This window comes from Leuresthes tenuis, unplaced genomic scaffold (genome assembly GCF_036924035.1).
Source record: "Leuresthes tenuis unplaced genomic scaffold, fLeuTen1.0.hap1 SCAF_5, whole genome shotgun sequence".
Lineage (NCBI taxonomy): Eukaryota > Metazoa > Chordata > Actinopteri > Atheriniformes > Atherinopsidae > Leuresthes > Leuresthes tenuis.
The window spans coordinates 29,339,108-29,627,465 of NW_027325359.1; the positions used below are offsets into that span (position 1 = coordinate 29,339,108).

General features: G+C 40.5%; 4 protein-coding genes and 1 pseudogene across 7 annotated transcripts; 4 read left to right on the top strand and 1 right to left on the bottom strand.

Moving 5' to 3' along the window:
• Window positions 1-22,736: 22,736 nt before the first annotated feature.
• ccdc73 (coiled-coil domain containing 73) lies at window positions 22,737-48,289 on the bottom strand. Its single transcript, XM_072385113.1, is given in 21 exon segments — window positions 22,737-22,914; window positions 24,234-24,322; window positions 26,688-26,827; window positions 26,975-27,134; window positions 27,258-28,663; window positions 29,014-29,194; window positions 30,738-30,917; window positions 31,027-31,137; window positions 31,970-32,074; window positions 32,182-32,241; window positions 32,326-32,448; window positions 32,653-32,732; window positions 33,677-33,812; window positions 36,426-36,464; window positions 39,000-39,074; window positions 39,223-39,258; window positions 39,348-39,419; window positions 39,504-39,575; window positions 42,018-42,134; window positions 43,185-43,274; window positions 48,281-48,289. Coding segments are annotated over 21 exon segments (3,459 nt in total).
• A 436-nt stretch (window positions 48,290-48,725) lies between these two features.
• Window positions 48,726-58,147, top strand: LOC140307632 (DEP domain-containing protein 7-like; annotated as a pseudogene).
• Window positions 58,148-58,556: 409 nt separating this feature from the next.
• On the top strand, window positions 58,557-127,683 carry tcp11l1 (t-complex 11, testis-specific-like 1). 2 transcript variants are annotated; one of them, XR_011915830.1, is made up of 11 exons: window positions 58,557-58,821; window positions 59,094-59,243; window positions 60,635-60,767; window positions 60,870-60,990; window positions 62,509-62,729; window positions 63,007-63,143; window positions 63,710-63,888; window positions 63,964-64,145; window positions 66,364-66,536; window positions 66,628-67,034; window positions 127,671-127,683. XR_011915830.1 is itself a non-coding variant. In XM_072386599.1 (10 exons), the coding sequence occupies exons 2-10, from the start codon at window positions 59,102-59,104 to the stop codon at window positions 66,849-66,851; spliced, it is 1,512 nt and encodes a 503-aa protein (XP_072242700.1). In that variant the 5' UTR covers window positions 58,557-58,821; window positions 59,094-59,101; the 3' UTR covers window positions 66,852-68,691. The 2 variants fall into 2 exon arrangements, 1 of the variants encoding a protein (XP_072242700.1); XM_072386599.1 differs by lacking the exon at window positions 127,671-127,683 and having other exon boundaries at window positions 66,628-68,691.
• hipk3a (homeodomain interacting protein kinase 3a) lies at window positions 70,749-95,247 on the top strand. The gene is given in 19 exon segments (XM_072386595.1): window positions 70,749-71,110; window positions 74,053-75,095; window positions 75,273-75,464; window positions 75,612-75,793; window positions 83,659-83,782; window positions 86,599-86,718; window positions 87,719-87,805; window positions 87,952-88,136; window positions 88,229-88,394; window positions 89,714-89,834; window positions 90,003-90,097; window positions 90,702-90,856; window positions 91,134-91,295; window positions 91,379-91,750; window positions 91,918-92,079; window positions 92,164-92,429; window positions 93,443-93,582; window positions 94,586-94,848; window positions 94,850-95,247. Coding segments are annotated over 18 exon segments (4,143 nt in total). The 5' UTR covers window positions 70,749-71,110; window positions 74,053-74,054; the 3' UTR covers window positions 95,160-95,247.
• Window positions 103,829-227,872, top strand: kiaa1549la (KIAA1549-like a). Of its 3 annotated transcripts, none has more exons than XM_072386596.1 (24): window positions 103,829-104,249; window positions 143,814-144,491; window positions 149,236-150,024; window positions 150,663-150,778; window positions 156,818-157,040; window positions 161,736-161,869; window positions 162,632-162,800; window positions 172,869-172,928; window positions 173,732-173,892; window positions 176,496-176,667; window positions 180,137-180,297; window positions 182,822-182,857; window positions 193,705-193,898; window positions 203,383-203,528; window positions 209,960-210,084; window positions 210,999-211,219; window positions 214,167-214,299; window positions 216,951-217,192; window positions 217,483-217,648; window positions 219,435-219,532; window positions 221,266-221,411; window positions 221,498-221,652; window positions 221,740-221,812; window positions 224,699-227,872. In XM_072386596.1, exons 1-23 carry the CDS (start codon window positions 104,033-104,035, stop codon window positions 221,767-221,769), a joined length of 4,572 nt encoding a protein of 1,523 aa, XP_072242697.1. In that variant the 5' UTR covers window positions 103,829-104,032; the 3' UTR covers window positions 221,770-221,812; window positions 224,699-227,872. The 3 variants fall into 3 exon arrangements, with proteins under 3 accessions (XP_072242697.1, XP_072242698.1, XP_072242699.1); XM_072386597.1 differs by having other exon boundaries at window positions 143,817-144,491; XM_072386598.1 differs by lacking the exon at window positions 182,822-182,857.
• Window positions 227,873-288,358: the final 60,486 nt, after the last annotated feature.

Consider the following 288,358-nt stretch of genomic DNA (forward strand, 5'->3'; position numbering starts at 1 on the left):
TTTGAAGTAACTACCAACTGAAAAAAGAGAAAAGTTTCAACCCTGGCATTTAGTTTTGGGTTCCACATATTTGCAAATGTGACATTCAATGAGCTGTTCAGATGTGAAGTGGAAACGTGACACTTTAAAAGGTTATCATTATCTCTGCATGACCTCAGCTTCAGATGACTCTCTGAATAAGTTGAAACGTGTATTCTTGCGTTTTGCTTTGTTATTAACATCAAATATCATCATTACTTGTATAGTTTACTTAGCTTAAGAAATAGATGGCTAATGATGCTCTAATCAGTATCAAAAATCATTACAGAAACAAAGAAATGTTCTTACTGTTAGCTGCTGAAAACATGAACAAAAGACAGGAATGGAGTGGCAATGACGGTCATTTCTGACTTCACAGCACAACTGTTGCCTTACGTGTGACAGTTTTTTCAGGCAACACTGCGGTCATGAAATGACGACTAAAATGGCTCCTTGGTGACAGATAGTTAACTCGGACTGTTGACACGTTGCATTTCAGTCACTATTTCAGATTTCCTCTGCTGTGTTTTATTAGAATTCTTGAGTTGTACATAAAGAGATTTTCCTACTTTAGTGGCACGGTTACCATTGAAAAACGTACGTAATCCACTGGGTGTCATGATTATGCCTGGCTGTGGTGTTTGGGTGTGCTGACTCCAGGCTGCAGAGTTCCCGTCTGGGTCACCTGTTCTCCATCCACCCTTGTTGAGTTTCTCTCGAGTTCTATTTGAAAGACGTCTGCTCCCTTTTTCCTGGTTTTGTTCGCCTTCCATGGTTCATCTTGCTTGAGTCAGTTTCCTGCCAACTACCTGCATTGGATTTACTTACCCCTGCAACAACCTGCCTGCTCGTCCTCCTGCCTCTCCGGCCTTCCTTCGCCACAGCCAGTGCCCCCCCCCAACAAAAGATTCCACCTTCATTTAACCAAGTAAAGGACATTCTAGTTCTATAAAGACCAACAACTCTCTCCGTCTTCCAGAGGCTCGACCCCCTGTTTGGATTCCCCTCTGAACATACCCACCTGTGAACTAATAAACACCGTTGCACCTTTTACAACTTCTCCTGAGTCCGCTTAACTTTGGCTCCATGACTCTGGGTCTTCAGTCTTCCCTTTTGGAGCCGACAGAACATTTGGCATACTTTGCTTTTAGTTGAGCAGAAGTGGGAACATATGATTGTTGGCTTTGCATTTGAGTCTTAACAGCATTTACAGAGCTTTGATGTGACAAACCGAGTGGCTCAGTTACTTGGAAGTTACTCAGTTTTATGCATGTGTGGATAAACTGTGGTCATGTAACTGTTCGGGAACAAATTGATTTTATTTGAGGTTTGAAGTTTTTTCATCCACTTTGTAGCAGATGTTCAAGTTGTTTGTAGGGATGTTTAACTTCAGACTGTTATCTCAGTTTTGTTTGAATGATATCGTTTGTGTTGTAAAAAAACAGCAACGCACAGCTCTCACTATAACAGTTTATGTTATGCCCACAAGTTTAAACTCTTTCAACTTTGTTTCTATGAATTCATATTTTGAACATAAATTTGGATCTTGAACTAACTAATACTACACTTCTCATTGCCCGACTTTTATGAACGACTTTCGCTCAACTTTTCATGTACAAAAACAGAAAGAACCACACTTTTTCATTAAAAAGGTAGAAGTAATGGATGATAAAAACCCATATAAGTCAATATTACTGTTATAATGAGTCAAACTAGCAACACGGTGGCCTGTAAAAGCAAAATATTGAGCTAAAAAGCTTTGATAAGCTGAGGGGATGGTAAAGTCTCTCTGTTTGCCAGTGAGTGACTCCGTTCAGGTTTCATTATATGATCCGCTAAGTTTATAATTATAGTGATTACTGCTGCTTTGCCACAGAGACATCTCATATTTCTCTCCACAGTGTTTTACGTCTGCTCATATTTGAAGAGCCATCGTTTGTTTAATGCATCATTGGTCATTTATAACCAACGCTTTGAGGTATTTTTCCACTTTGTGTGCAACTTATCTTTGCCACTGTAATGAAATAATGAACACCTCCCTCCTAAAAACAGCAATAACTCAGTATTAATAATGCATTGGAGAGAAATTTCCTATGTTCTTGTGGAAGTGTTGATTTCCAAGAACAAACGTGCAGACTTTATCAATGTTTTTGTCGAAGCAGATGTGAAGGAGAGGACAGTGGGAGAGGTAGTGATATACAGAGACAGTCACACACACACAGATGTTGGCTTGCTATCAGCTTTAGCAGACTGTATGAAGTAAGTTATGTTCTGTCTGTTGCAGGCAATTCTTCAAAGATACAATCTCTGTCTCTGAGCGGACGGCTCAGGGAAGAACTTCCAAATCAGTATGTATATATATTTTCAGCATTGAATAGCAGAGCAACAAATCACTTCTTTCTTCTTAATATCCAGCCAAGTCCACCCCACACAATATGAGGCTGCAGACATGAGTTAATATACATCTGAAAATAGATCCAAACATTTGACCCCCTTGAGATGTCTTTGATTTAACTCACCAGACACTCGAAATTGTCTGATTCTGGAAAGATCTTGTAATTCATCAGTATCTTGTAGAATATTTGGTTAACTTGTTTTTCTTCTGCCATGCACATATTATACATCTACATCCTTGAAATAGGGGAATTATGCAGGTAGAGTCTAGAATTTGCACAGGTCAGAGGAAGTGCAACTACTGGGGTGGAAAAAAAATACAAAAACAGACTTTTTATAAACACGCAACCAGAATCGAGTCTTGTCTGATAAGCATGGTCTACTGGTAAAAACAGGCTATAAATAGGATAAATAAACAGACTGCTATCGACCTCTGTTTGCCTTTAGCCAAAACTTGACTCGACCCCCTTATTTTTTCAGGTGATCTAACAACCAATGGCTTCATACTTTCACCCTGAACCACTTAGAAACCAACAGAGAAAGATAAAAGAGCAAAGACAGGAGTGAAATGCAACAAAATGTGAACAATGAAAGTAACTGAGCGAAGGTCACGGTGGGATCTGATAACTGAGTGATGATGGAGGTGGAGCAAGAAAAGAAAAAAACATTCAAAGTTCACAACATAATTACATTTCTTACATCAACAATGAGGAAAAAAAGAGATAAAACGGTTAGTCATCGTGTTTATAACACTGTAAATGAGTTGGAATAATAGATTAACTGTGATAATTTGAGATAGTTTGGCTGAAACTGGGTCATGCAGTAAGAAAATGATCCCAAACTCGTGAAATGCACCTAAAGAGAGCTGTGCATAAAAGCATAAAGCTGCAAACCTCAATGAAGTGAAGCAACGTTGGAAAGAAGAGTGGCTCAAAGTTGCTCCAAAAAGATGTGAGACTGATGACATCTCACAGAAAGTTCCTGCTGCTAAAAGTTGGGTCTACAAGTCGCTGGATCATGGGGTTCACTTAGTTTTTCACACTGTATTTACCTGATTTTCAGACCTGTTGAAGAACAGATATTTTTTTATTATGTCCTGATACATAAACCCTGATTGTACTTTCTTTTCCACGCAGCCACACATCAAAGTATGTGCATGCAAGATGCAACAACCACCAAAACTGGCAATAAGAATAACTGTTTACAGTGTTTCCACCGAATCTTCTGTCTTGGATAAAACTACTTGACTCTCCGGCGATGTTGATCCCCGTTTGTCCTCCATCTTCCTCATGTCCTTGTCACTTGCTCATAATGAGCCAGACTTAGTCAGCCAACCGGCACAGAAAAGTAGCAAACAGGGAGTCAGAGCAGAGCAGATGATCCCGCTGGCAATAAAACTCCTGGCAGGAAAACTGAGAACAACACTAAAACAGATATCACTCTGCCTGTGTGTGTGTGTGTGTGTGTGTGTGCGCGTACTGGGTTCATCGGCTGGTCAACTGGAGCGTTTCAGAAAATGAAGATAAAGATAAACTACACTACAAAAAAATATGAATCTCGTAAAAGAAATGTTAACTTATTAACTTACTGATTAAAAAGTATTACGTTTTAGGCATTCAGTTACATATTAGTGTGGTTTTGGCCTGCATAGTTTAGACATTTCAGTCAAATTTTTGTGTCTGAGGACAAATTTAATCTATTTTTGATGGCAAAATAGAGTTTTAAAGTTTGAGTTACAATAAAGTTTTGATTTTAGCTCTGAAAAAACAATTTTTTAAATCATTTGGACATACTTGCAGGTCCAAATGATGACAATACTTTTAAAAAATGCTCCAAATCAGAGCAGAAGGGAATTGAAAAGTAATTTTTCAGTGCAGCTGAAATAAATCCTGTTCACTAAATGAAATGCTTGAATTATTAGGCTGATTTAAACACTTCAGTCTTTGGCTTCTGCTGTCTGATTTATACAAATAAAACAATCCAGTACGTTAAAGTTTCCACAGTCAGAATTTTTAGCAAGCTGCCGTTGACAAAAAGGTGACATAATATGCCCCTTTTCAACAATTTGACACGGTTTTCTGAGGTCTTATTAGGTTGTATGAGACAGGATTGGGTACAAATACCAGTTGGCCTTGAAATATACCTTAAAAATACCTGTTTTGGGGAGTTTTATACTTGCTGGTGACTTCAGACACCCTAATATCTGCCCCCAAAGACAGAAAAAAGCCACCTTTAAAGCGTAGCAGACACCAACATGGGGCACCTATTATTTGCAAGGTTTTTTTTACTGTATAACCTTCTCAAGCAAAGCTCTCTCACTCTCAGCACATACAGCTTTCAGTAAATGTTTTTACCTTTGTAAATAAAGATAAAGCATGGAGCTCTTTGGAGGCCATCCGTCATGGTCTGGTGTTTCCTATCATGATCTTCTTCTTCTTCTTCTTTTTCCACATGTTGTATTCTAGTTGACTTTTGTCATTGATTTACTGGCTTCCTGTTCACCTGGCCGTGGTCGCTGCTGTACAGTATGTGTTCCTGCACCAGCTGACCCGGCTCTGGTTTGTTCCTGCCAGTCTCCTCACTGGGTTTAGTTTTCCTGGAGTCGATGCCTCGCCGAGCTTTATGTTTGATTTAGTTTGTGGTAAGAAAAGCTTTGTTCCTGATGAGTTCTGGAGCTCACTGCAGGCAGGTTACTTAGAGCCAGGGTGTGGTATGTGCGGCTTCAGCTGTAGGTGGACGCTGCATCCGTATACATCAGCAGTCATTAACATACTGATGAGTGAACGCTACTGAGGTAAACTTGTACTTTGCTGTGATATGGGACCACTGTGAACAACACCATCTGTTTTGTGGTCACAACAGATCACTTCTGGGACTTTTTAGAGGAGTTTTCGTGTGTGTGTGTAATCTTTCTGGTTTGTAGTTGTTTTTTGTGTGTGTGTCAGTAACATGTTACTACTGTCTTTGCTATAGGTGCGCTGGTATAGTTATTGTTCTCTGGCTGCTGCTCTCCATGCTCCTATTCCCTCCTTGTTTTCTAGGTATGAAGATGGAACTGAAATATAGAAAAGTTCAGTCTTAATTTGAAGAATCCGGGAGGAAGCTTTTTTAGAGGGTGTTACTCTACAGTCCAGTCAAGAACTCCTCCTTCGTCATTTCGCTTCACTCTGAGCGTTCCAGCTCTGATTGTTCAGCTCAAAATTGAACTAAAAATAACTAAAAATAAACCTACATCACATATGCCCACCGCTGCCCATCATGATTCCATCATTTGTATACCATCATATCTGTTGTGTTTCTAAAAATGATGATAATACTAATTGCTCCCCTTGCTCTTATTATCGTTCATACGAGGTTGTTTTTAGCTCATTTTAAGGACTTTTTCACATGACTGAAGCTCCACATTTAACAACAGTAACACGCTGCTGCTCACTAATGGATGCCTCAGAATTTCTGTTAAAGGATCCGAATATTTCTGCCACGACTGCACTACAACGTGCTCAAACAGCCCATCAGCTCTCTGCCATCTCCAGCTGGGTTCATACGTGTCTTGTTACGATATAGTAGGTGCATGTGAAGTCATTTCAAAGTGTGTTTTTGTTGCATGTGCGAGTTGAGGACGTAGCTCATTCATGAGGCCTCCTGCTGCAGAGTGACCGCTCAGCACCGCACGCCATGATGAAGTACCAGACACATTCCTGCACTTTAATAACAAATGGGCTGACAGGGAATGATGATAACGGGGTATGGGTTCAGTCATCAAGTTTAATAGTAGATTATTTTAAGAGTAGTGTGAAAGTATTTCATGCTGCGGCGAAGATTTGATAACAGGAAGTTAGAATACCTTTTTCACTTGTAAATGAGTGAGCAGTCACTCACGAAGCCCAGTTGGAGATGTTCTGCTTCCCCGCCGTTTTCCTGACGTCTCTATCTTTTGTTTTCTTTCCATCAGAACTCCCCAGCAAATCTCAAACTTCTATTTCTGGTTCCACATATTGCTCTTGGAGGACGGCCCAACTTCACTTCCGACAAGAAGAAAGCAAACATGGTTCGTCTTTATCAGAGATGCAGAGAGATGACCACAGTGGCAGTGGGCAGGATCTCCACTGATCAGAATCTGGTGACCTTTGACCTCATTTTTCCCCCAACATCTGACAGGTCATTACAGGCTGGACTGAACACAATCAATCAACAAATAACAGATTACCTTCAGCTCACATTATTAACTCCCTCCAAATAGTTATTTGAAGGTTAAAACACTTTATCCATCACATGATCAATTTGTTATCAAAAGCTATTGTCTGCAAAAAACTGACTGTGAAATTAATAAAAGCTAACTGAGGAAGAAGTTCATTACTTATCAATTGGGCAACATACCCGATAACAAATGGTTATCTACAATGAAAAATGTTCATCGGTTATGAAAAACCATTCACAGAAGGGGGGGGCACAAATAACGGAAAGGAACTACAGGAAGTGAGTAAATCAAAGCGCTGACCCTCGTGTATCTGTAAATCAACCCATGGAGCCATTTCCAAAATAATTGCTCAGCAGAACATGTTGATCTTCAAAAATAAAAATAGAAAAGCAAACCTTAGCTTTGAAACACGAAACCTGAAGAGCTTCATTCACAAACCGAACTGTGTGGCTCAAAGTCGTTTGGGTAATGTAATCTGAAGGAGGACTTGTGACTTTACATGCAGCAGATCTGTGATAAATGAGATCAACTGTAACATTTTAAAGGCATTGGGGGAGTCTGTGGGGGTTAGTGACTGTGAGCTGTGGTGCTGCCGCGGCCCCCCTTTGCTAGATGTGCAATGTTGTGCTGAGTAATATGCAACCATAGCAACCCACAGTGTGAGTCTGAGGTTAAACTATTTAATGTAAAAATTAAATGAAAAATGACCTCTTTGCCTCATAAGTGGGTTTTTTCTCCTAAGACACGATTCTTGTGTCTTCCTGCACAAGTTTTCACTGTGAAATGAAAAGCCTTGACCTCATACTGGACTTGACATAATTCCCACTCTCTTACACTACAACGAAACTTGGTCTCAACTTGTGGTTTGACCGGGTACATTTTTAGCAATGACCTTGGGATTTGACATTCCAGCCAGTCACAGCAGCCCAGAAAATGTTTGCTAATTTATTAAAAAACTGCAGATCAGTCAGAGGTTCTCAGCCTTGAATATGGGTAATCTGCAGTTCTCTCAACCAAAAAGAACCCGCTGTCCTTTCACCGTGTAACATGTTGATGCTCTGTGAGGGAAACTCTGCGGTTCTGAAAGACTGTATTTTTCACTAAACTATGATCTTTCCCATCACAACCATATAATTTCGCTGACTACACCTAAGACAGAGCGAGAAGTGAATTAGGAATAAAACAAAACCCCAGAACCGACGTGTCCAAGACAAAACATGATGAAGGTCTCCAGTGCTGTTGATTTGAACCAGTACCATTTACGTGCCTCTAAAACATATGGTTCTTTGCTGGTTGATAAGGCGTCCGCTTGTGCAGGATGAGGCACGTGCCTGTGCACAATTGCCTGAGTGCTTCCACAGAACAAATAACTGCAATGTGAGAAATGGCTGTGAATCTACCAGCTGTGAGGTTGGTGGAAGTGATGAAGAAAGGGCTGAATGTATGAAACACTTAAAGGGCTGTTTTTGTGTGTAAATTTGGTGGATTTGTCTAGAACTTCAAAGCACTTTGAGTAATCAATAAGCTTGAAAAGTGCTATATTAATGCAGTCTAACTATGATTTTACCTTTATTATATTGTATATCTCTAGTGTCTAGAAACACAAAATTATGCTTATTCTGTCAACTGCATTGCATTAAAGACTTTAGTTGAGACTTGCTTTTCACTTGAGGTTTGATTTGGAACATGCAATTCTTTACTAATGACTGAACGTGGGACTTGTTGGTCTTTAAAAGGGAAGTTAATTAGCATTTGGTACTTTTGACTCAGACTTTGACATTGCAATTGTAAATTTTGACTAAAAACCTGAGCTGGGACCTCTCAATCTTAACAAGGGGCTTGTTTTGAAACTTCTTAGTCTATATTAGACTTGACATGGGACTCACTGGTCCTGACTTGGGACTTTGTGCTTACCTAGAACCCTGATTTGGAACTTATTGGGCTTGACCAGGGTTTGGCTCAGGACATAATGGCATAACTTGAGATTTGACGTTGGACAGACTATGTCTGTTTGGACGTATTAATTGTTGAACAACAGCTCCTGTAAGCAATGTTAACTTTGAATCCCAGTCACCAACTATCGAGCCAAGATGACTCTATACAAAGCTCAAGGCCACAATCATCAGATCTGTAATGTCACGTGAATTTAAACACTGTCTCATTGGGCCTACGTCTGTGTTAATTTCTATATTCTTATCCTTGGACTTGATCAAACTTAAACTGTGGCTAGTGAGGACAAAGAAAATATTACCCTCCTGTGAGACCATTAAATTTCCATTATGGTTGTGCTTGTTTTGTCTTTTTATCCACTCTTTATCTCCAGGGTCCTGCCCCCCCAGCATACCAGGGGGTCATCCAGACGTGTCCAGTTGGGAAGGCCCTTTCTGGTTAGCAGGCAGTCAATCTGTGGGCAGACCAGACCATGTAAAACCACAAAGGCCATGAACTGCAGAGTGGGAAAATGACACTACCTCTACTAATGGAATCATAATAAGGAAAGACATTCATCTGTGTCGCTGCTTTGCTATCAAAACAAACAGATCTGAGATGCATCAGAGTGCTTAATAGGCCAGTCAGTGGGATTACTTGTGTGTTAAATCATGATCACATCACTTTCTCTACTCCTGAGTTATTTTCTCTGCACCACTGAAATGGGATCTGTGTTATATTGCCTGTGAATTTACAGTGTCAGAGATATCTTAAGGAAGACACTAAAATCAGGTTACACCTAAGCTTGCCATGTGGCAAGAGATGCTCTTACACCTGAAAAAACACCACCAGTCCAGTCCAGGATATAAATTAACAACAGTTCAGCAGATCCAAAGAATGTAAAACTGTAAGATGCTAACTTTTTGGGGTGTCACACTGTTTAAAAGTGGATAATGAAGCTTTCTAATGTGTTAAAGATATGAGATGATCTATTTGACCTCAGTCTACAATCTTTTCCCAACCGGACTCCTAACAGAGAGTTAAAGCATGCAAAGTGTACCTTTAGGACCATTCAATACTCGCATCAGTTCATCCTTTTAGGCTAGAATGCTGGTGCTGAAAATAATTTTTCAAAGGCTGATGAAGGGGCTTTGACATGAGAATGTGTGCTTCCAAACCCATTCATGTCTATATGTTGTGCAATGCTAGAGCTGGCGTCTACTCAGCCTGAAATAGACCTGGAACTGGTCATTTTACAGGATCCGATCCTGGATTAGCCAAGACTCTCCAAACTCCTGTCTTGTCATGAGGATATTATGAAATCACTCCCTTTTAGCTGCTGCATGTCTCCTCCTTCTCTTCAGTAACAGTATCACCAGGGCTTTCCTCTGCTCTGAGAGCTTGAGAGATACAAACAACATCCACATCTGCATCAAGTCTGAAAAATCAACCTACTTCCTGGACATCTTTTCACCTTCTTATCTTGTCACCTTGCAACTGGCAACGAACTTGGATGCAATTTGTACCCTCCTCCCCTGCTCTGCACCTTACCCCTGGTACAAGCCCAATGCTTAACACATCCTCAGTGAAAGCAGCTTTACACACATTTCCTACAGTTCAAAAGCTACTTTGTCACATAAATATGCATTCACTAGAAGTCAAAGTGGCCAATGCCATCCGTTGTTGCTCAGGACTTTGATGTACAGAGAAAACTGGTACACAGAAGAAGAAAAAGCTGCTAACAACAAAGAATATTGCACTAAAGTTAGTAAAGAGTAAAGATTAAATCACAGCACGCCATGGTAATGGTAAATGGTACCATTTGCCACCAACTAAACTGTTTGCAGATTGTTTTTGGCCTGTGACGTTACCTGTTACTAATTCCTGCTGAAACAGAGCATATCGCTACGTAGTGTTTTTGGACATTTGGCCTATAAATCCTATGTTTTCGCTGTTTGGCTCCCCCTACAGCTGTGGGATGTAACACCACTGTCATTAAAAGTCTGTGTGAGCCCTGCATTTGTACAGCCGTATATGAATTTGTTGAAGATATGTTCAATGTTCAATAGGTTGAAGAGGTCAATGGCGTGGTAGGAGGCTGGAAACCAAAGTTGTGAACTGCGGTAGCTCAGCCACCTAGCACTCTTGGGCAGTTACAGGCCTGGGAATGGTTCACAATCTTCTCTAGTGTTGAGCTATGTGTGCATATAAGCCTCCTGAGTATTTAAGACTGTTCAAGACAATAACTTAAAGATTGTATATTTATAAATATGTTTCAGAACTTCAGATAGACTTTAGTTTAGATGATGTCTTGGTAGGTGGTCTTGACTACAACACTGCTGGATGCTAAATAAACAGGCTCTACTGTGATAGCTTTATCAGAAGATCAAGGACCATGAAAATCAAACATCATAAGAGGCTAATCTGGCTCTCTCTTACACTGAAGATGGCAGCCATTTTATTGTGTGCATGCAAACAGAGGCCTGTTTCAAAGGATAATTATGAAATGCATGGAAGTAATACAGTAATTCCCATAACCTGCTCCAGCTAGAGTCAAAGTAAGCACATGATATAGTTGTATGTATTCACATTCTTGTCCTAATGCTTTAGTCTTTTTCTTTTCTTTTTTTTATATAATTTCACTTCACTCAGATTATACTTCTATGCTAGATGTGTTGTATTAAAATGTAGGAAAATTCCTCAAAGTCAGAATTTTACACAAATCACTTGCCACGACATTGGTTTATTGTCTCAGCTTCACAGGTCCCAGCTATTTGAAACAAAATCTAAGAAAACAAGGTCAAACATTGCAGCTATTATCTATGAGAAGAAGCTATGGCTATGTCAAAACAAGAATAATGCCACAGGGATGTAACATACCAAGCAGCCTCCGAACTCTGACATTTTTAATCTGGTAACTAAATACATTTGTAGCTGAATGCAGCTTGGCAGGTTGCTCTGGGCTGTGATTTAGAGGAGAGTGGATGTGTGTCTGAAACTCAGAAGGCCATCTGATATATGTGGGGCTTTGCATTGCTGAATCATTTGAAAATTAACATTTACTCATAAATACACTAAAACTGGGATTCAGAGACAAGATGAAGAAAAGCAGAAAGCGGTACAGATGAACAGCTAGAGAGACAAAGAGGCAGAGTTCATGGCTGTGGCAGGTTTATGGGATCTCCTGGAGTGAATAAGAGTTCTCCGCCATTTAGACCGTGAGCAACCCGCTGAGGGAGGGACTTGCAGGCCAACACCTAACGCATCGTGCGTGTGCATTGGTACTTGTGTGTATTTGTGACCCAGACCAAAGATTTAGGCCTCTTCTCCATCAATAACAAAGTGTCTTCATCTTCTGGAGGAAAGTGCATGTGTAGAGGCACCTACAAGCACACACACACACACACACATCCCAGTAGATATATAGGCATCAGTGACAGTGCTGGTCTGTGGGAGGATCGTGTACCCATAAGAAGTTAAAGCCTTCCCAGGAAATCAGAAACGTATGTCTGCCACCATGGTGGTCCTTCCTACTTTAGTACAGGAACCCCTGGCAGACTGTGTACCCTTTGGTTTTATTTTTTTTGGGTCTATGTCACGGAGAGCTGTGATTTTAAGCCACGATTGTTTCTTATCTCTGCCCAAGCAGCAAGAGTGAGGAAGTGAAAAAAACCAGGAATGGTCTAATGAGAGTTACAAAGGATTAAAACTGTGGTCCCTAAAATCTAACTAATTATGCTCCTCTGAAGCAGCACCAGTTAGCAACATGCTACAGTCTGAGGTCCTGAGAATGAGATCAGGGGTTTAGCACAAAAAAATAATACCCCTTCTAATCATTTACTGAGCTCTTTCCCTCGACCTTGTTGGAAAACATCATGGGGAATCATAAAGGAAAGGTGGGAGGAGAAATTGGTGAAGACTTGGAAAAAGATGCTGTGAGCTTCGACCAAGCTGTAATATGGGTCTGTAGCTCTGAAACTGCTAATGCTCAAAAGATGTTCTGCAAAAAGTGCTTTGGATCGTCACATTGTCACACAGTGGCTATATCACATGTTGTATTTGTATTCTATTAGCATAATAAGTCATAGTTAAATCATTACTTTATTATCAATGTGAGTAATTCAAGAGAGGAAGCAAAAAGTCACTCTTTCTCCCAGGCTACTCAGTCAGATTTCAGTTACTGGATAAAAATAATCCAGCACTGGTTTAAGTCTTTTCAAAAGGAATTGTGGGATGCAATTAGCTTCTTTCTTTCATAAGAGATGCTAAAAGAGATAATAAAGGAAGCGCTGGAACTCCTTTCCTTTGCATTTTAGAGAACTGTAACATCTTTATCATGGCTGCTACTCAGACACTTGCAGCTAATTTCTCTCAGTTAGGAACCTTCCTCAGTAAAAAAAGACTATTGAACCGGACCCCAGGTCAGTCTACCAGATTTCTATGTCTAAAGATGTTTAATGACAGAAGCCCCGAGCACATCAGGTCAAGGAGCCTGGCAGAACCAAATGGTGTGTTTTCTATCAAGTGTTCCTGAATTTCCATCTGACAGACGATCATTCAAAATCAGCAGATCTAAACATGTGAAAGCTAAGCCATTTATGAGGAGTTTAGGTAATGACATCATTTGCTCCCTCTCAAATCTCCGCTCAGATTTATTCAGCACCTTGGTACAACATTTTGAGAACAGAGACCGTCTATCATGGGACACATTTGTCCAAGTATAACATGTTGAGAACTACAAAGTTGGGAATTTTAGCTGGAGGCTTCAGCATTGTTGACATAGTCATGTGGAAAAGAAAGTGCACCCTCTTTTATTTATGAGGTTTCAAGTATCATAAGGATAAGGATCATAAGATAAATAATGTGGTCTGTAACAAGTCTCAAAATTAGGTAAATACAACCTCAGATGAACAATTCTTATTGTACATCCTTACAATCAAGGGTGTAGTATCAAATGCACTTGATTAATTGATCATCATCAATAGGTGTGAGCACCTCTATAAAAGCAGATGTTTTGGAAATTTGCTGCTCTGGAGCATTCAGGTGTGTTGAGGAAGAAAAACATCAGCAATGATCTTAGAGAAGCAACTGTTGCTGCCCATCAATCTGGGAGGGGTTATAAGGCCATTTCCAAACTATCTGGAGTCCATCATTCTACAGAGAGAAAGATTATTCACAAGTGGAAAACATTCAGGACAGCTGTCAATCTTCCCAGGAGTGGACGTCCCAGCAAGTTCACCCCAAGGTGAAAAAGCCAAGAGCTACATCTCAGACTCTACAGGCCTCAGTCAACATGTTAAAGGTTAAAGTTCATGACAGCACAATTAGAAAAAGACTGAACAAGGATGGCTTGTTTGGAAAGCTAAAGCTGGCCTGAAACTGGCTCATCAACAGGACAATGATCCCAAACACAGCAGCAAATCTACAATTTAGTTTTTGTTAAATAAATCATGACTCTGTGTAACCAGATTTTTAGACGTGGAAGGAAATCATGTTCTGGAAGAAAGTACACGTCCGTTTTCACATGACTGTGTTGCTCATCTCCATCCTTTCCTGAAATGTCATTTATTTAAAAAAAGGAAAGATTTTTCACATCACACAGCCTTTGTTACTTATCTGTAAATTGTTAATGAGGCTTATTTTTCATATTAAAAAAACATAACATGTTTCACTATTTGTGCCAAAATTACATGAGAATATTCAATTTTATCTGACAGTTTATCCATGAAATCTACCTTATAAATGTCAGAAAGTTGAAGATTTCTAACATATTGAACTGTAAATTAAAAAACAGTTTGTTCTGACTCTATTTAAAGTAGATTAAACCCCAAGGTGGGTTTATTCATGCATATTTAAGCTGTAGTTATAAGTCTTTATTTGCAGACTTTTTCATTTAAAGTTCTTTTGAAATGTACAGAGTGGAGCCTATCCCACCTGTCACTGGGCAACAGTTGGGGTTCACTTGAGACAGGTTGCCAGTCCATTGCATTCATTCCTGGGGACAATTTGGAGACACCAATAAACCCAACATGCATGTTTGTGGCCAGTGAGAGGAGGATGAAGAACCCGGAGAGAACCCACACATACTCGTGAAAGCTCCACACAGAGATGTCCCAGCTGGGATTCAAACCAGGAACCCTCTTGCTGTGAGGCGACAGTGCTAACCACCGCACCACTGCACAGCCCTAGAGTCATGATTTTAAAAAAAACAGTAATCGAAATGGACAAATTTAGAATAAAGCTGAATGTTTTAATGTTTCTGGTTGGCTGCTCGAGGCCAAATGTGTGGACACACCAATGCATGTTCATTATCATTTCACATGATCATCCTCTTCGATTTTAGTTTCCATGGAAACAGCTTTGTTAATATTTACAATAATATCTCAAATATCTAGGGGAAATTCTATAACTTAGGGCAAATTTCAAGAGCATGGCATAACTAGAGCCTACCATTTTTAAAACTATAACCATGTACCCCCATTTTTGTCTCATTCTTTGTGATGTTTGTTTTCTGTTAAACTTCTTCCCACAATGCTCTCTTTCTCCTTCCCCGTTGGTCCCATCTCTCAGTACGCAGATTCATGCATGTGAAAGACAACTTGTAGAGTCAGGTAACTGTTTGAAAGGGAGAGTAGACGGCAACACAAGACCGGGGCTTATTTAAGAGTGTATAAATGATGCACAGGGCGACCTTTCAACTCTGCTAACCTTTGACAGCGGGGCAACGTTTCAGAGATTATCTTCTGCTCTCCTCACTCCACGTGGGTGAAAGCCGAGAGCAGTGCGAGTGTATGTGTGTTCAACACAAGTGATTCACAGCTGAGGACACACTCTCAGAGAGAGTAAGAGCGCAGTCAGTCATGCTAAGCCCTGCGAAGGAAAGGTGAAGCCTGTTATTTATCAGCGTCGTGAGGTTTCACTGCAGTAAAAATGCGGAGAGATAGAAACCATAGAAGACAAACGATATATCAAGCTGAAGAATAGGAAATACTACGCAAAAGCCTAAAACACTGAGGTTTTACTTTAAATTTTCTTCTGATGTGTTTGATGACTGAACGGGTGGATTTATTGTTTATATAAATACAAGCAGAAAAACTGAGATGTTTGTAGATTCAGGCTGGTTTTCCATTCAGCTTTTTAGAAGGATGAAAAGGAGGAAAAATCAGAAAAGTGCTTTTATTTTCCAGTAGGTTGCTGTTTCAGAGCACTGGGAAATGTATCGATGTGAGCTCCAGCTGGTGGTGAAGTTTTCAACTTGGGTAAAATAATTTGGACCCTGTGAGACTGAAAACGTGAGCATTTAGCAACAGTGCAGAGCGGCGGGTGCTGTTTTAAAAGCAAATGTTTTCAGCGCTCAACAGTTTCAGGCCTCTGCTCGCGTGTTTTTGTGTCATAAAGGTGTCGGTTCTGGACTCTTTTACCTCAGAGCCATGCTGCTGTGATACTTGCAGGATGGGATTTGTCTGGCCGAAATGAGCAAATCCTCTGAGAAATTTGTCATTTGCGAGGCCGGCTTCACACTGGCTGCATGAGTTGAGTATCTTGACTTTAATTTCTGCTCAAATGGGTCCAGTTGAATTATTTTATTTTGCTTAGGAAAGTTCCAAACACTGATGTGATCCAGAAGTATTTAAATGGCAGCCCTGGTGAAAGGAGAAAGGAAAGGAGCTTCTAAGCTTCCTTATCATCTACTTTAAGATGGGAAACACGGAACCATCCTCTCAGGACAGGAGATAATTCAGTCCCACAATTCCTTTTTTTTTTTTTTTTAATACAGTCGTACTAACTGGGATTCATGTCGATAAAATTGAGAACACTAGTGTGAGTAAGCAGCTGGTGACAACAACATTCTTGAGTTTAATAAATGACCAAGCTTGATGATGAAGCAATATATCATACTGTATCTTATTATACTAATATGATTTATGACATTTAGTCTTCATGAAACAATGCGCTAAGATTGCTGCATTTTTTGTAGAATATCATTTGAACATCTCAGCTTATGTTTTGATGGGGCCTTTACAAACGCTTGTATACATATCATTGCGTTTTGCAACCACGTGGGGACAGAATCAGAAATATGCGGAGCAGTCTGAGCTGTGGGCTGCTCTTAGTTGTGTTGGTGCTGTTGTTGGTCCTCTAACTTTGCTCTTCTTCACTTTATGGCGGATGACAGCGATGCAGATGGATACCTCTATGCCACCTGAAACAGAACCTAAGGGCCAATTTCAACACAGATGTGTGACAGATGTGCAGTCCTCCAAAAAGCTCAGAACAAAGGCTGATTGGGTAGAAGTCAGCCCTATCCAGGAGGGTCCAACAACAACCGATTTTATAGCAAAGAGAACGATGTGTCGAAAATTTCAAAGAAGCACAGGTGAAAGCTGTACTGGACAATGTTAATTATTCACTCAACACTCAATCAAATACTCCTTTCACTCTATAACTGAGCAGATCTTTGGTACTTTGACTTCCAAAGTAAGAGCAGCCCACAGCTCAGATTGTTTCACGTATTTATCATACTGCCCCCAACTGGTAGAAAAACGCTATTACATTTAGTAGTGCGATTTTTCAAAGCGCAACCACAAAGGGCCAAAGCAGTCTCTTCCTGAGTGTTTGACATAAGCTTTTGTCATAAAGAAGTAATTAAAACAATCATTACCTGTGATGATGATGATTTTTATGATGATTTTTTATCTATTTTTTTCTAAATTCATTCACCATTCAATGCCACAAACACACGTAGGCACAAAGTAAGTAGTTCAGTTACTCTTAACATTAATTTATCTCATAATGTCAAAAAATATATTTAAACGAGATCTTCTTTACAATGTAACATCAATTAAGAGAAGCAGAATCTATTCTCTCCATAATCATCTGCTCATTTTCGTATTTTTACGGGGCCAAAGCAGCAGCTGCACTTCTTCACTTTAAGGCTGCAGAGTATGCTCAGAGTGCCAGGACTGCACTCAGCCTCAGCCTCTGCAGACATCTACTGCACCGTTTAATACGAATTCCCGGCTAGATTTAGTGTGATGGCTTTTGAGGCAAAGAGGTATAATATGACAAAACATGGCCCCATAACCTCAGGATATTCAACAATGTTTAGAGGTGGTGAGACCCATTTAGCTGGAGGATTGGCAAATATATTGCTTTCCTCCCTTCTCATGTACAGAATTTCAATAAAATGGGGCAGTAAATCAGGGTTGAATTCAAACTTGGGACTTTTTTTTCCTTTACTCTGTGGGCCTCTGCATTTGGGGTTGGAGCTTAAGGTGGGTGGGAGGATGTGTTTAAGTACTGTCCATTTCTGCATTGTTACTTGGTGAGTTTTATCAGATTTTGGCTGTTGTTTTGTCATGACACAGCATGGCACAAAGCATGTAATGTAAACTACTGAAATGGTGTAAGATGAGGAGACATCACTTGACAGAACAAATTATTTTAATACCGGAGACCACTGTTCAATGTTTAAAAAACATCAGTCTCCCTTTTAACCTTTGAATTCATAAACACAGCAGTGGAACCCACCCAAAAAAAATCAAACACAGCTCAGAGAAATTTACCGATATCTACAAACCACCGGCTGTTGCAACGCTTCGGTGTTTATTTGTGTTGCAAATGTAACCACAGAGAAAAGCTCATGAAGGTTAACCTTACCTATAAGTTCACCAAACTCAAAAAACACCAGCAACCCCCCAAGAACTGTTAGACCTGACAGCCTCCTTTTGTAAACCCCGAACCACCGCAAATAGTATTGCTTCCTAAACCTAACCAGGATATTTTGCTGCCTAAACTTCTCATGATCAATAGTGTTTGGTCATCTTTCATTTGGGTTTCGTTTTGCCCTTTTTTGAATGTAGTTTTTTTTCTTTATGCATTTCAGTTAGTTTTGCTTTCCACTCAACCTGCTCTGGTTAATTAATATTTGCTTAATTTCCTGTTTTATCCTGTAAGAGCCTACGTTTTAGTATATCAGGCTTTCCCTGTGACTTGGTATTTTCCCCAAGGTGTCCTTAGTTACCCTTATCTTGTGTCCAGACCACAATGTTACACCTGTTTCCTGTTTCTCGTTACTCACCTGCATCCACTCCTCGCCACCCTATTATAAATACTTCCTGGTTTTCCTTGTTAAATGCCAGATTTTAGTCGCTGTTCTACATTTCTTCAACATCAGTCCTGCTTTGGTGTCTTAGGCAGGTTATCTGTTTTTGGTCTCCTAGCTTTTCAACTCTTTTGGTTTGGTTTTGTTGATGTAATTTCTTCTTGTTCAGTCATGTGCCTGCCTACTGCCTGTTTCGTTCTGCATTTGGGTTTTCATCTTGCTATGGATGGTGACAAAACCTAACCAAGAAGGGAGAAAAGGTAAAAAATTCACCGTCCAACTTGGTCTAAAAATGTATGTGACTTTACCCAACCATCCCTCAGTCTGACCCCGTCACTTGTTCGCTGTTAAACGCTCCAAAATTATGTTTACTTTATTTACTTTCAGTGTGTAATATTGCCATGGTCGATTTGTCAAAGCCCCAAAACGTCAACATTTGACTCCCAGGGCTAGAGAATAGCTGGTCTTACCTCTTCAGACCCATCTTCACAATACAATGTCAACACTGGAGAATGGATTGTTTACACTGCCTGGAAAAAAAAAGGCATTGATTTGTTTGTATTTCTTTAATTAATTACAACCTTTTTTTGGAGGCATTAGGCCCAGAATGAAGCTGCGGTGACTTTGTAAAATGGCTTTGAATGGATGAGCAAACATGCGAGAATGTCCCCGTAAAAACTGCAGCTCAGAAATTAGCTGCCAACTTTCCCTGCATTCAACATCCGGTCAGTCGTCATAAGAGCTTGAATAAGGGCCAAATAGACTTAAAGAAGAAGTCCAGTTGCCCTTATTCAAGCTCTTATGATTACCATGACCTGACCATCTAGTCAGTCACGATACCCAGGTGTTTTCAGTAGAAAACATCTGTTCTAAACGAGCTTTCCCTAAACCTGAGCACGTCCCTTTTATTGTAGAAACTGGTTGGTGGACTTGTTGGATACAAGTCCTGTCTATAATGTTTTTTTCCTACCTCTGAGGGGTTATTTTTACATCAGATAAAACACACACACAATACAGTATGTGCTGAGGGACGCATTGATGGAATGTGAATGTCAGCGGTCTCTTTATTTACTCTCCATATAAAACCATGAGCAGTAATTAACAGCAGGTATCCTCCCTCAGCAGAGGGTAATTGACTGTTTCAAAGCGCCAACACTTCATATCTGAGGAGTGTGAATGTACGTGCAATGAAACGAGAGGAGAAACCGAAACTGAGAGTAATACAAAGCGCGTATGTGTTCGCGTGCGTGAGTGTATTGAAATTAAGTCCTTTATATTCCAAACCTCCCCCACCTCTCCTCCCCTCTGCTCCCTTCCTCCAAGAAAGGATAAGGGTCAGCAGCGGTGGGCTCAGCCGTCAAACGCTCCAGATTTCTTTATGAGGGCATTAACATTCAGGCGTATTCATTATCAGTAAGTGTAGTAAGATGGATCAAGCGCAGACCTTGTGCCATCATTAAAATGCACGCTCTTAAAATTAGAGAGTGAGTCGAGTGCTTGTGAAAGCTTAAAGGAGCAGAGAGGTGTTTTGTTCATCAAGTCAACAAGGACAGCTGTGGATCTGTTGGAGGAGATGTTCCGCAGCCAGAGGCATGTGACTAAAACTTTCTCAACTCACAGAGATCCAGCGCAGGAACATCCAATAACTCTTTGGTCACCGATTTCTTTCAATTCATTACTGAGCAGCAAACTGTGAAATCATATTTCACTTGTGAAGCTGTGAGCGGTGCAGATGATTCACGAGGATATTCACAAAGTACATGACTCATGTACAAAGTTTTCTCACACATTTAACTTCTTCTTCTATATTTCAATAGGAAACGCTGTAATTTCCACAGAACATGATTATTGTATCAAGCAGATTTAATTTCCTGGCCTCTTCTTCTAATTCTAATAACATTCAATATCTTACCAAAAATCTAAGATTAGATTAAAAACATACTTTTTTCTTCTTGAAGTGCCTCATTAGGCATATCACGACCCCACAGATTCCTCCTATACCTATTTCCTGTTATTGATCCTATACTTATAAAACGACCAACACACTTCAGCACTGATAAGTCATAAAAAATAATACTGCATCATTTTGAAGGACCAAATCAGTATTTTTACTCCAAGATTTTGACCAAACTTTGTGACTCAGCTTGATTTACTTTCACTAAAAATAGATTTTCCATGCAGGGCTTGATGGAGGATTTTAACATGACAGTAACTACCTTTACTTTTTTAAATAATCTGAAAGCTAACACTTTTCTAGTCTAGCTCACAATACAAGCCACATCCTCCCATTCACACACAGACTCATACAGCACATCTTAGTCTATACAGTGTTATGGCTACACAGGCTTCCCTGGACCACATGTGCTTGAAACATTGACCTTCAAACCGGCAGATGACTGCTCTTCCTCCTGAGCTCCAGCCGCCCCGATACATTGCATTTAAATACACTGGAAAGCCGAAACTACATTCCAGGTCTACACGGATACATACTGTTTATTTAAATGCTTATCCGTAATAATAATGTCTACATGGCTTATACATTGCTCAGCTCAACAATATCGTGATCTCGAGAAAACAAACGGCCGATTTGTCAAGAAAACCAGAGAAATGAACTTGTTATCGCATGAAAACAAGCTTTGTTATCTGAAGATAACAAAAATATCAACTTGTGATCTTGAGAGAACAGCTTCAAAAATAGATACTTAAAGGCAAGGCCGCTCTCAGCTTCCACACAAAACACGAGCCTTTAAGTTTAGAAAAGGAAATGATAGGTTGTGGTTAAGAAATACGAATGAACAAAGCAGAAATCTAACTGTGGCTATTAGTTTAAAAAAAGTTGTTTGGAATAGAAACTCATTTTAGTTCAAATCATTGGATTTTTTCTGAGAGACTGATTTTATATTGTCTCTTTCAATAAACGACTAAACCAAATGTATCCGCTAGACTTCTATAACAGATTAGCTTGCAGTATAACTGTATTTACTGCTACTCAGTTAATTCAACCTACTAAGAATAATCAACAAGAACCTGCTGAAGGCCACATACAGTAAACAGCAATCAGACTAATGACAAGCGTCTGTGGTCAGTTGCTTCGTGCTCTTTATGTTCCACAGCGGGAACATAAAGTTAACGAGAGGCTCGTTATAATGTGTTAATTGGACTGTAGGTTCACTAATTGATTCCAGTTAATCAAGGTTATTGTATTTAGTGATAATTGTTGCAATAATTGTTAACTCTCTTAATTGCAGTTAATAGGTGTTAACACAGTCGAAGCAGTTGTGCTCTAACTTGTAACAACAACAACGTGGTGTAGACCAAAGGTGCCTCCACAATTAATGTTCCTCTGAGACATGCAACCCTGACCGTGAAGTTAATGTTGATTAGGCTGTTAATTAGCGTGCTAATTGTTCCCAGCCTTTTCTGTAACCACAGTGCTGCGGCTCCTTATTTATGTGGCTGTTTGCTGTGAAATGGATGGCACATTGTAAATGCATCCCAGTAAAAGAACATAAACAGGTATTATTTCAATTAAACCTGTGCCTGAGTGTAAGGCAGAGCCAGTCATCGTGTCTGTGGGGCTGTAGCAGCATGTAATAACTCTTAGATCAACATGGATTCTTTATCGTTAGAGACAAACTCTTTGCAAAGCGATAACACAGTAATAAATATATATATTCTTTAATTGAACACTTGGAAAACAACAGATTTAACTCACAACTTCCAATTTAATCCAGGTGCAAACCAAAGTTGGATTACTTTAACCACATACAACTGTATGATAAAATTAAATGTTATAAATATGTTATAAATATAACATGTTATAAATATAACATTTTAGGCATATTAACATCCAACTGAATAATTGATGTTGTCTTCATTCACACACAAATAACCGATTCCTTCCCAAATGAAACAGTGAAATGAACAGGTAGTGTTTAAAGGAACTGCACAAGTCTAACCTCTAATCTCAGGGTAAAACACATCAGTAAAGCATCTACACAGTAAAGTTTTGGGAATATTCAAACCTGCATGTGTGACAAAAGCTTTAGTTGTGTCATGTTGGACCTGCAACGGATGTCAGTGTCTGGTGGTTCAGTTGTCTGTGCGTCGTCTTTTGGGTAGACGGAGCCTCTCGGTGTTGAGGAACTGTTCAATTTTGTCAATCTGTGCTCTGAACGATGACTGCTGCTCTTCCCTCTCCTGGGAGCAGGAGGGTTCGCAGTTCGACTCTGGACCAGGATCTGCAGCGGCAGCAGGAGCTTTTCTACACCTGATTGGAAGGAAAAACGACCATTACTTAGATGTAGTTCCCACTTGACGCTTGTTATGAAGATATATGATTTCCACTTTGTATAAACAGTACAAGTGGCAATCTGGAGAAGATTTTATTTTGATCTATGTGGAGACTGAAGCGATAAGTGGTAGTTGCAGGAGATAGTACAGACACACACTTCTCAACATGCCTTTGACTTGGAGAGGCAGCTCTAAGTGGCTGTTACCCAGCCATCGTGTGTGCAGTGACACGCAGAAAATAGGGACAACGTGCACAGTTTTTGGGCTCTGTTCTGAGAAGCTACTCGCTCCCCAGTCAGAGTTCCTCCCTGATTCTCCAAACCGAGAGTGCTCTGACCACCGTCTACCACAGGTGTAACACGACCACTCATAAGTAACTCACCCCACTCACAAAAGGAAAAAAGGATATATCCTTTCAATGGGTTTACTAAATTACTGAAAACATGGTTTTAATTCTACCCACTCATGTGTCAGGAAGATGTATCTGTTTGGCTTTTAAATAGGTCAGTTTGCAGGATGACTTTGTTGAAAACAGGAAATCTGATTGTGTGGTTTGCAACTACCTGTTAATCCAACATGCTTCAACACTCTTAAACTAAGTCTAAACCAACTATTTTAGAATCAGCTGCCGCCAGCTAAGTCTACTTTACATATTTTAGATATCAATCAGACTAATGACCATCCATCCGATCAGAGAAGTAGTGAATCAGTTGTTCCTTGTGGGACATAAAATGGTCGCGGTTGATGATCTGCAACAGGGGCACACTGGAGATTTTTACCACACAAGGAATTCTGGGAACTATGACGGGACAATAGATGGTAATCGATCATGTTTAGGCACGCTATGGTACCTTTAAGAGTTTCGGCTTTAAGGAGATAGTGTAAGACTTGAAACTGACAGATAAACTAGAAATGAATCCATACGTATAAGGTATTCTGTAGGCTATCTAATCATTTCATATTTAATGCTTATGTTCTTGTAAATGTAGTGCTGACAGTTATGTAATTGCAGCATTTTATGGGTGGGAGGAAGCTGTTGGTAAGCAGAAGATTAAGAAGTCGTTGCTGCTGTTGTTGTGACTCACATAAAGTCATAAGAACACGCTTGATGTGTACAATGAGTACAGCAATGGACACTCATTATGCTTGAAACAGGAAGTGCTTTGCAACTGTTGTGTTAGTCAAAATTCTAAGAAAAAGGATTGTATTTTGACTTGAACATCAGTTGAAATCAGACTTTTTTAGGAACAAGTAGGAAACAGATTGATCATCCATCCATTCTATAAATTCACTCACTCAGGGATGGTCTGCCATGACAGTTTGCTACCCATGCTGGAGGAGGTGGAGACTGGGGAGGAACCAAAGGACAGAGACGCTATCCTATCCTATGCGATGATGAGGAAAAAAAGCAATGTTTGTGTTATATTTTGCCTGCAAAGAAAAAGCACTTTAAGGTTTGATTCTTTCTCAAGATTGAACGCCTCCTGGAGAAATGCAACACTGACTGATAAAGAAATCCAAGGCATGCAATAAGCAGTAGCAAATGATATGTAACAGTATCCAGTCCAAAGAGAGTAGCCAGGCCCAGTCTGAACTCTGTGTGACGTTCCCAGCACTTTGAGCCAGCAGACAGAAATAAAGGCTTTGGCCGTTAGCCCCATTTGTTAAAATATCAGTCTTTTTCCTCATACTTGTATGAGCATGCAGTGCTTTATCTCCCTCAACTGCCGGCACCTGGATTGTATAAAACACAGAATGACAGAGCAGCGATGGTGACAACAGTGAATGAGGGTGAAAAAGAGGAAAATACCAGGAGGACGTAGAGAGTGAGTGAGAGACAAATGATGAAGTGAGAGCGGAAGAGAGAGTGAGACAGATAAAGACTGAGTAAGTGACAGAGGAGAGGTACCCGAGCGTCATTAGGTGGATTTTCTTCCACAGGTCATTCGTTCTCTGTCCGTCTGGCTGTTACAGAGTTTATGAGCTCAACATACATCAGATATGTCCTTTCACTCAACACCTGAGTTCACAGAACTCAAAGACAAAGGCAGTTTTTTATTCTGTTGACCTGGACTCTTATACAAACTTGTACTGTGAGATTTTGGGACACAAACACGCTGAAAAGTCATTTAAAGTGTTTCGTTCTCGTGTCAGCTCAACAGATGTGTTCATTAAGCTCCAGTGCAACCTATAAACATGACATAAAATCATATAGCTCGCAATGTAAGGCCAGAAATGACCTAAAACCAACACATTTCACAGAGAAACGAGACTGTGGACATTCCAAGCTGTTCGACCTCAAATTGAAATGCAGGACTATTTTGGCCTCAGCTTGAAACAATGTGCTTGGGCATGAGCTTCAACAGATGTCATTGAATGTCCCACAATCCTGTGAAAAATGTATCCTGAGGTTACACGTATCAGGACATAAGAAAAAGAATAATCTGGTCCTTACCTATTCCTAAAATCAGGTAAATACAACCTCATATGAACAACTCATGACATCACATTGTGTCATTATTTACAGAACAACGACTGAGACAAAATGTAGAAGCAGAGGGAAAAACTAGGTCCACCCCATAATTCAGTAACACGTAGAACCACCTTCAGCAGCAGTAACATGAAGTGATGGTTTTCTGTGACGTTATCAGTCTCTCTCATGGTTGTGCAGGAATCTTGGTCCACTCTTCTTTCCAGCGTTGCTTCAGCTCATTGAGGTTTGCAGCATTGGTTCATGCACAGCTCTCTTAAGGTCCCACCACAGCATTTCAGTCAGGCTGAGGTCTGGACTTTGACTGGACCATTGCAACACCTTGATTTCAAGATGTTAAGCCCTCCACCACTTGCTGTGGTGCTTAGCTGTGCTGTGCTTGACAGCTGGTATGAGGTGTTTGTGCTGATATGCTGTGTTTGGTTTCCTCCAAACGTGCTGCTGTGCATTATGACCAAACATCTCCACTTTGGTCTGGTCTGTCCAAAGGACATTGTTCCAGAGGTCTTGTGCTTTGTTCAGATGCAGCTTTGCAAACCTAAGCTGTGCTGCCATGTTCTTTTTAGAGAGAAGAGGCTTTCTCCTGCAGCCCTTCCAGACAAACCATACTACTCAGTCTTTTTCTAATTGTGCTGTCATGAACTTTAACCTTTAACATGCTAACTGAGGCCTGTAGAGTCTGAGATGTAGCTCTTGGCTTTTTCACCTTGGGGTGAACTTGCTGGGACGTCCACTCCTGGGAAGATTGACAGCTGTCCTGGATGTTTTCCACTTGTGAATAATCTTTCTCTCTGTAGAATGATGGACTCCAAATAGTTTGGAAATGGTCTTATAACCCCTCCCAGATTGATGGGCAGCAACAGTTGCTTCTCTATGGTCATTGCTGGTGTCTTTCCTCCTTGGCATTGTGTTAACACACCTGAATGCTGCAGAGCAGCAAACTGACAAAGCTTCTGCTTAAACAAGTGCATTTGATTATTGGCGCCTGGCTGCTTCTTACCCTCTTAATTCTATGGAAGCAGTCAGGGTGATTTTAGTTTTTCCCACATTGCTTCTCTATTTTGGCTTAGTTTTTGTTAAAAAAAAAAAAAAGAAAGAAAAAAAACACAATGTTGTGTTGTTTATCATCTGAGGCTTTATTTACCTATTTTAAGACCTGGTAAAGACGAAGAAACTGAAAGAAGTTTGATATAGACGATTACCAGTGGAGCAACAGAGTGAGGAGCTTAACAGCAGTTTCTTACTCCTTAAAAACTCACCATATATCCTGCTGCTGTCTCTCTACAGGTCCCTTCCTTTGCCTCCGACTCTCCTTGCTGCTCTCCCCTCGATGAAGCTGCAGCCCCAGAAACGCTGGAGGTGTTGAACAGATCCGATGCCCTGGTGATCATCGATGGAACTGAGAGCAATGATGGGAGGGCAAGAAAGAGAGAATGAATCATAATGAATGAGGGAAGAAATACAGACGCACAACAATTTCACTATGCAAGATGTTCTCACTCATGCAAGGTTTTACTTAGTGAGGTTTCAATATTTTAGCCATCACCTTGGTTGATCTTGCTTCTGATGAACAGCAGTGTGCTTGGTGGATGTCCAAGTATTCCATCGGGTCCAGTGGCATTTTGTCCAGACATACAGGTATCCTGAAAAAAAGTTTCTGGGTGTTCTTTGCTCCTTTTAAATTGGCTGTAGGCTGACTTCAACAACTACATGTGTGGAAAAATTACACTTTTTTCTTCAACACATGGAGATTTTACAAGCTGCGGTAACACAGTAAAAGCAGGTAATTTACCCTGTGATAGCACTTATTGGTTTTTAAGTTGGTTTACCTGGGATAACTGATGCATGGAGCAGACATCAGACTTTGCTCGGGAACTTAATACTTTTCTCTGAGCTGCGCCCCATTCAAATAATGACCTGTAAGTCTTTTTGCAGGGCAGAGAAGACTCCCCAGCATCAGCCTTTGATGATTCATCATTCTCACGACTTGGATCAGCAGACAGTTTGAAATCAGCTTCCGTTTTAGTTATTTCTGCTTCCACGTCATTTTTCACCTGATCAGTTTTCATGTGCTCCGCTTCACGTCCAAGGTGTGCAGCCTCCATGGCTTCTTTTGAAGAGGATGACGCTGAAGGGCTCCCGTGGCTTTTGACAGGTGTCTTTACATTTGACTCACTGTCTCTCCTCTTATCTGCACCGTCCTCATCGTCAGCCACCACAGACCTCAGCTGGCCACTCTCCCGCGCTGAGGTTTCTGAATTCAGAGACAACGGTTGTGGTTCGGACAGTTTTCTGACAAGTGCACCCCCTTCGTTCGCACGTGTATCAAACATTTCATCTGTGTGCTTCTTGATGGTCATAACGTCCGACGGATTAGTAGTTTGCGCTTGACGTACTTCCCTCTCTCGGCCGTGGGTGTTGTGGTGAGACTGACCGTTTGTCTGTGCGGTACATGCACGTGACTGTTTCAGGACTTCAGAACATTCTTCAGGGAACTCCCCTGGTGTTTCCTTGGAGTGCTTCTCATGTGTGGGTTTCTCAATGACCCGGCATACTGACTGTTGGTTAAGTGGCTCAGCATCGTGACAGATAGGTTGCACCTCTTGAGCAACACTTTGAGGCTCATCTAAACTGATTTTCTGTTCTTCTCCATCATTCTCAAACCCTCTGTCCAAGTTGCTACAGTCGGCGTCCTTCTCGCTGACTTTCTGAGAGAAGTCTGAGGAGTCACAGACGTTCAAAGGTAACTGAGTGTCCATGAAGTCATTGACCTGCAGTGTGAGGCTCTTTTCAGTCGTATCAGTAGTTGTCTGAGTTGGTATCTGTGTTTCTGTTGCATGCTGTGCTGTCTGTCCACTGTCTTCCACTCCATCTGTTACTTCTCCCTCTGCTCTATCTTCTGTTTCTGTTTCAGGGTTACTGGTCCCTCCTCTTCCCTTTGCTGACCCCACACTAGCCTCGTGCATGTCTGTTCTATCTGTTGTTTGTGCTACGAGTGTTCTTGCTTCTCCAGCATTTCGTCCGTTGTTCACATCTTTGGGAACTTCTTCTCTGTTCTGCTGCTCTGTGTTAGTTTCCTCTTGCTCTCTGAGAGCTTGCTTCCCGTCATCCTCTCGTCCCTGTTCTGTCTCATTCATTTCTCTGTTCCCGTCTTCATATTTTTCTTCGCTCTGATCTGAAACGATCATGTGATCAGTCTCAGAGCTGTTCACGGTTTTGATCAAGACATTGGACCCTGTGGTTGTTTCAGTGTTGTCACACTGGCTGAACAGGTTGTTTGTTGTAAATGAGCAGGTGAATGTGTTTGGATGATTTAAGATGTGTTGAGTTATTTGTGATTCTTGGTGGTGATTCGGCATGTCTTGTCCTGAAAGAGAACACAATGTACAAGTTTAAAAAAAGCGTATAATCACCTGGTTAAAAAGGCTACATTGATATATAAGTTACTACAGAATGATGCTCTGTGTGTCTGAAAGTTTCTCACTGTTTTGTTTGTGTATTCTGTTTGAAATGGCAAATCTGGATCCTCTAATTAGAAGCAATAAATGTTCTTATCTGTTGCATGTTTATATGTTGCTGGCTGACCTCCATTTGATCTTGTGGCGGCTAACTTAGAGGCAGCTTCTGTGTCCTTCATACGGTCTGGGTTTTTGGTCTGAGAAGAGTCCGGGTGATGCAGACTGTTGAGGCCAGGCAGCCCAGGCCTTGAGATGGTCTCATTAAGAGTTCCCTTCCCTCTGATGTCCCCGACTGTTGAAGGAAACAGCTGCGGAGAAACACTGTCTCTCATCTGCATAAAGAATACAAACTCAACTGTTTAGGAAGTTCTTTCTTTCTTTAAGCTGAATGAATCATGTGTTAAAAACACCTCTGAAAAAGCAGTGAAATCTTGTAAAATAAAAGGAAAAAGACTTTGTTTAACCTTCCTTTTAGATATGAGAAAATATAAACAAATCTAGAATTTGATAGCAGCAACACACACAGTTGGAACAGAGACATGTTTACAAGTGTTACATCTTCTTCATGACTCTTTTTAATGGTTTGGGAACTGAGGACACTAACTGTTGGTGTTTTTCAGAGGAATCTGTGTCCATTCTTGCCAAATACAACAAATAAGATTTCTGCTTCCCAACAGTTGTTGTTGTCTGATTCTCCTCTTCATGGTGCTCCATACATTTTCAATCGGAGACAGATGTGGACTGCAGGCAGGCCATGGTCACTGATGCACCCCCATACCATCACAGACTTTAAACCTTTCTCTGATAACAGCCTGGATGCTCTTTCTCATCTTTGGCACATAGAAGTAGGTGTGAGTTTTACCCGAATGCAGCTGAAACGTGGACTCATCTGACCACAGAACCCGTGTCCACTGTCTTTCTGTCCATCTGAGATGAGCTGGTGTCCAGAGAACTAGGCCTACGGCATATGGCTTCCTCCTTGTGTAAAACAGTTTCAGGTTACATTTCTGGATGCAGCCGTGGACTGTGTTGAGTGAAAATGGCTTTCTAAGCTCCTCCTTGGCCTTTCCACACTGAGATTTTCCCAGAATGTTTTCACAATAATCTGCTCTGTAGATTCTGAAAATATTTCTCACTGCACTTCTTTCTTAACTGAGGGAACCACCCACCCTTGCTTCTGAAGACTAAATCTTGGTGGAGGCTCCTTTTATACCCAATCCTGACACCCTCACCTGTCACCAGTTAATCTCCTGATTGGAGAGTCTTCCAGAACGCCGTCACTTTTCTAATCTGCGTCTTTCTTTACCTCTCTCACCACTTTGTTTTTGAGTGTGTTGCTGCATCAAATTTAAAACTGGTACACTTTGTCTCATTATGATAAAGTTTGTCAGTGAAGACACAGAAAATCATTTCCTTTGTACTTCTGTCTGATAAATAAAGGTTTAAACTTCATACTTAGTCTATTTTTGATCTTTTATCACTACTTCCATATCCATAATTGCTGTATAGTTGTATAATTGTATTGTTTTTAATGTGTGTATTTCTACGTTTAATATTACTATTGTTACTCTTCATATCTCAGGAGGAAGACAATCGCAAAAGTAACTAAAGTAAATCTGAAACTAATTAGCAAATTACAGATTTAAGGATTTTTTTTATGGAACTTTTCTGGAAATAATGTTTGTAATAAATGAACAGACCTTACAAATTGAAATTTTCTGTGTATTCTGCAGGTATTTTGTGCAATTTAACACCTTGAAAGGCTTGAAAGTCAGTTATCAGTCTGTGTGTGTGTGTGTGTGCAGTATGTGCAACGCTGCCACCAGACTCTGTAGAATCGTGTTTTGTTACAGAATCACTCTAGCTAGCTTTTTGGACGGATGTGTGTACCTCCTTTTCTTGAATGTGCTCGGCCTGTGCTTTGGTCTGCAAGGACAGCTCGGTGTGTTTCTGATGAAGCTCGTCATAAGCTTCTTTCACCGCTTGCTGGGCTTCTTGCTCAGCTTTGATTCGATCCAGAAACATCATCTTCTGTTTACTCACACAAACAAATCAAAGACATCATTTCATCGAGTGACATTTTCCCTTGTCCACATCACTTCTTAACTACGCCGTGTTCCCTGAACACCAGTATTTCTACCTCTTTGTCCCAGCCAGTCTTGGAAGCTGCGTAGTTCTCCGTCAGTTGAGCCGCTGTGTCTTCCACTGCCTTGCTTTTGTCTCGCATTACCTCGTGTTCTTGCTTAAGGGCCTGCAGTAAAATTAATTGCCCATAGAATTTTAATGCAATACTAAATTTTTATGTGTTTATTTAACGTGAACAGAAGATTTTAAACAGGACAGTGAGAGAGAGGACTTCTGGCTTATACAAATCAGACGGCTTGTGTCATTTTGATAATGATTTTAATAAATTAATGAATGGGAGAGTTAAAATGAGAAAAGGTGGAGAGTGAAGAGGAGAGAACAATAAACCGTAAAGCCATAAATGCAGAACCAAACACACTATCATTCAGATGTGGAGGGGAATGTATTCACAAGTGTACACTTGTGATATACGGCACCATATTCAGTAAATTTATGAGAAGGAACACAGTCGTCAACATAATTGAAGCAGTGTGGGATCATCTTGACAGAGAACGGAACAAAAGGCAGCCGACATCCAAAGAAGAGCTTTGGGATGTCCTTCAAGAAGCCTGGAGAACTATTCCTGAAGACTCCTTAAAGACATGACAGAAAGCTTGTCTGAGAGGGTTCAGGCTGTGTTGGAGAATAAAGGAGCTCAGACCAGATAGCTCGTTAGAATTGTACAAACTCATTTATGTTTGCATTTGTTTGCACCTGATACCCATTTTTCTGGTTAGATATAAAGAAATGAGACAATTCTGTATATAATAGCTCTAACTCTACCATCAAAAGGGAATAAATGTTTGATCTGAGTTCCAATAATTATCTCGGATTACACATCATTAAATGTTTTAGTGGGAGATAGAACAAAATGGGATAAATCTTGTTGCATGAAGCAGAAAACTGCTCAAAATAAGAGCTGATGTGTGTGTGTTCAGCATAAATACATCGAGTCTGACCTGGTACATCTGTGTTTGAGTCTGTAGCTCCAACTCTACCCTCCTCACTGTCTGTGTCTGACTCAACAACAGCTGCTGAATATGCTGCAGAGACTTCATCAGCTCCTAATAGTTACATGGGTTACACAACACAGTCAATTAGCTTTTTCTCATCTAATTTGCACACTGAAATCATTTTAAATATATATATTTTTTTACTGTTTTTTTTTAACCTGCTTCTCTGCTCGTTCAGTTAAATTCTCCTGCCCGAGTTTCTTGTTCATTTCAGTTTCCTAAAAGTAGAAAAACATGAGCAGCTTTACTGCATGAGTTGGTAGTACTGAAAGCACTGTGGTTTATTAATGACGATGATTTACCAAGCTGAGTTTCTGTTGCAGCTCCTGTACATGCTGCTCCCTCCCTGCAGGACTGTGGATCTTGTCATGTGTGACCGATGTCATCTTGACCTTAATGAGCTTGTTACTGACTTCATCCAGCTCCTAAGAGAGAAACCCCGCAATGCACAAGATCACTCAGACTGACGGCTCTTAGATTAATCGAGCTGATAACTTTGTTTAAAACTTTTTACGCAACTGTAGATTTTGATTATTGCTAACTGAAAGTGCCGACGAGGTTTAGGAGCAAAACTATTTAGTGTAATCCAGTTAGACAAATACAATCTGTCCAAAACGCAGTCCAGGTACCTTCTTTAGTGACACAATTATTGCTTCTTGTCTTTGATTAGCAGAAGTCAGTTTCCTGTTTATTCTCATGGCCTCATCAACTGCAGGAATGACACACATTAAGTCAACAGCAAACATTAGTCCTTGATCAAACTACAACATTTTAAAAAAGAGTTTCCCTGCTGTAGTGCCCACTGGTTCCCATTCATAGTTGTAAAGGACCAGATATTTGATCTCCTGGACCAAAAAAATGCCTTCAGGGCTTAAATTACACGTCTGGGATCCATTGACAATAACACTACTGTTAGCTGACAGCAAGAAGAGGGAAAGTATGTTAGATAAGTGAGCAGCAGGAGGAGAAAGTCAAAGAGCAGGAACATAATGTGATGGATCAATCCTGTCTGGTGTCAGCAGGATATGCTGCTGGTGTCAGTGGTGTGGAAATTCTTTCTTGGTTCACTTAAAGCAACCAAACGCTGTCTTAAACCTCACTGCTGACCTTGGAGACTTCCTCACAACCACAGTTTACTCTTATCATAATTTTTCTAGCGAAGCATTTAAAGGAACATGACAGTGACCTCTGTTCATAACCCAGATGTGGAAAGTAATGATGTGGATGAAGTGACAGAAGATTTTTGTTTGAATTAATGTGCTGTTGAAGTTCTGCATGAGCATGAGTCTTATTACAGTATCAAGTCAGATTCCCTGTGAATTGTTTCCAGCACCATGTTACATTTCAGGCTTTCAGGCTCTGCAGCCCCTCCTGGTGAAACATCGCTGAGGCTGCTGCCTCTGGAATATAAAAAGCCTAATTCCAAAGAACACAACAGAAACAAATGATTTGCAAATAGAGCATAGAAAACAGATACATTTTCGACTGCGAATAACAGATTGGTTTATGGAATTTGCAAAGCATTTCAATCTGATTTATCTACATTTCTTACTTAGCACACCCATTTTTTTTTTGGGGGGGGGGGTTGGTGTTGGTGTGCATGGAAATTTACAGCTACTGACAAAAGGAGAATATTTATACTCCATTTCTTACCATTTTGCTCTAGTTTCTCATGAGCCTGCTTGACGATGGCGCACTGCCTGGAAAGGGCATTGAATCTTTTCTCCACTTCCCCCAGCTGATTCAGATGGGTGTCCTTTGTCCGGTTCTGCAAAGCTAGTTTCTGTTCCTGTGGAGTGGCTTTAGTAAAAATGAGTGACCTCTACGCAAACAAAAATGGGTGAAAAAGCTTCCCAGGTACTGGACATTGTCATTTATACTCATCCTTACAGTGTGAAACACTATGTGCACCAATCCTTTTACAACATAAGAAAATCTGACTCAGGATGCAGTCTCCAGACCCAGCAGCTTCAATGAAAACCCTATAAATAGTGCACTACGCATTGAACTCCCCTCGCTATCCCTGGCTAAACCATGTTAGAACTGAAAAAACTAACTATGGCTCATGTTAAATTGGTTAAATAGAAAAGTTTGCTCAACATAAATGTATAGCGTTTAGGGTTTGTAACATGAATTCACTGACATATTTCTATTTAGTCAGTCTGACCGGTGCCTTGGTTGTTTTTTTAAATGAGGCGTGAACGCTCGTCTGATGAAGATAATTAACTCAGAACATCCCTGTGAGATAGTAGTGGAATAAATATTCCTGAAAACATTCATCCTTGTGTGCAGAGTTTTTGTCCAACAGCTCATATGTTGGATATCTAATCGTTTGGCATCCATCTTGGATTGCGTCTCACCGGTAAGTGGGTCATGCTTACATACTTTCACTCACAGGCCTTCAAATGCTGCTGGTTTTTAAGGCCCTTGGGTCTAAGAGGTAGATACTAATTGTTTCTTGGTGGCTGTAAACGGCTAATAAAGCGCCTTTTCTAAGTTCTCCAAAGTGCTTCACAATGTATTCACACAAACATTTATAAAGCATATACATTACTCTCTCAAATCATGCACCTATGAGCACACCTGGGGATAGAGGTACCAATCTTCCAACTGTAAGACAACCCACTCATTACCCACGTCAGCCCCTGTTAGTACAGTGTCTGCAACAATATCAGAAACCTGTGACATATCCCAAATGTAGAAAAATCTCAGTAAATGCTGGGTTGGTGCTTTTAATCGTGACAAAAGCTACTGAGTCATCATAAGTAGTCCACCTTAAGTCAACTTTCCTCAGCTTTTCCGTTTTGCTAGATTTAGGCATCACAATCTATGCTGCTTGGTTTACTTCAGCCACTGAAATAACTTGATTAAATGTAGGTTTAAAGTACACTTGTCCTCGATTCTAGTCTTTGTTCTTGAGTTAGTTTTTCCTCTGTTACCTGCCATTGCCCATACACATCCTCAGTTATTTACCATTGCTCATTGCCCACTTGCTTTCTTTCATCCAATCATGCCGCTTCTTTGTTTTCGGTCTTTGGCCGAATCCTCCGTATAGCGTTCCCTTGCCCACCAGTTCTGCATCTCTTGTTTGTTATTTGTGACGAAGGTTTCTCAGTATTCCTGCTGTGTTTCAGTTTGTTAAATAAATATCTGAAGTGTCTCCTGCCGGTTAGGTGCCGGTTCTTTTCCTCCCCTTGTCATTGACTGATTGATTAAATATAATTTAGATGATGCAACATGTTGAAAACCACCTTTGATTTGTTACGCAAGGGGATCCTGGGAAGAGAGGCAGTAAGACGCACAAGCGATGCTAAAGAAGAATAAAGTTGTTGCCAAGTAAAAATCCTCAACTTAATCTGAGAGAAATGTGGGAGGACCTGAAGGAAGAAGTTGATGTGAGGAGAACCGCCAACATCCCAAAGTTGAAGCTGCTCAGAGCTAAAATTCCTCCGAGCTGATAAACAGCTACTGGAACTATTTATTTGCAGTTGTTGCACAAACAGGTGTCAACAGATACTGAAAATAAAGGTTCAAATACTTGAGCAACTCACAGATTTGTAATATTATATAAATTACCTCAAAAACCAATAAAAGTAAAAGCCAATTCAACAACCAATTCATCTTTTTTATCGAGATTGTTCATCATTTGTAGTTCTCTTTTAGTACTTTTAGGACTTGTGTAAAAATTTTATGGCCATTTGACCATATTTATGTAGCACATAAGAAATTATAGAGTCCACAAAAGTGTAATAGTGGTACTGAACTTCTGTCCACGGCTCAGCAAAAATACCTTAATAAATAAAGAGTTTAATGTGAAACTTTTTTCAATATGGGGGGGGGGGTCTTTTAAAGCCAGGCACAAAGGAAGTGGAAACAAAAGACTCGGAGTACTAAAGCAGAAGCTGCTAAGTGATTGAGAAGATCCTGGTTGGACACAGCTAATGTGTCCCTCTGAGAGGGCTGAAGGAATCAACTCAGCTCATGCTTCAGAGCACTTTACTACCTTTCAAACTGCCATTATATTTTGATTGTCTGTATCAAGCTGAGCAGATTTTTTTCCCTCTCTTGTTCTTCCTCTTACTCCCTTCTCTTTCATTCTCCCTTGAATAACTTTCTCCAACTATCCTTTCTACCAGCGCTCTTCAACTCCCTCTCTGCTGAGCCACTGCGAGGAAGGTTAAACCGAGCGAGGACCCGTTATAAAATATTTTAATAGAGATATTTTCCCTGCTGTGCTGGCAGTTCAAAGTGTCACACACTCCCTATCTGTTACTCCCGATGAGCTCTTCCCTCTAAAACCCATCCCTCTTTAGCACCGGTCCCTCATCCTTCTCGTTTAATTTTTCTCACTCCCACCAACCCTCTGTCAACAGTTTGTATAAATGGAAAAATCCCTCCTTACCAGCTCGCTTGATGTCTTCTCCAAGTTGTACTTCAGCAACTGTGTGACAGCAGTAAAAGAAAACCAGCAATCGTGCTCTTAGAATCGATCAATTTGGGATTTCAGACAGTGAAAGTACAAGGCGTTACAGTTTTAAATGACAGTCTTGAACCAAAGAAACTCAAGCTGCCTCATATTTACAACACATATTCCCAGAGCAGCTGCAAAACTTGACTTGGTGGCACCTGCAGTTGTCAAAGTGAAAAAAGAAAGAAATTTATGGGTAAATTCTATCTAAAGCTCAGCAACAGCTTGTAAATGGAGTCTGTTGGAGTCTGATGTGTTAATATTGACCATTTTTGCATCACAGAATATATCAGACTGTCATTATAAAGTTGAATTAACCCCATTAATAAAGCCTGAACACAAGTAAAAGGACATCGATAAATAGATTAGGTACATGCTCACCCGTCCCTTATTTTTCATGTCGGGGGCAAATTTTACTTTTGGATAGAAGGACCACAAGATGAAATCTTTCTATCCGACCAACCCATAAGAATGGAGCCACTGGTGTGCCAGAAGTGTAGCCTGGTGAATTCTATAGCTGTGGCTCTTATGTTAATCATATTCACACGCACGTGCAGTTTCCTAATATCGAAAATATCTCATCCTGTGTATTTGACTGAATATAGATGTTGACATTGGGCTGAAATGTTTTAACTGTTGATGATATTTTCCAGTCTCAAAGAGGCATGAACCCAAGGACATCAATAAAAATGTCCTTGTCCTCTCGTTGCAAAAGTTGGAACCACAAAACATATATATGAGGATCTAATAGACTTTTTAAAGCAGCTGAAATGATCAAATTGTTCTAAAGAATGCTGGAAATTTCCTTTTTCTGCATAAAAGAAAAGAAATTGCTTTGAAGTAAAGTTTCTTCTGCTGTCTTTAAGGGCTCTGATTACATTTTCTTTATGAGTTTGATGCTAATTGTCTACCTACAATATTCACATTGAAAGATTTCCATGAATAAATATGTACACAATGAGTATTTCAAACCCTTTCAGGAATCAAAAGATAACTTTTCAGGCACTGTGATCTGATTTAAAGTACTGTATTTTCCGCACCATTAGGCGCACCTAAAAGCCTTAAATTTTCACAAAAAATGGCCGTGCGCTTTATGTGTGCACCGGATTCCGCCATTTTGAATTTACCGCGGGGAGCGCCGAGCATTCATCGGGGCATTAACGCCCTCCGCATCACTCACCGCTCACCGCCACGTTCACTTTTGCCGCTTCTCTTCGCTCTCCTACATTGGAAAAGAATGGCAACTGGCCACTTCCGTCGCTCGCTTTGCGTTCGGTGTGAATCCAGGGTCAGGCGGATCCCAGCCATTCACTCTGAATGGGGCGAAGATTGTATGGAGCTCGTACTTAGCGATTGAATCGTGTCATCATTAATGCTTTTGCCCATGTCCCAGTGAGTGTCTGTTCTTCAGTCTGAGATGGGTGATGCAGACCCATGTGCAGTTTATAGGTTTATAAGTGTAAAAGCCACCGACGATGTTGTCCTTCACCGTCGGACCTTTTCCCGCTGACACAGGGACGTAATACATACACTACGTGTGCTGGCAGCCATAAACCAATCAGAGAACATTAGGTAATACATACGCCTTATAATCAGGTGCGCCTTATAGTGCGCAAAATACGGTACGTTAATAGAGGGTTTATTTCAGTATTTTCAAGTTAAATAAGTAATTACCTCCTAAATTTATTTGACCAACAAAACAATCCAATAGAGGAAATATTCTTTCACCATATTCAAATATTTATAAAATAAGTTTTGTTTGGTATGTTAAGGAGAATTTTTCAACACAAAAATACAGAAAATATTATATTATTTAGACTTTTAAAACTGTGACACAAGCATAATGTCCCCGCAAATTAGAAATAAACTCTTAATTAAAAAGAAATCTTCGAGCCAAAAGGCTTAGGTTAATAACACTCATCATTTGTATGAATCTCAAGACATAAAATTAGCTTTATTGGTGTGGATTTTAATTTAGTCGTTACTGCAATTAAAATAAATGTGATGATAAATCATTTAGATTTAATTAAGGATTAATTTAATCATTCACACATAGTCAAGCTCTTCATCCCTGGCTGTCACTCATCTGTAAATGTGTTAGATTAAAGAAATGTACCAGACCGTGTCTCATGATTGATCACGAATGGGCTTCATTTTAGCCAAACAGCGCAGCCAGTGTCTCCCGGATAGAATATCAAAAACGGTCTCTATTGTCTCAGTAACATGGCTGGGTTGTTAAAGTGCGGTGGACCGTGGGGACGGCCGTATATCACCTCTGTGGTGTCAAGCCTGCAGACGAGCACTGGGTTAGGCCTCTGCACCAACACCCTGCGCCCTTGACTCTGACCGAGCACGACTTTTCTTTTCTACTTGGAGTTTAACACCGAATTAATTTGTCTGATAGCAAAGAAAGGATGAAGAATGAAGCTAAAAGGGTAACTGGATAAATTCAGCTTTTATAAGACAGACACAGAAAGAAGAAGCTGTGAGTGTTTTATATCTCAGTACCTGCAGTGACTTCAGTTCTTCTTTCAAGTTGTTAATCTCCTTGTCTTTTAACTCAGCAGTGACCTGGTATTTCCCCTGAAATGTTAGATTATTATTGTGAGTGTCCAAAAAAAGCAATAAATACCACAAAAGAATTCACTCTGAAGGCCAAGACTGTGCAACTGACATAAGTGAATTTACTACTACTCTGACTGTTGATATTTTCAGGATGAGCTTTTTGTACCTTCTCCTCTTCGGTGTTTCGTAATTTGGCCTGAAACTTGAGGAATGAAAACACATTACTCAGAGGGTTTTAATGCATTGTGAAAAGTCTCGTTCAGGATATGAAAAGCATAAGTGAAAACATACCTGCTTCTTTACAGCGCTGACGGTCTCTGTGTGCTGTTTCGTCACCGTTTCAATTTGGTGTTGCAGAGATTCCTGTCGTAAAAAGACTAAGTGAGCGATGATCATCGTGTAGAATCATCATGCTAAAGACTAACTGCAGCGCTGGCCAAGCTTTACCTTCTCCCACTCCAGCTCCTGTTTCTCCAGGACGAGCTTACTGATCTGATCCTCATAACGTGTCTCTGCATCCTAAACCATAAGAAGGCATAAGTTCCATTAACCCTGACACCCAACTAACACATGTAAGAATGTTTAAGAAGCAGACATACACCCATGAGACACCTGCTAGATTAAATAACAAATTTAATGGGGATGATGGCTTGGTGACCGTCATCATAGCAGCCATAAAACAAACTGAATATCTCTTCGCCTCTTTGGGCAAATAACTCTGGAGTTGAGCCACAAACTGCTTTAAGTTTCCCTGGTTCAGTCCTCCGTATCTTTTGTAGAAGCACCCAGTGGAAGAGGAACATTACAGGGGAGGTGATATTTGTGGAAAGCCATCCCTATCCTCCCTCTTCCCTTGAAGAGGGCAGGTAAAAGCAATTGCTCTCTATATCCACGGGACTTTTTTATGTGAATGTGGGAGCTGGTTAACTCAGTGAGTTTATTTTACAAGTTCCTATTAAAGTGTGGCATTGCATTAAAAAAAAGCTGTTATTTTTTGACTGGAATAATCATTGTGAGGTATTTAAAAACAAGGCTGTGAAAACATGCAGCAAATTTATTAAGCTTGGTGGTCCATGTACATCAAAACAGGACACTGTGTATAAACTGATGGCTTAAGGTGCCAAAAGCTTTATATTTCCCTGACTCATACCTCACACTGTATGATTTTACTAAATCATGTAAAAATTCATGATTTTTTACATCATAAATTATTCAAGCGTCTAATTGCAGTTTTGAATGGCTGCTTTTTATTGGCCCCTAAAAACCAAAGTATTTGCCAGTATCTGGGCATAAAATGTGATGGATTTGAAGAAGTTTATCTTCAAGTTTTCCATTCTTTGAGTGAGTCACAACATTGTCTTTGTTTACATGTAACTTTTGGACTTTCCTGATCGAACTGATCATCACTGAACGTATAAATCATCGCAGTCGGGGTTAAGTTGACCACATTCTCACCATCTAAAGCAGCGAGATGCACTGTATCAAAAAAAGAAAACAAATCCACTGGAATTTGACCTGCTCAGGAATGTCCGGCACTGTCATGACATCCTCTTGCTTCTTAACCCCTCCACCTCGTGAACAGCACAACTACAAAGTGCTACTTCGCCTGAGGAGGATCAGACACAGCATCTAATGTTTGTGTTTGAGTTAACATGACAATAACAATAAAAACCAACGGCAACAAACGACCAACATCCCATTTTTGCTCCCTTAACCTTTAAGCACACTCAGAAGACGCTCTAAGGTTGGAGGGATTTGCTGTAGGGTTGAAAGCTTTATTCATTTTTGTAGCTTCTTCTTGGGTAAATTTACTCTATACTTATTGGTCAAGGGTTAAAAGGCTTATGTGACCCGATCTTAATGAAATGTGCATGAAACCTATCTGGCACTTATCCAGATGGTTAAAGGGGCTTGCCCTAAGGATGTTATAATACTGAATAAAATCGCATTGCTCTCTAACCATACGGTGAGCCTTCAGTGTTTGCAGCTCTAATCTGTAAGCACTTCAAATTCTTGAAATTCACTTGTTTTTATTGGCAAAAATGTATCTTTTTATTAAGAATTTGCGACATATTTTTGTGTGAAGGGATTATATGAAACACCGACTGGAACCACGACTTTGGATGAACATTTTTATAGGTTGCAGGAATGTTGTTGCTTCATGTGGTGAGAAAAGCTGCTTTACTTTCAATTAAATCAAAAAAATATCAACATGATCTTTTTATGATGATTTTACAGATTGTAAAATACGCTGTTGATCCACGAAAAACATGTAAAAATCATATAATGGCGACGTTTTATATCCTCGTTTCTCGACTGTTCTCGACGGTTTCCTCTCCTGTCGGGACATGACGACATTGAAGTTTGCAAGGTAACGATGTCAGTTGTTAGACGGCACCGCCATGTAAAATGTTGGACGTTAAACCGTTAAACCCTCTGACCTTAAAGCAGGAGATTGCTGGAACAAATCCTGACCCTGTTTTCTGCTTCCACGATTACTTACTTTTCCATTTCGCTCATGTTTTCACGTACAAGTACATAATTAGAGTAGAATTAATGTACATGGTTAAGTTTAGTTGTTCAAAAATAAATGGTTATATTTAGGAAACTGTACATTGTCATGGACAATTAATGCTGAATGGTCGGCGCTTTCGTCACGTGAGGTGATGCAACCCAAAACGAAACATTTTTAAGCCTGAGTTGTGAAACTACTACGTCTCAAACATGTAAACACATGTTTCTATTTCTCAATTTCTGGTGAGACTGGGCTGGTTGTCACAGACAACATTATAGCGTTATAAAGAGGAAAGTGTAGCTGAACTCTTTGTGTGATAAATGTTGTTTCCAGCGAACAACAAAGAGGCCTTCCAAAGAAAACCTTGTCTTGTGACCCTTGTTGTCTGGAACTGGACGAGCCTCAGAATAATAGTGCAGCAGTGGTATTTATAAATGTTGACATACCCTTCGAATATGCAGCTCCTCCACAACTTCAAGCAGATGGGTTTTAAACTCCAACAACTGGAGTAAGACTGTTTGTCCACTTTCTGTCTGACAGTCAGAGCTGGACAGAGACAGAAGCTGGACAGAGACAGAAACAATGTTTGCATTTAAAAAACACCAAACCTGACGTCAACACATTAGTTTTCAGATTCTAATCAGAAAAGACGTGGATGGAAAATGCTAATTAAAAAACAAATGCAAAGATTTATTATCACTTTTATTCAATCGCAAACAATAGGAACCCAAGCTATTTCAAATGAATGTGTCAACAAGTGATTGGAATCGGGATTTTGTAGAAAAGAAATATCCATGAAAGGCTGAGGCTGAACTGTTTGAAAACAATGTTCCTTAAAGATAGTTTGGAAGGAATTTGTATAGTCCTCCCTCTACAGCGCAGAATATCATTAAAGGATTCAAGGAATGTGGAGGAATTTTACCATGTAAAGGACAAAGGAGCAAGCCTAAGCTGGACACCTGTGATCTCTGATCCCTCATTCATCAATAGCTGATATAAACACACAGACAGGGGATTACTGTGGGAAACCTATGCCAGGCACTACAATATGGAGAGTAATATGGAGTGGAAACGTGTATTGTGGTCAAATCAATCAGTATTCTAGATGTTTATTGGAAGGACTGAACTGTGTGTTCTGGACCAAAGACCAAAAGGAGTATCCAGACTGAACTCAGCAACCAGTCCAAAGGCCAGGCTCTGTATGATTGCATCAGTATCCTCGGCAAAGCTCATTTACACTTCTGTGATGGCAGCATTAATGCAGAAAAGTTCACTGAGATTTCAGAGAAACACGTATGGCATTCAACACCACATCTTTCAAAGGGACGTCACACAGCCACCCCTCAACAGTACATTACAAAGACTGCCTGAGGAAGATGACGGCACTGGCCTGAAAACTGCAGTTTTAAGAGAATACGTTAGGGATTTTTAAACAAAAATGCAAGAAAAAAAGAGAAAAGACCAGAAAGTGCAGAAAATCTGAGATTATTACTACGGTTTATAGTCCTTTGTGTTCAATTTAAAAAAAATCCTTTTGGTCTATTCTTCAAATGAAAAACAAATGAGCTCATGAATGTTATTTACTTTGTCGTGTGGTGTCAAAAGTAACTTACAGCAGTGTGGATGGGGAGTGTCCCAGAGTCCGTGCTAAAATCCATTGAGTTGTTCCGGGGCAAGCGAAGGTGGCACTGGGCCTCCTCTGGCTGTTAATGGAGATTAAAAAACATTTTGTTCAAAAAAGGTTAATAGAATGGGCCGTTTAATAAGCAGTAACGCTCTGCTTTTTCACTCATAGGCTTATAATTACTTACTCATCTGCAATTTTTACTGCTAAATGATTTTAGTGGGAATAATAGTCTAGAACATTAAAGCCTCATAATGCTTCTCAATCACTGTGATCCAACCTAATGCCTTCGGAATGACCATTAGGGGTTTTTTCTCTCTTTGTTTTACACCACTTCCATTGCAGTGTGAGAATAACATCTCAATAAGCCATCCAGGTTCAAATGAACCTGCCCATTGACACTAATAGGGGTCAGAGCAATAACAGTGAATGGACAAATTGCACTGTCAATGCTTTTTAAATTATCTGGGTTGTTTAATTTGACCTGTGGATGGTCCTCTGGAACTGTCTGTGTCCCCTCAACAGAAGCTAGATAGTGAATGACTCACACACTGCATACATGCAAACACACACCGGGTGGAAAATATAACTATTTAAGTGGGAGGTCTCCACTAGCCACTGATCTCTTAATAGAACAGAGCTTTTTTGTCCCATTTGAACTGCACGTGTATCAATCATGTTGGAGAATTAAATGATCCCTGATAGAATTGGCTACTATCATAAAATGACACTGTGACCTGAGGCTGAGGAGGGAGGGAATAAGTGCAAATGTGTGTTAGTGTCAAGGTGATGGTGTGTAATGTCTCTGAGGTACACAGTGTGAAAGCTTGATTGTTAGTGTGACTGAGGGAGTAAGATGAAATGTCTTTACTTGCTTTTCTGGCGACTCGGTTAAGCAAGTATTATCCACCACCTCTGAGCCACAAAGACAAATAAAAAGAACCACCAATCACTAAACTGTAGTTTTATAAAGCAAGATAATTTCTGTGGTATCCCCAGTTGAGCATTGTTACTAACTGCTGTGCAATGCACCAAGAACCGAGAGTTACACCGAAGCTGTGATATTCTCACGAATGTAATCAAGCACAACTGACAGCAATGCAACACTGAACTACTGGGGGTGTACTACAAAAAACCTTTTTCAAGGAAGAGTCGTTAAAAAGCTGAGGAAGACGCATGTTCACTGTTGCACTGCACAAATCCTTAGTTTAAAAAACACACTATAACTGTTAGGATCTCATCATCACAACACCTGGGAAATATCAATGTTTTCAGTGGAAGAAATGTCTGGGTGACATGTTTAGCACCCAGATTGTTGTCTTGCTGAAATAAGCAAGATCTTTTCTGAGAAGTATGATGTATTAAAACCTGTATATATCGTTTAGCATTTAGCTGATGGTTCATCAGAATGAATGACAGTTTCACATTTCATGTTTATCTGTCTTAAATGAGATCAGACAGTGGAAATTCTTTATTATCGTCATTATTTTACACAATAATTTTACACAATTTTTATTTTTTTTGGAGGGAAACTGGATTGTAAATTATAATAAAAATAACTCATTTGGGATTTTCCCTTTACTTATACTTCTATTCAAAGTGTAAGCGAAGAGAAAAAAAAGTTCTATTAGTGCATTTTCTACTTTATATCAATGTCCTAACAACACAATTGACCACTTAAATTGAAGTTAAATACAAAATAGTAAACAAGGGATATGTGCATAATGCGTTTTAGACAGTAATATACTTTAATTTTATTGTTTATTGTAATTCACAAGTCATTGATGCTTTTATCAGATAAAGTGAGTTTTCAAACTGTAAATTAACATTATCATCATGTCCCTCCTTCAGCTGTCTTAATGTGAACAATTTTAAGTAGAGATCTATAATTAAGTCAGAATTGATAACTTTGGTGTACAATGTTGCCTTTTACCAAGACTTAATCGCATATAATCACATAACATTATGTCTGAAATGAAGACAAATCCTTTCCTCAACTTTAGCTGACGCCAGTTTGTGATCAAGATAGAATACATTTACCTTACAAAGCATATTTCCAAAGTAAATTAAGCAGATTTTTAATTTTATTTCAAAGTAAGACGTTAGTTTAAAACACTTACAGATGTTTTGAGGGTGTATCCAGTTTTCTCGAAGTCACCATAACAGTACTGGGGGCTATAAGAGCTAAACTAGCTAACACATGCTAACGCTAATGACTAGCTAAATGTTAGCTAGCTCTAAAATTGTAAATGTTTTTCTGAGGTTTGCACAAAAAGAAATCTGAATGAGCTCATTCTTGTGAATATAAATACTAACTTTTACAGTAAATTAAAATATGTGTTGGTGCGAGCAAAGAAAAATAATTGTTTTGTTCGTAAATATTAGCCTACATTTGGCCATTAACCCTGCTAGCAAGATGGCTAATGCTAACGGCTCAATTTCTTGTAAAAGATTAAATCTTTTCAGTTACATGACCTTGGGAGTCAAAACATGTTTGCATTTCTTTCTCTACTAATGCAGTCCTTTAAGAGGAGATACTGACCTTTAAAGCAGTCTGCTACAATTACGGATTGATAAGTGGTAATGATGATGTTTTACTTATGAGCCTTCAAATCAGTGATGAAGTATTTGTAAAATTTTCTAAGACAAAACAAGCAGAAACGTATTTGCACCAAAAATTACTTAAGTGTTGAACTTACCTGAATATTATTAATTTGTTAGTGCTGATTTTCAATCTCTAAGTAAAATACGCATAAAATAATAACTGCTGAGTAAGACTCAGAAGCTTATAAAAGCAATTGGCTTAAATAAAAGTAGTAATAATAGCAAATCTGGCAAAACCCAAAGTAAAATGAGCTTCCTATAGATGTTGGAGTACAGTGCAGTTGGCTACATTTAAAAATTCAGACTGACATGACTGAAGATTTTGACATGTAAAAACTGTCCTATGTTCTGAAATATTAACTTATGAAATATAGTTTTATTTATTTATTTATTCTATTGCTGTTAGCTGTTGATTCTATAACTTTGGCAGAAGATATTATTATGTTATTGTGTGTGTGTGTGTGTATTTTTTTAAATTAATTTATCTTTTCGTGATATTAATTTCTTCACCCTCAACTTGCAGATACACTGAAACAGCAGCTTACTGATGGACTCAATAAAGGCAGCTCTTCTCTGATTGAAGAATGGCCCAAAAACTCAGTCTCTTATGTATCATCAAAACAATTTCTCTCTGTTTGCTTCTGCAGCCTCTTCACAGTTTTTTCCTCTGATCTGAGGGCAGCCACTGGCCTCTACGAGACCATTTATGTGTGGGACGTGTGGTGACTTTTCTGGTGATAGTGTTATGGATCCGGAGCAGCCTGAACCTCTTCAGTCCACAAAGAGGAGAGTTCTCATCAGCATTTGATTCTTCTGTTGGGTTGCTCTCTCCAACTCCAGCTTAAGCTGCTTCCTGCATTTTTGGTTCCACAAACATAATTTCTTTGAAACTGTAGATTTTTCTTTTCTGTGTTCCAAAAAACTTGTGAATAGCTTTGCCCACAGCTGAGATAAGCCACCTGATGACCCCAGGTGTCTTTGTTTCAAAGGGTTTTCTTTAAAAGAGGATATAATCATGTTGTCTTCTGCAGCTGTTAGCTTACTGAGGTAGAGGTTTACACATACTGTTTATTCATTCCTTTCCAGTTTTGGTAGCTTGGCAGTCCACAGCATCAGCTCAGTGACTGGCTGTAGAACTTTTACAAAACACCTAGAACTTCTGCACAAGTGTCAAGCACTGTGAAGTGACACTTTGGCTCTTGTCTGGACAATGAGCCGTATCATGTCCCAGCTGCTCTGATATTTGGTGTACTCATCCGGTTTACATGATGTCAAACGTGCCCAGTGGTCTGCTGTTATCCTGCTAAAATGATTCAATGATTGGTCCATGATCATAAAATCTGGGATCTCTTCTAACTGTGAACACCATGTTCTGTCCTTGGCTATTGTTGTGTGGCGTTCCAGTGCCTACACTTGGTATAGCTGCATTTGGTAGACTTGTTTTCAAGTTTTCACAAACTCTTTGTTGAACTTGTGTGTATGTAAAAGAAAAATAAAGAGGTAAGAGCTAAGTCTTCTGAAAACAACTGTCATTTACTGCCTCCACAAAATTAATACATTTTGTTTGTTTAGGCTCCCAGCATAACCATGACATAACATTAGCAGATATAGATTCAAAGCGCCCCCATAGGTTAAATCAGTGTACCCTGTCGCATCCCTCTTATTTCAACCTGCAATTCTGCTACTGGACAGTTTAGAATCCCCTGCTGTATATTCTTGAGGTCTCAGATTGTTCTGCTCCGAGATTATTCTCTGCTGTAATTGTAATCCTATGTTTCTCAGAAAAGGACCCATTTTATGGTTAGCAACGGCAACCTAGTTACCCGAAGGTCCAGTTCTGACAGGCATCAAAAGATTGAATTAATCCATAAGAAACCCAACCAACCAGACCATATTTTTTTTCACAGAAAGTGAATTATGTTCCTTTCAGAAACATATTTGGTGCAAATCTTTTGTTTTTAAATAAATCATATTTAACACATTATTTGAATATACAGCGACATGTAGGAGATTTTTCTGAATACCAAACCTAAACTGGTGGAGAAGGCTCAACTTTCAACTGAGTTCAACACGTGCTCTATGAGATGGTGACTAAAAATGCGCCCTGCAAAATGAGCAGAAGGTTAAAGAGGCAACAAGGTCTAACTGAATGATTCTGTGCCTTGCTGATGCCATTTTAATTCATTCAAATGAAGCATTTAATAAGCTTAAAGCATAAACCCTCCATATATTAGATCTGTAGCGTTATGTTAATACTGATGGACCAATATTAGTCATCGATGTTGTAGCTGGTAGAGGTGGAAGTGTTTTAAACTACTTCATAAACTATGGTAATCCCCAACACTTTTCAAGTGTCAACAGATAAATCTGTCAAGTTTTGACAAGATTGATGAGGCAGACAACAATGAAGTGAGTACATGACTTATTTTCAAATAAAGAGGGGTAAAAGTTAAAGGCTACTTCCCAGGAACTGGAACTCACTGCATCCATGGTAGTCTTATTTCTAAAGAGACCTCTGAAATAAAGATCACATGTGTCACATTTGACATAAATTGGACAATGTTGTCTGTAAATTGTTTAACTAATAATCATTATGTGAGATGATCAGCAGGAAGACAAGACAGATGCCAGAACATGAAGGCATCCCTGGCTAAAACTCGGGAGAGGATCAAACAAAATTCTCTTTCATTTCTTTTGATTCAACATGAAGCCAAGTCAATAAAACCTCAACGTCTCAATTAAAATCCTGCACCATCGAGTCGAGCTCAGTGTGACTTTGTGGCTGCTGCCATCTAGCGGTAAAAAGTTAAAGCTGCACATGGAGCAGAGGTTTCTCTCGGCATAGACATGCCTGCAGCTGCAGTTTGCGTCGTTCTGCTTGTGCTCCCGCCGGTTCACAGTTAAAGACGTGCGTCCCAGAAGCATTTGCATCCGTCAAAAAAACATGGCTTCAATAAAAGAAAGAGCTGCGGCGTTGAACCTTGCAGAGAAATTGTGTGTGCGTCCTCAAGGTGAGTTGATTAAACTCGCGTTTGAACCAGTGTTGATTTCTGCAGCCCTGGGAGGCCTTATCACGCAGCAACAACCGCAAAGTAAAAGCCATAAAATACTCCGGGGAGTTTTGGACAGGATTCAGAGTGAGTTAGTTACTTTTACTCAAAAAGAAAATTAGTTTAATCTCTCCACTTCCAGATAATTAATCTTTGCCGCCTCTTATGTTTTCCTTCTAGCATCCAGACTTTCTGGTGGTTTTGAGCAATGGTATTTTTCTCTGGACGCTGGCTGCTTTTTCTCTGTCTTTGAGCCAGACCATTTTCAGAGGATTGTATTGTTTTGTTTGTTGAGCCTCGTCACACTGACATGTGAGTCATTAAAGCGTAAAAATTGCACCTAACTCAAGGAATGAACCAGCGTTGTGTCTACACATAACAGACAACTTTGCAAAGAACTGGTTTTGGTGAGAGCTCCTGTGTTTCTCTTATGTTTGCTCTTGTTTGTACTCTGATTCTCTGCATCTTTCTCTTAGCTCTCGGAGTTGCCACCAAGCCAGTCCAGTCTTCTTCCATGTGGTGCAGCCTAATCTCCCACCTCAAGTCTACTGTGACAGTGAAGCGCAGACTGGTCCACCTCAAGTCCCACAGCGACTGCTTCCTTGGTTCAGAGGCTGTGGATGTCGTGTCAGAACACATTACTCACGCCAGGGGTTTTGAGGGTGTGTTTCTATGGATTTCTAATTCAACATCTGAGGATTCGATTTTACCCAAATCACCTTTCGTGACTTCAGTTTTAGGCATTTAACCCATCTGTTTGGTTAAAACTAAAGGTGCCAGTGTGTCACGGGACAAGGTGATGTGTGTGTGCCAGGCCCTGCTGGAGTGCAATGTGTTTGAGGCAGTAGGAACCAAAGTGTTTGGCAAAAACAAGAAGCGGGATGTGTTTCAGGACAGTAAGAGTGCTCTGTACAGGTTTGAGACGATGAATACACAAACTTGTTTGAAAATCCATAATTGAAATCAGATAATCCAGCAATAATGGAAGGTGAATGTGCTGTCACGGTGCACTTACATTAGCCTGTGCCTTCACACAGGTTTGTAGGTGGATGTACGCCTTCAGTAGATGAGTTGGAAAAAGGTGTGCTTGTGAATGGGATTCAAAGACTCTTCTGCAGAGCTCCTCCAGACCGGTATTTGCTCTAAAATGTTCATCTTACAACTCTCAGTCGCATGAATCTAAATTGACACACCATTAGCAGAAGTTCTGTATTTTATGAAGTACGACAGTGAAGTCTTTATCTGCTTATGATAATTCATTATTTGTCTTGATCCATAAAGAGTTTCCCAGGATGTCATCAGTGTGAGCACTCAGCTGTCTTTGTTTTCCATCTCAGGCCAGAGAAGCAGATGTGTCCCACTGAGCCACACGTCCAGATGTCCACCCCTGTCAAAGTCTGTGAGGCGTCTATGTTGGTCAGCCCGCTTCAGACTCGTCTCACTGCTAACCTTTCATTGGAGCCACTTGTGGACAGTCTAAGCCCCAGCAGAGCACTGACGGACTCGGTTTTACCACAGTCGTGTAAGTCAGTCCTGTGACCCTGTTTACCTTCATTACCATGTGCCTTTTTTCTTACCCTGAAACACACAGTTCCGTTAAAAAAAGAAAAAAAGAACAGTCTGCAGCCTCCAGTTATTTCTTAAAGTTTTTCCAGGGAAACATTTACATCCCAAAGCTCTTTTTCGGATGTTGGCTGCCTTTTGTTCCGTTCTCTGTCAGATGATCCCACACTGCTTCAGTAATGTTGAGGTCCGGGCTCTGGGGAGGATTCATCCCTCCATAAGACCTGTTGCCACTGATTTTCAGTCCACTTCTTGTGTCATTTGGCATAGCTCAGCCTTTTCTCCCTGTTTCCCTTCCTTAAGAATGGCTTCTTGACAGCCACCCTTCCACGGAGACCATTTCTGATGAGGCTTGGGCCAACAGTAGATGGATCAGCTGAAGGTCCAGATGTATCTCTCAGGTCCTGTGTCAGGTCTTTGCTGGATTTTTTCCCTCTTTCTTAAGGACATTACTTTCAGATACTGTTCATCTGCTGTAGATAGGGGCTTAACAGCCAAACAGAAATGTTTCTCTGTAACTGGTCAGGTATAATGACTGGAATGAAAATGGGTGAAAAAGGAGCCGATGTCCAAAGAAAAGCTTTGAAAGATGCACATAAAGTCTGGAGAACTATTTCTCAAGACCAAGTCTGGCTGTTTAGGAGCAAAATATAAAAATTAAATGACAAGTGGATCAAGACTTTTGCAGTGTACTGTATGTATATTTTTTGGAGGGAGATGGCGGAAGAGCTACATTTAATCTACGGATGTTTTTTTTTCAAGGGAATCGATCGTATCCCAGAATGTGCTGGGCATAAGGCATGCAGGGCCAAGGGTGCCTTTTGAGGAATATTATCGGTTTCCTGTTCCTGCTACCATGCTTATCTGTTCACGTTTTGTTTTGTTTGGATGAAAAGTTTGTCAGAATGATCAATTCTGGACAAACTGAGAAAGATGAACACCATAGATTAATTGGTTTGGCAGCACAAAACTGATGCGCCACCTCCACTTACATTCCTGCGTACTGTAAATCATGTTAATGGACTCAGTGTTGGCAATTCCTGCCAGATTAAAATGTACAGACCCCCGACAATTTTGCAGCAACTAAGAGCTGTACAGTTCAGAAGCCATTTATTTTTGTTCTACAGTGGTAGATGAGGTGTGGCAGGAACAGACCTTGCACAGGCTCTTAAACCTCGTGGAGCTCCCCCTGCTGGAGAATGTGCTTCAGTGCATCCAGAGCCCAACCTCTCCACCTCCAACCAACCTGGTGGCTCATGGTAACCCCGACCTGATCTACAGCAGCAACCACCTGGACAGACATATCCTCAAGGCCTTCAAGAACTCCCAGTATGATTGTCTTTGAATCTCATGGTCTCTTTCTGCATTTATTCACACTAACAAGGAGTTGTGAGGTTTTGATTAGTGACTGAAGTCTTTAAGTTTCTTCCTATGAAGGTCTTTTTACACGGTTCCTCAGGTTTCATCTCAGAAATACCAAAGCACACTTATTGCTTTGGAAAATGTTATCTTCACATGAAAATATCGCCTACAATTGATGAGCTAAGCCTAACACAAAGGCGGGGTACCAACCACACTTTAGATTTTACGGTTTGAAAGGCTCGTATTTGTTTCCTCTTTTTAGAATAGCAGGGCTAGTTTTTTACCCATCTCCATCTGCTGATGGTGGTGCTATTGATCAAATATTCATATCTTCCAAAACTTGAGAAAATGATAACTGTTTGTCCAGCTGATCCACACCCGTTTTAAAGAGTACGCTTATTATGTACCGTCTTTATTTTTTACATTGCATTTCCTCTCCTTACAAATTTCTTTGTCACACGTCTTGCAAGCAAGAAAGACACACGTGGAGAGAGAAGTTGAGGGAACAGGCTATCATAGTTTAGAGCTGTCATTTTAAACGACAGTATGTCAGTGAGGTGTGATGCTGCTGCTTGCTCTGATGTCTGTCCACTGTTTTGTTACAGCCCTCTGCTTTATTTATGATTACATTAACAGTATCCTTAACAACATGTAGAGTTTCTTCTAAATTTGATTTGCATGGTAGGATCAGTGCGTTACGCCCACTTTTATATGTAATGGATGCTGAAAAGACCTCCTTTCTCTGCTCTTCTTTGGGTGCATTTTAAAAATTGTTACATCGTTCAAGATATTTGATTTCCAGTTAACATGTTATGAGTTCTGGAAGTCTGTCTGCTTCAGGCTGCAACAGGAATTCCAGCATACACAAGAAGGGTGACTGCTCTCAGTGCAAAGAGTTGTTTGCTGCTGTGTTAAGCCTCCAAATATTTAACTCTAATCATACATTTCCATGTGTATGCTCTTGTGCTTCCCTCAGAGAAGATGAGTGGCTCTGTGCAGCTCTGGATTGTTTGGACTTCCTCCCTGACCAGCCTGTTGTGGAGCTGAGCAGGGAGCTGCCTCACTGTTTCCCCCAAGAGAAGGAGAGCAGCAGCCGAGAACCGGCGGGCAGCAGCATCCAAGTGGGAGGCAAGTGCTTCAAGTCAGTACGATAATCAGTGGGAGCTGGTATCCTCACTTCTAAAGTGCAAACCTAAGTCTGTCATTCATTTATTTGTTTGAAATTTTGATTAACAGACAGTCCAAAGACGTAGTTTTCGGTGTCTTCACCGACCAGCATCATTGTTTTTCGAAAACATCAAATTTAATATGCAACACATCCAAAACAAAAAGTTGGGAGAAAGACGGAGGGAGACAGGGAAGTTTTTAGAATATTAAAGTGTTCTGGAAGACTCTACGCTCAGCAGATTAATTGGTGAGTCTGTCATTACTGGGTATCCTTATTTCTACAGTATGTGGAACGGAAGTGCCATTAGATTTGGGGCCTGGCTTCATCCCCTCTTTCGTTGTAGTCTCTCAATAGAAAGACGATTCGAGACAAAACAAGCAACATGTTTTCCTTTTGCTTCAGCAAGTCATTCATCTTTTGTTCTATCCATCTCCATTGCGATTGGCCTTTTTAGTGCACTGAATTCGTGCACGAGAAGTGAGGCGGCAGTGACGACAGAAAGCAAATGGCTACCTTAGCACGTAACACACAATCCTCTCTCATTTGTCATCTTCATTTCTCCAAAACAAGCAACAGCTTCACAACATGTGGAGTGAAGAAACTGGTAACCATAACTCAAGAGAGACAGATCTGTAGGACATTAGCAAAAACAAAGCACATGCTGCTACTTTCTACACAATCTTCAATTGTTCATATTGTGTTATGTTCATAATTCTGCCTCCACTGGCGAGCTGGAAGTTGGCTTTGTGTGCACTGTAGATGTTACATTAAAATCCAACAGTGGTAACTGTACAGTGTTAAAATCTGAACTTTGTTAACTCTAGGTTTCAGCGGTGAGGGGCAGACTTGTCTCTCCCAGAGCAGCTTGGCCCAGTGTAAGCTGCTGCTGTTTGGGACTCTGGTCAAACATTACAGCACCACAAACGGGCCCCCTCTGCTGCCTCAGCACATGACTGACATCTACACAGCCATCACCGACCTGCTGGGTAAGAAGCAAAACTGCGACCCAGACGTTTTGTACGTAACAGAGCATCTTTTTCATGTAACTCCGGCTGAAATAGCAACAAACTGAATGTTGTGTACCTTTCTGGCTCCTTGGTGTACGTCTCTTTTTGGGTTTTTAGTGAAAGCCAAGTTAGATAAGGCTCTTGAGGCGCTGCAGCTGTGTCTGAAGCTGCTGCCACAGAGCAGCAGAGAAGAGCTACGCAGGCTGCTCACATTTATGTCTCTGGCAGCTGATCCACAGGGGATAAAAGTGGACAAGGAGGTGAGAACAGGGGCGTTATTTACCCTTGAAACAGACGTTCTTTAGAAATGAATACCAGATAGTTAAAATGGTGCAGCCTCTTGCAAAGCAGCATGAAAATTAGTTTCTTCCACATATCTACTCCCCAATGTCTGTATTTTGACAGATGGAGAACAGACTGGCAGTGAAGAAGTCCTTCTCCCGGGCAATACTACACAGCAAGTCTTTTTCAAAGGAGAAAGAGGACCTTATGTTGGTCTTTATGCTTAGCAACATAAAGGAAATCTTTAAGGTAACTGAGCGCTATTGGACTGCATTACACCACTCCCCTAAATGGATCTCTGGGTACTTTAAAAAGACAGTGCAGCCAGTTAAGTGTTTCTCTAAAGTGACATCACTAAACTTAATGTATCATTGATGAGTGTTTGAATAGTTTTATTCGGTTGCACAGATTGTGACTTAATGTTTAAAGTCTTTAAAGATGCTCAAATAGAATTTATTATTGACATTTCAATGGATGGATAAATCGCACCTGTAACCTGCCTTTTACAAGGTTTACAGGTCTCGTGTTATACACTGAGGGGCAACAGAAAAAAGCCTATTAGAGACTATGATCAAGCAGCAAAAAGTGTGGGCCCCAGACCATTTTAACTGCCTCAAGACTGTGCTGACATACAGTTTTCATTACAAATGTCTAAATGAAATAAAAGACATTCGTTGTAATCTGTATCTGTATACAACTAGAATGTTCTATTCTAACTGGGGTCTTATCCACCTTAATTCCCTGTAATTCTGCTCTAAAATCCCACTGTAGAAGCCAGGTTCATACAGACATTAGAAGACTCATTGCTGGCTAGATGTTAATGTCCGTGGTCCACAGATTCTGAATTGAATGTTGCAAAGATCCCAGTTGAGACCAGCAGCCTTTAATCAGAGATGCTGGTAACTTGTTACACTTCCAATCCCACGACTAGCAGCGGTAGCAGCCATGTTGAATGCTCTGCCTCTCAGAGGGCTTTAATTCAAGCAGCGACATAGTAGCATATCTTCTATGTAAGTAGCTAGCTCGAGTAGCTACAGAAAAGCTTGTGCTTTCATCCATTTTCAGAAACTATTTTGGAGCATTATTCTAACTGAGTGAGTGTTTCATACATAGTGTAAACATTTAGTTGCCTTTTCAAGAATTCAACACTAAAACTCCTGGAGTGTTGTTTCCAGTTAAATAATCCAGTTTAATTCAAATCGGAGCCTTTTTTAAACTCATTCCTGCCCTGACAATGCTGCACTGTGTCACTAACGTTGTTGTATAATCAAATTAGGCTAATTTTTAAAGTTTTGTTTATGGGATCAATGAAAAGAGCAAATGACAGTTTAATCAATGCTTCATTGTCTTCCCTCCAGATACCGGGGGCTCTGCACAAAGGAGTCAGTGACAAGCTGGCCAGCCTTGCTCAGGGCAAACAGCCCGATGTGACGGGTGCAGGTAAATGTCAACAGCAGTGTCCAACACTTGGACTATATTTTAGAAACTGAAGAAAGTAGACTGAGACATACTTTTTTTATTTTATCGACAACACCACTTTTATTACCTGGAAAAAAATATTGAAGACTGACATCAAAGAACATTTCAAATATTTGTTTTTAGATTTTGGTTTTAAACTCTTTTAATACGTGAAACATGTAGGTTTCGTGGTATTTCAGCTTGTAACGATGCTGTTATTTATTTTAAAGCAAAAGGTTTTTTAGAAAACTCACTTGTATCCATTACAGATTATTTCTCAAACACTTCAAATGTGTGGAATTAGTGAAAGAAGAGCAAGCTTTCTTCGACTTTTCCTGGCATGTTATCTTGAATATTTTCAAACAGGGTGGTGTCTTGAGGCTTTGCCTTGTTCTTTATTCCTTATCCAGGTTTTTTAAATATACTTTTAAAGCCACATTAAACAATATTCTTGTGTTAAAGCAGACAAGTCTTACCTGTGACATGCAATGGCCAAAATACCACAGAAATAATACAACTTCTCTCTTTTAAATCATGAATTTACAGCTTTTCATTGCAACTAGTGTGGATTTGAACACTTTATTACCCAATGAGAAAACATACAGTCTCTAACCACAGATAGGAAGGACTGGACTGGAAGAACATTGATCGTTTCTTTTCTTTATTAAGCGATTAGGATTAGCTGTTGATTGCAAAGTAAAAGGGTCCCACTGAATGAGATATTTCTGCACAGATGTTTAGCTGCTGACTTTGACACCTAATTATAAGCTCCCAAGCACAGAAAGAAATGTTTATTTGTTGAATTTTTTATTTTGTATTATATTCATTGAATATTCAATTCAAGGATACAGTCCTAATCAAGCCATTTTTAATCCAATTCACTATAGTACAATCATAATCCAATTACATTTAATTCAAGTCATAGAAGACAAATTTTAGAAAAGTTGCAGAGCTAAGGAAACCAACAGATGGCATTGAAATTTCTCTTCCATTCAATTCCCCATTGTAAGCATGCACAAGGTGGCGGTTTTATTATTTCCCCTTTAACTACGTAACTTGGAGTAACAAAACCACATTTAATTATCTTCTGGTGCAGTTGTTTTGTAGTCCAAGCATCTTGCAGCTTGTTGTTTGGGTTTGCTGGCCTGTGACTTCAGTGTTTTGGCTGACACTCTTTTACATTGTTCAGTTTATTTTAATCCAGTCAAAAAAACTCCACGGTAGTAGAAGAAGCCAAGGTAAAGCCATCTGGAATAACTGTAGACGGTATCTTCCCTGAAGCACTCGGGTCCAAATACAACACATTTGGTTTTGTCTAAATGTAGGAGCAGAGAAATCAGCCATTGAGGTTTTTACACGTCTTTCAGACATATTTGTAATCTAACCAAAAGATTGGTTTAATCTTTATTCATAGATAAATATAACCGATCGGTGTAAGAGTGGAAATTTATGCCATGCTGTCTGATAAAATGATTGAATGGAAGCATGTACAAACGGAAAAGAATCGGTCCAAGCACAGATCCCTGAGGAACTCCATAACTTACTCTGGTGTTAGAGGAAGATTCTGTTTGCATGAACAATCTGTCAGATAAAAATGACCTAAACCAGCCTAATGCAGCTCCTTTAATCCAAATAACAACATGTAGGAGTACTGATCTTATTACACACTACCTGCCCAGCACAGCAGCTGAGTGTCAAAGTTTGTTGATAACTGTTCAATATAGGTGAGCTTCAACGAAGCAGATATTTCCCTCAGGAGTGTGTGGAGACCAAAATTCAGAGGTAAAAGCTTCAACTTCAGCTTCATCTTCAATGTTTAAATGGCTTTTCAAGCTTTTAACATCTTTTTAATCCAATTTTGTGTCTCTAAGTGACCAAAACAAATCAGTTCACACCGTAAACAAAGAAAAGTATCTGTTGCTTCTGTGTTAACATGTTTTCTTTTCTCTTTGTCCTGCAGGTTCTACGATCAGTCAGCAGGTCTCCAGCAGGACTTACACTGAAACCACAAAGGAGACCACGAACCAGGAACTGTGGGTGCTCTTAAACAGCATCCACCTGGATATCAAGGTGTCAGCCAAGGAGCGGAAGCGTCGCCTCAGACAGTTTTACCAGTCCCACCCAGAGATATTCAACCAGTACTTTGGTGACTCTGCTGTCAGTGAGCTGTAGATGTATTAAAAGAAAGGTTTTTGTTATGTTTATTCGTAGTTATCTATAGATGTACTTTTTGTGTTTTAGTGACATCTTTTTGTTTGTTTTGAAATATTTTTTTGTTAAGTATCTGACTCAAACAAAACACTGTAAACAAAGAAAGTTGAGGAAAAATTAGGGTTCCAGCTGCAGCATTTCTTACTTTACTCAGTGAGGTGATTATGTATTGTGTGGACTTAGGTTCTGTAGGTCAAAGTGTTGTCCTGAACAGACAGAACTCTTCAGATGAGTAAATTAACAGAACCGCTACAGCATTTTGCCTTTTTCCTCAAGTTTTCTCAACTATTCGTTGTGTTACAGTAATGTTTGTGACTAACAGTCAGAGTATTGTAAATATGTGAATATGAAAGATGCTTTCAGGATGTTTGCACATGTATTTGCTTTATTATTAAACAAAAGCCATTGTATCACAATCTTTTCATTAAAGACAATGTCTGTCAAATGTATTAATAATGAAACTGATTCAAATAAAGATTTGATGTGATAAAATATTATTACCCCAGCTGAGATTTTTCTGTATCAATTAGAAGAAAGAAGATGGCAAAGTTGTGTAGAGGGACCAGCTCAACAAATGAATCCTTAAACCAAATGAACTGACTGGTGAGGAACAGGAGAGAAAAGGCTCGACTTCGACGTCACTTTAGCCCCACCCAGTACCGGAAGAGTCTGACCCGTTGGAGAAACGGCTGCGACCTCAACAAAATCAAGTATCCGAGGATGAAACCAAGCCTCCCTTCGGTAGAGGACGGTGTCCGGCAGTGAGCGGCTGTGAATAAATCTGTGGCCGTGAGAACGGAGCTATATGCGGGTTATAAAGGAGTCGCTGTGTCATCCGGCTTTGTTGTTGTTGACAAAGAGCTGAACAACCCCATCGTTGGATAAGTTGAGCCCACAGCTAACCCATCTCTCAGCTCCCAGGTCAGTACCGCAGACCAGACTGAAGACAGACCCAGTACCGGTTCTGTTTACTTCTGTCGTGTTCACCACTTTAGCATCGCTTTGACTCTTCTCCCCCTCCTCTACCAGTGATGATGATGTCATCATTTGAACAGCACAAAAATAGCCCTCCACATCCTCTGTTTGTGCGAAAACACGAAAATCCAACGTGTAACGATCATAGCTTCAAGGTGTAGCATATCTGCGCGTGTAGCTTTAAAAATGAACCACCTCTATAACCTGTTATCCTCCAGACTCCAGCATGCCAAAGGACACAGACCGTTTCCAGAGTGGAGGAGACAAGGAGGCGAAGGAGGCGAGGGCGCAGGATGCCTCTGAGGACACGGTGAGGAAGAGGGTCAGGGCAAATACTCCGAGCCCTCACAGAGGGAATACTCCACAAGGTGAGGTGCAGGGTTGTTTTCTCTCTTCATTATAGCATCTAAAACAGACGCACAGTTAGCATTAAGACCCAAAATGAATGTTTTTGTTTGAACATTGGCTGCTTTTTCACTCATTTTCAGTCCAGTCCAGTTTTTAGAGGACTGTGTCACCTAATATGCCACTTAACACTGACCTATGAATCATTCAAGCATAAAAAAGGTGCCAAACTCAAGAGATGAACCAGTGTTGTGTCTGCACATAACAGACAACTTAGCAAAGAAGCCATTTTAAATAGAGTCTTCAGGCACTTTGTTTCCAGCAGCCTGTCCTAAAGACACATAATTTGCTCCCATTTCTTTAGTTGCATCTATGAAAAATCCCAAAGATAACACGGTTTTAAAGCAAAGGAGGAAACTGAAGCATAGGAGAAGGATAAAAGAGTGTTCCTACTCACAACAAAACGTTCAGAGATGATGCCTCTGTATTAAATGTCCACCACGAAGACGTAGAAATGTTGCCACAAACAAAGACAAACACTTTACACCAAGAAGGTGGTTTCCAAAGCTGAAAGCTTGGCGTATCTCTGTAAGCTGTGCGTCGTGTCCTTAAAGGTGGATCCTTAAAGTTTTTCACCACAAGGGGCAGGGTGACATCAAGTGGGGAGAAAACTCTTCTGTCTGCTCTGTGGGGCACTCGTGGCTTCTTTCATTTTAGCTGGACAATCTTGAGGAAAAACAGCCAACTAACAATAAGACAAACGTGCTAATTGTGGTCCTTTGGCACAATAACAGAGCAAGCTTTACATGTCAAGGGTTTTCATTATTTGATAATGTTATTACAGCTTTGGGGGGCTTTGTGTTCATGAGTAATAGTGGTTACTGGCTCCTCACATCAGGACATAACAGACTGGATGGGTTCTTCTAAGTCTGTAGGATGTCTGTAAGGATGACACCTTTCTAAGATGTAACATTCAACTCAGCCCCTCTGAAAGAGGAGGTCGTGTTTCCTTCTTTTTCTTTGCTCTGGTAAATGTACATATAAAACTCTCCCACCAAAATTTTCTCTTCCACATTGTTCTTTTCCGTCTGCTGTTATAGGCAGAAAACCTTTTAAAATTAGATTAGCTGTGATTTCCAGATTGTTCCTGTCATATGATTATTCCCGCTGGTGTTTTTTCAAATATAAGCTTTACACAGTGTTACACGTGACAGATGATGGCATTAAACATCTGAGTGAAACATTGTGACTCTGTGTTTATGCTCATAGCGATGAATTGGATTATTTCTGAGGCAAAAGAACAGAGAGTTTGAAAGTAGGAGTTCACCCAGTTTCTTGTCCTTGAGCACTGTTTGATCTCCGACTGAAAGTCTCCTGATTTTGTGTGATTAAAAACATGTTTTCATTCTCACAGCCAGCCCGCCCAGGTTCGTCTCTGTGGAGGAGCTGATGGAGACGGCTAAAGGAGTCACAAACATGGCTTTGGCTCATGAAATAATGGTCAACCAGGCTTTTCAAGTCAAGCCCACTGAGCTTCCTGAAGGAAGGTGAGGATTTGGTCTGATACTGGAAATGTTTTTCCTGGCTTTGTCTTACCGTGAGCTCTGTGTTGCTGCAGACTCAGGAGTCTGTCTTTTGTTCTGCTACAGTTTGGAGCGCAAAGTGAAGGAGATCATGCACAAAGCATTCTGGGATTGTTTGGAAGCTCAGCTGAGAGAGGAGCCGCCATCATACGACCACGCCATCAAACTTCTGGCAGAGATTAAAGAGGTGAAGTCTCTGATAAACAGGAAAATGTATCAGTTTATTAACACACAGATCAGTTGTTTAATTGGTCGGACTCGTACAAAACATGAAAATAAAAACATTCTTTGTGGATTTCAGTTTGATACGAGACGTCCCTGATGCCTGCACGGTTTCTCATTTATAGAGAGCTGTTATTGTTCCTTATTCTTGGGCCTCACCTCTCCATTAATGCCCTTAGGTGAATGAACAATTGTTTGATCATTTGGAAATGTTGCCTTCTTTTGGCCAGGCTTCTTGAAGGACATCCCAAAGCTCTTCTTTGGATGTTGGCTGCCTTTTGTTCCGTTCTCTGTCAGATGATCCCACACTGCTTCAGTAACGTTGAGGTCCGGGCTCTGGGGAGGATTCATCCCTCCATAAGACCTGTTGCCACTGATTTTCAGTCCACTTCTTGTGTCATTTGGCATAGCTCAGCCTTTTCTCCCTGTTTCCCTTCCTTAAGAATGGCTTCTTGACAGCCACCCTTCCATGGAGACCATTTCTGATGAGGCTTGGGCCAACAGTAGATGGATCAGCTGAAGGTCCAGATGCATCTCTCAGGTCCTGTCAGGTCTTTGCTGGATTTTTTCCTCTTTCTTAAGGACATCACTTTCAGATACTGTTCATCTGCTGTAGATAGTTCTTTAGGCCTGACACTTCTTATTTTGTCCTCCACTTGTCCAGTTTCCTCAAATGTTTTAAGGACACACTGCACACCATGCTGAGATATGCCAAGTTTTCAGCTAATAGCTCTTTGGGAATCACCTTGTTGCTGCAGAAATGCTATTTTCTGTCTGTCAAACTGTGTTGTGTTTGACAGTTTTTAAGTTATGTTATGAGTAGACACAACACTGGTTTATCTCTTTGTTTAAAAAAGCCACGTTGAACCTCTCAAATGGTTTTATTTCATATTTAAACTTATTCTTTTGAGGCTGAGCCATGATTGTTTCGTGGTCAGTGACAGCTGAGTTCAAATCGACATCTTGAGGTTTTTCAGAAAAATTAGGTGTTAAATGGCTCTTTTCAAACATCCATCCTTCCATTTTCTAAACTCGCTTAATCGGTCGGTCGGGTCGCGGGGGGGGGCTGGAGCTTATTTCAGCGGTCATCAGGTGAGAGGCGAGAGGGCGAGTCCATCACAGGGCCTCTTTTCAAAGAATGTTTGGATTTTAGGATTTCTAAAAGCTTCCTTAACTCTAAATGGGTCTGAATGATTATATAAAGTATATAAAATGTTGGGAAAAACAAAAATCCTTAATTTTCCTTTTTATATTTCTTGCATTTTGTGCCTCTCAAAACAGTCGCACCTTGATTAAATGCTTTATGTACAAAAATGTGCAAACATTTGAGTCGGAATCTGGAATAAGAATGATTTGAAAAGATTCGGGTCTTGTTCTAGAGGCCGACGTCTCTTCACATGTGATCCTGTATATTTGAGGAGGTCCCGGCTGAGGGACTTCTAAGGCTTCTATCTACCTTCCTTCATCTCTACTTTTAATCCAGACACTGCTGTCTTTCTTGCTGCCGGGCCATGGTCGCCTGCGCTCCCGTATTGAGGAGGTTCTGGATCTGCCTCTAATCCAGCAGCAGGCTGAAAACGGAGCTCTCGACATCAGTCAACTGTCCCAGTTCATCGTTGGGATGATGGGCTCCCTGTGCGCTCCCTGCAGAGACAAGGACATCAATGAGCTGAAGGAGATCACTGATATTGTGCCTCTGCTGAAGTAAGCCATGAGATGAGAGACAGAATGCTATTAGCTCTGCATGTCCCAGGCTTTAGTTTATTCTTAGATCATGTCATTTTATCCCCCTACATCACAGTGCAGAAGTCAGTTTGTTGTGGAGTGATGTTCTTTTGTTTGGATGGCCAAATTGGATTAACAGCTACTCAATACAAAAGCAGACCCACCTTTAAACTTCAGCTCACAGAGCAATTTCACCATGATGTATGTTTTCTCCCACTGTGTCGACTTGTTTTACTTACGTCTTCTCTGCATTAAGGGCCATATTCTCCACACTGGACCTGATGAAGGTGGACATGGCTAACTTTGCCTTGAGCAGCATCAGGCCTCATCTCATGCAGCAGTCGGTTGAGTATGAGAGGAACAAGTTCCAAGAGTTTCTGGAGAAACAACCCTGTAAGGAATCTCTGAGTTATTCTGTAGTTATGTTGGGTTGGAATCTGCAGACATCAGTGGCTTAAACCACAAATAAGAAGCTGTCGTTGATAAGCTCAGGTTCTTAGATTTGCAGGGTTGAAAAGTGGAGCTATGAACCATTTGTTTGCTTTGTGAAAGAAATTTAGCTGAAATTCAATCACAGAATAATTATTTGACTTACCTCAATGTTATTTTTAAGGCCAGTTTTAGGCTTTGCGCGTTCTTCTTGCTCTTTTCACCTTCTCTCTGCTGAAAAGACACATAACGGGAAGTATTTCACTAAATCTTATTACTGTGTGTATATGTACAATGTGCAAAATGAGTAAACCTAACTGTTTAACTGATTAGAATGAATGGGTCGTCCTCAGCCTTCTGCAGAGCTTAAAGACCTGACCCATTCATTTGAATCAGGTGTGCTGGAGCAGGGAAACATGGAAAACATGTAGGGCGGGGAGCACCAGGATTGAGAAACACTGTTATATAAACTTGGACTCTTTTGACCTTCCAGCAGTATTAAAAGAATAAAATGGTCCCTCCTTCTGCAGATGCCTTAGACTACACTGAGAAATGGCTTGAAGACACTGTGAAAAGCCTGAGAGAAGCGGACTCGGGCAGTTGTAGCGCGGCTTCACATGACTCGCCATCGCTCGTTCCCCTGAATGTCCACAATCTCGCATATCTTCGGCTGCTCAGATGGGACCACGCTTCAGACCCCTTCCCAGAGGTAAACTCTCAGTCCTCACTGTTTGCCTCTGGTTTGTTTTCCACCCAACAACCAAAGTCTCTTTTCTCTCTGCAGACCGTGTTAATGGATCAGGTTCGTTTCCAAGCGATGCAGCAGGAAGCCGAGCAGTTAGTTCTGCTTTCCTCTGTGCTCCTCATCGTCTACACTACAACAGGAGAGGCTATCTCAGGTCTGCCAGGACTGATGGAGACCCTAAAAAACACTGTCAGTGTCATGCTTGCAGACATGCACACTCTGTGAGTACAAATGTTTCCTGAGTGCAACTGTAAATACTCAGATGTCCATTTTATAAAGCTTCTGTTGCCAACTTTGCTTTTAATTCAGTGGATTCAGTCCGATCTCTCAGCTGCTGATTATTCTCCGTGAGAATGATCAAAAGAGGATTAGAGCAGGAGCGTAATGGCCCGATTGTGACCGAAACTGAGCTGTTTTTTTCTTGGAAGTTACAGTTTGCCGGTAATGTGTTCATTCATTCAGTTGAGTACTTATGCTTTGATTTGTGTGGTGCTGTGGGATTAGTTTGAAATTTGGGATGAAACACCATCTCTGGGGGTGTTTTTTCATCACTCTCTACTCCGATAATCTATTCATGCATGGCTTGTGACCCTGAATATGATCGCAAGGGCATTTTGAGCTTATTTGTTTCAAGTCTTACAACACTTATGATCTCATCTCGATTAGATTTCTACATGTAATGCAATCGGGACAAAGTTCCCCTCGACACTGTGGAAGGTTTTAGCCTCAGTTACCTTAATGTTTTTGGCTTTCACGTCTGCAGAAATGTACTTTTTAATCAAACCTGTTTTTACTTACCACTCAGGTAAAAAGGAAAATAAATGTTGAACACACACACACACACACACTGTGTAGACAAGTACAAGGTAAACAGAAATGCTGGCGTTAATGTGCTTTATTTTGGCTATTTGAAGAAGCAAAAGTATGTCGGTGTTGTCTTTTAGCTCATTATTTTACCTGAAACCACCGAACGCATCTTTAGAAGAAATCTTAGAGGAAAAATGTCACATTTCACACTCGAGTTCGACCAGCATCAACCAGAACATAAACTGCTCGGGGGTTTTCGGTGAGGTAAAAGATGATTTCAGCCCTGTTTCTTTTGCTTTTCCACTCAGCACTGAGGTATACTTTTTTTAATGTTACGCATTTCTACAGGTTGTGGGTGTTTTCCTTTATGGGGCTGCTTCTTTTTCCATTTTTTATGTGCTAAAGGCATACAGAGCAGAACATTCCTTCAGCCTCTGCATCTTATTTTGCTACTTTTGGGACATTTTTGGCTGCAGCATTTGTGCAGAGACTGTGTAGAATATTAGGGAAAGATATTTTCAGATTATGAGAATAAACTTCGAGTCGAGAAGAAAGACTGAATATGGTGGATAATGTCACAAATAAAGCAGAAAGTTTGTGAGGAAAGTTGAAATACTATTTAGAAAATAAAATAAAAGAATAAAGTCGGCTTATAGTTTAAAGATAAAAGTCGAAGTGTCAAAAACGAACTCAAGATTTCAGGAATAAAGCAGAATACTATCTACGATATGTCTACAAAATGCTGTGTGCAAATGAACCAGTGACCTCAGGTTTTTAGTAAAGAGGGAAATCCTTTCTCTTTAAGCACATAAGAACTGTGGTAATATTAGTTATTTAAGCAGAGTGTGTCAAAAATCCAGTTGGAAGGAGAGACCACACGAGCTTAGAGTTGGTAATGGACAGACGTAAGCGTGTCAGCGGTTACCCCTGCATGCAATACACAGAGGATATGTTGTATCACAAGACACAGTGAGTTTGTTCCTGAAAGCATGGAGCTCAGGTTGACGCATGGAGCTCAGGTTGCCGCACGGCGTCTGAGATGAAGGAATCATTGCAACCTGCTGTCGTATAGATTCTTGCAATAAGCTGAAGCCATGCGGTGTTGCTATAAATGATGGTATTGATGGTTTTTGTTGCTAAGTTCTGTGGATGGTAGCCTAAAGTTGCAGCATTTGATGAACTCACATGCACATCTCATGGATGTACACGTTGTTGCTGTTGCAGCGCTGGGGAGAAGGCAGCATCTCAGCGCTACAAACGGTAACTGCTCAGTATGCCTTTCAACACATATTTGGAGCCAAGCAACAGTTCCTTCAGCTCTGCATAAAGTCTGGAAGCTGGAGGAGAACAACTAGCCTCTGTTCCAAGTTTAAAAAAAGAACAACCTTGGCCTGCAGAGGGTCTTCATGGACTCTGAGGCTGTCAGGCACCCAGCAGAGACTCCAGGAGTGCGCTCATGCACACTAAATTTAGAGGTGAAGCTTAGCTGTGCTAGCTGTGTCACCCTGGCTCTTGGCTTCATTTGCAGCTGCAGTAACTGTGTTCTAACACTTTCCCCATGTTTGTCACGCATTCACAACTTTTCTTTTCATTCTGGGACAAGTTTTAAACTTAACTATTGCTCTTCTCAAGGTCTTTTGGTGCACAGGAGGCCTTAGCCACCATCGGGGAGAAACTGTGCATTGAGCTTAGCCAGTGTCTGAGTCAGCATGGCTATTCTCCATTCTCTGCTGACCGAACAAGCACTCTGAAGGGTCAAATCTTAGCTGTCACCCAGCCGGACAACAAAGTCCGTAAGCTGATGGGTAAGAACAGTGTCCCCTGCTGTATGTCTCTATGTCCCTCTCATCTCTGTTTATTTGTTTGGTAGTAACAAAAGCTCCTCTCTCCTCGCAGACTCTCGAATTCAGAGCTACCTCCTGGCTGCCCTGGAGTCGAGTCAACACAAGACCCCTCCTCCTCTCCCAGGAGGTCTGGCTCCGGTCAGCAGAGAGCTGCAAGAGCTCGCTGTTCGCTTCAGTCGGCTCGTCAACTTCAACAAGCTGGTCTTCTCCCCGTTCTATCAAAAGATCCTCCAGAAAATACTGACACCAGGGGAGAGTTCCAGCACGGAGACATAGACTCCATGACATGTTGTAGGGGGGGCGCTGAGAATGGTCTGTAGCTCTGCAATTTCCCCTCTCTAGTAACGGTTTGGATGTAGAGAAGAATTGAGGAAGCCGATCTGTAATCAGTATGAAAAGCCGCCTCCACAGAGCGTGCACCTTCAACTGACGTCGTCAAACTCCTACCATTCACTCACAGTGTTGTTTATTTGATCAAGTATCAGAGCGCAGAATTGTGACCTTTACAGTAGCCATCTTTGCATAACTTGTATTAAGTATTACCAGCAGGACTTAACTCCTGTGTTGTGGTACAAATAACTGAACAGTACTTATGGTTACAAGCTTGTCTGAGAAGCTGTATTTATCACATGTCTTAGAGAAGGAAGTCACTCATCACCAGTGGTGTGTATTTATTTCTGATGTTAGATATTTAAGCTTTTAAACAGTGAACTGAATTCAACATTTCTGAATTGTTCCAGATGTGTCTCAGCTGCTTGGGAGTTTTCAGACTGATGTAGAAAAATGAAGTCTCAAGACGGTCACCGATGTTTTCTTGAGTCATTTTGGGTTCTCACAAATGCCAAGCAGTTTGAAGACATGCAGAGCAATCTTACGAATGCACACATGAAAAAAAAATGGAGACACATATATGATCAATTTAGCACCCAAATAGCTTCCTGTTCATTTGAATGGTTGATTCTGTGTGCGAGACATAAATACAGTTATAGACTCTTTCAGAGTAGAGTGGCAGCCGTTGCTGTCAATCTATAATTGCATTTATAGTATCTGTAAAAGAATGTTTTCTAGTACGTGGAGATAATGAGCTTTCTGTGTCTTTGGAGGAAAAACGGCTTGAATTAACACACGAACCCACTGAAAGTCCAGTTTCCCATCAGTACTTTAACACTTGAGTGTGAAAATAATCAGGTCTGTGAGGCAGAAAGTAAAGAATTTGCTTGTCAGCGTTATTATTGATTTAGTTTTGCTTGGTATGTGTCTGTGGACTGGAACGTGCTTTTGTAAGTACCCAAAATGACACATTTGTTCACCATGTGATACACATCTATGACCATTTTGAGGATAATTATTATATATAATTCAATCTAATATAAAGCTCTTTGATCGGGGGACTGATTCCCACAAGGAAACATGACATAAATACAGATCTTAGCCAAGTATTCATCAACAGCACCACAGCCTTCACTGTTAGTGATGCCATTTTAGCCACTGCTTGCACTTAAGTAAAAGAGAATAAGCATAACAACAGGCTGCATGCTGTCGGTTGTTTTCTATAGGTCAATTCAGAGGATACAAAGACACCAAATGCTCTCATATTCAGTGGTTTCTGCATCTCTGTAAATGTGTTTATTTACGAACATCAGACGTACAAATTGGTACATTTTTAACCTTCCGGCAGGCTATGTCGAGCTTCCAGCTTTCATGCTACGCAAAGCTAATCGTCTTCTTGCTTAAGCTTCATGATATAAACAACAGAGTCTGTGATACTTCATGCTAACCCTCAGCCAGAAAGCCTTCATGTTTACTTTTTTCATTGATAAATAACTCCAACAAGAGGTAGTCATAATTCCGTAACCTGAATCCAAAACAACAGGGATCTTTGTCCTCGATGTCGACAGACTCAGCTCAAAATATACCAGACCAGAGATCAGTTTTTTCCATGTTTAACTGTTAAAAATGAGGGGGTGTGAAGACGGTTCTAATATCTATCACGACTCTAGGCAGAACTATGTCTCCGGTTCACTAAATTAATAACATTAACTTATTACATCAACTTTATTAATGTCTGTCTTTGGAAGTCCATGTAACAAGCCAATAAAGCACTGTTTGTCCCACAGCTAATGCTTCTTTTTCTAATTCTTACACATGTTAAACCATTATATAAAAAACATGCCAAATAGACAGGTGGAACCAACTTATCATGAAGTAAATGCCTAAAACATATAATGGTGAGTATGTGGGGTCCTACCCATCAGTGTTAGACTGAGCTATATTCTTAGAATGATATCATTATTATGTCCAGAGTTGTGTGCCTGTAATACACGTATGAGACAGTAGGCGGAGACAGAACTCCAGCTTGAAATTTCTCTCATGAAATGTTATTGATGGGTTAGAAATTAGTTTACATGGAGGCCTTAATGAGGAAAAAAGGGTTCAGAGACACAGTATTCTCTGTTTACAACTGCACATGTTTAATTAGTATGGTTAACAGCAATCAAGATCTTGAATACATTTTACTGATAGATAAAGAACCATTTAGAAACAAAACAAGCACAACATAACGAGACAAGAAATGAACTTTAAAGGATTTGTAAAAGACTAACAGTTTGTTCAAGGAACTATTGCATGTAGAACGCTGTCATATGAAAAAGATGATACACTTAAAATGAGGTAAATACAGCTTCAGATGAATCATAGTTTATGGTTAATGACATATTACACCCTGTTATTATTCATTCAAAACAACTCAGCCAAGATGCAGAAGCAGTGTGGGGAAAAAACAGGTCCACCCCATAATTCAGTAGAAGTAGGAGCATCTTCAGCAGCAGTAACATGAAGTGATGGTTTTTTCTGTGACGTTATCAGTCTCTCTCATGGTTGTGCAGGAATCTTGGTCCACTCTTCTTTCCAGCGTTGCTTCAGCTCATTGAGGTTTGCAGCATTGGTTCATGCACAGCTCTCTTAAGGTCCCACCAGAGCATTTCAGTCAGGTGTTTGTGTTTGGTTTCCTCCAAACGTGCTGCTGTGCATTATGACCAAACATCTCCACTTTGGTCTGGTCTGTCCAAAGGACATTGTTCCAGAAGTCTTGTGCTTTGTTCAGATGCAGCTTTGCAAACCTAAGCTGTGCTGCCATGTTCTTTTTAGAGAGAAGAGGCTTTCTCCTGCAGCCCTTCCAGACAAACCATACTACTCAGTCTTTTTTCTAATTGTGCTGTCATGAACTTTAACCTTTAACATGCTAACTGAGGCCTGTAGAGTCTGAGATGTAGCTCTTGGGTTTTTTACCTTGGGGTGAAACCTGTTGGGTTGTCCACTCCTGGGAAGATTGACAACTGTTCTGAATGTTTTCCACTTGTGAATAATCTTTCTCTCTGTAGAATGATGGACTCCAAATAGTTTGGAAATGGCCTTATAACCCTTCCCAGCTTGGTGGGCAGCAACAACTGCTTCTCTAAGATCTTTGCTGATGTTTTTCCTCCTTGGCATTGTGTTAACACACCTGAATGCTCATGCTCAAATGTTAGGTTTTATAGAGGAGCTCACACTTGCTGATGATTGATTATTCAAGTTTTTTTTTTTTTTCCAAATTTGATAAGAAGCACCCAGCTGCTACTGACCCTCTTAGTTCTTATGGACAAAGAAAGAGTGGACTTACTTTTTCACATGGCTTATTTTCTGTTAAATGAATAATGACAATAATCTGAGGCTGTTTTACTTGATTTTAAGCATTTTAGGACCTGATCTTATGTGTAAAAATCCTAACAACTTGAAATAATAAACCTTGGCCATGATGACTGAGAATCCACACCGACACTGTACTTTTTTCCCCACATGCTAAGATGCCACATTAGTAAACATTTTGATATGCAATTCAACTGATAAATAGAGGAAAATGTTTCAATAAATCCAAAAATAAGATGTTTTGAATGAGCTCAGACAGTAAATATAGAACAGTAAACGCAGTAAAGCAAATCTTTAACACAACACACCATAAGAAAGAGCTTAAATTAAGCCTACCTAAATTTATCTGGTGTTGTAAACTACCCTGGAAGTCAGTGAAATGTTTTTACTCGGTGTCAGTGTGACATATATAGACACACAGCACTTTTACTGCCTCTCTGCTCCTCCTCCTCCCCTCCCCAACATTCCACACATGCGGAGAAGCAACAAGCTTCCGAACCAGCAGCAACAGCTAGCCGCCACCAGCTATCTCGGTCGGGGACGAGGCGTTTTGACATGCAAAAGTTTAGAAACACGGATCCTCATCTCGAGTAGACGCGAGACCAACGCTTGGCAAAACCGGAGACGGCTGTCGAAACCATGTGTCACAGCTGGTTTTCGTAATAGCCTGTTTTTTTGCGTAATTAAGAGCTCCAAATGTGCGAAAAGTCGCTCGGTCTGTCCTCGTCGTTGAACAAGATGGCAGCAGCAACAGCAGCAGCACCGTTGCAGGGTTTGACTGTGGTGCGGGTCCTCGTTGCTAGCCTGTTCTTTGACGCTCTGGGTGATGTGAATTACTGGTCTTATTGAAGGTACGTGGTCTTGCTTTAAAAGCTAGGGGTCAAATACACTTTCTGTGATATGCTGTTGTTTGTCTAAATCCTATTTTTAACGTGGAGAGCACTTCGCTCGCAGCTAGCTTGTTTGCTAACTTCAGTTTGTTCTCTGGTAGTTAAGTGTTAGCACCGAAAGCTAATCAGTTTGAGCTAACTCATAATTGTTGCTCGGGGATGGGAAATGAGTGCGCACTTGTTTTTGTGCTGATTTTTAGTTGCCTCTGTCGCTGTGCATTTTATGAGACGCTGCATTGAAAAGAACATAAACGGCTTGTTTTGGTGTGCCTGCTACACAGTAAGTTTGAAGAGGAAAGTCGTGTTATTTCAGTTGACACTTTAATGAGTAAACATCCGTCCTACGGAGCACAAAATACAGATTATTGAGGTCTCTGTCTGTCACAACATTAGTTTCAACAGGTGTTTCGCGTGGTTTTGCCCATCCCCCAAACCCACACGTACACAGACACACGCACGTACTCGCACACACTCCACCCTTCCCCTCACCTCCCTTAAGTAAACTGTCACTTAGATTGATCTCTAGTAAATTGTGGAATGTTTTACAGTTGTTTTAAAAAAGAAAATGCCCAAACAAACAAAAAATAGGCCAGCTGAGCATGCAAAGACTCGTCCACAGATGCGCAAACGCTTCTGAGATGGATCTCCATTTCAGGCACGGATCCCCTCGTCCCGGGGGATATCAGGCTACCTCGTTCAGCGGGAGGTGTAACAGCTGAGACTGTGCGTGTGTCCTTTAGGCATCACAAGGGTGACATATTTACACCACACCAGCCATATGGTGGTGGCTGTTTTGCTGTGGTGCCATTAATTCTTTGTCACTCGCATCATCGAGTTATTATCAATATTTGCCAGGCTTGCAGCTGCGGGGGACGATTGAAGAGAAGAATTGTCTGACTGCGCATAACTTGATCTGTACTTAGCAGTGTGGAAATCTAACTGTTTCAAGGAGCTACTCCAGCTTGCAGTTTGCTCCTTGAGTCATGACTAACCTTTCCAGTGTTGGTCGTTTAACTCACCGGTAGTCAGTTGGTGTTCAGTGCACTTTGTTTACTGCTCAGTGGCTGTTAAAGCTCTCCACCTCTACTCGTCAGAAATGAGGTGTGTTTCTCATAATGTTGACTTTAAGGCACACCTCTCTGCCTGTCTCAGCCTGTGTGTGTAAAGGCTATTAGTGTGGGAGTCTACCGTCTCGCTCCAAGCCCTTATTGTTGAATGCAATTTTGTGCTTGGGACTTCCAATTTCCTGAGTGCATGTGACATGTGATCAAGCCTGAAAACCGGAGTCACCGGAGTAAATTTAAGGCCAAGCAAGCACAGTCTATGGCTGTGTGCCATAGACTGTTCTTAAAGATGTTCTTAATGTTCTTAAAGATAGTGTAACAGAAGCCTTCAAGCCGTGTGTGGCTTTAGAAAGCAGTATATGTATTGTTGAAAGTTTGATCTATGTGCATCTTTGGAGTTATGACTTAAACAATCAAATACCTGCATTCGTAGCTGCATATCGTGGACATAATGTCACAGGCTCTTTGTGTACCTACAACGTCTCGATAGAAAAAGTTGTATGAGGAAGAATGAATGCCTTTGTCACGTGTGTCTACTTAAGAAACTGAGACAGGCAGACATGTAAACACTTGGAATAGCGCATAAACTTCACATTTCAGGGTTGGGGCCATAGTTTATCATTTTGTATGAATTTTTCTTAATTCTGTCTCAAGAGTTTGGGCGAGTCTGAACTCTCCAAAATATATGAATAAAAGAATAAGATGTTCACTTTACACAAATTGAACATAATTGCAGTTCATTTGATGCATTTTTGAGAAAGTAACGTTGCTGCTCTCTGAGGACCCTGATGATCAGCCTTATTGGAACCATCAGTCAGCAGGTGAAATACTGCACAAGATTAGGAAAATTTGCGTTGCTGTGATGCTTTCAGCCCTGACCCTGTTTGCATGCTCAGATAGAGGACAACAGCTGTATTATGAAAATGTTCAGGGTACCTCTTATGTGTCAGTTTATACGGAAAACACAAAAAAAACCTGGGTAAGATGAAATGAGCTAAATGAAAAGAATTGAAACTGCAGTAATCATTATCTAACTGCAAGACATGCAGTATAAATGAGAATCCATTTTGTAGGTTGTTTCAATGCAAATCATGTTTCCATATATTGATCCAGAATTTAGAAGCAGATGGGACTTTGCCTTTGCCTTGTTTATGTATGTAAAAGCCACTTGGTTACAGCATTTCTGCTGGAGCATTGCTATCATAATAAACTGCCTTAGCTCTCAAACGGCCCTCTTTTGACTTTACTTTATCATTTTGATAAATTCGGATTTGGTTTTTTAAAAGCCATCCAAACTAAGTTTGTTGTTTTGTTGTCATGGCAGCTTCGTAACCTGACAACGTGTGTTCTTGGTCCCGGAACAGCAAGTTAGTAGGGTCCCAGACAGCAAGACTCTAATTAGTTAATGGGATCAGTCGAGTAATTTAAGGATCATAGTTATATTAGTAAAATCCTGCTGAGGGACAGCATACTCATCACACTTGGTGGTGTATCAGTTTCCCTCTGTTGCTGTGTGGTTTTACTGTGTGAAACGTATCTTCTGTGTAGTGCGCAGGGGACAAGCCAGAGATGCATCGGGCTTTCCCCACCTTCTATTACTGTGTGGCACTTCCCTTTTCCAGTCAGGGTGATATGATGGCTCAAATTTGTATTTGCTCAGGCAAGATTTTATGATGCCTTTGTTTTTATTAGCGTTTTATTTTTATATAGCAAATTACATTTTTACGTTGCATTATTTTTTAAAAATGTGAATAAATTATCTCTGCATGTTGATAAATTAGCCAAATTTAAAAAACTGTTACTAAATGTTATTTTTTTCACTCTTTCTGTGTTTTGAAGGTATGGCCTCACAAGTCTTGGTTTATCCATCACACCTGCACTCAGATCGAACAAGTGCCTTAGGAACCAGCAGCAGTGGTACCAGCAGATACACAGGTGAAGTCCACTGCAGTAATAACACCAGCAGAGCCTTTCAGCACCGACCCCCACCCAAGACCTATGTGATCGGAGTCAACTACGGTATCGCATATCCCAACAACGTTATCCCATCCTCATCTGGTGCTGATTTAGGAAGACTTCACAGGGGGATACAGCTGGGTGAAGCGGAGCAGTGGGCATTACAGACTGCGGGAATACACAGAACGGCCAGCTGGGACAGCCTTGGAGAAGGTCCAGCTGAGATCCAGGATCAGCAGCCTGTTGACCGAAGCAGAGGTCCACAGGAAGTGAGCCTTGGAAGAGACTGTAGCGGAACTCCATCCGGTGGAGGTTTGAACTGTGGGATACTCAGTACAGAGCGTGCGAGAGCACAGGAAAAGGAGGCCAGAAACAGAAAAGTACAATTGAGAGGAGGATACATCGGCCTTTTTGACAAAGGTGCAACCCAGAGATGTGAACAGAAGACAGGTGAAGTTAGGGAACAACTGCAGGAGAACAGCTGCATCAGAACCATGCAGATAGTGGAGGAGGTATCTGCTCTACCTTCACTTCCTCCCCCTGTGGCCATGTTGCAGACGAGCACTGGGAACAACGCAGACACTGTCAGAGTAGGGGGTGGAGGGCTGCAGCCTGCTCAACCCAACAGGGTTGAAGCGGTGACTTGCATTGGAATGGGTGTCGATGGGACTGAAATCAGGCCTAACGGCAGTACGGAGGTTTTAGCAGGAGCTACAGTGACTAGAACCGGATCAGCAGATGGTGACTATCAGCTAGTTCAGCATGAGGTTCTGTGCTCCTTAAAGAACAGCTATGAGGTTTTGGAGTTTCTGGGTCGAGGCACATTTGGCCAAGTGGTGAAGTGCTGGAAGAGGGGAACGAATGAAGTGGTGGCTGTCAAAATACTGAAGAACCACCCATCATATGCACGTCAGGGACAGATCGAGGTGAGGATTTCTTGGAGCTGACCAAAAATATTGTCGATGTTTAAACTGAAGATGTGGATTAAAATATAAACAAAATAAACAAAAAACTGCTTGTCATGTTTTCTAATCTTTACAAACGGCATTAGATGTTTCTGCATGCTACACGGTCTGTTATCGATGTTGTTCCTGAACTTTCAGGTGGACATCTTGGCACGGCTGAGCAGCGAGAATGCAGAGGAGCACAACGTGGTGCGGGCTCTGGAGTGTTTTCAGCACCGCAGCCACACCTGCTTGGTGTTTGAAATGCTGGAGCAAAACCTCTATGACTTCCTCAAACAAAACAAGTTCAGCCCACTGCCACTCAAAATCATCAGGCCTATTCTGCAGCAGGTAGAGTGGCATCTGTTACAGAACTGTATACCGATGTGAATGAACTCTGATGCTCAGAAAAATGGACTATTTGGGCCTGACCCATCTTAATTGGAGGCTGAGAAATGCAGAGTGACATATTTGTTCTTATTTATCAATTCTTTGTAGGTGGCAACAGCCCTAAAGAAGCTCAAGTCTCTGGGTCTGATCCATGCTGACCTGAAGCCAGAGAACATCATGCTGGTGGATCCCTCCAGGCAGCCCTACAGAGTCAAAGTCATCGACTTCGGCTCGGCCAGCCACGTTTCCAAGGCTGTCTGCTCCACTTATCTGCAGTCAAGATACTACAGGTGAGCGCCTCTTCTTTCAGCTGACTTTCTGAATGATCCACCATGCACTTATTTTCATGACACTTTTACTACAACTTTGGTTTCCTGGGTGACGGTGATACTTTTGATTTGAATCTTTTCCAATCTTCTGGTCGGACTGTTTGAAATTGCGAAACTATCATCTGAAACTTTCTCCGCTTGCACAATCCAGTCTTAGTTTGACTGCGTAAGAATGACTAAAGTTGTAACTGGTGATATTTGGGCTTCTGGGAACGTTGAGTTTTAGTGTTGATTAGACACTTGTGGTAAAGCAGAGGTTACATTACACTGCTGGCACACAAGAAAAGATGCATGGGAGAGTGAATTGTATTGAATGTCAACCACAGGTTACATTTTTGTAATAGAAACGGCCTCAAGTGAAGGCGGTTGTCAGTTGGTACGCAATGTTCAGAAATGCTTTTCACAGGGTAGAATATTTTTAGGTAGATCAGGTACGTCAAAGTGAAATGTCACATAATGATATGCCAGCATAGTGATGTGACTCAGCCCCGTCTGTGGGCTTTGGTTGTTTATGTGTATGTGTGTTTCCCACAGGGCTTAGCGAAGTCTTTCCTCAGCCTTGTGTGTTCGGGCCGTCTCTGCGCTTATGTAATAAGAAATGGTCTGCATTAACCTGCACACTCTCACTGGGAGTTCCCCCTCTTCCAGTTGTTTCCCTTTGTTTGCTGTCTTTCTCAGCTGTGCTGAATCGTATATTTTTGCATGTATGGATTCTTTTATGCGTGTCTGTGCGTTCCTCTGAGTGTCACACCCTAAACTCTCCTGCTCGCTTTGTAATGTGTAGAGGAACTGAAACGTTTATGCGGAACCTCGTCATGAAATACTTGACATGTCTCCAAGAGCAAGAGGGAGAATGTGCTTATGAAACAGGGCTGCGATCTTCACAAAACACTGTTGTGCAAAAGAACTTCATTAAGTGGCTAAGCTTTAAGCCCCTGAGCTTACATTATGACGCACAATACTTGAAGGAACTGCTTTAATTGAAAAGAAATTACAGATTGAACAAAGGAAAACATGTTAAATGTCCTGCCATAGTTATTTTGGACTCATTATGGACAAGTTGACATGTAGAAGTTGCAGAAGATGACATCCAAGTCTTTCTTTTCAAAACCACATAACAACAAGCTGACCAAATGGGTCGATTCGATCGAGCGAACTGTTGCAACGTCGGCAAACATTGTGCAACCCATTACACATACTGTTGCTATATTGTGTATGTCTGCAACTAATGCGCTGCACACATCCGCCATTTCACTCTTTAACAGTGCTGACTTTATTGCTTTGTTAGGAACAAAGCGCTTTTGTAGTTATTTAAACTTTTTTTATGGTCAAGCGGCGTGCGAATAGGGATGTGACATTTTGAGCTTCCTATTACACTAATTTGTAAAACCCTAATAGCAGCAAAATGTCAGCAAAAGTCATGTGAAACTTCCTTTATTCTAGCGAAAGCAAGCTTCTTTCTAGACCCTCTTCTGCCGCGGAGCCACAGCTGTTACATAACACGAAGGGTTTGCTCTGCGTTTGACCCGGTTAAGTGTGTAAGAGTGTGCGGTCGTATGTGCCCATGTGTGTTTTTGTCTTTAAGCAGTTTTGGCAGCTCTGAGATCATAGTGCAGTTAAAAATGGACACGCAGTGAATTTCAGCGAGGTCACTCGGGACACAAAAGGCTGGAGAAGACTGTGGTATATGAAAACCCACATTTGGATCCCGGAAAAAACATTCCTGTGTGTGTCTGGGTGTGTTCATACGTGTCCCTCGGTCTGTGCAGCAGCTGCAGGGGCAGGGTACTTCACGTCTGTAACGCATTGCACCCGTGCACGTTTCACAGTAAACCAACCGAGCTTGGATGAAGCGTCTCTGATTATATATGTCAAGATTTTTAGCTTTTGACCTTATTGAGCCACAAAGCTGTAAACACCTGAAGACATTTTTCCTTCTGTCGGGTCAGGAGGTTTAAAGTCGATGCAAAGGTTGAAACGTACACATCCACTTTCATGGCTTTCTTTTCTGTTTATCTGCTGCACATCCCACATCCTCTCCGCTGTGTGTTAATGTTAGGGGGCGCTTGTTTAGATTACAGTAGCTGGTGGTACGGGGTTATTTGTCATTGAGTTTGTGCAGTGTGCACCCTCAGGCCCATACTTCACATAGTTGGATAAATATCTGCGTTCATATTGACATGTCGCAATGTTTTGCACGTTCCATTTTCCATGTTTGTAGCACGCATGCGGTTGTTGAGAGAATGGTTTGCAGGACAGTCTTTTTCTTTTTTTCATCTTGTGTTCTCATATTGCATGTACTGTATAATGTACCGTATTGATACCACAGAGCAGGGCCAAAAAATGCAGGCTTCACCACAGTGGTGAGAGGAAGTTTTCGTTCTCTTTCTTTAAACAGATCTGGGGTTTTCCCGGGAGTTTCTAGAAGGGTATGTTCCTGGTCAGTTCTTTTATTTTTAAAGACGCAAAGGAAACCCTTTATGGGTATTAAAACTCTTGTACTTTTAACACACTTGTGGAAGTTCAGATGTGGGTTAGATTAAATGTAAATTAAATTCCAAGTACAGGGATTGTGAAGATGGTGAGCTGTAGTATTTTGGTGTCTTTTAGCTGAGTTCAGACTAAAAGGTGTTTAGAGTTGCTAAATTGCTGTTAACACTAAACATTTAGTTTCTTTTGCGTTCAGAAGTCACACACGAAAAGACTGGAGGCAGTTCCAACTGTGATGCAGACGAGTCTCTCTCTCATTAATATTACAAGCACAACTCAATTCATTCACTCTGTTTTCATGTTGCTGGCTGGAAGCCGTAAAGAGACCTTGGTGCACACGCCGATGTTTGCTGTAACCTTTTCCAGGTTTCCAAGTCGCTCATTGCTTGTAGCTCCTCACGCACAATAAATCAACTGAGCTTTGATGAAGGGCGTCTGTGATTAATGTGTCAAGATTTTTCTTTTTTGAGCTGTAAACAGCCGAGGGAGTAGCGTGTGAATGTTTTCCTTCCATCAGGTCATGAGGTTTGAAGTTGAGGGAAAGAAGCAGACTGAGCCTTTTTTCCAGTTTTAAACGCACACATCCAGCTGAATTGTTACTATTTAGTTTCTTTTGTGTTCAGACATTTATTTTTGAAGTGTTTACTTTACATGGCTGATCTGAGACAAGAGGTCCATTAGAGTCTAAACGCTAGTCTCTTCTGATCTCTATCAGGCGGTTCCGACTGTTCAGACAGTTCAAGCGTGTTCCCCTCGGACTCTTTGAAAATCTCAAACACATTAGATATTCTGTCAGAAACTGGTACATCTCCATGTGTCCAATCTTGGCCACTTTTGTGCGGCCTCCATCATTTTTCTGGCTTAAAATCGTGTAGTGTTATCAGTGTTTTAGAGAGTGGGCTCTGGTGTCCAGTGAAGAAAATAACATGCACTTTAGCGTAAGCTTTAATAACTCAGTGTTGTTGTTACTGGGAGGAAAGTCCTTCCTGATAATGGTCTTGGCCAGCTGCTGCTAAGGTCCACTTTGGAAAGTAAAAGTTTTTTTGCTGATGTTTTGGTTCGATACAAAGTCGACATTTGAAACTGCTGTCTGTGTATCTGAGATAAATACAAGTTCTTCCTGGTTTCCTAGACATTGTTTTTAAAATGTACACTAGAAAGAAAGAAAATGGTTTACTTCCCAGTACAGCTTCCATTCAGACCTCCACATACTGTAAGTATGTCCCTGTTTACTCCGTTCCTCACCGGGTTCGTCTCTAACAATCAGGTTTTCTTCACCTGCTTCCTGTTATAGGACAACCACACACTGCTACTTTGTGACTTTGGAGTCTGGCACTGCTATTCTTAAGAATTTATATTCTAAATCTATTCATTTTCATCAACTCAATTGTTCGATCCATGAAGTTTGTAATAAAGTTGAAGTAAATTGACCCTTTTAAATCCACATAAAGGTTATTTCCCTGCAGCTCTGCGTTGTTCATCACTTGGACAGCAGTTTGCGTTTAATTTCACAATTCTCTGAGGTTATAAGATCTTGAACTCTGTTAATTTTTCTTAGTGCCTCTTTCTAGGTATGACTCTGTGGAAGAAGCTTTTTCAGTGCTTGTCATGCACTAATGTGTCGTTGCCATGGAAGCATGACACAGTAGGCCCTGGTGAGGTGACGTAAAACTACCCACAGTGAAAATGGAGCACTGGGCTATGTGAATAATTCAGCTTAGCAGCAGATCGGGTGGAAGAGAGACGGCTATCGTCTTAGCAGGCTTACAGATTTGGATGGGTCGTGTTGGGTTTCCTTCATCAGGATGTGATTTCTTTGTTTAAGAGGTGTACTTTACTTTTACACGTAGTCTCGTGGCGTTGACACACCAACATTTCCTCAACAAAGTCATGTAGGTATTCACATGATTTGTTCAGATTCACATCTGAACAAATCTTGAGTAGAACCTTGGAAACGGCCTCAAATAGACTTATTTTCTTTTAAAAACTCATCCGAATGTTGAGTTTTGCTCACTGGCTTCTCATTTACGCTCCGTAGGTTCACAAAACGGAACAAGAAGAGGGGATTTAAAAAAAAAAAAAAAAAAATTGTGTTGAAAAGCCATTATAGCCATGTTTGTTGCTTAGATATTACCCGTCCCAGTTGGCTGGTAATGTGTCAGTGGAGGCCAGACCCTCTGCTGTGAGCATGTGTTTACAGTATCTTATGAAGGATGCAGGAGAGCTCACAGGAAGACGTTTATGTTAACATGTTGATAGACTCCGTTTCTGACGTCAAGGTTCTTTGTTTCCTGGTTATTCATGAATCCATGCACATAAGTCTGGTTGATTATCGTTCTCCTTTGGAATAGTTGCCTCTGTGTCGTGAAGCCTTTGAGCTTATTTATGTAAAATTGATCATGAAAGGAGGTCTTAGCCGACCTGTTGACACTGCTTATCAGCGTCTTACATATGCTGGATCTTTTCAGTACCGGTGTCTGAGTGAAACACTTCAGTATTTTACATATTGTATCTTGCATTTGACTCAATTGTCACTAAAGAAAAAAAAATTCCAATGGTAAGGTTAGTGAACTTTCTCCGAAACTAGTTTACCTGAGGTTTAACTTGGGTATAGACTCAGTAGGACACCTGGAAACCGAGGGTTTTATGACTCGGTTTGAGTTTGTAGACCCTTTGCTCCGAAAGCAGCCTCAGATATGGTGATTTCCTTCCCTCATCCCTCAGCACTTTGATAGCACTTTGTTCATCTTTGGTCAAAAAGTCAAGCTGGCTGTGTTCTTTAGAGTTGCAGATGTTAGGTCTGGGTACATCCTAACATCTACACTAACATGGGTCCCTACATTAGAATTTTTGGAAGGCAGATTTGACTTTCTGTGTCCCTCTTATCTAGTTTGCTTTCTTTTGGTTTCCTTCTGCTCCATCTCATCCATAACAGTCACTGCTATCAGCACATCCTCTGTGTTTCAGGCAGTCACATGCAGCAGTGTCGTGTTCCTTTGAGGCAGGAAAAGATCCTTTATTGATATTATCTACTAGAGCTTTGCTTAGAATGGAGGCTCCTGATTATGTTCAGTCACTATGTTGATGCAGAAATCACTTCTGCCTCATGAAGCATCTTTAAAACGAGAAATGTCCTCACCTATGAGCTATAGTGGAGCTACTGTCAAACGCGTTTTTATTGAATTTGATTGTAATGAATCTTTCCATGTGAATCCTCTTTCTTGATCTATTAAATTAATTTGTTGCTCTGAGGTTCTTGTCTTGTGACCAGTCACCAATTCAGCCATTTTTCAACTACAATCTGGGCCTCTGTTTTTTTTCCCTTCACTGTAAAATTAGAAAAAAGCTTAACAGTTTGTTGAATGAAAAGCAACAAAAAGTTCCAGCTCTATTTGTACGTGTGAGCTTATGTTTGCTTTCTGCTTGCGTTGCTCTGGCTGCTGCACATGCAAGCTCAGTCTTGTGGAACATGAGACGCAGTCTTGCGCATTAAGCTTTAGTAATGCTGTTGGACTTGTTTGATACGTGATAATCGTGGATCAGCGTTGCGTCTCGATGTTAAAGCTCAGGGACAAACGTGTCCTGTACCAAGCTCCGTCACATCATGTTCAGCATCTCAGATTTACATAAACACCCTGTGGATACAGTACATGTGTAAAGACTGCTGCCATGCTGTATTCACTGTTTGTTCTTGTCATAGCTGCTGCTCTCCAGTGCAACCAGTTGGTTCTGGAACCTGGCCTGCCCACTAAACACCTGTGGGGGTGTGTGTTCGTGTGGATGTAGATGGTGTTATGTGATGAGATGTTACAGCTCTGGAAAGTTGGGGCCATAGCTTGTATGACACTGGTGTAGCCATAGTATTAAAGCTGAGAGGAACGAGCCACCCACTGCTCTGTTTTTTTTAGACCTCTTAATCCCATTTCCCCCGACCATGTTTGTGTATTTATTGGTGTATTTTTGCCTTAGGCCTTCAGCAAACAGCAGTTCTTGGTTTGTGTCGTCTGTTGGGAATATTGCCTGCAGGTGACACTTCCTCTTTAATAAAAAACAGGACCAGAAAATATCAGTCTACACATTTAAAAGCTGAAGTTTCCTCTTTTTCAGTGAGCACAGTACATTTAAAAAAAAAAAAAATTCTCCTTTTTTGGTGAGCTTTAACAGTTAGCATATTTGTGTGTTGGCACTTTGCAACGTGTCCAAATGGAGCATTTTTTAAAATTTGAAGTCAAATTGATGCAAATGTGCTTTATTTTTGCGTCAGTTTTCTTTGGTGTCGCACTGCTCTCATCCCAGGAAAACCACTATCGGTGTCTCGGACCATTCTTCACAAGGTTATTGTGTAAATGTCTGAGATGGTCTCCCCTTTGGCTCTTTTTGGTGTTGCGTAACTTAACTTCTTCTTTTTGAAAGAGTAATAGGAAATGGCAAAGTGTAATTTCCTTTAGGCTAAGGTGGGTAGACGGCATGAGCAGTGTAACAACTGTTGGACTTTCACGTGCAATCCGCTGTTTACACGCACACACTCCTCCAGCCATATGCACATAGAGCGATGACTGATGGCCTCATTTTTCACCTAGTAATGCCGTTTCATTATGGTCCTGCGTCCAGTTGTTGCTTGGCAACTGTCATTTCCCCTGTGGCCGTCACAGCGGCGGTTGCTATTTGTAGCACTGTTGCTCAGCTGCTGTGTCCGTCCACTTCTAATAGCTCTTTGTTTTCATACATCAGCTCGCACTTCTCATGGAAGATTACTGGTCCCATTTGCATTGCGCAGTTGGCAAAGTCCAGAGTATCCTGTTGATGATGTAATCATCAATAATTGTTTGCATGTTCTTGGAAGTCGTGACGTGGTGGGATCTTAAATGTTGCTTAAATAATACGACCCAAAATGGGATTATTAAGGGTAAAGCAGTATGAATTTTTGTCAGCAAAATGATAGGGTGGTCACAGGGATCTGTCCGTATTTTATGACCAGTGCCTACTCTTGAGTGCACTGCCTGTAATTGGGATTTATGTGTGTGTTTTTATATTGGTGGGACCAAACTTCCCATAAAATGTGGTTGTCACTATACTTATGCATTAATGAGATGACGTTCGATCCTGCTGCATGAACCTGAATCGTGTGGTTAAGTTTAGTCACGGCCGGTATGTTTAAGTTTCTTCAGGAGACCCTGAGGTTGAGAAAGGTGGCGCACAATGTGAAGTACCAGTTGTGCTCACAAACATTCTCTGTAACTGAGCTTTGTGGTCCCAGCCCTGTTACTTTTGTGAATCTGTATATTTGGTGTTTTTAATCCAGTGTGTTCATGAGTGTTCTATCTTTCTCTCTGCAGGGCTCCGGAGATTATTTTGGGCCTACCTTTTTGCGAGGCCATCGACATGTGGTCGCTGGGCTGTGTGATAGCAGAGCTCTTCTTGGGCTGGCCCCTCTACCCTGGAGCCCTGGAGTACGACCAGGTAACATTTCTCACACACAGACTACAACTACAAACCCTAGAGACCCTAAAGATGTCTAACTTTTTATTTGTTTTTGCTCCGTTATCTCTCGCTTTATGACTGGAATCCAGCAAATCCACCATAATATTCGCCTAATACTCATCTGGAAAATGAGCGAATCAGGAAATTGTTTTTGGCAATGTTTGATTATCTTCCCACAGGGTTGTGTGGTCTGAATTACACAACTGGGACTCTTAAGTGGAGTCCCCAGGCAAGCGAGATGGAGCATGGGAAAGGTCCACTCCACATACACAGACCAGCACAAGATTATTTTGTTTTTGACCAACTCTGAGAAGAACAGAATCCAGCTCATCGTGTTTTCACTTAACTAGATAACGATCGATTATCTGTTTTTTGAAGGTTTTTTTTATTTTTTATTCTTTGATACGGTGTCTTGATTCCCCCGCAGTACGAGCAGTTTGACCAGTCATTAGTTGCAGATAGTGGCTTCTCTGAGCATCAACAACTCTGTTGTGTCACAGGGCCATGCCAGGACATACTCTTGCACACCCACACGTGCACATTGAGCCCCCAAAAGCATGCAGTTCTATGCCAAGGCTCTCTGCAGTTCCACTCTACACAGCAAAATGTATTTATAAACATAAGCCCGATGGTAGACATGTGCACAGTCATGCACGCACACACACATGCTTGCACATGCACACACATTCAGTGCACCATCAGCAGGTTCTCAGTCCAGTGCCCTCTGTCCAGTCGGTGTGTTTATTCTAGGCCGTAGACACGTGCACACACACACACACACACACACACACAGGCTGTGAAACCCATCCCTGTAATATTCTCATTCGTCATGGATTTTCTGGAGTTCGTATTTTCAAAGGGCTGACGGAGATGGCGCAGGCCTGAGAAAATTCCAACCATATCTGGGAAATTCGCAGATGTTTCACCTCACAGGAGTCAATGAGACAAAAACTGATAAAGCTCCAACTCCAAGTTCCAACATGAACTCTTGGAATCGCACCAGCTTTTATCTTTTAGCTATAGCATGCGAGCAGCTGGTGCCAGTATTTCTAAACACGTACCATGCTACACCTGACACTACACGTTGAGTTTTGATGGTCCAATCTTGCCTCCTGTATGGCCAGAATCTGTGAATTCCCGGCTTATACTGTAGTATAACTGTGTAACTGACCACATTTACTGCGAGAAAGTTCAAGAATATTTTGTTTGTATCGAATGTAGAGTCAAAAACGGGGAAATCCAGCATTACTTCGTTCAGTTTTACAGCTGAAATTCCACCACTGGCTTTCATAGTTTGAGTTAGTTAGGATTACTTTTCTTGGTGAACATCTTCCTTTTTTTAGTACCTTTCTTAATGTCCAACATGTGCAACATTTGTAATAAAAGAGGGAAAAAAATATTGCGTACACCAAATTGTGCCTCCAAAATGGAAGTTCATTCATAACTCTTGGATTTTGTGTCACTCTTATTGTCCGTGAATCCAAAAACAAGCAAACTAGTAAAGCAAAGAAAATGCCAACATGTAGAAGTTTCCTTTTTTAGGGATTCAGTCCAACCTGAGTTATGAATCAGATCCAAGTTGGGATCCTTTTGGTGAACACGTGTCATGAATTTAAATGAAATCTAGGTGTCATATTTCTGGGTTCAGCAAACCCTCGTGTGTAATAAATCTGACCATCTGTGTCCCTTTTTAGACCATTTCCACTGACATTTTTTAGCAGTAAGAAATAAACGTGTCTGTACTTGCTGCTATTGATTTAAATGTAGGCTGCGGTCATAAGATCAACAACATGGATCGACTGGTTTTGGTCTGTCATTTTAAGTTCTTTCAGTTCTTTAAGTCTTTCAGCTACGTTTGGTTTTACTGTGAATTTGTTACACATAATTTAAGCGTGTGACTGGTTGGCTGCGTCTTCGCTGGGCCTGTTAATCTGTCAGACTGTTAGTTTTGCAGGGCTGTAAAGGTTGTATAGGTGAAAATAAGCTTTGGGAGAACAGGAAGAGCATTTTTAACAACCATAACTCAGACACTTTAAGCACTGCTGAATGTGTGACGTGCGTTTTTTCTGTTTGATAATGTGGGAAAGTACCAGTTTAACTGTCACTGACCAGCTGCAGGTAACCTGAGTCTGACACATCACACGAGGTGTCATCTGGCTTCAAGTTTTAGGTGAATTTTGTCACATGGTAGACAGCTCAGCTGTCCGACTGAATCAGCTGCACGTTATTCACGATATTAAAGTGAGCATCACCAATCTGCATTCAGAGTAGATGCTTTTTTCTTTACTATTCTCTTTGGATATTCAATAAATCAACTTGTATTTGGATGTTTTAGCTCTTACGAGCCACACTGCGATCACAAACCTGCAGAGCTTCATGTTCAAGCCTGGGTGTGACAAGCTCCTGTAACCTGGTTGAAAATGTGAAAATTGCCATTTTCAATGAAAGAAACAAGACACAAAGATTGTTACTTATGTGGTGGTTCCAAGAGAAAAAGGATAATCCGAGTTATCCTTCTCAGAACTGGAACGTCGGGCTCGCTGCGGCTTTACTCTGCAGCTTTTAACAGGCAACTTGAACAAACTCCAACAAACTGTAACGCAAGCTTACCTGTTGTGGATAATCTCATGACTCGCCTTGCATTTTGCTCTGGCTGCATGCAGGTTTGCTTCAGACTGCATCAGCTCAGCTGATTTAGAAATCTGTTGAAATAAATCCCATTCAGGTTGAATATCAAGTGATTGTGACTTTTCTTATTCGCTCTCTCCTCTCTGTGCTCGGTCTCCTCTGCTTAGATCCGGTACATCTCTCAGACTCAGGGGCTGCCAGCAGAGCAGCTGCTCAACAAGGGGACCAAGACCTCACGCTTCTTCACCAAAGAATCTGACTCTCCCTACGCCTCCTGGAGACTAAAAGTAACTATATTCAAGTCACACAGATGTAAACAAAAACACATAGACCTGCAAAGCGAAGTGCACATCTGTCTGGCAACCGCTCATCATGAACAGTCACTGATTGCTGTGCTTTTGGGTAATGGAGATGCAGATAAATGGGGGGGACATTTATCAGAAATTCGGGGGGAGTATTAAGTGGCAGCTGCCTCCCAATTGTCTGCATAAGCTTTTCAAAACAGGACAAAGCTCAAGGAAACGTGAAACTGTGTTTAGACTACCTGCTGGGCGTCTTCTAAATAAAGTTTGAATGAATGTAAGCTAATGTTTATCTCTGCATGACCTTTCCAGTAAAAGCCTAATTGGAACCATTTGGCTACACAGATTTGCATGGAGGCAAACAGAGTTTGCTGACTTTATCTTATATTTTGACCTTTCACTGCTTATCATTGAAGCAAACCCAGCACACACGAGTCGCTTTCACACAGTCTGTGGTGCTGTCGACTTCTTTGTGCCGTTATATGAGCACAGAGGCAGAATAAGTGAGCCTCCGCGTGGGCTACAGATGCATAAGCATGCTCATACTCCACTTACTTCATTTCACGTGTAGAAGAAGGTACATTGTCTTCTAATTCGAAGGTTGTACGTATCAGGACAAACTTTTCAGATTAAATTAATACAACCTCACGACACATTACATCATGTCATTATTTAACAAAAACTCAACAGAAATGGTGAGTAAAAAACTAAGCGCACCCTTCATATTTCTGCAGGAATTTAGAGGATAAGTAGCAGCCAAGTGCTGCCAATCAACTGAACTTGATTAACTTTATACAAATGATAATATGCTACGTGCTGTTGTTAATCTGAGGTTGTGCTACTTAATTTTGAGATCGAGTAGGAACCAGATTATTATTCTTTTAAGATCATCGATTCACAACCTGTTATTAAAGAGGTTATACTTACTTTTCATCTGATCGTACCTACTGGAGGTTATTTATTCTTGTTTCTTTTATTCCTGCAGACGACTGAGGCCCATGAGAAAGAGACGGGACTTAAATCCAAAGAAGCCAGAAAGTACATCTTCAGCTCTCTGGATGACATAGCACACGTAAGTGTGACTTTGATCAAATCTAAACTGAGCCAGAAATGCTTTCTGATACTTTCTGAGTGCAGTGCAGACACTTGCATTAATGGTCGTGTTGGCTGTTGCACTGTTTTGTTCTCATGTTCATTTTCTCTCTCTGTCTTTATCAGGTGAACTTGGTGCTGAGTCCTGATAACAGCGACATGCAAGCAGAAAAGGCGGACAGACGGGAGTTTGTTTCTCTTCTTAGGAGCATGCTGATGATCGACGCTGAGGACAGGACTGTTCCCGCGTCTGTCCTAAATCACCCCTTCCTCACTATGACCCACCTGTTGGACTACCCCCACAGTAACCAGTAAGGCTCTGTCTGCTCCTTGTTTGATTCCTGAGTGCATGGCTTACAGTACAAACTTCCTTCTCACTGCTCTGCTTTGTTTCCTCCTTCAGTGTACAGTCATCTTTCCGAATCATGGACATGTGCCACAGTCGGCCCAGCAATGCAGTTTTTGATGCTCTCAACCAGAACACCATTCATTTCTCAAGACCTCCTCTTGCCCCCACCATCTCCTCCGGCCTTGCTCTGGGTTACAGCAACATACCGGTCCACACTCAGGTGAGATTCTCGGTCTTGCAGTTACGAGATTACTTCAGAAACGCTTTAGATACTTTCAGTGTTTGGCTATGTGGGGTTTCTGTGCACCACATGTGTACTACTTGGCTAGTGAGGGGGTGCTGTATGTGTCATTGAGGAATATTTGTGTTGCTATTTGTGCTTCGTGTGACACCGTCAATAATTCAGTACAGTGACATGTGTGCATGTCGTTATTGACTGAAGTGAGTGTGACACCACAACACTGTGAACCTGAGACTCAAGACATTCTGCTGCTTCTTTTTCTGTAGGAGATCTTTAAGTTACTTGAATGGGGATTTTTTTTTCATAAAATCTTTTTTTATAGAGCAGAGCAACAGTCTGCAAATGCTGTAAGCAACCACGAGTTGACACAGTCTTAATGGTTTGCTCTTCACTCACAGTGCAGTGATCTGACTAAAGAAGTCATGGAAAATGTACCTACATGGCACAATTAAACATTCAGTGCTTTTCATAGAACATAAAAGCAATAAAAACAAAAGAGAGAGGTACAGTGCAGTGAAAGTTATTCATCAAAGTCCTTCAGTTTAGATCAATCAATCAAATGCAGTGGTAAACAGTCTTAACAGTAAAGAGTCTTAAGTTTTCTTTAAAAGAAGCAAGAGTTGAAACGGAAGAATGAAGAACAGATGAGCTGCGACTGAGAATTTGGCTGTTTTTCCTAAAAGATGTGAAAAGGCTAAACTGTGGAGCATGTGTGAAACATCTCAACTCATTTAAGTCTAGTTGAGCGTCTAACACGCGGGAGCCAGCTGCATCATACGGGTGTGTTAGTCTGGCTTTGAGAAGCACGATTTCCAACAATGTAGGAGAGAAAGCTTTATTGTCATAGTGAGCTTAGCTGCTCCGCCTGGTGCATCGGACAGTCAACTCACCGTCAGCAGTAAAAATGGATAATAAAAAAGATAAGCAGATGAATGAATGAAGAAGGTTAAAAATCATGAGCGATATGCATTTGGCAGAGATAACAAAGATGTTTCTCTTGGGTTGGACTTTGGTTTACTGGCAGTTTAAAAGTCTGGTTTAGGTCTGACTTGCACGATAACTTTTTTTTTTATTTTTAAACTGATGTCATTTAAACACGCCCATTGTTGTCGTGTTTTCTCCTGACTGTTTGCTCTTTCTTTTGATCTCTCTTCATCCTTCCCATCATGTCCTCTAATCACACCTTCTTCCCCTCCTTTCCACACCGCCCCTCTGTGTTCTCCATCTTCCCACCCGGTCTGTGCTCCTCTCCTCTCCTTTCCTCCTCCACCGCCTCCTCGTACACTTGTCTCGGGCAGTCTATAACCCAGTCGGCTCCGTCAGTGATGCACCCTGGGATTGCTCTGACAGGAAATGGTCAGTTTGGATGCAGTGACTCTTTCCCACCTGCTCTGCTCCTTTGTCCCCCCACAATACAAGGTATTTACACTGTACACATACATAATTTTGTCATTTATTATTTGATATTTGTGTTCTTGGGTGGGCTTTGAAAAGTGGAATTGTCTGGTGCATAGATTCTCTAAGATGCCATTAAAATAACATTTTAGCTGCATAAATAACTTTATGCTTATCTTTTTTTCTCCAAAGGTAACCTTAACCAGCCAGCAGCATATTCTGTCCCCATGGTAACTCAGGCCCCTCCCATACAACCCATGCCAGTGAGACCTGGTGTAATAGCTCAGGTAAGACTCATCTAGATGTTATCTTGCTAGTGGTTTTCACTAACCACAACAAACGTCAGCACGCTGACGCGCTTACCCAAGAGTACCGAGTAGTCACATTGAATTACCACATGATCGCTTATCAGTCAGAGTACACACATTCTAGAACTCTCCCTTCGTCTTTATCTCAGTTGTTCATCTGTGAAGCTTTAGGACTGCATTTTCCACGGTAGTACAGCATTTGTCGTGGTTCCTGGTATACTACGCATCTCCAGAACCGCAGCTTGCCTTGATGGCACTTACACAGAGACAGACTCTCAAAGCAAATCCGGTACCTGCTGCAGTGTTGTGGCTTATAATGGCTCCTGTAGATTTGAGGACTGCAACATACAGGCACATCCTACTTCCACAGCTCTTTGCATAAAAGTGTTAACTTAAGTCAGTTAAAACACTTTATAAAGTCGTGATTTGGAGCAGTGTGGACTCTATAGGGCGACCTCACAAACTCTGGCCTTTTAAACCCATCATCAGGTGCTGATCTGTGATGCTGTGCTGATCTGACACGGAGGTGGATCAGGAGATGGGTGCATATTTTCCCTGATTATCTCCACTCTGCTCTTATTAGCAGGCCTGGTCTAGCAGAGGCCAGCAGCTTCTGGTCCCAGCAGCCTGGCAACAGATGACTCCTGTAGGTCCTCCTCCTTCTCACCCACCTCCACCACCCCCTACCTCCCTAACCAATGACACCACAGCTGGCCCACAGAGGATCAGCGACTGGGGGTGAGTCACCAAAGTCTGAGTCATCGAAACTTTAATTCTCGGAAAATCCGCTGTTTGTAAAACTTGCTTTTGAGGGTTTTTTTCCAGTGCATTTACTAGATATTTGTGCATTAAAGAAACGGTTATATAAAGCGGTGGATGTAATGTTATTTCAAAGATCTTTCAACAGATTATAGCAGTTTTGTTTACATTCATTACAGCAAAGCTTGGACACATGGTGCCCAAAGTGTAGTTTTTCCTGGATTTTTGAAAAACAAAACATTGTATCTCTTAACAGAAAAGTGCGTTCACACAGCAGCCACTATAATGCAGTGATGCAACAGCCTCTCCTGACCAATCAGATGCCAGCCCTCTCTGCCCATCAGCCAATCAACATCGGCATAGCTCATGTTGTGTGGCCACAGCCAGCCAGTAAAAGGAACAGACATGGTCACAACAGGTGAGATTATGCTCCTGTTTCACATCTTTGAAATGAAACTGCTCTGAGATTGTAAAATCTAATATAAATTATTCTACATAAAGGAACCTGTCCCATTCCAGCAACATCCACATATCAACATGCCGAACTCCCAAAATGGTGGATGTTGTTGGACCGGCAATGGCAGGAAGGGTGCAACCTCAGAGGGAGGTTCCTCTGGTGCAATCCCAGCAACCGGAAATTCCAAATACAGACGAGGAAGAAGATGGTGCAGAGGAAGAAGTGAGCTGCTTTAAAGAGGCAGTGCCAAGTGCCAACCGACGGGTAGATCTTTCCAGGCAAGCACAACGAGACGTGGCGGTCCTGATGACCGATACGCCAAGCCCAGCTCCCAGCGTGATCAGCATCCGCAGTGATCTGAGCGATACAGAGGACGAGGTTGGGAATGGAGATCCTCAGAGCTGCCGTCTGAATGAGTGAGTGGGAATAAAACTGCGAAAGTCCAAAAGAAGGAAAAGACAAGAAAACATATTCCTGGCACAGCAGAGTTTGAATCTGCAGCAAATGCTTTAAGCACAAGACTACTACGAATATCAGGTCTGAACTGATTGATCCTAAGCAAACTGTGATATTCTGTCCATAGGTGTAAAGAAGAGTGCGTGTGTGAGGCTTGCAGGAACACCAGTGTGTCTATGGAGAGAGTGTGTTCCCTCAGCAGCCCTGACAGCAGCCTCAGCACCAGCTCGTTTGCCTCCAACTCTCTTCAGTCCAGCCCTTCAGTCTCACCGTGCAAGAGACCCAACAGGTAGTAAATGAAGAAAAACGATCTGACGAGCTCCGAGATTCTGATTTGTTGAGTCCTAATGTGCCTTACCTTGCTCCCGTTCAGCATGTCTGAGGATGACGGTCACGAGAGTGGGTGTGACACAGTGGAAGGCTCCCCCACATCTGATACATCAACTTCCCCACGCGGCAACAGTGCCTACCGTTACCTTAACAACAACAACCGCCCACCTTTGGCTGCCATGGTAGCGCCGCTTCCTTCCCCTCATGAGCAGGGCAAGACTCCTCGTGGCGTCCGGACAATGATAGTTCCTCCAATGAGAGTGCAGAACAACAACACTCACGGGACAGAGGAGCGTGTCCAGAGAACAGGTCAGTTTATTTTTACATATTTGTTGGTTAGCTCTTCATGAAAATGTTTGTGCGCCATCTCACCAAGACGAATAGTTTTCTTTCTTTTTCTTTTTTTTTAACCATAAACATGCTGCCTTCTTATCGCTTATCATGTGGTCTGTCATATGTGCTTTGGTGGCGTCTGCTTTGCAGGTCTAATGGAAGCAGTAGGGGCATACTGCCCCCTAGTGGGCCATAGAGGCTTCAACAGGTGATCAGAGACACCAGCAGAGATTTTCACACTGTAGTTTAATACCTTCCAGATGCATCCATTGTAGGCAATGCTGACATTGCCCAGAAATAATCTATCATGGCTTTCTCTTCATTCAAGTTAAAGGGAAAGCTGTCTGGTTTCTTATCAATTCCTGAAGTAACTCATCTCATCTGTCTGATTTAATCTAAAGTACCTAAAATGATCATCTTATTTAAGAGAATAAAGCCAAACCATAGTCAGTGTTTTACTGTAGAAGACAAAGTCTGTTTAGCTCCTTTTGCTTGGAGGGAAAGGTGGATGCATTTCATTTGGTATTTGGCTATACTGTTTTTTTTTTCTCTGCTGGTTCTCATCATGCAGCAAAAGTTGCTCCAAGGCACTGATGTGAGATCAATTAATTTTAATTAATGATGGTTTAACGCTGATACAGATCAGAGTCCAAGGATCAACTTTTCTCTTTTGATGCCCCTTCTGAGTGCCAGAAATCTGTTTTCCCACCTTTATTGATTTTATTGTCTTCTCTAATGATGATGATTTTAAAAAAGGTTTGATGGTTCTTTGACATCAGTGGAAACTTGTAATTTTGTTGCCAAAAAATGCTAATATGTGGTTCCGTTACACTGTTTTTTACCCTGGCGTGCCTTCTTGTTTGAGTTCTTATTTTTCTACTTCGCTGTCTTCAGTTTCGGAGGTCATGCAGACTACACCTGACATCTATTTTTGCCTCATATATGCCATTGCCTGACTAACATTTGTCTTCCGCCCGCCCCACTCTCAGAGTCCTGGTCCCGGTCCAAAGGGCGCTGCAGCCTCGTAGGACAACAGAGCACTCCCTCCTCCATCCCCCTCCTCCCATCCGCCCCCCTCCTGTCCCGGCAACAAAAGGTGACGGCGCAGCACCCTCTTGGTTTTGGACAGGTCAGTTCAGTTTCTGTCCTTTTCTCTGTTTGAAGTGTAAAGTTGTATTTTAAGAAAGTCACCCTGCAAAATCTACAGGAAGAAAAAGTTGAGGAACACTCAAAAACGCTACATAAAGTAGTTTGACAGATGAGGGCTCGTCTTTGCATCATCCAGGTGAAAGTTTAAACCACCGCTTACATTAAGTCGGAGTAAAAATAAAGGTAACAAAGGGGAGATGTACTCGCCAAATGCTGTGACTGCAAACATCTTGTATTTGGAAGAAAATCATTCATCAAATTAGTAGCTGATGTGATACAAAACAACTGAACTCTGGTGTCCTGTAAATCCCTGAAATACGAGCAGACGTACCTCATGTAGACCCTGCTCACACTTTAAAGACGGTTCAGCTTCAAAAATAATGCAGAGACCAGCATGTCATGATCCACAGAAACCACAGAAGAAGAAAAAAGGCACCACAAGATTCATACCAGACGCCTGAAGTCGGTTAAGAGGACATTTTACTGTTTAATGGGATATATTTTACACTGTCTACCAGAAAAGAATATCTCTGTAATTCTCTTCTCTTAAAGACAAATACTGTCAGAGATTAACTTAAAGGTTTGGTTAAATACTTCAATGCTTGCTGCACATGTGTAAAATATGTTTTTGTCAGGTTAAGTTGCCTCTTTTATAGAGTTTTTTGCAGCTTATTAAAAAAGCTGGTTGGTACTTTAAGGCTTTGTTTTCCTCTCAAACTAAACTTTTTCCTCTACCTCATCTGGAAAAAAAACAGTTTTATTGAAACTTTTTGAGGTTTGTTTTATGGTCTTCAGATGTTTTGCATATCTGAGAATGTCCATATTTTCCTTGCCGGGGGTCGTAAAACTCTTTTTAGCACCAGCCGTGGAGCTGCTGTGCTGAAAGAAAGATGAAAGAATGTCAAACTGTCCCTTTAAGTGACTGACTGCAGAGACCCTGGGAGTTAAACGAGTTTCCGTGTTTGTGTCGTTTGATCTCTCAGGTGCAGGCGTACACTTCAAACCACGTCAACAAGGAGTGGAACGGCAACTATGGGCCTCTGCGCCCGCACGCCTACATCCCGCCCACTGTCCACACACACACCTTCACACACCTGCATCACAGCAGCCCCACACACACCTCAGCCGCTCAGCACGCTCACACCCAGGGCCTGCCCACACACACCCTGCTGCCCTATCCCTCCAGCGGCCCCCTCACCACCGCCCACCACCCCCACCCCATCCTGCCCTCTCGCCCTCCCCCTCCCCCCCCTCCTCCAGCACAGCTACGGTCTCTCCCACCCCCAAGGAGGCGCTTTAGTTCACCAGGTGACCCTGGGCATCAGCGCCCACCCCCATCATCCTGGACACCCCGCTCCCCACCCACACAGGCTCCTCCCTTCTCCAACTATCAACCCTCACCATCAGCCCAGCTACGCCCACCACCCGCACCAGTTCAAGCCTCCCTTCCCTCCCCCACCCCCTCCTCACCCCTACATGGCCTCCCCAGCCGCCTACACTGGCTTCCCTCTGAGCCCCACCAAGCTCAGCCACCACCCCCAATTCTCTTACATCTGAGGAGCAGGACGGGGCCGCAGCACTACCTTCTGGTGAGGAGGGGCAAGGGGAAATGGACTGGGTCTGCGACCTGGGCTGGCAGATCTGGCAGCAGAGCACAGAATAAACACTTGTGATGACGAAGAGAAGATGAGAGGAAGACGAATGACATTGTTCCACAATGGATGGATAAAGAAAAACAACTGTAACAGTGCTGAGGGCGTTTTCGGTGTTTCCGGGACGGAAATTCACAACCTCTGAAATCTGAGGGGTTCACGCCATGAGTCGTTGATCATGTTCGATCGTCGGAGCGACTTCGGCTCTGAAAGACTTTGCATGAAATCATGTCAGCAGGTGGAGGAAACTGCAAAGCTTCGCCAGAGCGAATGAATTCATATGACAATAAGGAAATTTTCATTGAGAATGTGTCCTTTGCACATTACCTCCTGTTTTGGTTGTTGTTGAGAGAAAAATGATCTGATTTCAAGGCTGGAAATCGTGAGTAGTTGTTGCTGTCAGGCCGTTCAGCCTCCCCCCTTTCCCTTTATCTTTGTTGCCTTGTAGCATGTGCAAGCCGGTCGGATCTGTTCGTTAAGCCATCCCAGTCTGCAGTAACACGGATTGAACGTTCCTGTCTTTGTTTCAGGCAGACTTTGCTACTGCCATCTTCTAGTGCCTTAAAACTCGAGTCTTTGACGTTACTTCAGGAGCATATAGATTGTAGATTTAAATGGGCTTGCAGCACTTAACCTTCAGACTCTGAATAAGTTGGGCTTATTGGATAAATAGGAGGTCAGTGTGTGGGTTGGTTTTACTAAAGTTGGACTTGTTTGCTTTCTAACTCAGAGTGTGGGTTTAATTTAGCTAGAGGCTGCACATATAGGGCTTTGACTGAATTAGCTTTTTATGTACATAAAAGAGTGATTTGATATTTTGATAATCAATTTCTATTCACTATAGTACTTAATTCATAACAGTATTGTCACTGTTTACTGTAACTGCAATACAATCTAGATACTCTGGGTTGCTGTGTTTTTATTTTGCATTTAGGCTAGAACTGCATTAATGCATTATGTTTTAGAGTTTGGGAGTGGCGTAGACTTAAAACGGATAATTGTTTTATGTTTTACTTTAAAAATGCTTCTCAGTGTTTGAAATAATCTTATCAACTTACAGTATCATCGCTGGGCTTTTGAGTATTAGAGTTGTATCAGTAATTGTAGAAACATTGGTGTGAGACGAAGCTTTTTCCCCGTATTGAAGCCTGTTGTCAGTTTTTGATACATTCCTTCAGGGTGGATGCAGAGCCTTGATCTTTTGTTTTGGTGTTTCTTGACTTCCTGCGTGTCGTGGAGCTGTGTCTGTACCCGTCATATCGGCTGGCGTTTTACTCCAATCAGCACCAAAGACTGTTCGTTAATCATTTCTGAAGCATGGTCTATGATATTTCTTCTTTCACCTCCAGCATACTGTTGCAGTTGTCAATATTGGAATATATTGTGAGATCTCTATTTTGAAAATGGGGTTAAGGTTTTATTTTTCTGAGCTATGTTTGGCAAATTGTATTTGGAATGTATAGATAATAAGCTGCTATGTACTGATTATCTGCCACTTCGTAGCTGTGAATTTCGAGGATTAATCTCTTTCTAGCCTGCATTCTCTCCTTTGTATTGTAGTTTCGACGACTGGATACAATAGAAGTGGGTTTTATTTTGATCATAGAGTATATTGAATGCTACTCCTATATGCTAGTGCCTCTGTATATTGGCTTTGTTGTTTTGAAGTGATTGTAAACTGCTGTAATGGAAGTTTTCCCTCCTTTTTTTTTTATTATTCCGTTGCTTTTTGGTGTGCGTGTGTGTGTATGTGTGTGTGTTTTTTTGTGTGTATTTAGCATCGGTATTTCAAGCGTAGGCTGGGTTCACTCTTTGATTCTGTAACCAGTGTGTTGTTGATGTTTTATCATCTTTCTTTTGATGACATGGCTTTTTATTTCCTTTAATAGGACTGTATTTGCAACTCTCCGTACTGTACAACTAGTGCCTTTCTTCGAGCAGTGGCTGACAGATGACGTCATTTATTCACATCACGAGCCCCAAAGTTAAACCATTTCGCTTTTTTACAGAATCCTAAGAAAGTCCAAGTCAGGGAATGTTTTATTTACCAAGAACATCGTGCAGTACTATTAAATAAACTAAATTTACACAAATGCAAAGCTTTATTCTCACACCGTGAATGTATTCGTGGACGTCACGACATCCGTTTGTTGCGTTTCGGTTGGCAACACAGCATTTTTCCTCATTTTGTGATTAGGAGGTGGATAGTTCTTGTATGCAGCTATAACCATTGGTAGAGATTATACGTTTCAGTCAGGGGTTCTTTCGAAATGCTTTATCCAGTCATATTCACAGTTTAGGTCCAAAGTTGTCCCACCTTAACCTAAATATTGTATTACATTATAATGGTTTTGCTATGTTACTTCAGTAATTGGTGTATTTTGTGTGCTTGTCCTAATATGCTACTGTCTTGATGATTTTTGAGGAGGATGCACTGTTCAGCTTGGGGTGCAGCCTGCAGTTCTAACTGCGTTTGTGTCATGGCACAGCAACGTGTGCTCCACTCTAAGGAAGATGTTTTTAAACCCTGTGGCGTGCGGCGTCGCTCTGGGATTCCTGTGTGTCTGTCGGGGCAGCACAGGTGATGTCCCACGCTGTAATCCCCCACCACTTTGGGTTGATTGCTTTGGATAGATAATCTCACCTCCCCTGAAGCTTTATGCTGACGGTTGCATCATAAAACACACCAGAGGGGTCACACTGTCCTGGATCCAAAGCTTAGCAAGCACATGGAGCCCAGCAGCCTCAAGCAGCCAGGCAGGCCAAAAGACTGCTCAGATGCTTCTTAAAATGTAATCGTTACCTGATTAGGCGTTGTTATCTGCTCAGTTTGAACAAATAGCAATAATCCAGAACTGGGCCTTCTCCGACATATTAAAACCACCAAATTAATAAACGTGGGTCTTTCTAATGTCTCATTTGGTTACCGGGCAGAAGAGGAATCGTGTGAAATTAAACTTTTAAGATTTGTACCAACGACTATCTAATTATCAGGTTAAAATTAGCTGCATTTGGACACAAAAATGTAGACATGATTTCAAAATTTAGGCAGTTACCGTTTTAAATGTGTAGATTTACTATTTTATCCTTTTGATTTGTTTTGTTAATCTTAAATGCTACACTAGTGTAACTTGTAGCAACTGCACTGTGCAATATTCAACAGTATGAGGACTGGGAAAATGATTAATATTTTGGTTGTAATGATGTGTGTCTTATCAGTTTGTGGTCGTTTTCCTGCCCCCTCCCTCTTTCTAGTTCTCAGTGAGTTTCAATGTGACCAAGCCTTATGTACTTTGTCACAAAAAGCGGGTTCCTTCTTGGTGACTCTTATTGGTGAGTGTCAAATTATGAATTTATTGTGTAAAATGTCGAGATTCACTTTGAATTAAAAAAAAAAAATCTTTTGCTTCACTCACTGTCGTCATGGTTTTTTCTTCTAAAAGCATTGGAAGGGAATATTTAATTTGTGCTTGGAAGGCGGTGGGCGAGCGCGTCTTTTTGTCCGTTAGGATCTGGTGACTGTGGAGGCCAAAGCATACGATTCCCATCATTTTCCACCTCTTCAGACCTTTCAGTGATCACGCTGTGTCCTGCAGGAGCACCGGCATCTTGGCAGAGACTTCCTCCATCAGGATTAAAGCGCTTCATCTCTACACAAAGGTCGTGATTATCGAGCGACTTACAGACTCTTCCCTGCATCCGGACCCAAACCGTGCCAGCAGAACACGCTCTGCGGCATGTGTGTCGGAGTCTGAGTTTCTTTTCTTTAATTTTCACCCATCTTCCCCTCGTCAGGCACTCTGGAGAGCCTCCAGCTCTTACCTTGTTATCATGGCCCAGACATTCCCTTCTCTGCTCTGTGCAACTTGACCTCCTGTAATGAAGCAATGATTACAATGCAACAACATAAAGGCCCAGATGCTTGCACCTGTGGTCTTTGAAGCCCCTTGAGAGTCCATTATCCCCTTCAGGTAATGCTTGTTAGGAACTCTTTGCAGGTGGACAAGAGGAAGAACACACCTGCCTTGGTGTGAGTATGTTTGGAGGAATTTATGAGCATTTCATTTGTGTGACTGGTAATTTCCTCTGGGGCCAAAACGTTGATTTTTAAAAAAAGATTTTTTATTAATGCAGATTTTTTTTTTTTAAATGCTGCATAACTTCACCCTTTAAAAAATATCCCCACTTTCATGTCACCGAAGTCCGACGACTACGAGACATTGATAGTCAGAAATATCAAACTTAACAAACACAAAACCTTTAAATGGTCAGTGTACCCATATATAATCACTATAATTATATCACTATCAGCTGCAACAATGTGCTAAAATATCAGAATTTCTCAGTCATACATGCATATTGCAGGTGTTTTGGCACATAAGTAAAGCTGTCTACAGTTCATAACCACTTGCATCAGTCTGCTCAAACTGGTGGATAGATTATCAACTAAACTAACAAGCATTTTTTCATTGTTAGTGTTTCATCAAGAGCTGTCAGAAATTGAACTTTTATTCCATTTAGTTCCTTTTTCATTTTGAAAGGCTGCATTTTTGTTTACAGTTTGAGTTCCTCCTTTTTTGTTTTGAGTTAATTTTGAACCTGGCAACTCAATGGGCACTTTATAGTCTGTGTGGCAAGCATGAGACCAGCATGGACACTGCACAGATGCAGCAGAGTCTGAAAACGATGGAAAAATTGTGACAAACTGTCAAGAAGAGTGGAAAATGACGACAAAGATACAAGAAAGTAAGACCTCTGCAGGGTGTGAAATTTAGTTTGCTTGCTTGACAATTAAAGCAGCAAAACTCTGAGAATTTGTTTGGACAATGGACTTCTTTGGGTGGTACACACGATGTGAATGTAGTGCATCTGCAAATCTTTCTGAGTTGGCGAAGAATTGAACATTTCTTCTCTATGAATAGCCACAACAAAAACGGATATATCACTTAAACATTTTGACAGCTCACATCATGAAAAACCTAATTGAATCTTAATTAAATTTTCTGGTAGAATTAGCTCATTTAGACGCAGTGAGGTCGGAAATATATCGTCCAGTGACACCTTAGTAACAGTACAAAATATCTGCAACTGTATTTGTACTGTATTTGTTCGGGGAATTCAGTGTTAACACATTTTAGTTAGATTAAATATGTGCAAATAAGCTATCCTCCTGATATAAAAGCATTTACAAATGGAAGGTCTTTTAAGGCTGTTCCCTCTCTGGAATGATTAATCTTTTGCAGTAAATCGGTCTCGGAGGGAACCGGCTGGTGATGAACGAGTTCACCCGGAGCGCCTGTCCGCCTGCACTGCCCTCAGCTCCCAGCAGGGGGCGCAGGTCCCCCGCTGGAACCCAGAGGAGCAGCAGCAGAAACATTTACCGCCTACCTTTGCTTTTGCTCCTCAATCATGCAGCGGTTTTTAGAAAGGACTAAATGTGACCCATCTCCGTTTTAGAGGTGAGGTAACTCGTCCACATTACCATAAATTATACCAAGCACACAGAGCGTTTCTACCTACCTGCTAGAAGCTGCGTTAAGCTAGCAGCAGTTAGCCAAACATAACGACCGGAAGTTAGATTCTTTACTTAAATGAAACCGTAAAGGTTCGTTCTTAAACAAAACAACCAAACCAATTCAGTTTACAAACCAGAAAGTAAACTTATTGTGTATATTGTGAAAGCTAAAGACTGCTGATGGACTGTATATAAGGTCTGTGAATTAGCTCATATTAGCCAGAAACTGACAGATTTAGCTTTAGCTGCACTGAGAATGCCAACACTTTATGGAACAAATGAACTCCTGGATCATCTTTTTTTGGGGGGTAATTTGTTAAATTGTGGTCACTTTTTTGACCAGTTTTGTGTAACTTTTTCCTTGCCTCATTTGGACTGTTTTGTATTTATTTGTAGCATTTCTTTCTCTTTTTGGGACATTTTACAGCACATGTTTAATTTTCAATATTTTGAAGTCTATCATGTTAATTTGGTCTTTTTGGCAGTTATGTTTCTCCTTTCGTATCCTTGTCATTTTCGATTCCTCATGAATGTTTGTGTCGCTGATTTTTCGTCATTCTGCATCCCGTTGAAACCTTTTTCTGTTTCATGGTCATTTTGTGTGTCTTAACACTTCTTTTGTCTCGTTTTGGTTTACATTTCTTCCTTTGGGCTTGATTAATCAATCAAAGTACTTTATTAATCCCACAAGGGGAAATTCTCTCGATGTAGCAGCAAAGAGTACACATAATAAGTTATATTACTGACAACAAAATAGAATAGAGGATAAGCCAGAGATATATACATAGTATTCAAATAATAAGAATAAAAGTATTGACAGAATAAAGTGGTTATGACACTTTTTAAAAAAATGTTTTTATTTTTTTTTTATTGTGCAAATCAACACTGAACCCAAATTGATTGGTGCAAACAGAGTAATGAATGTGCAAATTGTTTCATCTGTTGCCCAAAGGAGAACTGTTAAAGAGTCTGATGGTGAACTGTAAGAATCACTCTGTTGGAGAATGAGCTCTGCTGTCCCTGCAGTGTTTTATGGAGGGTGGGAAGGATTGTCCATGATGGAGAGCAGTTTGTTCAGTGATCTCTTGCTCATCACTGACTCAAACGTCTCCAGTTTCAGTCCAATAACTGTGCCAGCCTTTCGTATCAGTTTGTTGATCCTGCTGCCATCCCTGGTACTGATGCTGCTCCCCCAGCAGACTACAGCAAAGTAGATGGCACTTGCCATCACAGACTGGTAGAAGATCTCCAGCATCTTGCTGCACACATTGAAGGATCTGAGCTTAATGTACAGTCCACACCTGCTTTAGCCTCAGGTGTAACATCCCAGTGAAGGTAATGTGTGGAGCATCTCCTCTACAGGACAAGCGATAGGGTTGAGTTAAACAAATCCGGATGTGGTTTGACCATTTACACATCTGTCATATTCACAGTACATTTAAAATAATATTTTTTAAGGCTCTCATTCCCAGGGCATCAGATACTGCCTTTGTGTCACGGACCCCGTGGAGCCTTCGACAGACTCGAGCTGATGTGAAGCGTCAGATCCTGATACACATGTTGCAGTAAACACCAGTGTTTACTCATAAAGAAGCAGCGAGGTTTCAGTGGGCAGCCAGAGGGGAGGTGTAAGGAGGGTCACAGGAGCCACAGACATGCAAGGAGAGTTCAACACCATGTGTGGTAAGCAAGTCATTTTCCTCTTCTTTGTTTCTCTTATCATTTACCTGCAGCTTCACATGTTCAATGCATCATTTGGCTGCTTAATACATTAAATAATCACGTTGGTTTATGCTTTTAAACTACGTGAGAGGGTTTAGAAAAAGACAGGGGTGAAGTTTGAAATATCCAAATTAATTGGACACCACTAATCCAGCACATTGGATGCTAATTCATTAGGTTTATCTGCTGCTCTGACAGCTGAGGCAGGTTCACACAGTCGGGTTGACGTTTCGGATTCGCTGGCGTTTGCGCGGCTCCTTGTCTAACTTTTTTCAACTTTATCTCTCAAACCCTCATTCAAAGTGAACCAGAGATGCTAGTTCAACAAAGCCTGAAACACTCAAGTGTGAATTTTGAACCTGTTTTGGATATTTTCAGTGTGGAGATGCCACATTTGTTCTGGATGTCTGTGGTCATGCAGATGGGGTTATTTAATGGGGCACTTTGTTAGGAGGGCACCGCTAAGATTAGCCAATTAAATGAGTTACTGATTACAATTTAAACACACTTGCCACAAAACATTTTGGATGCACACTCTTGGTTTAAAAAGGTTTAAAAAGAAAACAACTTTTTTTTAAGCATTTATGCTTCATTAGCATCTCATCCACTGACCTTTCTAACCTGACAGTGCTCTCATCAGGAATCGGGTCAAACAGCAGCAGACTTTGCTTTTTGCAAGTTTAAATAGCTTTTAAAATGCCGTTTTCATTGATTTCTATTGTTGTTTTTTACATTTTCACACGAGGATATCCCGAGGACTGGATGAGACGTTCCAGGAGCTGCTTCTGGCCCTTGAATCTGAGGTAAGATCACAATCGGATAAGAAATCTTAGCGGAGGTTCTGTGGGACACCTGGCACCATTTTATGTGAACATTTTTCATGTATTTTGACCAGTTCCTTCATCTTTTTATGCTCTGATTTCTATTTTGAGTTTCAAATCTCTAAAAAACTTTTGCTTGTTAAAACATATCTACAGTAGAGTTTGATAAAGAGGTGTCAGACCTGGTTTTTATCTGTTTTGGCTCATTTGTGGGCCAAACTCATTTGTTCTTGGTGCTGTATGAATGTTTCTGCCGACAGGTCCAGACTTCTTGTTGCTATAATAACCTGCATACAATTTATCTGAAGGCGTCTTTAAACTTTTAAATTGCATATATTCATTCTGACATGACAAAAAAATCCCATTTTCTTGGGCTTCTACCCGCGCTTCCACATGTTTTGAACGCTTTTATTCTGAAAATGGTAGAAAGTCTCTTCCGGTTTTGCAGCGGTGTGTTGACGCTAACAGCAGCCGGAGATGGAGAGTGCCTTGCGGTCGCATTAGGGACTTCAGACCTCGCACGCAGCGCGCACGCACAGAAACGGGCAGAGTGAGAAGGAAAAATTCAAACCTATTAGTTCGCTTTCCGACCCTCACAGCCTCCGGCAGGCTCATGGAGAGCGGAGCTCTGCTTGTCCGAACCGGGGGCAGGTTGATCGGATGCCTTTCACCACAGCAGCGCCGTTAGACGCTCTCCTTTCGGGATTAATTGGTTGACCAATGGCTCCCAAACGTGCGCTCCCCTCCAGAAGCGCCAGCAGTGGCCCCCGGGTCGGAGGGGATCTGTTCAAGACGGGATGGATCCTGGAAGCGGGGATAGTGGCCGCCTGCTCCCCGAGGACCGAGAAGAAGACGCGGCCGCTGGATGGGATGCTGGCCCGGTGGTCTGTGACCATCGCCGTGATGCTGATGATGCAGAGCTCTGTGGCCGCTGACGGTGAGAACCAGAGGCTGTATTACCTCAATCTGAGAGTGTGGTGCTATTTTACTGATAATCGCCACATGATCAGCTCCTGAGTGGCGCCGACTCTGGTTTAGACTCGGCTGGCTCGATTGTTACTACCGTTCCAAATGCGGTTAACTATTATCAAATGAAGTGGAAGATCATTATGTGGAGTCTCGGTTCGTTTCAACTGGGAACGTGGATCAACAAAAGCTGTGCTTTGCAGTGTAGAATGATTTTATTTTGGTGATTTAAAGGCTTTCTTGTTGTTCTCACGTTTAATTTACGATGCTTTGGGCTTAATGCGCGCTTTAACGTTCCTTCTGTCATGCATTTAAACCTCGGCTGTGGTCTCACAGAGGCCCTCACTGATGTTTCTGAACGCGCAGCCGGAGCGCAGCGCAGCATTGACCGCGTCCCCGTTTCTCTGCGTTTGGAGGAAAACTTTTTCCTTTAAATGGACAGCCGGGCTGATTTTGTCCGAGGGCAAAAACGTGGAATAAACTGACACAATTCAATGATTTATGATCTTTGCGTGTTCACAGACGTCAAAACAAAGGTGGCAGCAAAGACGTTTACTGTGTTAGTCCCGCGGCTTTGTCCACAGCATGTTCGGACAAATGAACGCAGGTTTTTAAAGGAAACTTCTTGATAACTGACTAAAAACCCCTTTTGAAGTCACATTTAGCAAAACAAATTTATGGGGGAACACGTCTTCACACACTGCAGTGATGATGGGCTTTGGAGTCTTAACCACCAATTTATTCTTTGTCTTGCCAGGAAAACATGAAGGACACTTGAACATACTTGGAAACGTGAAAATATAAACGGAAATGACAGTACATGAAGTATAAACAGAGTTTGTACAATTCTAAGGAGCTTGATGTGTTCTTAAATTGGAGCAAACGTGTTTCCTTTATCAGTTGGAGTTTGGTTTAAGCCACAGCATCATTTTTTAGGGGTAGAAATCACTTGGTTAACGTTAAAAACATCATTAGGACTAAAACACAGTATTTCTGCTATGCCATGGCACCTTTTTTAAAAAAAAAATTTTTTAATCATCATCAAGGTCATTATAGGTCATTACCGCATGCATGAACAAACCAACCATGGGGTCGTCTTGTTTTGGAGATAAATATTTTCTTCTTATAGCACATAAGCTTAATTTGGCTCGTTAAAGAAAGATTCCAGGCGTTAAACTGACAGCGCAGACCTACAAAACCCCTCGGATCCTTATGAAACACAAACAAAGGCAAAGAAGAAGAAAATTTCAATTAAATAAATCATTTTTTATTAACATATCCCACTGCCTCGCCATCAAAATTTCCCATTTTCCATTGGAAATGCACGTTTAAATGAAGTGCTTAGAAATAATCCTTTAAAGGCTTAAAAGCAAAAGATCTGTCCTCTTCAATCAAAAAGTAGACGTGATAAAAGTGCTTAGTTACCAAAACAAGTATTTGCAGAGCAGGTGTGAATACTTGACTCACTGCTTTGTTGGCTGCTCTGGGTTCAGAGATCAATTTAAGTCCGGCCGACGTGCGGTTTGAGAGACATTTTCAGATTAAACTCTTCTTACTTAAACGTCCACCGTCACTCGGTGAGGGTTATAAAGGTGGCTGTCGTCTTATGATAAGCCCAAACACAATGAATAAATGTATATTTGAGGATGATGCACAGATGTAAGAAAAAGGGAAGATTGTTGAAGTGTTTTGGGGAAAAAAGACCGTTTATCTGCACAGCTTCTTTTGTTAAGTGCAAGCAAATCGCCCCTAAAAACATTCCCCTTTTTTATTTCAAGCTGCTGTGCCACTTAAGATTGAGCTTTTTTTGACTTGACCTCGATTCTTGTATCTGGTTACACAATAATTCAGCCTTTTCTGGGTTTTTTTCGAGCTCTTTATTGAAGTTTCTGTTATTTTCTCAGTGTGTAACCGGTGGAAGATTTTTTTGGAGGCTGATTTCCAGCCGGTGTGTGTTATTTATGTATTTGTGTCCATAGAGTACGCGTGTGTAGGTGTTTTCTTTAATAGATGCTCATCCCTCAGTCGGTAGCCGAGATCTATCTGTCGGCGTTGCCATGGGAACAGATCCGTAGCTAGTAGTTTTCTCGCCATGTATCTGCGTTTGTCCATCAGGGGTTGAAATTACATCTGAGTAAGTGCCAAGTTTAGAGCCTGTTGCCTAATAATCAGCGTCAGATGACACACCGTGAGCCGCATTGTGAGATTTTCCGGGTTTCAAAGTGAACTCAAACCTTCTGCTTGCAGCTGCTGAACATCTGGCTTCCTCATCATTTGGGTTAGCGCGTGCTGCTGCTGTTAGACGTCATCAGTGTGTGTGAAGCTTTCGCAGCACCGTTCGAGTTAAACGTGCTCCATGTTAGAGTGTTTTGTCTTCAGAAATGTGAAAAACTCATTCTGTTTACATCCTCTCAGTGTAATAATTGTAAGTATAAGGAATGACAGTAATGGTAAGACTGTTACATCTGATGTGTTCAATTAATTTTGCTGGTCGAGGTTCACCATTTACCGCTGCTTCCACCCCTTACGGTAAGCTAATGTTTCCCAACTGCAGCTTTAAATCTATTGGGAAGATTTTAGATCAGAATCAGTTTATCTTTTATCAGCAAACTCTCTGGGGAAAAAGAATATAGTACATTTTTTACACCTTTAACCACAACGATTTGGGAAAGAAAATGAGCTCAAATTGTAAATTTTACAACAACAGAAGCAATACAATAACTTTTCTTTGTTAGAATATAGTAAAACATGATAAAAATTGTAAATGAGAAAATATCTGATTAAACAATAAGTAAAAAAGACTTTATATGAAACATTAATTTTAGGGACTCATAGCTTTTACATTTAGGACCAGATTTACTTTTAGTTTGTGTTTGGTGCAAAAAAATGAGCACCTGAATGGTGTCGACATGATGATCTTTTAGAGCCAGTTGAACATGTATTTATGAGTTTTCCTACCAGAGCTTGGAGAGGAGAGTGTTTCAAGGAATTTTCAGTGATTTATTTATCTTTTTGCTACATAATTCCTCTGAAAAATGCATGATTTTACGCTTGACATGGCTGTGAGACGCTGCACAGGTGTTGGTTTAGATTCTGCATTAATGTAACTTATCTTTAATGGCAGATAAAGAAGTTACCAGAACATCTGCAGGGTGACTGTGCTCTTAACTGAGTGAAGTCAAAGTGCATGTTTTATTCTGTTTTTGTTGTCTTGTCTTGTTTTATACTGTCGATAGACCCTCATTTCTTCCACATTTTCACCTGCCACGTACTCACATGCCATCTGTGACAGAAGCGGTTTACAGATGTCTTGGTGGTGGACAGTAGGCTGTGGTGATGGCTGGTTATGATATGAGTCTTTAGGGTTTTTCTTATTCCTGTTATTTGGCTTTGACTTTTCCTCACTTATATATATGTGCCGTCCGATCTTAAACCATAAAAAAGAATAACACATAGCGCATTAGTTAAATTGAGAAGTTTAGGAGTGTATTTATCTAAATATATTTGAAAGTAACTCCATTCTTACTGACTGAGAGAGCACACTCACAACAGGAACTGAACAGGTAAGTAGATTCATTCTTCCCCGGCCTGTCCTGGATTAGGAATATGCTCACCTGTGTCCTTGGTGAATCACAGGCTCAGGACTGCTTGTTTGTGACTAGCTTTGGTCATTATTGAAATGCACTGGTTGTGCCTGTGTTTGTAAATCTCTTTTCTGCATTGTTGTATGTTCTGTTTTGAAATAGAAAACATTTCCGCCTCCCAAACACTGGGTCACAATCAGTCTGGACCATTACTTTTACGTCTACATGTAAAATATGTATGAATATGTAATCAGTCAGCGTTTACATGAAATTAGAAAGAGAGAAATTATTGTATTGTAAAAAACGGACTTTTAAAATGCACATAAACCTGTTAGTCCGATCGAAATCATATTAAAATCGAAGCTCCCAATCAATCAAAGTACTTTATTAATCCCGCAAGGGGAAATTCTCTCGATGCAGCAGCAAACAGTACACATAATAAGCTGTATTATTGACAACAAAATAGAACAGAGGATAAGCCAGAGATATATACATAGTATAAAAATAATAAGAATAAAGTGAGGAAAGCCGAACTAACACACCCAGATAATGCAGTCAGGGATCGAATTAGTCTCGCTACACTCAACTAAACTCAAACGGGTTTGCTCCAAAGTTCCATCTTTCAGCTTTTTTTTTTAAAGAAACCCAGTGAATTAGTGCAGCTGAATTCCCAGTAAAGCTGCTCTCATTCACTTATGTTTCTATTTCTTTTGTCTAAAATGCTTCAGAAATTGTGCCTGAAAATCAGCCAATTAAGTGTGAATTCGCCATCTAAAGCATTTCCAGATGGTCGCTCTGCTCTAATAAAATCCTCATTTCACAAGCCCAGCCTCATCTGAGAAAATCACCATTCGAGTAACGTAACGACAGCATCTGTGCAGTGATTCAGCTGTGCTTACGTGGAAACGGTAGAGAGTTGAGTTATATGAAAACGTGGCTTGTACTGAACTTTCTCGTGCTTAGAGAGGTCAACGAGTGTCGAAAAGCTCTAATCTGGCTCATTTATGTGTAGAAGAGGTTAAATTACATGGTTAAATACATGTGGTACATTTAAAAACCATAGATTTCCTGATAAACCCAAAGCCCTACTTGGGAGTTTTCATGCTGTTTGTATCAACGATGCAGCGCCTTGGCGGCGGAGCATAAGAGGATGTTTATGAGTTTTTGGGTCTTAAATGGATGAATCTGATAAATCCCTGGAATCCAATAAGGAGGGCGGGACTGTGTGGAATAGAATGTCTGGCCTCAGACTCATTGATAAATCCTCACGCTGATGATAATTTGTCTGCTGTCATCAATTACAGTGATCAATAGTGCTGATTAGACACAGCAGACGCTGGTTACTCTTCGTCTCTTGTGGTTTCTCACAGAGGACGAGTTGGCTGGAGATCAGAGCTCTGAGAGTCTCTGCGTTCCTTGTGCTGCAGAGGAAAGGTATTTTTTAGCTCTGTTCTCCGACCAATAGGAGGTGGGTTTCTTCGTTGGTTTGGTTTGTGTGGATTATGCAAAAATAAACCTCCCAGTTTGTTGAATTAAACTGCTTTGGTGGAGCACGGGGATGAAGGCCACTACTTTAAGATGAGCAGTAAAAGGTCATCGGCATCTCTGCGTTTCCGCCCAGTTTCAGACGTGACTGTACAAGAGAGAGGAAAATAAAAGAATCAATCATATTTAGTCACTTTGTGAGGTTGAATTAATTGTGACTGTGGACTCAAAGCAAAAATGATTGTATTCATGCTGCTGCTTCACTTCCACAGAACCTCTCATAGTATTCTATCCCCTGTTTAGCCATGACATACCAATGATTAAATCTGTGAATATTTATAATTCACTTTGCAGTCTTCTGCATATGTCAATTTTTAGTGCATTTTCCAGAATAATGGCGGTGAATTCCACAAGCTTCACGGTGCGTTCAGGCTCTGAGCTCGTGTTTAATGCACATGGAGTGATTCCTCTGGAAACACTGATGATGGCTGACACATGAGAGCACTTGCTGTGCTGTAACCTGCTCTATTTGATGTCACCCACTTGCCTTCATAAGGATTTTTGCTCACACACGAGCGCTCAGTTCATTGGTTTAGAAACCCTGACAAATCAAATGAATGGCACCACACGCTCCGTTGTGTCATCTTCAGCACTCAAGTAAATAACATTTCCAAGATTCAATCCGAAAGATTTGCAAAAGCCGCAGCTCACTTATGCTCAATCTATTTGGTGTCAAAGCACAAGATGCATTATGAAGGGAATGTGACCAAATGCTGGAAAATTAAACACAGTGCTGCGGGAAGTTAGCTGAAAGGATTCTTAAGCCTTTGATGATGGCAACATTCATGATTTATGGGTAAGAAAGCAAACAGTTACATGCATGAGATTCCATATATGCTGTTCGGCAAATGTAAAAGTATTGCTTTATATCCTGTTTCACAGCTGTTGATGGTTTTTGTTGAACATTTAGTTGGTTTGAAGGATAGTTTAACAGTTCCTGGATTGCTAGCTGTACAAATACTCACATCCCCTCCAGTCAGAAGTGATTATTAGTCCGGTGCTCAGGTCTCTGCACTGGCTTCCTGTCGCTCAGAGAATAGACTTTAAAACGGCTCTGCTCATGTACAAAGTACATCTCTGACATGTTAGAGCCATATGAACCAACTGGGACTCTGAGAACCTCAGGGAGGGGTTTCCTGCTGGTGCCCAGAGTCAGGACTAAACAAGGTGAGGCTGCGTTTTAGTTTTATTTATTAGTCTTCCAGAAGATGTGAGACAGGCCTCAACTCTGACAATGTTTAAATCCAGGCTGAAAACAGTTCCATTTAGCTGTGCATATGACAACTGAAAGTATTTTGTCTGCACTCTAGACTTTTAATTGAATTAATTAATGATTATTTTTTATTTGCCTTCTTCTGATTGTTCATTCTAATCAGTCATGACACCGACACTGCATGGGTGTCGCACACTCTCAGCAGCAATTTGACTCGTCAAATGCAGCCATGACTGATAGCAGCAGCTCTTCCTGCGCTGCTCTGCGGTAATTGGACGAACGGAGCCGTGACTAAATGATTATTCTTACTTCTTCTGCGGAACATCAGACCACAGCTGCAAGTCAGTTAGCTCAGGTTGTGGATGACTTCAGGTTGTGATGATTATGTAAACTGCCTCACGGGAGTCAGATTGTTTAAGGTTTTGTGATTTTCAAATGTTCTTGGTAAGGGCCACGAGCAGGCGTTAACATTAGATATGCCTCGATAAAAGGGCAGTGTTCTGATCTGATCTCCTGATGCTAACAAGGCTGTAAATGTACAGACCGCAGATTCACTGTTTTCAGGGAAGAAGGTCGACACTTTTCAAGTGGTCAGATTGTCACAGGAGACACTTTAGAATCTTACTCGAGCTGCCAGAGCCTCCACACTGATGCGTTTCTGTGTAAATGAGAGTAGATTCAAGATTCACGTCATCCCCAGATATCAACATGATCATTTCTTGTGGACCTTTTTGCGCTCAAATCAATCAAACAAATGGATATGACATAAAGATAGAGTCAGATGGATGGACTTTTGAATAGAAAGAGAAGAAAAACTGCTTTTATTCATCAGAGATTTTATTGCCGTTTTGTCAACTTTGAGTAGAAACTCTATAATAAATATGACACCTGCTATTCATGAATAAATCTACTCGATATGATCAATGTGATGACTATTGAGCATGGGCCCGACAGCACAGATGTGGGATGAAGTAAATGTCGTTAAACACTGAGCATCGCTGTAGCCCTGTTATGTTTGGGTTTATTGGCTTTCTTGAAGAACATAGCTGTGATGGCTGGATCATTTTGTCCCGAATCGATGATGAATACTCGTGTTTTAAAGATTTTTTCCACATGTTTTATCAGTCCCAGCAGGTGATGGTTTTCCTACAGTACCGTAAGAATCACATACTCAGCCGACAGTAGCTCTGACATCCGTATCGATGTTTCTAATCTTTCTTTGTTTTTAAGTATTTCAATGATTTTTTTACTCATTTGTCGACAAACTGGAGCTCCACAGAGGGTCTTTTCTCTGTTTACTCAGAATTATTCTTAATCTGTTATTTTTCAATGAAATTCCCTCAGATTTGAGAGGATCAAGGCCTGGAGCGATTCCACGACTGAGTCCAATAAGTCGATGACCGAAAATCGAGTTAACTTCCACAAATATTTTCTGCTTCACACGGACGTCACACAACGTGCACACGTGCTGCCTTTGTAGCAGCTTGATTTGATGGCGTGATGGAGGAAACCAGAGAAAAAGAAGAAAAGTTTTGGGACCAGTCGAAACGAAGAAAAGACAAAATACAGTTAATAGTGGGTCCAATGTAAAACCAAATTAGCTTACCAGAGTAGCACAATGTCAATGCTACAGCATCTCAGCAGAGCCTACTTTTTGTGAGATGTGGACAGACATTTAATCAAGATGAGTGACAACAGTTGGAGCACAAACCTGACGAAGAGGGAGCAGGGCAGCACAATCAACCCTGCTGCCGTGTAACGAAGAAAATCATTCACACAGTGGCTTTAATTCATGCCAGCTGCTCATGCTCAGACCTCAGCTGTCCTCAGCCTCTCCTCTGCTCTGGGTTTTTTCCCTGTCTCAGGCGCTCAGGTGATCAAAGAGGTTGCAGCACATCTAAGAGGTTGTTTCAGGCTTTGGAGGGTCCAATGCTTCTGGTCCCCGGGGCTGAGGGGCCACTGCTTCGTCCCAGCACATGTTCTCAGCATTAAAGCAGCAGTGGTTCATTTTGCATCATTCTGCTTGGCTGCACTTTGCTCTGTACTTCTGTGTGTCGCTCTGATTATGCACAGCTGGAGCTTTTCACACCAACAAGGAAAAAGGAATGAGCTTAGCTTTTGCCGACACTGATTGAAATCAGAGCCACGGGCACGACGCTATCCTCACATTAAAGGCAATGAAAGGAAGACATCACTGATTAATTTTCACTAGTAATAGTATGGAGAGTTGTCGCTTATTGGCAACTAGCTTAATTTTCTTCTTTACAGCATTTCTCATTTATGATGCATTCGGACGTTTATCCACTGCAGGTGTTGTATGTATTGACTCCCACTGTCATGTTAAACTTCTCCTCTGGCAGCGCTGTCATTCCTCTCACTGTTGCCAGGCAGAAACACGTAAACGCCGATGATCTCTGAAGATACGACTGACACAGCTCCATTTTGAATCCCACTCCTGCTCATGTCGTGTTAGCGACTGTGACCACACCGGCCAGGCTTCACATCTCCAGCACAGACTCTAACTCAGCTGTTGTGCACCTCGTCACTCACATGTAGGCACACACTGCTCAGATTCATCAGCGAAACAAGACGGCTCCTCTCTGCTGCTCTCTCAAGTTAATAAGCTATTTTTGGAATGTGTTTGTTCGAGGGCTTATGTGCAGATTGTAAATATTTCCCCAGTTTGGACGTTAAATACATTATTCATGGCAGGGCCCCGTTACAAAGGCAGAAACTCTTGGATAAAATTAATATATAATCCCAATTAGACACACTTTGTATTTTTCTAATCTTGTGGGGCCCGTGCTTCCTCGCTGGTGTGTTTTAGGAAGGTTAATTATTTTCAAGTGAGAGGCACTTTGATGTACAAAGCCTCTTTACATGAGAGCATTTATGTGTGCACCCTGCACCCTCATTGTCTTGGTTTTGTGTCAGAGCTTACGTTTGAACTGTCTCTGTCTTGATTTACCTCTGCTGTAAATGCAGAGGTGTGCAGGTTTGTCTTTGCTGCAAACATCTGTGTTCATGCACATCCTGCTTCCCTCCAGGTGTCATGTGATGCAGGAAAGGTGCTGCATTTTAATTACTGTGTACTTACTAATGACTCCCTGCATTGTGTATTGGGACAGCCTTGTACAATCCTGACAGTCTCCATATAGTACGTGTACCATTTATATGTGCATATGTACACCGTGATCATGTTCAGAATTCCCACATTGTTCAGTCATTCAAAGTCATTATGAACATACTAAGTTCATTTGAAGTTAATTAGAATTGCCACCTCGAGTCTTCCTCATGTCTATGCATGTCCAGCTGACCCAAAATCAAACCAATAAATAGTAGAAATAAACAAAGAGATGCTCATACATATATACAACTATATATGTATAGTTTTTTTAACTTTGAAATAAATCCTGTAATGAATAAATGAAGCTGATGTAGTTCAATATATCAGTGTTATTATTCTAAAGTTTCCTTAAGTTTAGAATCAGGGTTAAAGGTTAAAAGTTGACATGTCAGAAACTAAATCAGCCTTGGACGTTATAGATGGGCGTTTTTATTTTGAATCTGCAGAGCAGCTCTTACAGCCTCAGAAAGTAGAGCCTGGATGTTGCACCTACAAGACTGAAGGTGCCAGTCCTGACTTCTGCTTGGTTGGACTTTGATGGCACCTTGTGTTCACAGAAAAGCTACTTGGTTTGCTCTTGTTGCAAAGATGGCGGGTCCTACATGTTCTGTTAAAGGGTGTAATGATTTAAAATGAGATTCTGAAATCCCTCGTGGGTTAAACTTTTAACTCCACCAAAAGCACCGGAGAGGATGTGGGTCTGTCAGGTTTTTACTTCATTTTTGTTGAATTTTCTCCATCAAGAAGAAAACGGTACACATCTAATCTCCTCCCCTCCTTCCTTTTACGTCTCTCAGAAACTAAGAAACTATAGAATCATGGCCGCATGATGACAATGAAGTACTTGACAGGGTTCTAGTATTTAAGGTGCATTTTTTAACTCTTAACGAGTAAGTCATCTGTTCCATCTGGTAGAGATCCCAAACCTTTCAGATATCCTGGAGTCTGACATTGTTTGAGTGACACCGCGAGTAAGAGCAGGGATATCTGTCAACTGCTAAGTTTATTTTTTCAATGTGTTTTCTTTCTGACCTGCACTCATTCGTTTCTCCTTCACTAAGATGGTGTGCCTCGGTACACAGCCTGCCAGATGGAGACGCCGTGAGCACAATAAGAGCCGATTAATACGTGAAAACCTGCAACCATAGACGCAGCAGTTGGATAATAACAGAATGTAGTGGTGCCCGGGGAAGATGGTACCCTCATAGATGAGTTTTACAGTGTCATCACAGAGGCGCATGCCCAAACGGGGCACAGAGAGAAATGATCATCCTGGTTTGTCTGCCAGAGCCATGATCTTAAACAGAGATGAAAAGGCAATGAACTGAACCAAACAGCAAATAGGATGGAAGTTGTACAGTATTCCAGTGGGATCACAGCCTTTGGCTTAGAGCGAAAGAAGATTGTGTGTCCCGCCCAGTAAAAGGGTGGAAAGTATAGTGTCTGCTATGCCCACTTTGTGTCTCAAAAGAAAACATTTACATTCATTTAAGGATGTGCATGCATGCAGATTTTCCTTTTTTACTTCTTTGAATATTGACGCATCTGGGTCATTTCTCAGCATATTTAAAACCAAATAACATTACATTCAGCCGCCGCTAAGCTAGCTGTCACTCATAACTGATACAGTATATTTACAGTAGCTGCAACTTACTACTAAAGTATAATTTATCGTAAATATTCAGCTTATGTTTTCCACAGGTCTATATTAAACCTCTGAGCTGTGAAATAGAGTTTTATGAGTTAGTTATTTCATTACTGAGTCAACAAGAATTTACAACCCATTAAATGTACCTTTATTAAAGATATTTATCACTTCTGACCTCAGTTTTACCCCCTGCATGCACACCCAGTAATGTCTGTCTAGTCTATACATATAGTCAAGATATCCGTCTTAAACATGTGCTTTTTAACTTTCAGAGGCAGTCATTATTATGAAATTAGTGCGTAAACGCAGCAGAGAAGGATGGATCATCTCTTTGCTATCGGGGAAAAAAATTGCTCTTGGACCACACTGCTGAATGTGATGCACAGTAGAAGGGGTTTAGAAGTGGGTAAACCCAGTTTATTCTGCACTACGTCATTGGTAGTATGATTGGCGTGAGTGCACGCATCGAGCATCTGAGATATTTTCCAGACCTTTTGAAGATAGCACCATACCCAAGACTAGGCCTGAACGATTAATTGCATTTGCGATTAAATTGCGATGTGAAAAAAATTGATTTTCTAATTGCATTTGTTTCAGTTTAAGTCATGTGACTTTCAACACGAAAAAGTTTTTAAACTGACCAGAGGAAGATGGCACAACCACGACAGCAGCCCACACTAAAGAAACTGTAGTGTCTAAGAGGAGCAGTGCTTCAGTTGTTTTACAAAAGAGGACGCTGCACAGCACTGCCAGGTATGCTGCAAAACCAGGTATGCAGGTATGTTGCTACCTCGAGAGGCAACACGACAAACTTGTTTCAACATTAAAAAAAACACCATAAAGCCTCATGATAACTGCATGGCTCAAATGGCATCAGCAGCGCATCTCATCATCAACACAGCACCCACAGCGCTTGTTAACCGAAATGTTGGAAAGCGTGACTCCATGTGAAAGTTCGTCAAAACGGCACGGAGAAATGACTCGAGCAATAACGGAGTTTTGACGTGATGCTCATCACCACGGTGACCAAGCCTGGGTTTACAGCTTTAATTAAGACCCTGGATAAGCGGTGCAGCATGCCCCCCCGGACATGTTTCAGCCAGGTTGCTGTTCCGGAGCTGTATAAAAAATGCAATGAGTGAGTTTGATTTTGAGCTGAGTTTGTCTGCTATAACAGAAAGATATAATCCCTATATTTGTTGAAATATACAAAAGACGAGGAACTTAAAAAATAATCGCTTATTAAATCGCAAATTTGTTAAAAAAGAATCGCAATTAAATTATTTTTCCATATCGTTCAGCCCTACTCAAGACATCAGCAGGATGTTTTTGAGTCAAAAAGCAGTTTTTTGGGGCTTCATATCTGCTATAATTGGACTGAATTGTTCAAATATCTAAAGTTCCTTGAACAAGGCTAACTGACTCCAGTTTGTCAGCAGCATCTAAAAAAGCAGAGCTTCCCTAAAAATATGTTGTATACGAAGGACAGCTTTGTCATTATCTAAGGATCCAAAAGGGAAATGTTATGCATTATGTCATAGATCAAGCTGAATTGACGGATTGGACACTGTTAATGATTTTCACAGTCGGGGGATTTGGCTTTGTAAAAGCAACTTTAGAGATTTGTTTGGTGCTGTTCAGGTTTGAGCTTTTAGGGGTGGTGTGCTTAAACTGACAAAATAGGATCAGGCATGACCCCATCATCGAGTGATTTTCACAAGGTTTTTGAACCCTCGCACATGCAACAAATGACAAGAACTCCATCCTGATGGAGGGCATGGTAACAGACGGCTGACCAGATGAAATGAGATTTCCCTGAAATTGAAATGTCCCCCAGGAGATGTCAAGGTGGATGTGTGAACAGCAGCAGACAGGCACAAAATAAGTTTATCTTGTGAGTAAAAAAAGAATATCTAGTGCAGAAGTAGAAAATATAAATCTGATGACAACATGAGAAAAAAAACTGAGAGGAAGTGACAGAAGCTGAAGTTCTGTCTCAACTCAGCTTCTGGGGAAAATATGTGACACTTAGCAGCACTGCTGTCATCATCACCATAATCATTAGCAGCACTGTCATCATTTCTGTAATGGCTGTCCATATTTAAATACATAAAAACCCAGTCCTGGGTCTCCCTTCACTTGTGATTTTCTTTGAATGCAGTAAAGCTTCAGCTGGTGCCTTTCAGAGCAGAGTGTTCTCAGAAAGTGGGGCTCCTCAGCCTCAGGATCAGGGAAAACGATTTATGTTCTGCAACTGAAATAAAATTAACTTAAAAAAGAGTCCATTGCATTTGTCAGAATTCCCTGCTGTTCCAGTAACTCTTATATAACTGGACGTGCTGCCTCAAAAGCTTTTTACCCGCTCTACCACTCTGTCATGGATGTGTTTGTATCCCCGAAGTCACTGCTGGTTGTTTTGAAATCAGCTGCTTAGAAGATGTTCCCAGACTCTGAAAATCTAATCCAGTTTGTGATCAGTGACAGAGATTAAGTTGTTCACATGAAACTTGTATGTTAGAGGCTGTTTTTAGCTGGGTGTCGGCGAGCTCCTTTAGCCTGCGGGAAGGCTTTTCAGCCCTCAAACAGACAAGTAGGGATTTATTTCTGCTGTGGTGTCTGAAAAGTAAAAAAAATGGGGAGAAAGAAACAAAGTGGGAGACAGAATGAAAAATTAATCAGCCTCTGCTTCTTAAGGGTTGACTCCAAGAGGGAAGGATTTATATCTGCTTGGCCTCCTTTGCTTCTACTCAACATATATCAGATCAACTGCTCTCCTTCCTCCTTCGCTCCATCATTCACTCACAGCTCTGAATGTGTGGGCGAATCTGTCCAAGTGCCTTTCTGCTTCTTCCTGATGTGTCGTTTGGCCTTGAAGCCAACAAGGTGTGTTTTTGTACCTGAAGATGTTATTCTGGCCTTTATTAAGCTTAATTCACACCAACTGTTGTTCTGAGCTGCAGTGGAGGAGTGGCTTTTTTTTCTTCTGTAATTTAGACCAATGTAAGGTCAAAATATCAAAGTCTTTATGCAAGACTCCATTTTGTTTCTAATAGCTGAAGAGTGCTAATTCGATTCATTTTAGCACTGACAAACATTTTGTTTCCCTTTAGTTTTTTTTTTGTTTTTTTTCCCCTTGTTCTGTTCAGCATTATGGCAGCAGAATTGTAGTCTGAATACCTTTGATGCCAAACAGATTTGCTTTGCCAAGGGAAGTTTTAAAAATGTAAAGCTCCCCTTGATGCCCATTTATTTATTTCTGTTGACAATATATGACATGTAATAGAACTGAACTGGACCGGGGGACAAGGAAAGAAGAAGAGGAAAGAAGAGGAAACAGAACAAAAATAGAAACAAAAACCAGACAACCAGCTGCTACACCTGTAAAAAACAAAACAGACAACAATCCATGGCCTCTGAGGGGAATCAGGGTTTCCCTTTAGTTTTTACCTTAATAATACTTAATAATCCTTTAAAAAGAATTACATCACTGCAGTATAGATTATTATTAACTGTTATGGATGCATAACAATATGAAATTAAATAAAAATCAGCTGACAAACTTCACAGGTTGCCATGAATGACGTGTTGCTTTTGTGTCGTTTCAACAACTTAGCTGATGAGTCACTCACAGCGTCGCCAGGTAACACAGGTGAGCTCTTAATAGGCAGCAGTTCAACATCTGGGGTGCAGAGACGCTCCTTCTCAGTGACATGTCCAGGATTACGCCATCTGTTGTCTTCTCTGTCTGCATCTTCCGTCTACCAATACGAGAGTTGTTCCTGCTGCCACGTCTCAGTGGGAAAAATAATATTGATTTCCTGATATTCCTCCTGTGTCCTCGTCAGGAATTTAAGCTCGTCCATTTTGTCTGCCAGTGATCTCACATTTCCCATCATGATCAAGGGAAGAAATTATTTAAAGTTCCTCCTACTTTCTCTCAGTTTGGATCCTTGACATCTCCTCTTCAGCTTCTCTGGATTTGGGGTCTTATTCCAGGCATTACTTGGACCTTGGAAAGCTCAATCAGCTGCTCCCACAGGCAGACATCATTCAAAGACCCAAACCGTGAATCGAAAAATGTTTTAGCTAATGAGTGTTCTCACAGTGAGAGTCTTGTTAGAAAATCTCAATATGTCCAGAGCTACTGCAGCAGGCTGCCACGAGTGCAGCACCATTCCAGATTTCTGTTATATACTGTATATATTGCAGAATTTGAGGAGTTTTCTGTGCAAATCCTTTCAGTTTTATCCCCAACTTTGCTGTTGACTTACAGCATTATAAGAGGCCATGTTAAATTACTGTATTTTAAAACATATATAATTGAAAAGGTTGGTAATGTTCCTTTCTACAGTTCGCTAATTACTGCTATGTCTACCTGAAACAGACACGGTCACATAGAATACACTGTGTGATGATCACGGCTGTTTTTAAGTAGGTAAATACAGAGAGACAAAAGCTGAAAACCACCAGGTTGAGAATGGCGAGTATAAATGAATCATTATGAGGAGAGACATCAGCGGATTAATGACTCGTCTTATTTTGTGCTGATATGGTGCTTTCATAATGCTTTTATGAAAGAAGCTTCCATCTCACCACATCATCTGCAGTTTGACCTTGTTAAAGCCCAGTTTTCTGATTAGAATCTGCTTTGACTACCTCAGTCTATATAAATGCTTCTAAATTGATTCTTTTTATGTGTAGAGACAAGTTTTAAATCAGAAGTTTGAAGTCTTTTTAATAAAAAAAAAAAACATCAAAGCTGATCCAGTAAAGAGAGTTTGGTTTTAATACAGTCTTTTAAATAAGTGAAAATGGTTGGATTCCTACATTTATCTTCTGTGAGCCGATCAAACACATGCTGAAGCGATAATTCAATAACTAACTCTACTGAATCATATCCAGTGTAAAAGGCTGACCCCAAAGCTTCAGTTGCAATGATCGAAATGAGACAGCATGAACATCTAACCAGTTAATGTTTGGCCACCCAGAAATGAGTTTTTTCCATTTCATAAGCTTATTAAAATATGTCTTTTCTGTTTCCATGGAGACTGTGTCAGGAGCAGAATGATGTCTGCAAACGACTTATCTTTAATTTAACCTCAGCCCGGGTGTTTGAATGTAGTCTTACGCACTCAGTGCATGCAGACTGCAGATAGTTCCCCAAAACATGATGAATTAAAATTGTTCGGACAGAAAAATGTTAGAATAAAATCAACAAGTATGCTACATTCCTCAGCATGCATACAAAGCTACTTCATTTGCCGATATATGCAAAGTCCTACAATCGGCAGCAATCAAGAGGATCCATTTCCACGTGGCAAAGCATTTTCCTCATTACGTCTGTCTGGTAAACCAAAGTTGTATTGATGTGTAAACAGAACATTTGCTTTTGATGACAAAGGTAATTATACCCCCAAGACAAATCCAAGTCATCCCGCATGGTCCCGACCTCTATCCACACTTTGAAGTCCTTTTATCAGCCCGAGAAAAAAGTTAAATATTCATAACTGTGCATAATCAGACGTGCTGTTCGAGACCTAGTTTAGGTGTTAGGGAGCTGTAAGCGCTCAGCAACCCAGATTAGATTCTGTGAGAGGGAAGTGTTTAAAAACCAGTGTGCCTGTTGGTTCAGGCTGTCACTGTGAGGATCGGGGTAGTTGGTGACAGAGGCATTGTAAGTTTGGCTCAGAAAGTCCTACAATCGTGGAGAAAACTGTGCGGAACCGCATGTTTGGTAGTGCTAATGACTGAGGTGATGTGCTGTCATTCTGCTCTTAAACGATAAAGTTCTGTGTGTGTTTGTGCTTTATTTTACACTTCAGATAATTACACAACAGGTGTTGGCAAATTAGTGGAGAAACAAGTCTTTTTTTTGCAGTTTTTTCTCATTAAAGCTGTGCAGAGGCACCTTCACATACGAGTTAAAGACTATGACGAGTACATTTAATCAGATTAATGTCAGATTTCTACAGCCAGTGAAGAAGTGGCGGTCTGCGCTCACACACATATACACACCCACGTGTGCCACCACAGGGGACACATTAAGGGCAAACGCACATCAGGTGCTCAGGGCCAATCGAATGTGCTCAGCTCACTCATTGGCTCGTGCAGAGTCACATGATGTATCCTGCAGTAGTTTTGGCTTGTGTTTTTTAGCAGAGAATCAATACAGATTCACACACAGACACACAAGTACAGATCTATGTTCAAATTAATCCACTATGACCGTGTTTTGTGTGTGTCTGAGTGTGCACTCGTTTGATGACACAAGTGTGTGATGTGTTCTGTTTGAGGGTGTTCTTCAGTTAATAAGAGTTTATGAGCTAATTAACTTCCCGTACTGAGCGTCAGTGTGTGGAATACCGCAGTGTGTGTTTGTCTGTATGTGGATTTGTGTGTGTCACACTACAAAGAGGCCTGTCCTCCTTTCTGACATTCCTCAGAGGAAACTGTTGTCTTCAATAATTTGGCACTTTTCACATGTTTTTGGAAGACTGTCAGTTTCCAGCAGACAAACGCAGGACAGCTGTGTGAAAAGAAGACCTGATGGGACTGGACTCTCAACTGGAAACTCACATGAAAGCTCAAAAATATAAAAATAAGAAGGTCTCTTCTTAGTGGCTTACAAAGTACAAATGAAATCACTTCACTCTTTTAATGAGATAATATATTTTGGTCAAGGACTGATACTGAAACACTTAATTTTGCCTAAAACATTTAATACAATCTTCAGTCATCAACTACCCTGCCTTTATGTTTCCATAACCGCACAGTGATTTAATTAGATCATAATGTTATTGCTTATTTGAAGCATTTAAACCCCCTGAAGCATGCTTTAGAGACATAAAAGTGCTCTTTGCTTTAAATAATTTGTTTCTGATATGGTTTTTGCATTAAAAATTTAAATTGCATGGTTAGAAATTCATTAAATGACATTCGTACTTCATCCCTCACTGAAAAACATGGAATGTATGATTATGCAAATAATTTTTCAATTCAAATGCTGATAAAAATGTCTGATTGGTTCACATCTCTGTTAGCTTCTTTAAGGCCATTTCTCTGTTGGTAATTGTGTGGGACAATAAACACAGACTTTTACGTATAATTACGTTTTTAATTTGATCTCAATTTCTCGGTATTTCACAGCAGTTGGTTTTGTTTTAGTTTGTTTTTTTTACTTTGTGCTTTCTTTGGCGAAGTCGTGCATCTATTTCACTGTTTTAGATAAAACACTTGGGACAAACTAAGGATTTTTAGTGAAAAATCAGAAATGTTTAATCTTTAGAAATGAGATGAAGCTGAAGCAACTTCCCTTTGGTGAGAAGACCATCTCCTTTATTACAGTGCGGCTTTGATATTCGTCTCCTGATTCGATAAAACTGGATTGTATTCCCCCTAGTGATGATTTTTGGCTCCAAAAACAGACACCACTTAGTCTAACAGACTGTGGCTCTCCATTGTACCTTTGCAGGGCCTGAAATTGAAACCTAAAAATAAAACGGACTGCACTGGGTGCTGTTATGGGGATGCAGGGCAATAAAAGCCACTAAGAGATATTTTGGGGTGTCCGTTGACCCAAGTGAGGTTTTCTCTTATGAAACACCGCTGGCTGTTTTTCTGGATTCAGATAAAGTCCAAACTGAACATCTACAGTAAACCAAAAGCTTTATCTTCTGAATTTTACTTGAGGACCTTTTTATCAAGCAAAATTGTTGTGGGTGAAGCTTCATCAGCTTTACACAATAACCCTCTCAGTATATTTTCTGAATTTGTTACTCAGGATGACAGAAAACAACCTCACTCAGCTCCACCCATTATGTTACAGAGCTATAGAATTTACACCTAAATGCACCGTAAAGTCCTTTGAATTCAGTTCCAGTTCTGCTGTTTTCCATTTGTCTCAAAGGTCTGAGCTGGGAATGATGTCACACCCAATGTGAAAGTCTTTCATGTGCCAGAAACCGGTAGGATTTGCTAAATGATATGGCCAGATATTATTAGCAGTGCAAGTTGATGACAACGCATCACATCGTGTTTTGCTGCCACCAGTTTTTAGGTAGTCTTTGATTATGAGATCAAACTGAGGTTTGGGGCTGATGAAATCTGACTTTGGGGGGTGCTCCACGTTAATTTTCCCTCCTGGAAACTCAGAAATCCTGACTTCTGAGTAGAAATGGAACACATCTACATACAAAATTTTGTGCATCTCAAACCAGCGATCTTCACAATCAGCTCTTTAGATAATTTTATTTTTACATGGAGATCTCATCTGTATTTTCATGATAACTGACTCTGAGAAAAATTGTTTACTTTGCTGCATTTAACGCTTAAGGCTTTTTATTCAAAATTATGCAGTGAAAAGTGGCCAACAATAATGAGAAATGATTGGCCTGATTATCTCCAGCCTCATTGCTTCAAGCCTCTTTTGACTCTTGGTGCCAAAGACGTCAGAACTGCCCAAAGGAACGCTCCTAACAATGAAAGTCTTTAATGCAGCTGGCCCAGGTTGGAGTTTCAGCCCGTGGCCCTTTTCTGCACGTCTCTCCCCTCTCTCTGCCCTCTCTGGTGGTGTCCTTCCTGTCACTTTCAAATAAAGAAGTCTTTAGCTCGCTGTGTTACTCACAAACACACAGTTTGAGTGGGGAAAAATCCATGCAGAAGTCAAGAAGAAGACCACAAGCTATTCAGTGGAGAATTATTCCCAATTTTCCCAAAAAAATGAAAAAAGGGGAAGCGCATCTCAATACCCAAATTACTCTCATCTCAGACATCACAGCAGAAATACGCTTAAACGTGTCGGCACAAAGCCGCAATCAGAGCGCGTTCATACTGGACACATGAACGCGCTCTGATGGAGTGTGTTTCATTGTAATGCGAGGCAAATGAACAACTGAAAATGTGGGTTTCAAAGTGTAATTGGCTGCAGTCTATGTAAACATATTTTCTGGTTACATTTCCTGTGCTGCGCAGCTTTAGGGTCAATTTGCAGAGCTTTCCAGTGTTATAATGAAGCTCCGGTGTGTGACATTTAGGGCCGTCTACTATGTTAATGGCATAGAATTATAATGAGGTAGGGATTGTTGTGTTTTCATTGCCATAGAAACCAGCAATTTATGTGAAAAGACGCCACAGAGCTTCTTCCTCAGTCCTTAGCGTGTGATTAAAGTAGCCACATGTGTTTGCAGCGTCACATCCTGCCAGAAGTGTTCAAGCATTTTAATGGTGTTGATGCATGAATAGATTTTTGTTTTGCTCCGCTCTGCTGCGTCTTTTTTGAATAACATTTTTATCGCTGTAAAGTTGCTTTGCCGAGCCTCGGGGAGTCGTCTCGGTGCAGAAAAATACTGTTTCAGACGCGAGCACCGCTGACCCACGATGCATCAAGATCCTCTTTACTGCTCCTTAGTGATGCACAGCTTCCTCTTCTGCTTCAAAACCCCTCAATCCTCGTCTAGTTTGTGTCAAAAAGGAGGAATCTGTTCGTTGAACCCCTTTCCCCTGCTCCACAGCGTGTTTAATATCGCATGCAGTCTCCTCTGCTTTCATTAGATCCAGTTTTTGCCATGGTTATTGAGCTGGTTGTGCTTAGATCCTTTTTTAAAAATCCAAATCTTCACCTGCTGGGACTGTGATGAATTGTGTCTCCAGTGCAAGACTGCCTGACAGATTTATTGGTACACAGCAGTAAATTGGCTTCACATGGTCCACGGCTCTACTGTGAGACTGTTGGCCTGATCCAAATGTGTGTCTCATATCTTTCCTGGCATTTTTACGGGCTTCCTGTTTGTTTTGAAATAGACTATAAAATTTGGTGCCGGCCATAGATTCGTCAACACTTAAACAAATGCTGTTTCCTCTTCTCCCACTCAAATGTTCTATTCTTTGTGTGCTCTATTCTCAACAGCGGTTTTGCCTCCATATAACCTGAGAACCTCTCAGCTTGAGTGTTTGTAGCTGAGAGACGGCAAACCCCCCCCCCCCCCCCCAAAAAAAATAACAAACCTTTAGAAATGCATCAGAGAAACAAACAAGAAAGGCAGCATCCATCCATCAGCCTTATACCTCATGCGCTCTCTGCCACACAAACACTCATTTGAACACTTCCACGGCGATCTGTCATCATAGAGTTGCTGTCACGCAAGCGAAGCCTCAGTAGCAGCAGGTTGGCTGTGGGAAACGAAGCGAGAGATGGATCCGAGCTGGCGCGTATGTGCATGCGTTTCTCGAGCTCCGACTCTTCCTCCGTTGGTCGGCTCGGCCTGAGCAGACGTATACGTGTGTGCGTGTGTCACTCCACTTCCACCCTGCTGGTTTGTGTGGTTGACATAAGCAGGTGATGTAATGTGCTGCTGCACCCGAGTCGAAGGTTTTTGAGTTCAGTGTGTGGAAGACGCACACTTTCGTTGTGTCTGCCGTGGACAATCTCACTGGATGCACGCTGTTAAAAATAGCCACAAAGGTACTCATCTTAACAGAAGCATAATCCCTGATTGGTGAAAGTGCGGCGTGTCATCATCAGCCTGGAACAGTGAAGCAGAGTTTGTTTCGGTTCATTTTTAGAAAGCTTGTGTATGAATCTGTAGGAACACTAAAATTAATGTTGAAGATGGATTTCATTATTTAAGACTATTTCCGTGGCCAAGTAGTGGGTATTTTAACAGCTATTACAGTCAGTACATTAGAGTTGAATTAGCATAATTATTTCTGGCTTCACATTATTGCTTTGGAGAAAATAGGTGATACCCTTCATTCAATTTCCTGGTTATTCTATTGGCCTATTGTTACATTGTTGCCGAAATGCTAATATCTGGCCATCTTGCATAATCCAGAGAATGAAGAGATAAGTTTCCACATATATATTTTATCATGTAGAAACACGACTTTAGGGAGTGGGTTAGAATATGTTGCATAATAGACAATCAATAGACCACACACACGTGACATTTCCATGATGAAAAGAGGATGATGCCACTCTGCGGTATTATAGAATGAAGAGAGCTTTTAAGCAATGGTTTGAGAAGATGAATTTAAAATGGATGTGCTTCACATAGTGAAATAATAATGGAATAATACAAGGGAAAGCTGTGATGGAGCTGAGCCAAACCTCTACTCTTGTCTTTGTGTTTTTTCTGCCATTATCTCTAAATTGACACAAATATGAGCTGATCTGCATAGAAAATGGGTAAATTTATTATTTCCACAGGCAGAAGACATGTTTTTAAAAATAGTTTTGTTATATCTTTGGTTTTTTGGGGGGTTGAATGAAATAAAAAAAACACACAAACAGGTTTGGGATTTAAGAATTAAAATCTTTTATCGTTACAATCTCCTTTAATTTTCAGTCTAATAATCAGTTACACTCAAAGAATGCTAATGGAGCTCAAACATTACATAATTGTGTAAAGAACACTTGATTCTTTGATAGTTGGCCTTAGAAAGCTTTTAAAAGTTTCCTCTGACTTCCTGCGTGCTCATGTGCAGAATGAAAGAGCAGCGATACTCACCATGACTTCATTCGAATGACCTTATTTCTGCTGTATTTAATGTATTTTCTTCCCGAAGGCACTCGTGTGTGTGTGTGTGTGTGTGTTGGGGAAATGTGCTCCTGGACGTCTGTGGCTTCCAGGCTCGTAGGCGACCACACCGGCGGGCCTCCACAGCTGTCTGTGTCTGAGATGGTAACAGTAGTTGGTTGAAATATGGTTGTTTTATATCTGCAGGTTGATGCTTAGAGTCTGCAGAGATTCTTTTATGATACCAGTACAAAACATAAAAAACTCAAGATGACTGCGTCGTGAAATATTCATCAAAACTTTCTACAAAAATACCTCAAACCTCTCAGTCTCAGTGAGCGTAGACAGTGAATCTGGAATACTTTCACCATTTTATGCCAGGATGGGGGCAGCTTTGTGCTCAAATGCCCAGGTGAGCACATTAATCTGCACTGCCTTGCTGTGGGCTAAAGTTAGAGCAGCATATTTGACAGTAAAAATCTACTTCAAACTAAACTTATGCAGCATTCCGTCCAACACTGGGTCGTAACTTACAGTAATGTTTGTTGTTGAGGAAAATAAGCTCTTTGTGCCAGTTTTTTCTTGAAGTAATGTGTTTTATATCCTGTATTTATGATCCGTGCGAGGCTGCAGCTCAAACAGTCTGAAAGTTACTTTTACTCGTGTATTAAACAGTACACAACAGTGTGTGTGGCCTGTATGAACTACAGCCACGATTCCAAAAAAGTTGGGACAATGATTTATGAATCTCATAAACCAAAGTTTTACTCACAGTAGAGCATAGAAAACATAGCTGATGCTGAAAGAGAAATGTTTTAATGTTTCATGAAAAATATCAGCTCATCTTGGATCTGATGGCACCAACTGTGTAGCATCCCCTCTTCCTTTAACAACATCTGGAAACATCTGGAAACTGAGGAGACCGCTTGTTGCACCTTTCGGAGAGGAATGTTGTCCCATTCTTGTCTGATAGAGGATTCTAGCTGCCGGTCCTGGATCATCTTTGCTGTATTTTTCACGATGCTCTGAATGTTTGCAGCTGATAAAAGGTCTGGACTGCAGGCAGGTCGGTCCAGAACCCGGACTCTCCTACTATGAAGCCATGCTGTTAGAATAGATGCAGGGTGTGGTTTCTTATTGTCTGGCTGAAATATGCAAAGCCTCTCATGAAAAAGAAGTCAAACGGATGGGAGCATATGCTGCTCTATAAACCTGTGTGTTCCTTTCAGCATTGATTTCCAGATGTGAAGGTGTCAGTTCCATAGACACTAATGCACCCCCCCCCCCATACCATCAGAGATGCAGGCTTTAACACAGTGCTGACAACAAGCTGCATCTGTAGTCCTGAGGATGTTGTGTCGGTTTTCGTCTGACCATAGAACAGTTTTCTGCTTTGCTGCAGTCCATTTTAAAGGAGATGTTCACATTATGGCTTCTTTAGAGCTTTAACCGGCATTTATGGATGTTCTGGTGAGCTGTGTTCACAGACAGTGATTTCTGGAAGTGTTCCTGAGTCCATGCAGTGATTTCCAGGACAGAATGAGGTCTGTTTTTAATGCAGCGCTGCCTGAGGGCCTGAAGATCAATGACATTGAATATGGATTTTTAGCTGTGTCAGCTGTTTTCAAGGTTTCTTTTATACTGTAGAATATTTAATATTTAAGATGATCTGCCCATCTTTACTTCTAGGAGACTCTACCTCTCTAAGGTGCTCTTTTTATAGCCAGTCATTTTACTGACCTGCAGCATGTTCCTCCAGCTGTTCTTTTTTAGTACTTTTTACTTTTCATGTTGTTTTTTTACTCCTTTTCCAACTTTTAGATGTTTTCCTGCCATCAAATTCAGAATGAGCTTATATTTATCATGAAATAACGAAAATGCCTCACTTTCAACAGTTGATATGTTTTCTGTGATCTATTGAGAGTTAAATATTGATTTGAGATTTTCAAATAACTTTTTTGTAACTGCAGTTGTAAAGATGTTCAGAGTTTGGATGTTTTTAATGGCATCAGAGCTGTTTATTTGATGTCAACATTAAGACTCTAAAAACAGAGAGGAAGCCTGACAAACAGCTGTGGTGATGGATATCCTCCCTGCTGTCTGTGACATGCTGAAGGTTTGCAGTGGATCAGATGGTTGTCAGACACGTCAGTCGCAGCACAGCAGCTGCAATCCTGGCCAGATGGGAGGTTGTTGAACACAGCTATGTCATTAGCCTCAGCCAGCCGCGCTGGTTTTGGAAACTGTTTAAGAATGTATGTTAAATCTAGGACTCACAGCCTCAGCTCAGTCTTGTTTGTACTCAGCTGGGATTGGAAATTAGGCTGTAAGATATGTTCAAGTCAAGTCCCCTGACTTTCATGTTGATTTGTTTTTTTGTGTGGATCAACAGGCAAACGAATCTACCTTGATTTCAGATCTGTGTGATCTCTTCCTGATGCCATACGTTCTTTGCATTCTCATCCTTCTCGTCTCCTGAAAGTTTTAATATAGTCTGATGATATTTTGAAAAATGTTGTGAGCTTTACAGTTAGTGTTTTCTTATTTTTGACGTCAGGCTGAACATTAAGATCTGTGTGTTCGGTTTGTGTTACACATAGAAATACGAGAATAAATGGGGTCATATCTGTGAGATTGTGTCTATTTTGGACCCTGAGCCTGAAAATGTTTGTGAGTTTCCGACTGTTGCGGCGCTGGAATTTTGCTCGTGCACCTCAGAATAAATGTCTGCTGGCCTTTAGGGGTTTTCATGCGTGTTAATGTCAGTTCAGGTGTGCGTTCACTTGTGTGTGTACGTGCACGGCGCAGCAGACTGCCAGACTGGCCGACCCACTGAGCGCTTCGGAGCTCATCACATGACTGTGTTGGCCCGTCACACGGGACTCTGCGACCGCGCAGCACAGATGAGGCGCCATGCTGCCTTCTGCCTGTGTGCATTCATCTTAATTATTGCATGAGCGCTGATCAGCGTCTTCGGGATACCTTTCCCTGCTTACGTTTTAATGTCTTTTAATGGGCCATCTTTAATCAGCCTTTGTCATGTTCTGAAGGTATGTGTGAAGACTGTTTGCTTTCACAATCCTGCAGCTGAATCATAAAGGTAAACTCAGGTGGACATTTTGGTTTTGATGCAGATTTTTCTGCTTCGTTGTTCCACATCATCAACTATCAATAATTACAATCCTTGCAATTATTAAATTCCTTTTTATAACAGTTTCTTTTTCAATGAAAACAGAACACGCTCAGTTGAAATTTCAATTTTCAAGACGGAGGCAACAAAAGTTGTATCACAGCACCCAGACAACGGCTCCTCTTACAATTAAATATGGAGGCGTGACCACATTGAGAGATTTTTACCATCTTATATGTTCTCTGCATCTGATGAAGCAGACTACAACGTCATGTTTAACGTATGATGATGAAGATACCTGCTGTATTGTTGTGGGCTTTGAAAGCGTCGCATTCACGTGAAGTCGGTTTTATGAGCTGACAGACTGAAAAATGCCAGCACTGTTTACTACAGGGCCTTAATATGTTCTCTGGTCTGCTACTCACCCTGGAGCAGTATTTCCTCCCTCATTTCTCTCCCCACTGTATCTTTCCTGACGGGGACATGATTTGAACAGGATGACGTGTTTGAAGAAAATACCTTTTTGCTTCTTTGTTTGAATTCCATAAGTTACGCTTTGGTTATTAGACTTCCATCTAAACTATTTGGGTTAGTTTTGATTTATATGTTACCAGTGTTAACGGGGTAATAACGTGTCCTTCTGTGTTACGTTCCTTGGTTTATCTGTGACAGGCTTAATGTTAAAAAAGGAGTCAGTTGCCAATCCTCACATGACATAAAAACATGCCAACTCACCATCAATTGGAGCCTTTGCCGTCATTCTTGGCAACTGGATGGTCCAATCGTAGGATAGCGGGAGATAGCGACTGCAGCGTATGTTCCAGTGAAGCAGGTGATATTAGCCTGATTTAGGATGTTCTAGTCTTGCCCACAATCCCAGCTAGAGTTAGGAATACATCAAATATGCCCCCTATCCACTGATGGTTCCAGAGAGGAAAGATGCAGCTATGCAGGCTGTGTTCAGTGTCATTACAGCACAGTTAGTTTTTGTTGTTGTGTTTATTTCACAGTCTTTCGTTGTTTGTTTGCTGTACTACTGAGAGCCTGGAAACCAATGACATGCCCTTTGATTGGATTACATACAGTAATATAACTGAAAGATTTAGAGAATTCAAGTCATTCTCTTCACTCAAGGGACAAGAATAAAAAGCAATACAGAATCTTCAGGCCTTCAGGCAGCACTGCATTCAAAGCAGACATTTTTCTGAGGCGGAAATCACTGCATTAGCTTCTGAAAAACATTGTACGTGAACACAGTTTGTCGTCGCATCCACAAAAGCAACTTAAAACTGCACCGTGCAAAGCAAATACATAACGCGACTCGATCCAGAAAAGATGCAGCCTTTTCTGGACCAGAGCTTATGTAAGGTGGAGAAAACTGTCCTGCGGTCTGATGAGTGAAAATCTTAAAATCCTTTTGGTATCATTGACACCGTGTTCTTCGGGCTGAAGAAGCGAGGGATCATCCAGCTTTTTACATGATTAGTATTATGTCTTCCTCTCAGGAATCCAGAGTTGAATTCAGAAGCAGTGAAAGTCACCCTTGCTAAATTTAGCCCAGTCACAGGCTTTGCAAATATGACCTTTCATGGTCTGGTTTGACTTTAGGCGAATATGGCTGTGTTACTAACATTTATGACTTGACTTCTCTCTTGTTGTGTCACATGTTTTAGCTTACAGCAGACCAGCATTTCAGTAGTTGTATTAAAGGGTGAAACAGAGAGTAAAACCACTGGACCTCACCACTATTCATGTTGTTTCCTGCTCATGATCTTGTTCTACAGCCAGCATTTGTTTCTCTGCTGCCATGAGCTCACTACAACATTAACAAGGCAACTAACTAGTTGAGTACCTGCAGGTTTCTGTGCAATAGAATCAGTTTAATAGGCAACAGAGCAACATTTTAAAATCTCCCAGGGAGACGAGCAGTAGGAGTGGGTAGCAGCCAGGCAGCCTAAATATTTCAAGACATTGCCAGATGCCTGATGAGAAGCGAAGCAGCACAGAGACAGTCTGCCAGGAAGCTCAAACTAACCAATAACAGTACATATCCCAGCTGACTGCCCTGAACTGCTTTGCTTCCCGTTAGTTACCTGGCAGTTTCGATCAGTTAACAAGGCAATATCAGTATTACTTCTCTGCCAACTTTCTGACTTTTCTTGACTGCTGTGTAGTTAATAATAATGTGCCATGAACTGTTCGATACTAACCTCCAAAAGCATGACTCTGCCTTAAATAGACTAAAACAACCTGAGATGCTGTTTGTATTACTTCAAGCTCTTTTAGGTTCATTACTGTTTTATTAGTGTCAGTTTCTACTTTTCCCATTTCTCTTTTCTTATGTGTCATGAATGTTCAACCTTAATAAATCTATTTTCCTAGCATCTTCATGCTTACAGTCGCCTTAAATTTGATATAAACAGGAAGCTGGAAAAGTACAGCTTGTTCATTTATCATCTGATCACTTGTAATCAGCTGTGGTCAGTGGTGATTGAATCTCAGATTCCTGGATGGTGATGCAGTGCTGTGACATCGGATCGGGCTGTGTGAAAATAAACAGAGCACCTAAGATGTCCTCGATATGTTGCCGGTTTGCAGTTTGTAATTTTATGGACTAAGTAGTAGATTAAGGCTGTGACAACAGGAATGCAAAGTCAATTTTGGGTTCTGATTGGTATAATTTACTCAGACCAAAATTGAATTTAGATGCTGCAGCTGCATCATCGTTGAATGGATTTTCCCAAAGTCAGACATGCATCATAACATTTGAAAACACAGTATGTGACAAACACAATCAAAGCTTATAAAAGCGTGTAGGTCATGCTTTGCTGTAATTCCAACATAGTTGCATTTGTATTTCATTTAATCGCTGTCTCCTCACCACTTTGAACTTGTGAACTCAGTAATCCAATTTGAGTGGATATGGTGTGGTCCATCTGTCATATTTTTTATGCTGTTGATCCTCTTTGCAGAACAATTTTAACAATCAAGTATCTGCAAAAACCCAAAAATGAAACTAAGGTTTAGTGCCTTTGTCTCCAGTAATATGACATATTTGCTCATGAAATCTTTCTGATGTCAAATACAGCAGCAGGAACACATGCATAGTTTACCTGTGTCCTAAGGCCTGGAAGAGGACGAGGCCCTGTTGAACACTGGAGCTACTGCGATATAATTTAATTTGTTCTTGATCAATTGAGGGGTCAAAAGACAGAAATAATCCTCTTCTCAGGGCCCAGTGGAGCAGTGGGTTAAAAACTGTGGTTGACTCTTAAATAGGAAGGTGCACTTCCTGTGAGTGTTTGCATCTGTGATGCTCTGCAGATTTTTGTCAAATTTCCCTTTTTTCTTTGAAAATTCAAGTGATTTTCAGCTGTCAGATTCGATGGTGCAACATGTCAGCGTTGCCTGCTGGACATTGGATTTGTTTTTACCCCGTAATCATTGTGAACCACATGAGAACATTTTGTTTATTCGTTTAAATTTAATGAATGAATCCCTGAAGATAAATTATACTGCTGCAGCGTGAATTGATATTAAACACATGCTATTGTGCTATCGTTATAGATAGAAAGAATAGAATAGAATAAAAATCATCAGACAAACATTTAGAAAGTTGAATTTGATTTCAGGTGATAAGTGAGCTTAGCCCGTGACCCAGAAGATTGAAGAGATGAATGCAAAGTTAACACAAAAACGTGGGATTGTGTGTTTATATGTCAGCATGAAAAACGGGAATATGGCTGATGCAAGCCTCACATTTCATGTTGTTTCTTATAGCTTGCTGCATACTGCATGGAGGGTTGTATATTTAATGCAGCCCACTCAGTGGGGGCTGAAGCCCACTGAGCCCACTGGCATCCACATCAAACAGAAGGTCTTACTGCTTGAGGTCTAAATATAATCTACTTCTCATTTTATTAGTTTCAGTTTCAATCAAAACTCTAATAAATAGTGACCTATTTTTATAAACTTTGTTCTAATTGCTGAGACGCTGATCGGTGATTAAACTCAGATAGAAGCAGACATTTAGTCTTTGTCTGCTCGGTCTTGTGCAGCTGACTAATCCTTGTAATTTTATTCAGATGGCTTCATTTTGGATCAATTTATGGGTTCATTTATAATTTATCTGTGGACTGTTGGCACCTACTCTTAAGCTCTCATATGCATTCTGCTATTAGAAATGACGTCCAATGCGGTCTCTTATCATAAGCTTTTTAAAAAGGGTCACCAGTGAAACCATGAATGGATTTTAATCTGTAGAGTGTGATCATATGGTTTACTGTAACAGGAAGCTGAAGGCTGTTTGTTAAATGAATAACAGCAGAAGCAACTAAACATGCGTCCCACCAATTCACTTTATCAATAGATATATCCGGTCCACAGATTCCTTGTCTGTGTTTTTTTGTTCGTGTTTGTCAAATGACATGAGTTAATTTTGTGCTCCGCTCGGTTGCGAACTCGAAAATTGGCGCTGATAATGTGTTTGTTCCTGATAACATCGCGCCACCTTATTACGGCTCTGTGTCGCTGCTGCTGTAACTCAAGGTGATACAACAACAGGCGGAGCAGACTTGACTTTATCACAGAACGCGCTGATTCTTTCTGTATGTGAGGTAATGGTTACGCCGGTGACAGCATCCCTGCGGTTGCTGTGGAGACCCAGCACCAGAGGCAGCTCTGTTGTCAAGCTGAACAGGGCAGTTGATTTGTGTTACCTTAAATAGATTCAGCCTCTGTGTTGCCTCTTTTGATTTAATGATTGATCTCATATTTTGATTGAATTACTTTGCTGTATGTTTTGCTGTATAAAGAAGGCATCGTGGCTTCGTGGGTTTCTTAAATGCATGCACAAGATGGAATCTCTCAGGATGAACATAAATCCTCTTCTTCCTTTTTCTCTCTTCCTCCTTGATTCAAGGGAAATTAGGCATTCAAAGACTTACAATTACTGCATCCTCTAGTTGAAAATTAATGCTGGAAGTTCAAAATTCTCTCAGGTTCTGAAAGCGAATATTTTTAAAAGGTGAATCAATAAAGGATCTCATTCGAGCTTTTGGTAGAAACTCTCTGACAGGTTTGGCACAGCATCTCTTGTCATGGTTCAGTCTGAATTCAGCCAAAATGTTTGACATTTCAGCTTGACATTTTGTGACTTTTTGTGCTCCCTCATCAGAAGTGACTTCAATTGGAGTGTTTTTTTTTCTATAGAGCACGGACTTGGTCTGCAAAAGTGTTGCAACAGCTACAACAATGCCAGGACGTGAGGGTAGCTGATGGAGGAAGGTTGTGGGGGACCCAAATGCAGACAGCAGACCGGAGGTGGAGAGAAACTTAACTGAGTTTTATCAAAAACTGAAACCAAAAGCACGGCTAAGCCGGGAAACCATGAACTAAACAAAAATTAAAAAGCAGAACAAACCAGACAGAAAGAAAACAGAGAAGCTGGGAACAGAGTTTGAGACTAACAAATGAGCATAAATATTGTGGCTTACTGCTTCTGTGAAGATTGACCATGAACAGTTGAGCGTGGAGCTGAGCTTGGTTGGTTTTTACAAAGCAGCATCAGTCTAGTGTCAGATAATGACCTGGAAGTACACAGTTTCACTATGTTTACCAAGTACCCTGCAAACCGATGCTAAAGGATCGTTTCTGCATTTATTTGTGATGCCAGGAGCCCTGACAACTGAACAGCTGTTCAGTTGTTCGTGGTTTGAATATAGTGGAACCAGTGAGGAAAGGTTGCGTTCCTGCTGATTTCCAAATCTAAGAGCAGCTTTTCATGCATTTAACAGAAAAATAATAAAAGCCTTTCTAGTTGAATTGGGAAATATGTGAACTTCAACTCTATGGAGCTTTCAAACTCTCCTACGTTAGTGTAATGAAGGTCACAGTCTACTTTAACACCTCTTTTATCTAAAACATGGATGTCTCACTGCTTTAAATAAGCAAAACTAAACGCACGAGCCTCTGAGTGTAAAACTATGTATTTTACAACAATATGAGCACCGCCACAGCCATCAATGTGTGGACATTTCTCCTATTATCGAAACTTCATAATGTTAATTTTCCTTTAAATATCATGTTCCACTTGGTTTAGCGTGAACCACACACCATATGACAAGCTAATGTAATTCAATTAGCTTTCATTTCATGTAATATAGTCATTCATAGTCTAATTTCATCTGTGCAGACTGAGAGGAAGTGGAGGATGGAGGTCTTTTATTGTGCCTTGACAAAGCACACAAGAATTGTTCATCAGTAATGGCCTTTTATTCGATTGCTTTCTGATTAGCAGCTCTCGGTCTATATTTGGACACTGACCTAGAATCAGTACAATTTGGCTTGGCTACTGCGGCACTAAATGATCAAAGCTTCTGTGAAATCTGTCAAAAGTCACAAGGAGAGAATGACTGATGAGTTGGGGTCAGTTAAGCTTTCTCTTATCCCAAGGTCAAGAACAAGAGGAATTTAAAGTTAGCTTGTGGGATTTAAGGATTTGCGGTGCTTCAACTCTTGAAATGTTATGTTTAAAGCTTTGTTATTGATTGGGGTTGTACAAGAAGCACAGCAAGGCCCGAACACTGCAACTTTGTTGCACCGAGGTGACAGATACCACGCACAGCGCCATCGTAAATCAAATCACAATGATGACACGTTTGGTTCATACGGGCAAAGTTTCTCATCAGAAAAGGATTGATGATAAATTTCCTTTTACGTAGCACAATAAAGTCACATCGATACAGTCCAACAGGCATAGAAACATCAAAAAGAATATATCAAAAAGATGTGTGCGTCTATTTCAAATTGAGTTGTAATGCAGCCAATAGCACATCCGTCTGTCCGTCCAGCCATCATCCATCCATCCATCCAGCCACACATCCATCTGTCCGTCTGTCCGTCCATCCATCATCCATCCATCCATTCATCCATCCAGCCACACATCCATCCAGCCACACATCCATCTGTCCGTCTGTCCGTCCATCCATCATCCATCCATCCAGCCACACATCCATCCGTCCATCCATACATACATAAATCCATCCATCCATCCATCCATAAATCCAGCCATACATCCGTCCATCCATCCATCCATCCAGCCATCCATCCATCCATCCATCCAGCCATCCATACATCCATCCACACATCCATCTGTCCGTCTGTCCGTCCATCCATCATCCATCCATCCATTCATCCATCCAGCCACACATCCATCTGTCCGTCCATCCGTCATCCATCCATCCAGCCACACATCCATCCGTCCATCCATACATACATAAATCCATCCATCCATCCATCCATACATCCATCCATCCATCCACACATCCATCTGTCCGTCTGTCCGTCCATCCATCATCCATCCAGCCACACATCCATCCAGCCACACATCCATCCGTCCATCCATACATACATACATCCATCCATCCATCCATAAATCCATCTGTCCGTCTATCCATCCGTCCGTCCGTCCGTCCGTCCGTCCGTCCATCCATCCATCTATCCATCCACCCGTCCATCCGTCCGCCCACCCATCCGTCCGTCCATCCATCCATCCATCCATACATCCATCCATCCATCCATCCATCCATCCATCCATACATCCATCCGTCCATCCATACATCCATCCATCCATACATCCATACATCCATCCATCCATCCATACATACATCCATCTGTCCGTCTGTCCGTCCATCCATCATCCATCCAGCCACACATCCATCCAGCCACACATCCATCCGTCCATCCATACATACATACATCCATCCATCCATCCATAAATCCATCCGTCCGTCTGTCCATCCATCCATACATACATACATAAATCCATCTGTCCGTCTATCCATCCGTCCGTTCGTCCGTCCGTCCGTCCATCCATCCATCTATCCATCCACCCGTCCATCCGTCCGCCCACCCATCCGTCCGTCCATCCATCCATCCATCCATCCATCCATCCATCCATCCATCCATCCATCCATCCATCCATCCATCCATCCATCCATCCATCCATCCATCCATCCATCCATCCATCCATCCATACATCCATCCGTCCATCCATACATCCATCCATCCATACATCCATACATCCATCCATCCATCCATACATACATCCATCCATCCATACATCCATCCATCCAGTTTCTATGTGAAATCTTGTATTTTTTATAACCATAAATCCTGAACAAACATTTTCACCGTTCAGTCAGTGTGAGATTCTGTTGCAGCCAGTTCACACTTTGGGTGGATGTTGTTGTCAGGCAGTTTTCTAACACTTCTCCATCTCTTTTTCATATCACCGAGGAAAGGAAGTTACACTTTTCAGACATCCCTGTCTCCCACTCAGAGAATGCTGAACTAAATTGCTCTTGATTTTCTTGAGTCGTAAAAATAATGACATGATGCAAGATCTGTCAACTTTTCTCTCTTTTTATTTTTTGTGTTCTGGCTGTAATTTTGGGCTCTTTGTCACACAAACAAATCAACACTTTGTATTGTGTCAGTTCGTGTCATAGTAACACTCCTAGTCCTAACTAATCTGCTGAGGAAAAATGACTTAAGACTAACAGCCCAAACATTTACACTGAAGTCACATTTGTGTTTCTTTTCAGTCCTTCTTCCATCCTCTGATGCGTTTACCTAACTATCCCTCAGTTCAATAATCCCTGCCTCCACTCAGACAGATGGATGCCCTGAATAGTTTCAGGAAATGGTTTCGAGCACCCATCCTGTTGGACGGCATCACTGTGTTGGACAAAATCTACTGGCTGAGGACCATCCTCGTTCCCACTGAGTCTTCTACCACGTTGAAAATATAAAGGCTTTAACTTGCCATCAGCACTCCTACTCTGAACACTTTATTTCTGCAGGAAACAATAATTGGAATTAAAACAGAATCTGATGTATTAATAATTGCCAAGTAAGCACACTCCGCGGATCATTTATTGTAAAGTTTATATAATAATAGCATGTTTTTCGTCTGTCTTGCCCTTCAGATATGACCTCAAAGTTCTCCATGAACAAGAAATCTAAAAGAAAGCCTTTTATGTAAAAATATGCAATAATAATAAAGTGCCAAGTGATTGTGAAGTAAATGATTCGATATGCTGCTGACTTCACACAGAAATAACATCTGATTCTTCAGTTATATGCAGATTGTAGTTTGTGTTATTTGAGATAAGACATGAAACCATCCCGAACAACGTGTTAGCCTCAAGCTATACTGAAAAAACAAGTTTTGACTAAATAATTAGGAATATTGTTTTTCTGAAATATGCAGAAATTGAAGTAGCAATTCTTTTGGTGATGGCATCATTAGAGCATTCTGTGCTCCTTCTCTTTGTCTGAAAAATGTTCTGCCAGTGCCTGCTGTTTTGCTTTTACTAATGGGTTGAAACTACAGTGTCTTCTTCAGCACAGATAATGTGACACTGGAGGCTGATGATATAAATCACACCAGTAAAGCTGGCGTAGGAATAGGTAAATCTTGGCCGGTGCAGCTCTAAGATGGAGATTAAGACATGTATTGTTTTTATCTGGTGTGTGGCATGATTATTTGAATGAAAACCTGCCACCACCGGTTGGCTAGCTGGCAGATAGAGCTAACCACACTCCCCTCCTCATTTTTTCATGGGGCTTCACCGAGCCGAGGACCAGTTGGCTCGGCACCGTCTTCACACTTCCTAACCACCTGTCCTGCTCACAGTCAGAGTGGCAGCTCGGACCAACGCTGGTTACCCCAAGTATTCCAAACAGGGATGGCCACAGACTGTAAACATTATCATTATATTATGACAGGCACCTGGAAATGGTTAATCTGAATGCTGGGAAAGCTTGCAGCTACCTGGCAAAGCTTTAGGTTTGTGTTGGAATCTGAAGAGATGCAGCCAGGCATCAGCAGAGCCAGCTGGCAAGGCACTATAATAAATGCATAAGATTACAAGTTTGAAGCCTGTAAATGGCCCCAGCGCTTTGTGAACCATTTCCATGTCATGATTCTCATAATCTCCTATGAGCTGAATGTTCTTGCATAGAAACAGGAAACACGTCCTGCATATTTTGTCCAAAAACCTAAAGCGGGTCAGGTCATGTGTGATCCTCATTTATCCATCTTTAATCCACACTTTCTGTTCTACCATCCATCGAGTTCATCCATCCATCCTGTCCATATTTGTTCTCAGTAGAGGTTCTTCTTTCCTGGTGTTTTGTCAGAGGTCTGATGGCAGAGTCACATATGTTGCTCTCAGCCAGAGCAGGTGGCAACTGTTGGAGAAGAAAACACTGCTAACAAACATGGATTTGCAGTCCTCCCATCCATTCCACCATATATCAATCCCTTCATTAGTCCATCCCATCTATCCTTTCACTGTTTGCTTACTCCACAACCAGGGATTCATTCCTGATGGTAAAACGAGCGTCCCAGCAGATTCTGGCTGATCGGAGTCAACACTCTAAAGGAAAAGAAGTATTACACAGTCAACACGGTTTTCGTTTTTCAGAATATTTGGAGGAAAAAGAACACATTAGCACACATTATTATTGCCATTTAGTTTTTATTGGATGGTTAGTAATCGTTCTGCAGACACAGAGCAACAATAGCATTCATCTGGAGCTGATTGTCTTGTCTCACTGACGACTAAGTCCTATAATCACCTTCCCCTCTGCGCTGTTTGGGTCTGCTAATTCTAACTAAGAGCATCAAATACCTCTCCCCAGAATGTCTTTAGTTTTGGACCTAACCAGAATATATGTGTATGATTGGCAGTAATTACAACTAATTCCTGACATTATTATCTATCTGTAGTGGCTAAATATTCTACTACGTATTTTCACCAGCTAGTTAGAGCATAACAGATTAAATTAAATTGGAGCTTTACCACAGCTCACAGTTGCCGTCTGCGGGGGTTGGAAACCAGGTCAACATCCACTGACCAGAGGGCAACTCCTTTCCCAATACATCACAGTATGTGACATTTAGTGTGATCTTCATGTAGTTTGGGGCAAAGGTTATTCATCAGAGATTCATTGTTCACAGTGGAGTCAGGGACCAGATAGGAGAGCCAAGCCAAGGTGTGTCCTCACAGTGGCTTGTGAAATGCATTGCTTAATGACGACCACAGCATTATGCTAGTCAGGCTCTAAGTATATGAAAATCTCTTATTTAGTTAGTGTGGAATCTTGTTTTCATGATCTATGAACAAGCCATTTCTAACCAAAGATGGTGCAAAGCTGCCACTCCTGCTCTCCGCTCTGACATGTTCCGCCATCACGTCTGAGCGGTAGCCCAGAAAAGACAGATTAAACAATGGATTTAGAGCTGACCGCCACAGCTTTTTGTACACAATTGAAAAAAGAGGCAGAGACGGGAGGTTACATTCACATTAACAGCCACGTCACGTCGTTCAATCCTGATTAAGATTCAAAACAGATTATGTTTGACAGTTCACAATCATAACCAAAAGGTTTGGCATCTGACTTTAACGGGAATGAAACGGTCCACTGAAGCAGTGCTTGTGCACTAAAAGATGTTACTACCTGAAAAACGCTGTATTTCTGAGACCTGAAACTGCTGCAGCAAAATTATGGATGACATTTAGTTCCAGAGGACAGCAAACACTTGTCCAGTTGTATAAGATAAGATTGAAAAGGTCAAGAAAAGCTTGACAGTTGGCTTTGGCTGTTTTATGATAATCAGAATAAACACAGCCCTGAAAAAAACTCCAATATGAACCAAAGCGGACTTTAGACATTTCAGCCTGTTAATGTGAACATAGCCTTAGTTACAATCTGCAGTATATGCCCCCAGAAGTGTCCACATCTTCTGACCCTTTATAGGCCCCAGAGAATGGTTAGCACAGAACTATTTGCACGAGTTCCCCACACCCACTGTTTTAGCTCTGAAATTTGAAAAAAAAAAAAGAAAGTTTCATGCCCCCTGCTGAAGGATGACTAATCCACATTTTAAACTATTTTCCAGGAAACACTCGCATATCTGTAAGGATACTTACAAAACTGATTTTGCTATGGCAGATACTGATATACTGTGAGTAATAAACATTTAATTAGATTTTTATGGGCTTTTAATGTAGCTTTTTACTTTATTTCAACATACAACAATTTTAGATTATTGCAAAGGGATGTGATTGAGTTGAAAAAAATGCATTTAGTCCATCATTTTAAGTAATGGATAAAGATGCTGCAGCAAACTGTGTTTTACTGCTTTTCCCAAAATCATTGAGTGTGTTTGACTGAATGTGTTTATCCCGCTTCATATCAAAGTGTCTAGAGAAAAGCTGTGGTGGTTCTAAATGAGATTAATCTGAACCAAAAGAAGGATGCCTTTTAAGTTCAGCAGGCATGTTACTCACCCTGTAATACCCAGAGTAATTGCTTCTGCCATTTCTGACTTTACCTTCTCTCTAAAACTGACTAATAGAGCACTAACACACAACTCTGAGCCAAAAGAAGCTTGAATAAAAGTTGTCAACTTCCTCTTTTAATCACATTTATGATATGACATCGTGTAACAAGGAACAGATTGCTCAGTGGTGGTAGTTAATGGTGCGCTATTTGAAATGCTTTATAGCAGGTTTCCAGAGGATATACAGCAGCTAAGCCAAGAGCGTGTTCTGCAAAGCCTCTTTAGCTCAAAATCACTGTCTTTTAATTAACCAATCCTCCACAGAGACTAGAGCAGCGTGGGAAGTGTGCGACACACATGGCTGAAATGAGCATGTGCTGAGATGAAAAAAAATCACAATCTAATGATTGCTTGAGTGGAAACCAGAAGATCCTCAATGTCAACCTGGAGCGCCATCAAAACTAAGCATATCTACTTTCAGAACAAATGAGCAGATGCGATAAAAAGCGTGTGTCTCAGAGCGGCAGCCACTAAGCGTGTCAGACGGTCAGCCTTGCTTTTTCTCATCTTTCTTTTCCACTAAGGCAAGGTGCCTTTGAGACTGAATGCATTAGATGGGATAATCGCCTCAGTCTGCCAAACCTTCAGGCTTTATTGAAGAGATGAAGACAGTTTTCAAAATGGAGCTAAAGGCTGAAGTTAAATTATTTGACAGGATGTAATCTTTGCCGCTCAGTTTTCATGTAAAAGATCCACAATAAACACCCGACCGTGCTTGGGAAGTTTATTTAATTCTCTTTGGTGTTCTGAGGTATGATGATCGGTTTTGTTGGATCTTATAATGATAATCCACAGGTCTGCGTAGCTAACTGAAAGGATCAGATCTGTATCTGTGAGCTCACAGCTGACTGGGGTGTGTGTGTGTGTGTGTGTCCTAATTTAGGCATCCTGGGACACTGAAATTAATTCCCTATGCTTTATCCTTTAAAAACATAAGTGACCTACTTTTGACATTATTACTATTTTTCCACAATCGCAGTTTTAGAGGTTTTTAATCCCTCCTGATACGTATTTGTGAGGCAGGGGAATAATATGCATACATATATGTGTGTGCGTTTGGCAGCGACTTGAATACGAGTGTGTTGTGCACGATCGAGCAGAGCAGGTTTAAATCTCTTGGCAGTCGGACAGTTGCGATGGCATTATGCAAACTAATGATTAGAGGCCTCCAGCTGTGTGTGTGCATGAGTCGGTTATGTGTAAGGAAGGGCACATGTCGTCTCTGTCTGGCCTGGGGGACTGATTAGTCGAACTGTTCACTGTCATACTGTCGCACACACCTTCTAATTAAACACTATTTCTACTTCTTCTTTCATCCATCCCTTTCTCCATCTCTCTCGCCTACTGTCTCTGTTTCCAGCAGCTGAGGGAGGTCATTATGAGTCAATGCGGCGGGCTGACATACCTCTGGACCCTGAAGCACCCTCCAACTTCTCTGCAGCACCTGGGATTAACGACAGAGCTGGGTTTAAAGGCAAAGATGGGCCTGATGCTGGTTCTGAGGCTGAACTTGGACCTTGGCCTGAGGGTAGAGTGTTCGCTGAGGCGAGAACAGCAGTCTGGACAGAAACAGAGGCAGGAGTGCGTGCCGGAGCCGGTGGCAAAGTTTACGCTGAGACTGGGATTATGAGAGAAACTGGTGCTTGGGCTGAAGCTGGATGGAAACCTGTGGAAGCAGAGGGTGACTTGCCCAGCGCTCCCAGAGACCCAGCTGCCTGGCTGGGGCAGGAGAGGCTGCAGACGGGCAGAGAGCGGGCAGCTTTCTCATCTGTTCTTACCATGCTGGCAGAGACAGCAGAGCTGCAGGCACCGGCAGCTGCAAAACCTTTAGGGTTGCTGTCTAAAGCTGCTTGGACCAAAAGCTCGTCTTCATCAGCATCCAAGGCTTCATCCTCCTCAACGATAAAAGCATCCACGTTGACCTCCTCCTTCTCTTCCCCCTCCTCTCCATCCAGCAAAAACTCAGTCAATCAAACAGCAGGTCCAACCAACACATCTGTGGATGTTGGCAACAGCTCCTCCAGCAACAACAGTTTGGGTATGTAATGGTTCTTTATATAAGCATGGAGCTTTTCACAATGGAATCAACTGTTGCATAGCCTCCTCCCCCTTGATTGTCAGGTCTTAGCATCTGTAATAAGGCAGTGCACTGCAGACCTGCCAGTCTTTCATTGCTCACATGTTGAAGCAATGTGCTCGTGGCCCTAATGAGAGCTACACATTATTTTTTATAATACATCCCAAATAATACAATGTAATCCCAAAATACAAGATAAAATGTGCAAAGATGGGATGAAATTTGCTTTATTAGTTCTAACAGAAACAAAAGTCGTTGGGCCGTGTCATTTCCAATCACATTTAAAATAATGTTGGAGTCTTGGAAAAACATCAAGATAAAAAGAAGAACCATAAACTTTTGTCCAAGAATGTTTTTACTGGCATCCGAACAAGATTTACGAGACATTTTGATTACATAAGAGCCATAACTGGCTTATTTAATACAGAATAGTAGATTCATAGCGTTATATTCATAGCATTATCAGCGTCTTGTACATTAAATCACTGAAGGTTTTACCTGGGACATTCATTCATCAAGAAAACCTAAACAACATACCTACAAACAGAGTACGTTTGTGTTCTGACAGGCTGACTTTTAATAACCAGCAGGTTATTAAACAGGACCACTAACAACTAAATATACCTGGAAGCCACCGGGATAATTCCACAGCTCTTTTATCAGCTGCTTAAACTCTCTTTGACACCAAAGCAGATCCAGCCTGTAATCACTTTTTCTTTTTGTAATGTAAAGAAGTGACAGGTCCACCAAAAGATCCTCACTGTTTGATGCCTTTTTTTTTTTACTTGTTTTTTATAGGGTTTTCAGAGACAACATTTAGTATATAGATGACAATTATACACATTATATCCAAATTAAGATTACAAGCAAATGAGAAACAAAACAAATCCAAATCTCCACTCCCAATTAAATACATTAAATAGATTAAATCAAATATACACATTCAGCAGGGGTGTGACGCACGAGAACGAGCCGAGATTTTAAGAAAACTACCATGAAAAAATATGACTGAACCAACAGACTTTTATTTAACCGAGTTGCACATGCATTTTATTATAACTCTTTACATGCATGATGTAAGCAGGAGCTTTTAATAAACTTCTTCCTCCACAAATTGAAACTTAATTACTGCGGTGTACGGCATTATTTTCATACACTGCTTGCATATTGTCTGTGTATCATCAGTCACTCTACTGCCATTTATCATTTCCGCCGGGTACCCAAAATGCTGCCAATATGTAATATGTAATGTGCTCCATCTGATAGAGGTCCCAAACCTTCTGGAGCCATATGTTATTACTGCTGTAAGTAATATATTTAAAAGCTATTTCCCATTCAACCCTTTAGGCATCACTCCTGTTAGAGCCACAGTAGGATCCTGAGGTATATCCTTCTGGAAAACCTCTTTAGGAGCATCAAATACCTCTCCCCAGAATGTCTTTAGTTTGGGACGTAAGCAGAATATATGGGTATGATTGGCAGTATGTGCTCCACGATTCGTCCAGCATAAGCTGGAATGTTACTGGCTCATTCTAGATACTATTTCTGGAGTCCTGAAGAATCTAACAATTATTTTCCACTTAAGCTCCCTCCGTGTATTTGAACTTGTGACCAGGTGTGCCTCACTACACCCCCACTCCCAGGCTTCCTGCGGTGTAACCATATTAATTTCTGCCTCCCATCTCTGCTTTATTTGTAAGGAGTTTTGGTTTCGATGCCATTTTGATTCCATAGTGCAAATATCCTCAATATTTAGCAGCTTTTAGACTCTTTTTCTAAAGAATATCCCAGTGACTAAAGAGAGAAGCAAACTCATCTTTGCACCCTTTGTAGCAGGCTTTTAGACAGTTGGCAGCAGTTTGCTTGCTTGTTTTAAAAGTAATAGTTAAAGGGGGTGGGACAGAGCAAATGGTCAGTTTCTCACTATGGTATAGTTTTACGATTTGAATGTAAACACCAGCCAGTATTGTCATTGGAAGTGTTTTTAAGAGAAAGAAAACACAGCAGGTGGTCTGCAGTTTGTGTTTGTTTAGACTTGTTTAGTATGAAGCATTTTTACCAACACATTTAAACTTATGATGGTGAACTGGTAACACTATGGCTCTTGTTTGGGATTCTTTAACCAGTCAGAAGCCCAAACCAGTTTTTTTTTTCTTTTTTCATTTTCAGTTGAACAAGCATGACTGATGTTCATGCTTGGCTTAACTTTACTTCCCCCACAGCTTCCCAGGCAAAGTCAAAGGAGTCACATCTTTTAACATAGCAAATAGGCTCCAAAGCACAGATACAGTCTGTATAAATCAATATTTGGGGTTATTAATGGAATATTTTTATGGACGAAAATGAGCTCATCCAGTGAAATTGGTTATAATTGTGTCATCAGCCTTAACCATGAGTAACCACTGTCATCAAAATGTCCTTTTCAGCCTCTTAAACAACCATCATCCTCCTCATTTTGTCATCATCATGTTCATCATCATCATTGTTGTCGTCCTCATCCCGTCCCATTTCTCCATGTCTCCTCACTTCCCGTCACAGTAGAATCACCATCAAGGTAATTTATCCATAAAGGTGTGAGCCTCTGATCAGAGAATGAACACAAGCTAATATCCCGCTGCTCGGTGTGTCCTGTCCTATCAGTTCACATCACAATACTCAAAGTCCTCAGTCAGTGATGCGCAGGGAGGATAAGATTCAATCTGGAGTTCAGCCTGACCAGGATTGATCATCTGCCTCTCATCTACGTCAGCATCTTTTACACTTTCAGTGTATGTCATATCAGAAAGTAGATTCATTACACAAAGCCCTGGCATTTAAATTCCTCTGTGGCTAACACATCAAAATTGGAATTGAAACTGCTGCACTGTTGATCTTTTCCATTTGACAGTAACCTCCTTATCTTTCTTCCCTGTTCCTCTAAAATGAGAAAACTGAGCGTTGGCAGGTTTTTCACGAACCTGACAGCTGCTTCCGATAGTGACTTTCTCATATTTTACAGATATTTACATCTGTGGAACCTCCCTGAAGGCATTATGATGCACTGCTTCACATTGTGCTGTTCAGGGGACAGTTCATTTGGAGCAAGGTGTGGAGTCAGTGGGTGAATGACTTATTTATGTATGCTAAAATTTAATTATTAAGATTTTAGGGATTCATGTTCAGCACAGCAGTATGGGTGCTCAGTGAGGCATTCTGCAGGCATGCCGGCGATGTAGTTTCATATTACATTACCAGTGTTTAAGGGAAGATGTTGATGTAAGGACCCAAAAGCAGAGCAGCAAATGATGATCAGATGAAGACAGGAGGTAGAAGGTGGACTGAAGTCATTTATTACTAAACAAAAAGATCCGGAAATACGTACAAACTATAACTGGAAAAACAAAACCCAAAAATGCTGGAAAGCCACAGAGAAAACTAACCAGAACTAGACTAAAACTGAAAACTGAACACAAAATGGTGCAAGTCGCTGTAACAGCGAGGATCTGATCGTCGCTGAGGGGGGACAAATACTGTGGGAGCCTGAGGACAAAGTGGCTGAGAGGATTGAACACAGGCGAATGAGTGGAACTAATGACCAGAACCTGAGGGAACCGAGGAAACTATAGAATAAAGATCGAGCTCAGATACAGAACAGACAGCAGGAAAAGATAAACTAACTAAGACTACAGAACCTGAAGAATAAATGATGAAACTGAAGAAACAATGGAAACACAGAACAAACCGCAGATCATAACACAAAACTACTAGAAAAACTCAAAATACAGGAAAAACAGAGCATAAAACCACAGATAATGACACATATGAACTGGTTAAGAGTGGATTCTGGACAAAGATGCATGCTTGAACCAAATATTTATCGTAAATTCCCAGTGAGCACAAGCTGTTATTTCAGTGCAGTGTTTAGTTTTAACGCTCATGAAGCGATGATGGATATCTGCAGCCTAGTTTAGACCACTTTCTGCCAGCCCAGTTCAGTCTTTGTCATGAATTAATTCATAGAATTACACAAACAACTGTAAATAAGTAAGATTCACAACTTAAATCTGTTAATCACAGTAAAATCATAGAGAGTACCAATCTGGATTTCAACTTGTGACTTCTGACTGTAAATGGTTTGAATATCAGTTTAAGATCTTTCTTCAGCACATTTATTGTTATATTAAATAAAATTAAAAATGCTTCTGGGACATGGTGAATGAAATGGTTATGATTTGGCGTGATTTAGGACGTACAACAATCAAAATCACGAATGTTAATTCACTGAAAATGTGCCTCAAACATCAACACAATCACTTTATTCAGTTGTGAGTTGAAAGAGATGAAATCAGCTCATATGAAGATGTTTCCAACGTCATATTTCACTGGCAGATTACATTTGGTCAACAGAAAGATGCAATTTCAATGCAATTTTTGACTTAGTTGGCAGTTTGACATAAATAGACAAAAAAGTAATGATTTGGGGTGATTTAGGAATAATTACTCTTTAGTAAATAGTCTGTCTACAGGAATTAATGATGTTTTACAGCCTCAGTGATGTTTACCTGTAGCTTAGTGGCTCAATGGATTACAAGATGAGTTGAAAGCTGGGTTGATGCCTGACATGTGGAAAGCATATTTATATTCTTAATCATGGTTAAACCCTGAGCTCATTAGTTCCTGATCAAGAAACATTTGTCTGATTTCCAAACGTTTTTCCTTCATGCAGAGGACTCGGTGAGCAGCCTGCCAGCCTGGGATCTGCCCACTGTCCCCGAATCCCTCCTGTCCACTGTGGGTGACCACGATATCACGCTTCCTGCTAACGTCACCAGCCCTTTCTCCACCCACCAGTGGAACACCACCATGCCTGCGCGCACCAGAAACGCCTCACAGCAGCCAGTTACATCAGCCACCACGATAAAAACATCCCCATCAACGACCACCACTTCAAATTTACAATTTTCCACCACACTTACGACACCACTGGAATCCACCACGGCTTCTAACAACACCAGCCAGGACACTGTGACTGATGACAGCCTTCAGCTTACAACAGTAACCAAGGCAACGCCCTCAACGACCACTCTTACTGTTATCAGCGCAGAGGTGACGACCCAGGCGCCGACCACTGGGAGCGCCGCAACTTCACCACCAAACACCACAACTGCCACAACCGCACAGCAAACCACAAGCCTCGAAGTCACCACGACGACGACAACTCAGCCCACGACCACTTCCACAACCACGCCTGCCCCCACCACCACCCCCACTGTCCCCCCAACCACCACCACCACTACTCCTGCTCCCACGACGACCACCACTGCACCCACAACCACCACTGTTGCCACCACCACTACTGCCGCCACCACCACAACGAAGGCACCCGCCACCACTGAGTTCATCCCGGTCCACACCACGCCACCTCCGACCACAACCACACAGCCTCCTTCCACCACCATTACAGAGGAACTTCCACTGCCTTGCAACGTGACTGAGATGTTCTGGGTCAGAACAGGTACGAGACCTTTGCATCATCTTTCAGATTGTTTGGAACAACAATACATTTCTGACTAGTCTTTGAAATGTGGGAATTATTAATGGATAATTGTAATATTGTAGATATTGTAAGATGAACGGTCCTGGTGTCAGATTTTACTGTTATTTGTTTGTTCAAACCCTGCGTGTCCATTTTTAAATTGCACACTTAACTCTATGTACAGGCCAGCTTTATGCTTTCATCTGGAAACTGATTGCTGTGTCATGGCGTTCACACACAAATCGCCACATCAGAAGCTTGGGCACAGTGTACCTATTATGTGACCAAGTACATGAGCGCAGATTGAGGAAAAACATGCACGAAAGCAAGCAGAGATTTTCCTCGAGCACGACATGCTGTAATAAAACAGCTAACATGGATAAGAGGCTGGCGACTGCAGCCTTTGATTGTATGTACCAGGGATGATGGGGAATTACTTGGCAGCATTTGGGGAATGTTTAAAGAATGAATTTACTAATACTCTCTTATGTCAAAATGGCTTTGAGTCTACAGCACAAGCAGGGATACGGTGTCGTTGAAGATGGCAAACAAGCTAAACCTGAATAAACTGTACATAGTCACTGAGCTCCTCTTTCTAAAAAGTTTTTCCTCCACAGTTTTGTCCATTGAGCTGCGCAGGAACCGTCTGGATCTGATCCTGAAACAGAACCTCTCTAAAGGACTGAGCCATGCTCTGCAGAGAGCCCTGAATGACTCCAATGCCTCCGCACAGGTGGGTTTTTCTTACAGTTCCAGCAAGAGTCACAGCAGCTCTGTGATTAATTAACACCTTCTCGTGGCTCTTAACTAAAAGTCAATAACTAGTAATCATGTGACAGTGATTCGCGTGTTAGAGGAGTACATAACCTCCAGCCAGTGGCAATTAACAAAACCCCTTAGATCCTGAATGTAGAGTCCTTGAAAGTCTACCCTTTCCCGTTAAAAATGCCGGGGTACGGTTTAATGTCTTTTCTTAAGCTTTTTAGCTTGACTTTGATGGAAAATGTGACGGGCTTAAGCAGAGATGGAAGGAAACATTGTTCAGGACTTAGTAAAAGAGTGCAATGAGAATCTGACCATACTTACACTTAGCTGTGATGTGGGTCTACAACACTGCAACGACAGATGTTCAATAAATACTCTACAAAAGTGTTTTAGATACTTATTCTAATGCAATCTTATCCCACAAAGGTCATCTCATATATTTATTATCAGGGTTTGCAGTCAGGAACTGTTTCCTGTCTCCATGTTATATATAAATGTTAAAATCACAAACTAAGTTTTAATTTAATGTGTCTCTCTTCTGAGACTCTATTCAGTTTAATCTCTTCTGTGAACCGAGGTGACCCCGGTTGATTCAAAGTAAAGTGTAACTCTTCCTGAGGAATTATACGGACAACTTCGGCTACAAAACTCTCCCAAAGATTGTGAATAAAAAGTAGATTTAGTCATCACGATGTCAGCCAGTGATTTGTGAAATGCTGCTCTGAACCAGTGAGTTCTGGCGTCGATAAATATGGAATTATTTTCATAATAACCACAGAATATCAATTAGATTGTTGTGCTGTTTTTGTATTACACAGAGTGAGTCTAGCTAATGACATTGTAATGACTCATGGAAAAGAAACCATCGACTCAGTCTTCAGTCACAGAGCTGAAAGTTTTTTAAAATGGGAATCAGATGGAACCAAACTTTAATAGTATTGCACTTTAAGGCACTCACATACTACTGGGTTCACTTTTGGGGGACTACGTCCATCTTTAACATGCACATTTAATGAAGAACAGAATTTCATGATTGAAAGACAACTATCTGGAGAGAGTTACAGAGGAACGTCCAAGGTTTTAGGCTCACTGTAAGGGGGGTTATCGAGTGGAGAAAATATTAAACAACAGTGACACTACCGCAAACAGAACATGCCTCCAGAGTTGATGAGAAGTGGTTGTAGAGGCTGCTAAGAGGCCTACATTGACCTTAAAGGAGCAGCAGGGCTTTCTGGCATGTGCCACCCATTCATATTGAGTGAGTCTAAATTTCTTACTGGTGCTTTGAAAGCATGATCAAATGAAATAAAGCCTTAATAGCTTTAAACATCAGTCAATTTGGCTAAAAACCTTCAGATTTCTGAGGGGAAAGGGCATTTTTCCCTTACCGCAACAACCACAGCATGTTTCTAAATCACATAAAGAATGTCTTCAGCTGCAGCAGCAGGTTCTGGAATGGCCCAGATTAAAATCCAAGGAAAAATCTGTGAAAAGATGCTCCTAAGAGATGCTCTTACAGTGTGAGCTAATCACTTTTGCGAGGAAGAGTGAGAAAATATTACCACGTCAAGATGTGGCCAGTTTATAAACTGAAAGTCCATCCATCCATCTTCTATACCCGCTTAATCCATCAGTCGAGTCGCGGGGGGGGGCTGGAGTCTATCCCAGCGGTCATCGGGGGAGAGGCGGGGTCCCTGGACCAGTCGCCAGTCCATCACAGGGCCACACCGAGACAAACAAGACAAACAACCACACACACACACACACACACACACACACATTCACACTCACTCCTGGGGACAATTTTAGAGACACCAATTAACCTTTTTGTTTTTGGACGGTGGGAGGAAGCCGGAGTACCCGGAGAGAACCTAAACTGAAAGTCCTTTTATGAAATGTTTAAACAAAGTAATAATTTAGCAGTGTGCTCATTTATGCAAACAATTTGTGAGAATTAGTCTCGTTAGGGAACGTGATAAACATCAACGATTACTTCAGAGCTGGTGTTAATGGGATTTTTGCAGGAGTGGGAAAGGGGCTATGCATAGGTGGTGAGAAGACATGAGTCAGTGGGTAAAAAATACAGTCTAAAGCCAGTAAAATGCTATAGTTTAGTGGCTTGTAAACACAGTGAACACAGGTCAATGGCTAATAACCGCAGGGAAGGAGAGAACAGTGGAAAGTAAACACATATCAGTGACCGGTTAATTCAGGTTAATGCCATCTAAGTGCAGGTTACTGGTACAAGAACATCACCACAGCCACGACCGGAAGGACCGAGCCTGCCTGCCCCATTGACCAGGAGTCCCTCGTACGTCACCAGCATCTTCCTGTCTGTAAATAAAGGGCAGAAAAAGAATATGACCTTGTCAGACTTGCTATTTTGAGTTTGTAGCTTGCAGATCGGATGGTGTTGTTTCACGTAGTGAAGGAGAGGGAAGGAAAGAGATGGAATAAACTGCCTGAAATCTGTTGGCAGACTGATATAAACATCTTGTGAGATAGACAAGGGACCATGAGACATTCATTAGAATGTTATTTTAGGATAAGATGCATCTGTAGTGAGGTTAGGAATGTCACAGCCAACTCCAGTAGAATAACCTAATGCTCTTGTCTTTGTTGTATTATAGTGTTGTCCTATTTTTGTGTCATCATTTGACAATTGTTCTGTATTCCTGATTTGTCCACCTGCTCATTCATCTCACAAGGACTCTCATGAATGGTGCTAGAGACCAATAGGGAGAGGTGACTAATGCACACCGCATTTGAGTCTGAATATTTATGACCTGTTGAGAAGTCAGACTGTGTTAGCTTTGGGAGTTTATTACACTCCAAAATGAAGTCTTTCTTTTTCCACAGCAGTGCAGTTAAGTGCAGCTTCCTGTTGTAATATTTTTTGCCTGTCATTTTCCATCTGAAATGTTTATTGTCAACCACAGGTTCTATTTTTGTCTCATCTTCATTCTCTGTCTCATCTCTCTCTAGCAAACGATACCTCTCAGCATCTTCTTGCTCGTATTTTTTTATATTTACATTTCTCGTGTTACTCCCATCCTTTATCTCCCAGAGAAGATTGCATCCTCAGTCCGAGTCGATTGATTTTCTGCCAACCTGTCTGTCTTGCCTGTCTGTTGATCTGCTTGTTGTGCCTGTCTGCCTCTCTGTCTGTCCACCTGCCTCTCTTCATCTCAGTGTCTGTCTGTCTTCATCCGCCAGCTTTTTCTATTTTTATCCAGTTGTTTGTGAGCCTTCACGGAAAGTGACTCAGAGTCTCTAAGCTCCAGTCCACTTTCATCTACCCCCTGCTACACACAAACACTCACATACAATCAGCCTTCATCTCCTCCATCAGATAACGTAGGCTCTAATTTGACAATCAAGATCAATCCGTTGGAAGATGGCAATAGCAACAAGAAGGTATGAAATAGTTCAGATCCCTAAAAGACAGGATACAGGGGCAATGTTGATGAGCAAATACTCGCCTCAGCATGAACAGGGATGGTCAAATGGCATGAAATTAGCATGCAGCGTGGGTTTTAATGCGTTGCATCATCGAACAATGTTGTAAACCATAATTGCGTGTAAAGCTGACCGGTTTTACAGCTGTCAGATGAGCAAAGGGACCGCAGAGGGCAAGGTCAGGTCTGGTTGGCTCTGTTTGGTACCAAAACTGCTTTTCAAATATGCAAAACAAAGGTTAAGCAAGTCAACCTCGCAGCTTTTCCAGGGAACGTGAAGAATTTGAAATAGATTATTTTTCTTCTTTGACCTGCGTGATTAGCATTTGTGCACTATGCAGATAATTAGAATAATGGTTTATTACACACTGTAATAAATGTTCCAGCCTTTAGTGCTTTTATCGTCTCAAACCACCTGAATATGTTTACAGGCAGGTAATACTTTGAAATACTCTGTAAAGCTTTTTTTATTCTTTTATAACCAAAATAGATGGATTCAGTCTGATTGTATGGTGTAGGGAAAATGTGCTGATTTTATTGCTGAATGAATTACTTTATTTTATTGTAAATCAGACTTCTTTGATTTCATGTTTTTTAAGTCAGATTAAATCAGTTTACATGTGGTGGGATGGAGCTTTTTCAGCCTTCGAAGGGCACCACATACATATTAATGATACATGTTGTCATTTTTATGATCATTAACGACATATGAACGGTTTGTACACCAGTAATGGATGCTTTATAGAATAAGTTGTCAAGAAATCATGCAAAGTTTTACCATCAACACACTTTGAGCCATTTATAAACAATATAGAATCAGCTGACATTAGAACAGGGGTGTCAAAAGTACCAAATTTACTCCCAACTAATTGGTCATTTAGATGAATTTAGTTTAATTTAGTCATTATTATTAGATGTGAGTCTTAAATATATGACCAGCAATTGAAGAATGCTTAATAAGATCATATGTGACACGTGCTGGTAAAGAAAGGGTTGTTTTGCTTTAAACAGAGATGAGAGATCATGACATCTCTTTTATCTGATGCTTCTCAGAAGGCATTTGTTTATCCACCATCACAAGGAAGGAAAAATCAATTTCAAAGGGCTGAAACTCAGGTTTCCTTTTCAGTTTTGGCTGCTGCTCTACTGTTACACCCACTTGTTTTCTTAAGGTCTCACAATATACCTTCAACCCTTCTAAACTGTATTATTAAGGCTGGTTCACACATGTCTCGCGTCTTATTCCCTTTTAACGTGGTGATGTATTGCATTGCCAAATTGAATTCTGGATTTGCTGCTTTGCTAGCATTGCTTGCGGTAGAAAGTTGAGAATATTTCAACGTTTTCAAGCCGCAGCAGAGGTGGTTGCTAATCAAATCGCCTGATTCATCACGTGTATGAGCTCATGACTGATTGTTACCAGAATATCAGGCTCGACCACCGTCAAACTGGACGCATCGTATGTGTCTGAATACAAGAAACTGGGCTGTGATTGTCTACTCCAAGATCAAAAACATATGCAGCAATAATTCTATTACATCTACTGGTTAGGACACAAAGCATCAGTGGGGGTCTTTAAGGGGCTCAGAAGATTAGAAGGTCAGTTTTCCTGACGATATGAATGTTGTTCCTGTTGTTCATTGGCTTTCCTTGGAGGTGTTGATATACAAAGATATGAGCACACGAAACCCCCCACAGTCAGAAATATTGCAGCACAGAACAATTTTCTAAAGGGAACAGTTAACATTTAATTCAGCACTCATTCTGTATGTTCTAAAATGAAAGGTCCAAAAGCTCTTTTTTGTCTTTTAATGAAATGCAAAACCCAAAGGTGGGTTGTTGGGACAAAAGAATGAGTCACCGAGTATAATCAAAAGCTAAAGAGCTGCTTGAGAAACTTGGTCTTTTAGAGGAAGTTTACAGTAAGTGGTTCGGTAAAGACGACATGTGCCCGGGTGAATTTTGTTTGATTTTTGTCAGCACGCAGTGAAGAGGGGATAAGATAAGAGAGGTAATGAGATACAGTTTCACTAAGAGGGAGAACAAGGCCAGCCAGGAGCAGCCAGCAAGTGTTCAGGGGAGAGAGGAAAGAAAAATCTGGTTGAAGACAGAGGAAGAAGCCACGGTAACAACAGACAGCTGCTCAGTGTGGTTGAAGGTGGAGGGTAGAGGAAGGTGGGCGGTGTACAGTTCCAGAAATACAAGCCTTTGACTCACCGGGATTGTTGTCTGTGTGTTTTTCCAGGGCACAGTCAGAAATCTGACTGTTGAAGGCTTAAGCTAGAATATACACTTCAGGGCAGATTTGAATTTAAATGAAATCAAGGATTAGAAATATTCTGATTCCGATTCCTTTTGTCTTTTAAAGCCACAGATAAAATACACTCACCCAAAAAAGATGTTTCATAGCATGCCAACTATAAGCTGAGTTTGCCGCTCTACATAAACACGCAACACCATGTTGATTAAAGTAAAAAAAATACCCTCAATCTGCCTTGAATACAAATCGAGCACATCTTGAATTCTTCCCTTCTGTGTCTCTGTTGCAGGTGGAGCGCGACGACTGCAGCCCCCACAACGTGACTCTGGGTTACTACGTGACAAGCGGGAAAACTGTCTACGTTTCCTCTTTGGTCATTGAAGCGCTGAATGTTTACGGTTTTGACAAGCTTCTGTCTGACATCAGGCAGCACACCCCACTGGTTAAAGCAGTTCTGGTTCCTGTGGCAACCTGGATGCCTGCTCCAAGTATTCACCTGCAGCTGAAAACAGGTGACGAAAGCTTGATAAGACAAAGATAAAACAATGTTTAGCTTTTGAGTTTCACGGAAAACAGGTGACGAAAGCTTGTGACTGAGCAGCTCTCCGTGACTCCTCTCTGATTCTCTAAATCACATACAGACTCCCATGATTGCAAAGCAAAGGCAAACTGGTCCATTTATTTAATCAGACTAAAAACACATTTCTAAATCCAATCAAAAAATATATCAACATAACATTGAGCTCTTTAAAGGTTCAGTGTATGATTATACTTTGATTCATAAATGACATCAAGAGTCCTCACTAGTCCTAAAAACTTGTAGAGGAAAATTTACTTGACAAAACCAAAGTGGACCAGTCTGATGAACACTAATTGTCGCTCAGTCAGCAGCTTCACGTCACCTCTTCGTCACCACTTTCTGACACATATGGCGCTGCTCTTTAGCTACATATTGCCAGCTATCCCTCTGTAGCGGTAAGTGACCCAGTGTCTGTGAAAGCGACTGGAAAACGTCGATCTATAGTGCAAATAGAACAGACAACTGACTGAAGACTTGTGCTTGAGTCCAAGCATGAGATTTATCTTTATTTTCTGTTTTCATTTGAACTTCTTTAGCTCTACTACAGCTTTGATGATGAATTAAAAGAGGTTGATTAAGGGCAGCTGGACCTCTTCTTCTTGGTTCTTTAAGACATTTCCCCTCTGATCTGACAGGCCTCTTAAATTCTAAACTAATTCTAACTCATCCGAAAGAATTAGAGGCAACACGACTTCAAGAACCAAAAAGAAGGAAGTCCAGTTACCTTTATTCAGTCTCTTAGGACTGCCGAGATCTCGATGACTGAGAATCTATGCCGACACATTGATTCGCTTTAGTGAATAAAAGTACTTTCTATTTTCTAACTGAACATTTTCCACATTGCTGTGGGGAAGTGTCCTGCAACTTGTTTGGGGTTAACTTCTGCGTTAAAAGCTGGCTCTTGACTAAATCAGTATGTTTAGAGTTGGGAGTAATTTTCTGTTGTCACCCTGTAAGCTGCTGCCTAATGGGACACTTTGGAGTGACATAGATCCATAAAACTTAGATGCTGGTTACATATGGTAATCAGATTTGACTACTAAAGTTGTTAGTAAGTAAGTAAGTAAGATATTTAAGATAACCGGTGTTTGTAACTATACCAGGAGTGGGCATATTATAAGTGTTCAATTAAAGTTACTGAGCTTCTTTTTACTAGAGTTTAATAAACCTATTGATTAACAACCAGACTATACAGAATTCTACGTATTTGGAAATGGTCACAGTGGCCTAAATGATAAATAAATGTTGTAAATAGATCTTTGACCACTCAAAGCTCCAGCTGTTGATTGAGTACATTAGATAGTACCTAAATAACTTAATTTGATATCAGATATCAAGCTTTGTTTTCTTTATATTCTCACAGTTAATACAAGCATATTTTCCCAAAAATCACTTGAAATTGAGATGAATTACAGTCAATTTTGGAGATGCAAATGCACTGCAGGGATCTACACCTGTGGCCAAAAAGGTTTTGGCTTTTTATTTGATTTGCTGTGTCGTAGAGCAGCAACTCACAGTGGGTAGTGACAGACCCTTCACCTCGCTCATCTGACATCGGCTTGTGTGCCCCGATGCACTAACTAAATGAAATTTGACATCGGTTATGATCAGTGCTGTATGGTAACAGCTGAATGTCCTCAGAGCCTATTGGGTTTTATATAAAATGTCAAACACACCCGTGGAGCCTTAAAATTATTGTTTGTGTGGAGTGCTTCTAGGATTCAGCACAAATCTGAATATGAAAAAACTTCAAGGCACTCTCTTTTAACATCTTTACTTTCATGGCATAGTCATACTGACCTGCAAAACACCTAAGGAGTCCTAGGTTCCAAGAAATGGAATTTTCCATCAGTAATACTCCTCTGATAGAAAGCTCTAAAGATGGGTGCACAAATACAAATACAACAACAAGAAAGGACAGAAACAAGTACCTGTGGACCTGCTTTAATAGTTGAGGAGCTATCTTGAACTCGGACGACCGTACAGAGACAAACCCACATAGGTTTAGGTTGGAGCTTGGCTCCTAGGATGCGGTTGAATACACGAAGACCTCACCTAAATCCATGTTAACGTGGTTTTATGTGCACAAACCGATTGGGACTCTGCAGATGAGCATGTACTGCTACTTTTAAAGTTTCCAGTGCATGTAACTGGTCCACAGAACATTGTAATGGTGAGGATAATGACAATCTTCTGTGTCTCATCAAAACAGTCTTCTGCTTTGTTCATTTGCTCCTCGTCTTCTTTGTCCGGCATGTTTAGTTTTCTGAATGGAGATTGATCCTGGCTCATGGATGCCACACTCAGTCCTGGTGCTTACGCACCATTTGCGACAGAGGGAACAGATAGACCCTCATGGACTGGAGCAGATATTTAGGTAACACAAGCCTTGCATATGAGCGGATGTAGAAAGTGAGAATTACGGAAAATTCATGTGATCCAAAACCATGGGAACGATGAGGATGACACATGAGAATCATCAACAGACTTTTCAATTCTCTTCAGACTGTTGGAGAGTTTTTTTCCCTTTATGATCTGCAGCTGTAATGTTTTGATTGATTATCACAACTCTCCACTCTTGGTTCTGACAGGTTGCTTTTTACAGCGACACCAACTTGCTCCAATTAAAGTTAGCAATTAGCTGGTAGCTACATTTGCATGTAGCTAGTAAGATATGAGATAGACGATCCTGTTGGGACAGATTTTACAGAAGCTTTAATTCGCAGCAGACTTCCTTCTAAATCAACTCAACTACGCAACTTGACAAAATTGCTTGGAATGTGATGTATACTGCTGTATAAACGTTATCATATATTACTATGAGGGTGTATGTGAAGTAGGCACTTGAAACACAGACCAAAATCCATCTCTGTGTTGTTCAGCTCATTAACCATAAATGCATTTTCCAATTTATCCTCCAGAGCACAATTTGCATACAATTACCAACTGGGTCAACGGTGTTTGTGCCTGCAAAGTGATTCAGACTAAGAGCAGAATGTGGAGTCTGTGAATCTAAACTGCACTTGTAAGCACCACAATGTTTGAATTCAGGTCAGAATATTGTTAAAGCGCACCCATAGCAGTCATTTTTAGAGTTGGAATAAAAACCAAAACAAATGGAGGAAAAAGGGAGCCCTGGAAGAGAATGGAGGGCGACTGAGGAAGAAGGACAGAGACAATATTAATAACATCATCTATAATCTGCTGATGGACTCGATATTGTTTACCCTGGCCTGCAGCTTGTTGGTGTGGAACAGTGGGACCAGAACAGACAACTACTCATTATTAGTTGTTCTCGTTCTGGGCGATAATCCTCTTTCTTTGGCACACATCCATCTACAGCTCTACTTTTTCCCAGATCCCAGAAACAGCATAATAGTGTGGATTGTTGTAGATTTTCTAAATCTCTCTTCCATAGTGCATCAGCTTTTAGACTGGCATCCAGTAACATTGGTTTTTGGTGCTATAGATGTATTAATAATAAACATTTTAATATGGAAGATGATAGTATAATATATGAACACCGGTATGCTTTCAGAATCACTAGAACTAGTTTAACAGAATTAACACAGAGGTAACTGAAGTACCAAATAAATACACATTACGGGTGCATTTGAACTGCTGACCATTGCCTATTGTTTCTGGGTTATGGCATTAGAGGGCTTGAACACTCTTTGATTTTCTGTCCTCTGAGTTCTTAGTTTTTTCTCTGGTTTACTCTCAGTTTTGTGTTCTTGTTCAGTATTTTGTTTGAGCTTATCACTGATATTCTGTGGTAGTTTCAGTCCTCAGTTTCTTGTTTCTACTCATTTCTCCTGGCTGTCCTCAGTTCACCTGTTTGGTCCTCAGCTCCACATCCATCTGTTCATTGACAGTCTGTCACGCTGCTGTCACTTACTCATTAGCTCCACACAGTGTACCTGCTCCTTTGTTTGTCTCAGTCCTTTTCAGGTCTTCACTGCTTTCATCGTTGTTCTTCTTGGTAGCTCAGATCCTCTCTCATCTGGTAATCTCCTAGTCTGCTTATAACTTCTGGTTTCAAATGTTCAAAGTCGCTCCGGCCTAAATATTCGATTCTGGGCTCAAAACACAAGTTAACAATTAACAAACCTACTGATGTGACTATGACTGTCCCTGAATTTCACTCAGTCTATGGCTGATTGAATAACTGTTTAATATTACTTTTGGTGTGTCCCAAAGCTTTGTGTTGGGCCCATTATTATCAATAGTGCACAGTGATTGAATATTATATGTTTGCTTGTGATAGTACAATTTATTCATTTATTTTTTAATGAAATCATAACTCTGGATGCAAAAATAGTCGTTAAACTGAGAACAAAATAGAAATCAATAATAAAGTTTTGGACTGAAAGAATATCTGAAATAACGTTTTTCGTTGTGAATTTAGAAAATTAATTTGGATCATTGTATGCTCACTTCTTGTTCCATACACTACAGAGCAAACGTACGCAGCAGGAATTATAAATAAATACAACATATTTGTTAATAAGGACTTATATGAGCCACCCTACTCAAACAAAGACACTGTTTACTACATTTAAAGCGCCATATGCTTGGTTTATATATTTTTGAATGATTTATTTCTTCTTTTATGTCTGATTTCCAGTGTTGAGGTTTGTGGGGCCGACAGACAACATCTACTCCTGCAGTTTTGTCCAGATGTTGGAGCAGAGGCTGGAGAATGCCTACGATGAGGCTCAGGATAAAGTGCTGGAGACCTACAACAGGCTCACTGTGGAGGTACTGCACGGGTTAAAGGGGCTATCTTTATCTTGAAATGCAGTCCAAGGTGTCATGTTTGCATGCTAATCAGGTTAATGTGAGTGATAATGCTCCAGGTATGATGTTGGCCAGCTGCTTTCATACTTACTCTGTTACTGTTCCTCTACACAAGGGCTTTAACTTTGCATTTTAGTAGCCATTTTCACTTGAAGGAGGAATTGTCTGCAGAGCCACATTGTTTATGTCTGTAGATGTAACCAAAAGTCATCAAAATACATTGCTGTTATATGCTTTCATGCATAAATCCTCCTTTTATTTTCACTTCATTCTGTCAGACTGTCAAGATACTCTCCAGACTGCTGCTTTGCATGCACAAAGTCAGAATCATAAAATAGGTCTCAGCAAGCAGTCGCAAATACAGGGTCCATTCATAATTTACCCCCTGAATTATTAACACTCAGGAACGCTCAGGAGGAATGCGATTGTAATTCCTTAACTATTGTAACTTAGTTATGCTACTTTCCGAACACCACGCAGGTCTTATTGTAGAGAGAATAAAACCTTGTTCATTTCTGTGTCATACTGCGTCTGGAGCTCTGTTATGCATTCTTTATGTGCATCTTAGACAATTGGCATGATAGTTTTAGATATTACTTTATGAATGTTTTTGCTGTTTTTGCTATGTTTTTGCTGCAAATAAAGACCTGAAATCAGTCACAATTTTCATGTATGGGGTACAGGGCAATGCAATTATTGATGTGTTGGTTTGTTTGTCCTCAGATCCAGAGTGTTTCCCAGGAGCCAGGCTCCCCCTCAGTCACTCTGGTCTATGTGGTGAAGAATCAGGATGCAGTCCTGAATGGTACAATATCCAGTGGGCTCCTCAACCAGCTGACTGCAGAACTGGTGGGATACTTTCTGTTCTACCCTCCCCTGGTCATCGCTGAGCGTAAGTACAGCTAAAATATGTCTTTACCAGGCCCAACATTAGGCCATAGTTAGTCCACATTCGAACCCTGAAATACCTGTCCATGATTCATCTTACAATCAGGTTGAACAGTTTGTGGGGAGGATGATTCCTGATTAGCATCAAAACTGATCAGGCTCAACAGAAGCCACGTTAACTTGGAGTATTTTGTTGAAATAGTTTGAAACTGGAAGAACAAACACTCATTTTATGTGATACCTGCCACTAGTCTAAAGCTTTACACACACAACAGTAGAATTTAAAAAGCAATGCTTTATGGTATTTGTAGTATAAAGAAATGGGTGTAGATAGTTAGTAGCTTTACTTGTTTTAGATATAATCTAACCTGCTGAAGCTCATTCTTGTTAGTTATTGCTGCTTATCTACAAGTTATTCAGAGGAATTTATTCATCTATCAGAAGTGTCTGATGTCTATTGTCATTCACAAAATTGAGAATTCAAAGTTTTAATTTTTAAAATGAAAAACTTTGAAAATAAAAGCCCTTTTCTGATACTCAGTCATGCTGGTGAGTGTGGTTTTATTTGCCGGCGTTGATACAAAGTTTGGGTTTCTTTAGTATTACTTTCTTTGAAAGCACGGTTCCCAAACTTTTTTAGCCACCTTCTCACCCCCCTCCCAACTGGGCTGACACACCCCCAATCCCCCGCACCTTCAAAAAATTTTTAAAAAAAATGCAACAAGCTTTTTTATAGCCTTATTAAAGTTTGTTTAATCATGCTCAAATGACCAGAACACACATACAATAAAATCATCAAAGTTATGCGCAAGCATCCACTTTTAAGGCTTCAGGAAGCTGTTTGCTGGAACCTCACTGCACACCACGCACTGCAGCTTTGGGCAGTCTGTATCACCAAACCAAGTGAAGCCCAGACCCAGATCATTTTCATCATATTTCTTCTTTTTTTCCCCGTCTGGTGTTCACCGTCTTCACCTCTTTTGCCTTGTTGCCATCTCCTTCCCTCCTTTGCGGTTTCCTTTGCTCATCATTTTCTGACTCCCGCTCGTTTTCTTCTCCCGGATCCGTTGCAGTTCTCTCCTCCGATTCCTCACTCTCTCTTGGTTCCTCTCCTCCTTCGTCACTAACTTTGACTTTAACCTGACAGTTTCCCTGATTTCAGCCAATTGAGCATATTTGCGAGAATGAATGACGCAGAGGCCACAAGCTCGGTGCGGAGAAGATAACTTCTTCTACGCTTCATTTTAAGATGAAGTGCATTTTGAGTAGCCTGCTTTTATTTATTAATTAAAATGACAGTTTTTGATTTTAAATTTGACAATGGAAATGTTCATTTACATGTCTTTATTGTGTGGGGAAAAACACTGTAATTGTGTAATTATCAGATTCTATAGAGTAACATGTCTCCAAAATGGCCCAGTTTAACTGGAATGGCTTGAAAAAATTACAAAAAACAAACTTTGACATCCCTGTAATTTGCTTACACCAGATTATCCTGAATCCTGGAATAATAAACCAAAACTGTCTGCAAGTGTAACCGTTTACCATTTACACCTTGACCCAAACTACACCGATGATCTCTTTTGAAACGGTGATTACATGTAATCAAAGACAATCTAGAGTCATGATATTCTGAGCAGCTACTCTGCTTGTGGACAGTTCAAAGCAATACAGACACAAATAAATGCTTTTCTATTATGTCTGCATGTAAACTCAGCCAAAATGGTCTAATCCACATTTAATGTTGTCTAGCCAAACAATTAAAGTTCATTCAGGGGGCTCTTTAGTCATTTACTTTCTGTGACTCGAAGCCATCTTCTCTTAGGCACTGCCAGATAATTATATTGCATTCCTAATCATTTACAGACAGCTGTAAGTGGAAATTAAAATGAGAAATTCGTTTTTGGAAGGTTTGTCAAGCGTCACAAGCAGTGTGATTCTGCACACTTTAGTTGTATTAACTAAGATTGATTTTGACTTGACTATGTTCTCCTCATGACAAAATGATATTCTGGCTCATTTTTGGAAAACTTGAAAATGTTCTCGCCCACTGTTAGTTTTAGTTTATCATTGAAAATGTGACGTTTCAGAAGTGGTTTGCTTGAATTTTTCAACATATACCATGAAAAATTGTGACCATCCCTTTATCCTCTGTTTTACTTTAAGCAATATATTTCTCCAAGGTAGAAAGCACACTTGTTATGTTATACAACATGTAAAAAAATCAGAATCCACCAAAGTGCAAAGAAGGTGTGAGGATGTTCTCCTTTCTGGCTTCACTGTTTCCTTCAGGCTGAATAGAACAAAAACAAAGACAGACACTGAGTCCACGTCCGTGCTCCGTGTGTTTTTTGCAAACTTTTTGGCATCAGGAAGATGGAACAAGTGTGCCGAACATAGCTCGGATTGTAAAAATAGAGGCTGGAAGAAGAGAAGACTTCCTGCAGGGGAGGGTATCAGTATTGAGACAAGTGGAACAAAGAAATAAGACAAAGAAACACCTGAATCCAGTTGTTTTTGCTTTCCACAGCAGTACTGCAACCATCTGTTGAAGAACCCATTCTCCTTATGCTAATATTTCTTATTACATAACAGTTGTGGGTTTTTTTCCTTTTTTTTTGATCAGTCTGTGCAGCATTCTGCCTCTGGCTGAGACCGACTTACATAAAATTTGTTGGGTGCCTTCGACAACATTGACTACCGGGAGTCCACTGCAGGGCAATGCATGATTCATGACTTAGCATATGTTTGACCTACTTTTCAAGCGAGGGGATTCAAAAGGACTTTATACAGTGTAAGTAAAGAAGACAGGCACGCTACAGTGTGAGGAAGCTCATACTTTCACACCTGTACAGGAGGTAAAACACTTGGATAGTAGGGTGTATGTAACGTAAAAACAGAATTCAGAATGTTGTGTAATAAACAGGGATGTGGGGGTCAGTGTCGGTCTTTCTGAAGTCAACGATTAGCTCTTCTCAGTGTTAAGAGACAGGGGCCTGTTCTTGCACCAGACTGCCTGTACGACGTGTCATCATTGTCCCATATGAGTTCCACAACTGTGGTGTCATCTGCTAATTTGATGACACGGTGCTCAGTATGATGGAGTAGGAGCTGACCCTGCCAGTCTGGACTATCTGAGGCCTCAGTGAAGAAGTCCAGAATCCAGTTGCAAGTGGAAGTGTTAAGTCCAGCAGGTTGATTAGCTGCTGAGTGACATTAAGAGCTAAGCTGAAGTGGACGAACAGCATTCTCATGTGGGTATTTCATTGTTCCAGGTGGCTCTGGGTCAAGTAAAGTACCAGTGAGATCAAGTCTTCTGTTGATTAAATGTTGCAGAACTGCAATGGGTCCAGTGTGGGAGGAGGAGTTTCTTGATGTAGCTTCGGAGTAAGTGCTCAAAAAGCACTTTATGTTGTATATTGGGCTATTCGAACATGTAGTTTTGTATAATGAGAAGACTGTGTAAAGGGTTATGCAGTTTTTTTTCTTTACAGTGCAGTTCCCTTCAGCTCACTGCTGCTTTTTAGCTCAGTTTGGATTGTGCATCGACCTTTTCACCATGAAAGGGCAAAAGGGCAAAGTTAGCTTTTGGCAGATATGGTCCTCAGGAATTATTGGATTCAAATAAATGTTTTACAGTTATGTGAAAAATAAGTTTTTTTCATGTATCAGGATAGAATAAAAAGATAATTTGGTCCTTACTACGTCTTAAAACGAGGTCAGTACTGCCTAAGATAAACAACAACACATGGCATATTACACCATATCATTATTTATTTAACTAAAACTAAGCCAGTATGGAAAAACTAAGTGAACCCCATGAGCCAACAACTTGTAGAACCACCTTTAGCAGCAGTAAGTTGAAGTAATGGTTTTCTGTGTGACGTTATCAGTCTCTCATGGTTGTGGAGGAATCTTGGTCCACTCTTCTTTCCAGCGTTGCTTCAGCTCATTGAGGTTTGCAGCATTGGTTCATGCACAGCTCTCTTAAGGTCCCACCACAGCATTTCAATCAGGCTGAGGTCTGGACTTTGACTGGACCATTGGAAAACAAGCCCAGATCATCAGCCCTCCACCACCGTGCTTGACAGTTGGTATGAGGTGTTTGTGCTGATATGCTGTGTTTGGTTTCCTCCAAACGTGCTGCTGTGCATTATGACCAAACATCTCCACTTTGGTCTGGTCTGTCCAAAGGACATTGTTCCAGAAGTCTTGTGCTTTGTTCAGTTGCAGCTTTGCAAACCTAAGCTGTGCTGCCATGTTCTTTTTAGAGAGAAGAGGCTTTCTCCTGCAACCCCTCCAAACAAGTCATACTTGTTTAGTCTTTTTCTAATTGTGCTGTCATGAAATTTAACCTTTAACATGCTAACTGAGGCCTGCAGAGTCTTTGAAGTGCCTCATAGCACGGTGTGACCTTGGATTTAGACGGTACAATGCTCAGGGATTATTTTCAACTTTTAATGGTGCAAAGAGAATAACATTTTAACCTATTGTGTCTGTGTTAGTTAAGGTTAGTTAAGGTGTGCAGAAGCCATTGGACCATTAGTTAAACCTAATTACAAGTCTAATGGACAGCCAATACAACGGTTGGTGTCTAAGTACCTCACCTTTGACACCATCAGACACAAATAAACAAATATCCAAGATTATACAAGAAATATAAGAATATTTATAGTGTGACATCAAGAGGACATGACCATCCATGCATTTCATTCGTGCTGGCCTCTGCCTCCTATGAAAGCAGTAGGTGGAATTAGCTTTTCAAACACTCCGCTTCTGAACTTTGGCTTCGTGAACGATGACACTGAAATATGTTGTGTTGTTCGTTTGAGGTTATATTTGCCTAATTTCAAGAGTTGGTTTTAAGAAGTCCTGAAACCTGAGAGCTGAAAGAGCTTCTTTGTCTTCTTGTGACTGTATCTGTTCCTTACCCACCAACTCACCGTTCCTTTTCACATGTGACTAAAGATTTATAATAATAGTTACTTATTTGTGCAACGATGTCAGTTTTCCAGCATTAGCCAAGATGGGCAAGAGATGTTGTAACATGAAAGGTCTAAAACTGTGCAGCTCATCATGAAATTACTGACTGTGCTTCTTTATGGTCAGGGAAATATGATGAGTTTGGATTTGTAGATAAACCTACAACAAGACAGCAAATCTGTTATCGAGTACGTCTAAATAACAGGAAGGAGTAACACAAGTAAGACCAACTACAGGGCAGAGGTATGTTGTTATTAGGCCATCAGTTACCGTACTGTAGGATATGTTAGTAGTAGCCAGTTCAGAGAATTCTATTTTTTCATTTTTGTCATATCAACTAATTCTGTTTGGTTCCAGCTGATAGAAATAAATGGCCTTAGCCCCAACAGTTGGGCCAAACGAGCTCTGTTTGTATTCTGCTCCTGCTTTCATTGCCATCTGTGAGATTCTAAAAGGGCAAACAGCTGTACAGCTCCTATCATCCGAATCCTGCCATCGGCAATCTGTTGTCCATGTCCCCTGAATGAGCTAATTTTAGGCCGGTGAGATTAGATTAGTATCTGTTTGTGTGTGCTCTCAAAACCCAAAGGGCTGAAACATCACTCTTCACGTGGTCACATCCAAAGCCGCTTGGCATCGCCACGGAAACTATGCCTGCTCTCCTAAAAACACGGTCCTTTTTTTAGTACAGCAACAACAAGAGAATTGTTACATATACTCAGATATGAATCGATTGAGTTGACAAATGATCTGTCAGAGAATGGCTGCAAACGATCATAGTAATATTAAAAAAGATAAAAGTGCTTAGTTCATGCATGTGTTGGAAAGATAAATGGATCATCGTCATGATAAATTCCATCTGACTGCTGACCTTCAGTGTCTGTTTCCAGCTGAGGGCCATTTACATGCGACTGTACTGAGTACTTTATTCCAAAGTGAACTGGAGATCCATTTATTATTTGTTCTTTATATAACAGCACATGCACACTCCTTTTAGATAGTAACATTTTATATTCTCTACCCTGTCACGCACCAGTGGTTATGCTGCAAAGGTATGCATGATATAAACGTAATTAGCTCCAAGGATGTGGTGTTCGTGTGGGAGCATGTCTGCCTCTGCTCGTGTATACCTCCAGGTTCTTCAGATATCTCAAGAGTTCTTGTTGTATTAGCGTCTAAACACCATGGCAGAGAGACAAGGAACCTTTTATATTTTTTTTTGTGGAGAATGAGACTTTGATGCTCTTGGAATGCCGACTTCAACAGAAAAATACAGTTTACAACTCAACCCGACATATAAATCCTAAAGAGGTGCCAAGATCACGACATTTTGTCTAAACAACAACAAGAGTAGGATCAAAGACTGCCTGTATCAGTTTTTACTGCATTTGGGAAAGCTGAACCTCCTCCCTGATGGAAGCGTTTGTGTAAAGGATGCTGAGAGCCCACAAGTATAGGCTTTGCATTTGAATTGACTCTTACTTCATACAGGTGATGGAGATCATTAAAACAAACAATTGACGCTGTTTTTCACAAGAGAGTTGTTTGATAATATCTCTTGATGAATAGTTGTTACATCAGCATTAAATACTGCAGACGTCAGTCACGAATCTTTAATATTGAAGTTGGAGTTTTACTTCTGCTGTTTTTTCTGCTTATTCCAAACTGCAGAGTACAGAACGCATATTTTTACAACTTTCTTCATTTATATTATTTTAATGCCTTTAATGAACGTTCGGGTTCAGCTTCAGGTGACATATCTCTGAAGGTTTATTCTTTTTCTTGCTTTAGAAAGCGGTTAAGGAAATTCTGACTAACAGCTACTCAGAACCAGTGGTGCCAGCTTGGAGGATTTTCTTTGCTTTTCACTTTGGTCACTTTAACTCCTCCAGTGACCTTTTCTCTAATTTCTTGGACAAACCTTTTTGGAACTATTTGGCTCTTCCTGCTTGGCTGCATTCGGCTCTTGGTACTGTCTCATAGACGAAGCCCGATTTCTCTAAAAAGGATTATAGACATTGCCGGCTGCATCATTGCACATTCCTGTTATTAAACACAAACATGAGTGTTGTAGTTAATGTTTTATTTAATCCCCATATCACTAAAACATAGTAATGAAAGCACGTGATGTGTGGAAAATACTAACAGTATTAACTCCTGTTTGAGTAACGTTTGCTAAAATCTTTAGTGTTTAACTACTTAAGAATAAGCTTTTTAAAGATGAATGTGTATATTAATGAGTATTAATGAGGCACATTTCAGTGTCAGTGCTGACAATAAGCTTTGGAAGCTGGAAGCTCAGTGTTGGTTTTGGTCTTTTTTGAACTGTATAATAAATGAAGACGTACCTTTTTAATCAGATTTATCTTTCATGATTGAATTGGTGCAGGATCGCCTCATGTTTAACTTTCTTCCTCCTCTTTTTATTTGATAGAATTATGCAACTAAGTTTTCCTGCAGCTGCGTTGATAAAATGAATGCACCAGAATCATCTGCACATTGAACAGATTCTCCGAAGAGCACAGAAGGAGTCTGAACCTTCACACTTCGGTGCTCTTTGTCCCTTATGTGAGCTATTTTGAATTAAGGGAAGAGTGTAGTGAATGTAAATGTGCTCAGATACAGTACAGAGGCGTCAGGAAGGCAGGGCTGAGTGCAGAAACTGGCTGGTAAGAGCTACTGCTGCCTGCTATGCCACCGACTCAGGCTTAAACACTCAGCGCTCAGCGGACTGGCAGCCTAGAGGAGATGGGTAGAGACAGATGGTGAAACCAGGAAAAAAGAGGGGAGAGGTTGACATATGAATAGGACCAGAACGAGGTTGAAGGACTGAGGGTGTGAAGTAGTGTGCATAAAACAGAAGGAGACAGTCGGTTGGGAGTCTCAGGAAATGAATAAGCTGAAAAGAAAACAGGTGGAGAAGGAAACAGAGGCGTGGAGGCAGAAAGAAAGGTGAAGATAAGATGGATAGTGAGAGGAAGACAGTCACTATTCGTTCACTTCTGCTGCTCTCAAACATACCGCTGTTACATTTCCTCTACATGACTTCAAAGGCTTTCAGTCAACTTACCAATTAAGGACAAATATTCCACACTACAATGTTTTCATTTCCAATTTTCATGTAATAATTGACTGTCTAAATGTGTGAAATTATGAGAGCACCATCGCCACTAAACAGCTGCAATGTAATTATATGGGGCAAACATGCACGGCAGTGTACCAGTGCTTGTATTTTACAGACTCAGTTTGTTATGGGTTTTTGACAACATTATGGAAAGTATCAGAGCTTTTTCTTTTTGTTCTTCTGGCCTCGGTTCAGTTTAGTTTATTTATGAAGCACAGCTTCAGAAAACAAGGAGCTTTAAAGAGAAAGTGAATAAGTTCAACTCAGTCCAATTAGATGCATACAAATAGTTCAAATAATCAAGTTCAGTCCTACTCATTATAATTGTATGCATGCATGCCAGTTAAAGAAAAAGTTGCCTGGCTCAGGAAACTAATAGATCATATTGAATTTAGTCACACCTCTGCTCTAAGCATGCACAGAGCAAAGGGAGACAGTAGTGAGAAAAATATTCCCTCCAGCAGACTCAGGAAGGGCGGTCATCTTCCTCGATTATTTTAGGGTTGAAATGACAGAAAAGGGGGGTTAACAAGCACAGCAACACCAGGCCAAAGACATCCGCTATGCTAACAGAAAAGACAAACTCAAATTTAATGACAACAATAATGATACAGGGAGTAAAAAGAGGAGAATGAGGAGAGGAGCTCAGTTCATCACGGCAGGCTCCCCAGCATCCTCGACATATAACGGCACAACTAATGTGTGTCGTACCTCTGTATGAGTCCACAACATAATAATAATAATACTGAGTAGGTGGAGTCTACAGAGCATTTAAACAGCGTGTCGGACACGTCAAAGGCTCGATGTCCTCAGCTTAAAGTTAATGATTCTGATGCACAAGATGTCAGACTGTGCTGCCATTTTACAGTATTGCATAGAAGGAGTAGCTGTGGCACTTTTAACCAGATGCCTCGGATATGGAGAGACTGCTCGACTATTTTGACGGGGCTTTTGAATTTAATGGTGATCGCTATTTATTTGAGCAGGTCAGTGTAGACGTAGAGCTCCCCCGGATCTTTAGAAAGAATGAGGAGAGGGTGAATAGCAGCAGTTTTACAGAAAAAGGTTGTACTGTGTACGGTTTCTTTTCCCGTTTAACAGGTCAACAGATGGTGGTCTTGAAAGTGCAGACAACACTGTTTGTAGTCCAACTTTGTCAACTGACTCCCATCTTCTCAGGGCAGCTGCCTCTGCTCTCCCTCACATGTAGATTGTACTCTTATCTGTAACATTTTGCCTCCCACAAGATTTTAGCGCAACGGTTCGTCCATCCCAGCGACTCTGCAATACTAACGTTGTCAGACTGAGCCTATCACGAACAAATACATGCACAGTCGTTTTTTTGCTGTTTATCTTGCCATCTTTCATAGCTCCCCTCATATTACATCACAGCTTTTTTGCCGAAGCGGGATCCAATGTGGATATGCAAAATTATTCAGCCCATTAATATTTTACAGCCTGATACAGAAGTAAATAAGACCCTTATATTGGAAAGAATTCGTTGAATATTCCTTTAAGTTGAGACTAAAATGAGCCTGCGACAGTCTAAGTTAGACAAATCTTTCACATTCTGATTTCCTCCACAATATAGAGTAGCATTTCAAAGAGAAAATGCTACCCAGGAAAACTGTTTTCACAGGCACAAGGCTGCATTATCAGGAAGATTCCCCCTTAAAACTTTCAGTTTGAAATAATACTCTTCTTTCTGTGTGAGGTGGAAGAGATGTTTTCATGGTGTTTTTGTAATGGCTTCGCAGTACTGTATGAACATTGGCAACCATGTGCAATTGTAAATTACATAGAGGTTGTAATTTTGATCTTTCTGTACGTGCACAATGAGGGAAGTTGATTAAAAACTGGACTGCTGATCCAAATCAACTCAATCCTGAGTGGTGTTGTGGGTAGTCTTAAAGTAATTAAGTCTGTCCTGTAGCTGTAATTTTCTCTCTTTGTGTTCCTCTCCAGCCCTTGAATACCACAATCTCAACACGTCCTCAGCTACCAAGAACTACTGGGTGATAACAGGTAAATTTCTCACAAACACATGCATGGGCTGCGGTGCTACAGGGTGATCACCAGTGATCGAGCGCAGCATTGATTGGATAAAACAGCAGTTAGTTAAATGCCTGCTGCCTGCTGTTTTTGCTTTTCAGCAGAATGCTGTTGGCTCTGTAGATTTTCCTTCTTTCCTGCCCTCCATCCCTTCCTCGTTTCCTGTCTTAGCAGCTCCCCCTCTTCCCTTTTACTCTTTTGCTGGTTTGTTCCTGGGGAATCCTATTGATGTATAATTCACAGCTTCCTGACTGGGGCACAGGGAGTAATCACTTCACATCACATCATTGTTGGGTGTGAATGATGCTGGTGTGTGTGTGAAGACTGTCCACTGCTGCAACTCATAGCTTGTAGTAAGAGAAGCACTCAGCAGCCAGACTGACAGGTCGCCCATTCGTATGTGTGTATGTTTGCATCGCTATGTGTTTGACTGAGTGATCTGTAATTCAGTGTTGCTTAAACAGACATTTCAGGATGGGCTGCTTTGACATTGAATGGACCATCATCCGTGTCCCATTTACTTCACATCTCTAGTTTCTCCTTCCCCGTTCTTCTTAATATCAATCATGTCCTCAAATGATCTCTCTTTGATAGTTTCTCACATCACCTGTCTTCAGATTCTCGTTCTCTTTATCCGTTTTCTCCTTCCTTCCCTTCTGCGCTCCACCCCATCCTTCATTCCCTCATCCGTCTATTCTTCTGCCCCTCTTTGTCTGCCTGAACGCCTCTCTTTCTCCCCTAAATCCCTCTGTGTCTTTTCTTGTCTCCTCTCACAGTGATCCAGGATGTAGACAGCTCCTCCCTGGAGGCAAACTACCAGAGCTTTGCCAGTCTGATGGAGCAGCGGTTGGCTGAGCTCTTCCTGGTGGCTGGCAGGCAGGGCTCTCGGACAGCGAGATCCCGGCGGGCCACCACAGTGGGTGGCTACACCGTACAGGTCAGAGTAAATTAGGTTTTGTCACGACAATGGAGCCAAAAGGTTAAGATTATGTGAAGTAAGATAAACTAGTTTTCAACTAAATGATGTCATTGTCTTAACACTTTTGTACAGACTTCAGCCCTTCAAAGTGTTTAAATATTTACTCATATTTAGTGGTAATTGCATGTTTATACTGTATTTGCATCAATTTCTTAACCATTTTATAGGATTTATTTAGAGATATTTGCAATAAGCGTGCAATTTTCTAATTTTGATGAAAAGGAGAAAATTATTAAAAATTTAGAAAATTTGTCAGACTCTAGAAGGTCACAGTGGAAGTGGAAGTTGTGCTGATATAGTTTTACAGGTAACTGGTTCACGCAGTTGAAGCCTGTCCACGTAGTTTAAGAGCGTGTAAGTTTAGTTTACGATGGCCATCTTCTTCCACTGACCGTTTTTGTATCGATTTGTCAGATGTGCCGCCCGATGGCTGTTTGCCTGAACTGCAGCTACACTATTTTAATTTAATTAGATTATTTTAATGCCTCTTAATGCCGCCAATCAATACTGCAACATTACGGCACAGTCACATTAATGCATGCAGCAATGATGATTATTTTGACAAAAAATAAGTGCAAACTGTTTTAAAGTCCAGTCCAGTGCAATTTTATTTAAACAAAAAGCAGCAGGCGTGTGAGCTGAATAGGAATTTTTATGGGCAAACTTTAACTCAAGAAGGGTTTTCAGGGTTTTGTGGTGGTGCTGCTTCTCATTTAACAGCAACGTGAGAAAAGTTGTTCTTGTTTCGAGGTGATAACATCGGCGTTCTCACCATGTTGTCATGGCAATATTACATGATGTGAAAGAAAACTAAAACTCTTTGTTCATATACCTTACTTGAAATAAGAGAAATGTGAGTAGTGTCTGAATGACTGTATGTCATCACTAATTAAGCTGTTAATGTTACAAATGCCATGTCAGAAAATGACTTAATTAGCACCAAACATCATGCAGCTTATTTAGATTAATTGTTAGATAGGGGGAAATGAAATGATGATCTGAAGGGAATGTTACATTTTGTGTGTTTTTTGCATTTTATTTGAAATGTCAAGTATAGGCTTCACCAGAGTCAGTGGGGTTAATCCAGACCTTTGAATTCATCCTCTCCCATTTTATTTATTGATTTGTCTGGCATCATGACATGAAACAGTGCTTTCCTGGTTTGAAAAGCAATTGCTTCAGTGAGCTCTGCAGGAACACCAGCCATTAACCGATCGGTATGATGGGTGGATGTCATGTTAATGTCAAGCTGCGTGCTGGCCTGGTGATTGAAAAATCAAATTCACTCTCATGTGGAATTCAGATGGAGTGGAAGAAATAGATGATGAAATGGAAACATAGTATAATAAGTTTGATATTCCGGCTGAAATCAAGTGGAAAATGTTTGCATCAAACTAAACGGAAATTCACAATGAAATATCAGAATATTTTGTATTTTGAATATTTTGAATATTTTGTGGAACAAAATGGTGTCCTTAGTGCACCGCTATGTTACCAGTTTTGAGTGTATTCAACACCATGGACAGTTCCAGATTTAGCACCCTGGACAGTGCCACTGACAACATCTGTGTGAGACGGTTTGAAAAGAAAAAGCAGGGATACTCTGAGAGGAAGGGCTGTGGAGGAGCAGTGTATTCACAGAAAAAGCAACATATTTAAGATGAAACAATTGGTGCAGACACTCACTAAGATGCTAAATAACTTGGAAAGATGGTTGTAAATAGAAAGTATTTCCATGTTGTAAACATTTAACATCAGTGGGTGTTGAGCATATTTTCCAATAAATTAATTTTAGAATAAATTCACCAACTGCAGTACCTGCTTAGAAGATTAAAAACTGCTTTGGAAAGTAAAATGTTTGTGATATATTTTCATTGCTAAAACAGTTCTGGTGTTGTGCTGAGGGGGCAGTGAAGGATGAAATGATGGTGCGCTTACATGCATTGAAAGTACTCGTAAGCACAGGAGTACAGAGGCTTGTGAGTATGTTTTTCTAGTATATGTCACCTCCCTGCTCCATATTCTGCAAATTAAGACCACGTTTGACTCCTCATGGGCGTCACGTCTTACACGCCCTCAAGGTTTTATGGTCTTCACAGATGACCAGTTTTATGGCTGCAGAATGGAGGCAGGAGAAGCTGACAGAGAGATCGACAGGGAGGACGGGCGCGGGGTGTAGGCAATGGAGAAAACCTGCAGCCATTTAATAACGCATATCCTTCCTTCTTACGACTAAATCAAATTACCAGACTTGATTAAACCGTGGGATGTGTTTGTCAAATTAAAAAATGTGTTTGATGTATGATGAAAGGAAATTGAGATTTTAAGTGACTCAGTTATTCTCGAGTGTCTTCACCAAGTGCAGCTATCTTGCAGCAAATGCTTGACTTGATCAAAGCAAATGAGATTCAGAGTTTTGATTGGGCCACAGATTTTGCAGTGTGTTGGCGGGGAGAGAAATTGATCCCATAGATTAGATTCTTTTGCTTGTATTCTGTATGTTTGAAATAAACTGAGCTAACACATTCAGTCATCATGTACCTGTATTTCTCCTCTCCCAGATGGTGAGCATCCGTCGGCTCCCGGGTCCAAAGAACCCGGCAGAGATGACCTACTACGCCCAGCTGAACGGAGCACCCATGACTGGGTCCACAGCGGCTAAGACCCTCAGCAGTCTGGACTCCCAGACCATGGCTTTAACGCTGGGATACTTTGTGCAAGTGCAGGCTGAACGTAAGCTTGTTATCATACTCTGACAGTGATGTATTACTTGATCATAAATCATGCATGTGAGGGACCAAGCAAGTCACGCACAGATGATACAGCATTGCTTGAATGTTTCATTAACACAAATATCAGTATTCATCCATCAAAAAATATTTTAGCATGACTAGAGACAACTTTTAACTGATTTAACAAAGTAATGCCACCCTCCTACGAACTATGAAATGTAATTTTAACTCAGTCCAGATTTATTCGTGTCCTACGTAGCAAAGGCAAAACTCAAGAATGCTAGTGTGGAAATAGGATATAAAATGTTACAATAATAAAAGGATACAATAGTGAAATACAAGCATTTTAAGGCAAGTAGTGTACAAACAGGAGAGTTAAATGTCAGCTCTTTTAAAAAGATCCCTCATCTGCCTCCCATTCTCTGGCAAATTCTGGAAACCACACGCAAAAGTGCTTCCAGAGAATGAAGAGTCCTCATGGGGGGGTGGGGGACAAAAAGGCTGTTAAAATAAGATGGAAAACGGCCTTTAAGGCCTCTGTATGTGATAGGAACTATTTAAAGATTCATTTTAAATGTTATAGGGGGCCAAAATGGAGAGGGTAACACGGGAAAAATACCATTTCATGGGTGCACCAGTCAGCACTCTCGCTGCAGTGTTTCAGATCGACTGCAAAATGTGCAGGGAATTAGACGGTAACCCTGCTGAAACAGCATTTCGATCAGTCCAGCCAAGCTATAAAAAATGTTATATATATTACATCCAGACGAACTACACGGTTGGATTTTGAGGATTTCAGGGTGAAAAGCAACGTCCTCAGTTTTCACTAAAGACAGAGGTAGAAAATTATCTCTCCAAGAAAAACTTGTAATGTCAGTAACTTTCTCAGGTTTCATGGATAGCAAAGCAGAGTGTCATCGGCATAACAAATGAAACATCTTTCTGATGATTTTGACCACAGCAACCATTTATACAAAAAACTAAATGGGTCTAGGTCTACAACCCTGAGGAACACCACACATAACTCTGACATGTGTATCAACCTAATGATGATGAATTGAGCCAATATGAAACAAATCTGTATTCTTTTAAGAAATGGCATTTTTGGATATGTTGGTCATAAAAAGCAACAGCACCAGAGACAAGTAGGATGGGCAGAAAATCTGATCCGGCCTGGAACCAAACCTGGTACCTGGTGCTGCTGCTCTGGCTGACTCAATCAGTGAACCACACGTCTTCACTCGAGTACAGTGAGTGAAGTTGACTGTGTTCAGTGTTCTGTGTTGAATTTCGGGAAATACGAAATTCTGGACACATTGTAGGCATTGTAGTAACTTAGATACTTGTGAAAAGTCCAAAAACGTAGTTTGTAATGTGGTGTAGTCTAGTCCAACATGTGAGTTTATTTTTTATGGCACAATTTCTACATAGCGGACATTACTTTTAAAGTCATACATACTTAATTTATTTATCCAAGTATGATTTTACTTAATTGCTATGATAACATATGATGTAAATTAGACACGAAGCAACAAAATAGAGCGCTCAATATAAAAGTCATGGGATATTTTAGACAAACAAGGTTTAATCTGCAGTGTTGACTCCATTGTTTGGGCAAAAATTGCTTCACACAGAATGCTTGTTGAAAGGTCAGTTGTCAGTGTTACATGTCAGACCTTTCTTATTTAATTTTTGAGCTGCATGTAGGTCGAGCTAGTCAGCTGCTGAGAGACCCAAGCTTCCTGTTACCCTTTCATTTTCTTTTATTTGCAAACCTAAGCTCCTTTCCTGGTTCTAGATGTAAATTCTCTGTACAGAAATTACAATAACTATTACTTGTGGCATCAGTCTCTCAACCTTATCATGTCGAGAACGTTACCAGAAATTTAAAGTCATTCCAATATTTACACCTGAATACGTGACTAAACCAGTTCAAAGTTTTTTGAAGAGCAACTTTAACGACGGGTGAGTTTATGGCTGCATTCACGCGTGCTACAGTAACGCTTTATGGAAGAGTCACAGTTAATAAAGTCAGTATGCCTTAGATTGAAAAAGGTTTGTTGTTTATTTTCTCCCTGGTTTAAGTCTGGAAATAGTATTAAGAATAGAATTTGAGCTGATTTTCTTTGAGTCATCAGCACACACACACACATATATATATACATATACATGGATATCCTAGAAACATTGTCAATTTGAATCTCATTCAGCAGCCATTGTAGAGACACCACAGACTTAAAAACATTCCAGTTTAACTGCACTTTAAGACTTATCTGCTGAACTGAAGCGTAGCTGGCTTGGCTTACCGTGACATTCTGTAACATTTCGGTTTTCCATAAATTAACATATATTTCCATAGTAATCAGCAAATAAAGCTTTAGAACTCAGCCTCACTGTGCCTCCATACTGTTCTGTACTGTAATGTTATGTTTTGGAGATTATAGCTGGATAAATTTCATGCTATTTTCATGCTGAAAATGCTGGATTTCAGCTGTGCTACTGGATGTTTGTGTTGTAGCAGCCAGAGAGGACAAAGTGTTCCCTCTCACCCGATCGGTCTCACATTTTCTCAGAATCTATAGTCAACAAACTGGAGAGATACCAACAAACATCATTGCCCTTCACAGCTTTTCCTAACAGTGTTTAGACTGGCAGTGGAACACAGTGTTCCTGTAAAACTCATTTAGTTTGCCTTTATGGGCTCAGTGGAGCAATTGCATTAATCCTCATAATGAAAACGCATCCCAGTGGCAAACAATTCTGTGACAGAGGAGCTCAGCGAAATAAGTTATTAGGAAGATATTTTGGCACTCTTTTTATACATTGAATGGAAGCAAATTCTTTTATTTTAGACAATACAAAGTTTTAGATATAACTCATAGAAGGATAGTTCAATTTGGAAAATGCATGAGGATTTGTACAACTACTGAACATGAAGTGAAAGCAAGGAAAACAAGTGTGTGCTTGAACAGTTTTGCATTGGATTTCCTATAAACTTTAAATGGTTATGCTTCATCCTTTTTTATATTGTTTAGATACTTACTAAATATTGAACTACCAGCAGCACTTAAACACTTAACATATTGAACATCTTACACCCTCTGCCCTTTCACGGCGTTTTACAAAGAGAGCAACTGTCGCTTGAGTTTCTTCACAGTTTTGGACCAATGAATTGTGAAGAATGAATAAGTAATTGAATCAGCTATTTACTCCATTGTTCCTTTACGTAGATGTGCAGCTTACTGTTCAGAATTAGCACATGCATAAATCACCATTGTCTGTATTTATGTGATTATTCAGTTCTGCACAAATGGATTGTTAAAGTTCTTGAAATAGATCCTTGTGGTACACCGATAGAAAAATGTGTTTTTCTTTAATGTATGTACAAAGATGTCTGTAGTTCAAACATGATGACACACACTCAGCAGTATTTTTGTGTATACTGATGTTAAGTTTTTGTGTGTGTGTAGCTGTGGTAAAGACACCACCTAGCAACCTGTGGATCATGGCTGTGCTGACGCCTCTCTTCTTATTGATGGTGGTGATTGGAATGGTGGCCTTCATCCTGTGTAAGAGGAACAGGGTTATTTTCAAAGGCGGCGCCTTCAGGACCTTTAAAACCCGCTCCAAGGTAAGATTGTAAAACTTTATCACAGTGTCTTGTTTTTATTTATTGTCCTATATTTGGCCCATAAAATTTAATCCCTCCTTGTTCTTCTTCCTCCAACCGTTTTAATGATATAAATTAGAAGTTGTCTTACCGTCACCTTAAGATATTAGAACGTCACTGCATCACTAAATCCCTGAGATTAAATCCTTAGTATGGTTTCAACAAGATTACACAACCATGTTGCAAGTGACACATCAAAGAGAAAAACAATCGTGTCAAGCTGTTCCTTCAGGTCAGAAAGATTAATTCCATCTCTGTCGGCCTTTCTCGTTTGTTTTCTCACTACCCAACAGCCTGTGGTCATTGCTAATCATGCATGCTGCAAAGACCAATCGGCCGAAAAGAAATGGGCAGGGCTCACTGTACTGGAAGGGAACCTTAGGGTAATGTTGGCCCTTTCATTGTAACAGTGTTCGCTCAACGTCCGCTCATTTGAGGTTAACTGAAAATCAATCATTTCAAATGAGCCTGTTTGTAATAGATTGCTACCAGATGGTGTGATCAGGTCAGATGGTTGTCCTGGACCCAGTGCGGAACGTGACGCCAGAGCAGCAGCTGCCTGTGTCATTGCAGGCAGTGAAGTGGTAAACAAGCAACAAGCTTGCCAACCTCATTTGTTCTGAAAATATTCTTTATTTATTTTTTTCTTTTAATGTAATAACTTAGACTTGCATTTTGCATTTGATATCATGATTAGCAGGAGTTTCACCGAGCTGCACGTCTCTGGACCACACACACTTAGATTTTAATCAGATCAAACAGACCAACTAAGGTGTAGAAGAATAAACCAACACTGAATATTGCTAATACTGCTAACGTTGCTAATGCTAATCACTCTATGAGCAGAAGTATAGTCATATGCCTCCTATTGTTGCTCCGTGTTTATGGAGCTTCTGACAAAGAGTGTAATGGTGCAGTGAGCAACTCCAAAAAAACAAAAGTGTAGAAGTTAGATGTGAACATATCAGGCTGAAGTGAACTGAGTGAGATCCACGTTCACATTTCACAGTCACTCGAATAACTGGGTCTAAAACTAAATTCAACATATTTTCACCACAGCAGGTCACGGACATGAACATTACAGGACGCCTCTTGTTTGATTACAGTATGTGCCTCATCGTGGTTGTTTTGACAATCAATTCTATTGATTATGATAACACTAATTACTAAAGTAATTACTGAGATGCTGGGGACATCGCCACAACAAAGTCCAACAGGGCAAGAAGTAAGCTTTGATAAGGAAGCAGACACAGCTTAACGATACTGGATGATAACATAATATGGACATGCCTGGAATTTTGTTGATTATTGGTCGGATTCCTCTATCGTTTCTCTCCAGAAAGCTGAACTTTTCACTTAAACCACAATTGAGTTTAGTTTTACCTAATCCCACATAGACTGTCCATGCTGCTGTTGTAATAGTTAAAATAGTTTGCCAACGCCGGGTAGGTGCAGCAAAATGAAGAGACAGACTTGGAAATGGCTGGTTTTGTTTTTTCATGTGATTTGGTGTGAAAAATGGATAAATAAAAGGCCGGCCTCATTTTATAAAAGTTCCAACATGTAAAAATTAGCGTGATCAGCAGATTAGCAGAAATATTCCTAATTGTGGAGCTCGATTAGTGTTATTAGTAGATCGACATCTGCTCGATATTTCAGGTTACCTGCCTGCCGATGAACAAAACATTTGTACAGAGGTTCGTGCTTTATCAGTTTGTTTTATTTTTAAATGCAGACTTGATTTACTAATGCTATATCGACTCTCAGACACTCTGCTCTTTGAATACTCACATATGGCAAGTGGTTAGATTGTTTTTCACCTTAGAGGGAGAAATTTCTGTACTTTTGGGGCATTTTTTGTCTGACACTGACAGTTATCCTGCACGCTAGAAATGGATGCGTTCACACAAGTGCATTCGCTTGGTTTCTGTCTGCAAATTAAACATTAGATGTCACTACAGTCTAACTCTAAGAGGCATTTAACTCCTTAGAAAACCTGCTGCTGGATCGTCAACACATTTCACTTCATGCATAAGTGCTGCGTATGAGTCGGTGCCAGCGCAACATACCGTTGCAAAGCTGAGATTTGCAGCGTCGTGACTTCAACACATGTTGTCAGTGCCAGAGAGAATCCAAACAAAAGTCAGTTCAATAAAACTTTGAGCTAAGAGAATTCTGACTGTTTCGTAAAAATGCATCGTGTTCGCTTTCAGAAGAGATCGAACTCAGGCATGTGGCTCTGGAACAGGGCTCACTTTACTTTGGGTATGCCACAGACAGGAAAATGAGCCAATCTTTTTTCTTACAGGGGTGGCGTTAAGGCCTCAGACAGCCTGTTGACAGTTGACTTTGATGTGTGCAGTGTTATTAACACCAAAGAGAAGGATGGCTAAAGCTTTAAAATGGAGGTTTCTTTCCTTTTGTGTCTGTTCTGTTCTTTTGAGCCCCTCCATGACCTTGTCCTTCTGACTCTCTCCCTGTTTAGACCTCATATCGAAGAGAGGGCAGTTACCACCACCAGGTATTTAATAAGAAAATTGTCAAAAAGACAACCGAGTCAGTTAATGAATGAATGAGTTACTGCTTTGCTTTCTGATAGGTTTGTTGCACCACTGCCACGATGGATGCCTTTTGCTCTATGTGCTGTATGTGGCTGTTGCTGGGTAAACTCTTGCATGTGGCTTCTGTGTTGTGGACATGAGTTATTCCACCGTCATTACTGACTAGGAGATCAATAGGGGGAAGGGGCAATGAGGACGTGAACCATAAAAGAGGGTATAAATTTCACAAGTGAGTTCCTTAAGATTGAAATGGTTTAGGTCTGAATCGATGGACTGAATTAACAAGGAGAGGCCAGCTTGTAAAGGGAAATGAGCTCAGTTCTGTTAGACTAGAGGAAGGCTGTAAATATGAAATGCAAAAGGATTCGCATCACCTGCAAACCAAAGCAATCTGTTTTCATTTGTAGCATCTATACAAAGTGAGTCGAGGTTGTGTCATCAACCTACATGACCTCTCTGCGAGTGCATTTCCCTTTCACGCTTGTAAGGGTTTCTTCCTCTCGGATGAAGCCTCTCTCATCTCGCAGTAGCTCAGCAGGAACCCTACACAGACCTCCAACCTAATTCTTTTTAATATGAGGTTCACAACTAAATTGTATGGTGTAATATAATATGGTTCAAAGGGCCATCAGCCATCAGGCAGCAGATAAAAATCCTAAACGGCTTTAAATGACAGCAGAAGCCATCAGTGCTGGTGTTGTTGCTGTGATGGAGGATGTGAGCTACTGTATTTTTGGGTTATTTTTGGTCCAGCCTTTCTCAGCCTAAACCCTTGAGATGCAGAGTGAGCCGGGAAGAATGGATGCAAAGATGGTAGGCGGGATTTTGTTGGTGGGTAATGGAGCTGGTGTAACTCCAGCGCACATATGTGCATGCTGTTTGTGTTTAGCCTCTCCTGAACGTGATGTATTAACATTCAAATTATTTTCAGCTGCAAGGTTTGTTTGCTCTCACAACCATTTGTTAACATTTAATGCTACTAGTATTGAATTTCACGACAAAATGCATCAAATATTTAAAGAGTCCAGAAATATGAGGTTTCATAAGTGGGTGCATGTTCACAGTTTTGTCCACAGCGAACTCGAGCGCTGGTATATGTGATCAAATAAGATGAATATTTATCACAAGGAAACTGCTTGCAGCAGTGTTGCAAACATTTCTATTAGATTAACATATACATTAATTAGTCATTCTTATTATCATTTAAAGGGGAACTCCGTTTTTTTTTAAAGCTAGACCTTATTTCTGGCATAAAATACGTTTATCTACTCACCGAGAACAGTTTGGCGAAAGTAAGCCTCCTTCGGAAGCTATTTAGATAAATCGCGATCCACACGCCCCCCTGCAGCACAGTTTATTTACTCTTTTCTCTGACAGTCAGCTAACTTCACACGGAGTTTGCTACTGCTAGTTTTGTGCAACATGGCATGATGTTTATCAGATTTTGACAACGTGACCGATGACTTTGAGTAAGATGGACGTTCTTACCGGAGTGAATGAGCTGTGCTGCAGCCATGCATGTGGATGAAGTGGTCCCAGTAGAGGTGTGTGTAGAAATCCCTCCGTTAGCTCTCCTATAGCCGCAAGTAGCCACATAACAGCACCTATGAGCTAACAGAGCTATAGTACACGTTTGTTCATTCATTCGTCTTAAAGTATTGGTGAAATAAAGACAGATAATGCCTTATTTAGAGGCTGCATTGTCCCTGCCCCGTTCACTCCATGATATAGATATACACCGATCGCGAGTTTTCTAAATAGCTTCCGAAGGAGGCCTACTTTCGCCAAACTGTTCTCAGTGAGTAGATAAACATATTTTATTCCAGAAATAAGGTCTAGCTTTAAAAATACCGGAGTTCCCCTTTAAGGCCATCTAAATATTCTTCTCATAGGGCCATATGTATATTGACCACTGATGTCGGCTGTCCAGGCTCTTTATTTTTCTTATTGTTACATACGACATATTTAGAAGATTATGAAGAAGATGACACGCAGCTCGGTCCATAGTTTATCCTGAACTAGGTCTGTTGTGGCAACACGGTCAGCAGACTGGACAGAATGGTCCCTTCTTGAGGATTATTCCATAATAGGAGACAATGAACATTTGTAATTGTTGTTCCCTGCACGAATTCTTCAAGGTTAGTCCTTGATGATATTCTCTCCATTTGATTCATGTTGCTTTAGCATTTTCTCTTTAATTTGGCCTTTGACTGATCTTCAGATTATATTTGCATGGAAAGCTAAATTGATTCACATTGAACTCCTTAAGAAAATTATGTATTTATTCTCTATGGTTGCAGATACAAAAATGGAAACACCTCAGACCACACACACACACACACACACACACACACACACACACACACACACCCTGTTCATGATGTTTTCTGGGTGTGAAACAGCCTTACAACCTTCACTGAAAGATGTGACCCCATGCTGTGGTCTTTTTTTATAGCCGATACCTTATTTTGATACTTTGAAAGGGAGCTCTTGTACTTTCACATATCAAAGTTGTGCACACTGTTGAAAGTTTCATACTGGGGGTGCTGGTGCACCACACACTGTCAGTATAAGCTCATTTGTAAGTGTGTGGGACTCTGTAGGAGACATGAATTATAATTCTCTCAGAAGGTGTTTGTGTTTGGATTGTGATAGCTAACCACTGTCCAACATTTTGAATCAACATCTCCCAAAGGTGTTCGGTGAGGTCATAGCATATGACCTACATGATTTTCATGCTCACCCCCCCAAAAAAAGAATCTGTGAGCCCTTGCAACACAAAACTATCTAGGCAGGCTCCAAACTCTCTGTTTCTGACCAAATCCCAAAAATTCTGACTAATCTGCATCTCATGCTGAAAGCGACGGCTGGACTCTGGCTGTACCAGCTTCTTCTCACTGATTGGATGTGCATGTAACACTTCAGTTATCGGACTGGTTGAAGTAATCTGGAGCGCCGTGCACCTCCACTGGTTATAGAGCCGCGTGTGAGTCCTGACTAATGGCTTATTATTGCAAGTCATCCTCTTTTCTGCCACATTTTCTGTCCCGTTTTCAGTGTTAGAAAAAAGACTATCAGAGCCCAAAACGTATATGGACACTTCCCAAACGGTTCTGTGAGACAAGCATTCTGGTGCATAAGGTTATCTTGCCCTGTGGTTCAGGACACTATCATCCTGGAAGAGAATTTCAACAAAAGATTAACATCATGTGACCCTGTGTGACCCTTTCATCTGCAGGGGCAGGTGGGCTTAAATCCTGCCTGCAGCAGTAATCTGAGACTGTAGAGACAAGTGAAATTACCAGACTTATCCATAACTGACTCATCATCCATCAACAAATGTTGTAGTCTCTGCCTTGATGATAGTTTTTGTCTGTAAATAATGCAAAAAGCATTATTTTTAAATAAAATGTCAATGTTTTTCATTTGTGACTTTGAAGTTTATTCAGTTTTATATAAATCACATTTATAATTCTTCTTTGGGGGATTAATAAAGTATCATTCTATCCTATTCTGTTCCATATACCGTATTTTCTGCACTATAAGGTGCATCTAAAAGCCTTCAATTTTCAGAATTTGCGCCATATAATCCAGTGCGCCTTATGTGTGCACCACGGGGAGCGCCGAGCATTCATCGGGGCATTAACGCCATCCGCATCACTCACCGCTCACCGCCACGTTCACTTTTGCTGCGCCTCTTCGCTCTCCTACATTGGAAAAGAATGCCAACTGGCCACTTCCGTCGCTCGCTTTGCGTTCGGTGTGAATCCAGGGTCAGGCGGATCCCAGCCATTCACTCTGAATGGGGCGAAGATTGTATGGAGCTCGTACTTAGCGATTGAATCGTGTCGTCATTAATGCTTTTGCCCATGTCCCAGTGAGTGTCTGTTCTTCAGTCTGAGATGGGTGATGCAGACCCATGTGCAGTTTATAGGTTTATAAGTGTAAAAGCCACCGACGATGTTGTCCTTCACCGTCGGACCTTTTCCCGCTGACACAGGGACGTAATACATACACTACGTGTGCTGGCAGCCGTAAACCAATCAGAGAACATTAGGTAATACATACGCCTTATAATCAGGTGCACCTTATGTATGGGTTGAGTACAGAAATGGACCCCATAATTGAGGGTGCGCTTTATAATCAGGTGAGCCTTATAGTGCGCAAAATACGGTACTTGTGATTAACATTATGGGGAATATGCGCAAAATTCCATTCAACAACTATAGAATATAATATATGAAATATAAGCTATAAGGTGGAGGCAGAGTTGCATTTCCACCAGGCTGAGAGCCAGACCCCCTCCTTACATCATCTGCCTATTTGCATTTAGTCTGTTTTTGATCATTTATATGAATTTAATTTAATTTCAGTTTATTTATAAAAAAAATTCCCAACAAATATGATCTCGAGGTACTTTATAGAGAAAGCAAGCATTTATCAACTGTTCAGTTAAATACAATTATATTACTGCAATGAAGTGGTCGGCAACAGAAGAATGGAAAACTCCCTTTTAACAGGGAGAAACCAATTAGAAATCAAGATACAAATCAAATGCTAATTCTTGGTATAAAAGGAGTCCGTGTCATGAACCAACAGGTGTTTGTGTTCTGTTAAAGCCACCTGAATCCCAACCAGTTTCCAGCACAATAATAGACCCCATCTGATCTACCTCAATTAATTGTGCATAACATGTGTTTACATGTGTGTGCAAAGGGCTCCATCCCTGTTAGCTCCACCATGCAGAGCAAACTAAAGCTGCTGATCAATACTGTGGTTTATATTAGGTCTTCGTGTGTATTTAGGCATTAACGAGTGATTCTGCAGCATCCGGCTCACTTCATCACTCTGCTGTGCAGCCGGAACATTCTTTGAAATGGCTTTTCCTCCCTTTGTGCTGCGTTGGATAGGCGTTAAAGCCTCAGAGAGCCAGCTCTTGTGCAGAATACAATAGAAGTGGAATCAGCAAAAGAATAAGAAATCCATTTTTCATTTGTAAGGTGCTCAGTGCACGTTCAATACAGCAGCTGCCATTTAAATGACTGAAGGTATTTGCATTTTGCTGCATCATTCTTTAACTCGCCCCAGGAGGAGTTTATCTAACTAATGTAGATCGGCACCGATGTGTGCGCGATTCTGTCTCTTCAAATGTACCTAAATCTTTTTTTTCACATGTAACTCTGTGGCTTCATCCACACTGCTGCTGGAGCTGAATTTAGATCAATATGGCTGTAGGGGGAATAAAGCACATCTTATCCATCTGCTGCACCTCATCAAGCTGCTGTTGGCCAATGCCACAAGCTAAAATTAAGCAAGAGGAAAAGCTTCTGTTTTGTAGGGAAAGGAGAGATAATTTGGTGGTGCAGTGGGGTCATGCTCACAGATACTTCAAACAGCATTTTGTGAAAGAACTGGTGGGACCCCATGTTGCTGTCATCCTCTCTTTTCTCTTTCTCTTGCCTTCTGTCAGTATTCTAAATGGATGTGTGGATGTGGAGAAAACCACCATTCATCTCCATGACAGACCAATCTGAGGCTCACACCGTACTGCAAACTCTGTCTGGAACCAAAGTCTTCATTAAACTGGGCCGCTCAGACAAGATGAAAGATGGCCATTTGTTAAATCCACACACTGTCAGTGTGACACGTGAAGACAGGAAGAGAAGGGGGGGAGTGAAAATTAGAAAGAAAGAACAGACAATTAAAAAAAGAAGGAAGTTGCATATTAGAAAAGAACAGAGAGATGAAGACAGAGTGTGAGCAACGACGGTGAAATACAAGTCGTGAAATGTCAGGTGCACTTTTTCAGGTTGCACCTCTTGGCCTTGATGATGGCCATTACCTGTCAGTAAATGACAAATGTTTTCTACGATGATCCATATGCATATCAGTGGAGAGATATATTTGGAACAGCTCATTTAATCTTCAGCTCCTTTCCTTCCTTACGTGCCGCCTCTTCGTTTGTCCAGAAAGACACATATCACCGCCCCTCTCGACCTGAGAGAACAGCATGAAGCCATAGGCAAGGAAACGTTTGCACTCTCTGTGCATTGTTCACACGAAAGCATCACAACTGTCGGCATGGATCGTTTCAGTTGGTAGACTATTCGTGCTGGCACTCGCACTCAGTCCATCTACTCATGGTGCGGTGGGGCAGCCTAAGCCTCTCGCTGTTATGTGTGCTTACACGAGCTTGTATCACTTTCCACGAGACTCATCCGTGGCTGCAGCCACGTGTTTTAGAGCTATCTGATGGCACAACGGTGTGTATGACTGATAAATTATTAACAACGCCATCAGCCGGATGCCCACACCGCCTAGCCTATCCTCACATGCACTCAGAATTTAGCATGCATCATCAAGTGCATTAGGCGTCCTATTTAGGAGTCGCTCAAAATAGAAGAAAAATCAGGGTTTCATCTGCTTTGTTGTGTAACCCAAAGCTGGTCTTTCTCTCCTTCTTTTGTGCCTATTCTCTTTTCCTTAAATTGAAAGGCGTTTAGTCTTACAAAGAATGTGTCGAGGCTTTCTTAACATGCTCTGCAGTCATTTTAATGTTCTGTCTCTTTATGCCAAAACCTCTAACTTCAAAGGTGCTGCTAAGCCGAATTATTTATTTATTTTTCAACTTTTCATTATGCGAGCTCTGCTGTTTGGTGTCTGATAATAACTGATTCAGAGAGGGGCGTCCATCCAATTACTTTTATCCGAATTAGAAGCAACGTTAATGTGGAGTTTTTTCTTTGATAGTCAGGAGACCGTGTCATGTTCACTGTTTGGCTCTCTGACATCTGTGCAACAATGTCAGGCTGTTCAGTCCTTCAGCTGGAACGAGAATCTCAACTGTCACAACAATTTCATTCTCCATCTAATTAAGGCTTTATTGGGCTTAATCCATTTTCTGGATGTAAATGTGAGGTTAAAGCAGTTCATTCATCAATTACTTCAAGCAAAGTAAACTGCATTCGCAGCTTAAAGTCTAAACATTCATGATTCTACCAAATATGTCTATTCACATATAAGAGAAATCTATCTGGAAAACAGGGTTTATGTTTGGCTAACCTTGAACACTTGAAAAATATTAACTAATTAACACAAAATCTGTGGAAGGATTGCACTGAACTGAACAGAGATAAACAATAATTTACTGTTACTTAAAAGGAAATCATGTCATTTGAATATTGATAAATAAATAATATTGATAAGTTATTTGAGAACAGTCAGTTATGGCTGCAGGCAGGAAGGACCTTTGTCCTCTGTTGCAGCTGAGCTGAAGAAGCCTCTGACTGAACACACTCCGTTGTTTAATCAGTTTGTCGTGTAGTGAGTGAACAGTATCGTCATGTTTAGTCACTTGTGCAGCATTCTTATTTGGATAATCAGCTCCAGAGGTAGTTTTGAGCACAGCGCCAGCCTCCTTTATCAGTTTGTTGAGTTTTCTTTGAGTCTCTGGTTCTGATGTTGCTGCCCCAACAGATTGCCACAAAGCAGTTTCCCCTCTCCACCGCAGACTTACTCAGTGCTGCATTTGATACGATCGATCACAGCATTCTGTTACAGAGACTTGAACATGTTATTGGGATTAAAGGAACTGCATTAGGCTGGTTTAAGTCATATTTATCTGATAGATTCCAGTTTGTTCTTGTAAATGAAGAATCTTCCTCACACGTTGGAGTAAGTCATGGAGTTCCTCAGGGTTCTGTGCTTGGACCGATTCTTTTTACTTTATACATGCTTCCATTAGGTAACATTATCAGACAGCATGGCATAAATTTCCATTGTTATGCTGATGATACTCAGCTGTACTTATCTATGAAACCAGATGAAACCTACAGGTTGGTCAGACTACAAGCCTGTCTTAAAGACATAAAGACCTGGATGACTCAGAACTGTCTGCTTTTAAATTCAGACAAAACTGAAGTTGTTCTCTTTGGACCTGAGCGCTTCAGGGAGAAATTGTCTAGTTATATAGTTACTCTAGATGGTATTTCCTTGGCTTCTAGTTCTACAGTGAGGAACCTTGGAGTTATTTTTGACCAGAATTTATCATTTGACGCACATATAAAACAGGTTTCTAGGACTGCCTTCTTTCACCTTCGTAATATTGCTAAAATCAGGAACATCCTGTCTCAGGGTGATGCAGAGAAACTAGTCCATGCATTTGTTACTTCAAGATTGGACTACTGTAATTCCTTATTATTGGGCTGTCCCACATATTCTCTGAAAAGCCTCCAGCTGATCCAAAATGCTGCAGCCAGAGTTCTGATGAGAACTAACAGGAGAGATCATGTTTCTCCAGTTTTAGCTTCTCTTCATTGGCTCCCTGTTAAATTCAGAATAGAATTTAAGATTCTTCTTCTCACTTATAAAGTTCTTAATGACCGAGCTCCATCATATCTTAAAGATTTAATTGTAAGATATTTTCCTAACAGAGCACTTCGCTCCCAAACTGCAGGTTTACTTGTTGTTCCCAGAGTTTCTAAAAGTAGAATGGGAGGTAGAGCCTTCAGTTATCAGGCCCCTCTCTTGTGGAATAAGCTGCCAGTAAATGTCCGGGAAGCAGACACCCTTTCCACTTTTAAGATTAGGCTTAAAACTTTTCTTTTCGATAAAGCTTATAGTTAGGGATGGCTCAGGTAATCCTGAAACATCCCATAGTTAAGCTGCTATAGGCTTAGACTGCTGGGGGACCTCATCTGTCACACCTTTCCTCACTTTGCTCTCTTTTTCCCCCTGATTAATTTCACAATTGATTTTATGTACATGTGACATTATTGTGATTATTAACCTATGTTTCCCTGTTCCAACAGATATCCTTTGAATGGCGTTATGGTGTTTTTCCCCCCTCTTTTCCCTCTTTTCTGTCTTCTCAAACCCCAGCTGGTCGAGGCGGATGGCCACCCTTCCTGAGTCTGGTTCTGCCAGAGGTTTCTTCCTGTTAAAAGGGAGTCGTTCCTTTCCACAGTTGCCACAGGCACGCTCAGGACGGGAGATTGGACTGAAGACACATTTCGGTGCAATCTGTTGGTTTCCTTAGCTAGGATATAAATTTTTTGAATTGGCTCTATAAGAATTAATTGGATCATGATTACAATGAATTGAATTCCAATTGGCTTGAATTGGACTATATTACTTAAGTGCCTTGAGATGACAATTGTTGTAATCTGGCGCTATATAAATAAAATTGAATTGAATTGAATTGAATTGAATTGAACTTATAGAAGATATGCAGCGTGTTGGTGCTAACACCGAAGAACCATAGCTTCCTCAGTAATCTGTACTGTTCCTTTCTGGAGACAGTGTTTCATTTCCAGTCTAGTCTGGTGTTTAGGTGAACTCCCAACCACCTTCACCTCTTCCCCCAGAATGAAAATGGTGTTTGGTTTACTCCTGGTCCTCCTAAAGTCCACAGTCATCTCTTTTGTTTAGTTTGTGTTTCAGATGAGGTGATTGTTCCCACACCACATCACAAAGTGAATGACCAGTTCCCTGTACTCATCCTCCTGTTCATCAGTGATAATTTAGGCATTGGTGGAGGTATCCCCCTTTATTTGCTGGAGCTTCTTGCATAACAGTACAGGTTAAACTGTATTAAAAGCCCTGGAGAAATCAGAGAACAGGATCCTCATTGTGCTGCCTGCTTTGTAAAGAATGGCCTAGCTAAAGCGGGTAGATTGAACTTGAACGGTGTTCACTTGCTTACTCTGGTGAATCAAAAACAGTCTCCCCAGGACTTTCGTGACATGGGGTGTCATGGTAACTGGTCTGTCATCACTGAGGGCAGATGGTGGAGATATCTTCCACTGACCCAAGCTAAGATCCTAACTTACTTCACATAGCAGTTTTAAGAAGAAATCCTGTTAGAATTGATACCGTGCATTTAAAGTAACCTACTCAATGACAAATAGATTTTTAGAGATTTAAGCGATTGAGTTTAAAGTAAAGATCTCCAAAATGTACTGAAAATATATCAAGGTTACCTATAGTTTAAAAATGATTTTATTGTTAGTTAAATCTTTGTGATAGATTTAATCTGGTCATACTCTTTCATACCATGAAAAGAAGGCCAGAATCTCCTCACCAGGTCATTCTTAGCAGAAAAAAGAGAAAATTACATGAACTTTGTGGCATAAAGGAATACCCGCACAATAGCAGGGTAGTTTTTGCATACATAAATGTTATTTATAACTTATTTCTGGTTGAATAATTTAGAGTTCTGTACTGAAGCATGTTTATTAAACGTGAACTTTTCACCGAACGTGGCTGCTTTGCTTGGCCATCCTGTGCTTTGATTGATCAATCATTCTGTTGAATCCAAACTATTCTAGAGCTCCAACCAAGCCCGAGTTAGCGACATTGTTGTTTAAACTATTCATCATTGTGTATGCTTGCATTTTGAGTGATATCATCCATAGCTTTTTTTGTGGTTTATAAATTATAATGACATTGCTTTTCATATACGGATTTATCGATAATGTGCATTGATGGTATTTTTGTCTCATCAGCCTGTGAAATGGAAAAATGGAAAATGATGCAGTAAAAAGGTCTTTGCATGTGCTTTGTGTATGTCAGCCGCTTGTTTTAATGTTTCTTGTCGCTTTGGGCCTATCAGCCAACAGGTAAACCTATTAAAAAAGCAAAACAAAGGCTTTTCCCAATTGCTTTGCAGAAAATTAGCAATTAAATGTCTGATGCAGCTTCTGTAAATTGATTAATTTAAAAAGGGTAAAATGTAAAGATTCCCTGAAGTTAAAACCCACCCACGTTAGTGACCCGTGTTCTTCCGTGTACTCTTTCTTCCTGCCAGCCTGTCCAGGGCTTCGACTACGCCAAGAAGCACATGGGTCGAACTGGTGATGAGACCATCTCTGTTACTAAGGAGACGCTGGTGTTGGGGCTGCCTGTGCGAGATGCTCCGCTGTCACTGTCGCTAGATAAGAAGGTCCACCAGGATGGGACCGCGAGTAAGAGGCCTCCATCTGCTGATCTGCACAAAGGAGGGTAAGACAGTTACTGACTTATTTGTTCACTTTACTGCAATGTGTTTGCTTCCAATCGATATAGTGATAAACACAGGTAAGACACTGACTCTCACACTGTACACAAGCCGTCGTACGTCAGCGTATCAATGCAGTTCATTTGCATGTTAGATATAACAAACAAAGGAACAAATTACAAATTAGATTTGTTTTGCATTTTAAAAAACTTCCAAACCTGTATGCGTGTTTGTGTGGAGCAGTGATTTGGTCAGATATCACATATATAACACACACACATTCATTCTGTACATTAACAGATGTCACATTTTGTCTGAGGCTGTAGTACAGCACATGTACAGAAGCTGCATCGGTCCATTTTAAAGGATTTATGAACCCTTAGGAAAGCTTATAGAAATTAGACACTAACTTTGACAACACAAAGTGCTGAGAAGTTGAAAAAATCTTTTTTTTTATGGAAACTTTGAGCTTTTTATGTTTCATTGTACACCACTTGATTAAGCTCATGAATGTTTTGTTTTGCTGTCCCAGCTGAAGCTCCGAGCGAGCTGAGCCGATACAGACCTCTGATTGGTCAGACAGAATCCTTACGTAACATCTTACCTTGACTCTGCAGACACACACAGGAAAATTGTGTTACTTTCTGTATCACCACAGCCTCCTGCAGGACCATAGTGATAATCCTGTCCACGTTTACACCGTCCCTGTACTTGGAAACAAGCTAAATCTCTGTTGAGCTAAGTTATATTGTCCAATAAGAGATGGCGCACAATTACCTTTTTTTGCATCCATGAAACACAAAATAACATCAGCGTTCATCTGAAACTCCACCTTATAATCTTTCAACTCTCTTTTGTAGGTTGTAAAGTTTACAAGTTTAAGCAACACTTTACATGGCTTAGATCTTTGATCCATAAACCCAGTGAATTATTTACGTTAATGTATCATTTAGTTAAATAACAACATATTGTTTACCCTGGACTTGTTGACACAGATTAAGTGAAAAATACCAACATGAATATATTTGTCAAAATGCTCATTTCTAAACGCTGTCAGCAAAAGCAGCTCTGTGTTGTAGTCTGCTGCTGGGTAAAACAAAACTCCCCTAATTCTGCTGAAGACCTTACGTCACGCTTCTGACTTCATCGTGCCTCATTCTTAAGAAGGTTGATGATTCATGCTGGCGATGTGTCAGAGCTTCTTCATTCACATTTTCACTACAAACTGTGTTTGTGCACAGGTAGTGCCAGCAAAATGAGCCAGTCAGACATGCTGTTCCTTGCTTCAAAAACCTCTCGTTAAAGAAAACCAGCAAGCTTTTCAACAGTGAAGTTCAGAGATTTTCCCTGTTTGTGTATCACTGAGTTAAGCTGGGGAGAAGCCACGAGTAAGCAGTGCAGACTCTGACAGATTGATGTTATCCCAAGATAATCCCAGTGTTAACAAGAAAGCTGAAATGTAAGTTGTTAGAGCAAATAAAATCATTTGGTTATGTCAGAATTCAAATTAAACACAAGAAACTTGTGCTACAAAAGAAATGGACCAGACTCTGTGAATAATTCCCTAAATTCAACAATTAACTTTCTAATACCGGCTCAGTACTTAATGAAGAACCTCTGATCCCTATAATCCCTATAGACCAGCGAGCAGTGCTGACCAACATGTCAGTGGGGTCATCAGGTGGGAACCTCCTTTCATAAGTGTTTTGTCTAGTTGGGCCCACGACACTTCCAGGAGGCGAGTCACAGAGTCACTCCCCCAATGCCAGCCATCACTGCTCCTCACACCACAACAACCTTCTCTTCTTCCACAAGCAGCATTATTATCAGCTACCCCAACCTCTCACCAACTGCACACCCACGTCATAGCGGGGTGGGAATTCAAACCCTGGTTCAGGTAGGGGGTAATGAAAGTACAGGACAAGACACACTGGCACATTTGGTTAAGAAAGAATAAAGACTTTATGATTTAAGTGAGAATTATTAATTGCTGAGGTAATTTACAACCTCATCTAAATCATGATTTGACACAAAAGGTTCTTTGACTCAAAGTTAATCAAATAAACTTTGCAATAGATGTTAATGCAAATCTTAAACCAGAGATAATGCACAAAGAAAATATATTCTGCTCAGTGTGAGAGATTCTACCTGTGAACATAGCCTGAGGCCTTGAGACAGGTCTGCTTCTCCCTGGGCGATAACTCTATAAAATCAAGCAAAATAAATCAGACCAGTGAACCCTTGAGGGTCACACACTCCCAGTCATTGATCTGCATCTCTTAATAACCCAACTCATGAGCCGCAACATGAAATTGAGACTTACACAGGGTTTCATTTAACTGAAATGGTATCTGAAGAAGTGGTTAAGATCGATGGATTGCAGTCCACAACTGTGGGCAAACACTGTGTGCTGCAGAAGAGAAGTGAAACCCTGCAAGCCTCATCAGGCACACGGACAATTAAGGTTATTAAGCCCATGCCCCGCTCCAAGACGTCCATTTAAAAAGCAGGAGACACAATGATGCATGGTAACATCTGTAGAATCAGGTCTGCGTCTCAAATGAACTCTCAAGAACATGATGATCAATTTAGTTCAAAGAGGGAGGAATAGAGGATGTCTGTAGGGATCCACAATATGCATCTACAAATGGTGTGATATAATACAATTCCACATATTTTCCAATGATATTTGGATATTTTCTTTTCATACACTTGATAATAATTTTAGCCAAAAGCTAATTTTCTGAAACATACTGAGCATATCTGGGGTTAAGGCTAAATGTTCACAAGTGTTACAATGATTGATGCACTTGATATTTGTGAAATAAACACACACGGCAGCATTTATATGAGCCCATATTATTAAAAGTAACGTATTTAGGCACACAGATCATTTACATGGATTTCAGTAAGAGACCATGGTTCTCAGCCGGAAAAGGACGGAATGCTCTCTCTGGGTCAGAAACGAGTTCCTTCCTCAAGTGGAGGAGTTCAAGTATCTCGGGGTCTTGTTCACGAGAGACGAATGGAGCGGGAGATTGACAGGCGGATCAGTGCGGCGTCCGCAGTGATGCAGGCTCTGCACCGACCCATCGTGGTGAAGAAGGTTTACCGGTCGATTTACCGGTCAATCTACCCTCACCTATGGTCACGAGCTGTGGGTAGTGACCGAAAGAACGAGATCGCCGAAATGAGCTTCCTCCGCAGGGTGTCTGCGCCTCCCTTAGAGCTGGGGTGAGAAGCTCAGTCATCCGGGAGGGGCTCGGAGTCGAGCCGGTGCTTCTTCGCATTGAGAGGCGCCAGATGAGGTGGCTCTGGCATCTGGTTAGGACGTCTCCTGGAAGCCTCCCTGGTGAGGTGTTCTATGTCTCTCGGCTGGTCTGGGAACGCCTCGGGGTCCCCCCGGAAGAGCTGGAGGAAGTGGCCGGGGACAGAGAGTCTGGGTTTCTCTGCTCAAGCTGTTGCCCCCGCGACCCGACCCCTGGATAAGCGGCAGATGATGGATGGATGGATGGATTTCAGTGAAATGATTTCTCTCAAATAATCTGAAAATGAGATCACGTATGTGATTGAAAGCACTTCATTCTTTATAGTTTGTGGTGTTCTGAGCTTATAAGCAGAGACACACAGATTTAACTAAAAAGATATTATCAGATCTACGGATTTATGGTTCCAACGTGTAGGATGTACTGACATCAAGTGGCTCAAATTGCAAATCGCACCCAAATCCTTCACCTACCCACACTAATATGGTGACGGCTGAAAATGCAAAGGATGCACGCTTGGGACGCTGTTCGGTTTGTTTCTTCTGGGCTGCTGTCGTAACATGATGATGCAACATGGCAGAGCGGTTAGGAAGGAATCACATAACATCTTTGCATATAAAACACAATGATTCCTATTTTTTTGGTGATTTCACACCAAATGTTTGCTGAAAAGATGCTCATTAATCCGCACAGTTACTGAGAAAATGTCTTCAGTGATATATGACCAGATACACAACAATGGATATTTAGAAATGTGATGTACAATTGACTGCTGCTAATTTCTATTTGCCTCAATCCAACCCTCTATAAACTGTATTACATCTGAATCGCTGTTTTGTTCACTATTTCCAGCTGGATTTTTCCTGTTATTGTCTCCTTTACATTAGCAGTGATTAGCACAAACAGTTTTGGAATCAAACAGCTCAGATGTTTTTGACAAGATGTCCAAAACATTTTTCTTCCCAAAAGACTTCAGAGAGATTGTGAATTTTAATCCTCTCAGCCTGAACACTGAAAACATTTAGAGCAAGATGATGTTCAGTTTTTGCAAAATTTTTCTGCCCCCACGCGTTTTTCTACTACAAGCTAAACCCACACAGACACCCACCCCGATTCTATGGTGACATCATTCCCTTGAGGAAATGTGTATCCATAAATGAGATGCATCCTGCCTCGTCTCACAGAAATGAAAATGCAGAAATGCACCAAAGACAGTGAAAGCACCTCACATTTGTTTATTGGAAAACAAAAATGAATGGGGCTGGGATTAGTTGTGCTTTGCTTCTCAGGGATGATAAATGCATGTATATTTATAACCCTGGCTGTGGCCAAGCCGGAGGGAGCCATTCTGTGTAACGGTGTAAAGTAATGCAAAAGCTGTCAGTGTGTGATAATCAGCTTTACAAACCTGCATACGAACACACACATCGAATGGGGAGCCATTCTTCACCTAAGGTAGAGTTGCTCATTCTAACACGTGGGTGAACACTAATTACATGCCCCGTTTTCTGACCAGTCCAAGATGGGTGCAGAGGATTTCACACCAAAACAGCAACAGAGACTGCATTTATTACTCTTCTCTGCAGTGATTAGGTTGGAATGAGTGATGTGCGCTATGCTACGCACACATTTTCCAAGTAGGAATTCAAACACTCAACATACACTGACAGAACTTCTGTGCTCTGAGGTTAAACATATTCTGTTTTTTTATTTATTTATTTATTTTTTAGATTGTTAGAGCTGTACATATCTGTTCATTTACTGCCTCGTGGTGACAAGGACAGTTGCAGTAATGGAAGCAATAGGAGGACACTTATTTGCTCTGAAACCACGGAAACATGTTGCCACAAGCTGTAGCCGTGTTCAGGCGGGATAAATAACGGCTTTTTCATCAGTTGTTCAGCTTTTCCTTCACTGTCAAGCTTCGATGGTGTCAGAACATTCCCTTATATGGTCCTTGCCTAAATAGATGCACCAAAGTGTTGAATATGATCGTCTTACTTCATCTATGTTTCCTGGGAGTGAGGCTTAATTCTCACAACATCGACGCTTCCTATTTTAGGCCCGGGCCCACCCTCGGACGCAGCATTAGTTTTCATTCTAGCTGTTCATCCAATAAGCAGCTTGAGAAAAGCTTTGAGTGAAAGCTTCTCGACCAATCAGCGGCTTCTACCCCACTTGTGGAGCCTGCCCACAGGCTGCATCGTCACCAGCAAGTGATCCAATGAAATGAATGACATCGGTGCGAAAGCTTTTCAAGCAAGCAGTGAATGAGACAGACGCAGACGATAGCTGATATGAAACGTAAACACGACAAAACAAAGCAAATTAGCTTGTTTTCATATGGCTTCACAAAGAAACACCCGACATATTAAGTACGGTTATGAGTGACAATGAGATAACGTCACCATCCAGCTCGGCCACCTTCTCCCCAGCAAGTCTTCCCATAGCCACCCCCTCACACCAGCAAGACAAGTAACAGTTAAACGAACTTTAATGTTAGTGTCTGGCTGTTTTGGGGTTTTTTTTGGCTTATTTTAACTGGCCCATCCAGTTTTCTGGAGGCCCACACACAATCAAATTCCTGCCGCCGCTAGTGACCAGAGGTGGGCTGTTTTAAAAGTCATCTGCTGCACTGCAGCAGGAGCAGAAAGGTGGTTGGTGTGAACACAGACATGCAGCTGCAACGCAGCAGTGTAATGAAGCACACGCCACTTTCCCAGCCGGCCTAAGAATGAAGCTCAATGTAGAGCTGAGGCTGAAGTGTCACAAGCGTTGCTGCCCAGTCTCACAAGAAAACCTGTAACGCGTATGTTTGCTCACGTGTTCTGGAGTTCCTGGAGTTGCACTTTGTTGCACGTCAAAGGTGCTGAAATTGTGAGATGGGAACAATTTCCTGTTGTTTTGTGTAGAGAAACACTCAGCTGGTGTGATGCAACCAATAACCTTGTGTTAGTATTTAAACCCACAAATACTTCAAATACTTACACAGCACATGTATGACCAAAGAAAAATGTCGTATAAAACACTGGGAAGACATTTCCTAATGATCAGAAAACAATAAAAATGGATGGCCGGTTGGTGAATCAGCAAGAAATTTGAATTCAATGACGGGAAAGTTTTATTTTTCAAGGTTTGCAGGTTTTTAGTAAAAGTCATTAAATGCACTATTTTCCCAAAACATGGTTGAAATTCACAAACTTGAAAAATGCAAATCTGTTCAACACTTTATTGCTACAAAATAGTCTGTGTTCACACGCTTGAGCAGTAAGATAATTATTGTTGAATCAGATCAGCTTTCTCTGCAGACTGTTCCATCGTATTGACAAAAAAGGAGTGATGTGATGACTTTACGCCTTATTTGCTGTTAGCTGAAAACCAAAAACAATTGAAATGGAGTTAGGAATGACAGCAGCAATTATTAAAAGAGGGAAGAGGAAGGCGCAAACTGAATGTTAACCACGATGGGTAACGGTGAAGGATCGGCTCATTGGGAGAGCATTTATTCTGCTCAGTGCATCCTCCAGAGAGCTACAGTGTGTGAGGTGCAGAGACAAAACAGAGGCAGGGGGGATGAACATTACTTTCCAGCACTGTGATTATTGATTCTGCTGCTCCTCTCTCTGGCCTTCGCAGACAGATTTACATGGAACACACGCTGTATTTCTCCCTCCATCCCTCCGGCTCTTTGTTGAATACCACATGACTTTTACTGTGGCTCGGCCAATCGCTGGCTGTGGCCGCTGCTGTGGCTGCACTCAGTGTGTGTGTATGTGTGTGTGTTCACAAAGCCTCGCCTGTGGTTCTGTTGTGTCCAGACCCGCTGCTGTGTGCATCTCACACCACCTGTAGACAGATCTGTCACATTGTGTGGCTGCTGCGGCTTACATGCCCTGAGGCGTGTGTGTGTGTGTGAGTGTGTTCTTGTCTGTGGACATAATGTTGTGTGCAAGGCATGAAAAACTAACACAATGCTATTTAGGTCTTTTTCATGCATTTATTGACTTTTCTAGTCAACAGTGTTCATCTATGCTGCACGCCAGTGGGTCTGTAGTTGTATTTCTCTATCTGTGAGGACACAAAGTTGTTTACAAAGTCACATTGTGGCAACCTGACTACTTCCTGGAGGCAAAACTTTGGTCTCTATAAAGGAAATCATTCAGTCTTCCTACAATGTGATGGTAAAGACTGTGGATCAGCGAGTAGTGGTTGTATTTGGGGTAACTCTTCAATTTGATGTCTAAAGGAGCATAAAATGGCAGTGACAACCTGCCCAGTAAAATCAGAGTTGGGTTTATTCTGCTTGTCCATTACTTTTATCCCATCCTGAAAGTAGCACATTGAGGTTTTAGTAGTAACTAGCATCACATGTGCTGTATCAGAACCTTGTTCAGATGAAAGCATGTTGTTGCATGTTCACTTAAAGCCACAGAGGTTCACAATAAACATTTACTCACAAAGAGTTGCTAAACCACTGCAGTGAGGCGGGAAATGACCAGAAAGAGACACTGCAAAAAGAGGCAGAGTGACCACTTTGTATTCATTTTACATCTCTCTCAGTCTGGATGTTTTCCTCTGTGGTGAAGGGGTGAGGTGAATTGAAATGCTGTTCAGGTGATGGAGAGAAGGAGAGGATATAACAGAGGATTAAGCAGAGACACTGTCTGTCACACTTAAAGCTGCAATGGTAAAAGAACAGGCAGGTTAAACCTGTGTTATCTGTGAGAGTCTAACAGAGATGGTCACATGGTCACAGTTGTTTTTCAAACAGCCATTTCATTGATGTGTGTGCAAACAGAGGATTTTTACCAGAGCAGCATGGAAATGTGTAGGATTAAACACCGTTTCACACATTGTTTTAAGCTTGAAATGCAAAACTGGATGCATATCAATAAATTTAATCAATTTGATAAGACAAAACATAAACTATCTTGGGCTAATACTGTCTGCATAATACTGCATTCAAAAAGATGTCAAAGTAAATTATGATTTGGGATTATAGTTCTGTGCTTTTGCTAGTTCGCGGAAGATTTTAAACCAAAACTGAAATATTCTGCGTGGAGTCATCCTCTCCCCTAGATGCTTGTGGCAATCTATGACTTTAGGTTGATCAGGACCATTAGAAAAGCAGCCACTAAGAATATAATTTTCCAAAAATCATGAAGACCAAGCTCTGAAGCAAAGCAAAGGGAGTTGCTGATACATAGAAGTTAATAACAGTAATCTAGTTGTTATCTTTGTTCTTTATAAGTTTATTTGGCCCCAGTTACCTCCACAGGCCCCTTCTGCATGAAGAATGTAAAGTTGATGTCACACTGCTTGAATTTGTGAGTTTAGGGAGTATCGATATGTTCAAAGGGCATTTAGTGAGAATCCTGCTTACCAAGCGCCACGTTTAAGGGAAACTGCATACAACTGAGCACCAAAATCAATTGTCAGTCTGCTTCTATTTGAAATGTCTGAATATTAAACATATAAACCCACAGTGAGAAAAAAATATTTTTGTTAACAGTATAAATGTAAAACAACCTGCTGCCTATGACTCAGTAAAATGAACACATGGCTGATGCTTTTTTAAGTTTACTTAAAAGTGTAACTTCAATGTTTAGGGCAAGTAAAAGAGGCCAGTTTTTACAGTGGATCATATTTCAACGTAACACCAGCTTGTTGAAATAGCAGATCAATTGTTCATGAGTTTACTTTGATTTGTCATTTTGAAACTCGCACAAAGTGCATCAACTTGGTTCAGAAACACAGTTCAGAACAGTTCAGAGTGAGCTGAAAACTGAGCAGACAGCGAGCAGTGTGTCACGGTATGTCTCCTTGCATTGCGATTCAATTTCTCCTGGGAAGGCCCCCTTCTCAGACCTTTCCCCTCTATCTTGCCCATTAGATCTGAATGTTTCAGTCACCTTTTTTTGGCCAAACAACATGTACCCACTGCAGGAGACACAGGTGACAAAAGATGGAGTTCACAAGATGGTGCTCTTAGTGAAAAGATGAGGCTTGTTGCTGGAATCAAGCTAAGTGTGGCTCATCAAGTTTGTAGTCATTTTTGCAATGATCCTTTATTATTTTTTTACAATCAAACTTACAATTAAAGTTGATAATGTGTTGTCACTGATAACTGTGAAATTATGCTCTGTTTGCATGCAAACTCGCAAGTCTCACTCCTCTCCCTTCTCCTGTCTTTCTTGTCTCTCTGTTGCCATGGCCACTACAGACGGTTGCCAAGTGAAGAAGATGGCTCAGTGTCGAGTAAAGGCTCCGGGAAGCTCAACACCAGCAAAAGCTCCTCGGCCCGAAGGACTGCAACTGGCAGCAGCAGCAAGAACGGCAAGGAGGAGCTGCACAAGAGGGGCCCAAACGGTGAGGAGGAAAGAGGGGAAGAGTGGGTATTATAGCTTGGGTTTAAATGAGGGAAACAGTGAAAGATGATCACACTCAGGAGTAAGTGAAAGAGAAAGATGTGAGAAAGAGAGAAAGCATGTCTCTCGGCATGTCGGTGCACACCACAAAGCAAATAAGCATTCCCTACACAATTTCGTTAACTCGGGCTGCCTGAAGATACATTGTAATACAGCCAAAATTTACACAAAGGATAATTATTGTGAATTAATGAAGTGGTCATGAACACAAAGAGTGAACTCACTCAAGCATCCAGTGACTCAGTCTTCTGTAACTGTCAGTGACGACACACATACTCATGTCAAAGGCTGACACATAACTGCTCAAACGCACACTAATACACACATGTTGTATTGTGCTCCAAGTTTAATCAGAAGAGACATATTCTGTGTTTGGATTTCAGTATTTCAGGTGTTTTCATTCGGCTTACCTCACTCCACGATGCACAGTTTAAAATGCCACAGGGAGATAAAAGCCGGCAGATGCTCCTTAAGCATTGCACCAAGTTACTTTTTAGTCGAATGACAGGGGAAAGTGGGTGGAAAGAGATGTGACAGCATGCTGTCGCTTTAGGTGTTTTTCACAATTATACAACCTGGAGCGTATGATTTGTGCAAGAGAAATATGACTCATTGTTAAAACTGTGACACAGAGGCCTCCTCATTCTGGAAGAAAACACACTGATAGACTAAAGAACAAATTCTTTAGACTCTGAGTATCATGGTCCTAATTATGTCGACTAGTCAGAAATAATTACAGAACCATATTTTGATGGTGTTATGATTCAAAATGATTCAATTTGTCCTAGTCAGAGTGTCACTTTTTTTAAAAATATGGCTCCTTTTCTTATGGCTCATGTCTTAGTGAATTTTTGTTGCAAAACTCACGTTGATCTGGTTTACTTTAGAGATTTTGTCTCTTTAACTTGCACAGGTGTTCATTAAGAGGGTAAAATGTCCATAGGTGGGTCTCCTAAAAGCTATTGTGACCTGTGCTGAAGTCGTCTCTCAACCTACAAATCAAAGTGCAACTCATTAGTGAGCGGTTCAAAATGTGGTGCAAAACACACCGCAAGAAACACGTCATTTAAAGCACCTACAACTTTCTATTGTGGTGCTTAAACATGACCTAAATTATCATCAGATTTACGCATGATTTCTAAAGGAAGATAAAGAGAACTCAGTTAAACAAATTAGAAAGAAAATTATAGTTAATTTACTGTAAATCTGAGTTTTGATTCCAGATTTAATTCCACAAATCCACAGTCAGATTGATCGTATACAAGTGGAAGAAATCTAGAAGTCATCAACAACTCAAGATCCCAAAGGATAACTTCTTGGCCTTTCTCAGACTGGGTTATGCTAATGTTCATGAGTACATAATCAGTAGAACAACTGAATGGCTGCAAGGAGAAATTATGAGTTCCAAATAATCAATCAATCTGCCGTTTATTAAATATTGGGCCTATTTGCTGCATCTGCTCCAGAAAGAATAGGCATCATTAATAGAACAAGTATTTTACACTTACCAGCATACCAGCGAACACAAAATGAAAATGTCAGGACGTCTGTGTGTGGATGAATCTCAAGAGAAAGTGGGTCATACCGCAAGACAGCTTCCAGCTCACATGACTCCTCCAAATAGAGGTTAAAGATGAGTGAATGTAATGATTTGGACCGACAAAGTCCTGACAATAATCATGTAAAAATGATGTGGGAGCAATCGGTGTGAACAAAGCCACCAACATCAACAGGCTGAGGCTGTTCTGTGCAGAAAAATGGGCTAAAATGCCTCTGAACTGGCATGCATGTCTGATCTACAGTTAGGGGAGCAGATAATGCTGCAGAGGGAGCAAAAGTTAGCATATTTTTTTAGAACAAAATATTGGATACATAAATGACTAGCTTAAGTATAACATTTTTACTTTTTAAGAACAGGTTTTGTTTATGTACCTGTAGGACTTTCTGAATGTGTAATAGACATAAAAATATGGAGAATTCTGCTGCACATTAAAATGTTTTAATTTTGTTCAAAGTTGAGCAAGCAGGGACATGAGAGAATCCAAGGAACCCTAAAGAATACGCCAAATGCTCAGTTCAGAGCACAGATGAACATCGGATCAGACTGAATTCTCTCCGGCCTGTGCTGGTGACACACTGTGGTTACAGATATTTAAACAGGTGTTGTGACCGTTGACTGCAGTGTCTTCCAGTAGAAAGAGCAATGGGCTTTCTCCATAAGGCAGTTAATGTGCAACAATAGCAAGTCACTGGTGTGAGTAACAGAATTAATGATGGCTGAGCTCTTCAATTTTAGGTCCTGGTCTTATGCAATGTACCAGAAAGTTTTACTGGGAAACCTGAATAGAACCGAAGAAAAACATCTGTACTGTGAAACGGTTTCTGTTGCTTCGATTGTGATCAACTGCATCCTGCATGACTAACAAGCTACTTTGTAAAAAAAATGTTCACAAAGCAGTGATAAGGGTGGATGAGCTCCAGAGCGATGTACAGAAGGTTTCCACAGTAAATTAAGAATTTATGACCATTGATATAGCAACATGCAGAATATCAATAAAAGACTGCAGTAAATGGTAGATTATAGACCTCTTTCACAGCAGACTTTTTGGTTTGAAATGGTCGGACAAGAACAGATGTATCAATCAGGGCTGCAGTCTACTTAATGGAAGTTCTGCTTTAGTGCATGTTCTACAACTAACCAGCATGCACAGGTGCAGAAGTGGAATGAGGCCCTCATTAACAGATGCTGTTACCTATCTATAACAACAGTATGTATTTAATAAAGCATTATTGAAATGAATTGAATCAACATTTGTTGATACAGAAGGTCTTACTGTAACCACTGTATGTTACTAGCATTAAATCACTCAAATGAGAGTCTGATTAATGGCCTGAAGTGATGTCAGTTGAGTGAGTGGCAGTTAAGGCTGAAGAGAAATCTGAAAATGTAAATAATCGGAGTAGAGTCATAAAGAAGTGCGTCAGAGGAAAGTGAGCTCAACAGATCTCTGTGGCGTCCTCGTCTCCGCTTGAGGCAACATCAGCTGGTCCTATCATCACGCAAACGATACAACACACAGCATGCACAACAAAAGCAGAAACATCAAGTTTTGAGAAGAATAGCTCTACTAGTGAACATGTGTGTCAAAATGACTGCAAATGACTGGCAGCTTCTCTACTTTCTCCTGACATATATCTTGGTTATCTCAATGGATTAGGCAAGCCTAACTAGTTCATTAGACACTTATTAAGTGTTAAATGCTCTGTGGCAAAATGCAGAGTATAGTGTGCAAATGCAGATCCTTTTCTAGTGTTCAGAAAAGCAACTATAAGAATATAAACGTATTTATGCTCAGCTGCAGGATGACACTACAGGCTGCCCCTGCTTTCATCAACATCACCTGTTATCAGTAGTGGCAGATCTTTTTCCTGCCTCAGAAACGGATGCATGAGCTTCCTCTGCTTACTGAAAACCCTGCGGCATTGCTTCTGTACAGCGTCATTCTAGGGCACTGATTTTCAATCTGTACGTCCCAGAAATTGAGTATCCAGGCAAAGAGGAGAAGATGAGTACATTGTTTTATCTTCCCTCTCCTGTTCACAGAGAGTCAGAGATGGACAGAAGTGGTAAATTCATGAGAATGAATGACAACATACTTCATTTTAATCCCCGTATGAGGACCTTCTGCTTCTCTTCTCCGCATAATCTTTACAATTAACATATTTGCATGTTAATAAGAGCAGTGTCGGTACAGGAGTATCTGTAAATTTGGAAGAAAGTCTGAAATAAATGCTTTTTACATTCTTGATGACAAAAAGGAGCCATATACCAAAGGTCCTCATTTAAAAATCTTCTCTTCTTGTGTGCTCTTTTTCCTTCACAGAGAAAGGTTAGTTACGCTTCTTGTTTTTTTTTTTATTTCCTATAAAAAGAAAACCTTTACTTTGCAGACAGTGAACGTTTAAAGCACTTGTCATTTAGTCGGTTTTCAGCTGAGCTGCAGTGTTGACCTCGAACAGTGGCGGTACAGTTAGGCCCAAGAACAGAAAGGAAGCTCAAGTATGCTTGGCATCTGTGGTTACAGAAGTAGAGATGTGATCATGGAAGCAGGCAGTGTTCCAGGTTCAGATTATCTATATTCATTGCCATAATGTCTAATCTGATCTGCTGCCTGTGACGATCAGCTGACGCCTGACCTTGACTGTCACACTGGATACATGATGCAATTACTGCAACAAATAATGCGGGCTGAGCTGCTGCTGGGATGAATGGGTCACTGAGAGTTTGGAGCTAAGTTAATGACAAACTGCTGAAGCCCTATAACGAAGCAGTCTGCCATATGATGTCAGTCAGGCAGTGAGTCACAGTGCAGCATAACACTGCCCATCTGCTGCTCCCTGCAATAACTTGCACATTTAAATACAGAGAGTTTTGTATTCTGCTGGAGACAAAAAGACCATCCATAAATAGCGGATGTTGTCTCATGAGGACAAAGATGATTTTCTGTAAACGCAGCCAGAGGATTAAAACTTAATTCGTCTTGGACTCATCTTATCTAAATGTGTTGTTTCTATGACAACAAGTAAATCTCACTTCAAAGGTTTAATGAGAAAAAACACCATTATTTTTGCTGTTCATGACAATGTGGAACGCTTCTGTAAAACTTTTAATAAGCTTCATTGCATTTGTTGCTTTTACAGTAAGCATCCACTCCTGCTCTAACATGTACGGCTTTTCAGTCATTTTCCTAAACCTAATCAGGTAGTTTTGGTTTCTAACCCTTAACAGAAAGCTGTGTTGCCTAAGACGAACCATTTGTGTTACCTACACCTAACCAAATACCAAGTGAAACAGTGAGTGAAATTAAAACTAAAAGAGTGAGTGAGTGAATGAAAACATAATCAGGTATCATCTTTCTGGGTCAAGTCCCTCTCCTCCCCTTCAGCCACTCTAGGGGGACCTTTGTTCATAAGTAAACTCCAGAATGACTTTGCTCTGCTTGCTGTCAGCATCTAATATTGCGTCAGAGCACCATTGCCAAAAACCATCTTGTGCAAATCTCAGAGAAAACAGGGGCTTTGACGAATTGTGTTTGACACAAAATGACAATGTGTTGGCCTGCCCCCCAGTTTCAGAGTTACTAACTTAGGCTTTCTATTGCTATCTGCCAGCTGTCGTCTTTTCTTTAAAAGAGACAAATTATGACCTTTTTACAGAGGCTTACACAATTGAAAATAACACAAAGGCAGTACAGCAGCTCCTTTTTCTCTTCAGTAATTCATACCTCAGTGAAAGCAAATGATTTAAATGTATAGAATGACCCACTACACGCCGCTCTTCCTCATTTGTAGTACTTAATGACCTTTGGAGCATGTTGTTAAGCTATGAGAGAGACCAGCTCAGACCACACACACCAAACTAATAAAAAAAGATACTTGACTGGCGACTCCAATCTCTGATACTTCCATTTCCCTAATCTGCAGCTAGTAGGCTACTGATCCCTCTTTAGTAAAGTCTTGTTGTGATTCACGCACTGAACAGTCAGCGTTGTTGAAACACGCTCCGCAACACGTAACAGCCGCTGGATGGTCAATTACACCACTGAGAACTCATGTCGTAATTAATCCGTTACATATTGGCTCCAGAAACTCTGGACTTCAGGCTTCATACCTGTATTTTGTTTTAGTGGCTAACGTTAAGAAATGTTGCTTATATGGCCAATATTTCACCCATGTTTGTTTTTGTAGGCAGTTTCTAATTGTGCATTATGCAGTATCATCTAAAGTTGAAGTCTGGCAGGGATAAAGAAGGAGGATGCAGCATAATCTTGAAGAGTATAATTCTGAATAGGTTTTTGCACAGTGTGTTCCCTTTAACTTCCAGATAAAACAGTGATAATCCTCCATCTGTCATTCCAAGTGAAAAGAGAATGTTTTTCCCCAAATTCCTGGCATTTCTACCAGTTTCAGCAGAAATGTCTCTCACAGAAACTGTATGAGACTGATGGATGTAGACATGGAGACATGTTTTCAAGCCTCGACTTCAGTGTTTTAGCTGTCACCATCTTGGTGTTTTAATTAAAACATGATACAAGTCAGGGATGAATCTTACTGATAAGCAGGAGTCGTCCCTGTTGGCCAGTAGGTAGACTCTATGTCTTCAGACACCTCCACATTAGCGTAATACACTCATTTAGGCCAAAATGCCCCATGAACAGGTTCAAGTATTGAATTCCAGTGTACCAGAAACAACAGTTGGCTCCATTTGAAAATCTTCTCCCCAGTTTAACTGTTACAGTTTCAGGATGATGATTATTATATTAGCAGGGGGACTTATTATCTCTGTCTGACTGTTATTTGTCTTCCTCCCAGACCCGTATGAAGACCATTCAGGCTCTCTGCGTCTCATCACCATTAAGCCCATGACAGCCCAGCCAACCTACTCTTACCCCTCATCTTCCTCACACAGCCAAGACTCTGTAGTCGTCAATGGGGAGGTGAGTGCACACATACAGAGATGCAGAACTTTGGAGGCTTTCTCACACTTGGCTGTGAGTTTTGCACACAGTGTTGACAGTATAGAGAAGAGAAAAACTAGGACATGAGTCACACAGAAAAATACAGTGTAACACCATTTGGTTGCCATGCTTTGTGGTGGATATATTAAGTGGTATGGTTTCACTCTCAGTGAGTCCCATCCAGGGGTGCTGGTAGTTAATAGTATGTTAGTGTTTACATAGTCTGTAATGTTACGTCACATCTAGATTATAACCAGTTCAAGCAAAGCCAGTGATCAGAAAAGGCTGCTTTATGTGACATTTTTCCATTTCAGCTGCCTGTTTTTCATCCTTCTTTCACCTTAGAGCTAACATTGTGTCCTCTCTGGGACACATATACTCTTGCTGAATTTAGCTGTTGTTGGTACAGCCACTTTTCCTCCTCTCATTCCACCTCAACCTCTCTGCACCTCCCCCCAGCGGAGACTGATGATAAATCATCCCTAAGCCTATCTAATGTAAGACCAGGAAACCCCTGAGGGACTGTCCAATTTTCCAATTCATCTGCTGCAGTTTATTCGCGTCTGCAAGCAGAAAATATTACGTTTAGGGTGTAACACATACTCATGAAGAATTAAGTGGAACAACATTCTGATGTTTTGGAGAAGTGTATCAGATTTCATCATAAATATTTGAACTTATTTTAGTTTTTTGCCTCTAAGCAAATAGACTTAGCAAAATGGGATGACTTGAGTCATCACAGACATAACCCACTTGTGTTTGCACTCAAATTCAGCATTTTAGCTGCCACCATCTTGGTATTTCATTTGCATAGCAGCATGTTAGTTTATCATGATCTAAAGATGTAAAACTTGTGAAAAAGGCTGAAATCTCAATGAGTTTGTTGCTTGCAGACAAACCACAGTGGCTTAAAGCAGAAGTCGGACATCGAGCACTACAGGAACAAACTGCGTCAGAAGGCCCGGAAGAAGGGCTACGGAGAGTTCTCCCTCTCTGAGAGCCTCGGCCATGGGTACAGTCACCGTGACGCCAGGCACGGTCGGCACGACAACGGGATCAAAAAGTCGATGACCGCAGAGGAAAAGAGGGCCTCCTTTGCAGGATGTCACAAGAGGTGAGGACTAGATTTTGTGGTGCTTCCTGAAAGCCTGTGTAAACTTGATTAAATGCCTATTATTCAGTTTAAAGAAATGGATAATTCTTATATCGACAACTCCGTGTGCCGGAATAATACCCCCACCGATCGATACCTCCATCACTGCCTTTGACTGTCGTGAAGTATCAATGAGGTGACACTCAGGGCCTGGTTTCCTCCAAACATCTTGTGAATTGTTCCCCATTTTTTTCAGTCTTCATTTACTTAGAGCAGAGAATTTGATCTGAGAGCCATTTCAGTTCGTTTTCATAAATTCTTAATTCAATTCAATTCAATTAAATTCAATTCAGTTTAATTTTTTATAGCGCCAAATTACAACAATTGTCATCTCAAGGCACTTAAATAATATAGTCCAATTCAAGCCAATTGGAATTCAATTAATTGTAATCATAATCCAATGAAATCCAGTTAATTAATTTGAAAATAATCCAATTCATTCATATAGAGCCAATTCAAAAAATTAATATCCTAGCTAAGGAAACCAACAGATTGCACCGAAACTTGTCTTCAGTCCAATCTCCTGTCCTGAGCGTGCCTGTGGCGACTGTGGAAAGGAACGACTTCCTTTTAACAGGAAGAAACCTCTGGCAGAACCAGACTCAGGAAGGGTGGCCATCCGCCTCGACCAGCTGGGGTTTGAGAAGACAGAAAAGAGAGGGAAAAAACACCATTCAAAAGATACCTGTTGGAACAGAGAAACACAAGTTAATAACCACAAGTGAGGAATGATTTCCATCTTCCAATCAAGGCTTGATTGGTGGAGTGTTTCACTGATTTCTACCTGTGTTTCTACCTTCTCCACAAAGGGGATTTCATTCATAGTCACCATTTGGTTATTGGTTGCATGTGTGACAAAGGCCCTTCATCCATGATTACTCATTTGGACTTGACAAAAAGACCTGGGAAGTGTCTTGGTGCCTTCGAACATCATCCACCTTTTGAAGATTGAGGCTGAATTGCTTTGGGGCATTTTTAAGTCAGACAGTTTTTATTCACATGTCCTGTGCCTAAACGCAGTCCTGTCTCGCAGATCCTTGGACGCCTCTCTCGACATCATGGTTTGGTTTTCATTCTGACATACACCATCAACTGTGACATATATATGCCTTTCAGTTAATTAAGACAAGCACAGGTGAACTGCAGTCGATTTGTAGAACTACTACAATCACCGCTGACAGATATGGAAAGCACTAGAGCGAAGCTGAAAGTTCTCAGAACACTTCACACTGTTGCTTTTGATTAGTTATTAAAAGTTATTATTTCTCAGTTAACTTGAAAGAGTATAACACATGTCCTCTGGACAGTAAATACGTTTGATAGCCTCAGATTAGATGATCAGTCCTCACTGTCGAGGTCCTTCTTCATTATCAAACCATCTAAAATTCTCTCATTTGTCTTCCATTTAATTTTCATTCTGTTTTTCAGGCAGTAAAGTATCAAACTAAGTGCTTTGCAAGTGGCTGATTTGGTTAGGCACAATGAATCTTACTCATATGAAATTGTTTAGCTAATTAATGCTTCTTACTGCCTGAATGAATTGTATTTTTCCATAAAGAAGTATCAAGTTACTGTTGATCTGTAGCTGTACTGCACAGTTGCTAAGCAACATGTAAGGAGTGAGTTTGGGGTTAGTTTTGTTCATGCATTAATATTTTACAGGTCATATGGATAAGTGCCTGTTTTGCTTCTTGTTTTCACAGCGTGGTTGAACACTTTCAGCCTGTAGACAGTCCTTGAATCCTGTTATGTTTCCTCATCAAACACAGAAATATTTACTGTTTAACAGAATGTAATCTTTAAATATGGTAAATGGATGCATCATACGTACGACTCTGTGCAAGAGTCTGAGCCACACTTCATTTCTTTATACCCTGCTTTCAGGGACTAAGACATTTTTAAAATGGTCTTGAGCACTAGTTCTCCAGGCTTTCTGAAGGTCTTTCAAACATTTATTTTGGATATTTACTGCTTTTTAACAAATTTTCAGTCCAGTCCTTTCCTATAATTGTTCCCCTTTCTTTAGCTGTGTTTACAAAAACACCAAAGATAACACAGTTTGACAGACAGAAAATAGCATTTCTGCAGCAACAAGGTGATTCCCAAAGAGCTATTAGCTGAAAACTTGGCATATCTCAGCACGGTGTGCAGTGTGTCCTTAAAACATTTGAGGAAACTGGACAAGTGGAGGACAAAAGAAGAAGTGTCAGGTCTAAAAAACTATCTACAGCAGATGAACAGTATCTGAAAGTGATGTCCTTAAGAAAGAGGAAAAAATCCAGCAAAGACCTGACACAGGACCTGAGAGATGCATCTGGACCTTCAGCTGATCCATCTACTGTTGGCCCAAGCCTCATCAGAAATGGTCTCCATGGAAGGGTGGCTGTCAAGAAGCCATTCTTAAGGAAGGAAAACGGGGAGAAAAGGCTGAGCTATGCCAAATGACACAAGAAGTGGACTGAAAATCAGTGGCAACAGGTCTTACGAAGGGATGAATCCTCTCCAGAGCCCGGACCTCAACGTTATTGAAGCAGTGTGGGATCATCTTGACAGAGAAATTCAGTGTCCAACTTAAACATGATATTACCCCTCAATCGACCAAGAATGACCTCATGCGATCCAATCTATTGAAATTCAGCTGTCTGACCTAACCAACTGCAGTAACACCAATCTTTTCATGCATTTAGTTTTTGAGATTTTGGTTGTAAATTTAGATCTAGGGCAGATAATTGTATTGTTTAACTGTGATATTCTCACACTTTGGTCTCTTATTTGTGGATTTATTTTAATTTGATTAAAATATGTCCAAAATAGATAAGCAACAATTCCTACATAAAGATGCTTTTTAAAGCACTCGGGGCGTCATCATTTTATCACTCTGAGTTGCTGTTATACTTCTGGCCAACAGATACTCCCACCCACGAGAGCCCACCTACTGGAGCCGGCAGTCCCTGAGCAGCCCCAGCCCGGTGGAGACTGAGATGGACCTGCTGGTGCTCAGGGAGAGATCCAGGAGGGGCATCCGCAATAACGGCTATGATGTAAGTAACTGGACCAGTCGTAGACCTGCTGAAACAGTGAAATAACAATGAGGTCAGTAGAGCACAGATTCACATTTCAGATTCAGCAGAAGACCAGTCCTTTAAAATCCAACATTTTGGTGATTTGAAGCTTAGACCCTGTTAGCCCCCAGTTTTAACCAGGACCTCAGACTCACTAAAGATATGTGAGGATTTACTGTTGCAGAGTCTTAGAAAAATACCCAGCAGCAAGAACACACAAAGCTTTGAAGTCACGAGCAGCTCAGGTTCAGCATCGGACCAACTGAGTCATACGCAGCAGTGATGAAACGGGTCACTTAGTAGTTGTGGCAAAGTAAAGTGCTGCCACTTTGTCAATCTCGTAAAATAATCTTCTGAAAGCATTTCTAACTTTAATCCTTCCTTTCCTTCCTCCACTCTCACTCTGATGCTTTTAGCTTAGACCCAGAGGATTAACAAATTATTCTTTGAACCTTATAAACTCACAGCAAACAGAGATAAAGACACGCAGATGGAAAAGAGGAAGTGATGAAAGAAAGGAGAGCCATTTTCTTCCGTATTAACGAGTGCAAAAGGTGAAGAAGGACAAAAGACAGCAAGAAAAAGAGATAAAGTTTGGACAGAGTGAAATATCTTTCTGCTGTTTCCCTGAAACACCTTAGTAACAGAGGCAGCCATGCTACCTAGCTGAATGTCAATGACTCTGAATATGATTATAGCCTATTCATGGATTCAGGTGGGAGGTTCGACTGCGGTTAATAGCGCTGGATGCAGCAAATGGTTTGAAGCGTAACAAGGAGAACAGTGTGTCTATGCATGAACATGTGTAATGCAGATATTCTCAACATTTTATTCTCTCGCCTTTGCTTTCATGCTTCGTTGCCATCAGGTCACAGCATATGTTGGGAATCCAGAGATGGTTTGTCTGCTTTGATGTGTTTTGGATTGTGCGTCGACACAGTGTATAATTGAGTTGAAAATAATTTAATACAGTATTTCATCAACTTTTAGTTCAATCTTAATCGTATTTTGTTATCTCATTATCCAGTTATGGTGCCAAATAAATAAACCCAAGGAAATATAATTAAATCTGACACAGTGAGTCTGAAGAAAGTACCTACCAGTACTGTACAATAAGTCGGTATTATTAACGTAGATAATTATCAATTATACTTTATAGAGCTAAGTATTTATAATTATAAGTGTTTCATAATGTTAATCAGCCCCAAATTATGGGTGTTACATCTCAAATGTGTCTCGTGCAGTAAGGTTTCCTAACGAGGCGATTTTCAGGGTGATTAATTAAGAAATAAATGACAATTAAGGTGAAGTTGAAATATGTTTATACACGTATTTTTGTTCATATGAGGACTACTCATTCATGATACACTGATCTTACTGTCAAAGAGCCTTTTTAATGTGGTGGATCTGATACATGGAGCCAGATGCATAAAAGTCTGTGGAGTTTAACGATTAACATTGTGTGAATGTACAAAGGTGAAATGCATTGTTTTCATCAGATTTAAACATCTGTGTGTGCTTGTGATTATTCTTGATGAATTTAGAAATTTAGACCACAGCTGAATAGACATGACAAAGGAGGCAACAGCAAATAAGAAGCGCACTTTTACCAGATGTGAAAGTGAGACTTTCATCAGGAAATTAGTTTCATTTGGTGGTTTCAGGTCAGATTAAAAACTTCTGAAAAATAACACAAGTGATCAACTCTGTAAGTTCAAAATAACAAAAACCCTGCAGAGGTTAAGAAAACTAACAAAAGAAAACACACAACAACAAGCGACCGGCAGCTTTTTCTGCTCACAGCCTTTGCAGTATAAATATATATATATACAGTGTATGGAAATGATACATATGAAGCATAATGTGTTGGCTGTTTTGTTAAACCTGGAGCAGCACAAAAGCCATTTTTGTGCCAGAATTTCAGAACAATGTCAAAGTACTTAGTTTGCAAGGTCTTCCACAGCCGTTGTATTTTCACAGTGACAGACATGGTTACAGTTATGTACTGTACTTTCAGTAGCTCATCAGAATCTGACCTGAAACCACTGCACCAGGATACAGATACACAGGTAAAAACACAGTCGTTGATGTAACTACTTCCTTCTGTGTTTTCTCTGCTTGTGAGGTCAAAATGACGCTGAGATCAGCTACAGTTTGATGTGCTGCTGACACCACACGGCACATGAAAACTGGCAAAGCAATAGTATAAAAAGCAAACTTCGACTGTCTTTCCACACTGTTCGATTTTTTGACAACTTCAACCATAGTTATCACAGTTGTTGTCTCCTCGAAGTTTGTTTCTGATGAGAACGACTCCTTGTTTTACTGAATTACAGCCTCTAGAATGTAGCCTCCATTGAAGCAATGCAACCTAGTTAATTTGATTCAGACCAGTCAGGGCCTGACTCGTGTTTGCTTCTCATTTGTTTCGCTTGTGAACGGAAATCCAGCTGCTGTAGTTTTAACGAGCCTTTCCTGTCGAACTGATTCTCCGTGAACTTACAAGGGACATCGACAACACAGTTAGTGTGCTTGCGTGTTTAGTAGAGAGCCAGGTTTTAGCAGATGGTGTTTAAAAGTTCTTTGTGTTGTTGGGAACCTTAATGAATGAGTGTGTGCTTCCTCCGCAGGGTGAACCGGAACCGTTTGAGGAGACCAACGTGGACCGTCTGATGAGCTCTCTGGGTTACGGAGGTGGATCCACTGGAACTGGGAAAAGCAGTTTAGGGGTGAAAGCTCACCGCGGCTCCGACTCCTCCACACTCAGCTCGCAGCCATCCATTGACGAGGTCCGCACGCAGATGCACATGTTGCTAGGCAACGCTTTCAGCCTGGCGCCTCCGGACCATGACCCACCTTCTCCTCCAACGAAGTAAATTTGTTTTTCTCACTGATGCTTTCACTCTCGGCACATCTGCATCATTTACAGCACTGTGTGGAGAAGAAAAGATGGAGGTCCCGTGGTGCACAGTTTGAACTCAGTTTTCAAGAGCAAACATCCCACTCCCAAGCCGTGTCTCAAAAAGCAGAATAGATTCTGAACATGTTTGCTCAGTTGTGCGCTGCACACCGGTGAGGGAGGCTGGGAAGCTAGAAAGAGGAAGATGTGTATGTGTTGACTCAACTTTTCACTTGTTGACAATGTTTTTCTCCCCCTAACAGCCACCACCATCACCGCCACCACGCTCATAGCGCCTACAACCCGTCCCATACCAGCCACTACAGTGACGGGGTGACCAGCGCCCCGGGGACCATGAACCACCCCTGTGGAGGCAGGCAGAGGAGCGCAGGCTACGAGGACATGCACCAGTGCAGCCTGCCTAAACCGGTAAGCACTAAAACTTTAACTATTAGTTCGATTGAACTATCGTTTCCATCTAAGTGTTGGAAAAATTGTCTTTAATTGGTATTATGTCTACAGTGATAGTGAAAGTTGTATTTCAGGCTAAAAGGAAATAAGAAATGCAGTCAAAGCTAATTTCTTAACAAACACAGTGAGAGGACGCTTCCACACCCTTATATGAAAATTTCCTTCTGTAGTTTAAACAGGTTTTCTCAGCACAGTCAGAACATCAGACGTTTTCACGTATCTATAAACATCACAGAAGGCCCAAAAGACCTAGTTTACCAGCCTTTAGATGCCAGAGGCACAGACAAACATCTCCAGAATTCAAAAACCCCTTTGATGTGTGGTGAGTTTGATAGAAGGACCAAACGTTGTGTGTGTTACCTCCAGCTGTTGATAGAGTCTCTCCTCAGAGTTGATCCAATTCCTGCTGCTGACTCACACAACGGCAGGATCCGTTAACATCCATCCAACAGCAATCCATCAACAGTTTGTTCGAAATGTTAATACTGAGTCAGGATTGGTGCGGATCAGCCCTTTGCTGTACCTCAGACAGGTGAAATGTCTCACACACAGTCACAGTTAGTCAGCTACAATCCTCAGGTTTAGCTGTCAAAAAGTTTTCATGTTATAGTTAGTATGAGGCTGGTTATCATATTATTGTGCTCATGGATGCTTCCCATAATATTATTGGGGACATAATTTTGCTCGTGATCAGAACATAGCATTAGGTGGCTTAGTAACAATGAAAAACTAACTTTATTGTTCCATAAGTGGATGTAGTGTCCAATCTTTGATGTTCTGCAAATTATGAAAACATGAATTCTCTCAGAAATTTGTTAGAAACAAAACTAATTAATAAATGATTGTGTTGTGGGACTTTTGTTCACTGAAATACACCACGCCACCCCTCTTTTCTCTACCTCTTAGTTAATCCAGAATGATAAAACTCGCTCCATTAATCATTCGTAAACCTACCTGTCCATCCAACTAACCCACCACCGACTCTTCCTGTCCCTGGATCTCTCTACAACTGAGAGATGAATGGTGGTAAGGTGATAATTGGAGGGAAGCATTCATTATTGTTTCTCCCTTATGTCTTATATAGATGTAATATAAGCAATTAAGCATTACCACGATATTGATACAACATGGCACGCTTTAGACCTGCTTATAAAGTTTATATCTATTTAGATTTAAGTAAAGCTGCAATTAAAACTGCTTTTCCTCAATTGTAAGCTAAAGTGGCAGTTTGTTGGCCATGCTGTGTCTGATGTGTTCAGCTCCTTGCTATGAGATTCTTTGTTTTTGAGCTTTTTGGCTGAAAGCAGCTGCCCTTAAAGCAGCGGTCTGAGTAAATACCGCTGCAGGGAACCTTTTTCATGCATTTTTACATAAACGTTTGCTCACTCGGAATACATTATTTGTTGAAGGTCGCGTAAGTTGCATTTTCTGTTCAATCCCAACTAAAAAGATGTGTTTGCGCGCAGCGAGGTGCACAGCTTGTTTGGACGTTCTGTAAAGCTGCTCTTATTGCTGTCAGTGTTTTGTGCTGCCATCAGCTGATCAGCAGAGGAGGAGGCATTGCAGAGATTAACGAGGCGAACGACTGAACTGCCTCCGACAAATGATGCGGCTTCATGTGATGGTGTTAGATCTGACTATTATGTTTTTTCTGTCTTAGGTTACAGTATTTAATGTGTATTCTGTTCACATCAAGTCAGGGTGTTTGATTTGATTATTTGAATGGCATTTGTGGCCTCTGCAGGGTTTCCGCTTCACCCAGCTTCCTGATATGGGCATTGGTTCTCCCCCACCATTAATCCCTTCCAGACCAGGACCACCACCTGGGACCGCACTACAACGGTAATGCCCCCATGCAAATATAGACAAATAAATCCACATAACTGGCAATATGTGCAGAAAAAAGATGAAAAGAACACTCTGTCCCCTCAGTCAGAGACATTATACATAACACCCTCAGTGCTGAACATGTGGCTCCTAAAAGAATTCAGAGATCAAACTTAAAGGAAATATTCAAACATGGCTTTTAACAGGACTCCAAGACGAGTCCTCGACCAATCAAAATGCAGCACGGGGGCTAATCCTGAATCACGTAGATGGATACAGTAACAAGTGGGGAATACAGAGTGTGGGGAACCAGCATGGGAATATTAATCAGCATCATTTGATGTGACTCTGCGCCTCTCACTTCTCTCTCAAGCCCATATGTTAGTCTGCATCACGTGAACTGAGCACCCTCTTCATTTCATAGCTGCTGCTGTGTGCACTGTGTTGCTGGGCACTTTAGCTCTGCAGAGAATGATTGACTGTTCAGCTGCCTGGGTGTGCACAGAGAGACTTGCTCGCCATCTAGAGGACGAACGAAGAAAATAATACTTTCAGGAAAAATGCTGCAACTTTGAACAGCTGCAGAGAGATGAGAGCAAATTCAGTGCAAGACAGCGGGGAAAAAGTAGCCGAGCTAGTAGATATTTGGGATTTCTTTTGTATTTGTTTGTCTTTTAAATCAGAAACATGAATTTATGTCTGCCTATCTAAAGTACTGTTCTAGTAGATAATCAGTCACACATCAGATCATCTGTGTCTCCAGGGAAGAAGAGTGCAGCATGTTAATTCCTCTTTAGTATGCACTGGGCAGCATCAATGTGCTCAGCGCTTTATGGTCATGAGATTTGTCAATGACCTCATCTGTCCTCGGGTCTTTCACTGTGCTGTAACATGCACAGTCACCAGTGTTTCTACAGTGCAGGGGACTTTGCTTTAATGAAGAGGAAGAGATGGAATCGCACACTGAAAAGAGACTGCTTTCTACTCAGAGAGCTGCACCAGGGTTTAGGATAATAACAGAGATATCTCAAACGGGGAGGGTACAGTGTGTGTCCTGATTTCTGAAATTCTCTGAAATCTGAGCGAGCAAATGTTATAAATTGTTTTTACCTAAAAGGTCGACTATTTACTTGATATTTTGTAAAAGCATAGCTTTAAATGAAGACTTTCCAAGAAAATAATCCCATTATTATGCTTAAATGCCTTCACCTCTTCTGCGACCCTGAATTGGATTAAACGGGCAGAAAACGGGTGAATTGATCGATATCTACACCTTTGCTCCATTTATTAATCCTGAATCAGCAAATATGCTGATCAAACTACGTTCTCCCACTGCCACTCAGCATGAAACAAGTAAACACAGATAATATGAGCCTTGGACTTGACTTCGTGACTTGACTATATGTTAGTGCGCAGGGAAAAATGTGTTGTCATATTCAAATGTTACATAACTTTTGCTTCCTTTTAAATGTCATCTCCACAATGTAAGGTGACATGATTTGTTTCTTCTGTTTATTAACTAGGAAACTGTTTATTTCTAAACCAAAGAACTTAATTAGATAATTAATTAACTGATCATCAGTGAGTGTGAGCACCTCTATAAGAGCAGCAGTTTTGTCAGTTTGCTGCTCTGCAGCATTCAGGTGTGTGTTAACACAATGCCACGGAGGAAAGACATCAGAAATTATATTAGAAAAACAATTGTTGCTGTCGCACAATTAATGTCGGTGTGTCCTCTCCACTGACAGCTCCGTCCCTGATGTTAGTTTGAAGCCTCGTGTGTCTGAAGCCTCAGAAATGCAGGCCCAGCAGCACAACGGCGCCCCGTATCTGCCGCTCTCCAGGACACCCTTCCCTGCTGTCACTGTCGACCAGTCCGTCACCACCTACTCAGGTAAGACTCAGCGTTGGGCTGTTTGATCGCAGAGGGCAGGGAGGTGGAGTGTTAGTTCAAGAACTTTAATTCATTGCACCTCACAGGAAATCCAATAACAGCAGTCTACGCTATATCAGCCAACCGCCCGGGTTACTCAGACTACTTTGTCATGTCTCCACCGTCCTCGTACCGGAGCCCGTCCTGGATGTCCTACCCACCGGAACCTGAAGACCTGCCGCGGCAGTGGAACGACACACCTGTGAGATACTCACGTACACATTTCCTCTGTGATGTTAATAACACAGATGAGCTGTGAGTGAAGCAGTTCTTCCACTTCTCCCTGCAGAACTCACGTCACCTTGAGACCATCTGCTGAAGTCGACCGTCTGCAACACCGTGTGGAAACACTCATTAACTTGGTGGGTCAGCTCATCTCAGCACATCTTATGGTTTTAAGTTGGTAAAACTTCAGTGAAAATATAATCACACATGCACACGTTTTAAAAGTGTGAACAACTGCATGACCCACAGGTAGAAGTACTCAGGCAGGGCTTTTGGGAAGTCTTTTTCCCACCTTTCCACCACAGGGAGGTTCAGGACAGCCTCTCTGATGAAGGGCACCCAGACCAGGGATGTGAAGGCTGGTTAGGGCTGTAATAACAAACATACATATCTGGAAAAAACTGGGCGCTTGTTCCATAAGACAGAAGCCTAAAAGCTGAATTCTCTGCCTCTCGTTCTACTTTTAGAGACTTGAGGAACCAAGAATTAGCCAAAAAGTGAATTGCTCTGAAGGAGGAAATACAGCACTTTAACGCCTTTAAATCTGCATCATGCATTTCTTCTTTGTTTTCCATGTTGAGGGTGAATACAAATGACCGATTTACAATAATTTAGCAGTGTAAGTGTGTTTGATTTATCGTACAATTTCATTGGACCACTGTGAACTATTCGTTAATTTTATTGGTCTAACATTATGAGGTAAAATGTTTTTGGCAGCATGAAAAAAAAAGGAAAAAACATATATTAGCTGCATCGTATTATAAGCCGCGGTGCTCAAAGCCTGGGAAAAGAGTACCGGCTTATAGTCCGGAATTTACGGTAAATAAATTGACGGTCATCACAGATGAGATGAGCTACATTTACTGCTGCACTCTGTAAACCATAAAAGTCCACAACACTGCTGTCATCATGCAAGTGACTGTCACTCCAGATTTAGAACATAGAGAGACCAGGTGTGTCAGGAGAGTGAACGCAGGCTGTAGAGCAAACCATCACAGAGGCGGTAAAACTGATCATCGTCCTGCTTCACCACAGTGTTCCTCTGCTGACAGTGTGGTCTGTTGTCACCATGCTGTCTTAGTCAAGTCAGAAGAAGTCCATAATGAGACCCGAAATGGTGAATGAACTGGATTTCTTTAGCACTCTTCTAGTCAAGCTGACCATTCAAAGCGCTCTCACACTACACTCTGTAATATCGCTTTTCTCATTGCTGTGTTTTCACAGCAAATATGTCACCAAATTTAAAGATCCTTATCTTTTGAGAACAATAAAGTGATTTTATTTTTATGAAATGAAAAAATAACACATAGAAGCAAGTTAAAACTGTTTAAAAAAAAGCTGCTGACAAATTGAGGCGCAGATTTGGTTTTACTATTTTCAGTCATTTTATGTTGTCATATGTGTGGAAAACTACATTGGAGACTATCTAAAGTACCTTTATATTGCTTTTCAAACACCATCCTACAGGTATCATTTGATTTTGACTGTGTTAAAGTTCACTTCTGGTCAGTCAACATATTGCTTTAAAACTGCTTTGCTCCGTCGGCTGTTGTTTTCCTGGTCTAACAGCTCTGAGCAGGTTATTTGACCCAGACAGCAAAAAAACATTACCTGACTTGTAGTTTAGACTGCAGATCAGCCGGCAGGTGAAAGTCTGACAGGATCAAATAATTGCAGTTGTGCTCAGAGGAAGCCAAAGCTAAACCTGGGTGTTGTGGTTTGAAGTCGGTTTAAAGGGTTTTATGAAACCTCTGCAGGGTAGAAAACTGGAAGCTGATGGAACAGTGATTGGATTGACTTCAGTCAGATCAAATACGCCCAGTTTTGAGGAAAAATCAAAGCTGGATTCTGAGTCTGCCAATATGATGGTGTATAAGCCCTCTGATGCCTGGTCTCCATATTTCATGATATCTGCGATGACATTTCTGTGCCAAGTAACAATGGATTTGCCACAGTTGACGACCAGCCATAGCAACAGAGACAGCTGACCCTCTGATGAAACAGAATCTTATCTCAGATTAAGGATTACAGTCTTAAGAGATCAATCGACAGTCTTTTGTATCATCTGTCCACAGCAGGTTTTAAAATGAGATGAATGCAACCTCAGATGAACAGCAGCACATGTTGCGACATGTCATCATGTATTTAACAAAAACTAAGACAAACTACAGAAACAGTGTAAGTCCACCCTTTCTTCTTCCACCGGAAATATCAAATATACTTTTAACTGATCATCAGCAGATGTGAGGACATTTATAAATGCAGAGGAAAAATAAAAGAGAATATTGAAGATAACACACAAAGAAACTCTGAAATCACAACTTAATCCCGGATAGAGTCACTTTTTACAGCGAGCTGCCTGTTGCAGTCACATCTACGAGCTGTTGTTTTACTTGTTTACGATCATCTAAAGCTTCTATACATCAAAGCCTCAGCAGAAATCTTGTCAAGACATGAACTGAGAAGCAAAAGTTTTCCCTTTTCTATCAGACTTCAGATAGATGGTATTGCTACTTTTTAGCCTGTTTAGAGGAACTTTTGCATCACTTCCAATAGAACACTGAGGTAGGTCAACCACACAGATGCTCTTAGATGTTCGTAGCTCAAGATATAAGTGCATAAGGGATGGTTTATTTGCAGTGGCAGCTCCTCACCTCTGAAACAACTTACCTGTTCATATGAGAACAGCTCAGACTTTTGCTACCCTTTTAAAGACCCACCTCTTTGGCATTTGATTGGAGTATTTGATTTTACCCATTGAAATGTCATCCTTTTGCTCTTGCTTTGCTCATATTTTCTTGTGAAGCACGTAGGTTTGACTTGCATTGTTCGCAGAGGGATTTAAAAGTACAAGCACCTATTCATGAGATTTGAATAATTAAAGTTATTAAACTTAACAGGAACTCAGCTTGCCTGTTCTTGTGGGCACAGGCGTAATCCCGAGCAGTAAGAGCCAAATAAAAGCAGAAGTTTCACCTGTAGTGGGGGTGTCTGTCTCATGTTGGTGCTTTCTTTTTCTTCAGGTCTCTCTGGCCGGGCAGACGACCTTCTTCTCTCCAAACACACTTTTGCTTCATCGCCTCTCCTTCCTCTTCTCATCTGTTCTCCTGCTCTTTTTTCCTCTCCTGCCTGGCCTCCACGTCTCATCCTCCATGGCTCCTCAGCCCTATAATCCTCCTCAGCTGGTCAGAGCTCCTCTTCAATCTTCTTACCAATGAGATGTTTAGCCATAATTCTTTCGTCTTCTGTATTCTGAGCCCCCCACCCCGGCCTCTCTGGCCCGTTCCGGCCCCTTTGGGCCTGTAGTCCTGATCTCCATGTAGACTGCCTCTCCTGTGGTGACCGCCACTGTACAGCCAGAGGCACCTCACACTGCTGAACTGAGCTAGGCTGAGCTGTGCTTCCCTGCAGTGTGGATGAACAGGGTGAGTACAGCACAGTGCTCACACTGCTCCAGCAATCATGGTGCAGTAACTGCCATCTGCCCAGCACATGATGGCACACGGTTATCTGTGCAGTAGTGCCCCAGCCATGGCCAGCAGTCTGCTCCTCTCTGCACCGGACTGGACTGGACTGGACTGGACTGGACTGGACTGGACCGTCCTGGACTTGCCCCTTTGGTCCACCATGAAGCCAGGAAAGCTGGACTGACGTAAAACTGTGCTTTTTCTTCTTTCTTTTTTTTTGATGAATCCAAATTCCCGTGTAAACCCTCTAGAGCTGGTAAATATATGTATTTTAAACTCGAGTGAGAAAAAAAAAATCTGAGGAAAGGAAAAAGAAGGGAAAAAACAAACAAAAAAATCTCTCGTCTTGAGTCGTCTCAATTTTCAGTTTTTGGATATTTGTGTGCTTTTGTCTTTTCTTTCTGTGCATTGATTATTATCAATGGATTACTGTATAAAATGACATAGTGAGTGTTTCTCTTTCACTCACATTATTTCAAGGCAAAAAATCTGCAGCTTAGTTGTCTGTGGTTAAGATAGCGTTTCTATACTTTTCATTTAACTTTTTCCTTCATCAGACTCAGTAATGAAAACAAGAATTAGTCACTTTGTTCTGTCGATCATCTGATTATTGTCCGATTATCATTAGGCGGACCTGGGTCAAACAGAAGGACTGAAATCCCGCTCACGTTCTACGATTTGTAGCGTTGCGTTGATTGCTTTGTCTCTTCACAACACGAGGAAGAAGGTCCGCGGTGCGTTGAGCTGGAGGCGATTTCAGTTCTGGTTTTACTGAGGTCTCGTGTGAACACACCGGTATTCTTAGAAAAACAGTTGTTTTACTTGAAAGGTGTCTACTGTATTCTACTGTATAAGAAACTCTAATTTATTTTGTTCTTTTGTCTTGATGAGGATGGGATTAATACTTGGTCACCGGACTGATGTCGTGCTGTTCAGCAGAGTTGCCGGGCTCAGGCGGGCCACATATGTAACAACTACATGTATTACTGTAAATAGCAGATGATTTAATGAAGAGATTTATGCAAGTTACGTGGGAGGGAAACTTTGCTTGACATTATTCTGATGCCATTTTTTCTCCTTAGTTTCTTGGTGTTTGTGACGAAGAGCGGTTGGACTGTTTTTGTAAGGAAGCGCGCATTTCCGTACCATCTGGTGTATTACTTACCATTTATTAAAAATCGCATTACAAAAGAAACCGGAAAGTTTGGAGCCAAGTGCAGCAAATCGGCACAGATATAACGCTGGATAATCTTCACGTCTCAACAGCGCTTATAGCCATAATAAGTGGAATTAATGCAATTTTTAGGACGGAGAATGTCAAAGTCTAAAATTTCTTTCACCTCATTTTTTACTGAGGAGGAGTGGGATTCTGTGAGCACACTGTAATCAAGGCTTCTCATCATTTAGATGTTAGTAAAGGAGATAATAGCCATATATTAACATCAGCTACAGTGTCGTGTCAAAAGTAAATGATACCAAATAAGATATAATTCACACGGTGAGGCACAAAACAAAGAGTATGTAAAGATATAAATGTACACGTAGGAAGGGAACTATGAGCACTTTTATTTAAAAAGGTTTGGCTCAAATAGAGACAAATAATGTGTTGTACCTGGAACTGGAAATGTATATTTAGGGTAAAAAGGAGACTTCTGGAACCCAGAACGGGGCCATTTTCTGACCCGAGGCGGAGTTTGATTGTACAGAAAGGCTCCTGAAGTGTCTTGATGCGTGCTATTTGCCTGCCTCTGCATATTTAAACATTTCCAATAAAGACACGACTCTTGGGAATCCAACCTCTCCCGAAAGCCGAGCCTACTCTGATTGGTAGTGCAAGAAAACGTGTTTTTATTAAAGCTGTATGGTTGCTGTATTGTACAAGACTGTTCAACGTCAAATCTGATTTCAGAGGAACTTTATATTTGACAGTTTGAGGCTAAAAGTAGCTTCGAAACAGCATCGAGACCCATGTAACTGGTCCAAAATGTGTAAAGGAGAATATGATCAGGCTTTTCTGGCTTGTTTGGTTTGCTCCCCACCTCGGTATCTTCAGAATTCTGGCTGCAGGTCTTTATTTTCATTAACAGTCAAAAATGGACGTCCCAAAATAAACATAGGAGGAAATGAAGCCCATGTGTGCAGGAAGTAGCGCAGCCTAACAGGCGTGCTCTTCCCTTCTTTTTGAATGTAGGCGTGGTAAATAGTAGACGGGGATGCTGGCTGAGATGAAAGCAAAGGCGTGCAATGACACTACTTCAGTATTATGAGCGCCCACAGTGTTATTGGTGTTCTGAATCATCAGGATCTTTACTGGAGATCTGCAGCAGCCGTTATATTTTCAAATCATCCTCACTGTACAGACTCATGTGTGATTGAGGAGAAAACTCTTTTTGACTTTTTTTAGATTTGATTTAACTCCATGTTAAAGACAGGGCGGGTGGGTTTTGATTTTTAAGGCAGTACCTGGAAGAAGATGCTACTCTAAGGGTTGATGTGCAATGTTCCTGCTTGAAACGGGTAGTGGCGAGATGCTTTTATTGACGATGAGCTTCGGGATGGACATTGGTTTTATTCTGCTGTTTGAGCCATTTGGTGATGATGTAACGTCATGGTGGCACTGATGATGTCACACTACGGTCACCCAGGTGTTGATGAAGTGACAAAAACTCTGAATGCTGTTGGATGTAGTTATGCAGAAGAATTCTGGTGAATTTAAACAATAAATTACAATTCTCAACTTGTGTTTTGTGTCTTTTTATTTTTGCTTTTGCTTTTGCTTTTGCTTTTGGGCAACAGTGGATATAAATCTCTCAGAAAAATGCTTCATTTTATAAAGTAAAGAGCTGCTGTGTGTGGACAGTTCACAGCATAAGTCACTTCTGTATTCTGACCACTAGATGGGGACAGAGACACGCCTCACACCGCAGCTCTGCTTGAGCTTTTCAGTGCTTAATATTATCAGTTTGTTAATATTTGTGTCAGTACTGCTGACGTGCACATGCTATAGAAAGGGAAGCGCACTGTGTTTTGAAATGGACGCCTTTGATTAAACATTTTTGGGGAATAATTTCCAACCCTGAAATGACAGCTGAGTTACTGTAAATGCCGACAATCATCAGAACAAATTATGGCAGCAGGGAGGACTAAGAACACACTATAGATTGCATAAGACTTAGCCCTCACTGACTTTTGCTTTATGCATCTCGGTGCAATGATTTACTAATTTTGTGGCATTTTCTCTAAGAAAAGTGAAGAATAAAAACCCAAGGATTGATTCTTAAGGTAACCCAAGTCAATACATGTTTGTGTCCTTTTTCCTTACTCGGGAGGGGGGAAACATCACATCTCCAGGATTCAGAGGCAGCAGCTGTTTTATCCCTGCAGGATGTCTGTGATTGCTTTTGCTTGGATACCCTTAATTATTATTATATTTGCCCCTAATGTTGCCCCCTAATTTACTAAAAAATGTGAATTTTTGCACAAAACTTTGAGAAAGAAAATACGGGAATTTATTTCTGTTGACTAATTTATGACTGTTTCACCTTAAAAGGAAGTCATGCTTTCATTTAATCCACTGTGGATTGCTGCAAGTCTCTGTGTGGGCTCAGCAAAGTGGAACTATGAGAGTAGAACACAGCATTATGTTTAAAATGTTACACACACAAAGATTTGGCTTATTTATTTCTAAGCTATATCTTTGATCTTTTAAATGCTTATTCTCAAGGATGCATGCTTGGATTGAGTCCAGGCTTTCTGCAAACAGCTTCAGTATTATCTGAGGAGTAGCCCAGTTAGTTATTTGTATTAGTTATTATTATGCTTTTGACATTTTCAAAGGAACATATTGAGAAGAAAAGTTATTTTGTGAAATAACACTATTCTGGCACTTTAAGACCATCCAAGTTTCAAGATGTTTTACTCGATGAGTTGTTCAGATTCGCAGTGAGTTTCTAAATTAGACTCCCAGCTAAGAGTAGAAATATCCAGCCCACTGACTTATTCAGATCATGTTGTTTTTAATGTTTCTCAGACATAGGAAGTCAAAGCACGTTCACCTAATGATTCTCTACCAGTAACGTGCTTAATGTTTAATATCCCATCCAAAAAGTCGGACATTCTGATTCCTTTTCCCAGTTGTCATGGTACAGACATTAAGAAAAACAAACTTAACATTGGTGAAACTTATCCATAAAGCAGGAGCCTCTAAAAAGAAAACAGAAGAATGGGCCGACTGTGAATCACAGGGTCGACATGTGACTGAGGAATTGCAACATGGGTTTAGACTAAAACATGAACCGTCCTGCTGGACATTAGTTACTCCATCTTTGTCAGAGGGTTTAAAAACCTGTGCCAGATTAACATAAACATCAATCAAACTGCTTATGAGGGAAACGTAGGTATTAGAGAATAAAACTGCCAAAAAATACTTTCAGTATCAGTTTTGTGTGCAGTAGTCTGAGCTCAGATCGTTCTGTGTGCTTGTGTGAGCTCTCGGGCTATTCATGGGATGCGCATGCTTATGGAAGACTTGGGCGTGCACCTTTGTAGACTAACGCTCCACATTTCCTTTACCTTACATTCATATTCCAAACCAGATCCTTCTGTGGCTGCTAATGTACATTCTCACCATGTATCTGGTCTCTAAAACCAACTTGCATTCCTACTTTTTATATAACATTTTGCTCGTTATAACCATGAGAAATCTGACATAAAGCTGGTTACTATTTGGAATTATATTCAGCTACTGCTGGTGGTTCAGATATACTTACTGTGCTCTACAGCTTCTGCCTCATATGAGATCAGCTCTTTTAATTGCTTCTGTTTAGGATTTCAGCCTGTGAGTTTTTACCCTCCAGTTCCGTGATAATTTAATATTTAATATTAAAGGGCTAATTAAACTCACTAACTAAATCCATATATAACGAGCTCGCACCTACAGGCTGGATAGGTGTGGTTATACAAACATAGTTACAATAATATACCTCAAACACTGTTTTTACTGAGGCGATTATCCAAATCTCATGGTAATATGTAACCAGTATCAAGTATTTTCATTTAGACTCCAGGAAATTATGCCACCTTGGGAAAACAGGCATAAAATTGTTGCGTTCAATTTTAACTCAGAAGCTGTAATTTCAGAGCTCTCAAAGCTTGTTCTATAAATCCAACATGGCTGCTCTGGGCATTAAAAGTGGTCATAGCTGAAGTGATAAACTGTTTATTAGCATGTCTTTTAGTTTGTGTGAGCACAATAGAGCTTAATTCCTCATTATTAACTTTTGTTGCTAATAATAGCTTGACTGGATTACAAAGTTGCAACTCCAACAGTCAACTCTTGTGTGAAGTCATTTCCAAGTCAGTACTGCAACAGTCTAGTTTTTTTTTTTGCAAACTTCAAATTGAGCCAATTTACTGGTTTACATTAGACATTAGAAAACAACAACGGCCAAAAATGCATCTGCAGTTGGAAAACTGACCTGTGAAGGTGTCCTGTCTAAAGCTGTCAAGAACATACCGAATTTCAATCATCGTCATTATGTAGCAGGACAAACACTCCAGCAGGAAATATGTGGCTCTTCAGCTGCCAAATGTTGCGCTATGCTAACCTGCTAGCTGCACACTTCTCCCTGCTCGTTGTTTCTGGGCAGGTACTGCACTGTAGATAACTGAAATGAACCAAGCAGAAAGACTGCAGGAAAAAAACATCAAACCCTCAGCAGAGCCTGTACAGCAAAGAGATTCTCTGGCATTACACATGATATTGTAGTGCATTTCCAACTCTCAAACCTGTTACCATTTCATTTCAGGGAGGAACATCAATCTTTTGAGACAGCTGTGACTTAATCATGTTATCAAGTCTTTACAGTGAATCTCCTAATCTGCAGCAGACACTCAACTGAATGTGCATGAAGTAGACTTTGTGTTTTTGGTCTCTTGAGTAATTCAAGGTCTATTATTCACCCTTTAGTTCTACTCTGATTTCCCTCAACTCCTGAAAGAAACATGTGGCTCTTCCGCTGCTCCATTGCGTGCACCAGCTAGTTATTAGGATGTCACCACAGGAAGGTGGCGCATATGAAGAGAGCTCATCAACGTTTTGTTGGGATTGTTCAGCTCAGCTTCGATATGAAAATACGTCTCAGTTTATGTATTTTAGGGGGGTTTCAGGGAGTGTCAGTACTACATTTTTAATCTCTCACAGATGGAGATTCATCTTCCTGTCAGATAGAAAAACATCATGCTGTAAATGCTGTGAGATGATGCATTGCCATGTTTCTATCAATGTCTTTTTTATGCACATTTTGAGGTTTCATATTGGAAATGGTTTATGGAAATGGCAAAATTTGAATAAAAAAATATTATTTGCTATTTTGCAAAAACTTTTTAGACTCACTTACAGGAACAGTTTGTGACAATAACTGAGGAAATCACAGGTTAAATTGGGCTGCGCTCTCCAGGGCTCAGACCTGGCAGGCTTTTTATTCACTGAGCGTTAAGCCTTGAATATGTTTAACGATGTATACGGTACCTCCTGTCCGGCTCTGCCAGTGACTGTGTTGTTCAACTACTGATGCCTCCTTTCCATATATGAGTGTATTCATATGCAGGTCCACTCTTTCCTATAGGAATTTCCATAATCTCTGATAGATGTGTGAAACTCCTGCCTTTAATTTTTTTTCCCCACTGGAATTTGCCTCGAGTATGTTGACATATTTGAACTTTTGCAACAGATTTCAGAGAGAAATCACACTGTGTGCCAGGAAGTTTGACAAATACCCGCAAAATCCAACTGTCGGGTCGCGGGGGGCTGGAGCCTATCCCAGCGGTCATCAGACGAGAGGCAGGTTACACCCTGGACAAGTCGCCAGTCCATCACATGGCCACATGGAACAAATAACCACACACTCACAAGGACAATTTAGAGACACCAGTTAACCTAACATGCATGCTTTTGGACGGTGGGAGGAAGCCACGCATACACGGGGAGAACATGCAAACTCCACACAGAAAGGCCCCAGCCGGGAATTGAAACTGAACACACTCTTACTGTCAGGCGACGGTGCTAACCACCACACCACCGTGCAGCCCGGCTAACAAACCACTAGCTTTAAAGTCAAACAGATCACAGTGTTCTGAAGTAAAAATGTCATCGTCAAATTTAGTGGTTCTGCAAAGCTGTGCATAATAGTTCATATGTCTTTAACAACTTCTTTCACAAAAATGATTACCTGGCAAACAACCTCTTTTGATTTTTGATGATGATGATGTTACAAAGCATATAAGTGCACAGATCCGCACCTTTAGACAATTCCCTTTTCTCTGTTCTTGAGGCCCAGCGATTTCAGTCACTAGTCCTTTGATCAGAAGTGACAGAGAGATTGCAAGTGTGAAAGAACACAAGCTAAAGCTTCTATGTGTGACTATTTTAGTGTTCATTCTTAGCATTTAAATAAATAGATGAACCAGGACGTGACTCCAATATATTCTGTTTGCTCACCTGATGTAAAACTGTGTTGGAAAGGTAACAGCAGCACTCAGCTTTAGGTTTCACACGTTAGAGGGTTAGTTGTATGGCACTGTGTTACATGGACTAACATGAATTTGAGCTCTGTGCAAACACTGAACACCACTTCCTTTGTGCCTCGTGTTTGTGATATTCCTCATCTCGTCTTGGCTTTGGTGAGCTTGTCTCTCAGGTGCTAATCCCCGCCTGTTCTCATGCGGGAGGTTGATGTCATAGTCAGCTAAAACCTGCTTGATTTAGCCCTGAACAGCATTTTTCGCAGGAGTGTGTGTGTGTGTTCGTGCATGGCACGAATGTGTGTGAGCCCTGTTAGACGATGCTTTCTCAGCTCTTTTTTTTTAACCTTTAGCCAATGCAGTAATCAGTTATTTAACAATCCTCCACCACACTATCTGTGTGCATGAATGTGTGTGTGTTGAGTTCTCTAGCCTGTAATTAATGACTAATCTCTCTAAGTCAAACAAATGGGAATTAAGAGCTTGCTACTTAGCCGAAGATCAGGACATGATTTCATGGCTTACACTGCTCAGTGGAATAAGATCCTCACACACACTTGTGTGAAATCAGCACAGCAACAGCTGTGACAGTAACCCTCCCATTGGTTGTTCAGTGTTGTCTGAGTCAAGCCTAATAATGTAATAATAACAACAATAAATAATAATGATCTGTACTTAATGTGCAATATCCACTGTATATGATAATAATATTATATTATTATTATTATTATTATTATATTATATTATATATAATTAATAATAATATATAATAATAAAATAATATAATATAATAATAAAAACATGTACGAGTCCATGTACAACTGCTGATACTGGTGGTATTACCTGCTATTTTATGTCTCTGTTGTCTTTCTTCTTTTTGTCTCTTGCTTGCTGCTGTAACAATGTAAATTTCCCCATCGTGGGACAATAAAGGAAAGTCTAATCTAATCTATGTCCAGCTTTCATTTTCCTGTGTAGGGCTTTCTAATACTTATCACTGCTTGGTGGACTTGTACTGTCTCTTGCTGCCATTGTCTAATTAGAACCTGAGAGGGTTGGGGGTGGACCGAGGCTGAGGCAGAAGGAGAGAAGGGACTATTTAGCCAGTGTTGATTAAGTTTGGACAGGATCTAGAGGGAACCATTATGAAAGTCTTATCTGCTAATAAGAAAAAGAAGACGCTGTAATTATAGTTCTGTGTGAAGGAGAAGAGGATGCTGAGAGGGAAATAAAGTGCAGCCAATGGTGAAATATTTCTCATGTGCATTACCTGCTTTTGTTTCTCCTTTAGAAGTCCTTTAAAGTAGAAAAGGACTGTGGTTTAGAGGAAATACGTAACGATAAAAGGAGATGTTTTTTATTTCAGCAACAAACCCATCAACTTGTTCCCAGTAGATCATGTAAATTATGGTCCAGCTGTGACTTCTTTGCACTCTTTGTGTTTTCCATCTTCAAGATGAACATGAATGGGAAAATAATCTGTGATAAGCAAGATGATCTGGGACGTAGTTCATGCTTCACACACAGACGAATTGCTCGTTTACGAAGGGCTGACCTTGCTTAACATTTACGTTGCAAATGCAAACGGCCTCATTTTCAGTGATTTCGCTGCTTACTTCATCTACACTGCCTCATCTACAGCTGGCTCAGTGTATACATGGCAAAGCGATGCTTATGTGTACAGCAAGACTATGGTAAAAAACAGCTGATGGCAGCAGAGTTTTTAGCTGATGTCTCAGACACAAACCATGAAAAGATAATAACAAATGTGAATGAAGGTAAACTGAAGAGTGAAATCTTTTTTTTACCTGAGTCACAGAACGTATCTTCAGTATTTTACCTGATCATGGAATTAGATTCATGCTTTTATGTTTTGTGCTGCAAAAAGAAACGAGCTCTGTCAGAGTCCCGATTATCAACCGGTCTAGTCATTTGCTCATCTGTACTAACCACTTAGATTATTATTGACACAAGCTGGTCGTGCCTTTGCGAGGAGATGAGCAAAGCTTTGTTTCTGATATGCGACCGCACACAGATTTGACCAGGGAAGTAAATATGGGCCTTAGTATGTTCAGCAGAGCTTCTGTAAAGTGACGAGAAGACTCCTCTAATCTGAGAATCCATTCTAATAAACTACAAGGAAATTAATTACAACATGTTCAGGAGTGTTCCTTTATTTTACCCATGGTGGTCATTAAGTAAGTAAACAGCTCTACAGTAAAATGAGAATAACCTTTAGAATAACCTGCACAATGTGTCCTGGTTTGTTAGTTAAGTCTGGGTTTGCTTTTATTCATTCACTGCGTCTGTTGTCATTTCAAACCAGCTTCTTCCACATGCTCATCGGCATCACCTGGTCCTCTGCTCACCTGCATCCACTTTTCTTGTTACTCTTCTGAGTACACGCGAAGCGTTATCCACGATCTGTCTCAGCTTTCACTGATATCTGCCTTAATCTGCTCTTTCTTTTCTGACCTATGTGTTGTTTTTCAGATTTTTTTCATTGGTTAATTTGAGTCATGTGAGAAAATGACAATTAAATTTAGTTAAAACCTTTAAGAAAAAAAACATCAATAAGCCAAGCATTTTGAGACAGAAAAGATTTTTTTAAAGAGTTTAAAAAGAGTTTTTAAAGTACAAAATCCATTTCCTGAGCCTCCTTTATCCGGTGCAGGGCCGTCGGGGGTGATTGAACCTACTCAGTGTTTAAAAAATAAAAAAAATCACCTGATGCTCGGTTTGCTGGTGAAAAGTCCAGCTTACTTGTACTAATCTGGATACAGCTGTGCACTTCTTGTAAATCTTAAGGTTCCTAAAAAACATTGTGGCCATCTGGGCATAGTGAAGATAATTTATAGCTTGTGCCCAGCTCCAAGCTTCCTCACCCCTACCCGGTCTGAGCTGTGTCGGTTGTCCTGTCAACACTTTGACTCTCATGAAGTCTCCCTCAATTTCCCAGTTCAACATCTCAAAGTAACACTGTCCTTTCTCGAGGTAAACAGTCCTCTGCAGGTTTGTTAACCTCGAGTTTAAGACTGTATGTGCTGTGATGACCCTAAACGAAAAGCCTTGTCCACTTTTTTTTGTGTTGTTTTATAAAGTAGACCCGATGTAGCTGCAAGGGGTAGACACTGATTATCCTTGGTGTCACTCTGCTCCCCCAAGATGTGAGTCACGTGGTCTTGTAGGTACACAGTGGCTGCTCTACCTCTTTTTATCCCTCCGGCTAAACATAGAAAGAGGCACAACAATAAGAAATAACACAATGCAAACACCAGCACCCAGTTTTTAAGGTCATTTCTTTTACAGCAGCAAGATTTTTACAAGCATCTTGAAAAGCTTATCACAGCAGTGGCTTAGTGTCGTCGTGCGCTCACAAACTGACTCCCTGATGTAGACATCCGGGCTCTGTAAGGGCTTCTAGGGCATGGAAGATCATCCTTTTGGCTGCATGTTACAGCGACTTTTGAGGACCAACAGCTGCTTCCACGATTGGACTGTATTGCAAATTCTGGATGACAGGAAAGCAGCAGGGAGAGTGGGAGGGAAGGCTGGTTCAGGGAACAGGGCTGTGACCCCTGTTACAGACGCTCTTATCTGAACGCACTGTCACATCAGTTTTAAACTCTTTACACTGGCTTCCAGTCAGTCACAGAATAGATTTTAAAAGCCTGCTGATGTTTTACAAATCCCAGAACAGTTTAGGCCCAAAATACATCTGATGTGTTCAGAGAATATAAACCCAGCAGAGCCCTTAGATCCAAGGTCAGCTGGTCCAGTCCAGAGTCCAGACTAAACACGGAGAAGCAGCATTTAGCTGTTATGCTGCAAACAAGTGGAACAAACTGCCAGTGGAGATTAAACTGTCACCAAACGTAGACATTTTTAAATCCAGGTTAAAAACTTTTCTTTTCGATATCTTGTAATTCATCTAGACTGTAATTTTAATTATTTTCTTTCTTTCTTTTTATATTCTTTTATGTATTTTTAATGCTTCTTCCGCTCCCCGCTGCAATGCTTTTATTTCATGTGAAGCACTTTGAATTGTTTTGTACATGAAATGTTATCACTGAACACAGTTACATGACTCTAAGAAAAAAGGAATGATTGTTTTAATTAGACCATGCATGAAAAATGCATGTAAACATGTTTGAGTGACTGAAACAGTGTGAAACTGAAACTGAAGCCAGGATGACAAAAGCTAAACTGACCATTCAACTTTCCATTCATTTCATTCTATTTCCTTTCTATATAATTAAATATGCTGTATGGATAGCACACCAAGGCCATAATGTTTGAACCAATCTCAGATTCTGGCCCTGAGGTCCTTTTTCATTTTGATTTGTAATTTTACAGTATAATTTAACTTGAATGTAGGCTGTGACTTAAAGGCTCCCCAAGGCACCTGTTCCATTAACCCTCTAAGTTTGCTTTATCGAGTGAATAGTGTGGAAATTACAGGTACAGGGGGTTACCAGTAGATGGCACTGTGTCATATACTTGAGGAAATGACAGACCCCAGCACCATCCCTACTGTGAAAATCCCTCCACAGAAAGACAGAAACTGCTGTTTTAACTGTTTTTTATATCTAAAAGATTGTATCAAATGCCTTTATCTACATCTGTTTAAGAAATTGCAAACAGAGGAAGCTACGGTCTACATGTTACACAACACCATGAACAAGCCGGTGCAAAGGCTCCCTTTCTTGTGTCATTATCGAGTGATTCTGAGTGGGTGTAAAATTTCCACACGGTCAGATAAGTGGCATTAGACACTGACAGCTATCACGTACATAAAGTTCCAAATAGCTAAATGGAGACGGGAAGAACTTTTGATAATACACACATTTGCTTATATAAGATGTATGTGGGCGATTCAGCAGGAGTCCAGTTGCACATTTCAACTTTAACCGATTTAGAAATTGGAGTTTTTGTGGAAGCTGTGATGGAAAGCCATCATTTACTTCCACACCATCACTCAGCACACCCTTCCTGACAATGTGTTACTGTCAGTCTACCCATTCCTGACAGCAGCATATAAAACCATGATCTCCCTGAGGGGCTCCCTCCACTCAGCGCTGCGTCTGTTCTATCCATGCACACACATCATCTTTTCATTTGTCATCTTTCTCCATTTAGCTATCGGTTCATTTTCTCCATCTATTTTGGCAAGTTTTTACAGCTGGTGTTCCGACAAGAAGGGGTGGGTGTATTCCTGTTAGTTGGTATCAGATTCTTACTTTCCAGCACCTCTTGCCTGGACCTCCTTTCACATGCACAAAGGATTTAGTTTATCTTGTAAAAAGGTTCAATTAACAGTAGATCACTGGCAGCAGCCCTGTGTGACATTAGCTGTATGCTCGATAAAAAAGGGAAAATAGAATTACAGTTGTGAATCCATTTAATATGTTTTAAAAACAAGGGTTAATTTTCATTACTCTCTTTATCATTTTCAGGGTCATGATATATATTACAGCCGGCTTATTAAGGAACTGCAGAGTGTATCACCATAGAGCTAACGCACAGATACTCATATAATCCACCTGACTGCATACTCCAACATCTGGTTTAGTTCATCAAGAGAAAATACACTCAGCCATAACAGTTTAAGAGCAATGACCCTTTTCTGCTTTCTGGTTGATCTTTTTTCAGTCATGACTGTACAACACATGGTAAAACAAAGTAGAAGAGCTGTTATTGTGTTATTGTGACACAACAACAGCAGTTTGTCTGGAGTCAAGAGCAGAGAAAACACCAGAAAATGTGCATGAGCGGTGAAATATAGCATGGTCATCTATCATCACTGAAGCTGCAAATGAAATGATAAATATGCTGCACACCTACACCGTTTAACTGACGCGTCCCTGTAAAGTGTGCAACACTACCTCAGTCTGTAAAGATCTGTTGGCAGTTGGAGATAACAGCATTATGTCTGAATTATCTGCAACTGGCACTGTTTCAATCTTAATAAATTGAGGCTGGTAACACATGTGTATAGCTTTCTACAGCGGTTACATTTATGGACACACAGTAGTTGTAATTTGGTATATGTGCTGAACATACACATAAGTATTGTTGGTTTACAGAACAGTCATATCATCCTGGTGACTGGATTGTGTAAAACTTTGAGTCAGATGGAGTTCTCAAATGTTCAATCAGCTTAAACATGCAGCATTAATCATGTCAGCTGTTTACGTCCACAGTCGGTATGTTTTGCATCAGCTTGTGAAAAACTGTGACTCTAAACCCTATAAACATTAAAACAAACACAGTTGTGGGCACTGAAACCAAAGTTTTTCAGTTATTCCAACTGCAATGTTTATGTGTGGACTGGAAAACTGAGAATCTTTTAGCTTTTCTCTGGAAATGCTACGAGCAACCGCAAGTTAACACAGAAAAATGTGTGAAAGAGAGCAGCTTTATTGGGTATTTGGATGAATTAATACGCTCTTTCACTTTACTGTGTTTACATAACATCCAGACCCATTATCCAGTTGATTTTGTAAGATTTTGGTTGAACTAACATGGTTATATGCATCTTAAAAGTACATTTTCTATTTTCTAGAGCCATATAAACAAACTTAATTTGGCTTCCAGTCACTGGGGTAGGTTTGTTTAAACAACGGCACGAGAAACATACATGTAAAAGTGAAAATTAGCTGAAAGTCCGATTGCCATAATTGAGTTTGAACCTGAGTTTGGCCTCCAGTTATGGCTACAGTTATGTTTTGTCAGCAGAACAACAAGTCTTTGCTTGTACATCTTTTGTTATGCCCTGGTTGGGTTTAGGCAATAACTGCACTTGGTTATGGTTAGAAATAAAAACTACATGGTTATGGTTGGAAAAGGAGAATGTAGGTTGGACTTAAATACATTCTTTGAACTTGCTCTCAAAACTAATGAAAGTTGAATATTCTGACAGCATAATTACAGGTTGTTATTCCCTGCATAAACCAACAACCCATGGGGTGATTGTGGGAGTATAGCTGTCTCCTAATGCCACGCCCTCCATACAATACCATAAAAGGTGTATCCACTATATTCTTGGAGGTGCATGTAAGACCGAAGGCTGCAGTGTGGAGGGGCGAAACTTTCCTTTATTTTTCTCATGAAAAACTAGTAAAGAACCAATCAGGTAGTCTATAGTCTGTCTGAACTTATAGCCGTTATTTTTATCGTGGTACAATACTCTTTGCATTGGTTCAGAAATAACAGGCATTTTTGTAAGTGCTCCTTAAGATTCAGTGAAACATAAATAGTTATAAAAACTATTCTGGGAATACTGTTATTTGCTTGTGTTATTCAGACATACCTGTTCATTAAAACACTGATAGGTTGGAGTTTCAACGTGTGCTGACTTTAATTAAATTACCAACATACAGACTACTATACTGCCTCAAAAACTGAGCTATCCTTTTGGGAGGGAAGAAAAAAGCCGCTGCTCTTGGTATCACTGCTTGAGAGATAATGGTTCTTCTGTGTCCCACAGCTTTGCCTACAATATTGCAACATTTCAGGGTAATACATGATCAATCATGCAATCTCAGCGTTGACAGCTTGTTTGTTTGCATCGCTAACATAATGGAGGACTCGTTACTATCAACCACCCTCCATTTCCATCACTGATAATGATACAGACATCAAAACTACCGTCAAGGGCCAATAAACAATCCAGTTACACGATGAATTTAGAATAAAACTGCCATCCATTAGTCGATCCTCCACTAACTATATAAACACGAACCATCTGTGTTAAAACATGACAGCTGATAACAACTCGTGGCTGCTTTATCAGTGAATGAATCTGTGTGGTAAGAATTCATCTTAGTTCTGAAGAGAATTCCCAGAGATCACACAAAGTTTATTCCCCAGTTCATTTTCAGTGCTGCAGCCGCAGATTACACTCTGGTTATGTCAGATAAGACGTTTGGTCGTCTCAGACTGAAACAGAAACAAATTGGTTTGTGTATTTCTGAATAACACATCCAGTGCCAGTGTGACAGGTCCTCATCTGATATCTTTTTATATTTTCCATCAAAAATGTCTCAGGTTTTATGTGTCAGAAAGTCTTTGCTCTATAACAGTCTGTTCTGTTGATGTGAGACGCACCACCGCATCATCGGGAGATGGAACAGAGCCCATTTTCACCCAACATCTGATCTTTTTACACTGACTTTAAAGCAAGAATGACATCCTCTGTCCAAAAAACAATTGAATTTTATTTCATGTGGTGTTTAAAAAGTTCACTCTGGTGTCCACGTCTCTTTCGGTTCACAGAGCAAACGATTAATTACGGTATAAGCCTCTTAATCTGTGAGTTTTGCTCATGTCAATTAAGTAAATTAAGTTAAACTTTTGGTGAACAGATTATTTTAAACTATGAGAAGAAATTCCATTAACAAAGCAGACACTTAACATAAAAAAAAGCCAAACAAGTTGCCTTTGAGTGAGCTCTTGGTGACAGATCCCGAGCTATTAGCATTTTCCAAGCTGGATTTGAAAAGTTTCTTAAAGTTAATAGCTTGTAAATATCAACCAGCATCTTTGCTCTGCCAACTAACAGTTTCAAACTGGTAAAAGTAGATGGAAAAACACTATTTGTTATTGGGTGAAGTGACTCTTTGGCACGTTTTAAATGTCATCAGCCCATGACACTGACATTATCACCTGCTGTCATTCTCATTCTGTAGATGAGGATAGAGCATGCTGTGGGAGGCTCAGTCAGGTGTGATCATGGATAAACTAGAAGCAACACAAATCATGGGTGATTTCATACTGTTGTTCTGGTGTCTGTCAGCACGGTTTCATCCACAAATGGGAGAGCAGCGGTTGCATCTTAACTTGAGCATTAAGTCGGACCACAGTCCCTGCCCCAGTGTACAAGCAAGGGAGGGAAATGTAGTTACCGTAAATTCTGGACTATAAACTGCTACTTTTTCCCCAGGCTTTGAGCACCACGGTTTATAATACGGTGTGGCCAATATATCTTTTTTTTCCTTTTCATGCCTCCAAAAACATTTTGACTCTTAACATTAGACCAATAACATTAACGAATAGTTCCCAGTGGTCCAATGAAATTGTACGATAAATCAAACACACTTACACTATTAAATTATTATAAATCGGTCATTTTTACACACCATCAACATGGAAAACAAACGAAGAAATGTATATTATGCAGCTTTTAAATGAAAGGCGACCAATCTGGCTGTTGAAGAAGGAAACAGAGCTGCTGCATGTAATCTTTGCATCATTGAATCGAAGGTGAGACGATGGCGGCGCCAACATGATGAACTGAGTCTATGCAAAAAGATGACAAAAGCTTTCAGAGGTAATCATAGCAGATGGCCCGAACTTGAAAACTTGTGGACACCTGCAGTTTATAATCTGGTGCGGTCTATACAAGTACAAAATGGATTTTCTTTTTAAGATTAGAGGGTGCGGCTTATATTCAGGTGCGCTCTATTGTCCGGAATTCACGATATTAAATGCCATGACGCTAGAGACTGCGTGAAAAAAATATTCATGACATGCTTCATGTAACTTTCTCTGTGTCACTAACCTCCAGTACATAGGACGCAGATGCAGGGTCAAGTTCGAAGCAAAGATGTTTATTTATAAAGTAAACTCACAGCAGGCAGAAAAGGCAAGGCAGGTCGTGGATCTCTGCTCAGAGCAACAGAATAGGCTGTGAAGCACTCTTCTCAATAAATACTGAGCGCGGCTGTAAAATTTAACAAACATAAATTCACTCCACCCTGGGAGGAAAACAAAAGGCTATGAACAATTATAAAATAAGGGCACGCATTCCTTAATGAGGTGGATATAAACAAAGGACGCACTCTTAAAAAACAGAGGCGCTATGAACTTTAACTGCAAACTTAAAGCTCGCCTTTAACGGCGGCACGAAATATTTTCAATAAATCTAAACACAAAAACACTCCGCTAATCGGAGGTGGCTATGAACGTTTACCAACTCAAAACTCTCCAAACGGGAGGACCAAAAACAAAGCTACGAAATTTACCGTCATAATAAATAATCTAATCTGGCAGTATCGACTCGACTGCCAGCTCGACTGCAAGCTCGAGGGAGAAACTTTCTCCTTTCTCCTTCTCCTTCTCCTTCTCCTTCTCCTGTCTCCTTTCTCCTTCTCCTTTCTCCTTATGAGAGGCTCAAGAATGAGACAAAACACTCGCACGGGACGAAGGGAGACGAAAACTATTTACCACATTAGGATCCCAGGGGAACAGGTGGAATCAGGGAAGACAGCCAGACACTGGACACGGGAGGAAAGGCAAGTCATCTGAAACAGAGGAGAAGTCAATATTTAAAAATAAAACAGGAAGTGACAAGACAATACTTGAAACAAAACCTAAATCTTGACACTCTGTGGGCGATCATGGTACATATAATTACAGCTGAATTCACGGCACAGATGTTGCTTTTAAGTTACTTGAATGGTGATTTTGTTGAATGACACCGCGGTTATAAAATCAGCATTTTACTACATTAAATTTTTTAATGAAAGCAGTTTTATCTGGAAGTTGGCTGTATCGATATAGACTTGTCCAGGGTGTGCAGTGCCTCTTGCCCAATGATGACTGCCAGCCCCCCCGCGACCCTACAGTTTGATTAAGCGGGTAAGAAAATAGATGGATGTATCTATCTACACTTCTGTTTTTCCAAAAAGATGGACCTTTAGCGCATGTGGGTAGCGTCTCTGCCCATTTCAGTCCAGTTGAGCGTATCCAAGCCACCAGCATCACCTCTGCATCCACATGTGAATTTTGTTGCAGTGCACTGGCGACAGTAGCACACAGATCTAGTGTCAATGATGTCGATTTTTTTTTGAGTATTACTCATCCCTTTCATAAAGACAGCTGCATGCACTGATGTCCTCGAGTTTGTGCACGCGATTTAAAAAAAACAACAAAAAAGCTCCCGTACATGATGAAAATTGGAGCTATTTCAGCTAGAGCTTATGTAATGGGTTTGTGATGGGCTTTTCAAAAATATGCAGTTGATAAACTGGAAATAGTTGGGTTTTTTTGTTTGGGGGGGGGGGGGGGGGGTGTCTCAGCCATTGCTGTTTTGATTTTCTTTTTCTTTCTTGTATATGTGACACATGGTGTCACAAGTCCATTAAGTTAATGACATTTATGACACAGCTAACAGGAAAACTACCACCTAAACAGCAGTTGCTGTGATTTAGAATGATTACTAGTAGCACTGTCCTCCCCATTAGTTTGCATTTCATCTCACTTCTTGTGCTCCAGCATTTTGGGTCGTGGAAGTCTCCATATTGTGTCTTCACATCACAAGGCTAATAACAGAAAACAGCTACAACTGCCTACAGAGAAGAAACATAAAAACAACTCAGTAATGAGGGATTTATTCCAGGGGAGGGTGACTCTGTGGTGTGTGAGTACATTTATGATTGTGCACTAATGGGCTCCAGAAACAAACACAAACAAACATTCAGATGGATTAAGAGAGAAAACAAGGCCCCATAATTGCAGGAAGGAGGTAAATGGATTCCTCCAGAGAGCCTCAGTTTTCCTCTGAACCACATGAACTCTGTTCCCGTCCTTTGCTGTGTGTCCCCATCCCCTCTGGTGTTTCTGTTCAGTTTCCTCTCCCAGTCTGGGTGGCTGTTGGTAATTCACTTTCTAACTCCACTGCTACTTCCCACTGTGACTTTTCCCCACTTCCTCTCTGTCTATTTAATCTCCACAGCCTCCCTGTGAGAGCACATCAATATCAGTGACATTATCACATTAGTTTAGGGCTGTTTCAGGGGGCAGAACAAAATTTCGGACAGGAGGAAGCAGTTATTGAGGGAGGCTGAGAATTAGAGACGTCATATCTAAAGTAATTATTGGAGGTGGTACAACAACAGAAACCAAGTAAAGTATCACTTTATGGGAGGACTCATTAGAGTAAAGTGAAACAGTCTTGTGATGTACAGGAATTCTACATGTCCAGAGGCTTTTAAACACAGCATCCCCATGCTTAATAGATTATATTCGGTTATGTTTTAAGATGAGTATACAGTTGGGAAAAGATTGAGGCTGAGTAAAAGAATAATGAGCTGGTTAATCAGAACCTGACATAAAACAATTACCCACAAGAGTACCTGGACAGGCTTCTGTGTTATGCAAGGTGCAGATGTCTGAAAAGAAGAGGTCTCTCTGATCCCCTGATATATTAACATGTGGCCTTTGGACTGGGAAGGGTTTTCATCTAAGAGGTCAAACCTTACACATTCGGGTTCATGCCTGGCAGGTGTTTCCAAAAAGTGTTTCTAAAGTGAAGGCTTGTGGCTGCGAATGTCTCCATCTTTTTTAACAACACATCGCCCTCTCTTCCCAGAGCAGAAACGAACAAGCTTTGTGAGTATGTAGGGAATAAGCAGACACACATCAAATATACTGTAAGGGCATCATGTCCAAGGCATGAAAATGCAGCCTCACTTTACTATGCTGTGCTGCTCTTGTCCTTAGCAGAGCACTTGAAAATAAAGGCTCCTTCTTGATCATTTTACACAATGTCTTCTGAGTATTCCTGAGTATCCTGCCTATTAGAATTCCCAAAAACAGACTCAAGTTAAGCGTTGTTCAGCCAGATACAAGGTGTTTTTCTTGGTGTTAGTTCTCCAAAAGACCTGAAAACACAGTTTGGATTTATGAAAATGGCGAAGTGCCCCTCTGAATATCTTGAGAACTCGACAGCATTGGCAGCTGTAATTATCATCATTTGTCCAATGATTTTATAGTTCATGCTTTCTACTATATTTGCCTTTTCATACCAAATATTCTATGTTAATAGATGAGTGAAATAGCAATTAGGGCTGAATGAAATTCTTGAATAACCATCTAACAACTACGTCAACATCTGTAATTTCCAGTTTACCACATAAAGGGGTCATTACTTCCCCCGTTTTTCTCAATTAGTGTTAACACTGGCTTTTCTAATACGGCTACAGTTGACAGAGATAGCAGTTTGGAAGAGACCAGAAGCAGACATAGCCACATAGATGTCATCCATTGGTCATTTTGAAGTCTCAACCTCAGCATATAACTGTTACTGCCTCGGTCTTTTGTGCCAAAAGTGACCATAATAAAACAACAAGTTGGAGTTGGAGAGTGATACTTGAAACCTTACTTGACAAAAGTATATATTTAATAATGAATTGTTTTCATCAGCAAGAGTGACTCTGTTTTATCGTTAGCCTAATAGCATAATTGCTTAAGTCTAAGACATTCAAATATGACTTAGGCAATTATGCTATTAGGCTAACGTTGTGATAATGACGTACAGAGGAAATGTTTGTTGCTTTGGAGCCTGTTCCCAGCAGCCATTGGTGGTATCACAGGTTCTTTCTCATTGGCTACACTTCTGACACTGGATGACTATGTTAATGTTTTATAAGCCTGTGGTCAGGAAATTAGCTGGAGTTAACTAGATAATGAGCAAAGTATATCAGAAACTCCGGTCCTCTTCCCTTACTCACCTTCGCTCCTCACATGAGGTCATCATTATGCAATCTTGCAAAATTAGACACATACAAACAAACAACAATCATTTATTTTATTAAATAGAGGATTAAATATCAATCAAAAGATTAATTTTATCGTCAAGCACTAAATTCACAGAAAACTTCAGAAACAGACATTCACTGAACTTAAACATTAGCTCCAATAACGTGTAAAACTGAGAGGCGGTTGCCATAACAACTGGCTCATTGACTTTATGAGACATTGACATTGTGAGGTAAGCTTTGAGTCATTGTCCTGGGGTAAAAGCTGGGCTGTTTCGTGACTGAGTCCATGTTTAGCAGATGTTTAGAGGTATCTGTGCATCTGGCTGCCATTAAAACCCAGAGCAGAGTACCCCCCCTATGCAGAATAACTAACATGGTGTTTATTTATCTATTTATTTTTTAATTGTGCTACTTTCTTTCACTGAACATAACTAGTAATTTAAACCAAACTGATAATTCTGTACATTACATAATAATCAGGATTATTATATAACAGTCTCGTTGCTAGTCACCAATTCTTCTCCTCCCTTAACGTTATGTAGCTCTTCTTTCTTAATTTAAACAGTTAATTCATGTACTCATATTCTCACATTTCTGCACTGCCTCCATCAATTTCCACACTCTCGGTTATTGATCTCTTTCTTACAATATCACTCAACAGCTCTCTCTCTCTCCTCTGAGTAGATTTCTTTAGTATTTCTCTGACTTTTAACTTGCTTTTCTGACTCACTGCCACAAGCACCAATTCTCCTCTGAGGCCGCTTACGCTATCTTCAACATCTGGTTCATGAACATATTGAATTTAATTCAAAGCTTGACTGATACTATTTGCAAAGAAGGGTGCAGAATATTACCCAAGCATTTCTCAGCTCTCTTTTTTCCTCCTGGGCCAGTTACACCCGGGAATACTTTGAAGTAGCAAAGGTTTATATTAGTGAACAAGGACGTGAATCGATCAATGAAACTTATTCAGATTTGAATCATAGAGCCTTGAAAATGATGGAGTTCAACTGGAAGTGGAGCTAAGAAATATGCAGGACTGTGGCAACAGGGTGACTGCACTTAACAAAAGCCACAAATAGGTAATTATTTCCGAGAGAGGCATGGAAATGTTTGCAGGATAATAGAACCTTAATGAAATAATGGGGCTGGAATGAAAATAAAAGGGTTGGCAGCGATGAGAGAAGTAATCATCAAATTAATTTCACTATGGTCCATTTCCATAACAATACAATGATGACATGAAAAAGAAAGCTGCAGAAGACACAATGCTGGGAAACAGACACAACAGAGATCATTTACAGTTTTTAATAGCTTTAGAACTGAGGGTTTTTCTTCTTTATAGTTTTCTCATCCATTCCACCATTTTCTGTGCTGTTGACCAAAAACAAGAACAGAGCATGTTGTATAGGAATAGAATCCATTACACATCCTTCTCTCCAATGATGATAATTGTGACAATAAAGTATAAACTCTGTGCATTTGCTCAGATGGGGATGTTAAACACATCTGCCACTGCGGTAAGGCGGCACAACCCTCTGCTTGTCCAGTGAATCATGTGATAAAGCATCCTGTAATGTGAAAGACGTTGCTCGTATAAGATCTTCGTTCTGTTGACCATTTTAGCACCTCCCATATCATTATTTTGGTTTCACAGCTGGTAACTCGACTGTTGTAGCTCTAACGTCCCTCGTTGAGATCTAATTTGAGTCTAATTTGACCCAAAAGCAGGACACAAAACTACATTTGGAATAAGTATAAAACAGTAGTATTTGATTTTTTTTAAGTCATGCAGAGTTTTGGCTTATGGGAGACAACAATGGCCCCTGAGATTTAAAGAATAAAACATTCAAGAGAATGTTGTGGGCTGATGGATCAGCAAAGGTGAGACGTTTGTTAATGTCAAAACATGCTTGAATGCTAATGCTAAATGCTAAAATGCTAAAAATAAAAGTTAAAGCAGATGGGAAGGGTGAGATAATGTGGATATGTGAAAAGCCACATTAAGATATGTGAAAAATTCTAGTTACTTAAGATAGAAATTAGAATTATGCACCTAATTGTTGAACAATGACGTGTCCAAACAAAGAATTAGTCTTATGGAGAGTTTATTCCATAAGGCATTAACTTTTAATATTGATCTGGATCAAGATCTAATATTATTGAGTCTCTTTGAGGGCATCTGGCTGCTTTTGTTTAGAATTTCACTGAAACCTTTTCAGTAAATATAGAATATATATGTCTACTTTTGGATAAATGGAAACGGTGTAAGGATTAAATATGCCATTTGGATAGTTTAGTGTTACCTGTGGCAGTATTTTAACACTTCTTTCTTTTTAATATCAAAGCAAATTTAAACAGAAAAGTGAATCAAACACTTTTCCATTGATTTATTTCAGGTAAAATAAACTATGTGAAATGTTGCCAGAGGATGACGATCAAGGCTATGTATCCGGTGTCTGTAATTCAGTAGAAGAAGTAGTTGAACAAGTAGTTTTCACTTCTCAGTGAGGAAAAAAGAGGAATTACATAATATAAAATCATAGAGTGAGGTCTTCTTCAGGAATCAGTTTAATATCTGGGATATTACATCATATCTGGGTCATATCTCTGGTCAGTTTATTGTTTACCAGCAGAGATCGTAATCAGTCGGTGATTCACTTAATTTTAATCTTTCCCAGTTCAGACGCAGTTTGCAAAAGTTGTTTCCATCCCTCCTAATGCATGTCAGGACTATAAATTTTTTGGTGCATTAGTTCATTTCTTTTTTCCATTTTACTGTTTCCATTTACCTTTTTCTTAGTCACATCTTGTAAATGTGAATTAAAAACACTGCCATGGAAACCCGGCTATTAATCAACTTCAGCCTCTGGAAAATTCTTACCTTCACAACTTGAAGGACCACAAACTAAAAAGAGTTTCACGCAGACGTTTGGCTGGTTGAACCTCTGCCCTGAAATGAAGTGCTATGATTTCTACATGGTGGAACTGAAATGGATGAAAATGACTTTCAATTAAAGTCGCATTAATCACGTCTGAATTGTGGAGTAGACTCAAAGAAAAATATGACTTTGTCCCAAACATAGAAGGCACTGTATATCAGACTGCTCCCGGCCATCACCATCTCTGAAAGTTTTTCTGCTATTTATATTATTATTGCATGATGGAATTAATTTAGTAAATAGATAATCTAATGCTCTGTATTTGCATGCTCCAGCTTCGATTTAAGTCATATCAGGGAAGAAAGTCAAGCCCTAAACTACAGAAAGGTGGAACCCAGATACAAACTTGAGAATCAATAATTTTAGTGCCTCCTCTTAACTATGTGACCTTTGAATTTTCTCTTATTGTAGAAAAGACAATTTAATAAACAACTTTTCCTTCATTCATCTTCACCTAACCTGCGTGATGAACTGTGAATTTTGGAGGAAAAAGACACACGTGAGCTCATGCAGAGTAACTTTGTTACGGAGTTGCTACCTGCAACTTCAGAAGCTGCATTTTGTTCACAAGTGCATGAAAGTCAGCTCAAGGTATTCATGGATTTACTTCTGGGCAAGATGAAGAGGATTAAATGGCTGTGAAGCAGTGAGTTTGGTGGTGATCGCGCAGAGGTAAGGCTGGAGAAAAGAAACAAATGAATGATTAAAAAAAACAGAGGGAAAGAAGAAAGCAAAGCAAGTGGCACAGAAACGGAACGTGTTCAGCTGCATCTCACTCAGCACTTCGCACAAAGCCTAATTTCCATAGCCTAGTTTTCTCTCCTGCTATGATTTATGTGCACTGCAAATTTTACCATCAGGCAATCATGTCATCAGCTGGTAGAAGGTCACACTCTGTAATGTAACTCGACTCTTTTTTTTCCCCTCCACTCACTGTTTCTTATTTACCAGCTTTTTCAATAGCTCTTCTCTCAGGGCAATGGCAGCCAAATGGAGAAAAATGATCGTCTGGCTGGTTATTGAATGAATAAATCACAAGCAATGCCTTGGGTTTTTCACTTGGGTCTTTGACTGTGTGCTTGACATCAAATGAAGTCAATAAACAACGTTGCACAGGATGCCGTGAGTTTACGTCAAAAGATAAAACGTAATTTATATTAAGTGTGTTGTCTTTCTCAGAGATGCACTATTTTTTGATTCAGTGAATAATAAAGGAAATATCCATGATTCCATTTTGATGCATGACTGCTATCGGAGACAAACCGTGAACTAACTTAAATGTCGGACTTTGGCGTCATCTTGAATCTAAATTTTGGTGGCACTCCGTTAGAATCAAAGAGTAACTGCTGATATTGTGAATATTTCTTCACCAGCAGCCTGACTGCTCAGAATGAGATGCAGCCTGTTCAAGCCGGGTTTCATAGCTCTCGACAAAACATCCAATTTTGCATTAAATTAGCCTATTCAGAAGCTGCCTAAATATATTCTGGTTGATGTGATTAAAAAAGAAACCCTGAAATCAAGTGCTAGAATTATAGAAAACAAGATAAAAGAGCTGTAGGGTGAATTAGCATGAAATATGCTGGGAAACTTTAACGTGAACCCACCTCAGCTGATCAAAAAGGTTGGGAGGGTTGGATACTGAAAGTGTGATACTGTTAGTTGTTCTGTAGCTATAGGCTATATACTGCATCCACAGTGTACTCACAATCTGCTGCAGCCATCACTTATTATGGCTGTAATCAATCAACAAACAGTGTTGTCAAACTAAATGATCAAAGGATGCCAACCCCAATCTGTAACGTACAATAAAACAAGGGCTGGAAAGCTTTGTCTCCAGGAGGAACTCTGCATTGTCATTGCCCATGTTGTTGGCTTTTATTGATGGTTCACTTGTATACCTTATACCTTATTCATTCTGTTTTTAGGCTCTCTGTTTTCTTTTGTAGTTTGCATCATCTTTGGTTTCCATTGTTACTCTTTTTTTCCATGATGTCCTCAGTTACCTTCATCTTGTTTCCTGATTGCAGTGTCACCACCTGTTCTCCATTTCTCATTCACTCACCTGCCTTCATTCATCTAATCAGTATATACATGATCCTTTTTTTCTTTGTTCTTCTCCAGATCCCTGTGGTTGATTCTGTCCATTTTCAGGCAGTCCTATGTTTTCTTAATGGACTTTTCTGTGTTTAGCTTTCCTGCATCAGCAGTGCCTTTTGCATTGTGACTGTTGTTAATTTCATTCCTTTAACCAGCTGCCTCTCCAGTTGTGTCAGAGTTCTCTCCTCGGGCACACACATGCAGTTTATTCCACTGAAACCCCCTGCTGCATAACAATGTAAACTTGCCCATAAATAAGGAAACATATGTAAGCCACTGCCAATAAAACATGTCACATTTGGTGTGTCACAGCACTAAAGGACGACGTGTGTATTTAAAACAGTATGCTTGATAAAACTGTAGCGTGTGACACCCTAGGACTGAAAATTAAGGACTAATTTAGGGTACAGTGTCAGGTCATGGACACTTTGACATCTGTACTGAAGGAATTGGTAACTTAATCACCAAACCTGTAATCAGTAGACGTCCTTCTCTGCCTTATCAGTTAAATCAGATTTAGTTTCATAACACGATTCGCAACTAAATTAATCTCATTGGAAAGCAAGAGATGGAGAGAAACTTAACAATTCCTTCTGAGTAAATGTGCAACTTGGACCTCAACATCTTTATTTCTTTCCAATATTGCAATTATGTCCCTATGTAGGCAACAAGCTGTCTGGAGACATATTTCAGAAATGAGTGGCTTTTCTTTTTTTTTCTCCAATCGCAGCTGTAAAAGGAACAAGTTTCCCTAACAACAAAGATTGATTTATTTTTTCATTGGTAATTTAATTGTGTCTCTTCTACTCTGATAGACACAGCCTTGGGCATTCCCTCTGTTAGTTAAGGATTGCTGTGTGTTAGTATCAAATGACTGACAGTGATCAATGTAATGTGATTAAATTCTGACACGACAACAGTCAATTCCAGCATAAAAGTACAACAAAAGTGTTGTTTCATATGAATTTCTAACAGTGCTGACTCCATGCACACCTTGAATACTGTGGCGAGGAGAGAAAATAAATGATTTGAACAAAGTAAAGCAATATAACTACATGCAAAAATGCAATTACAACAGTGGCCTGTTGTCATATTTCTGAGAACCTGCTGTCTTCATGCTCCAGGATAATTGAGGTTGTCGGAGAGAATGATGGATGAAGGCAGATACTCTTTAGTGGTGGGACACAAGTAATGACTCCCATTAGGGCTAGTTCATACAGCAAGGTAATACATTACACAGTCATGTTAGCATTTATATAATGAAATTGCATATTACACTCCATGGTGAGTAATTTAATGTATCTTATAATCATTTTAGGTTTGAATTTAAAACATACTCATTCTCAATTAACTTTTAAAATATTGAAAGCATGAAGATAGAACTTTTTTTTGTAAAAACTACATTCTTATTGCAAGTGTTTTACTTGACAGTGTTAAAAGAGACCAGCAACCTGGTCTACCACAGTATGACTAACCAAGCATACTGAAATTAAGCGATATACCCCCAACCCCCCTAAATGAGGCCTTTATGCTGTCTTTGCTCACTTGTGCTTAAGACCAGGGCTTGAGGCTGCACCATTGTATTTTTATAAATAATCATGCTGCTGTCATAGAATCAGAAGAAGAAATGCTGCCGACCCACTCTGATGTGTATGCCTGGTTTGACTCTGTGTAGGTGCAGCAAAATCTTCATCAACTGGATATTAAATGCAGAATCAGGCCATCAGTTCAACACGACATCTTTGATTTGAATCAGGGGTCTGTTTACTGATGTACGTTCATATTTAATGTTAAATTCAGGTTCCAGTTTGTATCGATTCATTTTTACCACTCAAGTATTCATGGTTTCCTGTAATGTTTTGTTTTTACTCAAAGCCAGGGAATCTCTCCTTAGAGACTTTGATTGACAAACCTCTTAAATTAATATTGCTTTATCCTTTATAAAATGACAGCATTAGTGTCTAAAAATGCCAATAAGTTGAGAACAACAAAACAAATTTTACTCTCCCTCGAAAAGTGATTTGACAGACGATATCAGTCACATTTAAGCTTTAATAGATGCAAGTTTTCAGTGTCCACACTCTGTGTCTGCACCACTTTATCTCAGTTAGTTCACTCTGACAAAAGTTACTTAGTAACTGTGGCTGGTTTGAGCCAGTTGGTCCCTAGTTGGCATTAATCACAGTGTGTTCAGCAGTTTAAAAATGAAAAGGATCCAGGAAAGCTGCGCAGCTCCCATAATAACTACAGCAATCATTTGAATTGTTCAGTGACTGTAGCAAAGTCTCCAAGCGCTCAATAATAATAGATAACCAGGAGCTAATGGCCGCAGGCCAAGGAACTTTGACAAATTGCCATAACTACACCCCAAGGGCACAACTGGGCATCATTTTGTGTTTAATTAGGGAAAACAGTGATTTAATAGCGTACAAAATAAGAGTTTGATGTGTAGTATTCGCACCAATAAGCGGATAAGAATTTAAAAGTTCATATTTTAGACATTTCCTTGATGTAGATTAATTCCCATTCCCTTAGTTGTACTGCAGTCTCAACAAGTTTCTGTGAGAGCAAAAGCTAAAACTTACAGAAGTAAGATGAACTGATCTTTTTACCTCCCAGGGCATGTACTGATGTGTTTACTCATTTAGCTCACTGTGTGAGTTCAACTATTACTTCTGTGTGTGCTTTGTATCACCTGAGAAATAAACAGCCTCTACCCGGTCCACACTGTCTAGAGGGCTGGTTCAATACAAATTAATTCAGTCATGTCAGTTTGAGTTTAACTTGGGGTTGGGTTGTGGATCAGAATGACACTTCTCTTTCAAAGTAACAAGCATACATTTGTACTTGGGAGGGGAAAGCTGTTTTTTTTTTCCTTTGGTGCCAAAAAAAAGATTCAGTACAGATGATAATTGGATAACTAGGGGCTTCTATTTGAAAATATGATTAATCATTTTTGGATTTGTTTTTCCTTTCCCAGCTGCTTTCACAAACTAGAAGTGAAGGATTTACTAGAAATGTTTACTTACTGTTGGCACATTATATTTTGAAATAACATGCTGGAAGCACCTAAACCAAGCCAATAGGGAAGTAAATGTGTGAACTGGTCATGGAGGACACATGGGTTCTCAAATTGTAGTGGACAGACAGATTCCCTCAGTTGAGTTTGTATAAAAATTAAAATTTTCCCTTTTTATAAGATAGTTGCAATTTAGAGTCAATGCCAAACATCAAATCGAGAAACACTAATTCAGCTAGTCAGTGGAAACACTGTTCCATTTCAGTGATGCTAGCTCATTTTGGTTCACTATCATAAAATTCCTTCTTATGGTGGCATATTTCACTCTGAAGACTCTATAACACACTCTTGTATAACTCCAGGACTTATTTCTTGGAGTCTTTTGGTGTTTCGACACTTCTACTTGACTCTTCCATTGGTATATCTAAAGTTTGCTAGCTTAGCATGGCTGCTAGCTCTCTCCCTTAACCCTTAGGAGTCCAGTGGGGATGGCGCATGTTTTTTCAGCTATTGAACCGCGCACAGAAATAATTTTTGCATGAATTTACAGCGTTTTTTGTTTTTGTAAAAGATGTCTGTTATGTATGCTTTCACTGTAATAGCTGTGATTATTCAGCACATTTTTGCCTTTAATGGATGGGATAGTAGGGAGAGACAGAAAAGGGGGAAGAAAGACTAGGGTAATGACAAACAGGAAAGATCAACTTGACCTAGTGATCATTACAATCAGCATTGCCAACATGGTATGTGCTGTAACCATTCGACCGCTGAGCACCCCTATTCTGCTCATTTTGATATGCAACACATGGAGTATTATATGAAGTGCCTTAAAAGGTTATTATAAGCAGATATAGCAATAAGGGACATTTATATTACAGACTCCTAAGGGTTAATCTCCTGCTTTCACTTGCTCTGTGTGCCAGATGTTTAGCTACTCCTTTAGTGGTAACGGTATGTGTAATGAATGTAGCCGATTTGTAGTTTTGGAGGCGAGGCTTTCTGATTTGGAAACTCTGCTACGCAATGATGAAAACAACCTGGTAGCTAGCCAAGCCTCATTAACTAGTGTGGTGCAACCTAGCGTAGTTAATCCTATCGGTCATCCCTCAGCAGAGCTCGAGCAGCTGTGACCCCAGGCTGACTGGGTAATGGTCAGAAAGTGTCAAGCCTGTCCACGTTTCTAATATATTTCCCCACTCAGCAACACACCTGTTGAGGAAAAAAACCCTGGTAATTGGCAGTTGCATTATCAGAAAAGTGGCAGTAGAGACACCAGCAAACATAGTTGAATGCATTCCTCCCGCCAGAGTAGGCGATGTAGAATCCAATTTAAAGTGCTGGCCAAGGATAAAGGTAAATACAGTAATACTGTTATTCACGGCCGAGGTAATTTCATACCTATCTACATATGTGTTACGTTGCCAAAACATTGGAAGGTAGTTTTCTCTGGACCGTTGCCAAATCTGACCAGTGATGTTAGCCGCATGTCATTCTCCAAGCGATGGCTGTCCATGGGGTGTCCAGAACTTTGGCTACATACATAATTGGCAAAATTTGGGCAGAATACCTGGTCTGAATAGATGGCTTTAGATGGGGCAGCTCTCATTTCTAAGAATATGGCTGAATTTGTTAATCATCCAAAACCATGACAACCCAGGATTGAGACCAGAATGCAGTTGCAGACTTGCACACTTACTTTGCACATTCCTACCTGCTGCCCAAAAAAACACAATGACCATGTCTGCTCCTAGACCGCCCAAATTCAATGAATCAAACACAAAAGAGGCAAGTGAAAAAAATGTAATCAAATGTGATAGTAAAGATCTTAATGAAGATAAAATCTCTGTTAGTGAATGATTTGATTGGTGATCATCATACTGATTTATTCTGTCTTACACAAACCTGGCTGCAGCAGGAGGAGGAGCATGTCAGCATAAATGAGCCAACTCCCAGAAGCCACTGCAATGTTCACATGTGGCACCTAACTTCAGGTCACGGTTGCTAATGAGTCCTATGTCCAATATTAGTTTGTGGCTCTTTTGTAAAGCTGACTCTAATGAAATAATTACAAAACTACTTCTGTTTGTGGCACATTTATGTTAGAATTCATGTTGTCATGATTTCTTTTATTTTTTCAACCTCACTGTCATGATTAGTGCATTTTGTGTCTTTGGGTTTTTGTTTTTTGGGTTTTCCTATGTTCTGGCTTTCATTTTGGTCATTGGTTCATTTCTTGTTAGTTCACTCCCTGTTTTATTTTGTAGTATTGTCCCCCGTGTGCATTTTGCTGTATTAACCTGCTCTTAATTGGTTTCTATTTGTCATTCTCACGCCTGCTTTTCAGTTGTTTCTTGTCGGATCAGTTCGTACTGCTTTATTGCATGGCCCTGAGTTCCTTCCTCGTGGATTCTATTTGTTTCCTTGTGGGGTTTTTTTTTCAGTAACTTCTTGAATAAAGCTCCCAAACCATCTGCAGGCTGCATTTCTCTCTTCTCTCCACTGTCTGCATTTGGGTCTGCTCCGCTGCACATCCTGACACTCTCTAATGCTTCGTACAGATGATGTCTTTGTAGTGGGTGACTTTGATGTTCATGAATGTGCTAAAAAAAAGCCTAATATTGCCTTTAATTCCATTTTAGACTCAAGTGATGGCTGGTTCTATGGGAGTTTTTTTTCCCATTTTCCTCTCCATTGTTCCCTCGTGAATGCTCAGAGCGGGGAATTGAATCAAAAAGAAGATTGAATGCAATCCATTAGTTTCTTTAACTAGGCAACTTTTCTCAAGTTGGCATCTCATGAATTGAATGAACAACAAATTGAATGTGTTTGATGCAAATAAAGTGCTTTGATTGTATATTTGAAGCCTTCAGTTTATAATGTAACAATTTTTACTAATGTAGTATTTTTAAATACTTTGTTAGATTCAGAGATGAGAAGGTGTCAATAATATGTCAATATTTTCTGTCATGCCCACCCTAGGGGACAGAAACATTTTTATGTCCCCCCTGAATTTATATAATAATAATAATAATAAGAAGAATTTTGTTTTTATCTGTACAAACCAATGTGTGAGTATTATTTATCAAAATAGATTAATAAAATGAGCTGAGATAACATCTGCAACAACTTCAAACAATATCTAAGTTCAGTTTATTAATTGAATTTGTAACATTTAAACAAGATTGCTCAGTCTGTGTGATTCTCAAAACAGGGAAAAATGTACAAATAGTTCACCGAGATGTGCATTTGTATAAAAATAACACAGTAACATTCAAAACTTTTTTTAAACTGTAAACACTGGGCAGTTTCATCAGCTTATTCCTTTTCGATAAGACATATGACTTTTTAAAAAAATTTTTTTAGTGTGTGTGTGAAATTTGCAACAATGGTGTTTCTATTCTATCTTATCAGAGGGGATGAAAAGCTCACAATGTCTATCCAGAAGACAATGAAAAAAGCCTTGAACCCCTGAAACATTTGAAACTGTCAGCTACATCAGATTGAGCATTTTTATAAAACACAATAAATCTTCACAATTCTTTCAAACTTTTTTCATATGAACACATTCAACTTTAATACAATTTGCCATCACTCTGCCAGACGCACAGTAAATCTCCTCGATCAAATAAAAAAAAACTACATTGAACAAATATTTGGAAAGGAGATGAGTCTGCTCAATGTATTCCATGGCTGCTGTGAGCCCTTTTTTCACTGCACATCCTTTCAAATCTGGGCTTCAAATTTGATATTGCTGCTCTTAACTCTTGCTCAATGTTAAGCTGGGATCTGTGCTTTGTTCTTATGGTGGCATATTATGCCACAAATATGCCACAATAAGCTTTGTAGAAAAGACCATCTCACAGAGATAGGATGTTGCAAAGCGTAGTAGACTGTTCACGGCTTTCTGTCCAATGAGTGGATGCTCCCTTTCCACACCCAGCCAGAATTCACTCTGCGACGTAAACCTCAGCCTTCGGGTGGAGTTTGAATCAGCTGGTCCTCTTCTGCAGAACTGAAGTTCTCGCCATGTTTCCCCCAGTCACGCTTGCACATCATTAGGTTCATCCTTGTCACCTGTTTTAGTTCACAGCTGCGCTCCATTACCAATCACCTCCCCACAGTATTTAGTTTCAAGGTTTCCTCATGTCGTTGCGAGATCCTCACAGTTTACCACCGTTCACGGTGTCAGGTTGGTCACGGCAAGTAATTGTTCATTTTGTCATCAAAGTCATAGTTCATGTCAGGTCCTGTTGTTTTTGTTAAGTATTTTGGTATTCCGGCTCAGCCGCGCTTTTTGTTTTATGTTTAAATAAATCAAATTTTCTTTGCCAATATCTGCATCCGGATCCTAGCATCTTTTGCCAAGCCCCACCACAGCTCACCCCGTTGTGACACATCCCATCACTCTGCTTACAGCTTATAAGTTTTCTTTTGGTATAAAACAAGACACAGTTTCTAAAATGTAAATTAGAAAAAGTGAAATGATGATGCCACACTAAAACAATGAAATTTAAAGGATTTCCACAGGGGCTATTAATTTTATTTCCATTTAGTTTTGTGGTTGTTTAGGCTGGAGTCCCCATCCACCAGACTGGCCCACTGAGGACCAAGACAGAGGTTGTACCAAATGTATCGGTATCAGTTGCATGCCAACAATGGGAAAAGCTCCAGTTGTCTCTCTTAATGGCAAAAACTTATCAGAGGAAAGTAAGAGCTTAAGTCAATGGAAAGATTTGAATATATACATACATACACAGCTGTTACAGTTCACTGTGCCATCCATAAGTGCAGCTTAAAGCTTTTTCATACAAAGAAAAAGCCGTATATGTAAACATGATCTGGAATCGCCGGCTTCTTCTCTTGGACAAAGCTCATTTAAAATGGACTGAGGCAAAATCTATCCTGTGGTCAGATTTATCAAAATTTTAAATTCTTTGTGTTAAGTTGTGGACACCACATCCAATACACTAAAGAGTAGCGGGACCATCCAGCTTGTTAACAGTGGTCAGTTCAACAGCCTGCATCACTGATCTATTGCAGCAGCACGGAATTTTGTAGAAGAGTCCGGGTGCTGCTGGCATGTCTGCAGTCAAGATCTTTCACCACCTGAAAACAATTAACAAAAAAGACCCAGAACTGCTGAATCCTACGTCAGACAAGAATGGGACAACATTGCTCTCCCAAAAGTCCTGCTGCTGGTCTCTTCAGTTCCCAGATGTTTACAGACTCTCTTTTCAAAAGAAGAGGGGACACTATTCTATTCTATGTTCTGTTGTAAATGAAATATTGCACAGCATCCCGGCTCTCTTTCAAAGATTCGATATTCAAGCAATTCCACTGGAGCACTTTCTTTAAGGTGTGGCTTTGACATTTCTGTATAACACAAACACATTGTTAAGAAAGATGTGTCAAATGAACCAGAACAGAAGTTGTAAAAGCTGTAATGAATGTTGTTAATACATGACTGACTTTGTGGCGTGCGTGTTATCAACACTCACTTACTTCCTGAGGAGTTCAGTCTGTTTACACAGTCATACATTATGGGGATGTGTGGTCCTTACTGGGACAAAAAGCAGGAAGGGATTTCTCTTCTTCTTCTCTCCGCTTATCTTTTTTCATCAGTAAAATGACACAATGCTGTGATGCAACCAATAAACTTTCACATAATTGTCATTTATTGAGAGCAGAAAATGTTTCTTATCAAACTATTCAAGACCGAAGACAGATCAACATCTCATCTGGTTCCATAATGTTACACTAACCATTTATATGCTTTGAAATGAATAGGATTATCTTAAAATCATAAGAGCCAAGTTGTCTTCTTGTTATGTTCTTGAGTTAAACAAGTGGTGTGTGTGTGTTGCCCGCTACAACACTGACAATAAACAAGTCGAGATACATAAATATGTTTTCAGATGAAGACATGTTTAGGATTGGGCAACAGGTACATTTTGAGTAAGTCTCCAGTTAATGAATGTAAGTCATGGTTATGACATCTAAAGGATCTGGATGCTGTGTCTGCAGAATTTCAGAGTATATCTATCTGCAGCTGCATGCTAATGCAGGCAGGTGAATGCTCTCCATCAACACCGTTTTTCCTGCTGATCTGTACTGGCAGTCACCATCAGAGTGACTATAAATGCTTACTGCTGTGACTGATATCAGAATTTACCACATTTTCCCAAATAAATGGCAGATATAACTTATTATCTTGTTTGATTGTATTAATTTTTTAGATTATTACTATTTGAACATTACTGCCCCACACCGAAGCAAAATTCCTACATGTAGATACACACAGTCCTACACACTTGTCTAAACACCACTGATAATAAAATACTTAGATATGCATCTAAATGCAATAAACATATTCATCTTTGAATGAATTGTGACGGTTAATAACAAATATTGCTATCAGGTCAGAACTTTGAAAGAACTAAATGTAACATTTTAAAGGTGATGTGTCATGAAAAAAGAACTTTCCGTGCTAGGGAGTGTATATTTGGGAAGTTGAAGTCACTACCAACACAAATACTCTGGAAAAATACAACCCTCGTATTTTGTTTGTGGAAAATATGTAATTAAGTGAGCTGCTCAGATTTGTGGTGTTTTTTTTTATCTCACACTAACCCTCACAGACTAAAATTATCCAACTTCCTCATCTTTATCTCCACCCAACTTCAACTTTTCACTATGCTGTATTCACTGTACCTCAGAAGTGGGAAGCTAAAACTCTTTTGCTCTGGCATTTTGCTTTGATATCAAAGCATCACTTGAGTATTCTTTGGCTCCCCTAAAAGTGTGGGATGTAACTCTAGTTTCGTAAAACAAACACCCATCGGAGCACGTAAATGCACAGCTGAGCATGGGAATTTCCGCATCACTCACCGCTCTCCCTTCGCGCCACTCACCGCCACGTTCACTTTTGCCGCTTCTCTTCGCTCTCCTACATTGGAAAAGAATGCCAACTGACCACTTCCGTTGCTCGCTTTGCGTTCGGTGTGAATCCAGGGTCAGGCGGATCCCAGCCATTCACTCTGAATGGGGCGAAGATTGTATGGAGGTCGTACTTAGCGATTGAATCGTGTCGTCATTAATGCTTTTGCCCATGTCCCAGTGAGTGTCTGTTCTTCAGTCTGAGATGGGTGATGCAGACCCATGTGCAGTTTATAGGTTTATAAGTGTAAAAGCCACCGACGATGTTGTCCTTCACCGTCGGACCTTTTCCCGCTGACACAGGATCGTAATACATACACTACATGTGCTGGCAGCCATAAACCAATCAGAGAACATTAGGTAATACATACGCCTTATAATCAGGTGCGCCTTATGTATGGGTTGAGTACAGAAATAGACCCCATAATTGAGGGTGCGCTTTATAATCAGGTGAGGCTTATAGTGCGCAAAATACGGAACTTAAAGGAATCAACTGCAGCTTCAGTCTGTTTCACAGCCCACACGGAGCAGAGGGAAGTCAGTTTCAGCCCCAGTGCTTAACATAAGTTGCTGTACTTCAAAACGAGTCACAATCCCAAAGTTTAAGGTTCACAAACTTCTCTAGTGTTGCTTTAACAGCAAATTTTCATCAACAGTTATACAACCAGCTGAACTTGAGGAAGAAATTAACAAATATTGCATTTGTAAATAACATTTTGTTAGAAGTATGTCTCTTTCAAAGCAGCACAGCATTATATCAGTGTGTTTTAATTTTCTGTACAAATGCATTACACATTATCTGTTTTAATATGAAAAGCCCTGGATTGTCTCCAGACTGTACAGAATGCAGCTGCGGGGCTTCTTACTCATACTAAGAAAAGAGCTCACATCAGCTCAATTTTAGCATCCCTGCATCGGCTTCCAGTCCTGACTTTTCGAGCCCTACCTGGTCAAGCCCCTGCATATATCTCGGATCTGATTTATCACCATACATCTGCTTGTACTCTGAGATCAGCAGGTCAGAGGTTGTTGGTTGTTCCTCACACACACTTCCACACTCGAGGTGACCGTTCCTTTCGAGCAGTGACCCCCAAACTCTGGAACGCCTTGCCTCTTTTGTTAAGGTACTCTGAATCTGGACTCTTTTAAGAAGCAGCTGAAAACCTTTTTATTTAAGCAAGCTTTTAGTTAGACAGTAGTGAAATTTTTTATCTTGTTATGGTCTTTTTTGTCTTTTATGATTTTATAATTATTCATTTGTTTAACTGGTGGTGTTTTCTTATAATTATTTTTATGTATTTAATTGTAAAGCACTTTGTGATTTTTATCTGTGAAAGGTGCTATATAAATAAAGTTTACTTACTTACTTACTCGTTTTTTGTGCTGCAGAATCTCAATCATGCTCAAGCTGCTACTTGACTGTCAAGTATGTAACCTCATTATGATGCGCTGTGTGTTATGGCAGCATCAGGTTCTACTTTGTATGCAGCAGACCTTTATTTCCTCGCAGCCATTTTGAATCGTCTTAACAGGGAAAACACAGGTGAGGCAGATTTGGTTAGTGTAGCTTAGTTTTATAAGGCGTCCAAGACAACAATAACAGCAAGCTGCCACCTTGCAAGGCCAGGACTTCAGGGAAACAGAATATACACGAATAACACTTGATACGTATCTAAATATTTTTACATACCAGTCATCTGCCAAATCTCTTGCAAAACGGGGTTTGTTCCCAGTAAAAAACAATAAGAAAACGGGTTGAATGAAGGTTATATGCGGGGGTGCACATAAGACTTTTGGTCTGTTTGGTCCTCACATTTTGAACAAATTTTTTCCTTAACCTTCCTCACGGGAGGAACAAAACACAGTGATCCGTGGATAATGTGACATGTACTTTAATTTCAATTGAAAATGAAGATAAGCAGCACAGCTGCGCGATGCACTGGATGATACGGCTTCCTCCTGGAGAATGATGCGCGTTCCCGACGTTAACTATAATCCTCTTCAGAAGCGGAATAACTTCCTTATATGAACGCACAGGACGTCCACGTTTCGCTTTGTGAAAGTGTTTGATGGTGTTCTTCATTCAGTTTGCGGGTCAGATTCAGTCTGACATTTCTTTGGAGGTGAAGGAACACCAAAGTAATCGCTTAATGGAGCTTGCTTATTTGACATTTTAACGACGGTCTAAAACAGTGGCTGCGTTGCAGATTGCGCAACTATCTATCCCAAAATCTTAGGTACGCAAACGAGCGTTACAACTGGCGCGCATTTTTTGTTTTGGTCGCGCATGAGCACCTGCGCACCGCTTTTGTGCACTTCTGGTTATATGTTTACTTTAAACTAGAGCTGAAACTGTCAGTAACTGTGGCATTAATGTATCAAAACTTGTTATGACAAGGCATTCTAATTTTCCTGATTAACTTCACCTGTTGATGGATAAACTCCCTGATCAACACTGTAATCCTGCTGCTCATGTGGATAAAATTAGAGTAACACCTCCACTCACAGTGAGAATATCAAATTTAATTTCCTGACAGTTCCTCCAAAGACTACAACAGTTGCACAACGAAGGATCAATAAAGAGTCCGAATGTGTGGGCCTTCATTTGTCACTACTGTGTCATTTTAATTAGCGTGTTTGTCCCAAATTGCCAGTGCTGATTCAGAGCATGTTTGATCAGTCTGCTCCTTATGGCATCTGCAGTTGATAACACTCCACCAACGTGTGGGCCCTCTGAAGGGCAACTTGCAGTGTGAGGAAGACAATCAATTTCTGTTCCACTGACAGATGAGATAAAGAGCCGCAATGAGATATTCAAAAGTTGGTGTAGCGCTGGGCTGACATACTGATCAGCTGGTTAAACCTCTGCATCTCAGACTGTAGGCATTTCCTGTCTGTGAATATAGAGCAAGTCTTACAAAGTACCACCCACTTAATTATCAAACAAGCACAGCGGCTTCTGAAATAGGATTGCAATAATCTTGTAAAAGGTGGGAAAATGTATGCAACACATGAATTTGTGCTTCATAAAGATAGTTGGATGATAATTCTTGCTGAAACACAATGTAGAGCAGATATTTAGACAGTCAGAAAATTAATCTAGCAAAGTTTTTGAAACTTCTGGCTAAGAATTATTGTAGATGCAACAAGGCTGTTGTGTATATTTGTGGTAATGACACCAAGATGTAGCTAAAATTAATATTGCATTGATGTGTAACGTTGCCAAAACATGGGAGGGTAGTTTTCCGCGGGCCCCCTGCCTGTCATGCCTGCTCTTCCTCCACTTCCATGTTCAACGTCGCCAGCATACCGTTCACCAGTTCTGACACTACAATTCCCAGGATTCCTCTGTTCATGCCATCATCATCTGCACCTGTGTCCTCATCATTTCCCTCATGTGTTGCACCTGTCATCCCTCTACTTATACCCAGTGTTCATCCGTCTTCGTTGTGTAGTCTTATTATGTGATGTCTCAAGTCTTTACGATAAGAAGAAACCCTTTGAGGAACACTAGTGTCTTTGTCCAGCAAGTATTGTTTAAGTCTGATACTGCCAAATCTGACCAGTGATGTTAGCTGCATGTCACCCTTCTTGCTGTCTTGGTGGTGTCCAGCACGAAGCTTGGGCTACATAGAAAATTGGCAACATTTTGGAAGAAAACCCGGTCTGAGTAGGAGAGACAGCATCCATCGCACTTTGGATGGAACAGCTCTCATTTCTAAAATATGACCAAATTCATTAGTCATCCAAAACCATGACAACCCAGGGCTTAAAGCAGGACGTGGAGTCACAGACCGATACGCTTCACTGCTTCTTCCAACATGCTGCCACTCCCCCAAAACCCCATGATTATCTGCTCCCAGATCACCTAAATTTAAAAAATCAATAAAGACAATTGTCAGAAGAGGCAAATACTGAAACCCTCATAACAATCAAGACAAAAACAGAAAAACTGTAAATGTGTTGTTGTATTTAGATCTCCCTTGTCCAAGTCTCCGTTAGTGAATTAACTGATTGGTGATCATAATGTTGATATATTTTGTCTTACAGAAACCTGGCAGCAGCAGGAGGATCATGTTGGCATTCATGAATCAACTCCGTCTGGCTATTAAAATTTCAACACTCCTGAACCACAGTCAGGGGAGGAGGAGTGGCTGCTAGCTTCAAATTAGGTCCCACATTAGTTTTAGCTCTTTTAAATCGCTGACTGGCAGGTAGAAATCCCAAAAAGAACACTTGTGTTTTTTGTTGTGTACCATCCACTTGACCCTTATTCTGAGTTTCTGTCTGAGTTCTTAATTTAAAAAAGTACAGATATAGTCACTGAAGTGGCTGACTTTTACATTCGTGTAGATGTTGAAAAGGATTAAATATTACCTTTAATTCCATATCAAACTGTTATTATCACTCTCTTAATCGTACATTTGATTTTCTTTTGAAACAGTATTTCCTCATAACCTCGTCTTATCCGACCATTTCTTTTAATAATGCTTGAGTTTGCATTACTTGGCTACATGGCAACTGAGAAGAAATTTAGAGAGTTTAACATAGTCAAAGAGTGACTCGAAATGCTCACAGCTGTCACTGATGCCGTTATTCACCACATTTTCCCCAGTGAATGATGGATATAATTCATTTTTAATCTTCTTTGGTTATATTCACTACTATTTGATATTATTGTCCTGCACAGAAGCAATTATTCAAATTAAATACAAATTCTTATCTTTTAATGTCTACATGCAGATACACAGCATCCTGCACACAATCTTCTGACATGTTATGGGGCTCAGCTACACACCTGAGTGCAACACAATGTATTCATATCTTTGAGTCTGAAGGATATTGAGGGTTTGCGTTTCTTGTTGAAACACAATATAGCATAATATACAGGCCTTAATAAAGTGCGATTTGTCCTACAATATTCACTGAGGGTCTTATCTTACCTACATGGACTCCTTGATGGAAATGAGTCCCATGCAAAGAAGAGAATCCTGCTGAAACTTTTCCAAATGAACAAACAATAGAGGGATGCTTCACCCTGATGTTAAAAATAACACAAGAGGCATCCTATACCAATGCCAGTGCTCTATTTCACAGTTTAAAATTTTAATAGGCTCTGCTTCTGTCCATGCTCGGACTACCCTTTAAGTTTTTTGTAATCTTGCCAACAAACAAACGGCAGCAATCACATACGTCCACCTCTGCTTTTGCCTTGGTGGACTAATGTTCTCTGTAACCCGTTTAGGAGCACCGAGGCCCTTGAGTGGCATTGGGAATGTATACCTTTTATTTTAACTTTGGACAACATAATTACGTTGTGTGCACAAGATAAAAACAACATGAAAACGTCAACAATCAGAAATTCAAGGACTCTACATTTAATGCTGGCAAACCTGTAGCCTCTTGACATCAGTCTGAACAATGATCGAATATGCTTTCTATCTATTTCTGGAATTATATGAACAGAATATGATTAAATCAATGCACCATTGATCTATCAGTGATTACTTTTTCTAACCCCAACTAAATTATGCTTTGCCTTAAGCCAACCAGGAAGTGGCATGTGTTTTAGTAAAGCATTGTTGTGTTGTTGATGGAACAACCTCACACTAAGGCGCATGGTTTTAATTCCTCCATCGACATTCATGCCACATGAGGACTTTTTGGCTTCTTAAATGAGGAACTTGAACTACCTCTTTGATGTGGAAAAGCTCATGAGTCGTATTTCCCTTCTACTTCTCCAGTAAAGTACCACCCTGCTGCTTGTCAGGACACTGTTATGAGTTGTTTTGTTGGGTATGAACAAATGATTTATTGGAACATTTCAAATGGAGGACTAGTTAAAAGTCTCATCAATGCTACTTGAAAGGGCTCTATAGTGAAGTTACCAGAGTTTGTCACTGGTTTCTGACAATTCCAAATATTGCCTACCCTTATTGCTTTTATTACATTTTGTGATTTAAGATGCACCTCACTGACTGTCAGAAACCATGTGTTTAAAGTGGCAGGTTACTTTGCCCCCACCACCATGCATGCAATAACCTGTAGTAGCAGACACATTCTCAAGTTTAGAAAACAGTGATGAAGTGAAACTGTCAAATACCCAAACAACACAATGTAAAAGTCTGTAATATAAAGTCTGGTCAATGGTTGAAGTTGTTTTAGATGGTGAAATCTGCTCCTCGGTGGCTCTAAAAAAGGTTTTTGCTTCATGCTTCAAATTGAGTGTTCTGACTGCTGTCTACAGCAGATAGGACATCAACTGCACATAATACTTAAAAAATAAAAAAATAAGTTCAGAAATGCCTCATGAACATGTATCCAAGTTGTCCAGAGAACTAGAGAACCTGCAAAGAAAGGCCTCAGCTGAGGTTCGAACAAGTCAGCAACAGTCAGTCCGTACTTTTTTTAAAGTAACGAGTAAAGTAAGGGATTACAACTGCAAAACAGTAATTAGACTACTGTTACTTTCCCGTAAGCAGACTGCGTTACTAAACCGTGATTTTGATTGTGAGAGTGTCTTGTGACAATCACGTATGAGCGGTGCGACATCAGCGCACGTGTAGATCAACAAGCGATAGCATGGAGCGCGGGAGAGAGCAGGACCATGCAGCGTTTAATGCTTGGAAGCACCGACATTACTTTGAGTTTGACTCAGTAAAAAGTGACAAAAACATTCGCGTCCGCTGTACACGCTGCGTGGGAAGAAAATTTGTATCTACAGTGAAAAATTCCAACTCAAATCTGGGCAAGTACCTAACAAGCTGGCACAGGAATGTGAAACTCATTGAGAAAACTCCCCGGATCCCCCCCACTGAGATGACCACTGCAGCTACCACATCCACTTCCACCGGGCAACCTCCGACCGCCCCTCTCCTGCTAAACAGGTGAAAATAGACTCAGGAGTGACAGGTGCTTTCAAAAAGAGGCATTTCATTTGATTCAATTCAATACAATAGAATATGCAGAAAGAATAGAATTTGGCTGAAAGGTCTATTGCTTTATAGCTACTCAGGTTGTGCATCATGTTTTTGAAAATTAACTAAGTAAAGTGATTATTAAACTATTAAACTAATTACTTTTGAAAATATGTACTCAGTAAAGTAACTGGATTACTTTTTTGGAGAAGTAATCTGTAACTAGTTACTATTTCCAGGTAACTTGACCAACACTGGTCAACAATGAACCTTGTTTAGAAATGAAACTGAATTTCTTTGACACATAAATTATTTTCCTCTAACTTCTGTCTGACTGCAGCAGCTGATTTTAAAACTTAAAGTATTTATGAATTACGAACAAAGGTATGACTTGCTCCAGCTTTTGATTCATGAAACATTTCCCAGAGAAGACAAATGAACAGAACGGGAAGTTGTTGAATGCACTTTTATCATTATGACACAATGAGGGATTATTTTCCACACGGTGGGAGTGCACATCTTTATCTGGTTAATCTGTCCCACACCTTACAACCTTTATCTATGCAAGCATAATTTTCCTTGAAAACTACAAACTGATTTATTTTAAGGCAGAAATCCTATCATGAGCAGCCCTTAAGGAAAGTAACTTGTGACATGATGTGAATAGTAATACATATTTGGCAAAGCTTCCCTCTCTTCTTTATATTAGATTAGGATGATACATTTCTTACATACATCTACATTACATTTACACAAATATTGTGCCCCCCCCCCCCAACACAATCAATTACTCTGCACTCAAAACATCCACACAGCTTTAATAAAAAAGAATCTGTGCCAGGATGGCAGTAAATCCAGCTCTTAAAAATGAATCGCAGCTTTTGAATCCCTTCAGGGGTGGAAATGGAAGTAAAATATCTTACTACATGAAATTTAAAAAACATTACTCTGTGCAGCTGACAAAACATGTTACTGCTGAGAAGAAGCTGTCCACATTGCTATGAGAAAGGCAGCGTGAACGTAAGGGTAAATGAATCGAACTTGCACAGACAGCTGCCTTTTTAAAAGATGGCTGTAAACATGCTGCGGACACCTGAATTTATCTCTCTGCAGTGATCTGTTTTCTCCTCTTTCTGTCACACTTCTTTGTTCCTTAATCCCTCCATTCCTACATGGGTTCCTCGCCACAGTTGCAGCTGCTTTCTCCCTCTTTAGCAGGTTAGAAATGCTCACAAGTCATATTTCTAACCTCCAAATTTACGTATTTGTTCTCAGCATGCTACTTGGAGATTTTCCCAACATCTCCCGTGAGGCCATGAAGCATACCACTGACAAATGCAAAGTTTCACATGACTCGGTTATATTTATGTGCAGTTATTCACTGTGTAGCTGACTAACTTTTGGAGATATTCTCCTTTTTCCCCAAAAGACTTAAAGAAGCCTTTTTTTCCTCTTAAGAGAAACTTTTTCCTCTCGCAAGCAGCTTTATGGGACAAACAAACTGTTCTTACTGTAACGTTATAGAGGCCAAACAAAAAAAAAGAAGGCAAGCAAGACCCAGCAGCACAGAAAGTGACCTATTAGTAATTGTTTATTAACACGCAGCAATATAATTAATTGAGAAAAAGAAAAGCTGTGCAGCTGAGCATAACTGCAAACTGCATTTGTCAGAGCTCGGCTGGTTTCCAGCTGCAGTGTATATGAGCTCCTGCTCCCACCTGTACGCTAAAGTGTAAAGCTCTCCTCGAAATTCCACAGTAAGGTTTGAATTAGCGTTGCATTTTAACAAATAACCGATGCTGTAATTTGTCTGTGGTGACAAGAAAGTAACCTCATCACCGTCCTTCATAGATCGAGGTCAAACTAACATTCAAAATAGACGAAGAGACGACTCCAGTGTTTGAGACATGAAATGCTCCAATTTTCACGTGTCACAGGAAAATTTCCTGTTATTACGACTCAGCGATCTACAAGTGAAAACAATTAGTTTGTCATATCTGAAACTACGTGAGAAAGTAACAGTTAACATAGTTTATTGAAGATCTAACGCTGTTGATACATTCAGGTTTAATCATATCACGAGTGGTTTTATATACTTCCGATCCATTCTCTATATAAGATGAGATTTATTGTCATGCACATATACATACACGAAATTTGTCCTCCACTTTTAACCCGTCCAGGTTAGCACCTGTTGAACATGCACATAATCACACACTCATAGAGACAGCTTGAGCGGTGGGCAGCCAATCACAGCCAGGGATACAGTGCCTTGCTCAAGGGCACTTCAGCCATGGACACCCCTCCAGCTGTCAGTTTCACTGCCGACCTTCCAGTAACTGGACTGTACAACCCACTCACCACTGAGCCACAGCCATATCTGTTTGATCCAATCAGGGTCCTGGGAGGTTGTGGAACCAATCCCAGCTGCCATTGGGTGAGGGGCAGGGTACGACCTTAAGGTAAACAAGACAAACGAGTATGCACTCACTCTCATTCCTTGGGGCAATTAATCCAACATGCATGTTTTTGGATGGTGGGAGGAAGCTGGACTCTTACTAATTTGACCAATTTTATATTTTGATTCAATATCATATATTGTCTTTATGCCACGTCTGAATTGCTGGCCCAGTTTACGTTATACAGTAAAACAAAACCTTGATTTATGATACATTGACTTGTTAAGCATCTATTAAGACTTGTCAGACCATTTTAGTAAGGCTGATTTAGATTAATGTAGAAATGTCATTTCCTCAGCTTAAGTAGAGGTTTGTCAGAGTAGTGATGTCTGACTTAGTAGTACTTAGTAGTCTGAACAACAGAAAACATCTCTTCACTGTTTCTTCTTAAACCTCCTGTAAGCAAACAGAGAAAGAAAAGAACACAAAATGAGAAGGGGAAGCAAACGGATTCAACAAGGGCATCATGTTAGATGTGTACTGATAAACAGCTGGGTGGGCTCACTCCTCTTTTGTCTGGAGGACATGGTGTCCATGTTTACCAAAGAACATTTCACATTTGATTTGTTGGATTACAAATCTGTTCTCCACTTCCCCACAGTATACCCGAATTGGAGTTTAGGCCATGAATAGGCAGCAGTGTTTCTGGATCTTGTTCTTATGTTGTTTCTTCTTTTTACATTGATAAAGAAGGTGTAAACTTGCACTGTGGATGCAGCTCCAGACTGTTTTCACAGGCAATGGTTTAGACAAAGTTTAAGCCTGAAAAAAAGAAATTATGAGCTGTTCTACCTGGTGTGTCTTTTAATAATCTGGTCTTTCAACAGATTCATCATCTGGTATGCTGTGTTTCTGCTATTTCAGTTAAGTTAAGGTTTGAATGATTTGCAAATAAATGCTGCTTTTATTCACATTTTCCACATCGTCCCAACCTTTGTTGAACCCGGATTTAGCTGTGTATTTTTAAAAAAACTCCCTCCTACAGCCCTAACAGACTCTAAACTACATTTCTACTTTGTTTTATGCCACAGATCTTTGAAAAGTTGTACCAAGCTGTGAGAGTTTTTATTTGTCTACGTGCGCCATATGGGTTTAAGCCAACTTCCACTTTTCTAAAGGTTATGTACAGTATTTTCCCGGCAGTTAATGCGCCTGAGCTGCTGACCTTTCCCCCAGAACACATTTGAGCTTTTCAGACATAGCTGTTACTGCAAACATTAATTCATCATTGAATTCCATGTATGTGCCATGTGCCAAGTCTGGCTATTGTGTTGCTGGCACAGCTTATTGGCACACCTGAATGGGACAGAGCAACCCCCAAAATGACTGTTTACAGATGAGCTTTTCCCTTCCGTAAGAAAGACCTGCCAGGCTTGTACGGGCTTGTGTGATTTGAAAGCAGTTGCTTCCAGCTGGACAGTTTCTTGTTATTTCCCAGCTGGGGATGTGATAAGACTAGCTGGACCTTTTACAACTTGGCCAGCAACTAAAAAACAAGGCAGAGCCTGATCGGTGGACTGCAAAAATACTGTATATTCCAGTTTTTTTTTTCCAAGCTAACATACACGTTATGTGACCGTAATCAGGCCTTGACATTAAGCCAAATCAGTGGCCAAATTAGTCTAAAACAGAAAACATGAGCCGATTTACAACAAATCAACGGGTACTTGGCCAGTTATTGTGGCTGTGGTGACTTGTGCAAGTATAAAGTGCTGCATTTAGGATAATCAGCATGAGTATCTGGGTATTTGTAAAACCTTTATCTGTCCAGAATGATAATGTTAAGTTGCTGTAACTGGTGACTAATTTCACACAAAATATTTATATGAAACCTTTCTTTGTGCAAGTTTATGTCTATTGTCATCCATCCTATTCAGTACAAATGAAAAATGTGTTGGAAAATGCCAGAAATGTACCCAAAACTATTTCTGTACTTCATGAAAGTGACCAATGAAGAGTGTTGAATTAAAAAAAACTAGTTTTTCATTTATAAACCAACAACACTGCACCAGATGCAGTTGTTAAGTTGTTAAAACTTCAGTTATTAGTTAATTTCTCTGCTCCTTAGAAACCAAGCAGGTACTTAAACCTTAAAGACTGCAATTATGCCAGTTAAGTTCCACTATTAAAAACAGCTGTAGTTACCTTATGCTGCCAAGCTTGGAACTGAAACAATCACAATTCAATAAGTTTTACCACATCAGTGTTTGAAGACGGATGCCTTTGCTCTTTCTTTTTGCCGTGCAGTATTAAAGATGTTTATTAAAGTGCTGAGTTTCCGTTTTCTGTTGGTCTTGACCCAGCTGTGAGTTGAAGAAGGAAAATAAGTTGGTCACTGAGAGAACTCCTTTTTTCCCCCTGGAACTTGCAGGAATTTGTTGGAGTAACATTAAATCCAGATTCTGCCAACTGCTTGTAACATAACATTAATAATGGGACGACAAGTGACTCAGATTGGTCCATAAGAGTCATGAACTGAGTCTGTGATTGGTGGACCGCCTTGGTACATAGCATGCTTGACAGCTGGTGGATGGTTAACAACAAAAAGTAAACAGATTTGTTTTCACTTGTCCAATCAGACAACTGCATTCGACCTTTTCACTTGCTTAAACCAAGTTCTGTTACCCTGGGCGAATAGACAGCCGTTATTTTGAACCCAGTTTAATGTAAAAACACCGTTTCCAGAAAAGTTTGGGAACTTGAAATGCAACCAGAATGTACGTGGCATCTGTTAGCTTGTCTGAACCTTTAACAGATAAAAGTACAAAGAAAATTATTGCCAGTGTCATCCCTGAAATTAGAATTTGATGCGAGCACACAAAAAGTGTGATAAAAGCATACCACTGTGTTGCATCATCCTTCTTCTTAATGGCTCTTTTTAATGGTTTGGGAACTGAGGACACTAACTGTTGGAGTTTTTCCAGAGAAATCTGCGTCCATTTGGGCTGAATAAAAGATTTCAGCTCCTCAACAGTCCATAGTTGTGGTTGTCTGATTCTCGTCTTCATGATGCTCCGGACATTATCAGTAGGAGGCCAAAACCAGTACAGCGAGCACCGAGATTGAGGGGTTCCTGTTTGATGAAGGATTCTGGTCTTCAATGAGAAAGTTCAGCCCTCAAATGTGTCTCGTGTGGCCTGTGCAGTCTCTAATTATTGTTTTTGACACACACACTTATTTCTTACTGCCTGCTATGAGCACTAACTTTGTTCGGTTTGCATCGTCACTGCTGATGTTATTTGTATCAAAGATTTTGTAGAATTACTACATGAAATAAAATGATCACATTGTGTGTAGTGTCAACGACTGGCCATCATCACCCGCCATCATAATCGTAATTAAACATGACATTTACCTCAGTGAATACAAACTCTTACTGGAAATGTGCACAGGATCGCCACTGTCTAAAAAACCCCCTGAAAAATCAGACTTTGGGAGCCAAAACGTGTGCTAAACTGCCTCCAAGTGTCCACTTGGGAGCCAAAACGTATGCTAAACTGCCCCCAAGTGCCCACTTGGGAGCCAAAACGCGTGCTAAACTGCCCTCAAGTGCCCTCTTGAGAGCCAAAACGTGTGCTAAACTGCCCCCAAGTGCCCACTTGGAAGCCACAACGTGTGCTAAATGCCTTCTTCGGAGCCAAAACGCGTGCTAAACTGCCCCCAAGTGTCCTCTTGGGAGCCAAAACGTGTGCTAAACTGCTCTCTTGGGAGCCAAAACGTGTGCTAAACTTCCCCCAAATGCCCTCTTGGGAGCCAAAATGCGTGCTAAAGTGCCCTCTCTGGAGCCAAAACGCATGCTAAGGTGCCATCTACAGTGGTGAAGATGCGCTATATGTGCCCCCTTTTTTTTTTCTTTCTGCCACCTGCCCTTCAAAAACCACTGAGGCTTAAACTGTCATGTAGGGTGGTGTGTTGTGTGGTATGGTGAAGGTAGGACCCGGATGCAGATGTTCAAAAGAAAAACTTGATTTATTTAAACACAAAACAACAAAATGTTGGGATACAAAAAAGTATGGAAAAAAAAAAAAACCTGACGTGACATGAGTAGAAGGAACTTCAGTGACTGAGAGGATCTGGCAGTGAACGTGAGAAAACCTGGAAACTAAATACTGAGGAGGGTGATTGGTGAGTGAGTGCAGCTGGAGGAAGAAACACAGGCGACGTGGATGAAGCTGCTGGCAGGGCAAGAGAAACTAAGGAAAATATGGCAAAAACTAAAGACTAAACCAGGAACTTAAAACACAACAAAACCAATAGATGTGACATAAAATCTGTTATTTTAATGGACATATTGTGGGTGTGAATCATTAATATGAGGATGAGCTGTAAAACGCAAATGGGAATATGTAAGAAATATCATATACATCTTGTATTCTAAACTTTTTCCTATTTTGACTGTGGTCAAAAGGTCAAAAGTAACCACTGATCTTCTTTCCTGGCATAAAACAAGTGGTGCATCGTGGAGGAATGTGGCCGTAGACTCAAGACTGGAGGGCTCTTTAATGCACTTTCCTTTAAGCCTCAAGGCATCAGTAGCTGTTTATAGCTACAAATGATTCTTAAATCTGACTGTTTTTGTTTTAGAACTAGTCATATTTCTTTTATTAAATATAACATTATCAGAATGATTTCAGACTATTCAGTTAGACGGTAAAAGAGCCAAATTATCTGTAGAATTTCTGAGGGGTTTGTTTCAGATTCAATTAGATGGTGAATATAACCTCACTTGGAGCACTTTTTATGAGAAGCCATATTTTCAGAATTCTTTGTCTTAAATCAATTCTGATTCTTTAAATTGACTGATTTTTACTTGGTTATTAAAGAGCACCCTGGAATTCGGTTAGAGGCTTTTAATGCCTCATTTTCTATCTTGAGGTGCACATATATATATAAGAAAAAAAGTTTTGTACTCTTTGGTCTCAGTTTCTATCATGTAATGTGACCTTATTTGGGACAACAAAACTTTGTCATCTTACAGTTTTGAAGCCTGGATTGTGAAACTGCTACATGTTGTTCATGTGAACTGTTTTCTGGTGAGACTGGGCTCGATCTGGTCTAATTGAGGAGCTGAGGAGGCATTTCTCCTCTGACTGGACCATTCATCTGATTAAAAGCGGTCCATGTAAATAGAGCTAATGTGGCCAACACTCCAGTGGAACAAGAGAACTGAGGAGGAGTGTGTGGGGGCTGGATCTGAGCCCATATGTCCCCCTGTCTGTGACACAGAAATCAATTTCAGCTGAACATTTTTAAGATGACTCAATGCCTAACATGCACCTGTGAGAGAGAACCGGCTGCCAGAGGAAGCGAGGATGCACGGGTGTACAGTGAAGGTTTTTTTCAGCATCTCATTCATTCAGCTCCATTTAATCCCACATTGTAGATTAACCTAAAGGTAATACATTATCATGACCACTGCTGATGCTTATCTGACATAAATAACAATATATACAGAAGCAGGCTATACAATGCAGCTTTGTTACATAATATTTTATCATTTTTAACCTTGTAATCAGAATACCTCGACCCCTCTCTCTTTGAGTCTTTTTTTTTTTGCTGCATTCGTTTTCTTCTATGACAGAAGGAACTACAATGTGAGAGGAGAAGAGTCAAGGAGAGGATGTTCAGACTTGGAAATTAGATTTTTTTTTTAAAAAGAAGGACAGATCAAGAAAAAATAGGTGTTTTTTCTTTAAGCCAACGCACTGCATTCCCTCTGCTCCCTTGATCCAGAAATCGTTACCCCTTCAGCATCCTCAAGGATTTCCAAGGAAGGTAACACTAGTTTTATTTGTTAGCGCCACATAAATATCTTGCCTCTGCACATAGCATAGATTTTGCCATCATATAGGGTTGATGCAAAGGAGCACCAAGAATCAAAGTCAGTGAAGGAAGCGAGGAGAGGTAATGAAAAGCCACCAGGTATAACACTGGACCACAGGTGCAGCCCATGGCGTTTGACTGCAAAATGGTTCCAAACAAGGCATCAGTACGACTTTTACTGCGGTGTGCAGTTCAGGGTTGCTACCTTGAGTATTCCAGTTATTTTAAATCCATCGCTCTGTTTCAGCAGCACCTTTGGCAGCTTTAATTGCAGTGTAATGAACTGTGGTAGTGGCAGACACACAAAAGGACGTCACGAGGAGTGAAGTGAAAGTCAGTGTGCCCACACAGTATTTTCCATTAACATTGTTGCTTCTCCAAACCAACAGATGTGACCTTGCCATTATTCGACAAGCCTTCTCTTTGGGCTGCAACAGAAAGACAAGACACGGCATTATTAAGTGTAGCAACAGAGGAAAACAACAAGAAAGGAAGGAGCTGACATTTAGTCACTGTCACTCTTTTAGCTGGATTTTATCTGAAGCTACTCTCCAGATAAATACCACCACTACTATTTCCTGACAGAAACCAGTCAAAAAGGTCAGACAGAAGGAGAAGTAATGAAAGTCTGAATGAGGAGAGAATACAATATTCACTCAGCCTGTTGGACAGGCTGGTAAAATGAAGGAATGAGAGCTTCACTTTGTCTGATCACATGGGATCTATTCATAGCTAACATGAAGAGAACACAGATATCCTTCTGCTGTTTTCTGATGTTCACAATGGTTGACTTTAGTTTTTACCAGTTTGACAAGTTAGGTTTCGCTGCCACCTTTGCTGAGTTTTTTACGAGAGGAGTGGCCTTCCTTACTTCTGTTTATAGAGGAAACATAAGGTGTAAAATCAAAAACCTCTGATAGCTGTTTGAGTTAAAGTTAGATCTGTAACTGATGCAACCTGACAGACGTGTCCCAGCATCAGCCACAACTGGAAAGATGCTTGTTTGGAGCAGTAAACCTGACATTTTAAATCGTGTAATTGTTTCTGCTTTCTGCTGGAGATGAACAGCAACAAGTTCACACATTAGTACCATCTGATCACAACAAATTCAATGTTGTGGTTTGCGCCATTATCCTCATTACAAACCTCTCACCAGTGCCACATTTCCAAATAAAAGATTCATCACTTCCACAAGAATTATTCATTTCCACAGAACAACCCAGAAAAAAGAAACGGCTCTTATGAGATTAATTATGTGAGAACACAATGTACTGGCAGCTCATGGAAAAACAAAATCAACCTTTTTTTAACAGATGAATTATTTATGACAGCATGTCTTTCTTCTTTTAGTTTGACTTACACACATCTGTGCAATACCAGAGCACACAAAAACACACATCATGCTTAGAATGTAGGAGCTTTTGAGGTCAATGTCAGTACGCAGCTGATTTTATGTTGACAGACATGTTGTCGTGCTAAAGTGAAAGTCTAAAGTTCATATCAAACAGATGAGATGGAAACAGAAAAATGAACTACATTTCACTATTAACACCATGTTTTCTGTGTGCGAGTGTGTTTTACGTTCTTGTGTATGTTGCTGCCTTGGTTGGCTGGATCAAAACCCCAGTGCAATCAGTTTTTAATTTCCAGAAATCAAATTACATGGAAGGGCAATAACTGGAGCACTGGACTACGGGAAAGTCTTCCTGAAAATGATAAATCAACCCTGGAGCCTGCGAGTTTGTGAGTGCATGGAATATGTGTGTGTATATATGATGTGCATCAAAAAATAAAATCTTCTCATCTGCAGAAGCCTGTTAATGACAGACAGAGACAGTTGTAATGTAAAAATGGATTCTGATCAAGTGTCCAGACTGCAACAATCTGCTGAGTCTTCGGTTTAAACTCCTCAGAGGACTGCGCCCATTAATTAGGTCATTAAAGAAAGAACAAGCACAATGCAGCGTCCCGCTAAGTCATTTCTATTGATCAGCTGTAAGAGCTTTTCCCAGTGCAGTTTGCATAAAAGTAGGATGCAGGATTAAAATGTGTGTTGTGTACTTATGTTGGATCCTTACTTTTAAATGCATTTACTTTGCTGTTGGGTTTTTTTGTACAACTTCTGCACTCAAGCAAGAAAGACAAAAGCTTTAAGACATATTGGGGGAAAAATATTTTTCTGGGGCTTGAGAGCATATTTTAGGGTCTCTAAAATGTGTCTGCGAAACATTTTTAGATTTAAAAATATCAATATAATGATTCAGATTTCCAGTGGATTTATATATTCACATCAGCAAGTATTTAGTTGACTTAACTTAAGAAAGAAATTAGATAATTATGCTCAACTAGAACTCTGATTTTCATATTCCAATTAGGAAATCCGACTTCTAATCGTAGTTTGTTAACTTTTTTCCCAGTCAATAGATTGAAATTCCAGTTTTCCATTTGTCCCTGAATGCAGCAGCTTCACCATAACTAAAATAACTTGAAATAAAATACAAAAAAACTGTATGTCTATGGGTTTTTTTGACCAGAGCATGTCAGACATTTCATTAAGACTGAAGGAAATTGTGTCAGCTTAAGAAAGATGAGTTCATGAGTTTGGACTGAAATACATGAGTTGCCATGGCATTTTCTGACGAAACTTACTGTTACTGTTTCTCAACTTGTTAGCATTTCTCATCTTTAACAGAAACTACCATGTGTCACCAACTGAACCAACAGCTGTAACAATGAATTGCTTTTGGCTACTTGGAGGCAACTAAGCAAGCTTCCAAGTTATTTGCTGCCTCTGTAAACATCCAGCAGAGGCTCACAGGTGGAGTCTTTCTGTGTGGCGTTTCAATGTTCTGCCTGTGCCTATGCAGCTATTCTGAGTGCTTTGTTTCCCTCCCAGGATCCAAAACCATTGGTGTTAATTGAGGTGATTCTGAATTTGCATTATAGAGTGTGAGCTTATGTGTCTCTGTGTGTTATCCCTGTGATAGCCTGATGACCCATACAAGGTGTACCGCGCCTCTCTCCCAAGAGCAGCTGGGATAGGTTCTGTCCCCCAACAACCCTGTGAGTATAAGTATGGCTGTTTATTTTAAGGTTTTAGAGTAAGGTTAATATTACACACACAAAAGCTGGGGCTCAATTTTACAGGCACACAAGGAAATTAAGTCAGCTGCTCATTCCAGCGCCAGCTGCTCGTGGTTAAGGGGAAAAAATGGGCTAACGAGAACACTCTAATGCAAATAAATCTTCTGAATTTGAGTCATGTTCATCCAAGATGAACGTGCAGAACATTAAAATTCAACAGGTCTAAACCAGCTTTGCAACTTGGTTTGGCCGTCACAATGTTGCTCTTTAAAAGCAATGTTAAAAACCTTCAAGAGAGAAACCTGGCTATTATTCATTAAGACTTTTAAACAATCTGAATTCTTTCTGCAACCATATGAACTGTCGTCTGTTGGCTATTAGATAGGATGCATATTTGAAGGTCTTCTACAGTGGCTTAATTTCTTAAGCCAGAAGGCTGAATCCATCTTTTATATCCCTTCTATGGTCCCCACAAGTCAAATAAAAGTACTTTTAATCAAGTTTTACAACACTACAAGTAGAGTGATGCCATAACCTCTGCACATAAAGTGTTCAAACGAGACAACAAGAAATTAGCACACATTACTGGCAATTCATTGATAGACTGTAGAAAGAAAATATTTAGGGAAATCTGCCAATGACTGCAATGTGTTCTCATGCTGGTTGTGTTGCTGCTCTGTCCCAGTCATTCACTGGGTATCTTACTTTAAGAAGCGTAATGAAAACACCAGCTGCCTTTTGCCTTACGCTGCACCAGTTTTACATATACAGACAAATTAACAGCTGATTTATCACCAGCAGCCTACCTTCAAGGTGGCAGTAATATGTCTCAGACAAATATTTCCAAACAATTACTCACTGAGGGAGAAGATTTAAAACAGTTCAGGGAACAATTTTTCTTCAAGTACAAGAAAGGTTACAACCTTGTTATGTTGAGATTTGTTTGTGAAAGAATGTGGAAATAGTGGCACTAAAAAACTCTGCATGTCAGTGAGCTGCAGTCTTTCTGATCTCACATTTATACGTGGTGATAGTTCAGCTGATATCAGTGCAGAAATGTGTTAATAAACTGCTCTCCTTCTCTGTAGATTGTCTCACAGGACAATCTGTACAATAACAAACATTAACAATAAATATAGACTAAACAATGAATAAAGAACAATGTTTTACATGACAGCCTACACCTAGTGTTTTAGGGCCTCTGGTTTAGCAGGTAAATGTATCCTAAAGGATCTGGGTGAAGACTTCCTTCATCATGCCCTGGTCACACTTTGAGCTCAGATCAGTTCTACTAATAGCTTAATTTTGACCAGACTGTAGTCATTGGTTTTGAGACATGACTTGTTTACCATCACGCAACCAACAGCCAATGAAAAGCCACTGGTACTAAAATCTCACAGAAAGATGTGAAATGACTTCCGGCCACTTCTGAAAGGACGTCACGTGTTAAAGATCCAAACTTGTAGCACAGAAAGAATCGAGCTTAACCTCGATTGACTGAAGAATGTAAAGAATTTGTCTTTCTATCATGTATCTCTTTCAGAGCAGCCAGATCAATTGAGTCCCATCCTGAAAGGTGGTGATGATATCACCAGTTTCTATTCATTCAAAGGAGAGCAGAAAAAGAACTGTATTGGTTAATAAATGGGAAATGCAGAAAAGTGACGCACATGTGTGTGTTAATATTCACAGATGTGTCCTTTATTTTGAGCGTCTGAATGTGATTATGTTTATTAATGCGGAGGAGTGTTCTGCTTGTTTCCAGTTTATAGAGTGGACTATGCACTGTCCATCAAATTAGAGCTGTATGTGGCATCAGGGAGCAGGATAAAGCTGTTTCTTACCTGGGATCATGTTGCAGGATAGGATTAATCAACAAATACGATCATGTCGATGTCTGTGTTTTTGGGAAGAAAGGGAGGTGGAATGAAGTAATTAAGTTTAAGCTGTTCTGAGTTGAGGTTTTTGACACAGGTTGTGAAGGACTGCATTGAATCAGCATGTGTTCTGTGGGGAAATCAGAGGGGGATTGTAGATTGACATGTTTTGTCAACTTTCCCAGATCCAAGTGCTGATACGCATTACCTTTGGAGCATCAGTGTGTGTGAGTGTGCCTAAGTCCTCTGACATGACTTGTTGAACCATTAAGAATAAGACTTGCTTTGAATCCAAGGATTTTTTCCTGCCATTAATCACTCACAGGAAAAATAAATGTAATTGTCCTTTTGGTTTTGGTTTTGAGTTCAGATATTCTGTCAAACATAAAAAAATTCCTCCATGTAAAACAAAACAAAAAGATTTTCCGCGTTATTGTGAGTAATCTCCTCGACAACTGCTTGAGAGAACTCTGATAAACTGTAATTTCTTTCTTATTGTCGACCGAAAAAACTCCAATACATAATGTAAATAACTTAAGCTGTCATTTTAATTCATGCAATTAATCATGAGAGCAGAAAATGTTTCTCAGGCATGACAAACATATTGCTTGTGCATCTGTGTGGTGTTTCAGTAAATTGATTTCTGTTTTAAATCTTCTCACTCAGTGAGTAATTGTTTGGAAATATTTGTCTGAGACGTATTACTGCCACCTTGAAGGTAGGCTGCTGGTGATAAATCAGCTGTTAATTTGTCTGTATATGTAAAACTGGTGCAGCGTAAGGCAAGAGGCAGCTGGTGTTTTCATTACGCTTCTTAAAGTAAGACAACCAGTGAATGACTGGGACAGAGCAGCAACACAACCAGCATGAGAACACATTGCAGTCATTGGCAGATTTCCCTAAATATTTTCTTTCTACAGTCTATCAATGAATTACCAGTAATGTGTGCTAATTTCTTGTTGTCTCGTTTGAACACTTTATGTGCAGAGGTTATGGCATCACTCTACTTGTAGTTGTAAAACTTGATTAAAAGTACTTTTATTTGACTTGTGGGGACCATAGAAGGGATATAAAAGATGGATTCAGCCTTCTGGCTTAAGAAATTAAGCCACTTTAAATATGCATCCTATCTAATAGCCAACAGACGACAGTTCATATGGTTGCAGAAAGAATTCAGATTGTTTAAAAGTCTTAATGAATAATAGCCAGGTTTCTCTTTCGAAGGTTTTTAACATTGCTTTTAAAGAGCAACATTGTGACGGTCAAAGCAGTCTGTGGTTGGGAGTTGCAAAGCTGGTTTAGACCTGTTGTTGGGGTCAATGACCTCTCTGAGATTTTAAGCCTTCTGGTAACTCACAGTAACTTTATGCTTCACCAAACAACTAAACTTCAAACTAAAGCTACCTGATACCTGGAAGGAGGACTTTGGAGAGCCTCCTTACAGTAACACCATACTCCTCTGAACTCTGGGCAAGCTTCAGGAGTGTTTTAAAAAAAAGATTAAGATTAGAATGATTCATTCAGATACACTCCAGACAGAATTTAGCATAAACAGAACTGTTACGGCGATTTTTCACTGAATCCTGACTGTAATCTCTTTTAATATATAACACTAGCCTGATACAAACATTTCAAGTGTTTAACTGCTGAGATTATCAGTCAGTTAGCTACTAACTTTAGTCAGATTTAATAGTACAAAGAATAAAAAGATGAATTAGTAAAAAATGTTTCTAATTTTCAAATTTCTTTGATAATCAAAGTAAGTTTATTAATTTGTTATTCTATTAAATTCCTCCCAAAAAAACCACAAATGACTTGTCACTTTCAGCACAATTTTGCATGTTATTTGTATATATTCAATCTTTTTTTGTAATTTTTATGCCATCAGAAAGACCCAAATGTCATCCTGACATTGTAAATAGTGTAAAATTAAGAGAAAATAATGCATATTTGACTTGTTAGTCACATACACTTTCATTTGACCAGACTGCTTTGAAGGATTTCTGTTCATTCTTCCTGCAAAAGGCTTCTGGGTCTACACCTCTCCGGGCATATACAGCTCCTTAGAGCTTTTGTTAATAATAGTAAGGTTGATGGCAAAGCCTTCAATTGCCCCTGTTGGCCCATTTTGAATTTTGAGGTATTCTTAGTAACATTATTCTGTTGTGAAAACATCCTCTTCTCATCTTCTGGCCATCAACGTGATGTGAACCTCCAGGATTTTTGGAATTCAATTCAATCTGTTCTCTCCTCTACCAGTGAAATGTTCCCTGGCTTCAACACAACCGAGAGCTGTTCTTTTCACTGTTTACAGGTTTATTTTTACACCTCTGATACTGAGGTTTTTGGGGAGAATGCAGGAAAGCAAATGATTAATTCCCTTTAAACTCAGACATTTAAGCTGTTAACCAGAAAACTCTCTGAAAAGCAACTTATTTTGGATACTCGAACACGGGTTAACAGTTTCTGGCTTCAGAGGAGCAAATCGGGCTTCTGCAACAACCACCAGCAATTTCAAGGCAGCTCTAAATTCAATAATAATGATGACAGGTTACATCATTATATTTCTCAATTAAACAGAAAATAAAGCGAGTGTGAGCACTGCGAACACCTGCCTTCTCTCTGACCACACCAACACCTGTGTTGGGCATTTTAATCTTTCCTGTCAATCTGTAGCATTTATATTTCTGTGAATTTGTGTTCCAACATGCAAACATGTTGAAAGCAGAACAAATCACCACCTTACCATCTGTTCTAAACAATGTGGAACGGACAAAGGCAGTTTTTTCTGGCTCATGTTTTTAAAACTAAAGCTTTGCAGCCTTATAAATTATTGACAGCAGTGGTGGGTGTAATATGGCAGCGGTATACCTAACTCAATGTGTTGGGAATTTTCTGTTTAAACAAATGACTCTAAAGCTCACGAGCACCTGGTATTTATGAAACCTGAGAAATTACTCTTTTTTATGCTGCGGGATGCCACACCTGGGGACTGCTGAGAGAAAAGGCTGTGATAGAAGTGAATGACTTAAAAAATAATCTAATTATGACCAGGATGCCAGTCAACAAACTCAGTGTCTGTGGTTCAAGATGATGATGATGATGATTGCAAGAATTCCAGATAGAAGTTCTAGTTTAAGTGTTATTAATGTGTTATTGTCTTTTTCATAATCGTGTTGATGGAGTATTGGATGACAGGTGTGTCTGGTGGGAACAGAGCAGTTGGATAATCAACTAAACTCAAAACAAGTGGAAAAAAACAATACAGGAAAGACAAGAAAAAACTATTTCTGAATTGAACAAAAGGGGAACATTAAATTGACTAAAATCTCATTTAATTTAGAGAACAACGATTTTTTAATTGATACAACATACTCATCCTAAATTTGAAAACTTTGACCTGTTTGCTTCTGGTATAAAAAATATTGGGGCCTGCTGGATTAAAAGCCACCAAAGGACACCTTTTGCATACCTCTGTGACACCACCAGCTTTAACAAAAGAGTAGTATTTGAATCCCTCAGAATTACAGTGTACTGATAAATGCAGCAATCTAATCCTGGAGATAAGAAAACAACCAAATCCTGAAGGGCTCATGAAGGGCTGAGCATTGCATTAAAATGAGCAGAAATATATTCCACATAACCATCATCCTTGCATTGACATGCATCACCACTATCAGCCATGAAATCAGATTGCTCTTCCACAGTGAAATGCAAATTGCTACCTTCAGCACAGCAGTCTTCTTTCACGTTTGATGTCAAATCCTAACTTTTATCGATCTTGTAGAACGATCTTGTAATCAGCACAGCAACCTTCCTCTTCTTCCTGACTGATGGACAGCAGACAATAAAAGTGTTGAAAGCTTTTGATTTTTTCATTGCAAAGAAAACATGGAACATAATCAATGCAACACTCAATTCAAAACACACCTTGTGAGTTACAACAGAACTTCAGTTTGATGTTGTAATGTTTGATGAAAATATCATAAATAAGAAATTCTTGCAGAAAGGAAAAATGTCTCGAAACCTTGACAGAGACTACGGGGAGAAATATCCTGATCAGAGGGAGGCGACTAAACAAACATCACGCTAGCTGGGAGACACTTTACTCTGTAAGCAGCATGGCTGTGGGGCCGGTAGAGGCAACTGTCATTACAGTTTGAGCAGACAATGAATACTAGTTATTTGGTGACTTTTCACAATAATTCCCAGTGTTTCTATAAGGTGAAATATCTGAACAGCCATTATGACTATTACATGATGGCTACTGTCACGTTGCGTGAGCAATTGTCTCCATAGAAAAAACACGTCCACCGTCCTCTAACGGTTAGAAATGGTTCTGTTAAAGGCATAATGTTGCCTTAAGGCAGCGTTTGCTCATTTTTACCCTGCGGACTCTGACCTGCATGTTCTTTGATGTCTCCCTTGATGTCCCTTGTCATCAAGCTCTGCAGAACACTGATAATAATCAATTTAAATCAGATATTTGGAAGCATTACATCTATAAAATGCAGAACATTGGGGCTGCCAGGATGAGGTTTGGGAAACAAAAGCATATCATCACAGTAAAGGAAAGTTTATATAAAACCATCCTTTTATTTTTTTTTTCCACTATTCAAGGGGACCCTCTAGTAATCACATATAAACGAGTAAAAACATCAATCCATTCAGTCATTTTCCATACCTGCTTAATCTAATTCGGGGTTGCGGGGGGGCTGGAGCCTCTCCAGCTGCCATAGGGCAAAAGGCAGGGTACACCCCGGATTTGTCGCCAGTTCATCACAGAACCTAGCAAATACAATAAGTCAACATTTTTATATCGGTAAATGCTAAAGTATCAAAAATGCTTTCTATGGCCACAGGCAGTGATGATCTTGAAGGGGTTAATAATCAGTAAAGTAAACCTATACTTTTTTAAATACAGAGCAGTTTTGTCGACCAATTTATGTACCACTCAGCACACAGAGAGTTCCCAGTGTGGCCATTGACTTCTGATTCATGCATGGTTCCTAATACTGAAGAATAATCATTTCTCCCCCTCTCTGGTTACCTTACAGGCTGCCACCCTCAGCAGATGGGTGTATGTGCCTGTATTAACAAAGTCTCTATGTGCCCATGCAATATTAAAATGATTCATTACACCTTTCATTCAAGCCTGTATTCAGCAGGAGAAAAAAAACAAGTCACTTCTTTTGTTTTGGGCTCTTTAGGTGCTGCTTGCCCTTGCAGCTTCAGCCAGTACACCTCCTCAACATATTGATCATTCAAGGCACAACACACATTTTTTGCAGCATCAGCACTCTGTGATGCTATAAAAGTAATTTTGAATAAAGTGGAGCACGGAGGTAGGCATTCATAATGGATAATGAACCCTCCCATTTATCTCTCTTTCCCTGTCCCACTCCCATTTTCAGTCTTTCTTTCTCTTGCTGTTTTTCCATAATAGATAAGATACTGTTGAGATGAATGTTTGTTGTGTTATTTTTGTTTTATTGAGCAGAAACAATGAAGATGGGAAATGATTGTGCTGCCTCAGCTCTAACTAACCTGGTGTGTAAAGAAGAGCTCAGAGCAGAAGGACACAAGGCCTTTAAGTGTATGGAGACAAAGCAAGAAAAACTTGTTAACTGAGGCTACATGTTGCAATGAAGATCCAGTGATGAAATGCTCTTGTACAACATTCAGAAAATAGAAAGCACAAGATATTCAACAAGAAAAAGATAACTATTTCCTTTTTATTGGAGCTGTCAAACGATAATTTTTTTTAATCGCAATTCATCACATTTTTTCAACTCAACTCACGATTAATGTCCATATTAAAGATATAGAATTAGAATCAAATAAACACAAAGAAAAAAATGTATTTTATGTTTTATTTCTTCTTTCAAATAAAAAAGTGCATTGTAGACCCACTTGACATGTCTATTGCCACAACAATGTGGTCTTAAAACTGAAGAGGTAGTAGACAACAAACGACAAACAGAACAGGGCCTAATGACAGGTAAATGAATGAAAAATTGCAGACATTAGATACATCAGATTCAGAACTCTGAGCTCTCAGTGACTTTTCTCCTATTTATTAAGCCAATTGCCAAGGTTAACCGCGATCAAAAGAGAGAGAATTTGGGTTGTATTTTTAGGAACTTAAAGGGCTTTATAGTCTTGTTGCCCACTCAAATCCTTTTACACAACCCTTTTTTTATAGCCCAAACACAGAGCATCGTCCTTGCTTTGCACACATTCCCAGACCAATTGATGCAGTGTTCATGTTTACATGACAAGAGAAAAAAATATACTGTGTTGGTTTGACCAAAGGCAGACTTTTCAGATGTATGCAAACATGCTAGTCTAACCGAAATCATACAAAACCCAGAAACATAACCAGAAACATAACAGTCTACACGTCAGCTTGTGGTCGCTAAAAGCTTTTCCAGACTATGGCTATGCTCTAAAAGACATGCCTCAGTTGGTAACTTGATTCCCCTGCTGAGCTTGTTTACTGGGCCAAAGACCAGTTGTACAAATTAATGACCTAGTCAAGACTGATGGTGCACGTAAATGTCCTGAGTGTCTTGCCTCAGAGTCCACAACCCTCTTCAAGAAGTGATTTATTTATTTTTTACCAACAAGTTTTCCCAAGGAAGGAGTTGGGGTGGATGGCAAGGTAATGTACGCTGATTTAACCTTGTACCTTCGACCGTGTGACACATGATAATATTTTTGTAACTTCCTGGTTAGGTTGATGCATCAACATTACTCGGTTAGGGTTAGAAATTAAAACTGCTTGAAAACAATAATGGTTAGGGCTAAAATGTGTTCTTTTGATAATGCCACCGTCGGCTTTCTCCATCTTTGAATCCATTTTGCTGGTTGCCTTGGTTACACTCTCGTTTGGGTTTCGACATTAATATCACTCTTAGAGGCTTAGAAAATACATCTTTTGTACTATACCACCACCTCCTTAATGGTTCTTCTGTTTTACACTTCTCATTCA

What these genes read in the sequence shown, in the direction of transcription:
- tcp11l1 (XM_072386599.1), top strand. Translation starts at nt 59,102, where the DNA reads ATGCCAAAGGACACAGACCGTTTCCAGAGTGGAGGAGACAAGGAGGCG. An exon ending in CAGAGGGAATACTCCACAAG is followed by an intron (nt 59,244 to 60,634) that starts GTGAGGTGCAGG and finishes TCATTCTCACAG; the next exon opens with CCAGCCCGCCCAGGTTCGTC. An exon ending in CTTCAGACCCCTTCCCAGAG is followed by an intron (nt 63,889 to 63,963) that starts GTAAACTCTCAG and finishes TTCTCTCTGCAG; the next exon opens with ACCGTGTTAATGGATCAGGT.
- kiaa1549la (XM_072386596.1), top strand. Translation starts at nt 104,033, where the DNA reads ATGGCTCCCAAACGTGCGCTCCCCTCCAGAAGCGCCAGCAGTGGCCCC. An exon ending in TCCGCAATAACGGCTATGAT is followed by an intron (nt 214,300 to 216,950) that starts GTAAGTAACTGG and finishes CTTCCTCCGCAG; the next exon opens with GGTGAACCGGAACCGTTTGA. An exon ending in GTCCGTCACCACCTACTCAG is followed by an intron (nt 221,412 to 221,497) that starts GTAAGACTCAGC and finishes TGCACCTCACAG; the next exon opens with GAAATCCAATAACAGCAGTC.